This window comes from Solanum lycopersicum, chromosome 1 (genome assembly GCF_036512215.1).
Source record: "Solanum lycopersicum chromosome 1, SLM_r2.1".
NCBI lineage: Eukaryota > Viridiplantae > Streptophyta > Magnoliopsida > Solanales > Solanaceae > Solanum > Solanum lycopersicum.
Window position 1 is genome coordinate 75,997,239 of NC_090800.1, and position 288,358 is coordinate 76,285,596.

The window sequence follows — 288,358 nt, forward strand, 5'->3', positions numbered from 1 at the left end:
CAAAACAAAAGAGTCTTTTTGCTTTTCCACACTCTTTTAATTGCTAAACAAAGAAAAAATGAAAAGCCTCTTTATATGTTCCTTTTTTTTTTCTCGCGCGCGTATAATATACGATTTCTTTTATTTTTCTTAAACAGTTAATTATTAAAATAACAAAAAAAATTATTTAACTACAAAAAATTAATAAACTTTTTTAAAAAAGAGATTTGTAATTAAAAAAATTAAAAATACAATATAAATTATTCTCAACCGTTCCAATTCATTCCCCTCTACACAGTAAATATGGATTCCAAAAGTATAAAATTGAATTTCTCTTCATATAAAATCAAGTTAATTAAATTTAATCATTAGTAAATCGATCATATAAAGTGTGTTTTCTTCAAAGTAAATAAATACATTAATTTTAGAAATTATTCAACTTTAAGATTCGATTCGGCTGAAGTTAAATTAAAAAATATAAAAAATCTTGCGGTGGTAAGTAAAAATATTTTTGATATGTATATATATCTAAATACTGGGGGGGGGGGGGGGGCGGGAATTTGAGGGGGGAAGATGAAGTAAAAAATGAAATATTTTTATAAAACAAATTTAAACAAAATAAAAAACTTTAAAAAATGGTGTGGGTAAAAAAAAATTATTTTATTTTATAAAGAAAATATTGTTTTTTATAATAGTTTTTTAAATTAATACTAATAATTTATTTATTTTTTGTCAAGATTGAATATTTTGTCCATGTGGAGTGTGATGTTGAAATTCTTTAAAATAAAAGAGAGAGAGTGTATTACACAAACCATGATAAAAGTGGTATAAAAGAAAGAGGTATGCTTCTCAAACTAAAAAGTGATACTTTAGGTATGAAACTAAAACTTTCAATAGTTTAGGTATGAAACTCAAAAAAAAAAAATACACTCCAGATCGTAAATAGTATGGAGATACCCTACGTTATGCTTTTAAAATATTGTTACCTTTGTCGTCCAAAAACTAAAATATATATATATCCTTTAAGTTAACGGATATACACGTGTCATAATCTTATCCACCTACCAGACAGTTATTAAATATTGAATCGACACATAAGATTGTGTCATGTGTTCTTATTTAGTCTTCTATTAGTATGAAGGCATATATGCTCTAACTTTTTGACAACAAAGACATTAATGTCCAAAAGCATGATGGAGTGTATATACATACACTTTATGATAGTTCGAATTTATATTTGTTATTTTTTCCTTTTTCTAAATTCCTCTTCAATAAAACAAAAATACAAAAATACAAAATATCATGTTTAAAAGTTTTGGCATCAAACCTTTATTATATTAAGCAAAAAGTTTTTTTTTTAATTTATAAAAATTAATGTTTTCAAAATGTTTTTTGGAGCGAGTCTCAGGACGGGGCGTACCAAAATTACACTGGAGCGCAAATACAAGACGTAGATCTACAGGGACTAAATCCTAGAATTTGTGATGTAAGCTCCAACGGTAAAAACGTAAATTCTAGGCTTTTTTTAATTTTTTTTGTTTTAATCATATTTTTATTATTGATAAAATTATATTTCTCAAATAATTAATTGTAATTACTTTTTTCTTCATTATTGATGGTTAATACATTACTCAAATTAATAATTTTTATATATATTATAGGTTATTTAATAAATATATTTATAAAATAATTTATAATTTTACTTTTACTTTTTTTAAGTAACATATAAAATTCAATATGCATAAAAATATGCTCGATAGATCAATAAGACTTATATAATATTCCTGAAAGTTTACGTCCCTCGTACAACATAAAATATCTCATTTTATGATATTTTATATCTTTGCCTTTTAAAACACCCATAAAATACATCATAAACTCAGTTTTTCATCAAATTACTTTTGGCAAACTTTCAAAATTGTAAACTTGTATCCAAAATGATTACACCCTTTATCTTCGTTTATGTGTTATCCTTTTCTTTTCCTTATAAAAATAAATTATTAATTTTATCTCGAGTTTTGTTTTTATTGAAATTTCATCTACTTTATGAAAAAAAGCTAACCAAAACAAGTATTATCAAACTAAATTTAATAAATAATTAAAAATCTCTTTTTTCTTTCTTAAATTTTGTAAACAATTAAACGATACGGTATAAAATTTAATAATTAATTTATATTTATTAATCAATTTAATAAAATAAAATAAAATAATTTATATTCATTTATAAAAAATTAACATAAAAATTATTAAGGCGTGAAATCTAAAATGAAAAGAAGGAGCAATGAATTAGTTGAAATTCAATTAAACATATCATTTATGTCACAAACAACATCAATTTTTACTTTTAAATAAATTTTTATGTCACGATAACCATTTTATTTTTTATTTATATTAGAAATTAGAAATAAATAAATCAATGCCCAGTCTGTACCTGACAGCTTGAAAAAATATATTAGAAATTAGAAATTATATTGTAAAACGGTGGAAAAAGAGAATCTTTTAAAACAAAAATTCAAAATATGTGTGGATCTGCGTTACGGGATTCTGGGAACCTTGTAATCTTTTTAGAAATACTATAATTATGACAAAATATTTTTAACTAATTTTTATTTTTTGATTTTCCTTGTTTGAAATCTATATTAAAATCTGATTAAATTTAAATTATGCATTGAAAGATTTATTTAGAGGTGAAATTTTCAATAAGATTTTTTCCAAGGCTCAAATTTAAGACATTTACTTAACGACGAACCAAGTTGCACCAGTGATATTATAGAAGCATGAAAGGAGAAGCTTGTTTATGATTCGACTTGGATGTTATTAGTTAAAATCAAAATCAAATCAATTTAGTCGGTTTTTGAATTTTCAAAGTAAATCAAATCAAATGAAAAATAATGGTTGATTTGATTATTGTCGATTTGATTCGATTTTTTCAATTTGAAAATAGTAAATTTATTAATGATATACGCATCTTGATAGACACAAACACCTAGACTTAGTACTTAAATATTCTACATGAGAGCTGATTATCTAATGATATACGCATTTTGATAGACACAAACGCAATAGATCTTGATGGACTCCAACTTAGGGTTGTTTTGTAGCTAGATAAATTCAAAGATAGTTCATGAATAACTTGGTTAATCACTTATTAATTTTGTACTATGTTTGATTTTCAAATAGGATAAAAGATATCAATGTATTAATTTAACTCTCTCGCTTTCAATTTATATGACACCTTTTCTAATTTCGAAAATTAAACATATCTATTTTTTATCGTAAAATTTTTATATATATCTTTTAATTATTTTGAATTGTCAATTATTGTGACTTATAATACTTTTTACATAGTTTACAAATATATAAATTTCATTTAAAAAAATTAAAGACTTCACGCGCAAATATTTTTGTCAGATTTAAATTGTTCCCCTTTTGAAAATAAAAAGTGTCACATAAATTGAAACTGAGAGACTACAAAATTTGGTTGGTAGGTTTTCAAATGTTATATAAAAGTCATTCATACATTTATTTATGGTGTCTGATTGTATTTTTTAATCTTACACAACTAATACTTACATAACTTATAAGAAAATTTATGTATAATTTATATGGTATAGAATGTGAAATAAATTATATGGTATTAGTTATAACGTATTAAACTGATAAAATACATATTCACTCATATTAGTTTTCTTTTAAATGTATATTAATCTTCAATAAATGAAATAATTAATACACTATATAACTTTTTGTTGAGTTTTTTGTCTTGTTAATCGCTTAATTACTTTTATTAATTATTTTCTTTGTAATTAATTTCTTTACTTGGTTTCTGTACAACGCACAGTCGATACAAGTTTAAATTTATATTAATTATTTTCTTTGAAATTAATTTCTTTACTTAGTTTCTCTACAACGCAAAGTCGATACAAGTTTTAATTATTTTTTTAGTTATTTGTTATTTATTTTAATTTAAATTTCTTATTGCTTTATTATCTTTAATTGTTGGTATTTATTTAAATTTAATGTGTTATTATATGGTTGATTATTTTCATGTGTACAATAAATGTGAGTTCACTAATAATTTTTTAGAATTAAGAAAAAAGAATTAACTAACTAATATATTGTAATCTCTACGTAGTAATTCTTAAATAATATATGTATAATTAAACCCTCCATAACTTATACATGCATAACTAATATATGTTTAATTAATCTTGCATAATTAATACATGCTTAACTAATACCTTCACTATTAATACTTGCATAACTTTATCCAGCTACCTAACGACAATGTTATAATTGTTAGGCTAAAATTTAAGTGTTAGACTTGAGAAAATATTAAATTAAAAACTTAGTAAATTAAATGTAATAAAATATTTCTATTTTATTTATAAATAGTAATATATAAATAATTATAAAATTTATATGTATAATTTTTACATTTTGGTTTCGTTATTTTTTTCCGCGTAAAATAATAAGCAAATCAAATAATATTAATTTCCAAAATCTAAGCAAGTAAAGTTTTATGTGTGCACTTTTTATTAATTTCTCATTTTACCACTATTATTTTAGATCAAGAATAATTTTAAAATTTACTTTTCTAAAAGAAAAAATTTATCAAATGAATTAGTGACACGTTAAATGAGACGAAGTACTAGTATTGTTGGAACAAAAGATTGTTATGAAAATTGTTATTCCATTAGATAGATACATAAAGATTTTGTTATGTATTTGGATTGTAAAAATTGTCAGAAGCATCAAGGGAGTTGAGAGTTCTGTTTACTGTTCATTTCAGCTTATAAAGCAGAAAGTACTCATTGACCAAAAGTACCTTCTTATAAATTTTTTTGGAAAATTAAAGAGTTGTATAAATTAGGATTTTAAAAAAATGATAAATATTTGATTGATCATAAATCATCTTACTATAAAAAAAGGAAGGTTAAAAAATATCTTTAAACTATATAAAAGGAATAAAAAATGTTCTTTATTTGTAATTTTGTCTAAAAGTATATTTTTTGTCAATAATTTAGTTTTCAAATACCCTTATGATTATTTTGAGTAAAAATGCTCATTTTTGCAAATAGATATATTATTTATTTTCTTTTTAACACATTCTATTTCTAATAATATACTTTTTATAAAAAAAAAATAGCAAATATTTATCTTACTTCAATTCAGAAAAAAATAAAAAAATATTTTTTATATTATTATAATTAGTTACAATTTATTTTTATCATTATACAAATATAGATAATGATGGATATACTATGAACTTATATATATGACATATATTATCTGTTGAAAGGCTACATAAAGTATTCTATTTTAATTGATAAAATGAAATTAAGAAAAAAAAGTATCTCCTACATTTTTATTTTTTAAAGTCATTTTAAAGAAAATAAGAACATCGTTCTTTTATAATAATTTAATTAAGATGGAAATGTGTTAAAGAAAAAAAGATATACTTATTCATAAAAGGACATTTTTAACCAATTTAGTAACTATATGGGCATTTTAGATCAAAGTATTGAAGATAAGGGTATTTTTGTAGCAAAGTATTAACGAAAAAGACAATTTTTGAGACAAACTATAAACGGGGAGCATTTTTGTTTCTTTACATAGTTTAAGGATATTTTTGATCATTTTTCCCCATTAAGAATGAATTAAAATTTTAAAGTTAAATTGTTACTTAATATAGTTTCATCTACATTTATTTGTTATAGTTTTCTTCTTAGAATAAGACTATAAGAACTTGGATTGACACTTTACAATACGTTTAAACGAGCAGTATATTAAGTATTTGTTTGGCAGATACACTGGCATAGCCACATATTGTCAAGGTGTCTAATTGGACACTCTAGCATATATAAGTAAAATGATATATAAAATGACTAAATAATTTATTTGTGACACTCTTAACATAATAAATTACTATTTTTAGATACCTTTTAAAAAATTTCTGACTCCGCCATTACAGACACACGTTACGTAACAAACAAAAAGATATGGACTCATTTTATGTCTAATAGTGAAAATGCATGTGCCTATCAACCTCTCAATTCTAATATTAAATAAAAGAAGTCGACATCAATTTATTGTAAGTAAAGACTTCGATACTAAGATAATAGATAATCTTGTACACATGGAACGTTATAATTATGTTTTCCATTATTTATTTGATTGAATATTATTAACAAATTATCTTGATTAAGCTAGTTGAATTTTCATAAAGAATTTGTTAGCAATAATTGGTCTTTTATTTTCATGTTTTTTTTTTGTTTATTAATGTGAATATTATAATGACTAACAAAAACAAACAACCAATACACTTAACTCCTAAGGAAGCTCCTACTCACATAATCATTTATCGCTCAAAAGTGAGTGATTTGTTTATTTTGGTTAGGTGAGTAAATAAGTGATTCTTTATGCATTTTAATGAAAAAAAAAAGTAAGAAGTTTTTTGACTTCGAATTTTCTATAATATAGACAAATATTCTTTTATATATATATATATATATATAAGATTCAGGCTATGTAAAAACTACGTAGCCAGGTCCATACTTATCGAAAGGTGTTAATTTTTGGAAAAGAACATTAGAAAAGACAAATTATAGAAAACACAACATTGGAAAAGAAAGACAAAATAATAGTATAGTGTTTCCTCTGTTTAAAAAAAAAAGTGAATTTCTTTTTTTTAGTTTTTCTAAAAGAATAATTTATTTAATTTTTATAATATTTTAATTTTAATTTTTCATGTGATATATTTAAGAATACAAGATTAAAAAATATTTTGATAGATTTAACATAACTTTAATTCAGAACTATAAAATTAATATTTTTTTCGTAAATTTCATTTTAAATCAAACTAAATAATCCCTTTTAAAACAGATTGCGTCATATATATATATATATATATATATATATATATATATGAGTCAAATGAATATACTGTGAAAGTGTGACCACACGGTCTTATGAAAAAAGGGACAATTATAATTATCTTATTTATTAGAGAAAAGGGTAAAAAATATCTTTAAATTATATGAAAAAATAAAAATATTTTATTTATATAGTTTGGCTAAAAATATCTTTATCATAAATATTTTTGTTTAAAAAATATTTTTAAATGTAACGAATAAAAATGTCTTCCGTTTATAGTTTGGCTAAAAAATATCTTTATCATAAATATTTTTGTTTAAAAAACATTTTTAAATATAACGAATAAAAATGTCTTCCGTTTATAGTTTGGTTCAAAAATGTTCTTGGCATCAATATTTTGGTCCAAAAATGTTCTTCTTGTTATTTAATAGGTAAAAAAAATTTAATTTCCAAATAAATATACTATTATTTTCTTTTTGACACGTTTTTTTTTCAGTTAATATTTTTTAAAATGTTTATCTTACTTTGATTCTAAAAATTAAAAAAGGAAATATCTTTTATTATATCATCAATATTTTTTATCGTTATATAATATAAACTAATGATAGATATCCTATGATCTTATATATACGACGATATATATTATCTATCGAAGCGTGCATGATATTGTTCTATTTTAATTGATGAAATGAGATTAAGAAGAAGAAAAATATTTCTTACATTTTTATTTGTTAAAATGACTTTAAAAGAAAGAAAACAAGAAAAGTGTTCCTTAATAATATTTTAATTAGAAAGAAAATGTGTTTATATATATATCGGAGAAAGAGTATTTTGACCCATTTTGTAATTATAGAGTTATTTATGGACTAAAATATTAATTGTAAGAATATTTTTAAGTTAAAGTATTGGCGGTAAAAACTTTTTAAATCAAACTATAAATAAAATTTTTTTTATTCCAAACACTTCTCATAGAGGCATTTTTAATTAGAAAGAGTAGTTTGACTCATTTTGTAACTATAGAATCATTTATGGACTAAAGTATTGACTATAAGAATTTTTTTAAATAAAAATATTAATAGTAAGAATATTTTAAACTATATTATAAACGAAAAATATTTTTATTCCTCCCATATATTTTAAGGACATTTTAAACAATTTTTTTATTTATTATTATAATAAATATGAACACTTCTCATTGACTAAAAATGTAACCACCTACCTACCTTTGAGAAAACTTGCTTTGCCGACTTATTCTGTCATTCATCTTTTCATATTTGTTCACAATTAAGTGTATTACATTACGTAATTGATAAATATGTTATGACATGATAATGAAATGTCAAAACATAAATATAATGTGATTAAATAAGTTGAAAGTGAAATAGAACTTTTTATCATATTTAAAAAAAAATCATAAGTTATTTATAAATTGTCCGTTTGATTACAAGTCTAAGTTATTAAAATTTTGTTTAATAAACTCTAAAGAGTAAATATACAGTTATACAATACAATATATTTATAATAACATAGGTTGCTTTAGCTTTTTAATTTTTTCTGAACTTTTTTTTTTTTGATTGTGTCGACTTTGTCCTTTTTGTTTGGCACCTTTTGTGCAATTTGGATCCTATAATATTGATTTATAGCCTCCCATTGCGTTTGTTACTTTGTGTTTATTTATAACACGTATAAGTAATGTTGTGTCAATCTCTGATTAATCAATCACATTCACTAGGCGTAGCCTTGCCTTATAATGTATTCGCGGTGAAACTTAACTTCAAGGAATATATATATCTTATCTCATGTATCATGTAATTTTTTATCAAGGAGATTTGGCGAATTCCCTGAAACACACATGGGTCCGCCTCTGTATATTCCCTGTTACATTTTTTGTGACGTTCTCTTTTTTTTAATTTGCACTAAAATTAAAGTTACTTAAAATAATTAAAAATAATTTAACTTTAAAATTTCTATTTTATCATTGATAATATAACTTAGAGCCTTACAAATATTTATATACGTTTGACCATAACTTTTTTTGAGAAAATATTGTTTCATGGCATAAAATGAGAGGGAGAAATTATGCCACAAAAGAGGTGTGGGGAGGGTCAAAAAAGGAATTCACCATGCTTGATGTCATAGGGGTATTTTTGGAAAAATATTTTTTTTTCTGTTGAACTGTATAGCAGTGTGTTGTTTTGATAATTAATTGAGTTGAGGTCACATTTTGTTAACCTACTTTGAACTAATTTTTTTTAACAATATGAATAAATAAATACATTTATACAATTTTTTTTGTTGTTGTTGTAATTTAGTGTGAGGTCATGTACTCTCAAATTTATTTTATTGTTATACTTAAAAAAAGGTCAGCTTTATACTTCCTTTGTCAACTGACTCTACTCTATTTATTCATGGTACTAAAAAGTGAATGTAAAAAGACATAATATTTTTTTCCAAATATATGATCATACATGTAAAATGTCCATTAAAATAAAAGTAAAATCTCTATTAATTTTTTTATTTGGAATTTTGTATTAAGAAATAAATATATATATTTATTATTAAAAAGGCTTATATTAATTTATAATTACTAAAAAGTTAAGTCCTTCGATTCTGAAGCCTAAAATATGTCTTATTTTTAAATGCATTGAATTGGCTCTGCTAAACAAACAAAGACGAAAAGCCTCTTCATATATTGCTTTTTTTGGGTGGGGTCTAATATAACGTTCATTTTATTTATTTTTTTAAAAAATTATACAATTAATTATCATTAAATCTTACTTTAAGTATGATTAAGTGAATAAAAAGTACTGTATTATGTTCGTTTCTTTAATCATTACTAAAGCATTCATATAAAATATGTTCTTTTTCTTCGAAAAATATTTAAATGCATAATGTGTAGAAATTATTCAACTTTAAGGGTATTATATCGCCGAAGTTTAAGTAAAACTTTTTATTGAAATCATTATAAAAGATAAGTTATTTCTAGATTCGTTTCTTTGTCTTGGTCCATTTTGCCATAGATGAAAAAGGTGCAAATATGCTATTAAATTATAAAAATAAAAAAAATTATTTATATTATCGGCTTAAAATTTGCTGATTTATGTTATTTATGTTTGTGAGGAAAGGTGATTCATGTCATTTGATAATTAAAATTATAGACAAATTATACTTTAAGTGGGTGACGTAAATGAGCATTTGTTCAGACTTCGATAGTATATTCAAGGCTTTTTCTAATAAATATAATTTAATTAATAAATTAGTCAAATCATAGATCACACGTAAAAATTAATCTTGCAAAATTAAAACTTTTTTAATAAATAAAGGGATAATGCGCAAGTACCCCTCAATCTATGCCCGAAATCTCAGAGACACACTTATACTATACTAAGGTCCTATTACCCCCTAAACTTATTTTATTAATAATTTTTTACCATTTTTCGACCTACGTGACACTATCTTGTGGACCCAATGCTGGTTGACTTTTTCTTTCAAACTAGTGCCAGTAGGTCGAAAAGGAGTAGAAAATTAGTTATAAAGTAAGTTCAAGGGGGTAATAGGACCTTATAATATAAGTGTGTCTCTGGGATTTCAGACATAGATTAAGGGGGTACTTGTACATTTTTCCATAAATAAATAATGATACTAATGATTCTTTTATTTTTACAAACTAAAAAAGTGTTCGGTTTCATATTAAGTTAATTTTTGAGGTGTTTCATACTTTTTAAGAAAAGTAGATTAAGAAATAAATTAATTTATCTTTTCATTTTTACCGTTATTAATTATTATTAATTTTATCATTAAAATAACTAAATATTAATTAATCACTAATTTCAATACTAACCAATGAAAAATTAAATTAAAAAACCACTCTAAAAATAGTTTTGAAAACTAGATAATTAAGTTAATTTAAAAATAAAAAAATTTTCAAAAATTAATTTAATATAAAATAAGTGAATATATGTATTCAAAACTTTTAACGAATAACATAAATATAACATTTGACTTGGTGATATACTTGAACGTTTTCCATCTATCAAATTATTTTTGACAATCTTTCAAGATTTAAAACTAGTATCTCAATTTATATATCACTTTCAGGATTTCAAGAGTTAAATAAATTTATTTTTGATCGTTTATAGATCTTTTAAACATTTTGAATTATCAATTATTGTGATTTGCAGTTCTTTTTATGTAGTTTACAAATATATAATTTTTATTAAAAAAATAAAAAAATTCATGCATAAATTTCGGTTAAACTTAAATTGTCTAACATAAAAAAATATGTTATATAAATTGGAACAAATAAAACATATATATTAAATAATACACACTTTAAGACCTGAAATATGAAAAAAAATTATATTAATAGCACCACCTTCAAATAAATCTGCAATGAATAGTTCAAATTTAATTAAAATTTTAATATGAATTTTGATGATAAAAAAACAAATATTCCTTACTCTCACTTTTAAAAAATGATTTTCGCTGATATAAATAAAATAATGTATGCATATATAGGAATTTACCAATTAAAAATAAAATAAAATTTGGGAGTATTGAAGCATTAAATTCAAACTTATCGTTACGGCATGTTTTCTTGTGTTTGAATCGATCGATGCACCATGTGTCTCCTTCTATGTTTCTACGAGTTTTTGAGCCTAATTTGGCTACCAACTAAAATAGTTATCTGTTTAATTTTTTAAGAGTTAAATTATTTAATTTTTTTAATATATAAATTTATATTTTTTTAATTTTTAAATATTTATTTTAAAAAAATTTGAAATCTTAATTAATCTAATTAAAATTTATTTAAAAAGTAAATACACTTTTAGTAGCAATTAGTTTGAGACGAAGAGAATAGTATTACAATTGTAAAAAGTACCGTAGAATAAGTAAGATTTTGTAAATTAGTTACTCAAAAGATATTTGAGTCTTGAAAATGAAAAAAATTTCGCTGAAGAATATTTCTTTCTACCACGTTAAATAAATAGATTTTAAATTTAACTCAATTTCAAAAATTATTTTTTAATACATTAAAAAATATATTTTTCTCATTAGACTATCTCCGATTTATCTCTATTTTATTCTCTATTCTCTATATTTGAAGCATAAAATAGAGAATGAATACGTCAACCCACCTTCAATTCAGTCTCTATTTTTTCAAATATAGAGAGGTGAATAGTCGTTCTCCAAACTATTTACGCTCTCTATTTTATCTTTTGACTATTTTATTTTTATTCTATTACTTTCTAATTAACATATATTTTACATATAATGTCATTTATTAAATATCTAATATTCATATTTCTTTTTAAATATGATATAATATTTTAAATATATATTTATTAATATATGGTACTTTCATCCCGAATTAATAGTGCTTTAATTTTTTCTAATTTTCATCAAGATACAATTTGATTTTATTTAGAACAAATACAATTAAATGATAATATGAAAATTTTAATTTAAAAATAAAATACATAATATGATAATTTAAATACAATATAATAATACAAAACATAACATTATAATTTAAACACAAGATCAAATACAAACATAACATAATAATTAATTCGGAATTAATGAAGCAAGAATCATGCCGAAAAGATGTTGAACGTGCATTCGGAGTTTTTACAATCACGTTTTGCAATTATTATAGGTCCGTCACGTTTCTAAGGAAATGAAGTTCTACGCGAATAATAACTACAAGCATTATATTACACAAATTGGTAATTGAGGATGAACATGATCTTAATATACAATTCAATGTGTCATAGAGGTTCCAACTCCAACGACGAAAATGGTGGTAGATAAAAATCTTATATTTGAACAATTTTTAGCTATATATATATAAAAAATTTAAGGACAGTAATGCTCATTTTGAATTATATATGCATTAATAGAGCATTTATTGAAGAAACACAATAATTTCAAAAATCGAGTGCTTAAGTAATTGAATTTCAATCTTATTAGAGTTTGTCTATTAATATTATATTATAACATATTTTCTTAAAATTTATGTTATTTAAAAATTTAGAATAAAATATCATTTTATATTAAATAAAATATTTAAAAAAAATAAAATATTATATTACATGAAAATTATATAACATAATTATTGGAAAAAAAAGAGATTTATATTATAAAATAAAAAAATAAGAATGAAATTAAAAATAATAATACTATATTGAGGAAAAAGAAGAAAATTCCTTTTTAAAAAGTAAAATAGAAAATTAAATTAAAATTAATTGTCTGAATGGAAATCTTTATAATTAAAGAGTAAAATAGAGGACTGAGTTGACGATGTTAATTCGAAGTTTTAATATTTCTGAGAGATTGAGAACTGAACATATATATAAACGTGTTGACCAAAATAAACAAAGGGTGGCGTCTTGAAATTTGTATTAGTCCTTTTTACCGCTACTGGTCAATTTTCAGCAGACAATTGTGGTCCATAATATCATATTATTATGACAAAAATCTCACAAATGTCTAAAAAAAATAAAATAATAAAATGTACTGCATTATTGAAATGACAGCACACGTTCAATTTTAGTTTTTTCTGCAAGATGTTTATTGTTATAAATTTAAAATAAAAAAAGGACCAATATATTCTATAATTTTATAATTTAGAGTTTGACATATCAAATTTAAAAGTGGCTCACGTATATTTTACGGTTACTCAAATGATCCATATAACTTTTTTTTTTGTCTAACAAGAATATAAATTTTTTTAGAAAGAAGTTGTTGACATTTTTAATTTTAATAATCAAATTTATCTTTCAACTCATTTTTAAAAAGAAATTATTACATATGCTATTACGAATATTAAATTACAATATCGCTGCAGAAAAAAATAATCTAAATTATCTTTTTTTTTAAATTCACCTTTTTCCCTCGTATTTTTCCAGAAAAAATGAAAAAGAAAAAAATTAAATAAGAAGAAAACTAAAGCAATGAGAAGCAAATAGATATATAAGAGATATTACTGAAATTACTAATTAAGCGTTGAATTAAAAAGATAAAAGAAACATGTATTTTGAAATATCAGATTTATCTAGATTATGGCTAGAAGGATCATATACATTTCAATGTGATTTTTTTTTAAAAATAATTTAAAATTAATATTTTCACCTCTATTAGATGAAAAAGGTAATACATAAACCACTTTATTTTTAACAATATACGTATATATAAATTACTTTTGTAATCACACAAATATATATAATGTTTTTTATAATAATGATATATCTGCTCTTAATCGAAAATTTCTTATAGCAGAGAAATTTCTTACGTTATAAACTCGATTTAAGTCAAATTTCTATAATCCTATCACAGAAATAGAAGAAGACAGTTTGACTTAAAAATCTTTTCCAAAATTAAGATTTTTGATATATTCAAATTAATAGAGTAAAATATTAACAAATCCTTATACAACTTGATTTAAATATAATCTTATATTCAACGAAATTTCACAACTATAATATAAAAGAAACAAAATATATATAAACTTCATAATTATCTTACGGATGAAGATTAAAAATATCACTTTTATTTTTCACTGTCACAATTTATATTTTAAAAATTAAATTATAATAATTTGACTAAGGTCAAACAACTAATAATAGGATTGAAAGAGAAACTGTTTTTGGACAAATCATTTACTCTAGTACACACACTCTTCAATTTTCAGCAGACATACCATTTCTTTTAATTTGTATAAATTTATTAATTTTTTCGTTCTTTTTTAATTGTCCTAATATATATTTTATTATTTTAGTATAAAAATGTTATGATTTATTGTATTTTCAATATCATTTTTTTGAATATTTAAAATTTTATTTTAAAATATTAAATTAATATAATTTACTTTTAAAAAATTAATTAAATTAGCTTTTAAAAAAATAATATGACAATTAAAAAGAAAAAAGTTGGGAGTGCATTTAAATGACCTAAAACAATAGGAAAGTACATGGATAATGAGACCCTTTCTTTTTTTGTGTGTGTGTTTAGAGGAAACTAGGTTCACTTGATTTTCTTACCCCAAAACATTTGAATCTACTCTCTCCGTTTATTTTTATTTGTCACGTTTCGTTGTTTGAAAGTCAATTTAATTAATTTTTAAAGTTAAATTAAATTACATTAATTTGATATTTTAAATAAAAAAATTAGATATTCAAAAACTATATGAGAAGTACTCCCTCCGTCCGAAATTATTTGTCATGTTGCGCTTTTCAAAAGTTAATTTGACTGATTTTCAAAGTTAAATTAGATCAAATTAATGCATTATCTTAAACAAAAAATTTAGATATGTTAAAACTATATGAAAAGTACTATAAATTACAATTTTTTGTATATTAATATGATAAAAGACGCATCTTAAAATATTAATTAAAATTTTTATAATTTAACTCTAAAAATAAAAACTATAACAAATAATACCAGACGAATAAAGTACTATAAATTGTAATTTTTTTTCTCCATATTTTGACTCTAAATATTGAAAGTATGACACACATGAGAAAATTGAAAACAAGCACACCCCTAGTATCTTATATAATGTCAATTTTGTTTCAACATGTTGTACACTTTTTTACCATTATACAACTACCGTTTAATCATTACTGTAATTCGGTTAAATAGTAATGCTTGGTACACTTTCATCACATGTTTGTCTTAAATATACAATTGGCCCTATTTGCCCAGAACTTTTCTTCTGACAAAAAACCTTATATTAAAAAAAAATTATTACAAACAATCAATATATATATATTTTTTTATTATTTTATATATTGATACAAATCATATAGCCAGTAATATATTCATTTTTCCAATGCGGTTAAAACAATACTTACTTCGATCGAGTGGCGGATCCATTCTAGTGTATTCGTTATTAACATCGAAAAAAATCATAAGTACATATATATTTCGATAAAATGATAAAAGTTAAAATTTAATTAGTAATGCATTTATAAAGATTAAAAAAATATTAATGTGCTATTGGTAAAAACTTAAAAAAGCACCTGTGGAACTCGAATGAATACTAGCTATTTTGTTATTTTTATTTTAAATTTATCATAAAACTTATATTTAAACTAAATATCAGTATCGAAACCCTAGATTCACCTACTTATATCATCTAGAAGGGCTAAAAATATGAGACAATCGATGCAGACTAATTAATGCCCACTGCGTGAATTTATGGTACCCTTGATTATTATTATATATTACTTACCATATAGTATAATATAATAATAATCAACCGTCTTCTATAGTAAAAAAAGTACCTTAGTTTGTCTGTTTTACAATTGTTTTTATGCTTTTAATTTTAGCACCACTAATCAATCTCCCAACCCTTAAAAGATGCTAATACTTTAACTTTGTGATTTTAAGAGGCCGTTTGAATTGATTTAAAAATCAATTAAATTTATTAATTTTTAAAAGCGTTTTATAAATATAAAATGTAATTCAAAATAAGTTAAAAATGGTTTAAAATAAGTTAGAACGTGTTTGACAATATAAAAAATAACTTAAAATAAGTTAGAAATTAAAAGTAGATCTCTTTTTACTTCTTTTTTTTATATTTAAAAGTCATTTTAATTTAACTTTTTATTTTTGATTTAAAAGTTATTGTGTTAAGTCAATCTGAACGAACTTTTCAACCGCTAAAAATTTTAAATTCAAATTTTGAATATAAAATTTTTCTTTATTGAAAGTCTCACGCCCAAATAAATCTTACTATACGCGATCTAAAAAAATTGTGATTTCACGAGAGGTGATAAGTGATTAGATAAAAAAAACTAATCCTTTTTTTTTTGTATCGATAGAAAAAACTATATTTTAATTTTCTTTATTACATTCGATAATAAAATAATATTATATAAATAAAAACGATAGAAAAGAGAAAAAATTGATATTTGCATGTGGATACATATGAAATATTGATATAATGAGCGCCTAACTATTTATGATATATATATAAAGAATCTTGAAGATACCAAACCAAATACTCCTTAGTTTCTTTCTTTATACAAAAAAAAAAGAAAAACTTTTATGAGTTGTCTCTTCATGCCAAGTTCGTGTGTGCGTGAATGAGAGAAAATTAGTCTACTTATCTTTTATTTGTGTTTTGTTCATCCGAATTGTGAGCTAAAATTTTAGTCATGGTGGCTAATTCTTGGCTCACATCTCTTGATTGTTCTGTTTCTTCAATCCAATCTTTAGATAATTCATCTTTTTTCTCTCTTGTCTTAACTTGGTTGAAGTTCATTTTTCTTTCACCATGTCCTCAGAGGATTCTGTTATCTTCTGTTGATCTGTTTTTCTTGTTTGTAGTACTCTTATTAGGGGTTAAAAAGCTGTATTCAAGATTTATCAAGAATGAAAATTCTCTTGATAAACCTCTTTTAGGTGATGAAAGGCCTAAATATAGGGTTAGTTTTTGGTTCTATGGATCTTTGTTTGTTGTAGCTGTTTTAGCTATAAGTTATAGTGTTCTATCCATTTTAGCCTTTACTAAGGGTGTTCAATCAGGATGGGAAATGGCAGAGGCTTGTTTCAGATTGATTCATGCTGTAACTTATCTTGCTATTTTAATTCTCATTGTTCACGAGAAGAGATTTGTTGCTGTTTCTCATCCCATCGCACTTCGAGTGTATTGGGGGATGAGTTGTGTGATAGTGTTTCTATTTGCTGTTACTGCTATTGTTCGTCTTTTTTTTACTGGAAACGATTTGGTGGTTTTGAGAATGGATGACATAGTTGTGTTGGTTAGTATTCCTTTGTATGTGTATCTTGTTGTTGTTTCGATAAGAGGATCCTCTGGGATTTGTGAAGTGGGAAACGACGATGAATTAATTTCAATGGATTCTAATGTGAGTGGATATGGAACAGCTTCGCTGTTTTCTAAAGCAGTGTGGAATTGGATGAATCCAATCCTTAGTAAAGGATACAAATCCCCTTTGAAGTTGGATGAAGTGCCTTCGCTCCCACCTAATTTTCGAGCGGAAAAAATGGAGGAATTTTTCGAAAAGAATTGGCCTAAGTCAGGTGAAAATGTGAAGTATCCTGTACTAACGACATTGATCCGCTGTTTCTGGAAAGATCTTGTTATAATTAGTTTACTCGCAATAGTGCAGTTGGTTGTTATGTATGTTGGACCAGTTCTTATTCAAAGTTTCATTAAGTTTACTTCTGGGGATAGATCAAATCCTTATGAGGGGTATTATCTAGTGTTGATTCTATTGATTTCAAAAGTACTCGAAGTTCTTAGTTCACATCACTTCAGTTTCCTATCTGAGTTACTCGGAATGAAGATTCGATCATCCATTATCACTACTGTATACAAGAAAGGGCTGAGATTGACTTGTTCATCTAGACAAGCTCATGGTGTAGGACAAATAGTGAATTATATGGCGGTTGATTCACAACAGCTATCGGACATGATGTTACAGCTGCATTCTTTATGGATGATGCCATTACAAATTGCAGCTTCATTACTCCTCATGTACTATTACTTGGGTGTTTCGATGTTCGCTGCACTTATTTTAATAATTGCAACTTTGATCGGTACACTATGGATGTCGAGCAAAAGCAATCAGTACCAATACCACTTGACGATAAAGCGTGATTTAAGGATGAAGGCAATAAATGAACTGTTAGGGAACATGCGTGTCATTAAGTTTCAGGCATGGGAAGAACACTTCAAAGAAAAAATTCTATCTTTACGTAATCAGGAATTCAAATGGCTTAGTAAGTTCATATACTTGCTTTCTTGCAACTTATCGCTACTGTGGAGTATGTCGCAGGTCATATCAGCGTTTACGTTTGGAGCTGCAATCTTTTTCAAAAATCCTTTAGATGCTGCTACTGTATTCACAGCAACAACAGTTTTCAGAATTTTACAGGATCCTATCAGAACCTTCCCTCAGTCCCTTATGACAATTTCACAAGCCATGGTATCTCTAGGTAGGTTAGATGGATATATGACAAGCCGTGAATTGGATTCTGATGTTGTCGAAAGACAACAAGGCTGTAATGGCAGTATTGCAGTGGAGGTTAAAGATGGGATTTTTTCATGGGAAGATGATGGTGATCAAATTGTTCTGAAAGACATAAATCTTCAAGTTCGAAAGGGGGAACTTGCTGCAATTGTTGGAATGGTTGGATCAGGAAAGTCTTCTTTGTTGGCATCAATGCTTGGTGAACTTCACAAAATATCGGGAGAGGTAAAATCACGTTCTTTTTTTTTAATACTTACCATGTTAATGTTGGTGATTTTGCTTTTGTAATTTTCTAAAGCATTTCCAATTTTGTTTTATCAATCTCTTTTGCACTGGTAACTTCATAATGATTCTGCAGCAAGCAAACAAATTGAGTTTGGGCGCGTTAAGACTGGCTAGATAGTTTCCTTATATGTTGTCATCCATTGAAATATATCCGAGTGCTGAATTGTTACTACCAGTTTGTTGTAGCTTCTAACACTTGTCTTACAATACAGGTAAGAGTCTGTGGAAGCACTGCTTATGTTGCCCAAACCTCATGGATACAAAACTCTACTATCCAAGAGAACATCTTGTTTGGTTCACCAATGAACAACAAAAGATACAAAGATGTATTACGGGTTTGTTCGTTGGAGAAGGACTTGGAAATTCTGGAACATGGAGACCAAACTGAGATAGGAGAACGAGGAATCAACCTCAGCGGAGGTCAGAAGCAGAGGATACAACTCGCAAGAGCAGTATATCAGGATCGTGATATCTATCTTCTAGATGATATATTTAGCGCTGTTGATGCTCAAACTGGATCAGAAATATTTAAGGTCACTCCAATTGAATATATCGCTTCTTTTTTGTAAAAAATTTGCAATAAGTTGTTACATGTAGTCTGCTCATGTTACAGCTTTTGAGGGTTAAGTCATGTATCTAAGAAAAAGGAAATAGGAAAATGATTGTATCAGCAAACTGTTGTTTTACTTGCATAGTAAAATCTTTGAATGAGGAAAAATATGTTATGTAACTGATATGATTCTGTGCAGGAATGTGTAAGGGGAGCTTTGAAGGATAAGACTGTTGTTCTTGTCACTCACCAAGTTGACTTCCTTCACAATGCAGATCTTATATTGGTAAGCACCACATTGACGTTTATATAGTAAGAGTATGATGAACAAATTATCACTACAATAGAAAGATTTCTATTATACATATGCATCTTTTACAAAAGATGATGATTGTCATTTCTATTTTTTTTATGAAGAAGTTGCATTCGAATTTTGAAATATCAAACCTCATTATTTTCTATTTCAACAGGTGATGAGAGATGGTCAGATTGTGCAGTCTGGGAAATATGATGAGCTTTTAAAATCGGGTATGGATTTTGGTGATCTTGTTGCTGCACATGAGAACTCAATGGAGCTCGTGGAAAGTAGCACTGAAGCTTCTGGTGAATGCCTCCCGCAATCATCACCAAAATCACCTCATCCACTAACCCCAAAGTCTCCCCAGAAATCTCAATTGGTAGCCAATGGTGGAAGCAGTTCTTTAGACCAACAACCAAAGGGTAGTTCCAAGCTTATCAAAGACGAAGAAAGAGAAACTGGTCATGTCAATTTTGATGTCTACAAGCAGTACTTCACTGAGGCTTTTGGATGGTGGGGAGTAGTAGCTGTAGTAATAATTTCTTTATTTTGGCAAGCGGCCACTATGGCGAGTGACTATTGGCTGGCATATGAGACCTCAAAGAACCATGCATGGAATCCTACTCTATTTATAGATGTTTACTCAATCATAGCTGGCATTTGTTGCATTTTTGTGATTGGCAGATCATATCTTGTCGCATATTTGGGTCTCAGAACAGCTCAAAGCTTGTTCGATCAAATTATCAATAGCATATTGCATGCTCCGATGTCATTCTTTGACACTACTCCATCAGGAAGAATATTAAGTCGAGTACAGTATCTTCCTTCACCCGATTCTGATTTATGACAAGTGTAGAATCTTGCTTCACTTATCTAATGGATGATTTTGTTTTTTCAGGTATCAACTGATCAGGCATATGTTGACTTTATGATTCCATTGTTTCTAAGTATAGTGCTTCTGATGTACTTTACAGTAATTGGCATGCTGTTTATAACATTCCAGAGTGCTTGGCCAACTATCTTCCTGATAGTACCCTTAATCTGGCTGAATTTCTGGTACCGGGTAAGATAACTTCTGATTGGAGTGCCATTTTTTCTGTTACTATTGGATAATTTCATCTTCCTTAACCTCATTTCGTCATTGTTCGTTCTATAGTTAGCTACACTTGACAAAGTTTGCATTGAATGTCTTAGCTACTTTCTTTTAACTGCCACCGGGATATGCTGCATCACCAATAGTATTATATGTTTATGCTAGATGTAGCTCAAATATACATGATATAATAACCTCAGAGGTAAAATATTACACGAGTACATCAAGCTACACTGATCATTGGAAGGCCTACCAGACAGCAATTTCTAATTTCTGGTGGTATAGCAAATGAAACATAAAAGAAGATCAAGTCATTCAGATATAATTGCAGTTAAGACAGTAGATTCCTACTATTGCATATGTACTAATTTCCTTTTCCTTTTTTTTTCATCTGGCGTACAGAGATACTACATTGCATCCTCGCGTGAATTAACTAGACTTGGTTCAATCACCAAAGCTCCAATCCTCCATCACTTCTCTGAAACTGTATCAGGTATCATGACTGTACGCTGCTTCGGGAAGGAAGATAACTTCTTCCAAGGAAATGTTGACAGAGTCAATGCTAATCTGCGGATGGATTTCCACAGCAATGCATCAAATGAGTGGCTAGGTCTTCGCCTAGAGTTTATTGGTAGTATTTTGACCTGCGTTGCCACTGTTTTCATGGTCTTGCTGCCAAGCTTTGTTATCCCACCAGGTGAAATTCTTAAATCATCTTTGGTTCGACTTCATTGACAATGAAATAATGTGGAATTATAATTCATTGATCATAAATTACTCTAATGCTAATTGATTGAATCATTTTATCCATCATCAGAATATGTTGGCTTGGCACTATCATATGGACTGCCTCTAAATGGTGTACTCTTTTGGGCTGTATACATGAGCTGTATGGTTGAGAACAGAATGGTTTCAGTTGAAAGGATAAAGCAGTTCATAAGAATACCATCAGAAGCTTCATGGAGGATAGCAAATTGTCTTCCATCTGCAGATTGGCCATATCGTGGCGATATTGAGATCAATAACTTGCAGGTGATATTAGCATGACTACCTAAGTTTTTTAGTTCATGAATCATTTTCGAGCTTCTCTGTCTTGTCGTAGACCCTATTCACCCTTTATGTCTCTCCTGCCTCTGGATACTTCAAATAAAACTATATGCATCTTCCTTGCAGGTTCGGTACAGGTTTAATACACCACTGGTTCTGAAAGGAATCTCTCTTAAAATTAACGGAGGAGATAAAATTGGCATTGTTGGCCGGACTGGAAGTGGGAAGTCCACTCTAATACAAGTTTTCTTTAGGCTGGTGGAACCTTCAGCCGGAACCATCATAATTGATGGTGTTGACATTTGCAAGCTAGGACTTCACGATCTTAGATCACGCTTTGGTATCATCCCTCAAGAACCAATTCTATTTCAAGGGACGGTTAGAAGCAACATCGATCCGCTAGAACAGTATTCAGACGATGAAATATGGAGAGTACGTAAAGAATTTTCATCTAATGATATCATATCTTTTAGAATTTCCGCCTTTTTTTAAAACTCCTTTTTGTATCTATTAGAGTCTTGAACGGTGCCAATTAAAAGATGTGGTAGCAGCAAAGCCGGAGAAACTTGATTCCCCAGTGGTAGAAAGTGGTGACAACTGGAGTGTTGGACAAAGGCAGCTCCTTTGCTTAGGGAGAGTCATGCTCAAGAATAGTAAAATTCTCTTCATGGATGAAGCAACAGCTTCTGTTGATTCTCAAACTGATGCTGTCATCCAGGGGATTATCCGCGAGGACTTTGCAAACTGCACTATTATCACTATTGCTCACCGAATACCAACCGTGATAGACTGTGATCGTGTTCTCGTTGTAGATGATGGTAAGTCTTTCGAAGGACTGAAACTGAACATAGCAGAACATTTTGTTACATTTGACACTTCCAGATTTTTTGCCATTTTTCGAGATTTTGATCTCTGTGTTGTGGTTTTTCTATAGGATGGGCAAAGGAATATGAGAGACCAAGTACATTGCTCGAAAGGCCATCGCTGTTTGCATCGTTGGTTCAAGAGTACTCCAACAGATCAACAGGTGTATGAATAAAAAATTTTACCTACGAGTCCAATTAACAATAAGTGACATGATATTTCCTTTGTCAACATTCCTTTTTAAATCCGAATTTTGTAGTCGAATAGCTTTTAGATGAGTGATCATGCAACATGATATTTTTCTCTAAGTATGTGTTATTTGTTACTGTAAAGGGGGATCTGAGCTTAATGGTGTCTCCAAATCAAACTCTTAACATACTCCGCTAACATAAAATATGTGTGCAACAAGTATAGTATGAATAAGATAAAATCATGTGTATCTTGCAAGTATCATCGAATCTCGATAGCGTGTTCTTTACCTTATACACATAACAAATCGTTTTTTTTTTCCCAAGGTTTTCAAGAAATTGATTTGGAAATAATCAAAAGGGTAATATGGAAAGAAATCTGTAAATCATATCTTGCTTAATTATATTTAAGAGCTATATCGTATCCTAATAATTCATTTCATATGAACTAGAGGGAGTAATCATGTAACTCTAAAATATCAATTTATCTTTAATGAAATGATCAATAGCTAAATGAAATGATTTATAGTTACATAAACATATTTAATTTATTTAATACTAACAGTTTTAAATCCTAAATTTCTTGTCGAATTAAAGTGCGACAAATGGACATTATAAACCTTTTGTCTATTGATCAGTACACCTTGCAACTTAACAACTGAGATGGACAAAATAAGTGTATTTTCATGCGTCAAGCAAGCGTGGAAATGGATGATTAAAGAAAATCGTCTCAATTTATGTGACTCTTTTCATTTGTTTCGAGAGTCAAACAATTCAAGTTTGATCGGAAATTTACGCATGAAACTTTTAATTTTTTTAAAATGAAATTTATATATTTGTAAACTGAGTAAAAGTATTATAATTTAGAATAATTGATAACTCAAAATGTCTAAAATATATATAAAAAAAGTTACGATCAAGGATAAACTTGTTTGGATTTTGGATCTCGAAGTCCGAAAGTGTCACATAAAATGGGAAAAGACCAATGTGTTTTGCGAATATATTTATATTATCGACCATTGAATTTAACAATCCGACCTTAGCTCAGTTGGTAGAGCGGAAGACTGTAGTTGGTGCTGTAATCTTTAGGTCGCTGGTTCGAATCCGGCAGGTCGGAATTTTTTTGTAAAAAAATTTGATTTGCCTTTTTTTGTGTAAAAATAAAATTTTTATCTATAAATATTTTTATTGGTCATCTAATTTTACCCATCATTAATTTAATAATGGTAATTGTGACTGTCGCATCAAGATGTGTCAAATAGATGAGTTATTGTTTCGCGCAAAAATTAATTGGAGTTTATTACTTCGTAAGATAATAGTTTGATGTTGATGTTCATTGAGGTCAAGATCAAACACTTAACGTAAGATTTTAATTTTATGGGTTTAAGTTTTAATTTTTTTATTAGCATTAACCCATTATTACTTTTGAAGTTATTAAACCTACTATGAGAGTTCGATGCGCAAACAAAATATTGTAACTATAAATGCATCTGTCCAAGGTTGAAATAAAAGGACTAACAAATTCTGGACTAATAATTTCTTTTTTTTAAAAAAATGAAAATGATATTTTAGATGAATCTCATATTAAAATCGAAAAGAAAAGTAAAAAATAATTCATTATAACTAAGTTAGATTTATAGTATCACAAAAAATAATCATATGAATATATTTTTGAACCTTAACATATTTTCTCCGGTCCAAACTATGTGTTATCTCAATAAAATAACACTTCTTCGTAAGAATCAATAAAAACTTTTATTTGAAAATTGAGTCTGAAAATATAGTTGAAAAAACATTATTTTTTGTCTTCAAATTCTGAGGCGATGTTTGTCTTGGAATAGTACTTTTTGTTAAAATAGAACTTATTTTAAAATAGAGAAAGTTTATTTCTAAACATAGTTAGTCCTTGATTGTTTGCTAAAATTGATACTTGAAAAACGATTATTCTCTCTATTACAAAAAAAAAAAAAATCTACTTTCCTCCTAAGCCTGTTTAAAAAAAACACACTTTTTTTTAATAAAATTTTAATTTCAATCCTCCACATGACAGGTTTAAGTTACATGATTAAAAAACATTTTTGTATATTTGACATAATTTTAATTTAGAACCAGAAGATTCAAAAATTTCTTTATTTTCTTAAATGTCGTGCCAAATCAAACTAGGTCGGGAGTACTATTCTTCTGTGACTTCCTTTTAAAAATAAGTTTCTTATCAAAAGGAAAACGATCATCTAGTGATTCACCCATCTTACAACCTTTAAAGAGTTGTTAATGACTTTAGAATGGATTCCAAAATTCATTTATATAAACTAAAAGATTTGAGCAAAAACTACACAGATATCAGAGGCACAAGGATAGTTACATGAGAAAAGAGGACAAGTAGCAACATTGCTTTAAGTCCATTGTAACTTCATATATAGAGAACAAGTAGCACATAAACAGAAATAACCAAATTCAACCCACGACTCAGCTATATATTACAATAGTCCATAGGTCTAGAGTGACATGATGGACAAAAAGAAACAAAACATAAATATAACAGATGTAACAATCTATTATAGTTTGCATGTGTCCAATCATCTAGACCAAGATATTCCCAAGACCTCCAAAAAAGATCAGCAGATGGTGATAACAATGAGCAAACCGTCAACGACTGCAAGGAGGGATGGTAAAAAAGAACAATTTAGTCAAATTAATCAAGGGGAGATCACCAATAGAACCAGGTTAGTAGCATATCACAAATACTATACGACAAAGCTCGTCACCAGCAGTAGTATGCAACTTTTCCAATCAAATCCAAGAGAACATAATGACTCGAAAAATTAAATGTCAAGTCAAGGCAACAGCTCAACCACCAACTATCTACATCAAAAGGGTGGGATTCGATGCAGAGCATCGTGGTGTTTCCACGATGTTCCTCGGGATCCACTAAAAGGATAGGTGTATGTGAATATGAAGGAGGAAAAAATGTAACAGAGTACAGAAATATCGAAAAGACATGATTTCAATCGACAGAGTTGATTTCAAAAATTCCTATTCAAACTTCACAAAATTGACATCTTCACAAACCTGTAGGACCTAGACGGAGATCTGGCTGAACTACCTCCATTTCTTCCAGGACTCTTGAGCCTCCTTGGGGTGGAGTCCACATCATGAGCAATCTGACTATTATCTCTTGGAGTCATGCTGATGAACCTGCCTTTTTTCTGAATGCATGGAGAATTTGACCTTGACATTGGTCTTGATTGTCTTGAAGATCTTCCTTTAGACCTACAATTTCTGTCATCCCTTGGAGAAATAGACCGAGACTGTGACCTGGATCTCCTTGGCGAGTAGTAATCATCATCATGATTCTTCTCATGATCCCTGTCCCTGTGAACAATAGTGTAATTAAGCCACTTAATAAAAAGTGCAATGCAATGTAGTTTTTGCAATAGATATTGCTGCTGAAAGCAGTGCAAACAAGTAGAAACTAGCTCTGGTCATCAAATGACTGCTATACCAACTCACAAAATAAAGTTGACATTTAACAAAACCACAAAGGTAGATTCATTCAATATCTTATCTACTAAACCAAAACCTTTACCTGTATCCTCATTTCATTGTCTGGAAAAAACTACAGTTTAATCCAGACACTGTTTAAGCACACTATATGATACAGTTCTTCAGCATCTGATCACTTCAAAGCTCTCCTTTGCCCAACTTTAAAAATCTCGAGATATCTTTCCTCAAGCATTCTCACCAAATGTCAATGACTAAAAGCTTCGAAAATTATTGCCACTTTGAAGATGATTTCTTTTGCCAACTATAAGCTCTAAATTATCTCCCTAACTGGACATTGTGCATTGTTTAGAAATTAAACATGAATTTTAAGATAAGCAAATGAAGGCCTTTTGTGATTGTAATATGTCCAGACCACTTCAATTGGTTCTCCATGGTACAGTAGAAAGCTCATCCCTTACTAGAAAAAAATCCACAAAAGGAAAATCACATGAACTTTGATGATGGTGATTTGGAACTTCTGGAGATTCATCACATTTCATGAGCAAGAGTCTTTGACTTTATGGTGATATGGTCCCTTTTCTCAATTGTCTTTATTAGTCCAGAATTCTTTAAGTCTCTTTCTCAATTTAGCATCTGCATTAATAAAGCCACCAGCAGATGTCATTCAAAAATCTACAGGATAGATGAATTATGCCTGCTAGAAATTTGACACAATCTCAAGATAATAGTGTGAGTATTCAACAAATTAGAAAGCCAACGAGCCTAAAAAGCTTCCAGCCAAAGGGACTGAGAAAGCCTCGGCATTCAAAGTACACAAGATAACAGACAAATAACTAAAGAAAAGATCAATTCCTAAAATCAAGTGGATATAGTGATGCTACCACCACTTCACCAAATAAACCATCCTACTTCACTCTCCTACGTTCCGAACCGCCAAAGAGGAAGAACAAGCATAAAACCATCAGATACCAACTGAGTTTTTGGAAATGGTACAAAATTGGGGAAGATCCACCAATGTCAATTATCTCTCCTTTCTACTAACTCCCAACTTAGGAACTATATGTACCAAAAGAAAGGTTAAAATGTATAAAAGTATATTAGCATTACAAAATAACAGAAAGAAAAAGAGATAAATAGCACCCAATTACAGAGCATCTTAAATATACAAGGCATACAACTGCAATTTATAAAAAAGAAGTTTTGACTAAGGGCATGCACCATAATACAGCAAGAGACGCAAGCAGATCAATGTGCTAAGTCTCTCTTCAGAAAAATATTTATCTAAATGTAGGAAAAGGGACTAATTTTGTCTTGATAGTTGAACTTATGCATAGTAGGGCAACAAATTTGTTGCTGATACGACTACAGGCTTCACATTTCTTACATTCCAATAGATATTCTTCTTAAATTTTGTCCCATTAGAATCAGTTACAGTCCTTACTTTCAATACAAGTAAATAATACTAGAACAACAAGCAAAATTTCTGTTATGAAACACAGACCTTGAGTCACGTCTTGCTGGAGAAGCCGAGCGCGAGTAAGCTGCCATAGAAATTCTAAACCATTAATCTTTAGAGGAAAAAAAAACTTTTGACTCTAACACTTGTTCTTAAGAAACTAAACAACTATTATAAAGAAGTGTGAGTTGAAATTCTAACTGACAGTGATATCTACGACTTGGTGAACTGTGTCTCCAGTAGCTGCCTCGAGCACTAGGTCCACTAGTTAAACAGGAAAAGTAGTAGACTTAGATTCAGTGAAGTGGGTGAATAACACTTGAGCTGGAAAAGAGATTGATAATCAACATGGTTGCAACTTGAAGCAAACCACATATATGCACCTTGTGCTTAAGACCTTGCGCATTTCTCGAGGGGTCTTTCGATTATCCTCAGCAAAAACAATCCTAATATCACGTCCACCAATAACTGTATTGTTCAAGTGTGCTTTTGCTTCAGCTGCATCTTCGGCATAACGGAACTTCACAAAGCCAAATCCTCGTGGTTCCCTACGTATAAGATTAGAAAAAAGAAATAGACAATATCATAGTGAGCTTCTCTTCATCTTCTCAAAAGAAAATTGTGAGTTCTTTTTTGCTCCTAAAAAATCAAAGTGAGCTTTTCTATTTGTTCTAAAAATATCATGATGAGCTCACATTGCAAGTTGCCTGGTTTAGACTCAGTCAAGAAGGAGGGTTGCAATATGCTGACTGTTAATGTAAAGCTTATCAATTTATGAAAGTGAGGGAAAGCTGCTTGCAATGATTTGGCCAGATATGTCGTAAATCTCTAAGATGTAAAAGAGAACGAGGTAGACTTGAAAATATGGCATTAAATTGTCTCCAAAAAATGTATATTCTAGAGCACACACGAAGAGAATATTACAAATAAGTGATTTTAAGTAGTCGAGATTAAAGCTTAAACTTGTTGATAAACTCACCTAGTCAAATATTTGTTAGGGACTCTGAAGTTGTGGTGCAAAATCTGTATGTAAATAAAAGGTGTAGACAACATTCATTTATTGATATTTGAATGAGACATATATACCAGTGTTTTCAAAGGTGAATTTAAAAGTGTTGAGCCCGTCGCGTCGCTTAATGTCCGTTTCACTTTATTCATCAAGGTTCCAAGACATACTTTTCTTTGCCACTGAGCTTCTTTGAAAAGGTGACACTAAACAATGGACATTTCACTTTATTGTGATAAATATTTTCAGCTTTTTTGACCATATAATTATCATTCATGCTTCTAGCTATTAGTCTTAAACTAAACATATATATTTTGTATTGTTTACCCTTTGCGCCTTTTTCCATTAAAACTCACATTTTATTAGCGATTTGTGCTACAAGCCCCAAACACTCAGAGCTTTTTGCACTGTTTGCTTTTGACGACACTGGTCTATACGAGACGAAAAGGATAGTAAGATAATGAAGATTCATACTGCCAACACTAACTAGCTAGGTATCAAGGCTTAATTGTGATGTTATTGATCATGGTGATATCAACAGATAACGGGACATAGAGGAAACAGATTCATTACTTGCTAAATATAGTACAAAATGAGAATCCATCTATCAAGGTAATGGCATACCCAGTGTGATAATTCTTGGGAAGATAAACATCTCTTATGGGACCATAGCGTTCAAAGGGGACCCTAAGATCTTCTGGCCTGCAGAAAAAGTACAAAATGATTAACTTTGTATCAGGTTCAAATCCCAACAGATACAGAAGAAAACTAGGTGATTCTTTCTCTGTCCACCCTTGGTAAATAGAGTTACTAAGTATCTGTTGCTAGTGGGATGTAGCAGATATCTTGTGGAATTAGTCGATGCACGAAAGCTACCTCAGAGACCACGGTTATTAAAAGAAAATAGCAAAATTTGATGAGAGAGGGAGAGAGAGCAAGCCGTTAATGAAATAGAAATGAAAACTACTCTACCCAACCTAAAGAAAAATTGGGTGTGCAATCTTTTATTAACCCAAGTTCACTGATAAGCAGAAACCACTATAAAAAATATGCAATTTCATTTCTTTTTTCATATTCTATAATTACAAAAGGTCTATAGCCATCTGACAAATAAGTAACTTTATAGCCCATGTGTATAAATGTATGGAGATAAGATAGCTTATTCCTCAACATTAGCTTTTAATTGTGATGTTGAGGAATTAGCTTTTACGCCCAAGACTTAAATTTTTATGTCCAGGACTTACGCTTGGATATATGTTTTAATTTACACCCCAGAGCATTTTTGGTACGCCCCGCCCCAAGACTCGCCCAAAAACGTTTTTGAAAACACTGGTTCTTACATAATATTTTTTTTTGTCCGACACTGAGTTGATTGATTAATCAATCAATTCATAATTATCTTTTGCAAATTCAAGTCAAAAAGATGAACTTAAACAGGTCATTGATATGTTGTTCTTTAGATCCAATATAGCATAGTAAGTGTTGGAAGAGTGCTAATTTGCCAATCGATCCAATTATTTTGACGAAGTTATTCCCTAATTTACTATGAGAATAAAAAATGTATTTGATGGATAATATAATTCAAATCAGAGTGATGTTGTTGAGATAAGTTCAGGAGAACTTTTATGGTTTGAGAGGAGCTCAAGTTGAAGGATGCAAAGCTCTTTCGATTTTGAGATGTCCCAAAATATTTAACACCATTCTATCCATTCAATAAAACTTTCAAGAACTCCAATTTATTTGTTACATTATTATTTCAATAGATAACTTTGATCTGAAGTTTTCTCTATCGAACCGAGCTCTCATAATCAAAATCATTATAATATATACAAAGAAGGATTAGTATGAGGACTGAAATAACTCAAAAATCAAATTTTGGTTGACAAATGCATGAGCTATTAAAGGCCTGTATGAAAGAGACTCATTGTTAACCAACATACCTAGAGAAATAATAACCTGAAAAGCACAAAAGGCATAACACTTGAAAACTCCCTTAAACGCCTAATAAGCCATTTACTTCAGACAAAGGCATGTTAAGCATTTCAATCACTGAGATAGGGAAACTGTGACTTGCATATGAGTTCACAACAACAACAACAACAAATGAGAAAGAGAATTGCCATAATTTATGTTAATGTTTGGGGGTGGGGTAGTATCTGGACCAGGTAAAATGGGGAAGAGGATTCATACCTGGCGCTAAGGGGGATATTACGAACGAGAAGGCCAGAAGGTCCCGGAGAGCGACGTTCTCGGCGCCGGTCACGTGGTTCATCGTGGCGTTTACGTCTCACGGGACTGTAACTTCTGCTAAGGCTCCGACTACGGCTTCTGTACCTTCCCATTACCCTCGTCCTCTCTCTGTGAAGAGAAAATCCAAAACCCTCGTTTAATTTACTTGGAATTGAAAACCCTAGCTCACCTCTCCGATTCAGAGAAAAATAAATTTTTCCTTTATTTTTGAACTAATACACAAAACGCCCCCTTCTTTCATGTAAAGCATATAATAGGTCCTTACGAGAGTTCTTGGCCAAAAACATTTTTAGATAATTTGAAAGTTAATAATTTTTATTTTTTCATTAAATATGGTCAAAAAACTAAGGAATTTTATAAAAATATGAGTAGTTCATCACGTGACTATTAACAAATGTCTTATCTTTCAGTAACAAAAAGAATTTGGAGCTTAATTATCTTTACCTTTTTCAAAGTTAAATGGTATTTAGATCAATAAATCTTTGAGTCAATCTAATATTGAAGTGATTATGTCTTGCATTTGAGTTTCGTTCTACATTATTAAAAGTGAAATATCCAACAAACGTCGTTTCTAATCTATTCAATTGAGAAAAAAAATATTTCAACTAATATAATTTTTAACATCAAATTACATGAAAGATAAATGAAAACAACAGTCAAATTAAAAGATTTTGCATAATGCTAATTTTAAGTATCGAAAAAGTTCACGATAATATTTTTAGCGTATCTAAAAATTATAATGGCAAAAGAATGACTTGATTTTTGTGAAATTTGTTAGTTTTATGATAAATTCAAGTTGAAAGATGAAAATTAAATGTTATAACTGTAGTTTGATTTAATTGTACCACATAGCAAACTATTGTTATTTCACCTCCCTCCTGGTGAATCTTGCTCGCCACTCTCGTTTTTACCCTCGCCTCTCTCGCTTTTATAAAAACACAAATGTATAAAATGCGTTTGTGTTTTAATAAAGCGAGAGAAAATTGTATATATACATATATTTTCGTTCCCCTCTCCTAGATCTCGCTCGCCACTCCCCAGTTATCGCTTGCTCAATCGCCTCTCTCGCTTCATACAAAAATGCAAATGTATAAAATATGTTTGTGTTTGTATAAAGCGAAAGAAAATTGTATATATATATATTTTCGTTCCCCTCTCTCCTCTCTCCCAAATCTCGCTCGCCACTCTTCTGGATCTCGCTTGCTCAATTGCCTCTCTCACTTTATACAAATGTGCAAATGTATAAAATGTGTTTGTGTATGCATAAAGCGAGAGAAAATTGTATATATACATATATTTTCGTTCCCCTCTCCCAGGTCTCGCTCGCCACTCTCTCGGATTTAGCTTGCTCAATCGCCTCTCTCATTTTATACAAAAACACAAATGTATTTTTATACATTTGTGTTTGTATAAAACGAGAGAAAATTGTGTATATGCATATATTTTCGTTCTCCTCTCTTAGATCTCGCTCGTCAGTCTCCCAAATTTCGCTTGCTCAGTCATTTCTCTCACTTAATACAAACAAAATGTATACATTGTGCTTGTATAAAGCGAGAGAAAATTGTAAATACAATACAAATGCATATATTTTCGTCCTGTACACATGTGATTATACAAATACATCTTCCCTGCCTACTTTTCTTTTAATTTTCTCTTTTTCGCTTTAAACAGACACAAATTATAAAATTGATCTTTTGTATATGTATACTAAAGCAAATTATACAATTGCTTTCTTTTGTATATGCATAGCGAAATTATACAACTGTTTTCTTTTGTATATATATATAGTTATGTTTGATATGGAGCGCAATTATACAACCTATAACTATAACATACAAATATAATTTTTATATTTGTTATATATAAAAGTTACTATATTATTAGATGGCAAAACAAAATGTACAAGAAATGAAATGAGCCTTGGCCCATTTCCAAAAAGTATTAACAATTTTTTTTTAATAGGAATCACATACTTTTAAGGTAAAATTACAAGCTCTCCTTTACAAGTATATAATTACAATAGTTCTTCAAAAATTAAAAAGAATTTAATACAATAATATAAGTGCTGATATATATTAAAAAGAGGATCGAATAAACTATTAATTAAAAATTACATAAACTAAAATAGATGATACACTAATTTAATACATTAATGGCTAATATTTTATACATAATACACTAATCTAATGTATTTTGTTAAGCAAAATACATTAATGAAGTTAACTTAAAAGAAAAAATAAAAAAATTTAAAGACTTATAAATTAATAAAAGATAATGGTGATAAATAAATTAAAATGTTCGTATTTATATAATTTTCGGTAAAAGATAAACAAAGAAAAACTCATTGGAAAGCTGAAAAGACAGAGATAGGAAAGAGGCATCTGGAAAATTATCCGTAGCAAAACAAAATGTACAATTTCTATTTTATATAATCTTTTTTTGTTCATCCTATTAAGAATATAAAGTATATTAACTTTGGTTAAAGGATTTGAAAATTTTGATCTTGAAATATTGTCTCGATTGAAATTTGAATGATTTAATATTCTTCTATTCTATTTATATGTTATTGTTTTTTATTTCACGTAAATTAAATACTTTATTCTTATTTAAAAAAATTTAAGTCAACTCTTTGGTTAAAGAATTTAAATTAATTTATTTTAATTAATTAATTTGACCAATGAACATAAATTATTCATTTTGTTTTTCTATATTGGTTAAATTTATATTATCAAAATTAATAACTTACAAGGGTAAAACAAAAAAAAATGTTATAATTTATGCATTAATTTTATTAAACGACATATATTATAGATCAACTATTTATAATGATGATGAGTGGATGAATAACTTATACATTGAATTGAATGTGCTTTGAATTTTGATTTGAATAGATTAGTGTCACGACCCAAATTCGGGCCGCGACTGGCACCCACACTTACCCTCTTATGTGAGCGAACCAACCAATCTAAACCTTAACATTTCAATGTAATAGCAACAGAAAGTAATGCGGAAGACTTAAACTCATTAATAAAAACCAATTCAATAACTATCAATATTCAACATCTATTATTCCCAAAACCTGGAAGTCATCATCACAAGAACATCTACTTTAAACTACTAATTCTAAGAGTTTCTAAGAAGCTAAAAATACATAAGAAGCTAGTCCATGCCGGAAGTTCAAGGCATCAAGACATGAAGGAGAAGATCCAGTCCAAGCTAGAAGCGTTAGCTCACCCTGAAGATCCGATGTGACGAAGACTGGCTTGAGTTACTGTTGAGTCGAAGATGACGGCACGTTTGCTGCACTCCACAAATAACAAGAAGAAAAACATAAAAGTAGGGGTCAGTACAAACCACGGGTACTGAGTAGATATCATCGGCCAACTCAAAATAGAAAACAGTATGCATTAAGCAATATCATAAAATCAGCTAATATCCTTAGCATGCAGCATTTACAGTTACCATAACCCTTGGTTACAACACCAAGCACATCAATGAGCACTCACACCTCCTCATCATACTCATTTGGGAATTTAGTTCATTAGATTGGATATATTAACATATTTCAAGATTCATTATCTTTATTCCCCTCGTGTCAGTACGTGACACTTCGCTCCTCAATATACTATCCTGGTGTCGGAACGTGACACTCCGATCCTCATTCTATCCTGGTACCGGAACGTGGCACCCGATCCATATTCTATCCTGGTGTCGGAACGTGACACCCGATCCATATTCTATCCTGGTACCGGAACGTGGCACCCGATCCATATTCTATCCTGGTGTCGGAACGTGACACCCGATCCATATTCTATCCTGGTACCGGAACGTGGCACCCGATCCATATTCTATCCTGGTGTCAGAACGTGACACTCGATCCATATTTTATCCTGGTACCGGAACGTGGCACCTGATCCATATTCTATCCTGGTGTCGGAACGTGACACCCGATCCATATTCTATCCTGGTACCGGAACGTGGCACCCGATCCATATTCTATCCTGGTGTCGGAACGTGACACCTGATCCATATTCTATCCTGGTACCGGAACGTGGCACCCGATCCGTTAATCTCACCACTTTAGTTCATCAAGCCTTCTTTTATACCAAGGCATCATCATTAACAAAGTAGATTGGGGTTTCTTTTCAAGATTTGGGATTCAATAGCTTCATCATGCTTATTTATTCACAATTACATAATCACATCATTCATGCAAGCATACAATTAAGCATATAGAAGGTTTACAATACTACTAACACATATCATTCGCTATTAAGAGTTTACTACGAATAACATGAAATAACCATAACCTACCTCCACCGAAGAATTGAAATCAAGCAAGTTAATCCTCAAAGCTTGGTGTTTTCCTCTTCTTCTCGATCGTTTCTCTCTCTCCCTTCTTGTTCTTTCTATTTTCTTATTCAAACCCTCTTTCTTTTACCCTAATTAGTATATAATTAAGAATAAAGATGGCAATAATACCCCACTAATTAACTTAGGGTTACCTCTTTTAACCCCTCAAGAATTTTAGTTATTAATATAACCCCACGAAATCTATAATTAAGGAAAGAATAGTCCAAAAACGTCCCTTAAAACTTTACCAGAAATCCGACTCTGCCTGGGATTTGCGCAACCTGTGACGGGCCGTCGTGCCTGCGACGGTCCGTCCTGCAGGTCGTCGCAAGGGTCAGAGAGTCAATTTCCACTGAACAATCTATGACGGTCCGTCACGCCTGTGACGGTCCGTCCTGCCATTCCGTCACGAAGTTCAGAGAGTCGTTCCCTGTACCAAATTCTCAAGAGTTGAAGTGTTTTGAAACGGTGGATCACGACGGTCCGTCGTGCCTATGACGGTCCGTCCTGCGTGTCCGTCACAGAGTTCAGAGAGTCGATTTCAGCACCCAATTTCAGATTTTCTAAGTGTTTTGAAACGAGACCCTGCGACGGTCCGTCGTGCCCATGACGTTCCGTCGTGGGGTCCGTCGCTTCTGCCAGTTTTTCCAGAATTGCAGTCTGTTGCTCAAAACGACTAAACGGGTTGTTACAATTAGTAAATGTTCATAGAAATCTTTGAGGTGTTAATCTTCATACCTCTATCATTTGGCTTGTAAAAAATGTTATGTGTATATGAATTTGTCGATTTCTCTTTTAATTTTAGTTATATGGAATTGAATGTTTGTGTAAATGGATTATTTTGATTAGTTTAATTAATGAGCAACTTTCACATATAACAAACAAAAAATTCATATTTGTATGCTATAGCAAATTTTGCATAATTGCGCTCCATAGCAAACATAAAACTGTATAATTTGCTATACATATACAATTGTATTATTCGCTGGCCTAAATTGTATAATTCGCTGGCCTATTTCGCTGCAATTGTATAATTTGTTTTGCATACAGTTGAATCGAATTAAAATGTATGTATATTGCATAATTATAAGTGTATAGCAAGAAAATATATGTTTTTCTCGCTTTATACAAAAACAGAAACACAATATATACACTTCTGTTGTATAAAGCTAGAGAAAATTGTATTTCACTTCAATTATATAATTCGCAATTGTATAATTCGTTGGCCTTTTTCTCTGCAATATTTGAAGTAAAATGTTTGTAAATTGTATAATTAAGTGTATAACACTAAGATATACATTTTTGCATGTGTATATACAATTTTCTCTCGCTTTATACAAAACAAAAACAGATTATACACTTCTGTGTATAAAGCGAGAGAGGCGAGCGAGAATGGAGAGTGGCGAGCGAGATTTTTGGGAGAGAGACGCTGGCAAATTTTAGCTAATGTTCGCTATGGAGCACAATTAAATCAAACCCTAGCTATTACATTTAATTTAGATTATTAGTTTGCTATTATATACAATTTTCCCTTAATTAATCCATTTGATTATTGATGGATTATATTGATATAGTGATAAGATTTGATTTGATCAATCAGAATATGACAAGTTTTAATTATATTAATACATACTTGTGTTTATATTATTTTATAATACAGAATTTGACATTTCTTTTTTTAGACGTGCTTAGATTGGGATTACTCACTTTGATCAGGGAATTGGTGAGTTCTCATGTTTCGAGAACAAGATCATTGATATTTTAATTCCGTCATTGCTTTTTGTGGTCACATTTGTTTCAGAATTGTACGTGGGGTATGAGTTACACCCCAACCTCTTTTATGACATTAGAAAGGCTTGAGGACACGTCTGAAGAGGAGGCGGGCGCCCTCTAAGTTGACCACCCTACCCCTTTTATAACATTAGAAAGGCTTGTGACTTAGTAGTATTTTGCTTATCTCGTATGTATGATATCAGACTTTCTGAAATTTTATTCATTTTGCCAAATGATTTGTTTATGGCCTTTCAAAATTTTATTTATTATGTCATATGTAGAGTGTATTTTAAATTACGATAAAAAAAGTATGTCATTCTTTTTAAATAGAAAGAGTATATTTTTTAGAAACATAATGATAACTATGTGATATTTTTGTCCTAAACAACAAAAAGAAAATATTTTAAACCAGTCCAAAAACTTAAATGACTATCTAGGGGATTAAACTTTTGAATTTGGCTCATCTTTTGGATACCAACAAGTTGACTAACAATAATAAAATTGGGAAAAACTATCTGATTAAACATATTCCACAATTATATAAGGTAATCGTACCTATATGACGGAGAATGATGAAAATATTTTATTTATAAATCTTTGTATATTTTTGTGTATTTCTAATATTTTATCTATAAACCTTTGTATATTTTTGTGTATTTCTAATATTTTATTTATAAACCTTTGTATATTTTTGTGTATTTCTATGTATTGAAAATAACTAATAATTTCTCTAATTAATTTATTATTGGGATAATGCACAAGTACCCCTCAACCTATGCCCGAAATCCCAAAGACACACTTATACTATACTAAGGTCCTATTACCCCCTGAACTTATTTTATAAATAATTTTCTACCCCTTTTTAGCCTACGTGGCACTAGTTTGAAAAAAAAGTCAACCTTCGTTGGGTCCACAAGATAGTGCCACGTAGAACGAAAAGGGGTAAAAAATTATTAATAAAATAAGTTCAGGGGGTAATAGGACCTTAGTATAGTATAAGTGTGTCTCTGAGATTTCGGGCATAGGTTGAGGGGGTACTTGGGCATTATCCCTTTATTATTCCTACGTAAACTTTGAATTATTATTTTCAACTAAGATTCTAACTGGGATTGGAATGAAGCAAAAAACAATTAAAAAAAAGAAGAGAAATTTAATTTATTTGACGCTTAATTTTATTCTTAATTTATTTTTGTGTGTATAATGATATGACTTTAAAAACGAGTTAGCATGAAATAATTGGTCACTTAATCTACGTGAACATGTTTGGTCAATACTCACATAGGATCAACAGAAGATTGAAAAAAAGAAACATCAAAAGAACATAATATAAAATGTCTAAAATAAACAAAATATAATTAAAATACATATGTAAAAATTAATCATAATAACTTTAGAAAGCTATCAAAAATTCAAGAAAATGATGATTAAAAATGGGTCCTTTGGTGTAAAGAAAACGTCAAAATATGGAGGATATTTATGCAACAACAATTATTTGAATTTGTAGTACACAAAATGTCGTCATTTTAACTCTATTATTAGTTCACCTTTCGCTATCATAGTCGCATTCCATTTTTCGCTTATACACTGCGAAAACTTTTTTGCAAACTCTCATTTATTCATGAAAATAATTCAACTCATTTCTTTTTATATATTAGGCTAAGGCATCTTCAGTCCAATCCGCTATTTTGCGAATTTTTTATTTTTTCAGACAATCAATTTTGATTTAATTTTCTATTTTATTCTTTAAAAATGATTTTTTTTCTCTTCAATATTATATTATTATTTTTTTATTTCATAATATAAATCCTTTTATTTCTTTTTTCATAAATAATTACTTGATATGATCTTTAGTGTGATATAAAGTTATATTTTGTTCTAAATTTTTAAATAACATGAATTGCAAGAAGTATAATATAATATAATACATAAATTAATGGACAGATTAAAATAAAAGTGACATACAATTACACAAATATTCAATTTTTGAAATTATTACGTTGCTCCCATAAATGCTTTATCAATGCATTACGAAATTCAAAATGAACATTTTTGTCCTTAATTTATGTCTAGCTAAAATTGTTTAAAACGGATATTTTCATCTATCACAATCTTTATAGTTGGAGTTGCAACCTCTACGACATCTTTAATTTTGTGTATTCTTTATAATGAAAATTAATAATAAAATAATTTTGTTTTATCATTGATGAAAATTAGATAATTTTTGTAAAGACTATTAAATTGAAATAAAAGTAGTATATTTTTTTAATATTACATTTAAAAAGAATTATGAATATAAGATAATTAATGAAATTATATGTAAAATAGTATGTTAATTAAAAAGTATAATAGAAATAATAATATAATAATCAAAAAGTGAAATATAGAGTATGAATAGTACTTCTCTAACTTCTCTATAAATAGATAATAGAGGGTGGTTTGGAGATGGGTTAGAGTGCCCATTTTCTATTTTACTCGTTAAATATAGAGAATTGAAAGTAAAATAAAGGTGGATTGCAGATGGTCTAAAATTTACACTAAAGGAAAGCAATTAACTGTAAGAATACTAGTAGATGTACATCTTCGATTCATTATTGATTTTGCTTACTTTTTTAAAATTAGAAAATAGAAGAAAAATTTTACTATATTATGCCTTCAATATAATATATGTAATGCCTTGAAAATTATGATAATTAATGATAAGAGTAAATTAAAAAATAAATATAAAATTATTAAATAATTTAATAAAATAAATAAGTATTATTAGACATTTCAAAATAGTATAATAGATAACTATTAGTTAACACATGGAGTAGTCATTAGTCCTTTTATATTGGTTCTTAGCTACACAACTTGAATACAATATTTTTAATAAAAGAGGGGTGGGGGATGCATTCATCGACTGTGATTTATATTTATTTTCTGTCTCTTCTCATTCATTCTTTAAATTATGTTAATATCTTTTTCATTTAATTTTATTTGTCCAATATTTTAAAATTATTATTATTTCGTTTATTTATTGCTTTTATCATACCGAAAAAGATGATTATTTTTTTTATTTTATATTCAACATTAATTGAGTTGAGAAAGATAGGCATAAAACGCATTTAACGAATGCGATTTAATTATGTTTAATTTTTAGTCTCTTCTCATCTATTATTTAGATTAAGCTATTACCTCTTCCATTTAATTTTATTTGTCCAATACTTTTAGAATATATTTATTTCTTTTATATATTACTTTTATTGTGTCGATAAAAGATAATTATTTTTTAATTTTATACTCAACATTAATTGAGTTAAAAAATAAAGGCATAAAAGCATTCAACAGACGCAATTTATATGTAAGTTTCGATATCTTCTCATTTATTGTCGAAATCATGTTATTACCCCTCCCATTTAATTTTATTTGTTTAAAATTTATTTTATACTTTTATCGTATTGAGAAAAGATAAGCTCAACATTAATTGAGATTAAAAAGAACGGCATAAAACACATCAACAAATGCGACTTATGTGTACATTTCAGTCTCCTCATTTATTGTTTAAGTTACATTATTACCCCTTATATATTTTTTTTAATTAATATTTTAAAAATATATTTATTACTTTTATCATATCGAGAAAAAGATTTAAAAAAAAATATTTTATACTCAACATTAATTGAGTTGAGAAAGAAAGACATAAAATGCATTCAATATATGCGATTTATGTGTAAGTTTCAGTCTCTTTAAAATTATGTTATCACCCCTTCCGTTTAATTTTTTTTGTCCAATATTTTTAAAATATTTCTTTCTTTTTTTATTACTTTATCATATCGAGAAAAGATAATATATATATATATATGTATGTATGTATGTATGTATGTATTATACTCAACATTACTTGAGCTCAAAATGGAAGACATAAAATACATTTATTGAATGCTATTTGTGTGTAAGTTTCAGTCTTTTTCCATTTGTTGTTTAAATTATGTTATTACCTTTTCTATTTAATTTTATTCGTCCAATATTTTTAAAATATATTTATTTCTTTTATTTATTACTTCGTATTGAGAAAAGATAACTATTTTTACATTATATACTCAATATTAATTGAGCTGAGAAAAAATGCATAAAACGCATTCAACAAATGCAATTTATGTGTAAGTTTAGGTTTCTTCTCATTTATTGTTTAAATTACGTTATTATCTATTCTGTTTAATTTTATTTGTCAATTATGTTTAAAATTTCTATATTACTTTTATCGTACTGAGAAAAGATAATTAATTTTTACATTTTATAGTCAACATTAATTGAGCTGAGAAAGAAAAAACATAAAATGAATTCAACGAATGCGATTTATCTGTAAATTTAAGTCTCTTCTAATTTATTGTTTAAATTATGTTATTACTCCTTCCATTTAATTTTATTTTTTCAATAATTTTTAAATAAATTTATTTCTTTTATTTATTACTTTTGTCATATTAAGAAAAGATACTTATTTTTATTTTTATACTAAACATTAATTTAGTTGAGAAAAGAAAGACATACAATGTGTTTAATGAATGCGATTTATGTGTAAGTCTCAATCTCGTTCGTTTATTGTTTAAATTACGTTACTATCTATTTTATTTAATTTTATTTGTCAAATATTTTTAAAAATATATATTTATTTCTTTTATTTATTAATTTTATCGTATCAAACAAAAATACTTATTTTTTCATTTGATATTCAACATTAATTGATTGGATAAAGAAATGCATAAAACGTATTCAACAAATACAATTTGTATATAAGTTTAAGTCTCTTCTCAGATATTGTTTAAATTACATTATTACCTTTCATTTAATATTATTTGTCAAATATTTTTAAAATATATTAATTACTATTGTGAAAATCAAAATTCAAATTTCAAACACGGTAAATTGAAATCTCCAAATAATTAAAACATAGGTACAAGTGCGATCAACATAATAGATAAGGAAGGACAATATCAAATGAGATTTTTTTCTTTCAAATCAAATAGTTTTACCTTTATTTGTTTGTCAAATTATTGAAACGAATAAGTTTGATTTCTTTTTTAATTAGGCCAATAAGATCATCGTGTTTATTGACATGTAATAGTAATTCTAACACTATATCGACTAATATCATCTTGCTTGAATCGACCGTTAATATCACTATTTTTTTTAGAAAAAGTAAACTCATACTCTCAATCTTTCTTATTCTTGAGACTAAAAGGTAGATTAGTGGTTAGTTAGCGTCATGCAAATCTTAGTAAATTAGAGATAGAATTAGTTATATATAGATTAGTCATGCAATATTAATTAGTTATTCATGTATTAATTATTTCTATAGTTTTTTTATTAAAAAAAAAAGTTATTTCTAGAGTTGGGTATCAATTGATTTTGTTCGATTTTAAAGTTTATCGATTTAACTTATAGGGTGTCGATTTGTAAACATGCTAAACCATTAAAATATCGATTTATCCGTTGTTGATAATTGTTGATTCAATTATCTATTTAACGGCTATACACACAATTTTTTTTTTGAAAAAACAATTAAAAATTAAATCAAATGACAAACCAAATGTACCACGCATACAATATGAGTTGATTATCTTGCTCAAAGTAAATAGCACCTTATTGAATAACCAAGAACCTAAGACAATCAAAAATAAAAATATGAAATTAAATTCAGGTCAAAAACTTTAAATACTAGATGATAAAGATTATAATCAAAATTGATATTTAAACCATTTAATCAATACTTTTTTATTCGAATTAACTGTTCTAGTTTGATTTTGAATTACCTTAATAATTTTTTTCTATCATACATAATATAATACACAAATTAATTTATGATTTATAGATTTTTTTGGTTGTGATGAATTGTAAATTGTAAATCATAATTATAAACATTATATTAATTTTGATAAGTAATAATTTGTGTGCTAATCAACCATCAAACAAACCAAAGTGCATACAATATTTCTTTGACTTGACATTAAAGAGATGAGTTGGAATGTATAAGATCTAAATTAAGTAACCTTTAATTCACAGCAAAAAATATTCTATTTTATATTATTAATATTAGTAGTTATTATTATACATACAATGTAATAACTATATAATAATATCCCAAAAAGTCAAAAGACTTTTAATAAAATAAACAAAATTAATTCCATTTCCATATTTATATCCAATAATATATAATACTATACTATATAGTTTTATTTATGATGACTTGTAGTCTATAAGACTATCATGTCCCTACATTTGCTGATTTTTTTTTTTTCACAGAGAATCTTTTTACCCCATTTTCTTGTCACCTAACGCCACCGCCTTCCGCCTCCCTCCGCCGCTGACTCCGACGGCTGACCTTCTCTGTATCTCTTTCCGTTAACCCCACCCACCCACCCCCACCAAACAATCTACTTTCTAGGCCAACCACCCTCATCTACTAACTAACTTCCTGTTTTCTAGGAATCCTGGCTGAAGCTTCGTCAGAAAATGCATAATCAACCTTTTTCATCGTCACAAACGGGAGTTCCGACCGAATTAAGGAATACCCAGATGATTTCCTCTTTGCTTTCCGGGGATGACCCCGCAGCTTCATCCAATTTTGACTGGTCGGATTTACTCGACTTCGACCTACACGAACAATTGAACATCTCATTCGATGACCCACTTCACCAAGAGCAGCAGCCGGAGACAGAATTCGTGGCGCCGGTGATACCTTCTTCGGAGGATTCACCGCATAGCCAAGATACGGATGCGGGTCGGATCAGGAAGAGGGACCCGAGGATGGCGTGCTCGAATTTTCTGGCGGGTCGGATCCCGTGTGCTTGCCCCGAGTTAGATGAGAAGATGGAGGAAGAGGAGATGGCAGGGATTGGGCCAGGAAAGAAACGGGCTAGGACTGTACGGGCTTCTGCCGGAGCTGGGGCGAGGTGTCAAGTACCCGATTGTGAGGCGGATATCAGTGAGCTGAAAGGGTATCATAAGAGACACAGGGTGTGCTTACGTTGTGCTAATGCAACTTCTGTGGTTCTCGATGGGCACAGTAAGAGATATTGTCAGCAGTGTGGCAAGTAGGTTTACTTTTTTTCTGATGAGTATAAAAAGTTATATGCTGGTAGAGTGTTGCTGGATAAACGATGGAGGGGTGCAGTAGGTTGACAGCCCTTATAAGTATAAGTAGGGCAGAACAAATATAGATATAGCCTAATCTAACTAGTTTGAGATTGGAGCTTAAAACATTGTTTATTGTTTATTGATTTGAAAGTACAAGCATGTTATACCGCTTAATGAAAAGTTCAGAGAAATGTCTAAAGTATCTTTTACTAGTACCCAAAGTGATCAAAGCAAAACAAATGCTCCAAGTAATACAAAAGAAAGTTTCACAGAGCCTGCCAAGAAATATAAGTTGATATGTTTGCAACAGATGGCTTTAGATGGATGTGGTGATAACTGTATAGCCTGTTGATTAGTTTGTGAACTATTGGTGACTTTTGTACTTAAAAAGATTATTCGTTTAATTTAGCTTGATATAGTACATTTATAGTTTGTGGGATCTGCTTACTATTGAGTTTTTTTTCTTTTTTAAATTAAGGATTCTCTTGTCTTGGAGTTCCTTTGACAGACATTTCAGTTGTAGTGCAGCTGTTTTAAATGTATGTATGCGAGACTGTAGGGTGTAGACAACTATTTTGTCAAGAACTTGCAAGATATCCTAAAATAGCGCATGCCTTTTCGTGATGCAACTAATCTGTTAATGGTGCTATACCTTTTCCAGGTTTCATATTTTGTCAGACTTTGATGAAGGTAAGCGTAGTTGTAGAAGAAAATTAGAGCGACACAACAACAGGCGTAGGAGAAAAGCCACTGATACGTCCAAAACGTCTGCTGAAAAGGAATCTCAGCAGCTCACAACGGCTGATGATGTTAGTGGTGATGACGACATCGTCAAAGGTATATTGAACTTGAGTAAACCTCATTGCTAGAAAGTAGTACGCTGTACACTTTACCTTTAATTCATCTATAGTAGATGCCATGTTCTATATCTTAGGGTACTAGTTTGAACTGATAACATGGATATGTTTCCATCAAACATGGTTAGAATTGGAGAAAGTTCTGTTTTTCCAGGCATGGCATGACCTTGTCAATAACATTAATTTTATCCTTCAAATTTTTGTTTTAGTGTATTTCCTAAAAATCTTCTGGGTGACCAGATAACACATGCATGGGCAGCCAGTTAGGAGAAAAGGAAATCCTATTAGAATCTGAAGGACATGTGCCGATATGCTCTACTCAAGGCATCCAGAATAATCACAGTGATAGTTTCACAGCTTCTGGTGAAACACAGGTTGATGCAGAAAAGGAGAACTACAAAAATTCCCATTCTCCATCATATTATGACAACAAGAGTGCCCTTTCTTCAGTGGTAGGTCTGCTGACATAAGTCCTTTAATGTCAATTATTTCCATTTATATCTGGACTATACTTTTAATTAACTGGTCATTGTTCCTTTTTGGCTAGTGTCCCACTGGTCGGATCTCATTCAAGCTTTATGATTGGAACCCCGCAGAGTTCCCTCGAAGACTCCGGCACCAAGTACTTAAAGGATTATTATTACAGTTTAGTACATAAGAGAATGTTAATTCTTTTCTTCGATAGAGTTCTTCGGGTTAATTGACATATTACTTTACAGATCTTCCAGTGGTTGGCCAGTATGCCTGTCGAATTGGAGGGCTATATTCGTCCAGGTTGTACAATCTTGACAGTTTTTGTTGCAATGCCGACATTCAAGTGGGGTAAGGTAATATAGTCACTGTTCCTCTCTGGTGATAATCAATTCTGCGTGTGATTAGTCTTAATGTATTTGGGTACTACCATAGATTAATACAATTGTTGAGTTACTGATGAATCTTTTCTTTGAATGGTACTACTATTAATGTGATCTCTTAATTAAAAGACTATCTGTTGAGTTACTAAGTCAGGAATTCCTCTCATAGAACACAATGCTATAATGAAAATGAAAGGCTGTAGAGTTTGATATTACTGAAGAGTTATCATTCTGTTTTCTGTTCGACTGTTTCTCTACATGTGGCTTCTGTAACATTTAGTTGTGAATTTCCATGTTATGTTTATTAAACATAATTTGTTTCTAAATGATCGAGTTCCACATCGGGTTTAACAGTTACTAGAAGACCCAGCTGCACACTTATATGAGTTAATTGCATCACCTGGAAACATGCTTCGTGGAAGAGGAAGCTTTCTTATTTATCTCAACAACATGGTATTTCGTGTTACCAAAGGTAAATGGTAGTTCAAGTTCTCGACCCTCAAGCTGTGGTTGCGACGAACTTATATTAGATCAATCTAGTCTAATCCTTTATTTTTGGGACATTACTTGTTCATTTGATATAGATCTTGTTTGGCTTATGCTACTGATCCGACATTTCATTTTAATCAAATGGGTACAACGATTCTTGATAAAGCAGGTGAAAATTCAGTAGTTAAAGTCAAGCTGAAGGGACCAGCACCAAAGCTTATGTCTATTTATCCTACGTGCTTTGAGGCTGGCAAGCCTATGGAATTTTTTGCCTGTGGAAGCAATCTAATGCAGCCCAGATTCCGGTATGAGTTAAAATTATATTTCCCTGAATTAATATTCTGCTTATTTCTGTTCCGCTTATGTAGCTTGAGTTCCTCATTAATTATTAACAGGAGATATTATGATAGGAATTGGGTTGTTTAAGGGCGAAAGAAATCTCAAGCTCGCCGACTATTAAAAACTAGCATATCCAAGCTTTAGAAACTGAGTCTGTATGTGGTTGCTTTTTTTTTTTTTTTGGTTCAGCAGGATACAAGGATGTTAACCACACTGTTGAGGGATAGAAGTTATTGAATTAGGCGACTTGCATCAATGTAAGAGCATATAAGTATTGGTTAGGTGTCAAAGAGATGTCATTGGTCCTTAGATCAACTTTTGATGAAGGGCTGTGCCAGACTCGTGAGTAGTATGGATATAGTAGGCACATAAAATGGAAGTATGATAATATAAGATCATAGGGTCACAGTACGAGCTTGGCTTGATATTTGATGTGTATAATCTTGTACAACCTATATAATTACAAATGTAAATGACCATTAAGAAATGCGAGAAATACATTGTGACAAATTTATAGTATATAAATGTTACTTAAATTGAAATGGGAGAGCTTTTGTAAGGGTAGTGTTTGACTTTGTTCATATGAGGAACGGGGCACTTAGCGCTTATTTCTTTTTGAGGCACCTACAAGATCACTTTAAGTATAGAAAGTAGGGTGTCTTTCGTAGAAAACCATATAATTCTTTGTAGGATTTTTACTTTTTTGGTATACCGTATGCCTCGTGTATCACCTCTTTTATACAGGTTAGTCAGCAATTTTTTTACTTTATCAAGATAAAAATAAGAAAAAGCATCCAGAAACAACACAAACATTTTGCAGAACATAGCTAAAATTACAATAATGACAAACAATAAAAAGTAACAGTTGTTCCATGAGTTCCAGTGGTTGCAAATAGATTAGCTATGGTGATCTATTATTGATGACCTCAAGTTTGCTAGGAAGGTTACTGATGTGTTAGGACAGGGATTTTTATTTCTTAACACAATACCTGTAACCCCATGTTTCATCATTGTGTGCACCTATTGGTGTAGTAAAACAGGGAACTCATGTTCAAAATAGATGAGACAGAAATATATACAAAATACAAAAGAAAGGACATGTCTCGTAGTGGTGATGAAATTGTTTGCTCCCTGATACACTTTTGAAACTATAAAATGCCATAGACAATAGGCTGCAAAGCGGAGAATAAGCAAGAGAAGATCTTGCTTTCCTCGTTTGCCTTCTCCAATGCAACTCTTAGTTGCGCATAGATGGCAATCACCCGTATGAGCAATTGATGAGGTGAATTTAGTTATTACAAGGATGGTGCAATTTATAATATTAATAAATAGAAGATGAGTTCTAGTATCTAGGGCTAGAATCATACTCTTTATAGATATTTCTCTATCAGTCTCAATTTGTGACATACTTACCGTTGTAGCCTGTCCCAACAAAATCCTCATTCTATCCTCATGCTTGTTGGGACCCCACCACTACTCATTTAAATGACAAGACACGTGAAACTCTCATCATCAGTCATTTAAAAGGATAATTTTGGTACTTAGCATATCATTATCAAAAAAAGTTTGAACCTTGAACAAAATTTTTGGTACTTCACATATATTCATCTATCATATCAAAAGTCTTCTATTTTTTAAACTGTGTTCAGTCAAATACTTCACATACAATTGGACGGAGTATTGCTTTTGATGGAGTAAAATAGAAAGATAAGTTTGTATTTTGTCTTAATGATCCATGGCTGCTCTGTTTGCTTACTTCAGAAGACTGTTATCACAGTCCAAGCCCATGACACATATTGTCTGCTTCGACCCAACATATGTCAGGGATTTGTGCCTCGGGCTACACCATGATTGAGCCCTAAGGCACGTATACCATGTGAACTAGTGCTCTATCTTATATAGCACTCAACTCCTCTTCTTTTCTGATATGAAATTTGCCTAAAGTGTTATAAGTAGTCTTCTCCAGAAACTCGTCAACCTAGAAAGAATGCCAGTCTTTCTCTTTGACTCACCTTCATTAGCCCGGCTTCTGTCATGGGCGTCACAACTATTTGATGAGACCAGATTGCAAGCTTTCTTGTTTGTTCACATCTTTTATCTTTTCCTTTTTTTGGTGACACATGCATTTGACCACATTGTGCTTACAGATCATTTAATGAGCTATGAACTGTTTTTTTGTTAGATTTAGCAGGATATTAACCAAATTCGAAGCTTTTTTGTTCCCTCATACCAACTTTCTTTCCCCCTGTTGGGGACAATTCACTCATACGTGCTATGTTAATAGATATAGTTGCAGTTTTGCTCTGAAAGTTTGTAATTTGTTTTTTCAGAGCTGAAATAAATTAAACACCTATCAGTGCTATTGCCGTGGAGGTTTTCCAGGGAAATTGATGTTATCTTTCATGTTATTTTTTATCAGGTATTATAGATTAACATTTTGATGCCCTTGACACTATACAGGTTTCTTGTGTCATTTGGGGGAAGGTATTTGGGGAATGATATCAATGTCGTACCATCAGATTGTAAATATGAAGGTGATTCTAGTAGCACGGAGCATCAATTATTAAAGATACATGTCCCTAGAACTGAAGCAGATCTTTTTGGCCCCGCTTTTGTTGAGGTAGAAGTTCTAACTAAATATCTTCTTTTGTCCTCATTTCTTGTTTAGTCTTTTTGGCCTATAAATGTTATCATTCATATAATAGGCACCGTGCACAGTTCATTATATATCTTTTATATAGTTTTATATTATAAAAGAGAACTATTGAAGGAATGATGTTAGAAAAAGTCAAATTGCATTTCATTTTTGAGAAGGAAAATCTGTCACATTAATAGATTTTACAAGTCCCGTACACGAGAGGAGAAGAGCTAATAATAATTCCCAATGGCGTGGTTGAGTTGAGGCATAATAGTGATGAACCAGATATTCCAGGTTCAAATTCTAGCAAAAACACTCAGTACGAGTCTATTTGCATCACCCTTGGTGGGCAGACTTACCTGGCACATGTATCTGTGAGCTGTAAAATTGTCTGATGGGTTCGTTGAGTTGAGTGCAAATTGACCCAAACAGCACCATCATTTGTATTGAAAAAGAAGAAGGCAGAGCTAACTATACCTCTGTAACTTCTATATAACACGTTCTTGATGATAATTTCCAATGAAATGAACCTCAACTTTCTAACATAAAGGTCTATCCCAATTGAATATGAGTGCTGATGGAGTAACAGAGTGCTATCTCTTGCAAGATATCAATTCTTCATGCATTAAATATTGTTGAACATGTATTTGTGTTTCACTAATCTTGGCTGAAATGATCCAACCTGGTCTATTTTGTAGGTTGAGAATGAATCTGGCTTATCTAACTTCATCCCCATCCTCATTGCGGAAAAGGATATTTGTGCAGAAATGAAGGAAATACAACGGAAGTTCTGTTCTGGAGGGTCAGAATGCACTGCTGTTTGTTCTCCCTGTGAAGCTTCCACGTCTAGAAAGTCAGAATTTTCAGAATTTATGTTGGATGTGGCATGGTTACTAAGGGAGCCTTCATCAGAAAATGTTCAGATTCTGGCGTCTGTACAGATGCAGAGATTTAATTATTTGTTGAACATTTTAATGGAAAGTCAGTCAACTATTATTTTGGAAAGAGTATTGTCTTATTTTGAAAATATAGTGAAGAGAAACATGTTAGCTGGCATCACTGATGCTGACATGACACTTTTTCAGAAGAATATTCTCGAGAAAAATATTCTGCTCAAGGAAAGATTGCATCTAAAGGAATATTTTGCGGGAGATTCAGGACAAATTATGCAGGAGGTAAATACTTCTAGTCAAATCTTCCAAAATCACATGCGATCTTCTTTTCCAGTTATCAATCAAGTGACAATCTCATTTCGACATTGCCATGTTATCCAAGCATGTTGCACAATTGCGTGCTGCCATATTGTCTTCAAATTAAATCCATTGAGTTAGAATAGTCTTTTACATTTATTTTTATGCTGGTGAATAAGCTGCCAAAATATCTACCGGTTGGTACATAAAAAACGTACCTTGGCGTTGAAGCTCAAATCAAAATTGTTCTTCCCTAGGCTTGAACATGACCAAGCGCCTAGTCCATCTAGAATGAGCTTGACTTGGTGAAGAGTTCTATTGGTCGCTTGAATGGAAGCAAATACATTATCGCGTCCTGGGTGAAGCTGTACACTTCAAATGGTGACGCGCAAAGGGATCCCAATGGCTTCAAACAATGACGTGCAAAGGGATCCCAACTTAAAAATAATTGGTTCGTTGAATCTCAACTTTGAGGAGTTGGATTAATCTAGGGATTATTGTATATTGGCTACTTTGGATGCTGAATTTAATTGTTTTAGTTGCTATTCAATCACTGTTTCATATATGTTTGGTTTTGTTTACTGACCGCTTTTTGCTTTTAACGACAATATCTATGCACTTATTATGCTTACTGATGGTCATTAATATGTTTTATGTTACAATTTGAGTAGGGCGGCACATTTGAATCACTTTTACCTTCAGAATGTCTTGTAGCTGCTCATTTCATGTTTTTACCATAGAAAATCGTGTTTTCAAAGGGTTATATCTCATACCTAATGTTAATTAACTTTATCTGTAGCTTCCTAATTTGCAGGACACAGCGGTACCACATAAGCACAACATAGAGTTTGGTCCTACTTATTGGGAGCTAACTTCTAGAGTCCCACTTTTGGATGCAGAATTGCCATTGAGAGTGAAGGAACAACAATCAGGGAAGTCCTGTGGCTTCTTGGTTAGAAAGACACTATTGACGTCTCGTACTCTTGTTTTTGTAATCTCTGGTTTTGCTTTGTGTCTTGGTCTATGTGCAACATTCCTGCATCCTAGAAAAGTTGGTGACATTGCTATGACAATCCGGAGGTGTTTGTTTGACAAAACTTAAAATTGCATGTAACTTTTACCAAAATGACGGTCTGCAGTCACAGAATATAGGTGTGATCTCCATTGCTCGGGGTCCCCCTTTGTGGCATTCTTGATGTACTATATTACCTGTGCTATGTAAACACAAAACTGTATCAGCTATGTAGCTTCAACTAGTTGTGTAGTTTCTTTGTACAATTTGTTGGATAGTCACCCTAAAAGCCTTTTATTGCTGACATCAGTTGTCCCCAAAGAGCAGATACACTGATACTATTTGTGCTCAACTTCTTTAAGCTTTGGACTCTTGAAACATTTTGATGTGAATATGCCTGTTATTTCAATGCTAAAGAGTGTTGCTCTATATTTTGCGTTTCATGTGAAATTCTGATGAATTCTGTTCTTTTTTGTGATTCGAGGACCTTTAATAGCGTATTTCTCAAGTTGTAGAATAACTTGATCTCCAGCAATATCCTTGTTGTTTTGCATTGATCTTTAGGTAAAATTCTATCAATTAATCCTGAACTAAAGAACTTTGTAATCCATGTTTTTGTCTGATGTTTGTTGTATATTTCCTTTCTATTTATAGTTGTAGAAGATCGACAATTCAAGAGTAAATAAACTTTCTTTCCTCATTTTAATTAGTTCAGGCAAGTCGTCAAATGCTTGTGATTCGTCAATACATGTCATTTCGTATGCTTGCGATTTCTTTGATTGAAATTGTCGCATCATTTAAAACTACGATATATTTATCATTGTCACCCCATAGTTTGCAAATTGAGGATTTGACATGTGAAGTTGTTGTAGGCAAATTGATACGATTAATCCAATGTTGACCAAAACAAATCTAATAATCCACTTAATATTTCAGTCCACTAATAATTCAAATCTTCACTTTACTACTACAATAATTCAAGGGGAAATTATTACAAACATTACTATATTATACATCTTGCACTGTTGTATCACCACATGTTTCTTGTATTTTTCTTTCACATGTATCGATTAATTAAACTTTAGAATTCAATTATTATCAATTAAATTATTAGCATAAAATTCAGACCAAAAATGAAGATGGCCGTATTAAAATTATAAGCATAAAATTCAGACTCAAAATGGTGTCAAAAACATAATGATATTTTATTGGTTAATTACTTATCATAATTGCTTTTGAAGCAAAATGTACGAGAAAATGATTAAACTGGTACTTATTAATGCATGAGGGGTTTAATTTGGATATTTTAATCCTTCATATATTATTATAATAATATATTGTGAATAAATATGAGTGTTCTATTTTTGAAATAGAAAAAAATTAAATTATATCTCTGGGATCCCTAAATGCAATTCCAATTTAAGAAGCTACATTTTAAATCTTCACAAATAGATGTTTAAATTTGTATAAAATTAAACAAATAAATATATACTTCTTATATGATATTTTATTTGAAAATTTTCGTCCTACATAATATCCTATGTATATTATTTCATGTAAGACTAACAAATTATGTTGAACGTATATATCTATTTGCTCCAGCCTCTCGTAATTACATAAACATGTTTAACCTCGATTATTTATTGAAAGCAAATATGACAAATTGATAAAATTAAAGCAGCCTCACATGTACCTGATTCAGCTGAGTTCTAATTACACAATTATAAATGCTAATAAGACAATTATACTACGTTTATAATTAATTACCATAAATTTCCTTTATCTCAAATTTTGCAAAAATAAAATAAAAATAGAACTTCAATCCGATATAATATTATCTTACCCTGGACCAATTTCATAAACCTTCCGTTTTCTTTTGTTGAAAAGTTGAAAAAACAGCCTGTCTACTTATTTTAATAACTTTTAAATAATTGAATCATATATTTTACTAAGCAATTTTTTTTAATAAAAAAATTCATATTAAATGAGTAAATTTTACGGTTATTCGTTCGATTTTACTTATTAGAAGTCAATCGATTATTCAATTTTTAAATTTTACTTATTAGAAGTCAATCGATTATTCAATTTTTAAGTCAAATATGAAGCAACTTATATTTTCGATCTAAAATATGAATAATACATGAGTGTATTCAACTGTACTCTCCTTAAAATACGTAAAAATGTTATGAATCTCTAAAAAGTATGCATATTACTTATTAGGGTATGTTTGATATGGAAAAAAATTTATTTTTCAATTTCTTCATGTTTGATTCGATTAATTGTTCTGAAAAATATTTTTCAATGAATATTAGTTATTAGGGTATTTTTTTTTTAATTTCTTCATATTGGATTCGATAAAATATTCTGAAAAATATTTTTCAATTTATTTTTCTCCAATTCTTATTAAAATGACTTTTATACATAAAATAAAGAAAAAAAACTTTAAAATATTTCTTTTAACTTCAACACTCGAAACGTGTGTAAACTTGACATCCAACTTCCAACTCTAATTTAAGATTTAAGTTTAACATCCCGATCTTAATTAAGGATCACTCATTTTCCAAAAAAAAATATTTACTTTCGTACCAAATTCTAAAAGGGTGTTGTAATAAAATGAGTTTAAATAAAGGTCCTTATAAGCATAATTACCAAAAGTTTGCATATGAACAAATTAACACGTCAGTGACACTTCAATCCCACATGCAAATCCTAATCTTCACCAATTTGCTTTAAATATCTTCACTTTTTTTATTTAATCATTTTTTTAAAAAACCCAATCATTTAATTAAGTCGTCTAAAAATGTCTTTTTTGCCCCTGCATGCATATATAAATACCTCTCAAAAATTCACATTTTTTTCCCACTCAATACTAAAACCCCTTTTGTTTAATTTCTTTTCAATAGCAATGACAATTGATGAGTGTAAAGATCTTGAAAAACCCTTTGTTGAAAATGCAAAAATTGTTGATTGTGAAAATGAAGATGGATCTATTTGGATGGTTTTATTAAGCACTTGTGTTGCTGTTTGTGGTTCTTTTGAATTTGGATCATGCGTAAGTATTTCTATTTATTCTGTTTTATATGACTCGCTTTTCTTTTTAATCAGTCATCTCCTGTTATTATTGCAGGTGGGGTACTCTGCACCCACACAATCTCAAATTAGGAATGACTTGAATTTAACTCTAGCTGAGGTTGGTATTTTTTTTTAAAATTAATTCTTCATGACTTTATAATGTATTTTTCATTTTTGATAAATTGAAGGTAATTTTTTTTTTTGTAGTATTCTATGTTTGGTTCCATTATAACTATTGGTGCAATGATTGGAGCAGTAACAAGTGGAAGAATTGCAGACTTTATAGGGAGAAAAGGGGTATGTAAATTATAATTGTAAAAGAAACCATTTTTTTAAAAAAATAAGAAACTTTGTATTAAAAAGCTATAATTAATGAGATTTTTGTATGTTTTTTTTGGAACAGGCAATGAGAATGTCAGCTATATTTTGTATAACAGGATGGCTAGCTGTATATTTTTCCATGGTATGAACTATGAATATAATGTATATGCAATTTTTTGTTTTTATAAAAAATTTGAAATAACTTTAATTTTTTGTAAATAATTATTTTTCTATTTGTGATGATGCAGGGAACTTTGGTACTTGATATGGGAAGGTTCCTCACAGGATATGGCATTGGAATATTCTCTTATGTGGTAACGTATATAGTTTTTGATTTCTCACTCGTTGTCCATAGCCCACATTTAGGGTGGCACTATTATTATTTATTTTTCGTTTTTGCTAAAATAAATTCAAGAATTTTAAAATTCTTGTGTAAATTAATCAGGTCCCAGTGTATATTGCTGAAATAGCTCCAAAGAATTTAAGAGGAGGATTAACAACAATTAATCAAGTAAGAAAAATCCAAAGTTAAATTTATAAGTATGAAGTAATAAATATAGAAGAAGTGTATAAGATATAATTTATTTTTTTTCACTTTGTAAGTTGTGGGGTTTTGACTTTTGTGGTTAATTGTTTACTCTGCAGCTTATGATTGTTTGTGGTTCATCAGCTGCTTACTTATTGGGAACAATCATAACATGGAGAAATCTTGCTTTAACTGGTAATTCTTGGAACTTCTCATATAGATGTTGTTTACAAGATGTAATCGAACCTTTCCAGAGTCGATGCTTAACCAACTGAACTACTAAAATTCTCAAAAAAAGGAGTTAACAGAATTTACCTTAGAGTCGTAAGAAAATATGAACTTAATTTGAATACATAAGGGATGAGGATGTCGAAGTAGGTTTTAGAGAGAGAGCATGTGTGACCATCTCAACTGAAAGTTTAAGCTGTTAGATGAAATGATTACACACTTTAACACGGTATCAGAGCAAACAGAAGTTTTGGGATCAAATCTCACCATTCTACGTGCTTCGTCCATGAAGAAGAATGAGACCTACACGTGAGGGAGCGTGTTGAATATATAATTAACTACTAAAAATGTGCTCTCTCTAGATGAAATAGTTACACGCTTCGACAGATTACTAAGTGGTTGTTTCATTTGTAGGAATTCTTCCATGCACTTTCTTGCTAGTAGGTCTATTATTTATCCCGGAATCTCCAAGATGGCTGGTGAGTTTTCAACATATTGAAATGGACTACATTCAACTTTCATCATGAATGGAAGGAAAAAAGTGAAAAGTATACTTGTGATTACAATGTTGCAGGCAAAAGTAGGTCTTGAGAAAGAATTTGAAGTGGCGTTGAGGAAGCTTCGCGGTAAAGATGCTGATGTTACTCGTGAAGCTGCTGAAATCCAGGCTTATGTTGATACTCTTCAAAGCATCCCCAAGACTCAAATCTTTGATTTGTTTGGTAGCAAATACATTCGATCTGTGATCGTAAGCCATTTTCCTTAACATTTCCTGAAATTACGCATTTAGAGGAGGTTAGACAGAGCCAATGTTGTTGAAATTTAATTCTTCCACTTTTTTTTCTTCTCAGATTGGTGTTGGATTGATGGTATTCCAACAGTTTGTAGGAATAAATGGTATAGGTTTCTATGCTAGCCAGACTTTTGAATCAGCAGGTAACGTTGTCCTTCGCTTTTTACTCCATCAATGAAAAACTTAAATACTCCGAACAACGTTACTAATGATGTGAATGAAAAAATGCAGGACTCTCTAATAGCAATGTTGGGACTATTGCCTATGCTGTAGTGCAGGTCTGTAAATCTCGATAAATTGTTAAAAAAATTGATGAAATTCCAAAAGTTGAGTGTAAAGTGTTGGATCACTAAACTCTCTAGTCTTATTACTTTGACAGGTTCCGATTACTATTCTTGGCGCATTTTTGATGGACAGATCAGGAAGAAGGCCACTTCTAATGGTATATTCAATTTTTTTTCGTCTTGTGATAATGTTAACTGAATAAAATCTATGGAGATAGGGCGTTTATATGAACTATTTCATCGTTTTCAGGTGTCAGCAACAGGGACATTCGTTGGTTGTTTTCTGACTGGAGCTTCTTTCTACCTAAAGGTAACTCACTGAAAGAACAAAACGTCGATTACTTATTTAAAAGATACATTGTCGCTTCTTATATGACAAGCTCTTACGTTTTTGTTAACCAGGGAAATGACATCTTACTCGAATGGGTTCCAATTCTAGCTGTATCTGGTGTACTGGTTTACATATCCGCGTTTTCCATTGGAATGGGAGCAGTCCCTTGGGTTATCATGTCAGAGGTAATTCAGTCCACATGCTTTATTTTAGTAGAAGGAGCCGTTCTCAAGTAGTGTTCCATCAATTACGTAGTCTAAGGTTATTTGACATGAGCTTGAGCTTGAGCTCGAGTTGGATAATTTGTAAATTTCTGGTCAAAATATTGCAGATATTCCCAATTCAGGTAAAAAGTGCTGCTGGAAGCCTGGTAGTGTTAGTGAACTGGTTGGGCGCGTGGGCTGTTTCTTACACGTTTGGTTTCCTCATGGCCTGGACTAGCACTGGTAAATTTCTGCTATGCATATACGAAAATTGTAACATCTTTTATGCTTTTCTTTAAGACTCAACTTTTTAATTTTTCGGGATTTTTCAGGTACATTTATGCTATATGCTGGATTCTCTGTACTCACTATACTATTTGTAGCAAAGGTAGTGCCAGAAACAAAGGGGAAAACATTGGAGGAAATTCAGGCTATCATCAATTCTTGACTGGAAATTTCACAATGTAGTTTAAGACAACTAGATGGACCTCGGATCACAGACATAATTTATCGAGAAATAGTTCAAATCTTTTTGACGTTAGAGAAACAAAAGAAGGAATGCGATCAACGGAAGCTTCCCTTTTGTACCAAAACCGGATATCCCAAGAAGGGAAATCGACAGTGTAGATTTTATGGTAGGTTTTGTAGCAAATGGATTTAGTTTTAGAGTTGTTCGTTCTGCAGCCAAGAGATAATATGTTGTTGAATGATAGCCTGAATTTAAAAGCTGCATTCAGAAAGAAGAAAAAAACATGTCCTGTTCCTGCTTTTACGCAATCCAATCATTTGTTGGACTTTTAGCCGCGACTTGGTATCATTCAATAGAGTATATAAAAATAATATCGAATGAAATGTAATATTAGGCTGTTTAGGGGCCTTATTACTTTTTTTTTGTTAGTTCAATCTTTTTGTTCAAGTCTAAGAAAAAAAGTACAAGAGAATATTTTTTTTTTGTGTACACACTATTGAACTCCCTGAATATACACCAAAGGTGTAGCTTAAATGGCATTGGAGGGTCTAGAAATTCGCTCTATTGACCACGAGATTGTGTCTTTGAATCTGAGAGATGTTTAGTTCCAAAAAATTAAAATGTTGATTGGGAATTTAGGATTTATTAGTTTAATTCTTAATTATAAAGTCAAATATTTAAAAATTCTTCTCTACTTGGTTCGGTCGTTTATGGATATTATTTACGTAATTGATTTTTTTGAACCCCTTGATGAAAATCCTCCCTCCGCTAATGCTCTCTACTTTGAAAAAGTAATAACTCAAACAATGTCCAATAGATTACTAGTAGTAATTTGTTAAGTAGATCTATGTTCAATAAACAATAATTATTTTAAAAAGCCATTCAACTTTTCTTTTTAATTCCACTAAGGAAGTTTTCTTATAAAAAAACGTCACACTACGAGGAAAGATGTAGATATACATATGTATGTCTAACAAGATGATTTTCCCTAAAACAAAAGCATTAATAATCAATTCCAATTTCTTGTTATCGGATAAAAATCGAACATCATTAAGATTTACAGGGCCATAACAAATAATTGGTGTGTTTTTTGATCATTTTTTATTTACTTAATTTGTTTTTTTACTCTATATCTTATCTTCTAATTTTATCTTAGTGTACGCATGATCAATAATCATATCAAAACTATAATAGTCAATGTATATCATATTTAATTTAATTTGACTTTTATAATTTAAAAATTATTTAATTTCTCATTTTGACCAAAAACCAACCGACTTACTATGTGATCCAACCAGGGCCTTACCAGAACACCCCAGCTATTAGCTAAATCCAATAGGTTTTAGCGGATTTTCCAACTTCCAGGAGTAGACCCTCTACTTCCACGTATTCGCTACACAAACCGTGAGCAAATGTAACAAAATCAAAATTTACTTTCTTGGATTCTGTGCCTTCTTCTCAATCCTAAGGTATCAAACTTTTCTTTTCCCATTTCAGTTCACTTCTTTACATGTTCTGTTGCTCACTATAACTGTATAATTTGATCCTAAGAACTTTTTTCTGTATCTTGTATGAGAAAGATTCAATCTTTCGGAATTTTAAGCTAAAGGGATTGTTCAGATTACCTCAGTTCATTTTTTTGTGTATGTTGTATGAAAAAGATTTCATCTTTTGGAATTTGAAGCTAAAGGGGTTGTTCAGATTACCTCAGTTAATTTATTTCTATATGTTGTATGAAAAAGATTTCATCTTTTGGAATTTGAAGCTAAAGGGGTTGTTCAAATTATCTCAATTCATTTTGATAGCTAGTGTATTGATTAGAGTGCCCCATCTTATTTAAAATATGTTCTTCAGTTTGGTGTAGTATGGTTAGGTACTTTGAGGGGAAGTGACAAAGATAGAGAATGAGCAGGTCTAGAAGGTTCTTGAATGAAAGGGCTAGGGGAGATGGGATGAAACTTATTGATGAAGGTGGAACAAGTGTTCTTGATCATGAAATTTCCCAACTTACAAAGATTAGGTCAAATCCCCACGAAAGAATGAGACACCTGCTTCCTGGCAAGGGAAAAGAACCAGTTTCATCTGTTAAAATGTTGGCTGCTAGAGAAGGGAATTATACAGGCAGAGGAAGATTTTCGTCATCTGATTGTTGTCATCTTCTGAGCCGGTATCTTCCAACAAATGGTCCTTCTGTAGTTGACCAAATGAGGAGCTGTGCTTATGTTTCACAGTTTTCGACCGATGGTTCTCTTTTTGTTGCTGGATTTCAGGTTTGATCCATGTAGCTGAATTTTCTATTTCCGGATATATACAGAGTTCTTAGCTATGTTTCGTGACCAATGTCATGTTATGATCTTATTGTTCTTCCTGGAAACAGGAAAGTCATATTAGGATATATAATGTTGATCAAGGCTGGAAAATTCAGAAGGATATTAGAGCAAAAAGTTTGAGATGGACAATCACCGATACATCGCTTTCTCCTGACCAACGTTTTCTTGTAAGTTCGTGATGATTAGCACAACTTTGTGCATAATTAGTCCTTGTCCACGTGGTTATAAATGGTTGGTTCTTATGCTTCCAGTAATCTGTTAAAAGATACAAAAGTAGTTCTTGACTCTGTAGATGTGGTTTTGTTGCATAACACCGTACATAGATATTGAGATGAATGCCTTCCCAAATAAATCTGGCTGCTTTATTTCTGATTTGCTTCAACAGAGTCTGTGAAACTGAGGATAATCTTTGTTTTTCTTGTTATATCATGAAAGATATTTTCAGTACATTATCGCGAGCTCTTAATATGTGATGCATCTATAACTTATTGAATTTGGTTAACATAACATCTAATACACCATGTTTTTCTGCTGTCATTTCTTCTTTCACTATTCTGAGTTGGTTTTTATGTGTTGATCCACAGGTTTATTCCAGTATTTCACCCATTGTCCATATTGTTGATGTTGGATCTGGCATGAAACAGTCTGTAGCAAATGTTACGGTAAGTCTTACTTGTTATATGTCAAAGCATGTAAATGATAGAAGACTTGTGATATGCATCTTTGCTGCACTATTCTGTCACCTGTCGATGTCATAGAAGTCATTAATGGACACTCCTGTGAATTTCGTGCTATAAAGATGACTGTAGATTTCAAATACAGAGGAACTAACTGTTACCAGTACTGTGTTTTTCGAATGAAGAATCTGAATTTTTGTTGTAATTTCTGATCACCTGCATGAACAGTGCAGGCATCATTTGCGTCCCCTTTACTTTTAGGGTAATTAAGGTGATGATGCTAATTTAGTGTATCCTGTGCATCTTGTTATATTAGTTGATTCAGCAAGAAGTGGTATGTTGTGCCTCGTTATAGGGAAGTAATAGCGCCACTATAATTTCCACTGGGACAATTGCAAGTCTTATTTAAGGGAGTCATTGGGTATGAAATGGTGTATTCCATGACTGTCATATTGAAATTCTATAATCAATGCTCTCAAGTGTCAATGTAGGTTTTTGATAGCCATACAAAGGCTTTGTATAATAATAGAGGTGTTTTAACTGAGACGGTATTAAATTTCAACTTTCTTTTGCATTGGTAAGACTAACAAGTGAAAAATTATACTATAGTTTCATGCTTCTGTTATGCATACTTTGAACCCTCTTACATCACCCCTTCTGGATTTTTGCATACACTAATGTATATCAATGTGGAGGATAAACAACAGAAGTTTCTTGCTTTTTATTATGGTATCATGGATATTGGACCTCATTTGGCACTTGAATTCTTGTCACTATTTCTAAAAGAGGATTTATGCTGAAAGTGATCAATCAACCACATGATGAAATTATCTAATACCTTGTAGTTCAGCAATACTCAAATCATTTTCTAGTTAAGTTTCACCTAGTGCCTTAAAAGTAGTTGTTACTAGTTCTCCCGATCTGTGATCAAAAGCAAGTTAGTTTTGATGCTCCAGTGTGTAGCTGAGTCTTCTTGAGATCTTCTAATAGGAAGCTATTGTGCAGAAGTCTGACCCCAGTACTCCTCCTTAGATCTCCTATGGATGGGGAGCTTCCTTACAAAAAGGAGTAAGTAGTAATTAGGTAGATGAACTTTGGCTGCATTTGTCTGAAAGTTCAATTTAAGGAGGACACCTGGTCCTTGATGATATGGCCGCCCATCTTAACTTGGTTCAAGTCATTACAATGACAACATAACTTTTGAGCATATAGTTCGTGAGTTTTGGTGTATGTTAATTTTTCTGGTATTTCTTCTTTTTCTGCAGGAAATTCATGAAGGCTTGGAATTTTCTTTCCCTACCTATGATCATGACAATTATACATTTGGAATATTCTCTGTGAAGTTCTCTACTGATGGGCGAGAACTTGTTGCTGGTTGCAGCGACAATTCAATATATGTTTATGATCTTGAAGCAAAAAGGCTAAGTCTCCGAATTCCGGCTCATATGGTATTGTGATATTCTTCTAGTTATTGCAGATGTGGCTAACCAATCATTTTGGTATCATCTTCGTATGATGTTATTTTCCAAGTTTATCTTCTCATGAAATCTAAAAAGAATTTGGATGTGCCCCTGAATTAGGTACCTTGAAATAATGTTTCCGTCATTAGATCATTTAAATATTATGTGTGCTATATCTAATTTAGCATTTCTTATCTCTCTTCTTTTGGTGAGGGGAAGAGTTGAACCTACAAAAGTTAATTACACTTAAGTGAGAGTTGGTTCTTAGAACCTGTGTATACATTGTTATGACATTTCCTTTTATGTTGCATTTCCCCTTAGCATGTCACTTTTCTTTCTGTTCTTTTTTCTGATCTGCACAGTTTTATCCTATCGCTTTCCTGAAAGAGGACATTAGTATTTTAGCATGATCATAGAATTTCTGACTCGCAGATTTAGTGTTGATTTATGTTCTCAGTATATGCATAGAGTAAAATGCTTCTTTTAACGAGAATTTCCTAAATATCACAATAAACTTATTTTGGTACTGCAGCATTTTACCTTGTTGTGCTATGTTCCTGAGTAACTTTTAAGTTATTAATCTCCTCAGGAACTTTAATTCACAAGTTTGACCAAATATCCATTAAACTTTGCCATTTGATGTCAAGAGCTTGTGAAGTGGGTGTCTTATGCTTAATACTTAATGCTTCGCATGCTGTAATAGACATCTTGTAGGCACTCTTTCAGGTTCTTAGATATTTCCTACACAGATGTAAAAGCATACTGTGATTTGATTGCTATTTTTCATTGCAGTCTGATGTTAATGCTGTATGCTTTGCTGACGAAACTGGACACCTCATATATTCTGGAAGCGATGACAGCCTGTGTAAGGTAAGTTTATCCTACTTTTTGATGGACTTAATTCATTTCCTATGACCATTTTCTAGGCTACTTCTGCTGTTACTTAACCAACCCAAGACTGGTAAAATGTCTGTTTAGTGAAGCATATTTCATGATGCTGTTACCTGTTAAAATTCAGATAGATGGGTCATTGGAACCCTTTGTCATTTATAGTTTTGTTTACCGATGGTGTTTGTACCATTTCTAAATTCAGCTTCGTACCCACCCCTTAATGATTCTGGTAAGTTAAAAGATGCTTCTTTTTAACTAGCATTGGAGGATTCATGAGGATTCTCATGGACCGCCGAAATACTGATGGTGTCTCTTTTCTTAGAATTTGCATTTATTTATGTTTGACTTAGAAAGGGCTCTTGATCATATTCAGGTTTGGGACAGGCGTTGCTTTGGTACTAGAGAGCAAGCAGCTGGGGTTCTCATTGGACATCTAGAAGGCATTACATATGTTGACACTCGAGGAGATGGCCGGTATCTTATCTCAAATGGGAAAGATCAGGCTATCAAACTCTGGGATATAAGGAAAATGTCTTCTAACATTAATTAGTATGTCTCACTTGATCCTTTTTTTCTTTTTTTCATTTTCTGTTTTCCGTCTCCCTTTCCTACTTTTTCCTCGACACATCTTCCTTTCCGCCCCCCATGGGCATAGTTAGTCCTTGAAGTGATTTTCTTTTCCCTGTCTACTTGTGCTTCAGTGCATGACTAATCAGTGCATTTGAATCATGAGGGCCTACATTGCCTGAGTAATTTGCTCTACCCGTCATTATATAGAAATATTTGAGTGTGTTATGCAGAGAGTGGGCTTATTGGTTTAACCTGTTTGGAATTGTTCCATAATGGTTGCCACTTGAGGCCAAAGAAGATCTCATTGGCACTGCTAATAAGACTACTTTCTTTTATGTAGCTCCCCAAGGCCTAGAAGTTATGACTGGGATTACAGATGGATGGGCTACCCAGAGCATGTTAGAAACAAGAGAAATCCACATGACCTGTCATTGTCTACTTATAAAGGCCACTCAGTCTTGCGCACTCTTATACGCTGCTATTTCTCTCCTGCACATAGGTTGGTGCTTCATGCAATTCTTAATATTTATCAAGTTTTCTTTGCTAAACATTTTCTAAATAAAATGTTTAGCCAACTTTTCTTGCTTCTATAAGTATATTTTGTCAGCTTTGGAATTTTTAGTGCCTCTGCATATCATAATTGTTTCTTTGCTGTGGCTCAAGAAATTCCAGATTTTTTAATATTCCAAATTAATTGGCATCAGTTTTATTGCTTGTATTATGGAACCAATGATTTTTGTATTCGATTACAAATAGAGAGAAATCGTGGAATTGATTTTCTTAACTTCATGGATTTTTCGTGAGACATCCTCATCTAAGGGCCAAGACCAATGTCCAATATTTGCTTGGTATAATCAACAGTTAAATCAAGGAATTGCTTCAGCTTTAAGTGTTTGGTTTGAAGGAAATTATTTTCCACGGAATATGTTCTCCTAGAAAACAAATGTACTTTATTATCTAATGTTTGGTACGTAAGCAATTTTTTAATTTATTTCAAGAGCATTTATATTTAATCTAGCAAAACAATTTGACAGTGGGATGAGTGGGGTTCGGGGGTGGGATGGTCAAGGGGTGGGGGTCAGAGGTGTTTGGTTGGTGGGGAGGAGACAATAAACTTGGAAGGTGACTTATGCAACTTGTTTTCCCTACTTCCATGAGGGAGCTCATTTTCCTCATTTTCAAGGAAATTATTTTCCTCACTTTGACCAACCACACATGATAAAATTGGAAAATATTTTGTTCCATACAGAGGACACTCATAATAATAACTAGTTTTATCGTGATCCATAATTTATTAACCTTGTGAGTCATGTTCCTATAGTGTGTTGCGTTTTGGTCCTTGATTCTGGTATTTGATGCCATCTGTAGAACAGTCGTCTAATCAGCAAATATTCTAATTTGCAGCACAGGGCAAAAGTTCATCTACGCTGGATCAAGCGATTCTTCTGTCTATATCTATGATGTGGTATGCTTGGATTTTTATACCCTTATTTGATTTTGTTCTTTTATCTTGTCAACGTCCTACTTTATTGCTTCATAAATCATAAGCTGATATATTAGGTTCATTAGCTAGTGAATCTTTTGTCGCAATCTACTAAGTACTTCGTAGGACTTGGATACATGTATTCTGCTTGGAGTTTCTGCGCCTTTCAGTGATTGGATTTGTTTAGGCCAATAACTGTTAGCTTGATAATCTGAGAGACTGGTGGAACTATGGTCTTGAACTCCCCTTTCTCTAACTTGACGATTAAGCAGTCAAAGATTAGCTTAAGAAAAATGTTATGTATCCAATTAGATGGTTGATTACAGAAAAAGAAGTTTAATTTAAGCATGCCCTTTAATATATGTCGCTTCCAAGTTCCAACGCTGGACATGCTTCATATAATATAATACGAAGGTCAAGCTGCGTATCCCGTATATCCTTCTTTTTTTGATGATGTGTGGTGTCTGGGGTAGCTTTTGCTCATGTCGCATTGAATTTGTTTTGGAAGCAACGGACTTGATAAAACCTTGGTTACCAAATTACCATCATGCATCTCGTTCATTCCTTTTGTAGGTGAGTGGAGCTCGGGTTGCAAAACTTGATTACCATCAGGAGCCGGTGAGAGACTGTAACTGGCACCCTTACTACCCTACGCTCGTTAGCTCTGGATGGGACGGTATCATTGCTAAATGGGAGTTTTCCGGTGCTGATACAAGCCCATTGCCAAAGAAGCCTCTATCCAGACGATGGAGGCGATCTTAAGTTGATACTAGCCAGTAGCAGCATGCAGAAAGATGCTATTAGAGTCCACACTGATTGAAATTTCCAAAGCTCAAGTAGGTCTGTTCATGTTCTTTCTGCATATCGACATGTAGCCGTGTACTCTGGTTGTCCCTGACGGGATAGTCCAATGGCGCGACAGGTCAGAACGTTGCGAGTTCAAATCCTAATGGTTGCCTTGTTGGGCATTTGTCACTAGATATTATGTAAAAAGGGGCTGTGAATTGTGATCCTATTACAGGTGAATGTTGATTGAGAATTTTATGAAAGATTTAGTGTAAAAAGTTGCATTTACAGTCAATCATTGAATGCATGTCATGTAGTGTACTACTTCGTATATGTATTATTTATTTCAACAAATAATACAAAAAAAAAAAGGAGGATTTTCACTGGTGAGATCTAAAAACATATGGGAAAAGGGTTAAATATGTCCGTAAACTATTCGAAAAGGTTTAGATATATCTTCCGTTTAAAGTTTGGTTTCCCTCATGCCCTCACCGTCGAATTTTTGGTCCAAATGTGCCCGTTATGAGCATTAGTTGCCATGTTGGACATATCCAACTCATTTTTTTATTTCTTTAAAAGCCACATGGAAATGTCATGTATTTTAGACCTTACTACATGACATTTATATGAAAGTGAATATATTCGGACTCATAAACACCTAATCCGATCCATAAATCAACTCCTTTTAAATGTACTATCCGATTCATTTTAACAATTTTGTTTAATTTTTATTTTTTCAGTAAATCACGAAAATGAGTAATTGATTAATAAAAAATAGGAAAAATATGAAAAAATATCAAATTGACGCCAAAAATTCACAAATAAATATAGTAACCTTAAATCTAACATTTCAATATTTTTTTTAAAATTTTATTTTTTCGATAAATCTCGAAAATGGATAATTGATTAATAAAAAATATGAAAAGTATGAAAAAAATATAAATTAAAGCCAAAAGTTCACAAATAAATATAGTAAAATTTCGTTCTATTTTTTTTTAATTTTTATTTTTTTCGACAAATCCCGAAAATGAGTAATTTATTAATATAAAAGGGGAAAATATGAAAACAAAATAAAAAAATTATGTCAAAATTTTACAAACAAATATAGTAATCTTAAATTCAATAATTTCAACAGTTTTTTTATTTTATATTTTTTATATGTATTTTCCTATTATTTATTTGTGAATTTTTTGCATAATTTTTATACTTTTTTGTTAATAAACTCATTTTTGGAATTTGCCAAAAAAATTAAAAATTAAAAAAATGTTGAAATTGTTGAATTTAAGGTTATTGTATTTATTTTTAAATTTTTGGCATTAATTTATATATTTTTTCATATTTTTTATTATTCAATTACTCATTTTTGGGATTTATCCAAAAAATAATTTTTTTTTAGCAAATTGTTTAAATTGAATTTAAGGTTGCTATAATTATTTGTGTATTTTTGGCGTTAAATTTATAATTTTTTTTATATTTTTCCTAATTTTTTTATTAATCAATTACTCATTTCGGAATTTATCGAAAAAATAAAAATTAAACGAAATTGTTGAAAATCGATCGGATAATTTATTTAAAAGTGGGTTGATTTATGGTCTGAATAAGTGTTTATGGGTCCGAATATCTTTCCATTTTCACACAAATGTCATGTGGTAAGGTCAAAATGACATGACAATTCCATGTGACATTTAAAGAAATGAAAAATGACTTGGATATGTCCAACATGACAACTAAAGCCCATAAAGACATATTTGGATCAAAAGTTGAACGGCGAGTGCATGAGTGAACCAAACTTTAAATGAATGGTATAACTAGATCTTTTCGAATAGTTTTGATCCTTTTCCCAAAACATATCTCTATGTGACATAGTACTAAGTATGTTGTGGTTCAGGGCTTTAACAAGTCTACTGATAGAGATTAATCGTTTTATTTATATTACATGTTGAAATTAATGTATTACACAATCTAATGATTACATAATATAGTAATTATGATGACTTATTCGTTAGTCTTAATGAGATTACAAGTGTAAATGTGTAATGGCACATTTAGATAAAGTTTTAAAATGAAAGTTAATTATCAAAAATGTGAAAAATTAAAAATTTGAAAAAATATTTTCATTAATAAATGATCGTATTGAATTAGATAATTAAGATATATATTGTCTGTTAAAAATATATTAATTAATACATATTTTTAATTAATATTATAAAAAATAGCATATATATAAATATATTTTTTGTGCACATCTATTCCAAATTAATAATATTTTAATATAATTAAATTAAAACTAGTTAGGGATTGAATGCATTAGATTATATATACAAATATCTAAAATAAAACAAGAAAAAAAATTGAAAGCTAAAAGTTATGTGGGGTGGAGAAGTTTTTTTTAAAAAAATAAAAATAATATTTAAAGTATTATTTGAAAGGATTGGGAGTGGGGGGGGGGGGGGATGAAAGTAAGATTTTTTTTAAAAAAAATTGAAAACTAAAAGTTATGTGGGGGTGGAGAAGTTCTTTTTTTAAAAAATAAAAATAATATTTAAAGTATTATTTGAAAGGATTGGGAGTGGGGGGGGGGGGGGGAAGATGGAAGTAACATTTTTTAAAAAACTTTCATAAAAGATTTTTCAAAAAACTTTCATAAAAGATTTTTTTCTTTAAAAAAGTAAAAGTTTGGAATGGGGGAATGTGGTAAGAGAAAGGGGTTAGGGTTGTTTAAAATTTAATTGAGATTGATTAGTTTAATCGAAAAAAGTTATTGATTTATCAATAATGATTTATTGATTTAACGTTTTTGATAGCGATTTTGACTTTTTTTTATTATTGGGTTATCAACTCTTAACGGTTTGATTTTATTTCTTTACAAGTTAATCAGTAACTTGATAGAAAATTAATAAATTATGTGTATATTAAGTCTTTGACTTACTAAAATTTAATTTCATATTTTTAGTTTTGTTAGTCTTAAATTTTCGATTATTCTACAATGTGTTAGCGTTGTTTAGCAAGATATAATTTATCAACTCATGTGCATGACTAATTTGATTTGTCACCTTGTTTCGAAATAATTTTTAATTATTTGTTTCTTATGTCAAATCTACTTGACACTCCAAGATACTCGACACTCCAAGAGTCCCACTCTCTCCTAGTTGGCATGACACATCATTAAAGTCTTTTTTTAAAGCAATAGATTAATTTAATTTATTAAACTCATTTAACTGAAATAACGATCATACTATTTTTAAAAAATATATATAGTAGTTTATTAAAAATAAATTTTCATACTTAAGAATTTTTTGTCATAATTATTTTTTTATGCGATGAAGAATAATTTTTAAAAGTTACCATAATGTCATCAATTTTGAATAATTATAAGCACATATATTCAAAGAAAAGAAATATTAATGTATAAATCACTTAGAAATGTCAATTTATATCAATTAATCATATATTATATAATAGATCAATAATATTAAAGGTCAATTAATTGGGTGCTATGAAATCCATACATATTTACAATATCTTTTTTTTAAAAATAAAATAAAATAGAAAGTGAACAATATTTATATTAGAAAAATGAAATTTTGATCTTTATTTATAAGTATATTAATATCATATAATATGCATATTATTGAACTAAAATAGACGATTCAATTAATTATTACTTGTATTTTATAAATTTGGGATGAGATAAGAATATATATTGGTGCTTAATTGTATGAGAAGTTAAAATATCATATAATATAGAATAAAAGAATAAAATAAAAATTAAATTTTAAAAAAGTCAAATAATAATTTTCTCTTTCATATTAACTTTACAAGTTTATTTGAATACTTTTATGGAAAAATTTGCTTAAAATCATCAAATAACTTACTTAGGAATTTTAAAAGTTACCAGGTAATAATTGCACATAGAGATTTTCTTTTACTGAATTTTGTTTGGTAAAAATATATACAGGAATTAGATTGTTTATTTTTTTTCATAATCTTCATGATTTCTCATTGAATTTGTATATTTATTTCGTAGAGATATAAGTTTGATGAATTAAATATGTGTATTATTTTTTTAAATGATGATTTATTGACATGATGTATCAAATAGAATAGAAGGAGACTTTTAAGGTATTTAATATTATTTTTTGAATAAAATAATATTATTGTAATAGTTTATTGACTTTTAATATTATTGATTTATTATACAATTTATGATTAATTGATGTAAGTTAGCATTCATAAGTGATTTGTATTTAAATATTTTTTTGAATGTATATTTATAAGTATTTAAAATTGATGATATTATAATACTTTTTAAAAACCTATTTTTCATGACGTAAAAAAATAAAAAGTTTCATTATGATAAAAGATTCTCAATTATAAAAAATTCTTAATAAACTAATATATATTTTTTTTAAAAAAAAAATATTATGATTTTATTTTAGTTAAATGAGTTTCATGAATTAAATTAATTTATTTTTTAAAAAAAGACTTTAGTGACATGTCTTGCAATTAGGAGAGAGAAATGAGCTTTTTGAGTGTTAAGTATATTTGAAGAAAAATAGTGATAGTTAAGTGATATTATGGTTCTAAGTGAAACATAAATACTCTCTCTGTTTCAAAAGAATGATGTCCTTTTGTCACGACCCAAAAATGGACGTGATGGCACTCGTCTTATCCCACCAAGACAAGTAAGCCTAAAACTCAACTATTACAATAAAAATGCGGAAAATTTACTATCAACTTACATTATACCCCAAAACCTGGTTGTCACGTGTACAAGCGTCTAAAGTATTACAATCGGATCAAAAGAAAATATAAGTCTCATATGATATTGTTTCTAGAGTAGAACAAAATCATAAACAAGAGTAAGGAGGGATGCTGAGATGACCAACAACTACCTCACAAAATCTCCAGGAAGCCTCGGAAAAGAAGAGAATATATCATAAAGTCCGGGCTAGTAACCTACAAAAATTTGTAGAAGCAAGGGGTGAGTACCAAACCACACGATACTCAGCAAGTAAACCTCTAAACACAAGCTAAGGGGATGAAATACGGGTGCTCCTACCACCCCCAACCGAACCTCCACAACTACAACCTACATAAACATCAGCCCAACCTAACAACTCACAGTTTACATAGAACGTAACTCAACAAAAACATTTAGACAAATTACATATCCTCCACAACAACACTTTAACAAATTACATATCCTCCACAACAACACTTTACAAATTATATATCCTCAACATCAACACTTAAACAAATTAGATATCCTCAATAGCAACACTTCCAAAAATTTACATATCCTCAATAACACACTTCAACAAATCACATATCCTCAACAACAACACTTCAACAAATTATATATCCTCAATAACAAGCTCAGTATTCAACAATCACAAGTTCCGCAAAAAGGCAATCACTAGATCAGCAAAACACAATATCAAGTTCACTAATGATAAGTATGCGCAATGTAATGGAATGCAATGTCAAGTATAATGATGCATGTCTGACCTAGTGATACACACCCGCTGTCTCTCAGTCCGGGACCCATGGGGGACATATCTGTCCATGCATCTGTCGCGGCGCACGACACGACCCTCGATAATAGTAACCATCGCGGCGCGCGATACGTCCCTCGAAATATAGTATCCATCGCGGTGCGCGATACGTCCCTCGAAATGGTACATCCTCTTAAGTACCCATTATTTCTCAATGCGCATAACACTTGCCACAACCAATGCCTCAGAATAATGCAGATGACAAGTTCACACATATAATGAGGAGATGACCATTTTCATAACATCGCACAGTTCACAACCACAAAAACATGAAGTTACATAAACAATGATTCAACAAGCCTTCAACCCTTTCTCAACACAACACACACAAACAATTAATCACAATGCCTTTTGTTATCCCCATTCTTTTCATCATTAGAATTAATCAATGTGGACAAGTCAACCCATCACCAGTCCCGTTACTCCCAACATATACCACAAAGACATATACACATTTCATACACTTAACAAGAGTTTAGAAATCCACTTGCCTCAAATAGTCGAACAATGACTCCAAAACTTGAGCCTTCCTCTTTTGGTTGACTTCCAAACCAATAAAATCTATTCAAATAAATAACCACGATATGATTTCGAAACTAACAACATTCATATTGCTATATATCTAGCTTACACCCAAAACTCATCCAAATTTATGATAAAATTTCTAAATTTTTATTCCAACCAATTGATCAAATCTCATATTTTCTGAATTTCAAGTTTAGGGTTAAATCTTAATTCTCCGAATAACATAATTATAATGATTTTTATATATCATAATGCACCCACTATTTAACACATATCTCAATATATCAAAACTTGAATCCTAATATGATAATCAAATGAAAATAATTAAAGCCGAAACTAACTGCCCAACACATCAATGGCGGACTACAAAACTATTTGTTGAAACCACTTATTTTCAATGTTCAAATTCATATTTATCGTTCCACTATTAATAATCCTAATCTTGGAGCAATCATTGTCCAATGATTAGGACTAATCATTGTCCAATGATTGAACCATAATACTTATACACATTTATAACCCCAAGTTCACAAGTTCACATATTAGTATAAATGATACACGTTTTAACCTAAAAATCTATTTCTAGTTACTCAAAAATTTAATAGAAAGGATAAGAATAATTACCTTGATATCTCGAGATAAAAATATCGTTGATTCTCCTCCTTTTTCTTTTTCTTTTCTCCCTTTCTTTTCTTTTCTTACCTGCGTATTTTTTTTTTCCAGATCGTTCCTTTCTTTCTGTTTCTTTAAGCCATGCGGCTTTTTAATAGCCTAGGGCACTTTGCCCCTTTTTTTTTGTTTTATTAATTTATTTAATTAATTCCTTTTCCATTTTTTTAAATTATATATGTATTAAAAGTAACACTTTCTAATAACCTATTTAAATATTTCAAATTTGGCCTATTATTATTAAAAATAAATAAATTACCCGACATTAATTAATTTAGTTAAATGACAATTAAAAATTATCAAAAATGATCTTTTCGGATCCGGGTCATTACACCTTTCCTTTTTAGTTTGTTTAAAAAAGAATGACTCTTTTTTGGTAACAACTTTTCACATGGTATGTTTAAGGCCATAAGATTAAAGTATAATTTTATACATTTGACAGAACTTTAATTTAAACCACATGATAATTTTTATTTTATTTTTTTAAACTCCGTGCCAAGTCAAATTAGACGATTCTTTGTGTGAAACGGATGAAGTAATATTTTAAACCAATTTCCCAAACTTGAACGAGCATTAAGAGAATTTGACTTTTTTTATGACGATAAAAAGGCTTAAGTCATATACTGCCCCTCAAAGTTGTCCGCATAATTCACTTAGACACCTCAACTGAGACTTGTACCTATTGAACACCTAAATTGTTCAAAACATGTACCTATTAGACACAAAATGCTGATATGACAAAAATGTGTATTGCACTTTCCTGAAGCGTGTGAAAAGACTTAAAATAGTGTCTTTATTTATTTAATTTTTACATTTTTTCTTTTTTATTGACACTTGGCATTATAATTAACTTAAAAAATATTTTCTTCTTTATTTACATTTTTTTCGAAAAAGAAAGCACCATACTCCCTATCTATCATCTTCTCCATAATTTAGTTTACAAAACTTTCTTCATTTTAGCTCTAACACTGTTTTTTTCTTTTTTTTATATACAAAAAAATTATATTTTTCAAATATGAAGATAAATGAAATCAACTATAATGATTCAGATTTGAAAGAAAGCCTTCGTATGATTTATTTCAAATCTCATAAAAACAAGGAACAAGTATGAAGAAGATGAAAAAAGAAAAATGATTTTTACGTATAAAAATAGTTAGTCGATATTTATTTATCACAATTTTCGAACAAAGATTTTTACTCAAATTCATATGTGGTTATTAAATTTATCAAAAATAATATAACAAAATTTGAAAAAAAATAATTTTGGAGCTATCAATTTCATTTTGTCATCGATTTAGAGTTGAATAACCGCCAATAAATTTTTCTTTCTTCTTCACTCTTAGTATGAAAAAAAAGATTAATCTGAAAGTTATTTAAAAAGAATAAGATTTTGTAATTTGAGAAAAGGGGGTTGGGGTGGGGTAGAATAGGTTGACATATTCATTTTTTTCCTTTTTTTAAAAAGTTAGATATTAAATATGTGTTTTTTTTAAATAATTTTCGGACTCAATACCAAATGTTTAAGTGTTCAATTAGTACTAATATTAATTAAAATGTTTAAGTGAATTATGCGAACAATTTTAAAATTTCGTTCGTGACTTAAGCCCGATAAATTTTTCGATAAGAATCATTCAGCCATCACCATACAAAAGTGCTGATCACTATGTACAAGAAAGATTCCAACTAGACAAAGTTGCTGCTCCTATTTTATAGCTAATATTGTTAGAAGCTGTTTTTTTTTTTTTTTTTAATTTTCAGAATCAAGAATCAGAGCTTCTGTGTATCAAATTTTGTAGTGATGAAAGAGAAAGCGGCAATGCTGTTTCTGGGTTTTTTAGGCAGAGCAGTTTTAATGATGACTGTGATTTCAATTTTTGGATGTAATAGAGTAAAGGGTCATCGGGTTCTTTTGGATACAGACATGGGTACTGATGATATCTTTGCTCTATTATACCTTTTGAAGCTTAGCCCATCCCAAATCGACTTGCAGGTTTGCTTTCACTTCACTCTACTTTATATTTCCCCATAAATATAGTATTAATTTGTTATTTGCATACCCAATTGAGGAGACAACAACAACAGTCCCACTCTAAGGACCCGTAGCTACATTGATAGGGTAGAGAGGTTGTTTCTGAGCTCTCTAACAACCCTCCTTATTTATTCGGACTTGAGACCGACAATGTGAACAAGCTCATATAGCTAGAATTTACTAGAGGATACACTATGATAAATTTGTTGAGAGAAGTATAGAGAATATACTTAAACTTAGCGTGAATTAATAATCGAACTGTTTGATACACTTAAAAACATTCCGTTACTTTACTAACTGAAGTGTGAAATACATCCCTAATTTCTCGCCAGATTTAGGTGTGTTTTCAAACTTCATGTTCCTCCAATAGTTTGAGATCACTTGTTATGTCACGTGTCAGATCTGACGTGTATTGGGATGTATCTGAGTTTAGTTAGTCAAGTAGAGAGGTACTTTTAAGGCTAATAGGGAGGCAATGGGGTGGGGCGGGACAGATGTAGGGCTTGTTTAGTCAAACCCACAAAATTCTTAATCCGCCCCGCCCGACTCCACTTAAGTTTTTTTTTCTTATTTTATTATGTACCTATACAAACATTTCAAAGTTTATAAATCACCATTAGGACTTTCTACTAAAGAATATGTTTTATCATTTTTTTTATTTAATAGAACATGATAGTTTATAATATTTAGAGAAATAAACTCTTTCATTATTTTATGATTGACTATATTATTCTTGCCTGTGGCATCTCATGTGAATACATATTTAAATGTTAACTATTGCAATTTGCAAACTGGTTGTCTCCTAGAGTTGCTCAAATGCAGATTGTAAAACTGCATTAATAAATATTGGAGGAGACCCGGACCCACATAAGTTTAAAAAAGGGGAACTTACATGAATACACAATATTAAAAAAATATTTATCATTTATAGTAATAATATTTTTTTTCACTTGACTATTTTTAATACTTTTGTAATACAAATTTAATACATATTACAATTTATTTTAATGATGGATGATACATTTATCACATAGTTTAATACACTTATACTACAAGAGTTTTTGGCCAAAATCATCCTTAAACTATATCCCTAACTTAAAGTACATCCTTAAAATATCATTCTTAGCAGAAAACGTCCTTCAAGTATTTTAACTTTTAAAGTAAACAATTTTCATCCTTCTATTTTAATTTATCAGAAAATATATGATCTTAAAAATATTATTAGTTGACATATGTTTCTTTTCAATTGAATATGCTAGAAGTGGCGTTTGTTGGAAACTTCCATTTCTAATAATGTAGAAAGAAACTCAAATGCGAGACATAATCAATATTTTGATCACTTCAATATCAGATTGAACCAAAAATTTTATTGATCTAATTACAGTTTTGCTATGAAAAAGGTAAAGATAATTAAGCTCCAACTTCTTTCCGTTACTAAATAAGAAAAATAGCACCTTCCAAACATTTTTTTATTACCGTAAGCAATAATGTCTAAGATTTTAAATATTTTTTTCAGGAACTTCATATATAGCAAGTAAAAACTTTTATTGATAGTCACGTGACTGCTCATGTTTTTGTAGGATCCCTAAATTTTTTAACGAAATTTAACATAAGGATGAAAATTGCTCACTTTTAAATACTTGGAAGCAGTCATCCTTTGAAGAAAGCGTAATAGCTCACTGGTCTAGCTCCATGGCACCGAAAATGTATCAGGGCTCAAGTGATTCACCAAAGGATGCTCTTTGCTAAGACTAATACTTGAAGGATGTAGTTAAATTTGAGGTATAGTTGAAGGATGTTTTTGGCCAAAAACTCAATGTATTAAATTTTTACCAAACAAACATAATATATTTCAAAAAACAATTACAATACATATATATTGCATACATAATTCATTTTTAATATATATTGCAGATTTAACATAGTATTGCTATAAATGGTAATAAATAAAAAGTACCGCTAAAATCCGTAATTATTTATTAAAATGTAGCAATTCATGTAATTTTTTCTTTAAGGAATCAAGATTTTGACCCGCGCTGCCCCACACTTCCTTAGAGATTGACCCGCCCCATCCCGCATCCACACGACCCCATTGCCATTGCTAGACTGTCAATAGTTCAGGGATGAAACTAATAATTTGCTCCAAGTTCATGGGTGTTTTCAATACTTCTCTCTAAATTATTTAATCTGCTAACTTTTGGTTTACAGAGTTATAAGTAATGGGTAATATGTACCAACCATAATCAAGATGCATGCAAGGTCACCAACACTGTTATCTCAAAGTGAAAGAAAAAGGGAAAAGGTTGTAGCCTGTAAAGTGATGGTTCTATTTCTTGTTCCTTCGTCGTTGAGATTGAGATATCAGCTATCTTGATCCCTTGACTTCACATAATCTGTATGTGTAGAGTGTTTTTGTTGTAGGAAACCTCATGTCATGTACTCATGTTAAAGGTCGTGTATGTGCACTGTGCTACGAGCTTCGTTGTGAGACTGAAGTAAAGTATTTGCATTCTGTGAAAAATTGTTCCTTAAACAAGAGTCATTTTCTTTTAAAAGTAAAGTAATCATTTATATGGACCAAAGAAACACTTGAGTTTGTGATTTGAGTATTATCAGAATCCTTATACAAGTGTCAGCTTGCATACGGGGATAAAGTATCACATTTTCAGTTTGTAGATGCACTCTTTTTCTTCCCAACATTTGAGATTCCTTCTTTCCACGAGTAAATTTTCCTACCCGACTTTTAATAGGTAGACTGAACTAATTACTCATTCTTATTAGAAAAATTCTTTAAACAGATGTCCTTTCCCTTCTTTAGATGAGTGTTGGGATCTTTCAAACTTGTAATTGTCGATTTCTTATCTTGGCTTTCATGTCATGATTTAGAATATTTATTATGCTAAGGTAGTTATTCCATTCATTGTGAAGATATTCATCATTCTTGCTGTTACTCATGAAACACATGTAAAAATTGTTTGAAGCAAGGACTCTGAATTTGTATGTTCACTTACTCTGTTAAAAGCATGTAATCGGTCATTGGTGAACTTGGAGTAGTCTTTGCGGATAGTAGGCCCCTCTGACAGTTTGGGCTAATTGTATCACCATTTCATGAAATAAGGTGTCATAGAGAAAATTAGGTGAGTATTGTTTTTGCTGCAGGCAGTAACTGTTAGCACAAATGCATGGAGTGATGCAGGACATGCTGTTAATCAAGTGTATGACATTCTTTACATGATGGGGCGCGATGATATTACTGTTGGTGTGGGAGGTGAAGGTGGAATACTTCCTGATAGTACCATTCTGCCAAATGTTGGTGGATATCTGCCTATGATAGATCAGGTGAAGAAAGGTTTTCTGAGTTTTCGACTTTTCAATCAATTCTGCAAGTTAAAAATATTTGTAGTGCTGTAAAACAAAATGTTTAGTTATACATCTGCAATTTCTTTTCCTTTTTCTATATTTAATGTGCTTCTAGCATCTCATTGTTTTCCTCAGGGAAATGGTACAGCTGGATATTGTAGATATAGGCAAACTATTCCTGTGGGTCATGGAGGACGTCTGGACATTGACTCAAATTATGGGTTTCGGAAGAGCTTCCTTCCACAGGTATTTTCTTGCATTGTAGATATAAACAAGCTATTTTTGCTGGAAAGCGAATAAAATCATATTTTTAGAGGATAACGTGTAATTCGGTTTTTATTATATCCATCAAAGTGAGGAACTAGGATATAGTAAAACAATCAGTTTCCTCTCTCCACCTCTTTAGTTCATGAGATACAGATGCTTAATTCTCTAACGCATGTGTCTTGACTACGATTATAGGAAACATTTAGACTTATCAATATGCAGATTGATTCCAACTTTGTGATTATGGTTCAATTCTCTTCTTTTCTGGCTATTCAAGAAATGATGCATCAGATATATTGCTGTTTACTTCCCCTTTTCCTCTACATTTTCTATAAAACAGATCTTTACCATTTCCAGAAGATTTCTTGCTTCAGTTCAATAAGAAGTGCCAAATTTCGGCACCTCATGACTAAGTCACCTCCATTCCCTCAGTACCCCTTGGCCTCTTCTTGCTTCACTCAAAACACCAAAGTTGTGCCTGAGACTAGTCTTTCCACAGTACACTTAGCACTTGCTACAGCCGAGAGGTGCATGGGAGATTAGGGGAAAGGCTGGAGAAAGAAACTTTTTGACTGCAAAAGGATCATGTCTCACTCAAGTGTGTCTGTGTCTGGTCTCATGATATTGGGATAAGGTAACTAGTGTACTACTTTTTTTCCTGGGTAAAGAGTGGGATCTGATTGAGAATTGGGATGTGATGGGTCTATATGAAGGTGAAATGGATATAGAGGATTCATATAGTGGACTAGGCTAGCTTGGATATTCTGTTGGTAAAGAAATGGGATTTAATTGATGGAAAAGGAAAGAAAAAGAACGTGAATCATAGTCTTGCGTTTATGTTTATAATGGCTGAGCACAAGATTAGTTTTGTTCCTCACAAATAACATGGCTTGATGAAGCATAATCTCATCATTTCTTATTTTCCTTCTGCACTGGATAAAAACTTTACGTCTTATGTAATTTGTAAACAGGGCAAGAGATCATATTCACCTCTTCGACAGCCAACAGCTCAAAAAGTAATGATTGAAACAATTTCAGCTGGCCCCACAGTAGTTTTTCTTATTGGATCACTTACTAATTTTGCTTTGTTTCTTCTAAGTAATCCACATTTAAAGAAAAATGTTGAGCACATTTACATCATGGGGGGTGGCATAAGGTCAAAGAACCCTCAAGGTTGCTGTCCAGACAATGCCAGTCCCTCTTGCCAACCTCAACAATGTGGTGACCGTGGCAATTTATTTACAGATTTCACAAGCAATCCATATGCAGAGTTTAACATATTCATGGATCCTTTTGCTGCATATCAGGTATTATATGTACCCATATGCGTTTAGTTGTGAACTCCTTTGTTTTGATATTTGTAGCCATATGTCTTTCTAATCTTAATGAACAGGGCCCTCTTATCATTATATTATCTTGCAGGTTATTCATTCGGACATTCCAATAACTATTGTCCCATTGGATGCCACTAACACCATTCTTGTGAATAAAAACTTTATGGAGACCTTTGAGAAGAATCAGCACACCTATGAAGCGCAATACTGTTTCAAGTCTCTGAAAATCATTCGTGATACATGGTTCGATGACCAATTCTATAGGGTAACAATCCAGGAATATAGAACTTAAAATTCTGTGGTTCTAAAGACATTTGTTTGATTACTGAGGACAATGCGATATATGCAGAGTTATTTTATGTGGGACTCATTTATGTCGGGTATATCTGCTTCAATCATGCGTAAACAACATAACCACCAAGGAGAAAATGAATTCGCTGAAATGGAGTATATCAATGTTACTGTAGTTACTTCAAATAAGCCATATGGTGTATCTGATGGATCAAATCCATTCTTTGATGGTAATAAAACTCCAAGGTTCAACTTAGAAAGAAATGGAGTTCACAGCGGCCATGTTCAGACGAGACTTCGTGATCCTTTTTGCATAGTCAAGAGTGGAAGGGGCAGATGCCAGGTGATTGATTGTTTCTATCTGAAATATGACTTCCTGTTTCATCTTAATAACAGATGATATGTTGCATCTGTGGAAAAGGTTGGTCCTTCCTGTTTACCATAGTATGATATATATGTTTTCTATCAACTAGTATTAGAAATGAAATAGTGGTATTGTTCTTCTTCTCTATGTTCTTGCATTACTATTCATTTCTTATACCTTTCAGTATTTCATACTTGTTCTAAATTGATGACAATTATCAGGATGGTTATACAAAAGAAGTTAAGAAGCCTGGAGGAGTGCCTGTTCTTGTTGCTGTTCGAGCAAAACCTAATCGAAATGCTAGCAGCATATTAGACAGAGAGTTTTCTGTTAGCTTTCTGGATGTAAGTTTAAAACTGATTTCTCAGTCTGAATTGGTTGGAACTTGTACATGTCTCTTTCTGAATCAGACCGAGCTGAAGTTTGATTGTGACATTTTGCATTACAGTTTTAACATAGTCAGCAGACAGCAGAAACCAATGCTATATTTCTTGTGGTTGCAGGTCTTAAACCAAGCAGAACACACTGGAAGGTTCAATTTCACAACAGAGTTTCCTTATTACAGAGAAGTATATTACAAACCGGATCTGAGGGGAAAGAATTTCGGGAAAAATCTTGTTTTTGATATGGATATGAGTGCTGGAGACTTTCTATCTCTCTTCTATCTTCTCAAATTACCTGTAGAAGATATCAATCTCAAGGTAAATTGGCCTTCCATAAGTTGTGTTCCATCTGTTTATGCATAGTCCTTATTGTCAATGAGATCCTCAACTGGAAATATTAAGAATTTAGTTCTTGATTAGACATTGGTTGAAGTTGCAGTAAATTTCCTCAATCAGAATGTCACTTTATGTTTAACTAAATCCCATTCTGTTCAATTTTGGGATGAAACTGGTGTTTTCCGTCATGAGAATTGTTTTGCGTCACTTTTGTGAGAAACCTATTGGGTTAACACAGTCGATTCCAAAGGGATAATATATTTTCTTGTCATAATTAAGTGATGCCTTTCAATGTGAAACAGCTTCTTTTCAATAATTCAGGCTATAATAGTGAGTCCGACAGGCTGGGCAAATGCTGCAACAATTGACTGTGTATATGATTTGCTGCACATGATGGGTCGTGATGACATTCCTGTGGGCCTTGGAGATGGATTCGCAATGAACCAGTCTGATATGGTTTCCTCTGCAGTTGGAGACTGCAGATACAGCAAGGCCATTCCACAAGGTAGTGGTGGATACCTAGACTCGGACACTCTGTATGGTTTAGCCCGTTCTTTACCTCGAAGTCCTAGGAGGTACATTCTCTACTATAATAAAGAACAAATTCCCTTGTGCATTCATGAAATTTGACAAACATTGGCATATTACTTTTCTCATTTTAGTTATATAAACTTTGACATCTTTATCATCTGATATAGCATTGTACAGTTAAAATATTCCTGAAATAACAGCCATAGAATAATACCAGATACACAGGAGAAAATTCTGTAAAATTTGGAGCTCCTCGAGATACTGATCATCCTGAACTCAGACAACCTTTAGCATTGGAAGTATTGGAATCAGTGGTGAAATCACTTGATCCAGGATCGAAAATTACTATTTTGGCGAATGGCCCATTGACTAATATAGCAAAGCTTATTCTGGAAGGAAAGAATACAAGCAATGTTATACAGGCAAGTGTTCTTCCATTCCTGTGGTCTTGAGGAGAGAATATTGACAATATACTTCAGTAAGGAACCAGATATTAATATATACGTCCTGATTCCACTGTGAGAATTTAGTTGCAGATCCTTCTCTAAAACCTCAGGTAGATTTTCCTCTCATAACCAAAATTCCTTTGTCAGTCAACTCCTTCAAATTTCATATTATAAACATATTAAGTCACCCTGTAGCTTATATAGCTGTTTTATTCCGTTGTGATTGATCTCTATGAAAATCCTTGCGATATCAATGACTCTGTTATGCTTCATGGGTTGAGAATTTGTGATATCCATCATAGATATTTCCATTAATGTGGAAGGTGTTATCTTCTGAATTTTGATGCAGGAGATATTAATTGTTGGGGGACACATCAATTATAATAAGACTGAGGAGGGAAATGTCATCAATGTTCCTTGTAACAAATTTGCGGAACTGAATATGTTTCTTGACCCTTTTGCTGCAAAAACAGTTTTGAGTTCTGAACATAATATCACTCTCATTCCACTTGGAATGCAGCGGAAAGTCAGTGCATTCCCTCAAATTCTTGAAAAGCTTTACTTGATAAGTACACCAGAAGCAGTCTTTGCCAGGCGCTTGATGTCAAGGTTGTATCGCCTGCAAAAGCTCCATCCTGCATACCGACATGTGGTATATAATTCTCATCTCAATTTCTCATTATGTATTCCAGCAATTTGTTTGGTGTTATTCGTAACAGATACATCGTTGCAATATTTGTCTGCACAATGTAGCTGACAGACTCCGTTTCCTAATATTTCAGGATATGTTTATTGGTGAGATCCTTGGAGTAGTAGTAGCTGGAGATCTGTCAGCACTAAAATCTACGTTTGAAGTGAAGAAGTTACAAGTGAGTGCTACTGGAGTTGAATGTGAAGATGGTGAAATCAGTATTGATGAAGAGCATGGAAAAACAGTAAACTTATTGGAGAATGTGGATCCATCAGCTTATTACAATGTTTTTGCAAAACGACTTGGGGATAAAACACAGGCAGCTGTAATTGGAAGCTTCAATGAGCAGAGAAGAATTTGGAGTACACCATCTAATTCATCCAACATTTAACAACCAATGCAAAGTTTCACATTCAGAAAGTGAGCACTATATCCGCGAGGTTTGACAAGCAAGTGTTTTGTTACATTAAGAGTTACTCGATATGTATTTGTGTTGGTGGAAGGTAGCGAGGAGATGGGCTCTTAACATGATCAATTGTTGTGTTGATTGGAGACTACAAATTTCAAAATTTGTTCAGTGCTGTTCTTGCTTCCTATTTAACACGATTCACTTATGCAAAGATTAGGAACACTCACAATAGGATAAGTTGGTCAACATAAATCTTTGAATGATTAATATACCATGTCATATCACCTATTTTTTATTTTATGGTGTGCCTAAATGATTATGTGGTATGTCATATCAACGTTCAAATTTCTCAAATGATCATTCAACTCATAATATTCTCTTTTTTCAAAGTAACTATCTGTCAAGTCAATATTATTTATTTGGACAATTATTTTCTTTAACCAGAACTATACTATTAAACCGAATAAAAGGTAGATTTCTTTAAGGAAATAAAGGGGTGAAATTGGTGTAACTAAAAAATAAGTAGAAAATATGATAATCCCTTTGAAGAAAGAGTAAAGAGTAACCGTGTTTTGTGTAGAAAAAGTAAGGTTAACTAATTTCTAGCCAGTTTCAACCTTGTGATTGATTGGATAGAAAGTCGAGTGAGCTTCAGTTTCCATGTTTGCATCTCTAGGCTACAAAACACATAAGCGTTGTAGTGAGTTACATTTTCAGTTCTCATCATTTTGAGGATATTAAGCAATGTTACATTTCCAATTCACATTCAAGTGCCATATTTGTTTTCCCAATTATAAAAGGAAATTCAGGATATAATCCTTCGAAATTTCATAAAAATAATCAATCTTAAACAAAGAAAAAAAAATACGATGCATATCACGAATTCAAACCTTTATCACATAGCTCATATGTCTATGATTAAAAACATCCATACTTAAAATCATATTCTTTATCACATAACACTTAATAAGGTATTAAGTAACAAAAACCACTCACAACATATAAACTTCACTGATTATTCCCCTCCCCATTACAGTAATTATTTCTAAGAAGACCATTTGAATTGCAAAACTTGTTTGCCTTGAATTTTGAGATATAATCCATCCATTTTTGCATGCCATTCACATACATTATTTGCACATCTTTTAGAATCTCTTTTATTATCAAATAAAACAAATGTACCATGTACTCTTTTTGATGTTTGAGCACTCAAAGAACAAGAAGCAGTTGCCTTTTGATTTGGATCACCAAAATTTACTGGAAATGAGCTTTTTGTTCCTTTTGGTATTGGCAAAGTTCCATCATCAAATCCCATAATTATACAATGAGCTCCTATATTAGCTCCTAATTCATTGTAGATTAATACATTAAATTGTATACAATGAACTAAAGAGCATGAATAATATAAAGTCAAAAGAAGAGAAAGAATTTGCAAATTGTATTGTGAAGACTTCATTTTTATGTGGTTTAATATGAGTGAAGTATTAGTCTTTATATAGTCGTACAACATGAAATTTTATGGGAACAAATTAAACTCTAGAATAATCATATGCTAATATGTGATTATATAGTAATGTTTTTCTTTAAATTAATATTACTAATTTTGAAAAGATTAGGATATGATTCATGTACTCAATTAACTATGTATTATTATGGAGAAATAAGTTGATAAATGTTATTTAAGATAATTGCTCTCGTTTATCTTATTAGTTTTAATTTATCCGTATCTTTATGGTTCTCCTAATTTTTGTCTAATATGTTAATTTTTGCTAATGGATATATGTGCTTTTGATTTATTTGATTGTAAAATTTTATAAATTTAACGACTTATCAAGTGTTAAGGCGTTTGATTAATAAGTTATATTAAATTTTAATGTTATTCTATATTTGGGGATAGGATAATACATAAATATAATTAATTTAATTTCCAATGATATAAAAATTTTCTTGCTCAACCATTATGTCAAAGGATATTGGACTAAATGTTAAAGATTCTCATCATCTTCACCTCCTCATTGCTCTTAGTAATTTTGAAGTTCGATAGCAATGTATCTTTTATTATGTTGATTTCATTTGTATATATTTAATCAAGGCCAAAGTGGATGATTGACTCATTTCATATTAGAAATAATCGCAGGAAATTTTTGGACAATTCGGATTTCTATTTCTCAATAATATTTCACGATCAAAACAATTGGCTAAATCCCGTAAAATCATTTCATAGAAGTTTATTGATATCTTCTTTTTATAAAGCAAAATAACTTCGATTTTTGAATAATCCACATCACTTCTGCTTCTATTGGAACACAATTTTTTAATTATAAAAAAAACTTGTTTAGTGACTTGTTGTGATCATTTGGCAAGATTGAATGGTCCTTTGTTATGAAAAAATAGTTTTATTTTATTTTAACAAAATTGAATGATTTTTATACTTAAAAAAAAGAGTATAGTAACTTTACTGTAATAAAATAAAAGATAATTAGTCACATATAAAGTTAATTCTATTTTTCAATCTTTTTTTAAAAAAGATCCCCTAGTTTTTTCCAACTTATAATTAATAATATTACACTCTTATACGGAGAAAAAAGACCTAATAGTTATTTTCCATCTTTTATTCATGCGGCCATTAAGACAGCCAATTATTCATCAATTTCTTTAGCTTAGATTCCTTTAGGAAGACCTTACTAGGTTAGCTGGTTATAGTTATACGGATATTAATAAAGTAAATATATTAGTTATATATTTTTCTAAATATTATATTAATTTTGTATAATGTACATGAATAATTTACCTTCTAATCAATCACCAAACGTAATATCACGTATGCACCTTCAAATCAACTACCAATCGACCCCTTCATTTGTGAAACATTTCCTCTTACAAAAGAGGTATGATCTAGTTAGTTTCCTTCACTTAGTCTTCCAACACATTTGATCAAATTCTAAAAATTAATGGAACTTAAGTCTGTACTCACGATTTCACTATTAAAAGAATTTAATATAATGTTATCTTTAAGAAGCACAATACGTATAATTAAATGTAATGATTCAAAATTTATATGCTCGATAAAATTTAAGAAAAAACATCTCAAACTCTACTTAATTAACGAAGAGAGTTTAGTAGATATTACATTATTTATGCTAGAAATACAACCAAACTTTTTTTTTTGTCTTTCTTTTAAATTTTGTAAATGTAAATAAGGAGATAATATTAAAAAAAATTCAATTTTTTTTTATATATTTTGACTTTTATTTTGTCACCCCTAAATATGAACATGAAAGAACCCTATGTTAAAAAAAAAAAAAAAAAAAACCCTATGTTAGTAAAATCAAGATGTTTACACATACAAATTCACTCTCAAATCAATATTTTGAAGTGAAAACTCCTCACATTGACAACTCTGTAGCTTCTTAAAGCATAAACCCTAACATTGCTTAAACCCTTTTTTTGAAAATAACTATTTGATTCTTGGGGGTTGTTGAAATTTATTCACCCAAATCTTTGTGTTTTTCCATTATTTGAGCAATCGATCAGAGGTATATTATTGATTTATCTTTGTTTTGTAGGTTTCTCCATTTGTCACAGAAAAGATTCAAACTTGTGAAAATCTTTATACTACTATTGACTCAGAAGATTGTTTTTTTTTTTTTAATTTCAAATTTAGTTGCCACCCAGTTCTTGTATTTCCTTGCTTTGAGTTGTATTTTCCATTTGAACTAGGAAAGTTTCAATCTTTGAAAGCAAGAACATAGAAATTTGGTTTTTGTGCCAAAGCTAGAACTTCAGTTGTTCTGTTTTAAAATACTTCTGAAGGACTGTTGTAGAATAATTATGTTGAGAAAATATATTCTGCAGCCTATTTGTTTGAAGCTGAGGATCTATCGGTAAACATCCTAGCCTCCCTAGACCCCACTAGTGGAATTACACTGGGCGTGTTGTTGTTGTTGCAGCTGTATTTATTGTCTGGTACCTAGTGTTCTGTGTTCTATTTGTTTCTTTGTTTCAGGTTGAGATGATTTTTCCTTTCTACTGTAGGTCAAGACTTCTGGATTTGTCTACTTGACAGGTTGATACTCAGTTCAGGAGGACAATGACATAGCCGCAGCTTTAACGTGCTAGGATGAGGTTACAATTGATTAATAGAGGTACATAAATCTTTATTTTTAAAAGCTACATGTTTCCTAATTATTTGGTTGCCTTTTCCTTGGGAGAACTTGAATGGTTGGAAACATTTCTTGTCCAGTGCCTTATCTGTGTTGCATCGCCTTGCTGTAAGACATCATATTTTGATATTAATTTATATAGCTCAGCTACAAAATCTTGGTTTTTAAATACCTACATGATGCAATAATTGGAATTTGATCTATCTTACGCAGTTTTTAGTACATAGCAGTAGGAGCAGCGCTTATTCCTGTGGTCCTGCTGATCTTTCTAAAACTTCCATTCTGAAAAACTTAGCAAAGACGAATTACTGAATATTAGAATGAAGCAGGTCTAATTGAGCGGAATGGTTATTGGTGATTCATATAGCCAACCTCAACTTGTTAAGGATTGAGTGTAATTGTTATTGTTGTTGTTACTGTTTAAGTACCTACAAAATGGTTATTAATTAGGATTTAAAGATACTTCCGTTCAAATTTACTCAAAGAACTTGGGAAAAGAAGAAACAACTTATATAGTGAAGGAAGGGGGTGAGTGGTGGGGAATTGGTCTAAATGCTGTTCCACTAGAGGTACTGAAACAACTTATATAATGAAGGAAGGGGGTGAGGGGTGGGGAATTGGTCTAAATGCTGTTCCAATAGTGGTACTTATCTTTCTGGCAGCCAGGAGTATTTTATTCCTTGTAGTCTCCTTTTCTTTCATTGCAGCACTGTATCTTAGTTGCTTAAGCTTTTTTTTTAATCAGGTGTATCTTAGTGGCTTACTCTTTTTATGTTCTGCTTTAGGATTGCGATCTCAGTATGACTTAAAACGCACCGCTGTATTTGCTAATTGCAAGAGGTTCTCAGTTTCAAATAATGGATATTCCAACTTTGATAGTCCTGTCAGCTCCTTCATTCCAGAGAGAAACCCGGAATTTTCGAGCCAATTAGAGAATGTGCAGAATGGAGTAGATAACACACATGGGTGGAGTGAGGCCTTTTCAAACAAATTGGAGGGTTTAAGGCAAACAGTGGATTCTGTTTGCAAGATCTTGCAGAGTGATCCTTGGGGACCTTCTATAGAGATTGCTTTATCCAAATGTGATGAAAATCCGAGTACCGAAGTGGTCACTGGAGTATTAAGGCGACTAGAGGATGTCAACACAGCATTAAACTACTTCGGATGGGCTGAGAAGACAACCCTCCGAGCACATTGCCCTGAAGCATATAATTCACTTCTCATGGTTATGGCCAGGACTAGAAATTTCGAATATCTGGAACAGATTTTGGAAGAAATGAGTCTAGCTGGATTTGGCCCATCGAACACTGTATCGATTGAGTTGGTTGTTAGCTGTGTAAAGAAGCGAAAAATTAAAGAAGCGTTTGATCTAATTCAAACCATGAGAAAATTTAAGATTCGTCCTGCATTTTCTGCATATACAACTGTAATAGGTGCGCTTTCTACTGTACAAGAACCTGATCTCATGCTCACCCTCTTTCATCAGATGCAGGAATTAGGATATGAAGTAAATGTACATTTATTCACGACTGTAATTCGAGCTTTTGCTAGGGAGGGTAGAGTTGATGCTGCTCTGTCCTTGTTGGATGAGATGAAAAGCAATGCTTTTGATGCAGACATTGTCCTCTATAATGTTTGCATTGACTGTTTCGGCAAGGCTGGTAAAGTTGATATGGCCTGGAAATTCTTTCATGAGTTGAAGGCACATGGTATATTACCTGATGATGTGACTTATACCAGTATGATTGGGGTTCTTTGCAAAGCGAATAGACTGAATGAAGCTGTAGACTTGTTTGAGCAGTTGGAGTTCAACAGGACTGTTCCATGTGCATATGCTTATAATACCATGATCATGGGTTACGGATCTGCTGGAAAATTTGATGAAGCATATAGTTTGCTTGAGAGACAAAGACAAAAAGGGTCAATACCAAGTGTGATTGCATATAATAGTCTTCTTACTTGCCTTGGGAAGAAACAAAGAGTGGAAGAGGCATTAAGGATATTTCAGGACATGAGGAAAGATGCTGCACCTAATCTTTCAACCTATAATATTCTCATAGACATGCTCTGCAGGGCTCGGAAACTTGATGTTGCTCTAGAAATTCGTGATACCATGGAGGCAGTTGGCTTGTTTCCTAATGTATTGACTGTGAATATAATGATTGATCGTCTATGCAAGGCTCAACAACTTGATGAAGCATGTTCTATCTTCGAAGCTATGGATCATAAAATTTGTAGACCAAATGAATTCACATTTTGTTCTCTGATAGATGGACTGGGTAGGCGAGGTAGAGTTGATGATGCATACAGACTCTATGAACAAATGTTGGATTTTGATCTTACTCCTACTGCCATTGTCTATACATCTCTCATCAGGAACTTTTTCATGTGTGGGAGAAAAGAAGATGGCCACAAAATCTACAAGGAGATGGTGCGTCAAGGAGCTTCTCCCGACCTTACCCTCCTTAATACTTACATGGATTGTGTTTTCAAAGCTGGTGAGACAGAGAAAGGTAGGTCTCTGTTTGAGGAAATCAAAACTTGGGGATTCACTCCAGATGTGAGGAGCTATTCTATACTAATCCATGGCCTCATAAAAGCCGGCTGTGCTCGGGAAACGTATGAGCTGTTTTATGCAATGAAGGAACAGGGGTATGTGCTGGATACTTTTGCTTATAATACTGTTATAGATGGATTCTGCAAATCAGGTAAAGTTAATAAAGCTTATCAGCTGCTGGAGGAGATGAAAGTAAAAGGTCTGGAGCCAACTGTAGTAACATATGGCTCTGTCATCGATGGGCTTGCTAAGATTGACAGACTTGATGAAGCCTACATGCTTTTTGAAGAAGCAAAATCTAAAGGTGTTCCTTTAAATGTGGTTATATACAGTAGTCTAGTAGACGGATTTGGTAAAGTGGGTAGAATAGACGAAGCATATCTAATCATGGAAGAATTGATGCAAAAAGGCTTGTCTCCAAATGTATACACATGGAATTGTTTGCTTGATGCACTAGTGAAGGCTGAAGAAATAGACGAAGCCCTTGTTTGCTTCAAGTCAATGAAGGAGTTGAAGTGCACTCCGAATACTTTTACTTATAGCATAATCATTAATGGTCTTTGTAGAGTAAGAAAATTCAATAAAGCATCTGTGTTTTGGCAAGAGATGCAGAAAGAAGGATTAACACCCAATATGATCACCTATACAACCATGATCTCTGGGCTTGCAAAGGCCGGAAATGTATCAGAGGCTGATAAAATCTTTCAAAAATTCCAGGCCAAGGGAGGTAAACCAGATTCTGCTTGTTACAACACTATGATAGAGGGGCTAAGCATCGCGAACAGGGCGATGGAGGCATATGAGCTATTTGAAGAAACAAGATTAAGAGGGTGTAATATATATACAAAAACTTGTGTTATTCTTTTAGATGCATTGCACAAGGCAGAATGTCTTGAGCAGGCTGCAATCGTTGGTGCTATATTGAGAGAAATAGCAAAGTCGCAGCATGCTTCAAGATTTTTGTAATTTTGATATAGGTACTCGTCACCATAAAGAAATTTTCGATTTCATGATTCAAAGGTCTGATAATCTTTTATTTCTTAATTATTCGGCAAACAATTGCCACATAAATATATCTTTTTGTCGTGCTTTCTGTTCTTCCTCTCTGCTGTACACGCGCACATAACCCTCATTTACACATATATAATCTATATTTTTAAATGTTTTCTATGGGGAGTCAGTTGAATCTTCTGTTACTAAGCAGCCCCGCATACATGGTGTCTAGATGCCTAACAAGGCTCAGTGCTCACCATTGAACAGTCATGGTAGAACAATGTATTATTGTCATTCTCTCGGCAGAAACTCCAAAATCATTGCTGAATTGGAAGTCAAAGTCGCTCATTCTCAAAACTCACTCCTGTATCTGTAGTAGTTTTAACTACGCGTACACTTCATTGGCATTTATCAAGCTTAATGGTTGTGTGGTTAATGTTTAGAATTTACAGCCACTGTATATCTCAGTGTGTGAATCTTGTTATTAGCCTGACATTGATTCTTTGTATATTAAAAGGTGTTTGACTATGTTGGCTTGACACTTGACAGGTTATACTGGTATCATTCATGAGGTGACCTGGATGATTTTATCTTGGATAATGTGTTTTTATGGATGGACAGAGAGTTAATGAATGTCAATGGAAGTGTATTTGATGAGTTCTAGTTTGGAATTGTCCTCTTCATGTAACTTGAAAGCTCTGTTGCTCGAAAAGCTTATGCCTCATTCTATTTGTCAGGGGCTGTATATTGCCTGTTTATAGAGTTCCCTTCACTCTGAGATGCTGTGTTCCAATTTCAAAGCTACTCTCATAGGCCAACGCACAACAGGCTGTATATTGCCTGTTTGTTGTAGAGTTCCCTTCATTCTGAGAGGCTGTGTTCTAATTTCAAAGCTACTCTCAATGGCCAACACGCAGCACAAGGAGAAACAATCCAATCAAACTATCTGATAAGGTAGTCTCAAGGCCATTGGAACTTCATGCTTCTTTATTTCTCTATGTTTCTTGCCTTAGAACTGTGCAAGCCTATGAACATGGTCCATGTCCATGCTCTGAAACTGCAGAAGCTCATGCGGTAAGTGAATGCCACACGAAGTCTGTGATTGACAATTCCCCACTAATTTTGAGTTCGACACTCGGGAATTCACATGAAAAAAAATGAGCAACTCTCAACGAAAAAGTGCTCTCTAAACCGAACGTGAGGCATGGCTGCCCTTTGTTGTCATTTGTTTCCATAAACGCTCTAGAATCTTGCTTGTGACGACAATCATTTAGAGATGGTGTCTTTTTCATCCTCCAAACACCTCATCTTCACTACTACCTCCGTATCCCCCATATACCCCCCCCCCCCGGCTACGTAGTTATTTAGATCATAAACTAATGCAAAAACAAGAAAATAAGTAAAAAAATCAACTCTATTGTTTGCATTTTGCGCTATTTCTACTACTGCTGCATTGTTCTCTTTCTTGTTTTGTGTTTATTGGGATTTGTTTTGTTCAACATTTGTTTGAAGAAATGCCTGAACGATGGTATTGACCCAATTTGCAATGTGACATAGTTGTTATAAATTATCATTTATAATGTGAAAATGAATAAAGTGTATATATATATATATATATATATATATATATATATTTTGTATATTAAAAAATTCAACCTTAGTAAATAATCAATATCAATATCTGTGAAAATGAATTAAAGTATAGTAATTATTAGTGAAAGTTGTGAAAATGAAATACTTAGATTAAATTAAATATAAATTAAAATAAATTAATAATACTACATTAATTCAAATTTCGCGAATGAATAAATATAAGTCATAATACAAGCATATTAATTAATATTATAACGTGCATAATATAAGTCATATGTTATAAAGTATCATTTATAATAGGATAAATTACTTAAATACACACTTTTATTTTTTATAATTTTCATTATTCCCTACTATTTTAAAATATCTCCAAAATCCCTTATTTTCCTTTCAAATCCCATTGTTCTAGATACATTAAGTTTCACATGCAAGCACACGTTTCTATTCCTAATTTCACTCCCTTAATCCCTCCCTATTTCACTCCCTTTAACCTCTTCCTATTTTCACTCCCTCAATCTTTACTTCTTTTATTTTTTAATTTTCAGATTTATTCTCTCTCCATAAGATTTTTCAAGAATCAAGTAAGTTTTCGTTTCACAATTTTTTTCGAAGAACTACCAGATTTCCTCCATTTCCACATTTTTACAAAATATATAAGGAAAAAGTGAAAGAGATGATGTATCCTTATTGCTCCTTGCAACATCATCGTTTCAATGACGTCTTTTGTTGATGAAATCATTTTCCATTGTTGACAGTGAGACAACGATACAGAAGTTGGTATAGAGCAAAGTAAAAGTGTAGGGGAATTTCTTGGTCATTTGTATTGTTGATTTATTTTTTGTACTTCATCCTTCATAATACATATGATTTCATATTTAATATATCTAGTTGATTTTGTTTCTTAAACTAATGTATAATGCCTTCGTTGATTTTCAATGTAACTCGTTGTTTAATCGATGTACTGATACATGTATTAGATATGTACCAAATGTTATAACGTTTAGTCAATGCACTGATACATGTAGTATATATGTATCACATGTTTTTCATGTAGTATGAATTTTCTGAAAACTGATATCATGTATTAGTAAGGTATTAGTTGTTTAGTTGATGTACTGATACATGTTTTGAAAATTGTTATAATGTATCATTCACTAAGTTTAATAACTGCGTCATCAACTGTGCTTGATGATACATATAGAATCAGTGTGTATAGTGTTTTGTCGATGTACTGATACACGTATTAGATATGTACCACATGTTATAATGTTTAGTCAATGCACTGATACATGTAGTAGATATGTATCAACAACGATAGAAAACGAAATTGAATCTCCAACAACGATTCCGTCGATTTTGTAACTTTCATACTGCAATTCGTTCACCCAAATTCCGGAATGTCTCATCAAAATTGAAGTATTCATCTTGAAAAATCCACAGTAACAACAATAAAATTACTGTAGTTCGAAATTTAACAGATTGTTCATAAAAAATGTATTCAAACTAGATGATATAATCTTTGATTTTTAAAATTTGAAATTAATATCCAATTACGTACTAGATGATATAATCTTTGATTTTTAAAATTTGAAATTAATATCCAATTACGTGCTGAATTTATGCTGATTAATGATCTGTTACCGTAAAATAAGTTGTTTTAGTAACAACATTAAATTTACCGTTTTTTCTCCATTTTTTTCTCAACAGTTTAAATTTACCATGTATCATTTACCATGTATCACTAGAGTCTAAAGTATCACGGCGCAACAAATTTAAGGGATTTTTTGTAAATACTAAATTTGTCGGGACAGAGTGTAATTATTGAATTACACTATGGGATTCCTTAAATTTTTACTTTATAATACCTGAGGGAAAATTGTGAAAATGAAATAAAGTATATTAAGTATATCTGTGAAAATGAAATACTTAGATTAAATTAAATATAATTTAAAATAAAATAATAATACAGCATCAATTCAAATTTTGCGAATGAATAAGTATAAGTCATAATACAAGCATATCAATTAATAGGGAAAATTGTTATAAAATATCATTTATAATGTTATATTTTTGTTTATTAAAAAAAGTCAACCTTATCAAATAATGAATATCTGTTTTTTTTTTTATTTCAGCTACGTATTAGTTTGTCATTCAGATGATTGTTGTTGGAAATTGAAGGCATCTGTTAGAAAGAATTCAGAAACATTCATAGTGAGATACTTTAATAGTGAACATACCTGTCCATTAAGGGATAGAGTATTAAGCAAGGTACAATCCACAGTTGGGTTTATTAGTGGTGTGACAGCGCCTAAATTAAAGAATCATAAAAGAAAACATACTCCGAGCGATATAATTGATGATATCAGGGAAATGTATGGCGTTGAGATTTCTTATCAACAGGCATGGCGCGCAAAAGAGCGTGCATTGGAACTGATAAGAGGTAAACCTGCAGATGGCTACAGAAACATGCCAAGATACATATATATATGCTGGAAACTGTGTATCCAAATTCATATATAAGGATGCATAAGTCTGAATACAACGAATTTATGTATCTTTTCATATCATTAAGGCCAATGATGAGAGGATTTGAGTTCTGTAGGCCAGTTGTTGTTGTTGATGCTTCACATCTTAGTGGAGCTTATCGAGGTACATTTGTGTCTGCTAGTACACTTGATGGAGCAGGTATGCCATATTGTTTATGAATTTATTTTATTATTTTCTTAATAGTAAGTAGTTGTTTAGTATATGTTGTTTTGTGTTTATATATTAAGGTTGCATATTGCCTTTGACATACGGAGTTGTTGACACAGAAAATGATTGTTCATGGACATGGTTCTTTCAACAATTTAAGAATGTATTTGGTGAGAGGGAAAAAATGTGTATTGTATCTGACAGAAATGAAAGCATAAAGAATGGTGTGAGTATTGTTTATCCAACTGTTCCTCATTTTGCATGCATATGGCACCTCTGGAAAAATGTGTGTTCAAACTTTAGGAGAAGCAGGACCATTCTAAGTGATCTGTTTTATTCAATGGCTAAGACTTATAGAAAGGATGATTTTGAAAAATTGATGGCTAAATTGGATAAAATTGATGGAAGAGTAAAAAAGTATCTTCAAGATGCTGGGTATGAAAGATGGGCTAGGTCTCATGCAACAGTGAACCGTGGGAGAATGATGACTTCAAATATAGCTGAATGTATCAATGGTTGCCTTGTTGATGCACGACAACTACCTATAATAGATTTTTTGGAGGAAGTTAGAATTCTATTTGGTTCTTGGAATTGCAAAAATAGAGAAATAGCTTCTTATACAAAAGAAACATTGGGCAGAAGATTTGAAGATATATTGGTTTTAAACGCATCAAAAAGTGCAAAAATGAAGGTACATATTTGCTTTGTATTTATTATTTTATTGTTAAACAAAAAATGAAAAATAAACTTGTTGACTGTCTCTATTTTTTCAAAAATTGCAGGTTGTTGCGTCTTCTGAGTTTATTTTTTCAGTGTATGAAGGTGGGATTAGATACATTGTTTGTCTTGAGAGGAAAACTTGTTCATGTGGGAGATTTCAGCATGACGAGATACCTTGTCCACATGCAATAGCCGTCTTGAAGAAGAAGAATATAACAGATGTACACCTCTATTGCTCTGATTATTATAAACACGATGCATTAACAAATACTTACGCGATTCCAATAGAACCAATGCCAGACAAAAGAGAATGGAAAGCTCCAGACTCTGTTTTGGAAGAAGTTGTCTTGCCACCTAAATACAAAAAGATGCCTGGGAGACCAAAAAAAAAGAGAAAGAAAAATGCAGATGAAAAGATAACAACAAAAACGAATTGTTGTGGACGTTGTGGTCAAGAAGGTCATAATAAAAGAACATGTACCTTCTTTCCAAAAGATTCTTGATTTATATTTTTTTAGTTTATTTGATGTGTAATAATGCTTTTGGATATTTTTAATTTGCTAATAATATGTGAACTTTTTTTATTTGAACTTTTTAACAACATGTGAATGATTTAAGTTACAAAATCTGATTTGATACTAAATATATTAAATTTTGTATGCAGAACAAAAATATCAATTACATAAAATAGTAAACGTATAATGGATCTAATATTAACTAATATAATTAAATTTTAAAAGTTAACAAAAATATAAACTAAACTAAATGTATATATTTAATTATATATTTCATACTCTTGTATGATACTACTTATGCAGAACACAAATAATTTATTTTATTTAATGATATACTTAATTTTATTTTTTGATACTAAAATAAAAATTTAGTATACAATGCCAGATTCGGCTGTATACAAGTGTACCAAAAGACCCTCAGTTTTCAATCCTTACCTGTAAAACTCGTATTTGCATCTTAAAAATATCCCCAATTTCCTATTTTGGGATTAAGTGATTATTCTTCTCTTTGCCACAGTTTTGACAGGAAAAATAAAGGATCATCCAACAAATTTATTAATGCGAAGTGGCTAGAGTTACTGAAACACAAAATGACAAGCTAAATTATTAAAACTATAAAATGCTTAGTAATATTGAACAAAAATAATAAGTTGAAACGCAAAATACTCTGTTCCAATAATAGTTCAAAAATAATATAAGCCTAATTAATCAGCATCAACAAATGCATCTTCTGCCTGTTTAGAAAATCCGTCCTTTGGCTTTGTAGGATCATCGCTGTGACTAACATATCCATCATTGTGTTTGTCCATGCCATACTTCCATAAAAGTGTTATCTGTTGCGCAGATAGTCGCTCTGAAGACCAACAGATGAAATTTTGATTTCGTCGCTCAAATATTCAGCATAAGCAGCTACGAACATTCCACAATCACTAAAAAAAATATAAATATTAAAAAAGGATTTTAATATAAATAAAATCTAAAAACTAAAAAAATTTCGAACAAAACAAATAGATTCACAAATACTTACAGGCTATCGCTTTTTTGTTGCATAATCTCTTGCGCATATTCAACTGTAAAAGAATGTTGAGGACCTAAAAGTTCACCTGTTTTCTTGTCTTTGTACGCGTCCAAAGATACCCAATCAATTCTATCCGTTTTATCAAAAAAGCCGCTATCATGTAGATAGTTAGGAAGCATTACAGACAACTGATTAATCTCTTTAGGAGGCACTCTTTTCCTTGACCCACAAGATGAGTCATACACACGTATCAACCTTTTCTTCAAAATAACAACAACCAACACCCAATGAAAAGCTTTGCCACAATTAATAGGAATATAAACCTCATCAACTATATGCCAAGGTAACGAAGCAGGTATCAAAAATCCATTAATAATGTCTTTTATAGACCTTTCATAACCAGCTATAGCTTTACCACGACCAATATGTTGTTGTGTAGTCAGATATTCATCAACAGGTGCACAATAATACCTATTATATACAATGTTGATGTATGACATAAACAAACAGTTGACCGTAGTATATCTGTATTGATCCAAGCCTCTTAATTTTGACTTCTTCCGTAAATAGTAAAAAATCACATCTAGATGCTGTTATAAATATAAAACAACACAATACGAACTCTTCACTCTTTGAAAAATAAATAAAAGATTGAATGTAGGTATAAATAAATTTGTAAGTAGATCTCTAAATAATATGAACGATCTATATATTGTATTATTTAAATAATTTAAATGCATAATGTACCTGATCAGTCCAACATTTCATTGGATGTGACATAGTATAAAACCAGTTCTTGTCAACAGGAAATGCGACAACAAAATCCATATAATCAAAGCCAAAGTTAGAAGATTTGCCTCTATATTTATCATCATCCTGTTTCCTGTAATAAATAATTTTAATTAAAAATAAAGTACTTAAGAAAATGATTTTATAAAAAAGCATTATTAATAAAAACTTACTTATTGGCGTGTGATTTAAGGAGTCCCTTTTTAATCCAATCTAAATACTCTTGCATTAAATCTTGCGATACAGGAGATGTGATTCGACAATCATCAAATGGAGTATATGGACGGATGTGATCTTCTATTTTGTCCTTGCCCTTAGCAGTTGATTCAAACGAATGCACATATGGAGACTGCAAAACCTTAGAAGGTACCCTGTTACGCTTAGCAGGAGTTTTAGTATCAACATCACTGACACCAAGCTGGGAGGGTAGCTGACTGTCTGATAACAAATCATCACCCCATGTAAGCTGTAGAGGAATGACAGCATCCAATGGGTTGACATCCAATGTCATTGCTACATTTTCAGGTGTGAAGGATACCGATGAGGTAGAATCCTATCATATCAAATAATTAAAAAACATAATATATTTTCAATAACTTATGCAAGTTCAAATATACTAATTTTTTTCAACCAGTTTTTTTAATATGCCAGCAACATGATCTAAAATTAATAATATTTGAACAAATAAATTATATGTTACTATTTTAATATATATTATGCAGTCAACGATACTTAAAAATAAAGCAATAAAGTTAATAGAATAATTTATAAAGCAAAATGCATGATTAAAAACATCATATATATTTAACTGTAAAAAAAAATAAAGCAATTGCTGATTTCAACCATTATTCAAAATATAAACTGTTGGAATAATGTATCAACCATATGAAAAGATACTTAATTGCAAAAAAGAAAAATAAAGTATCAATCAATGTATTAAGTATCAGATTTTTTATTACCTTCATTACATCTTCTGTTTGTTTTTCAATCTCCGCAGCAGTTTCAGCAGCATCATCAACAGTAGCAAAATTCATATGCTTTGGTGAAACTTTTGGATGATCAGAGTTATTCTATTAATATGCGTTGTGCAATCAGTGATACTTAAAAAATAAAGTAATCAATTTCATCAATTAAAGTATATACCAACTACATGATTTAGATCATCATTTCTATTTTATAACTAAACAATTAGTTAATCAATGATACACAATTGTCATATAAAAAATGATGTATTAGAGTATCAAGCCTACAAAAAATACTTTATAACAACTGATTGAATAAAATATCAACCATCTGAAAAGATATTTAATTGCAAAAAAGAAAAATAAAGTATCAACCAATGTATTAAGTATCTGATTTTTATTACCTTCGTTACATCTTCTGTTTGTTTTTCAACCTCCACTGCAGTTTCAGCAGCAGCATCAACAGTAGCAAAATTCATATGCTTTTGTGAAACAGTCGGATGATCAGAGTTATTCTATTAATATGCGTTGTGCAGTCAGTGATACTTTAAAAATAATGTAATCAATTTCATAAATTAAAGTATATACCAACTACATGATTTAGATCATCATTTATATTTTATAAATAAACAATTAGTTAATTAATGATACACAATTGTCATATAAAAAATGATGTATTAGTGTATCAAACATGCAAAAATACTTTATTAAACTAATGGAATAAAATATCAACCATCTGAAAAGATACTTATTGCAAAAAAGAAAAATAAAGTATCAACCAATGTATTAAGTATCAGATTTTTATTACCTTCGTTACATCTTCTGTTTGTTTATTAAGCTCCACTGCAATTTCAGCAACATCATCAACAGTTGCAAAATTCTTATGCTTTGGTGAAACAATCTGATGAGCAGAGTTACTCTATTAATGTGCGTTGTGCGTTGTGTAGTTAGTGATACTTAAAAAATAAAGTAATCAATCTCATGAATTAAAGTATATACGAAATACATGATTTAGATCATCCTTTATATTTTAAAAGTAAACAATTAGTTAATCAATGATACACAATTATCATATAAAAATTGATGGATTAGAGTATCAAACAGACAAAATAATACTTTATTAAACTTTCTAATGCACAAAAATATAAAGGTATCTTCAAATAAATTAAGTATAATGGTTCTTAAATACCTTTGTTACGTCTTCAGAATATACCTTTTGTTTTCCAGCAGCATCAGAATTTTCATCAGCATCGTCTACAGTTGCTTCATTAGATTTACTAGAATTGAATTGTGTACCAACATTTTTTTTCGCCACAGAGTCATTCATCATGTGTGGCGATGACACTCCTCCCATATCCTACAATTTTTTAAAATATAAAGTCACTTAAAAACCCAGAAAGAAATAACCAAACTCAAAATATCACCTTCTCATATTTGTTTCCTCTCGCAGCAACAGCTATCAACAATTCTGAATGGTTACTCTTTATTAATGCCTCAAGAGCTTCAACTTTACTATCAAGATCTCCAAATTTTTGGTCAACCTATAATCAAATTTAACATATAATAAATAGTAACACTAAAACATATAAGAGTTTAAATTGCTTGATTACTTACATAAGACTTCATGAACTTCTTCAAATCATCGGTTTCTGAATTGGCCAAACTTGTTTTTTCATTGAATGAATTTGGAGAAACACCAACACCAGCTACATTCTCAGATCCTTTTTGTTGTGGTTCTGGATTTTGAAATGAATGATCTGGTTGATGATCTGATTCCTTTTGTGCTTTTGAAATTCTTGGTAGATCATACTTATGTGGATGTGCAATCTTTAATCTCTTGCGTTTCTGTGGGTTTGTTCCTACATTAACACCTCTTGATGTTCTCTTTAACAAAACATCTGGAGGTTTTGCTGTGAAGTCTTCAAAATCAGAAACCTCCTCCGGATGCACATCATCATTATCTGGAACTGATGAAACAGATTGGTTTGGTGGTACATAATTGATATCTGGTAACCCAAGAGCTGAAATTTCCTCAGGAGTTGCCTGAATGTTAGAACATTCAATCTAAAAAAAACAACAATTAATTAATGACAATAAACATATTAAAGTTGTATTCCATAATAAAACTAATTAATTAAGAATGTTGTATTGAATTAATTACCTCTGAAAAAATTGTTTCCATAAAAAACTCAAACTTGGGCTTCAAACCAACAACTTGCCAGTTGCAAATCCTCGGTATACCGTTTCCTTCTTTGATAACAATATTGGTGTTTATCGTAGAAGCACATTCATAAATCCATATATTAAGTGCATATGGAAAACCATTCAACCGATACAACTTTTTTGAGGGTTTGTACTTTTTTCGAAAGGATTTCATTAACTTTTCAAAAGCTACTTTACCCCAAGGAAACTGTTGGTAACTACCATCTTCCACCATATAAAAATCATCAATAGGAATTGGTGTATTATCAGGTTGGGAATACAAAAATGTATGGATAAAATAAAGTATAGCCATCTGAAGGGCATCCTCAATATTCTCCCATTGACCCACCATAAACCGGTCTACCAATCTTTGTTAACATTATATTTAGTATCAGGAAAATATCTTTCAACTAACCTACTGGTTTTTGAGTCTGGATATGTAAAGTCCTTTACATTACCTTTACAATTCAAACCAGTAATAATTGCAAATTCATTGATGCCAAATTTCAATACATTCCCTTTGGCATGACGAATGTGAATCTCTTCATCTAAATTATCATGCTCAATCTCTAACAAGTATAAACACTTAGTAATTTGGCCTTGGTATTTGCATCTAGGTATATTTAGGTATGGTGCAAAAATTGTTTCTTTAAATAAATTCATACCTTCAACCTTGATAGATGATACTAAGTGTTCAACAAAATTCGTGTTGTATATTGGACCAAACTTTAATGCATTAGTTGGAATATGTTTAATTACGTAATTCATATTCTGCAATAAAACAAACAATTTTTTATCACATTGTAAAATATATAAAAAGTTTATAAAGTATTGAGCGCATATAATAATATTAATGTTTTAAATTGTACTAAAAATTGCATAATGCTGATACTAAATATAAATAAACAGGTTAACATGACACTTACAAATACTATTTGAAACTATATATAAACAAAATATTACATTTAATTATATTTCTTTGATACATTAAATTTCATGTCCAACACATAAAAAGATACTCAAATTCACAATTTAAATTAGATACTTAAATTTTTATATACTTATCAATAATTCATATAAATATGATACTTAAATAACAGATGTATGACAGTATGATACACATATACTATTATTGGATACCTTAATATATACGAACTATAAGTAAAAATAAAACAAAGAATCCTTCTATCATGAGCACCAAAAAATGATACTTAATAAAATTGATAAAACATACTAACAAATTTATTCAAAAATCATGATAAGATTAAAAAGATACTTAAACAATTCATCTTATACTAAAATATAAATAAACATGTTAACATGATACTTATAAAATACTAATTGAAACTATATATAAACGAAATATTAAATTTAAAATATATTTCTTTGATACATTAAATTTCATGTCCAACACATGAAAATATACTCAAATTCACAATTTAAATTAGATACTTAAATTTTTATACACATATACTATTATTTGATACCTTAATATATACGAAATATAAGTAAAAAGAAAATAAAGAACCATTCTATCGCATGATACTTACAAAATACTATTTGAATCTATATATAAATGAAAAAATTAAATTTAAATATGTTTATTTGATACATTAAATTTCATGTCCAACAAATAAAAAGATACTCAAATTCACAATTTAAATTTGACACTTAAATTTTAGTTACAATATATCATCTCATCGAAGCTCCGGCGACAAATACTTATCAAAGGGCATCGTTAACAAATGAGCTATTGTGGTATTTGTGAGAATTTAAATCTACTTTCGGTTTGTACTCTTTGCGTCAATTACAGGTTATTCACAAAATTTAGCTTAATGTTAAGTTCCTCGTAATGGGTGGGGGTTGCAAGATTCTAATTGTGGAGATGATGTGTTTTTGACAGCTTAAATTAGTACAACAATGTTTTCTCATCACTGAAGGGGAGGAGAGAAGCATTATGTGGGCAATTAAGTATATTACTATTGGCCAAGGTTTTCCCTAAGAAAAGTTCTTTCTTGTTATGCCTACATTTTATATCACATTTGCTTTTATTACTTTCTACAATAAGATGCAATTATCTGTAATTGTTTCTGAAAGAGTTTCCAATTGACAATGAAATACTTAATCATAGTTGAAGATATAATACATAAGATTAATGTTGAATTGTTCAAATGGAGGAAATTTCCTGACTCATAAGAGTGCTATACAATATGATGATGCTAAACAAAATAAAACAATTTTTTTTAGAATGGTTGTAAGATCGTCAATTTATTTGGGATTGAATGTGGGGCAGTAAAGACTAAGCATATCCATAATGTGAATGTCATATAAATGCAAATTTTAAGATGTATATAAAGTCATACAATATGGATAAGATCATATACGGGCATATTCAATAGAAGGAGTTGCAAGCAATACACACGAAAAATAAGATCAGATGATATAGCTTTATATAGTTAACTAAAAAAAATTCCATATACAATATAAATTAACAATTAGAATCAACACACTAAATAAACAACTTGAAAATAAAACTGTACATGGGAAACAAATTACATACCATTTGTAATGTTGGTCGAACAATAGGAGGTGCCGCCTTCCTACCCCTCTTTTTTAGGGTTTTCGGATCTTTAGATGTAGATGCATCTTTGTTTTTTGAAGAATTTTTCTTGATAGAGCTTGATTTTTTCATGACCATGGTTTGATTCAACTATAAAGAACCCAGATCTACATAGAATTTGATTATGAAATCAATAATATACATAAAAATAATCACGGAAAATATAAAAAAAACGGAAAAAAATGAAAAATAATAATGTGGATGATGATATACCATCACTAAAAATACAAAAAAATGAGAAAAAATTGAAAAATCGTAATATGAATGATGATATACCTGATTTAGGACTCAAATTCAGAAGAGTATTGATAATAATCCTTATATTTACTCAGCTTGACCGAATGGACCGCTAAAACAACTTTTCACATGCAACTGATCGACTAAAGTTAGCAACTATTTTGCCAAACAACTATACAACCTCAGCAAATACTTCAAACTCTCAACTAATCAAGGGTCATTATCAACAATAGAATCAGGCTTTTATGTCTCGTAGAAAACGGCCAAGGACTCCAACAATAATCCTTACAATAATTCAAATTTCAATTTTGATTCACAAATTTTAATTGAAATCAGTGGGAAAAATTTAGGAGAAGGTTTTTTTTCTGGGGGTGGGGGGGTAGGCGGAAATCTTGGGAGTAAAATTTAGGAGGGTTTTTTTCTGGGGATGGAGGGGGTAGGCAGAAATCCTGGGAGTAGGTAATTTGGAAAGGTGATTTTTGGGGGAAAGGTAAATATGCATTGGGAAGGTAAATCTGATTTACCTTGGAAAGGTAAAGGTTGCCTTTTAAATATTTTAATGTATAAAATATAATTAATATCATTTGGGAAAAAAAAGAAGATTTTTGTAATTAAATACACCAGTAGGGAATAAATGAAATTAAATAAATTAAAGTAGTGTATTTTAGTAATTTTTTCTTATTTATTTTGATTAATTTCCATCCTCCACCATAATTAATATTTCCAAATTCCAAGTCACTTTTGCAAACACAAGCATATATTACTAATATTTTCATGAATATTATCAAAAGAAATGGGTATTGAACTCTGACAATAGAAGAAATGTATTATTTTTTTTAATTTGCAATAATATTTGTTAATGATAACTATCAATATATTACTTAAAATGGTTTAAAAAATAAAAGGAAAATCTTTTGTATTATATAGTTTCCCCCTTCACTTTTTTAATTTAGGATTCCTTTGTCACATTTCCCCAAAAAAAAGTGACCGTTAAAAAAGTCCCTCTTTCATTATCATTTTCATTTTCAAAAATTCAAAACTGACCGTTGCCAAATTTTCCTTTTTATTTTCATAAATCACTCTCATCTCCTCCAAAAAATCAGAAAAAAAGTGTAAAAATCTGAATTCAAATGGCGCTCAGATCTCTCGATAACGCTCTCCCAATCGAGATCGAAAGACCCAAAAAGCAAGCAAAAGTCGTCGTAACCCAGAATCAGAAACAGGCTGATTGTGTTGTCAATGACGAAAACAAAGCCCCTTTACCACCCGGAGACGCAGCGGTTGATTACGTACCATCTGAGAATCTTGAAGCCATTGATGACCCAGATAGTATAATCCATGTATGTGGCTGAATTCTATTAATTTCTTCCCTTTTTAAATTTTTTTATAACCATTTTGATGGATTTTGTGAATTTCAGGGACTTGTTGGAGGGTTGGAATCTAAAGATTGGTTGGAAATTTGTCGCTCTCTGAACGACACTAGGCGATTTGCTTTGTTTCACTCTGCTCTCTTGTTGCCAATTCTGTAAGTTTCATCTCTTCGAATTATTCTGTTTTTGTTTGATTTATGGATTTATTTATTTTTTTGCGGTTTTTGTAATTGTAGGGACAAAGTTTTACTAGTGATAGTTAAATCGATGAAAAATCCGCGAAGTGCTCTCTGCAAGACTTCTGTCATGGCTTCAGCTGATATCTTTAAAGCCTTTGGTGACGAGTTATTTGAATCATCTACTTCTGATGCATTTGATGATGTGGTAAGTATAGTGTTTATCGAGTTGTGTTTAACGTTCTTGTGCAGTGGTGTTAATATGCAGTTTTTTAAAACAGATTTTGCAGCTATTGCTGAAAGCTTCTCAAGATAAAAAGTTTGTTTGTGAAGAAGCAGATAAGACACTCAAGGCAATGGTGGAGTCTATGACTCCTCTTCTTTTGTTTCATAAACTTCATACTTATGTCAAACATTCCAACATGAGAATCAGAGCAAAAGCTGCAATCTCAACATCCCATTGTGTTTCTAAGATGGTTGGTTGTGTTGTACATATTTCTCTACCATGGTAGCGTTTTGATAGCACAAACTTAATGAGTATCATTTCTGTTGTTAGGAACTGGATAGGATGAAGGAGTTTGGATTCGTTTCGTTGGTTCAAATGGCTGTAAATTTGCTCAATGATAGACTCCCCGAGGCAAGAGAAGCAGCTAGAAGTATCGTGGTTTCGGTATACGAGGCATTAACCAAGGATGAAGAGCAGAAACAAGAGGCGTGGCAAGACTTTTGCCAGTCTAATCTTCCAGCTATTCATGCACAGGCCATAGTTAAAATTGCCTCCTCCTAGTAGACTCATTCAAGTTTTTAGCAGTAAAAGCTTTTGTTTAGTCAGTCTTCATTGTTATCTTTTACATGTAACCTTTCCTGGGTAACTAACTATATTGTTATGTTTCTAAAAATAAAATAGGCTCTCGTTTTATCATCTTCTCGAGCTCAAGAAAAGACCACATATGTTTCAGCTCGTTTGGTGTGAGGAATAAGAATAAATAGTTTGGTTGACGTATTTGGGATAAATGGTGGTATAAGTTATTCCAATAGTTAATCCTGGGATAACAGGATATTGGAAAAACCACTTGGAAAAGGGAACTGCTATGTTCTCATCACCCAACAATGCAAAAAAAAAAAAATGGTATAACCTCAAGAAAATTTTGCATGAATTCTTGAAGCCTCATAAATAGACCAAAAAAAAAGGGGGGGTGGGGCTTGTAAAAAGAAAAGAAAATCCTATCAGATCTTGCAAGTGCAGCAAAACCTATAGACAAAAATGCTCTTTAGAATATGTTGATCCCTCATTCTAGTATCTGGTGCAACCGGGTTCAATTTCTCATCACCATAGTGAGTATCCCCAGAATTTCTTCTGCGAAAAAGGTCTATTTTTCGACTTCATTCCTGTTCAACCAATGAGCGCAAAGCCATCTCAGCATCAGCTAATGGTTGTCCAGCATAAAGCTTCAGTTTCCCTTTCTTCACCACAATTACCTTCATACTATGTGATCTAATTGCCTCACTGAGTTCCTGAAAATAAGTGAATGGTCCGCATAAAAAATTCCATGGTTACATGCATAAGTTGAAAAATTCAGTAATACACAAATTAACAAACTTTTCTTGAGTGTCTCTCTCAACAGTGTTAATAGTCTTCGAAAGGTTAGTAGGGCTCTTATCTTTAAAAAGTTAGTAAGGCCCTCTAAGTGCAGTGGAATAAAATACTTTATGCCCCGCGAGGAAATGACGTAGATATATTCAATGCAAGCTTAATATTCTTACTTTAACTGGTAAAGGAACAATTTCAGCACTGAAGTCTCCCAAGTCTTCAAAGAAGGACTGTAAGAGATAACAAAAATTGGTGGCATCACCACGATCTTCAAAGGCGACTGTATGAGATAAGCTACCATTCACTTGAGAGCTACTTCTTAAAGTAAATAATCCTTCTGGTCCTTCATCATCATGACCTCTCCGCATGCGTATAGCCTGCATAGAACAATGCACTTAGTGACAGGAGCATGAAGCTAGAGCCAACAACAACAGCATGCCCAGTGAAATACCACAAGTGGGGTCTGGGGAAGGCAAAATGTGCGCAGACTTTACCATTACCTCATGGATGTAGGTAGAGAGGTTGCTTCCGAAAAATGGAATCAGATAGGAAATTTAAGCAAATACATATCCATTGTGACATTGGATGATTAAGATGTGTCCACACAATAACCCGTTAATATATAAATATTGTTGTGAATATCCAATATAAGGTCAATGAATCACTCAAGACATTTGCCAAAATACCTATGTTGCTAACCTAAATGACTGGTACTTAAACAACCAGATGCCAGCAATACCCAACTAAAAGGCTTTCTAATCTCAGCACAGATAATCAAGTGTCTCAGCAAGGGATATCGATGAAGTATAAACAAAAACATTTTATAGGAGAGCAACAACCAAAGAGAAGGGTACAGTGATGCAATTTGCAAGGAAAACACAAATGGCTGGATAAACAGTTCTAGCACAAAGCTATATAAAATCTGACTAATATTTCTCACACGATAAGACAATGACTCTCTTTATAAAAATAATGACAAGGCAATGATCCCTAGTGCAAGTTAACTGCAATAACATTAGTCTTGATTTCAGTTCCATATATTAGCTTCTTCCTTGGAATCATCATCTTTTGTGTACATAAGCAGGGCTCAATCATTTTTTTCCTTTTGACAGCACCAAGTTTGCTGCTTAGATGCAATCAGAAAGTAAAACAGCCACAAAAGAAAACATGTATAGTAGGAATGCAAGCTGTCGAAAACAAACAAGTAGGAGGTGGACATAAATCCCATATACATACAAGAACATAAGGAAGACTGAACCACCAAAAGTCAGTATCATTTCCTGATTTCATACCCTCCTTCGGATTCACTACTTTTTGGTCCTTAACTTCCTTCATATTTGAAGTTCCGTTTCTATTTGACTTCTTGCGTCTGTTCATCATTGTTGTACTCTTTATATGGCGTGATTCTCCCGATTCCATAACTTCAACCAAAGTATTTGAAATTGTTGCAGTCTCCTGATTGCTTAATTCTTTTGAGTCTACAGGTTCAAACAAACTGCTCCCATTATTTCTATCTACCGAAATATCTGTAGCTAAAAAATGAACAGTGCTACATCAAAATGCATCACTTATTGATTGCAGGAACTAGTACAACAGAAGACAAAATACTGGTTCCCAAATTGCTCAAGTTTTCAACAGGTATTCAATAGGTGCAAGATGTAAAGACTTAACAACATAAACTACAAATTCAGAAGGTAAATGATAGAAAACAAACCTTAGGCAGCAATATAGCATGTGATCAGACAAAACTGAGTTCTTTGCATTTTGCACCAATAACATGTGCACAAAGTTTGAATTTGCACCCTGCCCTTTTATTTTTAATGATTTACCCCCTGTTCTATATGTTTCTTTTCAACACTAAAGTACAGTTCATTTCAGAAGGGATAATATATGAATTAAAATTAATAAAACAAGAGGTGTGGGAGAGAGTGCAAGGAGATGGAAGAAAGATCCAAAGTGGGGAATTAGAGGGAGGAACACAACTAAACACAATTTGGGGTCGTTTGGTAGAGTGTATTAGCAATATAATGCATGCATTAACTCTTTGCATTAGTAATACCTTGTTCAGTATACTTTTTCATGCTATGTATAATTAATGCTTGCATTATTTATACACTAAGGGGTCGTTTGGTAGAGTGTATAAGAATAATGCAAAATAGTGTATTAGTAATGCTTGCATTAGTTATGATACGATTTTTTTATACCGTGTTTGGTTTGGTGTACTAAAACTATTATGCATTACATAATTTTTTTAGAAAAAAAATTGTTTACCAAAATACCACCTATTTCTATGCATTAGTAGTGCAATGGGTTCTAATTTGTCTTTAATAATGCTAATGCATGCATTAGAACCCATTACATTACTAATGCATAGAAATAGGTGGTATTAGTAATACACTCTTCAATACACAATAGCGTGTGTTACTAATACAAGCATTAGTTATGCATGAGTTAGAAAAGTGTACCAAATAAGGTACTACTAATACATCAAGCTAATGCAAACATTAGTTTCTCTAATACACTCTACCAAACATTATAATGCATGCATTAGGTGTGTATTAGTAGTACCTTGTTTGGTACACTTTTTCATGTCATGTATAACTAATGCAAGCATTAGGTATACACTCTATTGTGTATTAAGTTGTGTATTACTAATACCAAGGAATTCTAGGTATTAGTAATGCACAACACTTTAACACTTGCATTAGATTAAATAATTACAAAACTACCCTTGAAGCCTTTTCATTTTCTTTGTTGTCATAAGTTTTTATTTTTATATTGATTTGTTTTTACGTGTCTTTTATTTTTTTGGTGTCTTAATATGCTTTATGACCTCTTAAATATCTTTTTTTTTAAAAAAAAAAAAATCTAATTTCAATATAATTAAATAATTTTTTATAATATTGTGACAATAAATTTGATTAAAAAAATTATTTGCCAACTTTCCACATTCTTTTTGTCACAATAGTACAACTATTTAATCTTCTTTTTGGGGAAAAAAAAGAAAAAGAAGAGTTAAAGATATTTTAGCAAAGAACTTTTTTTGATGTTTTAGCTAAGATCTTTGTTGCAAAGGAAGTGTACAAATAAATAAAGTGTGAAGGGTATATTTGTAAACATATATTTTTTAATAGAGATTATGCAAGATTTATTATTTCTAATATACCGAACCAAACAATATATAAGAAATAATGCTTGCATAACTAATGCACCACATTTTGCATTATTCTTATACACTCTACCAAACGACCCCTAATTTGTGTATTCCTAATACCATGCGTTTTTTGGTATTAGTAATGCAAGGGGTTTTAATGCATGTATTAACGTGGTTTAAGACTTCATTGTCCCTCAAAATCTTTTTTACATCTTTTCCATCATAATTGTGAAGGATATCTTTGTAAATAAATATTTTTATGCAATGCATACTATTTTCAATACACTAGACCAAACAATGTATAAGAAATAGCTTATGCATAATTAATGTAAGTATTACTAATACAAACATTATTAATGCAAGTATTACTAATACACTCTATTTAACATTATTCTTATACACTCTATCAAACGATCCCTTAATCTCTATTACAATAGGATATTGAGCCGTGTATCCATTAGTTTGTACCCTAAGGGATCGTTGGTATGAGAGATAAAGTGGGATATCCCAAGATTAAGTTTGAGATTAGTTTTTATACTATCAACCAAATACAGTATAAATCTAATCCCAAACCAAATCCTAGATATTCCATCTTATCTCATCCAACTTGGAATTATTTTATCCCACCTGGGTGGGAGAGATAAATTAGTCCAGGGATTACAATCAACGACTATAATCCCGGGATACTTTAGTCAGTGTACCAAACAACGCCTAAGGTTTTGAATCACATTCATAAGATGTTTGATGACCCAACATATCTAAGAAACTAGCCGAGAACATACACACGTCAAGTAATGACTTTCTCCAATTCAAACAACTATACTGAATATACTCCCCATTAATTGCAATATAGATTTCTCCATTAGAGTACCTTCTTCTTTGCAGTATTTCTTTCTATTTGGGAACTAGTAGATGAAATGAGGAGAAACTAAAAATCTTATTCTTAATTATCTGAGTTCATTGAAACTGGAATGGAACTGCTAACTATTAATTTATGGATCACAAATGCCACCATTCAGATGACTTGCAAATTATTAATGTCACTGAATTGAATGGAGTAGGCTTTTTAGTACACATGGAGCTCAGGGAGCAACTGGTAGAGGCAGTGTTTTGGACAGCAAAAGGCAACAAAAGGCGCGCCTCGCCTTTTTGAATTGAGGCGCCAATTAATACAAAAAATTTCAAATATTTAATTTGCATATATAAATATCAAGCTATGAAGTACAAAGTTGATATTCAATATTACAACAACTATTTGAAGTATCAAGCTACTGAGCGATGCTATGAAAGTTTTTGAGAGGGTGGTCGAAATAAGGATCTCTATCCGAAAACCAATTCGGATTCATGCCAGGACGATCAACTACAAAAGCCATCCATCTCGCAAAAAGATTGTTGGAGAAGTAGATTGACAAGAAGAGCGATTTACACATGGTGTTCATCGCCCTACGAAGGCATATGATAAGTCTCTAGGGAGGTCTTCTGGAGATGTTTGGAGACTAGAGGTGTACCTCTGTGGCTTACATTATGGCAATTATATATAGGTATGATGGAGCCAAGACTCGAGTAAGAACAACAGGAGGTGACTCAAAATACTTTTCGGTCATGATAAGGTTGCAACGGGGATCCTCTTGATGGACGAATTGTCATGACATATTCAACTCCAGCTTACTGAGGAATATGACCCAAGATAGAAAGGTTTGGAAGTCGATGATTACGGTAATACGTTAGTAGGTAGCCAAGTTTTGTCACGCTTTAGGTGGGAGATGCAAAGGCTAGCCCCATCTCCTCTCCTTCTAATTAATAGTAGTATTTAATAACTGTACAGTTTCTTACTCTTCAATGTATTTCATCATTTGCTGTTGTATTTGCATTGTATTTTGATATTCTATTGTCATATTTTCTAGCAACTCCTCTTTGAATAACATCCCTTTGAGCCGACAGTTTATCGGAAACAACCTCTTACCACACAAAAATTAGAGGTAAGCAATACAAATATCTTACCCTTCCTAGAACCCACTTGTGGGATCACACTAGGTATGTTGTTGTTGTTTGTAATTGCCATTGTTGGCTGGTCTTGGTTCGGACACTTCTTGCTCCCTCTCTTTCAGTTCCTTTTTCTTTAGTTAATCATGTAAGTTTCTATTTTACCCCTCACATAACAAATTCTTGTAAAGTTTTGCAATGAATTACATAGATTAGGGAGTAAATTGTAAAAGAGAAGAGGATAGGGTGCAAATCAAAAGGCTTTACACACATTAGGTGTGTAAAATGTATAGAACTTGATAAAAACAAAGCTAACTTAAAGGATTTTTTAGAAAATTACCAATTCCCGGTTTAGATTCCTCCAAGCCTGATGCAATTCCTTTTTTCTTCCTTCTACTCTTCTCCAATGAGTTCTTCTTGACAGCTTTGATAACATCAGCCTTTCCACTTTCGACTTTAACACTCCTTTCCTTTCTTCCCCTCCCATTGTTTTGAGAAGATTTCTTCACACATAAAGGTGATACCGATTCTGCATCTTCAGTGTTTCCTTTACTCTCTATGTTTTCACCAAATTTCATGGAAGCACCTCTGTGAGAATCAAGGGTGAGCAGGTCTACATCATCATCGCCCGACACATCGACTCCACCTTCTCTATTTCCATTCTTCTTCACTTCGGTGTTGTCTTTTAAAGTTTTATCTCCATTTGTACCAACACTTTGATGGTCAATGGCCATAAAACCCTTTGGTTTATTACTTGGTTTACTGGCGAACTCTCTAAATTTCTGCTTTCTTTTAAATGTTAAAGAAGCACTAAGCTCTTTCTCATCCAAAATACCACCATCATCCCTGACATTTTTATTAACATCAACAGTTGGGAAAGTAACAGAATTTGTAGGCTGTTTGTTGCCAACCTTTCCCAATCTCTTCCTCAGCTTGATTAACCGTTCATCAACTTCCTTTTTTATCCCCATTTTAACATCACTATCCTCAATTTCTTCCTCCTGCTCCTCATCAACGTCATTGCCCTTCAACTCCAACCTTTCCTTCTCTCTCGCCTCCCTTGCCATATGTTGAATTTCCTCAATCTTCTTCTCCATTTCAGCCTCGTCTACAAAAACAGTTCCCCCATTTTCAATACTCCGGTTTCCATCCCCATTCACAAACATTCTCAATTTGTGCTTACTTGTACCCTTCAAATCCAACTCCAAGACCTCATTTTTATTACCATTACCATCCGAACATTTATTTTTTCCACTATAATCAGCTGAACCAAATACCCAAACAGCACAAACTGTTTGAAATACAAAGGCTCCAACTATCCATAATCCAAATTTCAGCAACGAGCCTTTACCAAAGGTACCTAGAGTGCCATAAATAACTCATTTTTAATAATTTATAACGATTAGGATCCAAAGTTTAATCAATTGATCGAATACCCAAACAATATTAATCGTCTGAAACAAATTGCTCCAACTTCCCACAACCCAAAATTTACTAATAGGGTGTTAGAAAATGTACCTGCAACGGCATTACCAGCTTCAGACGGATCTGAAACTTCCGACAGCCGGAATTCTTGTTTTTCAGACGTTTTCAGCTCGTCACCAGCGTCTAAGTCAGAGTCCAAAATGTGGGATTGTTGAATTGGGGTTTCATAAAAGTTACTTTCAGTGTCATTAACACTAGCTTCGGGTTCTAAAACTTCAGACAACCGGAGTGCTTGATTTTCCGTCGCTTTAGTGTCTTCGTCGGAAGGCGAAATATGGGTGTGTTGGATTGGGGTTTCAAGGGGAGTTATTGTTTCATTTTGGGGTTTTATGTAGGGTTTAGTAGTGGTTTTGAGTATTTTGGGGCGGAGATAGTTTTTCCTCTTTGCAAATTTTCTTGGGCGCGGTGTCGTTAAGGCAGAAGCTAAAAGAAGAGGTTTCCTCGAAAGGATAGCGGAAGGTATAGAAGGCTGAAGGAGACATGGAGGAGTGATGCAAGCTCCCGCCATGGTTGTGGAGTTGGAAGCTCAAAACTCGAAGGTGAATTAGCAAATTCTTTTGAATATAAGCATATTATGCTTGTTATTAAAGGATAAATAAATTTGCAAAGCATTTCTTTTAACCCTCTCTTATTTGAACCTTTTTGACTTAAATAGTAGCATTTGACCATACCATTTGAGCCCTAATTTCAAGTTTTAATTTTAGTTTTGGGAAAATACCCAAGTACCCCCTCAACCTATGCCCGAAATTCCAGAGACACACTTATACTATACTAAGATCATATTACCCCCTCAACTTATTTTATATGTAATTTTTTACTCCTTTTTAGCCTACGTGGCACTAGTTCGGAAAAAAAAGTCAACCATCGTTGGGCCCACAAGATAGTGCCACGTAAGCTAAAAAGGGTAAAAAAATTATTAATAAAATAAGTTCAGGGGGTAATAGGACCTTAGTATAGTATAAGTGTGTCTCTGAGATTTCAGGCATAGGTTGAGGGGTACTTGGGCATTATCCCTCTAATTTTAGATAATGACTTTAAGGTTCATTTAAGAACATTTTACCTCCATAGATTTTCCAAATAATATTTGGGGAAAAATTTGACAAATAATGTTTGTCCATACATTTTATTATTATTTGGCAAATATCCCAAATTTCAAATACTAGTTTTTTCTAGTATTTAGGCCAAATCTCATTATTTGAGATCTTTTGAAAATTAAAGTTATATCCCAAATTTTTATCTTTTACAAAAAATATCCTCTATAGTAATTGTTTGTGTTATATTACATAATTTTTTTTACGTGAACATTAAAATAGTGATGAAATATTTAGTGAATATTAAATAATGATATAATTGTTGATGAAAATGATGAAAAATTAACTCAAGGTAATAAAATCATGTGCTTCGTCTACTTCACAATGTATGGAATGATACTTGTTGCACTCGCTCCAAATTATCACATTGCTCTAGTGTGATGGAAACTATTTGTTATTGTTGTAACGAACATCCAATTGACTTGTAATACAAACTTATGGTTAGTTTTAATAGTTTTTAAAACTTATGGATATAAATCATATTTTTCTAAAAAGGTGAAATATATTTCTCAAATCCTATGGCCAGATACATGGTGAAATATATTTGCCAAGAATTTTTGAAAATTTATGTTCAAACGCTAACTTTACTCTTATATCTAAGTCAACAACAAAGGACCATCACAACATCAAAGAATTGTACCTTAAGCACTCTAAATGGTACATTAAATTAGTACTTTTTCCTTTCCATAAAAACACATGTCACAACACACTACTAAGAGTGATCTCTCTTTTATTATATTTATTGTTCATGACTTTAACTTCTCGAACAACTAACACTACAATTGATTAGTATTTAGGGAGTTTCTTTGGTCCTCCTCTTTTATACTCTCTGTTGAGTTTGAAATTTAGTTATTTATGTTCAATGTCAGATCCATATGTGTTGTTGCATGTGTTAAATTCTGTACTAATTAGAGAAATCAATCCTTAAAGTTTTAAATTGTGGCTTTTTAGAATCAAACTGATCTCCAAAATGCAGACAATTTTATTTGGAGTTCAAAGGCAATAAATGGAGTAGATCTACAATGAAGCTGCTTGTTTAAACAATAGGTGATGATTGAATCTCCACTTTTAGAATTTGTTAGCTACATTCTATGTATAATACAACTATGGTGCCTTTTGATTTTTGAAATATTGATCTCATTTGCTATATTCATGATTTTAATTTTTTTTTTTGCAGGTTTATGACTTTTTACTAGCAATAAATGTCATTGGATTATAAGTAGCTATACATTTCCTTCTCCTTTAATATTTGATTTCACTGGCTTATTGTGGGGATATTGGTTTGGATGAGTTGTTTGAGCTTAAGCTTCTCTTTTATTGGTTCCTTTTTCTCTGTGTAATGATTCTTCAAAATATAAAAACTCTTTATAATAGAGTACCTTAATAATCTATGAGTATTGGAATGAAACTGCTTAAAATGGAACAGAATGTACATTTAGTGTTCATATATCCCACCTCAATTGACTTAGGTTTGAAGCATAACTTTTTAAATTTGTTGATCGCAGTTTTTTCTATACATACAAAATTCTTTTTCTTGAGCAAAGTAGGATCAATTTTTTTAATTATATTTTAGTTAAATTTTTAAGTGAATTTAATTCGAGAAAAGACTTAAAATAGTCCATTATTTTTGAGTTAGTTCTATTTCTTTTTAGTGGAGCATTAATAATTATTTCACATGGCTTTTGGCAAAGGAGGAAGCCTTGACACATGAAAACTTGAACAAGAGGAAACACAACCTTTGCTCTAGATGTTATTTATGCGAAGAACAGGTGGAGACAGTCAACCATGCATCTGGTGGACAATTTGAAATGAAAGGAATCAAAGATGTTTTGAAGGAATTAAAGAACAACAATATTCAGAAGATAAAGATAAACTGCCTAGGTCTTTATTATTTTTGGTGTAAGCAAGTAGTAATAGAAAATTCTGAATATGTTTCTAATGTTATTGACTGGTTGTAACTAGAAGACATTAGAGCTGATGTAAGTATAAATTTTTGGAGGGGAACTACACTTTGATGTAATATACCTGTAGATATATCGAAGTAAAGTGGAAAAAAAAGTCCTAATTCTTTAATAAAATAGTAGAGCAATAGGTTATGCATGTGCTCCTCATATATTTCCACCCAAACTTAAAACTCTTTCTGTTGCAACGTTGTTTGGGCTTCTCCTTTTGAAACCCTAGAGACTTCTCTCAGGGTTTTTCTCCTATTTATCTCTAATATCCAAATAACCCTAAAATCTGAAACCTACATTATACTTTCTACAATAACATAATCAATGTTTAGAAGTTATAGTTTTTTAAGAAGCAACAATGACTGAAAATCACCTCCTATTTATGGGAAGTATGATTTTATTTTTAATTTTGTTAATCAAATTTCACTATCACAAAAAAAATTCAATACAAGAAGCAAGTTTACGAATATATATATAAAGATGTCGCTTTGTAACTTTGATAATATTTTAGAAGTTTTATGACTTAATCAATGCCCATGAAGTTTATACTTTTTGTTGTTTGCTTTAGTATTAATATCATGTTGTATGTGTATTATTTGTGTTGATTATAATATATCTTTTGCTATTTGAGAATTGATGGAAGAGACATCATTTTTTCAGTATTAAAATACACCATGGAACGTACTCTAGAAAAGCATTATGTTGAGGGCAATATAGACTATATTGATTATGTTAATGCAACCAAATTGAACCTTGATGAGTTTAAGAAAATGAGAGAGATTTGTGAATACTTAAAAGTTCAATAATTTTTAGGCATTAGATGTAGAAGATTTGATAATATATAGATGAGGGTTGATGTCTACAGATAATGAACCCATGCAGTTTGCAAAAACATCCCAAATGACAACATAATCGAAATTTACTTCGAACACTTGGAGTCATATTTCAGTATAGAAGATATGACTTCTATACACAACTCAAATGCTGCAGACACATCAACTTGTTCAGAAAAATCCATTTCTATATGATTTTAGCGACTCAGAAGTTGATTTAACTAATGATTTACTTGTTGATAAACATGAAAAGACCGCACGATACATAGTGGATGAGTGGGAGATCCTTGGTATAAAAGCACAGAGAAAGATGACAACTCCAGAAGAAGAGTCTGATTGTGTTGATTTTGCGGACACAAAAAATTTGCATAGTGATTCTGAAAATGAGATCTTGAATTTTTCTACATTCAATCCATAAAGAGACGGGGACATCCAATTTTAGCTCTAGAATGTGTTTTTAAAAGGAAGTAAGATTTTTAAAGTGTTGTAGTTACTCATGAGATTAAGAATGGAAAGTATATCCAATGGCTCAAAAATGACAAAGAAAGAATGAAGGTTGTTTGTATACATTCAGAGTGCAAATGAAAAATCACAGCATTTAAAATGTATAGAAATACGACTTCCTAGATTAGGAATTGAAGTACACTCATACACATAATTGCAAGGAGTAACATAATGATAGTAGAAAAACAACATCATCATTCATTGTAAAAAAAATACCTTACAAAAATTAACTCAAACATGACTTAGAGCTTAGTTGATTTCAGATATAGAATAAGTGTAGTTACGAGCTCATGTGACTTTATCTCAAGAGCTAAGATGTTAGCTATTGCATTGATAGATGGTGATATCAAGGATCAATGCAAATAATTGATATGGGATTATTGTATTGAAATTGTTAAAACAAATTGAGGTAGTATAATTCACATGAAATGCACTGAGAATGAGACACTGAGCAAGCCATAAAGATTTCAAAGGATATACACCTGTTTTGATGCATTTAAGCTAGCTTTCAAGGTAGGATGCATAAAAATAATAGGTGTGGATGGTTGTTGGTTGAAGGGTCCAATGTATGGGACTCAATTGTTAATTGTTGTTGGAATTGATGGTAATAATATATTTTTCATTGCCGATGCAATTGTTCATAAAGAAGCAAAGGATAATAGAAGAAGAAATACAAGGTGAGAAGAAAGAAAGCCGATGAAGTTGGAGCAAGTCGAACAAAGATGAAAAGAAAGCAACAATCTTTAGACTGCAGTACATGCAACAAGCCTTGTCATAACAAAGAAAGCTCGCAAATATAATGTTGTGTCACAAGAGACTACTTCAGCTCGTCAAAAACTACATGTACTACTATATCATGTGGTGTTCCTCTGTTTCATTTTCAAGTAATGTATTGTTATAAATTTGTAGGTGCTACGACGTTGCCAGTATAGTGCACTTTCGGAGTTATTTTATGCGGTTTTCAAGTGTTGAACTTTGAAATGATGTTATCGTTCTGCTTTTTCTGGTGTTGCTACTATCCTGCACTTCTTAGTGTTGTGTTGCAACTAGAAGTGGCAAACGATGAGTCGATCAGAAAACGAGTTAAGTAAAAATGACTAAGTTATCCAACTCGACTTATATTTTAAATGGATAAAAATGAGTTATCCAGTGGATAATTGAAAGTTAATTATTTTTTATCACTTCACTCTACCCTTACTTGGTCGAATTGAGACAGATAACAGTAAAACTAGAAGTATTAAGCATAACAGCCCCCCCCCCCCTCCACACACCTCACCTCCCAAAAAAGGTAAAAAATAAATGAATAAAAAAATAAAAATTCTACCCACCCCTACCAGCCCCCTCCCAAAAAAAAATTAACAAAATTTAAAAAAAATTCATTAATTTTTATTTTTTTTAAAAAAAAATTACCACAAAATTTTTAAAAAATTACCACCCCTACACCCTACCAGCCCCCCCAACACCCCATCCCCCCCCCCCCAAAAAGTTAACAATTTTTTTATTTTTTCGTTAATATTTTTAATTTCATTAACATGGAGAAACAATTTGAGTCTCTTTTTTTTTTTGTGAAAATATTTGTTTAATATTATTGTATCATAAAAGTAAAAAAAAGTTCTTTAACTTTTTAATATAAAATAAATTTATGTTATAAATTCATTCGAGATGTCACGCCCCTGGATAGTCACCAAGCAAGATCGGAACACCTGAACCACTACGAAACACTCACCTATGGGGGTCGACACACACAACGGTGTTGTCAAAAGCTCAGAACTCAAACCAATACGGGAAGCATAATAAACAAATAAGGGATTTTCTTAATCTCAAGTAAATGAATATTTGCATTTTAGGAGTAACACGTGCTTAATGCACTTTAAGTAATATCAAGAAAAAATTACATAAATTAATACATTTTAAAAAATAATTACTGATTTTAACGATACTTTTTGTTTATTTCCATTTATAACAATATTGTGATAAATCTGCAATATGTATTAAAAGTGAATTATGTATGCAATGTATTTGAATTATAATTGGTTTTGAAATATATTATGTTTGTTTGTTAAAAAATTGTCACATTGTATTATAAGTGTATTAAAATGTGTGATAAATGTATATCCATCATTAAAACTTGTATCATATGTGAATAATAAATTGTTCTTTGTAATATGTATTAAACTTGTATTATAAATGAATTAAAAGTGGTTAAGTGAAAAAAAATATTATTGCTATAAATAGTAAATATTTTTTTATTATAGTATATTTATGTAAGTATATAGTAATACAAGGTTAACTTACTTTACACTATTATTTGTTATCCAATATAAAATTTAAAAAAAAAAACACTCATAGTTAACCAAAAAAAGTACATTTTTTATATGTATTATTTTTGAAGGACCAAAGACAGCACCATTTCAATTCAATTATAGAGAGGAATAATTAATTTTACTCAAGAACATAAAATAAAGAGATATAGAAGAAAATCTAGTGGTACATGTGATCATGACTTCACTTTGAAGGACTAAGGAATATATTTCAAGGTAACCTTTCAATGCGACTTGAAAAAGAAAAATCATATGACAGTTTCGGTAACAATAAAATTCAATAAATTCAAAAAGAAGTGATCAACTATCAAGTTTTGTTGGACATATTCGACGAAGAAGAACAAGAGGAAAATACTTCAGGTTACTTTACACAAGCAATCCATCTCTTTTAATTTTTACATATATAAATTGAAGTTTGAGGCTGATAACTCAGCTTTATTCTTAAATTTTGTGTTTTTGCATTACTTAAGCATCCTCATTTGTAGTATTATCACAAAGGGTATTATAAATTCCATGATGATCATAGAATATCTAGCTTTCTCTATTTCTTATTTTCTTCATGCTTGTTAACTAGTACAGGTTCGTTACCTCATTAAGATTAGTAAGGTAAGACCTAACCTCCCTTGCTCGTACTTTTCTCATTATTAACCAAAAAAAAGGTTTACAATTTAAAAATATAATAAAGAGAAGTTATAAAAATTTTAGTAATATCATGAATCTTGAGAGAATAAAAGTTGAAACCTTAATACATTTGGCTAGTCTACATTTTACCCATAATTTATCCATATTTTATTCATATAAAAACTACCTAACCCATTAAATATGGGTGGGTTAACAAAATATGAGCTCAATTTACCTACTAGACTAGTTAGAAATAATAAATTTATACCAATTTGATTGATATCAATCAAATCTCTCCAAGTGAATTATCTACATGCATAATAATAAATTTATTGTCTTATGGTTGGTAATAGAAGGATAAATAAGTGCATCATTTCACTAAGATATAGTATGTTCAAATTATTTTCATATGATCGAAATTAATCTTTCTTTAAATTAAGCAATTTCATAATCATTGGGATACTATTCAATAAAATCACTTTAAAATTTTTTAAATTTTTAAATAGTTTCATAAAATCTTCAATGTCTAGCTAGACATGACTACAATTTCATAATACGTATTCAAGTATTATATAAATCACTGGATACACCACAGAAGAACACATCTCCATAATAATGTCAGGATTTTTGCAAAATAAAATTACGTGGCTAGGCACAAGCCGTACTTTAAATAATTCGGTTATACTTTTGCATTATAATCTATTTGTATCCCACTAACATTATACCTTAATCGGCATAATACATATATTGAACTCTAAACTTGGCTTTAAATTTTAACTTTAACTATCCAACTTTTAAATAAATATACACATGAATCCTACATGGCAAAATACACGTAGAACTAGGATAAAAAAAATGACATGTTGGACACGTGTGTATATTTGTTCAACTTTATACAAGTTTAAGTGTCTACTTGTGCACACCCAAAATTGAAAGGCATAAATATGATTCGAAACCAAGTTAAAGGGCATATTTATGAACTAGAGGTCCAAAACATTACTGTTTCAGCTGGCTCTTGTAATGGCTTGGTTTTGGTGGTTTATAGGGAATATGATGACTTTTTGATCAACCCCACAACCTTAAAAAACCAATTTTTCCTCTCCAAGATAGCTTGTACATGCATGGTTTAGGGTATGAGTTGCTAGTGATGATTTTAAGGTGGTTGCTCTTTAGTGAAGGTAAGAGTGTTACTTGTGTATATATGTACTCAGTGAAAAAAGGGTCTTTGGGAGAAACTTGAGAACTCGAACTTTTTAGCCTTGTCTCTCCTTAACTGAGGGTTAATGTTTTGTGTGATGCACAAGTTGATGTTGTATCCAGGTATTACGAGAACATGTTCCTCTGTATTATCCTTCAAAGTCCTCTGTATTTTCTTTTGTCTAGGAAATCTATGCTTGCAATTTCGATAACACTTTCAAGGATACACCTTTAGCCAATTAAGTTGCCTTTTTAAGGAGTATTGCTGTTTTTGTTTTTTTTTTTGTTCTCAAGCTGCTATCATGTCCTAATTTTCCACAAGGGACGTGATGGATAGTATTTTCCACGAATACTATCTCACTACGTAGAGTGTTGCCGTGCTTTGTGAAGGTTATTGCATAGTACTAGTCGTACCCTTATAGTTCTTGTCGCATGTTGTTTGTTATGTTTCAATCTGTTTTTTTTTTTTGTAGACTTTATACTGATTTCTTATTAACTGATATGCTTTCTTCATTGTTTTTTTCTTGTTATACTTGGGTTTGATGCTCTTCCCAACTTATCCATTTGACCAACACAGTTATCTTTCTTCTTCTTAGAGTTTAGTAATTGTTGTATTAGTTCATGCAACGAATACAATGTATGTCAACTGTATTTGTTCGTGCAAAGAATACAACCTGTATTACTGTATTCAGTGTACTGTTCCACTGAACACAATCGAGGTAAAATACAAAACTACTGAGGTGCAAAAACCTGAGTACTAACTACAAAAATTTAGAGTAAAAAAACAAGGATGAACCCATGTGAATACAATCAAATAAGGATAGAAACAACAAAGGTATCAAATTTGGTTTATTTTACATTGCTTCATACCTGAATCTACTAGTTTCTTCAAAATTTCATTTCATACTTGAAAAAATTAACATATACATGGTACAATCAAGACGAAAATTCAAAAAAAAAATTCAAGGATTTAGTATGTTAATAGTTATTTTTAGTATTTCACAAATTGAAATGTACTAAAAAGAAAATAGGACAAACAAATTGAAACAGAGGGATTAGTTTTATGTAATCAATTTCTTTTGATATTCGCCACACATCACGCGGATACTAATACTAGTTCTACACATCCAATACACTATTCCAAGTTGAGAGGATATAGTTAGATATCATACCCTAAGATCTAACATAATTGCAAATTAATTTGCAACTACTCACTTAGATTAATTTGTGATTTCACTTTTGCAAAGCTAACAAAAGGGGTGTTCCCAAGCATACAATAAGTAGAGCCACAATTAGATTATTGGATTTGGAAAGTATTTGGTTGTTTAGCTTGAGAAAGCATTTGGACTACTTCCCTCATTGTAGGCCTCTCAATGCTGTACTCTTCAACACAAAGCATTGCTACAAAAAATACTTGCATAGCTTCAACAATTGCAACATTTTTTAGCCTCTCATCCAAGATTTTCACCACCCCTTCTTTGCTCCATTTTGTCTCCGTTTTCGCCCATTGTACAATGTCCATTCCTTCTTCTCCAAAATTTCCTACTGGCCTTCGTCCTGTTATAAGCTCCAACAACACCACTCCAAAGCTATACACATCGCTTTTCTCATCAATTTTCAGCGTGTATGCATATTCTATACAAAAAGATAACATGTAAAGACCATTATTAGTAGGTTGTAGATTGGCCCGAGTGCATAATAGGCCAGTGGAGAAGAAATTAAATCAACTAATGTATGAACAAACTAGTTACCTGGAGCAATGTAGCCATAAGATCCTGCAATTGCAGACATGCACTCAGAGGTACCATTGTTACGAAAGTACTTGGCTAATCCAAAATCTGCAACATGAGCTTCAAGTTCAGAGTTCAACAATATATTGTTGGACTTGACATCGCGGTGGATTATCATAGGGGAGCAATCGTGGTGCAAATAAGAAAGGCCCTTGGCAGCTTCTATGGCTATTTTTAGCCTAGTTTCCCATTGGAGTTGCCCGCCGTTCTTCCCATGAAGCACTTCACCTAAGCTTCCATTTAGCATGTACTCATAAACTAGCAAGTTGATTTCCTTGTTTGAACAAAACGCGAGCAGTCTCACAATGTACCTATGCCTGATCTTCCCTAATGTTTTAAGTTCAGCAGATAGGCCGTTATCATGTGAGCCTTTGCTTATTCCCAATTTCTTCACCGCGACATGATCACCATTTGGCATAGTTCCCTTATACACTATCCCTGCTCCACCTCTCCCTATGACGTTGTTGTCTTTCAAGCACTGCAAGACGTCTTCACTTCCGAACTCAAGCTTCTGAAATGCTGTCAGCTTCCACAAATTTGAATTCTTACTCCCCTTTCTTGTCTTGATTATTGCTAAGACAACGAAAATGAGGGAGCAGAATAAGAGCCCAAATGCAAATATGAACTTGTATATTGTAGGAACCTTAGTTCTGCTGTCACTTCCGTCTCCAAGTTCTGACGGTGAGTTGGATGTAATGTTGCTAGGAGTCGAGTCGGATCCAGAGAGATAAGGGTTGCCGGTGAAGGAAGTTGAGTTGAAATATAAATATTGGCCTGTTTCAGGTATTGATCCAGATAAGTTATTGTGGGAAAAATCTGCTGAAGTTAAACTCTTCATCAAGCCAATCTCCGCGGGAAGGCTCTCGTTGAAGTGATTCCAGGAAATATTGATGTAATTTAAGATGTGAATTTGAGCAATTTGAACTGGGATAGGACCAGAAAGTTGATTTTGGCTCAAATCCAAGTAAGTTAAGGAAAGACAGTTACCAATCTGAGGAGGGATTGTGCCAGAGAAGTTGTTTCTACTCAGGTCCAGCTTTAAGATGCTCTTTAGTCTGCCAATATCAGAAGGGATATCACCTGAGAAACCATTTCCAGTTAACACAAGATTCTTCAGCCCTGAATAGTTTCCAATAGCACTAGGAAGTGCACCAGACAAGCGATTGTTCGACAGGTTCAGCCCTTCAAGTTTAGAAGACGCTGAGCTTTTCTCGTTCCAGAGTTGTCCACTGATGTAGTTGTTCTGCAGTTCCACCAGTGACAACTCAGGCAAATAAAGAAACCCTGTTGGTATTGATCCACTCAAGTAATTCTGTCCCATTCTGACTCTGGACAACGTTCGACACTGCCCAAAATCATCAGGTAAAGGTCCAAACAGAAAATTATCAAGAAGAATCAAGATTTTCAAATTCCTCCCAAAGCATAGAGATTTTGGTATCAAGCCAGTGAGTCTATTACTAGACAGATCAATTTCAATTAGTTTACCGTTCATCCCAAGCTTAGAAGGAATCGAGCCAGTGAAATTATTCCTCCAAAGATTCAACATTTCCAACTTTGGCAGCTCCGCGATACATCCTGGAATCTCACCGTGCAAATTGTTGATAAAGAGGTTCAACAATATGAGCTCCTTGAGTCCTGACAAGTCAACCGGGATCTCTCCTGTGAGTTCATTGACCGAGATATCAAGAGATTTTAACCTTGTCAAATTCCCTAGCTGAGGAGGAAATACACCAGTAAGTTGATTCTTTTGCAAGAAAAGAGTGTCCAACATATTAAGATTGCCCAATTCTGGTGGAATCGAACCCGTTAAGTTACAGCTTGAAAGATCTAGATGAACCAAATTAACAAGTTTCCCCAACTCTGGTGGAATCCCCTCATCAAATTGATTATAATAACCCAACTGTAACCACCTGAGGCTCGTAACGTTCCCCAGCTCCCTCGGTATAGGACCGTGCAAGTCATTCCCAGCAAGAGACAGGAACTCAAGCTGATTAAAACTACCATAACTCAAAGGAATCTTCCCTGAAAAGTAGTTACCCCCGAAATTCAAGTACTTGAGCTGCACAAGTTGAGTAACTCCCAAAGGGAGTGGACCAGAGAAATTGTTGTTATAAGCATCCAACACTTGAAGTACATTAAACTCGCGATACTCCCAGCTTAAGTTTCCACTAAACAAATTGTTAGAAATATTCAGGACGCGAAGTCTAGTGAGCTCATGAATATCAGGTGATAAAGAGCCAGAAATGTTTAGATTGGATATATCAATGGAAGTTACTGATTTGGTATCATCACACGTTATACCTGTCCAAGAACATATAGACATATAATTCGACATGTTCCAATTGGACAGAGTACTAGGAACAGATGATTGTACAAATGCATATTTCAATGAAACTAGAGTTTTAGCCTGTCGTCTCAGAGACAGGTTACGCGATTGAGATGGAGTAATAAGGAACACAAGGAGGAAATACGCGAAAAACAAGAGACTTGTGTTAGAAGTAGCCATTTAGATAACTAGTGATTTGAAGTTACAAATACTTTGGAAAATATCAAAGGTAAGAAGAAGATGTAACAAGTATTTTGAAGGATTCCATTGATACTGATGCTAATTTTTGGCTTTGGATGCTGTTGATTTGTAGCTCTAGCTTTTACCATTTTTAAAATGTTAATAATTTATTTATTTATTTTCGCTTTGTATATTTAGATTCATCATCTTTAACTTTATGGAGATAAAGCAAAAGCAAAAGCTAATAAAGAAAAAGTTAAAGGAAAAAAGAAGAAGCAAAGTTAACATAAAGATGCATTGGCAACATAGAGATATACTACATACTGAATTCAGTTGCTTTTAAGGCAAAAATTACTTGTGTGTCCACATGAATTTCATAATTAAGATATAATGTTAATGTAGTTCCATTCTTTACTTTTTTAAGGCTTCAATTTAAACCTTCAAGTAGAGAATCTTAGTAAATTGGACTCTTCATAATTCAAATGTGCTATTGACTATCACGTCATCAAAAATGATTTTTAGCAGCAATTAATTAATAGCAATAGCTCAACTATCGCTAACACTCTTTGCATATGTACCTAAAATCTGTAACAACATTGGATCTAATGTCACTTGAGTAATGTCATTAAAGACTTTAACACTCTTTTCAAAATGTTTTTTAAAAAACCTATTTGAAAAAATATATTTAAAAATAAGTCCGTTTTAGCACTAATGTCAAACAGACTCTTAATGTGATTCTATGTCCAATCACATGTTGAGTGAAACTCCTTTGCGCATTCTTTAAGATTGTATTTCTCGTTTAACAAATTAATGTGATCTTGCTTTTGGTATTAAACTAGCAATGATTGCTTAGAATATATATAAAGCAAGTCTTATCGTCTAATTATTTTACCCTAAAAGAGATATATATATATATATATATATACTATTCTACTAGATTAGCAACTTCGAAGAGAAATTAGGGATCCTAATTTTTTTTTTTAAAAAAAAAAACTTATCGTGGACATAGGATTAGTGTGAAGAGTTTCACACTAGTTATTTAAGAAATTAGTGGTTATTTCAATTTGACTCGAACAATCCACTCCTATTGGACATAATTTTTAACGTTGAATAAGCTAGATCCAAAGTTCATAACATGATATTTAAGTTGAATCTGTTTTAATTCTTATTTTCGATGTTAGGGTGCATTGCTCGCACTCCAATTTATCTTGGACAATCATCACCACTAAACTAATTTTTGATGCTTACCAAATCCCAATCCATAAGAAAAATTAAAGAAAAATGGGAAATTAAATCTCTTTGGTAATTGTATGCATGTAATGCTTTCTCCTTTTCCCTTTTTCCTTTTTCTATAGTGGGAAATAGGGGCACATACTCTCTTTTTTTTTTTTTATCTTTAACAAAAAAAAAAAAAAATTGCATGGAAATGAGCAGCAAGAGCCCACCACCCTCTCTCACTTTAGACCGTTCCATGAAAAAGCTAAAGATACCACTAAGCGGAGGCAGAGTTAGATAGGGTTAATAGATTTTTATATATATATAAAGAAAAAGGTTTGAAAAATATTTTAATTTTGAAAAAAAAAATTTAAAAAATACTAATTTTGGTCGAAATTGAAGTTACGATACCAAACTTTATGAGGACCTTTTAGCCTCTTGGACTATTTAATAATATATTTTAAAGGTATATATGTGTCAACGTAGACACATTTATATTTTATAATGATACAATATCTATGATGTCCACGTGAACACATATATATCTTTAAAATACACTATTTAATAGTATATAAGGATAAAAAGTCATTTTCAAAGTTCGATATCATAACAATAATTTCGATCAAAATTCAAATATTTTAAATTTTTTCCATATATATATATATATATATATATATATAAACTTGTGAATGCATTAACAAAATTGATTGATATCTCAATAGAAATTGTGGTGAAAAACAAAATTTTTCTCTTCCGTCCTAAAATTTTAAACCCCTCAATTCTTGATCATGGCTCCACTCTGTCCGTACTACTAAAGAAAGTTACTATTCATTTATTTTAATATGTTTACCTAATTTTAATTTAGTAAAATTAAGTATGTAAATATATTAAAATAACATATAACTATATATTTTTAATTATATAAATATATAAGTATTTTCATCAGACAAAAGAAGTTGCATTTCTTTTGAAAAGTATTGTTGTAACGCCGCTCTCTTACCATATCATGATTCCCTCAGGCCCCTATTCAAATTAAAGAAAGCTACATATATATTAAAATTTGTATTAATTTGGTTAAAATAATTGAGGATTTAAATCTTATGGATTATCTTTTAACTTTCTTTTCACTTAGAGAATTTTTAGAATTATAAATTATAAATTTATTGTAATTTTGATATTTTTATACACAATTAAACATTTGTGGCACGTGTCTTTCATAAAATGAAATCTCTCAAATATTTCTATCATTTCATAGTCATCCTTTTCTTTTTTTCACATCCCGGAGGTCCTTTAAAGGTGGATGCTATTTATCAAAAGTCACAACATTTTCTCCAAAATCGAAATTATTAATTAAGAATAATAAAAATTTTAAAATGGTAACGATTAAAAATATATGTAAATAATTCTTTCTTTTTAGGCTTCACGTTTAAATTATTTCATCATTCAATAAGTTTGAAAAATAATATATTAAAATAATATCTAATTGTGTTTGTATTTTTTTAAAACAAAACTGCCACATAAATTGCTACATGAAAACAGTTCAAACCGTGACAAAAAATGTCAACAAATAACTAGCATACGCAACAATTCCAACTGAAAATATAAATTGAAACACAAAAATTCACTATATAAAAATCAATTGAAAATATAAAATAACAATAAAAAATTTATGGCAGCAAAAAAATAATAAATCACGTGAACGAAATCGCCTAAGTGCTTCTCAAATTGACGAGTGATAGTTTAGGAGTGTTTCTCATGAACACCGCAATAGTTTATATATGAAATTTAAAGAAAATGAAAATAATTTGAATAGTCACAACATTATATATGATGACATAAAATATTGGATGGTCCACTTATAGAAGTAGCTATTATATATATAGTTGCATATTGTCAATCAATTCAATGTCTCTTTTATGTTGTATACTTCAAACTTCATTTATAATTACATATGTCCCTTTGGGGGAGAATATCACATAAATTGTCTCCATTTATAATTAATCTTCAAAAAAAAAAATGCATCATAATGTTTGGTCATGAAAAGCAATCTTATGACCAATGAAGGCACATATTGCTTGTTTACAAAGGAGCGAGTAGTACATATATAAACTAAGTTTTTTTTTTTTTTTTAAGTACGGTTGCGTATAGATCGGTTCGATTTGATTTGAAGTTTATCAGTTCAATTAATCAGTTATCGATTAATTTGTAGATACCCTTAATCGTTAAGAATCATTAAGATTGGCTTATCGTATAAGTTTATTGGTTATTGATCGTTATCGGTTTAACCGTTAAGATTTGACTCAAAAAATAAATAATTGAAAATCACTTAGAAACATGGTGACAAACCAGATAAACCATGCACATGAGTTGATAAATTGTATCTTGCTAAAAAACAACACTAAGACATTGTAGAATAATCGAAAGTTTGAGACTGTCAGAAATAAAAACACGAAACTAAATCCTAAATTAAGGACTTTATATATCAAAATGGTATAAATATAATTTATTAATTTACTATCGGGTTATCAATTAACTCATTAAGAAAAAGACTCAATCCATTAAAAATCAATAACTCAATAATAAACAAATTAAAATCATTAAATTAATAACCATTACGTATTAACTAATAGCTTCCATTACGTATTAACTAATAGCTTCTTCTTTTTTTCAATTTGAATAATTAACTTCTTCGATTTTGAACAACACTAGTTCGTAACACTAGTAGTAAGGCTAATAAATTTGCTAAGAATGTTCAAAACTTTTAAGATATATCTCTCTACAAAATTATTTTTGACCTATATATCCAACAACGCCAAGTTTTGCTCAAAGGGTGTTCGAATGACCATAATGAAGTCAACGAAACTAAACCCTGAAGTACTTAAATCCATGTTTTGGGAGATAATATCAAGAATTATGTGAATAAATTAAATAAAGAATTAGGAAAGGCATAACAATTCCCTATAAGTTGCATGTCAAACACATGCAACAATATTATTGTATTATGTTTATATTTTAATTTTAAATTCATGTGAAAATTACAAGCTATCACCAATAACCATAAGCGATAATTAAATTATGAGAAGTGCTAAATGATTAGAAAATTTATTTAAAAAAATAAAAAAATTATAATATTTTTTTAAAAAAATAATATTTTTTAATTAAAAGATAATAAGATTTTATAAATAAAATATCACCCTCCCGCTAAAATCACATAAATTAATGTAAATGTCAGATTCGGTATCGAGAGGCAGGCATTATATTGCAGTACTAAATATTATGACTTTGAAAAAACAATAAAGAGGATTCAGAATTCACCATCTTTGACACGAATCACAATGTCTTTTTTTATTCTTTTTTAAAAGTGACTCTAATTTAATTAGTGAACGCACTTTAATAAACCCCACACCCAGTTGAGAAACCAACAAGATTCTCCTTCTCTCCAAAACATCAGCTTAATTGGGTGATTAATTAAAGAGAAACTTCCATAAATGACTATAATTTGAGCTTAATTAGTGATTTATAGATATAATTTTTTAAATTATGACTCATCACTGCATGTTAGAAGAAAGAGAGATGCGAGCAAGATTGGGAGAGTTAGGAGAGAATGTGTGTGTGAGCTAGGGAGGAGAAAGAAGAGTTAGATCGGGAGCGAGAAATGCGAGAGGCGAGTAAGATTCAAGAAAGAGGAGAGATGTTATATTAATGAATGTAATTGATTTGTATCCAAAGTTCTCTATATGATATAGGTGGTTCAAGTAGGTTTCCAAGAATAAGGGCTTCCCTTTGGATAGAAGATCTCCCCCCGAATCAAGTGTCTTTTCTGAGATGTGTCTTGCACTCTGTCCGAACGAAGGGCTTAACAACTTTCTCAATCATACAATTGTATCAAGTGTATATGTTCCTTGTGTATTCACCCTATATCAAGTATATCATCAGATATAATTGTATCAAGTATATCAACAAATATAAATTGTATGATTAGGTTGTTTTCACAAATGTAAACATTATAAAATACTGGAAACCCTAAATACTCAGATATAAAGGGTCGGCCTAACATGTTAGCTTTCACGCTACAAGATGAGCGTGAAAGAGAGGCAAACCCAGAAATTGAAGATAGAAAGGGCACTACTGCTCCCGGTGAAGCGAGATACGGTCACACCTTCAACCATTGCAACCAAATGAGTTCATTTCTAATGAGTAATACCCGAGAAAACATGCTTGGACAGGGTTCCACTGCATTGTAGGAAATATGGAAGGAAAATAATATCTTTAGAGAATGCTCAAGTTTATTATAGGCTACTTAAGGCCACTTGAGATGATTACAGTCATCAATTACATCACTATTTATACTGCTCAAAAATAGAAAACAAAAAATCTTGCACAAATAACTAAATACATGTAGCACAATTTACTAGATACATGTAGTACGAAATTCTAAAGAGACTTCTTGAAAAACTAAGAGACAATTTCGAAATACTAAACATTGATGTATTAATTTCGACCATGCCTTGCTTTCTTTCTAAAGTCATTTTGACTGTCCAAGTCGAGAGATAATCATTTCACCAATGAAAAATAACACAGGTCAACAGAAACAAAGCCCTTAGAAACATAACTGAATCTCGAATATACATAATCTACGACATACTCTTTTACTTGCTGTTTAGAGAATAAACACATTGTTAGTAAGTTATGTTGCAGTCTATCCAAACAGTTTTTACCTTAAGAATTAAAGTTTACTCTATCTTGAATCAGATAAAAGTATATTAATATGAGTATTTAAAGACTCCCCTGTGTGGATTATATATATTTGAACAACTGGAATCATTTGGAGGCTTTAAGAAAGGGTAAGACTGTAATTTGATCTTTTCTAAAACCACAGTTGGACTTCCAACATTTTAAGAAAATACATGAAGAGTTTACTTGGAACTAAATTTACTTTATTAATTATGATTTTCAAAATCATAATTTGACTTCTACAACTCTTTTTTTAAAAAATACAAAGCCCACTTGGAAATCAAATTTTCTTAATGAAATATGTTTTCTAAAATTCTGAGTTAAATTATTAGCATTTTAATAAAATATATAATTAATTCACTGTGGAACCAAATTTGCTTCATCATTATACTTTCCAAAATCACAATTAAAATTTTAACCTTTTAATAAAATACATGAAGAATTCTATTGGAACCAAATCTAATTCATGTATTACATGATAAATAGTTATTTAGTATTTTAAGAATACATAAAAATATTTTACTTAATTATATGGTAATAAAATTATTCTTATGCCTATATATATTTATGAATTTATATTCTTCACTTAACTTGCTCAATTGTAGTTTGTTCTCTCTCAAATAAAAAATTCTATTTTTTATTAAGTATAACAAAATATGTCTAATAAGGAGTGTCTTGAGAACTATACAAAATCAAGTGGTGGTAATACAAATAAGGATAGTTATTTTCTCTCCAAGAGAATATATTTTATATTTTTGTTATTGAGTCAATGATACCTTCATAGTTATTTAATATTTTTTACCTTTTAATTTCATTTTGTTTATCTTTTCTTATTATCATGTTGTATGCTTTACTGATGTATTGAAGTCATCTATTTTACTAGGTTAATTATTTTATTGTTGTTTAATCAATATTATTATATGTGTAAGACTTTTCATGTAGTAGACTTTCAACATTTTAAGAAAATATATGCAGAATTCACTTAAAAACAAATCTGCTTCATGGATTATGCTTTCCAAAATCATAGCTGGATTTTTAACATTTTAAGAAAAAATATGAAGAGTTTATTTGGAATTTAATTTAATTTATTGATTATGATTTTCGAAATCATAATTTGACTTTTAGAATTCCATTTTAAAAAATACATGAAGAGCCCACTTGGAAACCAAATTTGCTTCATGAAATATTTTTTTCCAAAATCACAGTTAAATTACTAGCAATTTAATAAAATATATAAATAATTCACTTGAAACCAAATTTGCTTCATAAATTATACTTTTCAAAATCACAATTAAAATTTTAATATTTTAATAAAATACATGAAGAATTCTCTTGGGACCAAATCTAATTCATGTATTACATTTTTTAGAACTACATTGATCTCATGTGTGCCTATTGTCATCTCGTAACTTGGCATTTGCAAAATTATTGGGCACACTTTCCTGATAATCAAATTAAGTCTATTCGTCTTGATAATGCTGCAGAGTTTTCATCCTAATCATTTAATGATTATTGTTTATCAATTGGGATAAGAGTTGAACACCCCGTTGCTCATGTTCATACTCAGAATGATCTCACTGAGTCATTAATGAAACGCCCGCAATTAATAGTAAGACCATGCTCACTTCTGTGTGTAGACATACAATTTTGCATGCTGCAATACTTATTCGTCTCAGACCGACAAATTATAATAAGGTTTCTCCATTGAAATTGGTTATGGGTCAAGAACCTAATATATAAAATCTAAGAATTTTTGGATGTGTTGTACATTTGTCTGTGGCACCACCAAATCGCACTACGATGGACCCTCAAAGAAGGTTAGGAATATATGTTGGGTTTGAGACACCCTCCATTATTCGCTATCTTGAACCATTAACTGGAGACATGTTTAATGCTCGATTTGTTGATTGTCGATTTGACGAGACAATTTTTCTAAAATTAGGGGGAGAGAATAGTGAAATAAAATGATAAGGAAAATTTTATCATTGTCTCATCTTGATCCATATTCTTCTATTTGTGAGGAAGAAGTACAAAAAATTATTCATCTGCAGAAAATTGCAAATCAAATGCCTGATGCATTTACAGATTTGAAAAGGATTACTAAATCACATATTCCTGCAGAGAATGTCCCAATTCAATTGATGTCCCTATAGGACCATCCACTAGTGTCATAACTAATCAGTCAAAAGCACGGCTAAAGTATGGTAGACAATTGGGTTCTAAGGATCAAAATCCTAGAAAAAGAAGGATTAAATGCCATGATGACACTATGAAAGAATCTTATATGGAAGTTCAAAATTTGAATAATTTTGGTATTCATGAAAAAAATCAATGAACTTGAAACTCAAAGAAATAATGAACAATCCATAAATTAGAGATGTTGAAACTAATCTAAATCGATTAGAAATAATGGTTGATTATATCTTTGCATATAATGTTGCAACAAATATCATGCAAGATAATGAGGATCTTGAACCTCAATCTGTTATAAAATGTCGACAAAATAATGATTGACCAAAATGTCAAGAAGCAATTCAATCAGAGTTGAATTCACTTGACAAGCGTGAATTTTTTTGACCAATAGTTCAAACGCCTAGTAGTATTAAACCTGTTGGTTGCAAATGAATTTTTGTGCGAAAAAGAAATCAAAAAAATGAAATACAAAGGTATAAAGTACCCCTTGTGGCACAAGAATTTTCTCAAAGGTCTGACGTCAATTATGAAGAGAAATACTCACCCGTTATGGATGCAATTACACTGCGTTATCACATTAATTTCACAGTCCATGAGCAACTTGAAACATATCTGATGGATGTGGTTACAACCTACCTTTACGGATCAGTTAATAATGAGATATACATGAAAATTTCCGTTGCGATGCCTAAATCATGTAACTCAAAATTTCAAAAAATGTATTCAAATAAATTGCAAAGATCATTATGTAGTTTTAAAAAATCTCAACGCATGTGGTATAACCATCTTAGTGAGTATTTAATTAGAAAAGGTTATACAAATGATGAAATTTGTTCATGTGTCTTTATAAAGAAAACAATATCGAAATGTATTGTACTTGTTGTTTATGTTGATGACATAAATCTTATTGGAACTCCAATAGTGCTTCAAAAGACAATTGATTATTTAAAGAACGAATTTGAGATAAAAGATGTGGAAAGAACAAAATTATGTCTTGATTTGCAAATTGAGCATTTGACAAATGGTATTTTTGTTCATAAATATGTCCACATAGAGAATGTGCTGAAAAGATTTTGTATGGATGAAGCGCATCCATTAAGTACTCAGATGGTTGTTCATTCATTTGATGTGAATAAGGATCCATTCCGACTTCAAAAAAAAGATGAGAAAATTCTTGGTTTTGAAGTATCATATCTTAGTGTAATCAATGCACTAATGTATCTTGTTAATACTACAAGGCCTGATATACCTTTTGTTGTTAATTTGTTAGCAAGGTATAATTCTGCTCCTACTAGAAGGAATGAGATCAAACACATTTTGTGATATCTTAAAGGGACAACTGATATGAGATTATTTTATTCTAATAATTATAGCCCCAATCTTGTTGGTTATGCTGATGCAGAATATTTATCTGATCCACACAAAGCTCGATCCCAAACATGGTATATTTTTATATGTGAGGGGATTGTCATATCTTGGAGATCTACAAAGCAGTCCATCGTAGCCACTTCATCTAATCATGCTGAGATAATAGCTATTCATTAAACAAGTAAAGAATGTATGTGGTTAAGTCTATGATACATCTCATTCGAGAGAAATGTGGTTTAGAGTGCGATAAAGTACCCACCATTTTATATGAAGATAATGCAGCATGCATAACACAACTTAAGGAAGGATTTATTAAAGGAGATAGAACAAAGTATATTTCACCAAAGTTTTTCTATAGACATGAATATCAAAAGAATGGTGATATAAGTGTATGACAGATTCATTCAAGTGACAATGTGGTTGATCTATTCACCAAGTCTCTACCAACTGCAACTTTCAAGAAGATGGTGCACAAGCTTGAAATGCGAAGATTCAAGTCTCTGGATTGATGTTCTCATTAGGGGGAATTAATACGCGTTGTAATCTTTTTCTTTTACGAGGTTTTGTCCCACTCGATTTTTCTTATAAGGTTTTTAATCAGGCAGCCTGGATGCGTATTAATAGATATGTGTATTCTTTTCCTTTGCTAGAGTTTTTCTTTTCTTAATATTTTTTTAGTAAGGTTTTTGACGAGACACATCATCTATGAATTAGACATTCAGGAGGAGTGTTATAAACTATTTGTATTATAGTGAATGTCTAGCTTGAGCAGTCTTTTTAGGATATGGTTAGAGTCCTACTTGAGGACTAAGTTAGATTTCCCCTATAAATAGAGGGTTCTCTTCATTATAAAATCATCCCCCAAGAGAAACAATAAGTCTTCTCTTCTCTCTACTTTCTTCTTCTTATTCTATAGTTTCATAACAATAAACAATTATTTTTTCATATTTACGAACCGATATATACTTTGTGGTAATATTACCAATAAAGGAGTGTCTTAGTATTATTTTAGTTGGTAATCCATTGATATGATGTTGCTAAATTTGACGCCATTTTTTTCCGCCGTATTTACCAACGAAAATACTTAGTTAGTAAGGTTTTGTTTGCTAATCTGCTAGAATTTAGTTATTAAGTTTTAAAATGTAATCCACTTAGAAATATGTTGGTAATTTATTAGTAGAATACTAACCAACTTAAGTTATTGGTAAAATCTGTTGGCAATTTGATTTTTTTTTTTTGTGGTGAACGCAACGCCGACCCTGAACATGTGTTTGCATCATAATAAAATACAAGTCGAATGACAACAGTACTTTGAATGTTTGAGTATGTAAGACTATCTCCAACCCACCGCTATTTTACTCTCCATTCTCTATATTTGGAGAGTAAAATAGAGAATGGGTGCTCCAATCCATCTCCAAATTACTCTCTATTCTTCAAATTTGGAGAGCCTGAATAGTAGTTTTACTCTCTATTCTTCAAATTCGGAGAGTCGAATAGTAGTTCTCCAAATTTGGAGAACTACTATTCAGACTCTGTATTTTACTTTTTTAATATTTTATTATTATTTTCACTACTTTCCAATTAACATATTATTTTACATATAGTTTCATTAATTAAATATCTAATATTAGTAAGTCATTTCAAATGTAATATAATATTTTAAAAAATATATTATTTAATATATACTACTTTAATTTCAAATTAATGTATTTTTTTTTTATAATTTTCACCAATAATAAAATTTTATTTTATTATTAATTTTCATTATAAAGAATATACAAAATTAAAGTGGTAAGATGAAACATTTAATTTAAATACAAGACAACAATACAATACATAACATAATAATTTAAATACAACATAAAATACAATAATAACATAATAATTAATTCGCGATGAAACAAGGATCATGTCAAAAAGATGTTGAACAAGAATTTGAAGTTTTGCAATTATTGCAAGTCCGTCACGTTTTCGGAGAAAGAAAATGCTACATGATATATTACTACATAGATTATACAACACAACGTGATAATTGAGGATGAACATGATCTTAATGCACCAATTCAAGATGTCGTAGAGGCTCCAACTCCAGCGATAGAAATGGTGTTAGATGAAAATCTCCGATTTGAATAATTTTTAGCTAGACATAATAAAACTAAGGACAAAAATGATCATTTTGAATATTGTAATGCATTAATAGAGCATTTACAGGAGCAACATAAGAATTTCAAAAATTGAGTGATTATTTAATGTTTATCTAATTATATTACAATTTTATTTGAATTTGTTCATTTAATTTATATATTATATAATATTCTTGTGCAATTTATGTTATTTAAATTTTTTTAATAAAATAAAATAATTAAATAAAAAAATTGAAAAAATAATTGTTTGTATCACATGAGAATTATATAAAGTAATTATTGGAAAAAAATTAATAATTTATATCATGAAATAAAAAAATAAAAAAAAAATAGAAATAATAATATAATATTGAGAAGAGAGAAAAAGATTCTTTTTTAGAGAGTATAATAGAAAATTGGATTGGAATTAATTGTCTGAAAAAATAAAAAACTCTATATTTGAAAATTAAAATTGAGTGTAGGGTTGGAGATCCCCTAAGAATAAACACTGAGTCATAGATAACTGGAAAGATAGTCACCTCACCTCAACTCAATTCAAAAGCAATAACAAGAGAAGAAATGCTTAAAACTTGATAAATAAAAGATATTAAATCAAGGATGTATATCAAAATACAATAAATTACTTTTTACTCTTATTTGGGAGTTTCTCTAACCGACAATCATTACTATGAGTTATGTTGGTGATGATACATCGACTCATCCATATTGCCAAAAGTATCTTATACCTTGTATGAGTATAAAGCACCTCAACTAGGTGAATCCACTAAGTTATGCTCAAAAACAGTAAGGACTTGTCCAAAAAATATGACCATTTACCCATGTTGGCTACGTGATTTATGAGGAATGTGAGTTATCTGAACTCATCTCCACGTAAATGCTCAATATTACTCCCAATAAATCACTTTCCTTTTGGTACCAAATGAATTCATTTGGTGTTCTCTTAATCTGCATCTTATGTATTTGTTTGTGTTTAATTTTTAAGCAGAAACATATTATAAAAAGGAATGGATATTCAATTTTCTTAGTTATAAATATAGTGTAGGTCATGACTAATTGAATCATTTGCAGAGCTCTGATGTATAAGTTTCTTTTTTTTTTCCTTCTAAATATTTGGTATTGGTAATGTAAAAAAATTAATGTCAAAAGTTCATGGCTTGAAAGGTAGTTCTTTATGATTTAAATTTGTTCAACTTAGAAATTAATTTAGTATTTATTTGTTTTGGCTTAGCTTATATTTTGATTGTGTTTTTCCTTTTTTTTTTTTTGGTAATAGCTAATAGTGGTTAGATGATTAGGTTATTACATCATTTAATCTAATTATTAACGCTTCACTTACCATATATAACAATATCTTTTAACTTCCAATTTTTTTTTTAAATAAAAGAGCAACATTTTGTTTAACCTTAAGTTTGTTTTAGAAATGTTTTCCTAGTGCACTCATTTACTTGAGCAGCAATCATTTTCTTTTTTGAGGGAATGACCTTTTTTTATTTACTTCTAGTTCATGAGTTTGTCAAGGTTTAAAAGTGTTTTTTGATTTCAAGACCCAAACAAATATTTTCTAACTAATTTCCTTTGACGTTTATTTAATCTTTTAGTATATATTTCCTTTTTAAAACTAATCAACCATAGTTTGGATGTCTTACATCTTTGACATAATACATAAATATGCTATTTAACTTGATTTCGAATCACATTTATGCCTTTCAACTTTGGATGTGCACAAGTAGACACTTAGACTTGCATAAAATTGAACAAATAGACGCAAATGTCCTACATGTCATTTTTTGTCCTACGTGTATTTTGTCATGTAAGACTCATGTGTTTATTTATTTAAAAGTTGGAAAGTTGAAGTGTTTGTTTGTGCATTATGAAAGTTGGAGGTCAAAATTAATATTTGAAGCTAAGTTTAGGGTCTAATATATGTATTATGCCTACATCTTTTCTTTAGGATAAATTAGAACCTTTACCTAGAATCATATAAGGTTAATAAGACCTTAATATAGAGTTAATTTAGCGTAAGTTAAGCAAAATAGGTGTACATACTAATTCACCTTTAAAATAATTAGGTGGAAACTCTTTAAAATAACATAAAAATCACCAATGTGTTGTATACCAATTGAGCCTAGAGTTAAAATAGGATATAACAGTATGTTAAGAGATATGATCGTTTGAAATTAATTATTGAACAAACTAATGCAAAAAACGTAGTTGGTAGGGAGGTTTTGAACTTGACTAAGTACTAGAGGTCTCTTATGATCCTAAATCACTCCCCACACATAAGACTGAACCTTAATGTCATCACCCAAAAAATGGACGCGATGACACTAATTTTTCCCAACAAGACAAGTCAACCTCTACTCAACTCAAACGAAAAAGAGTAAAAAATAGATCAAGATAGAACAAAAAACTTATTCTTCTATTGAAACCCCCCAAAATTTGATTCTCACGTGTACAAGCCATTACATACATAAATGCAATAATTAAGAAATGAATACAAGTCTCAAGCTTTATTTCTCAAATAGAATAAAGTGTAAGGAAAGGAAAAAAAAACCGTCAAATAACAAACAACTACGTACCTCTTCAAGTCCTTGACGAGCTTTGAGATCAACAAAAGGAGAAAGAGATCTCACAAGTTCGACCTCAAAATATTATGCCATTACCATACCAACTTCGATATGATTCGGTACTTTTAACAATTTTGATATTTTACGGCACGCTTGTTCAGTAACCATAATTTGTTTGACTTCGACTTACATATATTCAGATTTATAACTTAAATTTTTATTAAAACATCTCAATCATAATAGACTAAAATGAAAATGACATAAATTAATCAAACTTTTTAACAGTAAATGACCCTTAAATCAAAGTTCAATAACAAATTTGAATCTTTTCGCTTAAATATAATATACATGGATTCGATATATACTATAGAATACCATGGTAAATACCAAAATTTTAAAAAAACGTATACGAAATATCATAATATACATATATACCAATACTATGTCCACCTAAATCGAAGCATAGTTGAAAAAAAGGAAGGAAGGAAACACAAAAGCCAAAAGAACTACTCAATGTGATATACATGCCTATGAGTGATATCATACCTAGAGTAGAGGTTTGAAATAAAGCCAAAAAGAGGTCCAAGAACCTTATCACCATGGTTTATGTTTATGTGACCTTTCTCTAACCTTTACATCAACCAATAATCATGAGCTCAATCACCAACAACAAACATAAAAAAACCAATCTTTGAAAAAACCCAAAAAGCAAACCTACCATAAAACCCCCCCTTTCTCCTGTTTTTGTGTTCTTCTGTGTGTTTTTATATTGGGGGACTTAAAGAAATAGTATTGTTTTTGTCACCATGGACTCAAAGAATTATGGTGTTCCACTTTCTACAACACAAGGGAGCCCACCTGCAAATGTCCCTCTTTTCACTTCAACAGGTATTAGAGCTCCTATTACTATTGATGATTCCGACTTTGAATACTCTGTCTCTGTTAATGGACCAAAAAATAGTAGTAGTTATTATGGTAGTGACTCTGAAGGTTTTGTTAGTGGTGAAGAGGATGAGTTTGAAACTGCTTCTGAAAGGTTATTTCTGTCTGACCCAGATGAGCAAAATCTTGAAAAAACTCATTTTGTTAATCAATTTGTTGTTTCTAGACCATTTGTGAAAATCCCAGATGAAGAAATTGCTGAAAGAGGTAGTAGTGTGGGGGATTATGATGATTCTAGGTCTTCTTTAACTGAACCGTATGCGGAAGATGAATATAGGGATAGGCCTTTTGTTGTAGATAGGGAAATTGATGAAGGACATGGTGAATTTAGTGATACTCCTTTTGTTGTGGATGAGTCGATGAATGGGTCTGATAAAGATATTTCCCTTGAGGGTACTGGAGTTATTGATAGTGCAATTCGAGGCATTCCAATTGCACAGTTGTCCTGGGATAGTGAAGATGATGAGTATTTGAGTACTGGTGTTCTAGAAGACAATGATGTTTCAGGTGTCTTTAGAATTCCGAATGCAGTGGTGTTGGATAGGTTAGATAGTGCTCCAAAAGTTAGAATTTCCGATTTTTCGGATTATGAATCAGAGTCTGAGAATGCGATACAATCTGGGATGGAAGAGGACTTGATCATTACAAAAACTGTTGAGATGGTTTTGGATTCCGACAGTATTGAAGATGATAAAGCTGAAATTGACACTGTTCAGAATTTCATAACGGAGGGAGGTGAGGCCAATTATACTTTAGAAGGAGGAAGAGATTTGTATCAGGTTGCAAGTAAAGAATCTACTTTGTTGGGACAAGAGTTGGACAATGATAAAATGCTTTTAGCAGAAGAAAGTCAAATTCTTGATAGTAGTGTAGAGTCAAAAAGTGCAGATTCGTCTCGTGGTGTTAAGCCTTCTGATACTGCTTACTCCAGCCCAAGGGAAGAAAATAGAGTATCAAAATTTGGAGCCGATGATTTGAACTCTGGAAACAGCATCATCTTACATACTGGAGCTTCCGGGGACAGTCAGAAATCAGAAAGTAAGGAGGATGGGGTTTATCAAGGAAGTGATTGTCAGGATATTGCCACTAGAACCGAAACCGAATCTTATCATGAACCCATCAAGGATAGTGAAGCTGAGAGCTTGGAGTGCATTGATATTTCAGTACCATCAACAGCTGAAGAACAAGTATATTCTTCATCAGATGTAACTTGGTCCACCAGAGCTGAAGATGATCTACCTAAGTTATCGGATAAAACACAACACAGGGAGGCTCGTTTAAATCCAGACTTAGAAGCTAAATGCAAAGACATTGATACAGTCAAATTGTTCAAAAATGAAGAAGCCCTATTCTTACATGAAAATGATGAAAGTTTGACCTTTGATGGATCCGGTGGTATGAAACTTATCATAGATCAGTCGGACCAACAAATAGCCAATGCCGACTACGATGGAGAGGTTTCTGAGGGTCATTTACCAAAGGTTGATGCTGAGATTGTGACAGACTTAGCTGAAGAGGTAGATACAGACGAAGAGAGTGAAGAGAATGAGATGTTTGATGCTGAAGCACTGGCTATGCTGTTGAGGGCTGCTACCGGTGTTGGGCCTGAAGGTAGAAGTGTTTCAATTCCATCAGCTGATGGTACACAGGTTTCTTCTCTGGAGCTTCCTGATACCCCGGGATCCTCATTTCACTCGTCCAGACCTGGTCAGCCAACAAATGCAGATAAGTTTCCCCTATCTGATAATAAGACTGAAGGTATATCAGAAGTGATTTTGTCTGAAGAAGAAAAGAAGAAGCTTGAGAAATTACAGCAGTTAAGAATAACATTTTTGCGGCTCGTCCACAAGCTAAACCGGTCTCCTGAAGATTCCATAGCTGCACAGGTCTTATACCGGTTGGTTCGTGCTGCAGGGAAGTCAGCCTCTCAAGTATTGAGCCTTGACTCTGACCAGAAGGTAGCTATAGAGTTGGAAGCAGAGGATACAGACAGTTTGAATTTTTCTCTGAATATCCTGGTTATTGGTAAAACAGGAGTTGGTAAAAGTGCAACAATAAACTCTATCTTTGGTGAAGCCAAATCAATGGTAGATGCATTTGTACCTGCGACTACCGATGTGAAGGAGATAATTGGACAACTGGATGGAGTTACATTGAACATCTTGGATACTCCTGGTTTCAGATCTTCCCTGACAGAACAATCCATTAACCGAAGAACTTTGTTGTCCATAAAGAAATATATGAAGAAATACAGTCCTGATGTAGTCCTCTATGTCGACCGCATTGACACACAGTCTAGAGATCTTGGTGATTTACCATTATTCAAGTCCATCAGTAGTTATCTTGGTCCATCAATATGGCGTAATGCCATTGTTACCCTGACACATGCTGCTTCAAGTCCTCCAGATGGACCCTCGGGGCATCCTGTAAGCTATGAAATGTTTGTTGCTCAGTGCTCCCGTATCATTCAACAGTTAATTGATCACTCCATAGGTGATCCACACACGATGAATGCTGGGTTGATGAGTCTTCCATTTGCTCTTGTTGAAAACCACCCAGTCAGTCCAAAGAATGACAAAGGAGATATATTGCTTCCAAATGGAGAAAATTGGAGATCGCAGCTTCTGCTTCTGTGTTACTCAATAAAGATTTTATCAGAAGTAGATTCCATCATGAAAGATCAAGATCTTCATGACCACAGAAAGCTTTTTGGCTTCCCCAAGCGTTCACTCCCTTTACCATACTTTTTATCTTCACTGTTACAATCAAATGTTCATCCTAAAGTCTCTAACAATCAAGTTGGTGGGGATATAGGCTCAGACATTGAGCTGGTACATTCATCTGATTCCGATCAAGAAGTTGATGATTACGATGACCTTCCACCTTTCAGACCTTTGAGGAAATCTCAAATTGCTAAGCTGAGCAAGGAGCAGAAGAGAGCATATTTTGACGAGTATGATTACCGTGTGAAGCTGTTTCAGAAGAAACAATGGAGGGAGGAGTTAAAAAGGCTTCGGGACATGAAGAAGAAAGGCAAGGCAGAGATAGGTGATTACATGGAAGAAGGTGCTGACCAGGAAACAGGGAGCCAAGCAGGAGCAGCAATCCCTTTACCCGACATGGTGCTCCCAAATTCTTTTGACGGGGACAACCCAACTTACAGATACCGGTATCTAGAACCTTCGTCTCAACTTCTTGCAAGGCCTGTTATGGACTCCCAGAGCTGGGACCATGATTGTGGATATGATGGTGTGAGCATTGAGGATCACCTTGCCATTGCTGGCCAGTTTCCTGCAGTAATAGTTCTTCAGCTCACAAAGGACAAGAAAGAGTTCAACATCCACTTGGATTCATCTGTTTCAGCAAAGACGGGGAAGAAAGGATCAAGTATGGTAGGGTTCGACATTCAAACTGTAGGAAAGCAACTTGCCTACATTTTGAAGGGAGAAACAAAAGTGAAAAATCTGAAAACGAATAAAACAGCTGCAGGGATATCCATTACTTTCTTGGGTGACACTTTAGTGACGGGATTGAAATTGGAGGACCAATTTTCCATTGGTAAACAGTTAGTTGTGGTGGGAAGTACTGGCACCATCATGTCTCAGGGTAATGCAGCATATGGAGCCAACTTAGAGTTGCGTCTGAGAGAGAAAGATTACCCTGTTGGACAGGACCAAAGTTCACTCGGCCTTTCTTTGATGAAATGGAGAAACGATCTCATATGGGGATGCAATCTGCAATCTCAGTTCTCTGTTGGAAGGAATTCCAAGATTGCTGTTAGGGCCGGATTAAACAGCAAGAAAAGCGGGCAAATCACAGTTAGGACAAGCACCTCAGATCAACTATTGATTGCTATTGTAGGACTTCTGCCAATTGCTAGAGCAATAATGATGACCCTTTTTCCTCAGACAAGTGGAAAGAACTTAATATAGTTGTTGTATCTTAGACAAATGCCAGTTACACCTCCATAATTTTTAAATATTGTTTTTAGTGGTAGTTTTCTTGTATTTGTTCCATTTGATCTCCGAAGTTCTCAATAGAATTACTTCCTTTCAAATCATGAGTTATACTCATGGTACAGGTCATCAAATGTTGTAGGATTTTGTGTTCTGATAAAGAGTTGTTGCATCTGCATTCGGAGGACCATATCTGATAACAACGAGGGCATATTTCTTCCACAGCTTATATTGTGGATAAATATGAAACAATTTCTCGAAGTACATGGATAAATTTGACCCTCCTGCTTTGTGTTCATTGCCTATGTGTTACATAATATGAATCATGTATCATGGTGTGAACCAGCCTGTCGATATCAACATGGATGTCACACAACTAGTCGAGAAGAAGCAATAAAACTGGAAGGACTTAGCGTAGGCTGATTCAGGGCAGAAACTAATTGCTACAGGTTGATGGTGAAGTTGCTAAAAATTCTGAGTTGTGTAAGGCCAATTTTGTTGGAGGGGAAAATGAGAACATGGGCGGCTAACAACTGATAAATATACTGATTTGCAAGCTGAAAAGTACAGCAATGTAGAAGATAGTGAAGCTACAAATTGGACTTTAGTTGCAGATAAAAATTCAGCCGGTGGTCAAGGTAATTCTCCAGGCGACTTAGCAGCAGGACTTAATTAGTCCAACTAACGCTTATGTTATTGATTTGGGCGAGGATTATTTTAACGAGGATGAGGAAGATAATATGTTAGAAATATGCGTTGATAAAGTAACTAGGGACGTAGATAGATATCTCACCGAGGGAACGAAGAAGTGGAAGCAACAAAAGTAAAATAGAAGACATATGGAAGACAACATAGTTGGGATGGTAAAAGTGACTAGGGACTTTGTTCCCACGCACCTTACTATGCGACTAGCAACGCAGAATCATATGACAGTGTCAATAGCTTCCACAAAATCCAACAAATCTAAGAAGAAATGATGAACTATCGATTGTTGTTGGACAAATTTGAAGAAGAAGACAAAGAGAAAAATACTTCAGGACACTTTAAACAGACAACCTATCTTTTATAATATACTAGTATATGGGCACGTCCGTTGCACGTTTACTTCATAACGATGAATCTGAACTATTAAAAAACACATAATTTTTTAAAAGATAGTATTTGAGTTAACAATAAAAATATAAAAAGTAAAATGAAAAACGTTTTAGTGTATAAACTTATTAATAAAAGGGCAATGCGCGATTTAACTTTTAAAAAATGTTTAAGTGTATGGATAACTTGAATCCATTTAGTCCTCCCTTTATTATAATTTTGATATAGAAATTTTATATTTGTTTTTAAAAGATAAAATAAAGTAGCAAAAACAAACATGGAGGCACGCTATCTTATGATTAACTTCCCTAAAATGTCTTTTTTGTCTCATTGAATAGAGTAAAATTATTGAAATTCTTCCTTAAAATGTCTCTCTTGTCTCATAGAATAGAGTAAAAATTGTTGAAATTAAAGTTATAGTTACACGAGATGTACATTTCAAGAAGATAAAATGTTTGACATTAATTAGTAAAGATGAAATTCTCCTTTTAATTAAGAATACAATTAAGTAATTCAAATTTATAAATAAGAAACTTATTAGAAGGAAATAACTAAAGATTAAAGTGCAATGATTGATATTTAAATTAAGTAATTATATAAATAAAATAATATTTAGTTAAATAAAAGAGATTTTAATTTAGTGAAGAGCCAAAATGACAATATTAATCTTCTTATAATTAAAAGTTTGTTAAAATATATTTTACATTTTTTTTGTTAAAAAATTAATAGGAGCAATATTTAGTCAAAGATAAAAGATCTTCTAACTTCTTAAGCATTTTGATGTATCATTTTTTTTGTCTTTGGAATTTGGATTTCACGATAATTTTAATATAAATTGTCTAAAAACTATAGATTATATCCACAAGCCCATGTAAGAATGATTCTTCACATATATTTAAAATACTAGTTTCCGAGCACGCGCTTTGCGCGTCTAACCTATGAGTGTATTATTTCTTAAAAGATAATATTACTAAATAATAAAATATATCTAATTGAGATTCCTTACTTTGTTATACTACTAATTGTGACACTCCAATTTTCTGACCTCCAAGTAAATGCATCGAGATAATAATATGAGAAATTAATAAACTAAACTTTGTTTGTAATTAAAAAAATAAGTTTGCAAAGCTAAAAGGAAAAATAACAACTATCTAAATTAAATTTCTTGATAGTTCCGTTTTATTGGTAGAATAATGCTAGATAGTGTAAGATTAACTTTGAGTGAAGGAAAACAAAACCTTTCAACTTTATTAATGAATGTGTTTTAAGTATTGTATTAAATTTTTATCCACAAACACTTTAAACTAATTAGTTAACTATAAATATTTAAAACTAAGATGTAAAAAGTTTTATCATTTATATTTTAAAAATCAGGATATTTATGAATAACTACTATTTTTATATAAAATTAAATTCTATCATATATAACTTATCCACCATTAATCTAATATTATATGTTTCACTTTTTTTTTTCATAAAAAGAAAAGAAAAGAGTAAACATCCTATTTTATCACATTCATTCTTAAAGATGAAAATTAATGTATATGTAAAAAATTATAAGTACGGAGAAAAGAAAAAAAAAGGTACACATGAGCAAGATAATTAGGCATTTCATTTTGTTTGTCTCTATAGTAAAACTGAACATTTGAGCATACAAAATACAAATATGAATTTAGAGCAACTTGCTAATAAAACAAGAATTCAACTATATGAAGAGAGACAAAAAAGTCTTATTATAATTCTTACTACAAATAAGTATAAAACTAACACATCAAGCTATCTTTTTTTTCCATAAAAAGAAAAGAAAAGAGTAAAGATCCTATTTTATCACATTCATTCTTAAAGATGAAAATTAATGTATATGTAAAAAATTATAAGTACGGAGAAAAGAAAAAAAAAGGTACACATGAGCAAGATAATTAGGCATTTCATTTTGTTTGTCTCTATAGTGAAACTTAACATTTGAGCATACAAAATACAAATTTGAATTTAGAGCAACTTGTTAATAAAACAAGAATTCAACTATATGAAAAGACAAAAAAGTCTTATTATAATTCTTACTACAAATAAGTATAAAACTAACACATCAAGCTCTGATGCTTCAGTAATTGAATTCTTATCTATTCTCGTAACTGCATAAGGGAATCTCACAACTTTCACCTCAAATTGTGACATTATTTCACATGTTTAGAGTTCCTACATACAAGAATTGTAGGAGTGGTAAATAAAAGTTCTTCTCAAAAAAGTTAAATTTATAGAACAAAATTATGAAAACATGAAAAGTCACATGAATTATTGTTAAAATAAATATAAAAAAGATAGAGATGAAATTTAATTTTAAAGATACATGAATCTACTTTAATTTCTTGATAATTACTCATTTTTGTTTTATTTTACATTTATGTTACAAATTTGAAAGGTCAAGATTATGAAATGAGAATAAGAAGATTTTATATATATATATATATATATATATATATATATATATATATAAAAATTATATTAGTTTTAATTTATTAGAGGGGCAAAATGGTAATTCAACTTTTAAGTTTTGAGCTTCATGCTTATAATAATATATGATAAGATGCAAAAATGTAAGTATTAATAATTTGAAATTAGAATATCTTGTAGGCATTTATTGTTTTACATGCCTTGTACACTAATTTTTATGATTGTATTTGTCTCATTTTTTAAAGCAAAAAATACACCCTTCAGTTAAACATATTCTTAATACAAAATTACAAATACAAAGAAAAAGTATCATAGTCAATTAGATGTTCGTTGCAACAATAACAAATAGTGTCCATGACACCATAGTAATGTGGTAGTTTGGAGTGAGTGCAACAAGCATCATTCCATACATCATGAAGTAGACAAAACATATGATTTTAATACGTTTAGCCAATTCTTCATCATTTTCACCAACAACCATATCATCATTTAATATTCACTGAATATTTAATCATTACTTTGGTGTTCACGTAAAAAATGATGTAATAAAACACAAGTAACTACTATAAAGGGTGTTTTTGGAAAAGATAAAAATTTGGGGTAAAATTTTAATTTTTAAAAGATCCCAAATAATGAGATTTGACCCAAATACTAGAAAAAACTAGTATTTTGAAATTTGGGATATTTACCAAAATTATTTGTCAAATAATGGCAAATTATATGAACAAACATTATTTGCCAAATTTTTTCCCAAACATTATTTGGAAAATCTATGGCCAAACGCGCAATATGCGTATGAAATCATTTTTATCGCTTCATGATTGTAACTTAGGTAAAATTAAAAAAGCTAAGTTTATTTGATGCAATTGAACGAGATGAAATCACTCAATTCATACTCTCTCTTTTGAATAACATCAGATATGCCATCCTTTGACCACTCTGTTTCATAATAGTTGTAGAGATCTAAAAGTGCTTCTCATGTAATGAGTGAGCAGATCAATTTGGCTAATATCCCACCTAATAAATGAAAAAGAAATAAATTATTTAATTTGTTATGAAGAAGGATTTTGCAAAAAGTTGTTATTTGTGAATTACATTGATCATCTTTAAATGCACAAGGAGGAGGAGAGATTGCTACAATACAAAGAAAACTGAATATAAAGAATCAGAAGATTACAACAAAACTAAGAGATATTAACAACATATGTGATAGATGGTGAATTTACCAATTATTTTAAATTACGATATTCTTTAACTCGTCATAAGTTACAAAAGTATATATTATGAGTTTGCAAATGCTCTAAAACACACGGAAATAACTTAAAGTTTTAAATTTTAAGTGTTTAAACTTTTGTTTTAATAACCAAGAATCCGTTTGTGACCCTCCGCTCTTTGGATCAATCGCAACCTTTTAAGCTCGGTGAATAATGGGCCCACCCCTCTACCCTTCTCCACTTAAAAACCGGGCTTCGCTTTGCATGGTGTGGGGCTTGAACCTGCGACCTAAGCCACAAATCCTCCACCTTTTGTCACTCGAGCTAGGCCTTGAGGGCACATTTAAACTTTTTTATATACTAATATGAGTAAGAAAATAAATATTTTCGTATTGCTAAAGCTAATAGTGGAAGATTGTTTATTAAGCATGTCTACATTAGGAAATACACAGTTGAATAAGAGCAAATTTAGAAAATATACAAATACAATAAAAAAAATAATTATCCCAGAAACTATCATTAATTTACATATTAACTTTGCTAAGACGTATATCACAAAAATGACAATAAATTTTTTCCGATGGTTCAGTAAATAAATTATACTAAAAAATATGTCATCGGCAATTACTTTAGTTATGAATTTTGACAAAGATACAATGAACAAAAAAAGAATTTAATTAATATTATAATTTGGCTCAAATTTTACAAAATAAGGGATCATTATAAATATTTTTACTTTTTGTTATTGGGTTCATTTTTCATCAAATAATATAATAATTCCATCTCTATAAATACACCTTTAAAACAAAGACTCAACATCACATTTTTTACGTCCTCAAATCAAAAGTTTAGCCATGAGAAGACGTAATGGCCGCAAAAAAATTGAAATTACGAAGATGCAAAATCAAACCAACTTACAAGTAACATTCTAAAAAAGACGTACTGGCCTATTTAAAAAGGCAAGTGAACTCTTTACTTTGTGCGGTGCTAATGTTGCTATTGTAGCTTTTTCTCCCAGCAACAAAGTATACGCATATGGACACCCTTCCGTCGAGTTAATTGTGGATAAATTTGTCGAAAAGAATCCTCCACCCGATACTGATGATCCTAACCCCATCATTGTAGCTCATCAAAATGTCAATATTGATGAGATCAATGAAAAACTTAACAAGTTGGAGAGATCACTCGAAAGAGAAAGAAAACATGGACAAGCACTTCAAGCATTGAGGACAAAACCTTCAAATGAAAAACATAGCTTTTGTTCGAGTCCTTGGAGGTTGCGGATAAAAAAGTTGAAGAACTAGCAAGCCAACTTATGGGGCGTGGTGTTGAATTTCCATATCAAACCATTGGAAGTGCACTCGCTCCTTTAAGAGCTAGGTAAAGCACTTCGTCCGGTTCTACCAAAGGGTCATCTGGATATGGTGAATAGCTTTTTCTTGCTTTATTTAAAGTTCAGTAACTTATTTTGGTATTTATAGTATGTCAATTCGATGATTAAATTTTGATGTTAATTTTATCTTCGTGGAATGGAATGAACTTTTATTTTGGTACTTGATTAGTTTGAATTACTTTGTCTTACTTTTTTTTTGGTCCATTTAAAAAAAGTCTTTTTACAACACTAAGTTTATTTCATATGTCATGTTTAAAATCAATTCTTCTTTAGACAAATGTGCCCTAATTTTTATTTGTATTTCATGGTCAAACACAAATAAACATTATAATATTATTTTTTATTTTAAAAATAAATTTTTATTTTCAAGATTCGCAACAAAAGACGACTAAACACCCACTTATGAATAATGACTTATAAATTTACAAATGGTATATATGCTCTAGTTTCTGAACGTAGGGACACTAATGTCCCAAAAGTATGATGGAGGGTATCGGAGTGATATTTTTTATTTTTCCTTTTTTTAATAGTAAGATTTTAATGAGTCACATTATTTATTTGAGTTATCATCATCGAAAGCGTTGCGAATGTTGTTATTGACTTATTGTGGATATGAATAGTTCCTTGATGATTCCACCTTTGTGTTAATAATACTCGCATCTCCAAAAGGGGGGAAATTTTTATTTGAGTTGATTAGAAATTTTGATGATTTAACAAACTTCAAGAATGATAAAACAAGGGGACGAATGCCAGTTATTTGAAGAGTCATGCTGATAGGGGAACCGGTGAAATAGTTAACGTTAAATAAATTTGTTATCATTAAAGGGGGGAAATCTTATTTTGAGTTGCTACGAAGTTTTGATAATTTAACAAACTTTGAGTTCTAACAAGGGACCTGATCGAGAAAAGACTTCGTACATGAAAAAGAACTGTCTAGAAGATGTCAAACTCGTTGTGGTTGGTGTATGTCTTTTTAGAGCACCATGCTCCCAACCAATGGCTTTTCTCCAAGGTTTTGTGTCCATATTGTACCAAAGACACAATCGAAGTTTTTGGCAAATTAAGTTTTGAATTTTGAAAATTCATAAGCTCAAAAAGAAAAAATCATATTCAAGGAAGAATATTGCTTATACTCAACAAGGGACTTGATGGAGTGCTGAAACGTCTTTTGTTGTATTTTGAGCTTTGTGTCTTGTGATCTAATGTTGTGTGATATATTCTGATGTTATAAAGGAATTAGATCGTTTGTTGAGTGTTCCTGTTGTTAGCTAGAGTTTGACATTGTCGGGTTATTAAAGTCAAGACAACTAGAGTTAGTTGGTATAGTGGACAATATAGTTATTGTTTAGTGCAGTAGAGTTGCTGCTTGTGTATGCTAGAGTTGGTGGCTAGAGTTAGCCTTGTTAGATTCTTTAAGTCTAGATGGACAAGAGCTAATTGGCTTAGTGGGCAATAGAGTTATTGTTTAGCTCTTTTGCTTGTTGTAGAGTTACTACAGTAAGGAGAAGGGATTAAAAATTTAATTCCTAGGTTACAAGTGTTCTCCTCCCTTGAGCAAGAGGTCTCCACGTAAAATCCTTGTGTCAACTTTACCTTGTGTTATTTACTTGTTGCACTTATTTTTTGTCAAGGGACCTGGACCATTAGTATTCTATCAGATTGTATCGAAGACACAACAAAAACCAGTATTTTGTCCAAAAAAATGGAGATGCAATGGGGAGATGCTTCCTAATCTGGGGTTGATCAAGGCCTTTTGCTATAAATTAGCAGTAAAATCTCTATCAGTTTTCAAAGAAAACGTAGATGCGATTCTCTTACAACATCTCTGAGATATTGTAAAGTTCCATTTTTATGTTTCATATGTACATATTGATAGGTGGATGATTTTTGTCACCAGAAATGGTGTCAAAGTTCTCTACCTTCACAAAGTACTTATAAATTATCTTCTTATGTACTTAATTGTCCAATCTTGACACATTTGGAACTCTTCGACTGTTTTTTCAAACCACCAAATTCCTTTATTGGCTTCAGGCATCTAATAAACCTTCGTATAGAAAGGATAACCTTTGTACCAACCAGTGAGTTTTGTGTTATCAATTGCCTGTCGTGGCGCTCAATACCTGAGCATTATTGTCTCATCATGATTGGAGTCCTTGGTTGGTCATGGGTGTCCCTGTCTCGCTATAATCACTTTATGAACTGCAAAGGATTGAGAAAGTTACAACTTGAAATAGACAAAGTACTGGATTGTAATTCCAAATCCAAAACATGATGAAAGATCAACTTCAGAAAAGCTTCACTTAAGCGCCGCAGCTACACTTGAGTTTCTCCAATGGGTTTAAGTTGCCTTGAGGTAAGCATTTGACATGTCGTTATACTTACTTATATATCTTAAAGGATTTGTATTCATGCAATTCTAATTTTTGTTGCTCTGAAGCTTTTGACTGCTTAGATAATTCCTAAGGGGGCTCCATTTACGAGCATCCAAGAGTTTTCATTAGGAATAGACTTCGGAAAACTGTGTCAGATTACTTAATGTTCTACAGTTGATAGAGAGTTGCCCCAATTCGAGTATACTTCAGATTTGGGTAAGTAATGGTAAATTATGTGGCCATGATATGAGTATGATCTCGTTGATTTTTTCACTTCATATTGTGAACATGAGAATCCATGTACGTGGTATTTCTTTATATATATTGTGTATAGCATCGTACTGCATTGTATGTTGGTTATAACTCCAGCAACGTAAACCACTATACATAATTCTCCTGAATTTCTTAATGTAAGCATGTCATTTTGAATATTGGTTTCAGTCCTATAAATTTCTTCTCCTTTAATCTTATGTATTCTGTCAAACCTTTAACATGATATGGAATGTATTCACTTAGTAAGACATGTATATGTGGTATATATACGTACATGTAAGCACGAGAAGTTTTACCTGATTAAGTATTTGTTTTATAGGTATGTGGTTAAAGCGACAATGCTGATGGCACTGTTTTGAAATACCTGGACAGACCGATTACCAGCTTGTACCTACAACTGAACTAGCTCAAGTATGTATGCCCACAGCACAACAGACGTGTGCTTGAGAGGCTCATTGTAACGCGATCAAATATGTTACTACTTGTATGAGCTGTAATCATAATTAGAAGAGTATTACTTTAAAAGTTCTTGTTTTTTGTGCTGCAAACTGAAATCTGCAGTACAATTGGAACTTAGAAACAGCACTGAATCCTATGTCTTAAAATGTCAATAGTGTCCACCAACAATGCAATAATGTGAGGATTCGGTACTTTTTCAGTATGGGTGTATCCATCTGGTTGTGTTTGCAAGTGAAATCAAAAATGCGATCAAGATGAAGAATACAAGTGAGAATATCTGTAGACACGGGAGTTGGGCATAAAATTCCTTCATTTCATTTGCACCAGCAGTTCAAAGCAACCTTTTCTACTTCTCATGAGGACACTATTGATTATATTTCTAAAGCTAATGGGTGCATGTGCACCCCCGAATTCACATGTGGATCCGCCTCTGTCTAAAAGTGCTTCTCATGTAATGAGTGAGCTGATCAATTTGGCTAATATCCCACCTAACAAATGAATACGAAATGAATTATTTAATTTGTTATGAAGAAGGATTTTGCAAGAAGTTGTTGTTTGTGAATTACATTGATCATCTTTAAATGCATAAGGAGGAGCAGAGATTGCTACAATACAAAGAAAATATAAAGAATCAGAAGATTACAACAAAACTAAGAGATATTAACAACATATGTGATAGGTGGTGAATTTACCACTTATTTATATCTCTTTTCTTATGATTTTGTGTCTTTTAGGTGGAAAGCTGCAAAATATGTTGGGTAAGGAAAGCAGTTCTTCTGTTTGGTTTGCGCATGGCTTTTAAAAACTATTTAACTCCACTGGAAATCGCTCTTCAAATGTTATATCTTTGCTAAAACAATGGAATCTAATATATTGATCCTTGCTTCCTGAATGCAGATTCTTGCTGCTCCTCCTGGAAACCCGATAATTGAAGTGCCTCGTTTGTTTGTGTTGCCTAGCCTACAGGAAGACTAAGTTTATTTTACACTCCTTCCGCCTTTATGATTTTAACTCATATTAGATCATCCCATTAAGGGAAAAAAGACCATATCACATAAGTATGAATCGTACATTCTGATTTACAATCAATAAAATAAAAATATAGAATTTGAACAGAAACCAAAAGTGTGATGGTTTAGTTGGAGCAGCCCATCAGGCGTTATTGGACTTAGGAGGGCACCGACTCGTTATCCTTCCACTGCATAGAGCGAAAACTGTTCGTTGCTCTGTGAAACCAGCCTCTTTTCAGCCTCACGCAGTCTGCTCCACTTTAGGAACCCTGCAGCCCATTCCTAAAGGCCCAACTCTGTGCTTGGACAGGGCAGGCCAGAAACTAACCCACCAAACCCAACCATCTGGACAGCCCAACATTCCACCAACTTAATGACCCCACTTGGGTTACAAGCCCACGTTACTGAACCAGGCAGGCAGTATTGCTTCATAAATTCATATAAACAAAGAAAGATTATTATTCAATAACGATGTGGGACACATTGTTGTCAAAGCATAAAATCTAATTAGTGAAATACTTAATATCTTAAGAAAGTCAAAACATGTAATTAATACTTAATTATACTCTAAAACTAATATGTAAAAACATGAAATCTATTGGAGTGTTACATGAGAGATTATGGTAGGGAAGGATAGAGGTCAAATTGAGACTAGAATTGAGTGTTACATGAGAGATTATGGTGTATCAACAAAAAAGTGGCAATGAAAAAATTTTAAGAAATGACTCAAGTATCGTGGAAGGATTTAATTGAAGGAATTCTACGAACTCTCTTCAAAGATTCTCACGCATAATTTATGTATCAATTTTCTGTCAGCTAGACAAATCTGAAAATGGTGTAAAAAAAATAGTCTTCAACAGTTTCAATTTTCGCCATAAGGAAATAAATTGTCAAATGATAATGTGTAAATGTCAGAATACGCACAATAGCTTAATTATGTTAAATATGTCCTTAAAGTAGATATCAACATTAAATCTAACTATTATTGGTAAAAATTATAGCACTCTTTGTTAATACGCACTCAAAATATTTTATTGTAGTTTAACTCCCAAAAATCTCGAGACTTGATAATTCTCAAACTTTTTCTTGTTAGTCCATCTAATATTGTCCCCACCGAAAAATACAAGTCTTGGTTACAACAATGTTCCCAATCAATAGGTAGACCAATTTAATATTAGTTCAATTTCAATATAAAAAGTAGAAAAGTAAGTAACAAGCAAAATATCCCAAACACTAAGTCTTTTAAAATGAAATGCGATAAACAGAAATACCACCTAAGTACAACAGTTTCTACAACATGACAGAAGTCTGAAACTGTAATGACAAGTCTAAATGTACGAAAATTTATGTACAAACACATACTAAATTATTCCATTATATATGACGTGCACGTTGTGGTTCTTAATTCCCTAATCCGGAAAATGGAAGGAGAAGCTCTGAGGAAATACATCAATTTTTTGATGATTTTGCTCTCTTCTCTGGAATCAAATGGCTTTTTTTATGCTCAATGCACATCCTTACCAAAGATGGAACACAAGCAAACAATAGCTTTGTAAAAAGCAATTCAGTTTTTGAGCACTCATAACAATTGACGGCTACATACTTGAGGTTGTTGAGTCGTAGATCCAAGCAAATAATAGGTCTGTCTTTAGCATAATCTCCAGAAGCACATACCTAATGGTATTAAACAAACATTGAATTAGTCAAAACTTCTCGTACTTACATAGGCCTATCATACTAAGTGGATGCATTCCATATCATGTTAAAGGTTCACAGAATACATAATATTCCAGGACAAAAAACTTAGAGAGGAGTGGAACCGGTATTCAAATTGGCAGTCACAACTACAAAGAAGTACACATATCAAGTTATGATTACATTATAATTTTCCATTACTTACCGAAATCTGAAGTATGCTCAAGTTGGGGCAACTCCTAATCAACTGTAGGGCGCAAGTAGTCTGATGTAGTTTTCTCAAGTCTATTTCTAATTACAACTTTTGTAAGCTCGTAAAAGGACCCCCCCCCCCTAGAAATTATGTCAGCCGTCAAAAGCTCTTGCACACAAAAATAAGTCGACTTTCTACAATAACCTAGGATCATATTCATAGACTTTATTTTCACCAACCAAACATAAGAAAACAAGTCAAAATCTACTCGTTATCTAGGAAAATATTCCCCATGGAAAACATTTTCCTTCATACCAAACACACCCTAAATTCAAAAATAGTGATTTGATAATAACAATAATGGAATAGTTGGTGGGTAATGAATATGGGGAGCAAAATATAACTACCCATACGAATCTCAAAAGAACCTCTTTAAAATTGCCTCTACCGAGCTCTCAAGGTTCAAAATAGTGAAATGCGGATGAAACCCTAACTTTTGGAAAGAAATTATTTCCACGTCACTTTTGTCTTCGCAAACGCAATGTAAGGTATGGTGAAGGACAAATATTGTAGATTGCGAACAATTGCCCATAAGAAAGAGCCATTGCAAGACCCCGAAAATGACCTAGGTGAACTAGAACCTAACATGTTGGTCTTGATGTTCTTAGGTCCTAAAAAGGTCTAATATATGGTTTAGAGGCAATATCTAAAGTATTAGGTGCATTGGAAGTCAAATGTCAAGGGACGACCAAGACGTTCGACGACGAAGTCACCTATGTGCCTCATATGTGATTCTATGTGTTTATGTGTGATTCATGATGTTATAAGGTTCATAAATGAGTTATTATAGCATATAGTCAGTGTGTCAAGTTTCATGGAGTTTGGAGGTCAAACGTCCAAGAACGTCCATGACGTTCGAAAGATGTGCCTTGAAATGACCTTGTGTGTCTAGGCATGTTTCGTCAAGTTTAACGTGTTCATTTTATATGAAATTCATGTAAGAGGTGATAAACTCATAGACGATCATATTTGGGTTGGAAACGTCCGGGTAAACATACCCAAGGACCAACCAAGGGTCCTTGAGGAAGGACCCAAACTTGTTGTCAAGACTGTCCCAGGTAGGCCCCAAACGACGGAGGCATCGACGGCTCGTGGGCCAATCGACGCCCCGTCGATGGGTGTCATCTGTAGGGACTTATTATTGTGAGGAAGGAGGACCTTGACAAGTCTCTGATCCAACCAATGGATGGACAGGACAGTCTGTTTGTGGACAAACGGTCCGTCGACTGTCCACCGTCTATGGTCATGTCCCTGCGTGCAATTTCCCTGCTAAGTTAGGGGTGAATTTGTAAATTCACCCCACTTTTAAAAATAGACTTTGGCGTTTCCTAAGGGGTATATTGGGTATTTTAAATGTGTATATAAGTGTTAAACACATTTAAGACTTCATTCTTCCAAATCAAAAACCCCAAATCCCTTAAGAAATCTCAAAGACTCCATTGAAGTCCAAATTGAAGGAACAACTTGGTGTGGAGTTTTGAGTGTAAATTCTTAATCAAAGTGAATAATTATCATCATTGAAGTATGGATTTTGATCCTTGAAACTCGTTTCATCAAGGAGCCCAATCCTCAAGATGTTTTTCAAAGTTTTCTAATGTGAATTATCCAATTTCGGGATTCTATCATGGGTTCTTGCATAAATGATTTCTAAACATTGAATTATGATCTAATTGATATTGTATTGATGATTTTAACATAAATTACCTATGAACCCATGAATTTGGATGAACCCTAGGTTTTGACTAAGATGTGGGTAACTTGATACTAAGCTAATTGATGAATTATTATGGGCTTTCTAATGATGTATTAATGTAGTAAATTGATATCTAGGTTGTGTTGTATTGATGAATTTATATTGAATTGACCCAGTTCATTTATTATTGTAGTTTTTATGTTGAATTGTTGGTTATGGCCTTGGGTAAGGGTCTTGTGTTATCGAATTGAGTAATTTAGCATTGAATTGAAGTGTTGATAATGGAGGGTAGGTATTCTGCCCCATTCTCTTTATTTTGTTATTTTTTATACTTAAATTCTATTGTGATTGGTATGGTCCACTTATGGTGGTGGTGTTATGTGTTTTACTTGCAAATGATGTGGCCTTTTCGGTGTTACTTTATGCAATATGATGACCATGGACCTATTGGCAACTACTTGAAGTAATATGACTAATTGTGTAGTTTGATTATGTGAATCATGACATTATCTATCTACATGTGAAGCCATATATGTATTCTTCTATTAATGTTGTCTTAGGTGATCATGTTGGACTATGACTTTGACCTTGTGAGTATGATCTTAGGGCTGAGTCTTGGTTATTCCTACTTGACTATATGAGTCTATATTAGTTACATTGATGATGTTATGATAGTTTATAGGATGATTTGAAGATGTTAGGGTTGTTTTTAGGCGTTTCTAGAGAATGACTTGCCTTATAAGCTAAAAGTGAAGTATGTGGTGTCTTGTCTTGGTTGACTTGTGTCCCTGCTTGATGTATATATGATTATGAATATGTGATGTCTTGATTTAGGGTGTTAGAACTCTTAGTATTGAATGTATGAATAACATGTGACCTTAAAAGAACTTAGGAAAGTCTTTTATCTGAAAACCTTGACTTAAATGGTAAGGTTAAGATTGTTGAAGTTTTAAGCCGTAATGGTATCCTTCAAAGTAAAGGAATGATGGACTTAAGTTTAATTGGCTGTAATGGCATCATATTAATCCTTAGAAAAGTCATCATGAACTTCTTGTCGCCATTGTGAGATAGCCCTAGTGGACCTTCTTTGATAGGTTAAATGTGATTGGGTTATGAACTTGTTATGGAACTTTTTTATGTGAACCTAATGTATGAATTACTCTATGAGAACGCAGGCTAGCATCGAGTGAGTATGGTAAGTGAAAGTAATTCTAGTTAAGTATGAGACTAGATTACAAAGTATGCCCTTCATATTCATTAACCATGTGCCTACATGAGATGCGTGCAAGTTCTACCATTGGCAAGTAGAACATCCTCATCGGAGTAGGATAGAACTCCAGATTCCATGTCTTGTTACCATGGTCTATGTCGGTTATTTCCTATTCTCATCATGTGGAATACCTATTAGCATTGGAGAAGTTTATGAGGTTTAGGTGGTGGTATGAGACGTTATCTAGACATTACACAATTGGCTTTGAAGGTGTTATTGAGAGTTCCTAGGTCTTGTCTAAGACCATTATTTGAATGTCCTTTATGTGATGTATGAGTCTTAATGAACTAATGTCTTATGTTAAGGAGTATATAAATAAATGAGTACCTAATATAAAGTGACTTAAGGATTCCTTAGCTAAAGTATGAAGAGGGCATAAAGGATGATCTCTTCATGTCTTATCTTTGGAAGTCTTGAGGATGACTCTAGTTAGGGAAGTTGGTTAGTTTTGTGGACATAATTTAAGTCTTAGGTAGTCTTAAGGATTACTTAGGTAATCTTGAAGAGGTCACTATGGATGTTATCTTCTTGATTTACTTAAGTAGGCCTTTTGATAGCCTTTGGAAGGAGAATGTCATATCACATATGTGTTGATGTATTATGTGAGCATGATTATATCCTAGGGAGTCTATGGGATCTCTTAAGTGTGTGTGTAAGGGATTGTATGGGCGGTCGCTTCACAACTCACTCAAGTGAGACTTAGAGTTCACCTTTGGTAGAAGAATCTTACCTTGATGTTCATGATACTTTCTAAGTGTGTATGTGACTCATTATAAGTAATCCTAAGGGTCGTTTAGGCACATCTAGAGAAGGTGTATAGGAGGTCTCTCTTTGTGTGACTTAAGTTAATCTTAGGATAGCTTTGAGTGAGAATATTACATGCTAAGGGGTGTCAAAGTGAAGAATAAGTCACTTCACTGTAACAGTGAATGGGCTCACTGTAAAGTGAGTTCTAAAAATGTGGTTTTTGGTTTAAAGGTCATCTTATGTGTTTCTAAGTTGGTAAATATTGTTCTTATGATTATAATATGATTTCTAAATGAAAAGATTCATATTTCAAATAAATGTCCGTTTCCATGATTTTCATGCATTAAGCCATACTTAGTACATGTAGTTGTACTAATTCCATTCTTTTATCTACCTATCTATCTATATAGTTCTTGGTAGGTGAGGAGATTTTGTGGAAGTGAATACTTGGACTTAGAAGATCGTGCTAGAGAAGTTGAAGTATGTCATCACTTGACTCGAAGGAATATGTCTTTTATGTTTCTTTGAAGTATTGTAATAGACTAAGTATTTCTATATTCGTATTTTGTATTGGCCGTGTCCCAAGTATTCTTGTGTCTTAAGATGATGAGATTGAGACTTAGTATTTCCTATTACTTTTATATGAAAGAGATTTTAAAGACTATGATATATTCTATGAAATTTTTAATTCCGCACTATTTTTCGATATGTATATGCAATGAAATATATATATGAATGGGCTGTATAAGACCTCCGAGAGGTCGAGTACGCCGGTCTCAATCCAAGATTGTGTCCTAACTTCTAGGGTGTGGTCTTGGGATGTGACAGCCATGAACAATAAGGTCAACTTGGTCTACATTGAGAACATCAACGACGGACATCGGACGTAGGAGTAAGAACTTTTTTAATTTGTTGTCTTGCATATTGGCCTCCAAGTTAAAGTCTCCTATATAATTCAATTGACAATAGTAGGCCACCTTGATATGACAGAATCTCAACACCCTAAAAATTGTTAAGTTGCATAGGTTCTTGAGAGAAAAACATTAATTAAGGACATTGATAATTTTTCTAACACCGTGGTATTGATTTTCAGTAAATGAATTCACAAATCATAGAACCAGAAACCTTCAGAAAGTGATATGCTTGCAATTGACATGAAAATTGAGATTTACGACCTGTGGATGGTTCTACATACTATAGATGGGTCCGTAGACTATGCCCTTGGACCTCAGGGAAGATGAACTTAAGGATGATTTTAAAGGAAGTTTTTAACTTTGTAAATATCCACAAACTGTAGACCTTGTCGTGAAATGAAAGATCTGAAAATGGGATATTTTGGCTTCACTAGGATAAGAAGACTTCAGGGTCCATGTAAGAATTTACAGACCGTGGAAAGGGCATGTGAAAGTGAACTTTCTGTCATGCACCGAGCCTACACCCTAGATGTGGTCGACACTCGAAAATCATTTCTAATCCCCAAGCGAACCATTGACCTAACTAACTATTTGCGGAAGACGTACTCATGAATAAATGAAGAAGCTTTAAAAATAGAATTTATAACATTCAAACTCAAGTAAATACTTCACTCAATTGTCTGAAAATACTTAAGTGCAATAATAATAATACTTTGCAAAACCATCTCAAAATATCTCAAACAAAAGGGAAATATTGAGAGACTCATCAACACTTACTATCTATGAAGCCTCTAATGCTTGGATAGAAGCAATAACATGAAAGTAAATTCTGAAATCCTCCGAAAAGCAAGGAGGCTCACCAAAGTTATTTGAAGCACAAAGTGATCTCAACGAAACTGCTGCAGATGATCCTGAACACCTATATCTGCATCATAAAAGATTCATGTCGAATGACATTAGTATATTAAATGTATGAATATGTAATATAGCGTAAAATTAAACAACTAAAAGAAAGGGTTGCAGTAGATGTAGATTTATATTCAACTGAATGTAAATGAATTAAATAAGGAAGTGAAATCATTAAAACTTTACAAATATAATATACTTTCTCAATCTTTGAACATTAGCATAATAAATTATATATAAAATACACTTTAACTCTATTGGGAGATTCTTTAACTGACAACCATTACTATGAACCAAGTGATGATACAACATTTTCTCCACGCGCTGTCAGAATTATCCTATATCGTGTCGGGATATATGACACCTCAACTAAGTGGATCCACTAAGTTATGCCTGAAGTCTCTAAGGATTCATCTAAAAAGTATGATCATGTACCCATGTTGGTAAGACAAGGTTTATGGGGATTGTGAGTTGTCAAAACTCTCCCTTATATCGGTAATCAGTACTACTCCTAATAATATTTACCATTGCTCAATGTATAAAAACATTACTCTTTCTCATGTTTACTTAAATGAAAAAACAAGAAAGAAAAACATTATTAATTCCTGAACAGAAGAAGTGGACATTATTCCCACTCTATTTCATATTTCAAGCCTTTTTAACTTGAAACTTATCATAGGATTAATTTGTTGTTCTTTAATCCTTAGATATTTGCATGTTTAATAATTTATATTACTTCCAGTAAAAATTTATAACATCGATGACTTCTACACATGAAATAATATATACACAAAAATATGTATTTATTAGATATTCTTATTCACTATACTAAGTAAAAATATAATGATTTGAAGAATGATGTTCATAATTCAAGTATAATATTGACTACATTTTACATTATTTTATACACTAAATCTCATAAAATTAGCAGGTTCAAATCAGCTATGACTGTGTGGCAAAAACAATAATATATTTTTTATAAGTGAGAAAGATGTCCATCCCAATAAATGATTTAGTGAAGAAATATAATGTAAGAAAACATTTGAAAACACATAAATAGAAAGTTAATAATGACATATTTTATTTTCCAGCAATACGAAGAAAGAGCAATGAGAAATATAATAAAACAAAAAGGATTATTGCATTAAAGTTATTTCATTTGACAACTCTTAGTCACATACATTAGTGATGCTTGCATTTATAGATTTGACTAGTTTTCAGATAGGTGTGTTGCATGTTTATTCCAAATAATAATGCATGCATATCATATTTTTCACGCAACCAATAAATTTTAAAAGTTTCAAAATTGATATTGTAAAACATAAAAAAAATGTTATAAAGAAATAAGAGATTCTTACCAAATAAATAAAATTAATTATTGAATTATCACATTTAATTATAGTTATACACTATACCTTGTCCTATATTTATGATTTATATGAGGCCACCAAAATTGAGAGAAGGAAAAAATGACGTATGATTTTCAAAAACGTGTGTTTATTCCAAATAATAATGTATGCATATCATATTTTTCACGCAATCAACAAATTTTAAAAGTTCAGAAATTGATATTGTAGAACATAAAAAAATGTTATAATGAAATAAGAGTCTTACCAAATATAGTTAATCGTTGAATTATCACATATAATTATAGTTATACACTATATCTTGTCCTATATTTATGATTTATATGATGCCACTAAAACTGAGAGAAGGAAAAAATGACAAAAACACAACTAAATATGGTAAAACACATATGAAGATGGAATCAAATAAAAGAAAAGATTTTGAAATTAATAATTAAATACTACCATTTCTTATGATTTATAAGATATTACCGAATGCATAATTTATAGTTTGCATGTCCAATTTTTTCCTTCATTCAATATGAGAGAATGGAAGATGAAGTTTTAAAATTTAATTTGTAGAAATTAAATGAAAAGTGTTGATCTTTGATGTTTCATCTTTGTTAATGTTTTTCTCATTTTATTGCATTAAAGGTCTATTCAAATTTTTACTTTTAACATCTTTTCACTTTTAGTATTTAGTATAATATATATGATATTGTTTACTATTTAATTAGTTAGATATTTAATTTAGCATAAAGGTAAAATGATCCATGTTTACACTTAAAAGCATAATGAAACTTAGCATACCTAATTTGTACAAGTCACTTAAAAGCATAATGAAACTTAGCATACCTAATTTGCACAAGTCAAACAAGATGAAATAAAAATTTAACATGAGAAGCTATACTACATAGTCCTTAAGAGAAGAGTATCAACAACAACTTGCTTCAACAACAACTTGCTTAACTAATTGAAATTTAATCTTATTTATTAATTATTTTGTTTACTCTTATTTATTAATTATTTGTATCACATAAACAAGAAAATCGATGTAAAACTTATGACTTTACTTTATAGTATAACTTTCTCAATACAATTTTTGAGCCATCATCCTTCGCACTACATACAAAGCATATGAAACACTACTATAAAGAATTTCTAATTCATAATTTAATTCCACATCTTCTCTCTATTGAAGAAGCAAAATTACAAAAAAGAAAACTTATGACATATAATTCAAGAGATTAGCCTATCAAAAGACCAAAATAATTGCAACTCAACAAACCTATTTATCAAAATATACAAAGCAAGAAAAATAAATGGTTAATTTATACAAAAGGAAAAAATGAAGGGATTTTCAGCAAGACAATTGTAAGGAATATTAGTAAAAATGTATAGGACACAATTATCATTACAACCCATCCTAAAAGAAGTATAAAATATACCCAAAAATAATTAACATATATTAATACATAAATTATGGGAGTACAATCGGCATATTTCTAATACCCAAATAAAGTTTCATACAATTATCAAAACCCAAAGAAGCATAATATTTTTTGCACCAACTTTCTCATACCTAGAACGACTTGCTAGGGAAAGGATCAATTCGGCATCAAAGTAGACACTTATGAAAAGGTTTTCAAATCTAAAAGGATTACTGAGAAGTGAAGGAGAAGGGCAATTATATATGCTTGAAGAAACAAATATATAAAATTGTCTTATGATTGCTTTTCTAACATTGTTTTCTATCAAGAAATTAGATGTTTGAGTGATAATTTGATTGATCAATGTATATATTTTTCAATGCAAGTTTATAAAATTTTGTAAAGAATATGAAAAAGCTATTACTAACATGGAATATGAAAGAGACAAAACATTAAAATTGAAATAAATAACGGTGATAACTAAGTAATTCAAACATTTAATAATTGTGGGAAGATGGAACAATTTCTACATTCAAATTCAATGTAGAAAATGAATGGTTTTCTATTTAAAAGTTTTTTTTTTAATGTAGAACAAAATTGTTAATAAAAATTTGTACGGGCATTTTTTTAATTCAACTTTGGACTTGGAGACTTTTCACTTATAATAATATATGATGAGCTTTTAATTCTTTGTTGGAGTTAATATTGTTTATGATATATTTATTTTAATTTTATTTTTGATCAATATATACTACTAGTCAATACGTCTAGTGAGATTTTATTAACGATAAAACTAATAATTTATCAATATAGATAAGTATAAGTAAGGAGACCAATATGGGTTTTTGTGCATTGATGAAAGTGTTTCAACATTAATCAGAGGTCTTGGATTGATCCGTGGGTATGGAGAAAATCCTGTTGGGAGCACCAGCTCCGAAAGGGCCTTGCAGAGCTCAATCCAAGTTTAGTCGGAAGTTCTAATGTGAGCTCTGGACACCGAATGGAAAATCAAAAGAAAGTATAAGTAAGGAGGTCCTTACTTTACCAAAACATAGTAAAGTGAAATTGTTTATATATGTGAATATAGATACAGATATAATAAGAACCTTATATCTTTTAAATTAGTTGTTGCACTTCAAACTATTGACAATGTCATGTTCAACAATCATTTCCTACTTGCTCTTTCAACACTTGTACATCGACATTAATGTTGACAACCAACAAATGATCACATCCTTCTTTGTTTTAATTTATTTATCTGATTGTTACTTGACATAAAATATAAAAGAATAAAGAAAACTTTTGAATCTTATGGTCTTAAATTGAAAAAATGTGAAATATAACAAAATGTTCTTTATTCTTGTGGTTTTAAACATGGCATGTGAAAATTATAAATTAAGTGTTGTAAAAAGACATTTTTTTAAGCCGGTAAGAAAAAGTAAGACCAAGAAATTTGAACGAATGAAGTACCAAAATAAAAGCTTATTTCATTCCATGATCATAAACATACCAAAATATAAAATTAAAGTCATATATAAAAAAAAACTTAATCATCGAAATAACATATTTAACTCTATAAATACCAAATTAAATCACTAAACTTCAAATAAAGCAAGCAAAATCTATTCACTTGATTGAGATGACCCTTCATCGAAATTGGACGAAGTGTTTTCCCTAACTATTAAAGGATCAAGCGCACTTCCAATAGTTTGATATGGGAATACCTCATCAGCTTCCAAAAGTTGGCTCACTACTCTTTCAACTTCTTCATGCGCAGCTTCCAGGGCCTCAAACAAACTTTTAAGGCCAGGAAAGTCAAGTTTTTCATGTGAAGACTCTGTCCTCAATGCTTGAAGTGTTTGTCCACGTTTTTTTTCTTTTTCGAGTTCTCTCTCCAACGTGTTCAGCTTTCTATTGATCTCATCTTCATTGGCATTTTGCTGAGCTATAATCATGGGGTTAGGATCATTAGTGCTGGCTGTAGGATCCTCTCCGAGAAATCTCTCCACAATTGACTCAACAGAAGGATGCCCAAATGAATACACTTTGTTGCTTGGAGAATATACTACAATACCAACATTAGCACCACACAAAGTAGAGAGCTCACTTGCCTTCTTAAATAGGCCAAAACGTCGCTTTGAGAATGTAGCTTGCCTGCTGGTTTGATTTTGTATCCTCACAATTTGAATTCTTCTGCGATAATTAGGTCTTCTCATGGCTAAACTTTTGATTTGAGAATGTAAGAAAATGTGATGTTGAGCTTTTGTTTTAAAGATGTATTTATAGAGATAGAATCATCATATTGTTTGATGAAAATTAACTCAAATAACAAAAATATAAAAAATATTTATGATGATTCCTTATTTGGCATGATTTGACCCAAACCATAATATTAATTAAATTCCTTTTTTGTTTCATTGACATATTTTATAGTAATTCCTTTTTTGTTTCATTGACATTTTTTTTTTAAATTCATTGTACTAAATTATTGAAAAAGTTTTTATCGTGTCATTCTTTTGTGATATATGATTTAGTAAGTTAATGTGTAAATTGATGATAGTTTCTAAGGTAATTGGTTTTTTATTTTATTTGTATATTTTCTAAATTTGTTCTTGTTCAATTATGTATATTTCCTAATTTAGAAATGCTTTATAAAATACCTTCCACTATTAGATTTATCAATATGAAAATCCTTTTTTTAACTCATACTAACTACAAGAAAAGTTTAACAACTTCAATTTAATTTTAAGGTATTTCTATGTCTTCTAGAACATTTGCAAACTCGTAAAATATACTTATAACTTATGACACATTAAATATTATCATAATATAAATTCAAATCCTAACACATTTTAACATGTATAAACCACTTTAGAATATTCTCACACACTTTATATTCACAAGCAACTATGATGACAAGTCAACAACGTACCTAAAACGCAAGACAACAACCTATTTACAAGTAACTAAGATACCAAGCCAACTATCTAAGGCCGGGAGGACCCACACCCATAATTCTGAAGTCAAAACCTATCAGCTAATAAGAAAACAATAACTGAGAATATAATATAGTCAAACAATAACCTAATTGGACACCATAAGCTTGCAAGGTACAACACAACAACAACTATAACCCAACCCATGCCCATAAACTGAAGGGTACAATCAACAAACAACTATATTAGTGACAGGTGATTCATATGAATGCAACGTGAGTATTAGGACCATCTTTAACCTTTAACTACAAGAAATCCCATCAATGGGCTTTCTAGAAGACAGGAAACTCTAGGGGTGTAAGTCACCCAGCTAGCAAGGGTAAACTTGGGAATGTAAATATAACAAATCAAGGCCACCTAGTCGTACAGTAAATTGTTAGGGGTGTAATCCGTCCAACTAACAAGATTAAACCGGGGGCATAAGTATAACAAATCAAGGTTGCACGACAGTAAACTGCCAGGGGCCTTAGCCGCCCAACTAAAAAGAGTAAACCTAGGGGCATAAGTATAAGAAATCACGCAAGAAAGGGCATCGACATGCAGGGTAGAAGAGTAAAACTAAGCACATTCCAGATTCCTCTAATATTTCAAGTACGAAAGGAGTACGTCCCGACGCTTCGTAATCTCAAAAACTAGTAAATCAAGTGATCCACGTAGTATGACTCACTCACGTTAAAACCAAATCAGAATAAAAGATAATAAAATAATATCTCATTATGTACAGTAACTATGCCAATGAATGAGCAGAGACCGTACTAAAAAATGTGAATGGAAAAACAATACAACACATGTCATCAACAACATTCTAACAATTCACTAAATCAAATATGTCATGCCCTGAGCCTACATCCTGGACATGGCCGACACTCAAGAATTATTGCTGCCCCAAGCAAACCGTTGGTATGCCTCAAGTCTTAGCATAAGACCTACTCGACATAAGATAAAATCAAAAGCACAACTCTAACTCAAATGTCTCAAACAGTAAACTCAGAATAATAGAGTATTCAACTAATAAGAAAATAGTCAACTCAAGCCTTTTAAGCATTTAACAAAGAAATGGAAAAGACTGACGAACTATATATGAAGCCTTTAATAGCTATGATGGAAGTCTATACAAGACCCACAACAAAAGTAAATAAGAATCCCTCGGAAGCAAGGAGGCCTACAAAGCTAAATCTGGAACTCTACTGTATTAACGAAACACTGGTTGATGATCCTAGTTACCCATATCTACATCATGAAAAATATAGGTCAAATGATGTCAGTACATGGAATGAACGAGCATGTAAGGGAAACACTTAACATAACCTGCAAGCTTGGACTGATAAAAAGGAAACTAAACTCACCTCACCTCAACTCATTTCAGTATAAAAACAACAATATATATGATTTATAAAGAAAGTTTTAAAAACAATAGATAACAACTGAATTAAAATACAATAATAACTTTTCTATGTAAAGATATGAAAATAACTATTTTTAGGAGATATAATGTAGAATATGTTGAGGACCGATCTTCAGATGATCTAAATGATGAGGACCTAAACCTACATCATGAAAAGATGTTGCGTATAGTATGAGTAAGCATTTGGAAGGTACTGAGCATGTATGATAAGATAAAAGCTGAACAAACATATAAGTTGAACAAAGCATAACTAAGCAATGACGCAATTTGAACATAATGGAAATAATGATATATACTAAATAGAACTAAATTGAATGCAATGACCAAGTACATGACATTTTGTAACTAAATACTTAAGTATTATTGAAAATCTGGTTGAATACACTAGAGTTTGACTGTGTGTGCTACTATTAACCAACATAACCACCACGCGAGCTAATCGTGGTGTACGATGTATTTGTCTCATCAAGAGGACCAAATATACCTTGCAAGGGGTATAAAGGCATGATTGGCGTGATCACTAAATTTGATACCCACCTAGGGGACTTATACTCCTTAAGGGAATATATTTCTAGGACTCTGAAGATATGGTGAACCCTAGTACAACTCGGTGTTAAGTCTACTCCCAACTGAAAATATGTATAACACAACAGATCTGAAATACTAGATAGCTCAATATTCGGACATGCAAATAAGAGAATGCAACATCAATGTACTGACAATGAAACATTCAAAATATGGGGCATATATATTTGTTTAACTGACCTAGATAGTGTAATTCATGAACTAACTAATCGACACAACTAGGGTTCCAAGTTTCATGCAAAGAACTAAGCAATGGGTCCACAAAAAACATAATAATTTGATTAGGAATACTATATGAGATAATTCATTATCAATCTCTAAGGTTTTAGCAAACTCAAGGTCTAAATAGTATATAAGAGTCAAGAATCTAACTAAAATCCCATAAACCTAGTTAAAAGATTCACGTAGAAATCTTTCGATTTCGGGGCTGGTACTAAAAAGCATCTGCTAAATTCTTGGAAGGGTTTTAGGGTGCCTCTTTTCACCTCTATTCTTCTTAGTTTGATGAATTTTTAGTGAATGAATCACTTAGAAAAGGACTGACTAAGTTACTAGGCTTAAACTGACTAAAACTATGTAGTTTAAGGATCAAACGATGTAGATTAAGTGTCCAAAACATAAGCAAAATGACTAAAATGACTTTGACTTAATTATGACAAAGGCTACCTACGGAGGGACCTATAATCCGTGGGTGGAATTACTAACGTAGGTAGGGGTCGTCAGTGAAGTCAGCCCGATAGGGCTTCACTAAAATGAGCATATCTTTATACTCGGAGATGGGATTTTAGCAAACTCGATGGGCGTTGGAAATAGGATTTAATTATATTTCATTTGATAGGTCGTGTTCCACCTAAGTTTTTTTGTCTAAGAGTTATGAAAGTTTGAAGTTGACCCAACAACAATTTCCCTATAAGTGGTTGTTGACCCTCACCTACAGTTAGACCCACGGTCTGTAGGTCAGAGACGATAAGGATTTGGGCTTAACGACGAAACCCCATAGTCCTACCTACGATACTTTGGTGGTTCCGTCGGTACTAACAACAAATTTTTTGAAAACTAGATTTTTCTTCGTTTTGATATCTGAGGTGTTACAACTTAGTCATTCGATCTACAATCACTCAAATTGAATCATGTTGCCTGGGAGATGTAAACCAGTAATAAATTCCATATTGATCACCTCTCACTTCCATTCTGGAATATTTATGTTCAGAGCCATACCATGGGCCTCTAGTGCTCTACCTTGACTTTTTGGAAATTCAGGCACTTAGCTATAAACTTTGAATACCCTCTTTATAATACTCCACCAATAGACTTCTCTCAAGTAATGATAAATTTTTGTTGAACCAAGATAGATTGAATATCTGGAGCTCTGAGCTTCCTCCATAATCCTTTCTTGGAGTTCATGTGCCTTTGGTACATACAATTTACCTTGATACTTCAACACTCTATTTCCCCCTTGTTCAAAAGTCATCACTTTATGCTTATGAACAATTACCTTCAATTCAAACAAACTTGGGTCTTTGTCTTTTTTTTTTTTACTTTATACATTAATGATGATTCATCCTCATTCATCGACACCATTCCTCCTTTATTAGAATCCATTAACCAGACTCCCAATCGTGCAAGTATGTGCACATCTTTGACTAATTATTTCTTGCCTTCCTCAAAATGGGTGGTACTACCCATAGACAATATTTTCAAAGCATCAATGACAACATTAGGCTTACTTGGGTGATATAAAATACTCATGTCATAATCATTGAGTATCTCAAACCACCTCATATGTATGAGATTAAGCTCTTTCTAACTGAATACATAATGAAGGCTCTTGTGATCAATGAACACATATACATAAACACCGTTAAGATAGTGAAACCATATTTTCAAAGTGAACACTACAATAACCAACTCAAGATCATGGGTTGGGTAATACTTCTTGTGAATCTTAAGATATCTGGAGGCATAAGTTATAACTTTGTCATTTTGCATCAATACACAACCCATTCCAACTCTTGACGCATTATAATACACAACAAAACCTTTTGTACCTTCTGGTCATGTCAAAATTGGGCAGTAGTCAACCTAGTCTTTAATTCTTGAAAGCTTTTCTCACAAGTTTCAAAGCATCAAAACTTAACTGTTTTCAAAGTCAAGTTAGTCAACAGGGATGAAATAGATGAATACCCCTCGACCAACCTCTTATAGTAACCAGCCAATTCCGAGAAAATCTTAAAACTAGTTGGAGATATGGGTCTATGCTAGTTCTGCACTGCCTCAATCTTCTGAATGTCAACTCGAATCCCATCACCACAAAAAATGTGATCTAAGAATGCCACTGACTTAAGACAAAACTCACACTTATAAAATTTGGCATACAACTCTCTATCTCTGAGAGTCTAGAGCACAAATCTGAGATGACTAGCATGATCCTCCTCATTTTTTGAATAAATCAATATGTCATCAATGAAAACGACAACAAACATATCAAGATAGGGCTTGAACACTATGTTCATAAGATCCATGAGCGGTGCAGTAACATTCATCAAACCAAAAGTTGTCTTTGGAATATCATTCTCTCTTATTCCAATCAGAACGGTGTCGTTTAAGCACGTTTAGAATGGAATCTTCAAATAATGTGAAATTGCAATTACTTAGAGATTGAAAAATGTCACTCACTAATTTATTTGCTTTATTCTTGAGAAGGGTCTGCACTTTCAACGCACAGTTTTCTTTGTTGGATATTGTGTGCATTAGGCGATGAAAGTGACTCGTCATTTTGGGTTGAAAACCGTAGAAACGCTGAATTCTCCGGTAGAGTTCTTTAGTTGACATTCCGATGAACTTTCCGGTGGAACGCCGGAAAAATAGATTTTATTGGAATGAAAGCAAGAGCAAACAAGAGCAAGTCATATAAGAGAGAGTTTAATTTGTGAATTGTGAAGGTTGGTATTATCTAGGTGACAAAATATTTATCTAGGTGGAAAAATATTTATCTAGGTGTCGTGTGCGTGTAGACACAATCGTAGTGAGTGGACAGAAAAGGTGTACACGTTCGATGAATAAGCAAGTTCAGGGAGATAATTGAAACAAAATAAAGTTTAGGTGTACACTGAATAAAAGCTACAAATACAGGGGGTAATGAATACTTTTGCCAAAAAAGAATGAGTATATTTCCTGATCATAGAAGAACGAATATACATACATACATACATACATACATACATACATACATGCATGCATGCATGCATACATACATACATACATATAATATATATATATATATATATATACACACACACACACACACATACACACACACACATATATATATATAATATGAGTGGCTACAAGTCTTTGTTCTAGGATTGTAGCTATTGGTAATTGTTGAACATTGAATTTTATGAATTAATTTGTGTTATTAAAGAAATTACTTCAGTATTCTTATTTTAGTATTTCATTATTGGCCACCATTTATATAAATATATTGTATATTTTTGAACTCGAGAGACGAATATGCAGATAGACCAAAGAATATAATTGATATTTCTTACAAAGCACTTGTTTAGATTCATGTTAGGACTGACACTCAGACGAACATCAAACTTGATTACAAAATGAAGAAAATGATTGTCAATTGAGTGTATTTCTCCCAGCTTAATGATGTAGTTAAACATTCAATATGAAGAGGCGATTAGAGTACGAGAGATCATGATCATAACATTAACCCTGTAAATCAATAATTTGATAATTTTAAATAAGGTCTAACACATCGGTGGCCCCTTAAACTTGACATGGAGTTTCAGCTAGACACCTTAACTAGTCAGTGTTCATATTAGACACCTCATGTACGGTATCGCTGGGTCATTTTGACACTTTTTTCAAATCAACAAAAATATATGAAGTGTGTGTATCACACTCGCGAATGACGTGTAAAGTGACAAATTAAACAATGACATTTGTCATTTATGTCAAAACTAATTCTTAAATAATAAATTTTAAGTAAAAATAAAAAATAACCAATGAATTAATGACATGTGAATTTTTGCCCAAATAACTATTTAAAAAAATTAAGCTAATACCCCACTCCCACCCTCACAACCTTCTTCTCCAAACACCCCAGTTCAATACCCTCACAACCTTCTTCTCCAAACACCTCACCCGTTTTGCAGTACACACCCCGTTCTCCCCCCAAACCCATTTTGCAGAGTCCCCCCCATAAAAAAACTCAGAAGTGATTTTCTTGTGCAAAAACATATTAGCATATTTTTTTTAAAAAATACTAGTATGTAAATATTTAATTCTTTTGGAAAGAATATCATGAATTGATTTACTAAGTAAATCCTAAAATTGATATATTTCCAAAATTTCTAAAACAATTTTTGTCATCTTTCAATTGCTTATGGTAACTATTTTGGTTCACCATAGTTGGATGTTTGAGTTTCAAAAATGGTGGTTGAAGGTGAGAAAGAAGAAGAAAAAAATTAAAAGTCAACTAAATAGGTTTTTCACGCGCGGTCAACGAGTGCATTACACTCACTAAGCCATGTAAGCATAAAGTGTTAAAATGATACAACAATTTCGTACATGAGGTGTCTAATATAAACACTAACAGTTAAGATGTCTAAGTGAAATTTTGTGCCAAGTTTAAGGGGCTACCGATGGGTTAGGCCTTTAGTTGATTCATACATGAGATGGGATACATATAGCCTTAAGTAAGCTATAGAAAAACACAAGTTTCTTGACAACACTTTATTTAATTTGTTGAATTAGTAGAATTGATTTGAATTTATCGTAAAGTCCTTTGGGTTCTACAATTCAGTTCTAAAAGAGTTATTAATTACTTCTACGACCACATATATTCGTGTGTGCATTTAAGAGCAACACTACTGATAGGGTTATTGATGTCCTAACCAAGCCACTTCTACATGATTTTTTCAATCTATGTTTAACAAGTTGAGTATTGTAGATGTCAACACCAATTTGTGGGGCTGTAAAAGAGATATACGTGACTAATTTTAGTTATCTACTTGTACAACTGGAGTTAGTTGTTGTATCACTTTAGGACTCATTGTAATATCAACTCCTATATATTCTTCTTTAGTGTATGAGCAAAAGATAATTCTTCTCTTTCTCTATCTAGTCTTATTAAGTACCTTTAATTTCAAGTGATTAAGTTAGATAGATTATGTAGCTAGAATGGAGTGCTACAATATTCACAATTTACACGTTGTTTTTATTATTATCATTAGATATTGTTTCCTAATGCATCATATCATATTCAAATATTAATTAGTTTGTTGGGTAAGAAAAGAGACACAAATTCGTTGTATCGTTTGAATTTTTTTTAAATAAACTATAATGTGTATGAGAATACTCTAAAGTGGTTTATACATGTTAAATTGTGTTGGGATTTGGATTTTCTTATTACGGTATTCTTCAACTTGTCATAAGTTACAAGTATATTTTACGAGTTGCAAAAGTTCTCGAACACACAAAAATAACTTAAAATTTTAAACTAAAGTTCTTAAACATAATTGTATGTCAATATAAGATAGAAATTAAATATTTTTATATTATGAAGCTAATATTGGAAGGTTTTTATTAAGCATGTCTACACTAGGAAATATACATAGTTGAAAAAGAGAAAATTTAGAAAATAGACAAATACAATTTTTAAAAAAACCTCAATAATTGTCATCAATTTACATATTAACTTATTAAAACATTAATCACAAAAGAATGAGAATATAGAAACTTTTCCAATGATTCAGAAAAATAATTTAACTAAAAATATTACGGTATTTGTAATTACATTAGTTCGGATCGACAAAGATAGAACGAAACAAAAAAGGAATTTCATTAATATTATGATTTGGGTCAAATCCTACCGAACAAGGAATCATCATAAATATTTTTAATTTTTTGTTATTTGAGTTCATTTTCATTAAATAATATGATGATTCTATCGATATAAATATATCTTTCAAATAAAGACTCAACATTACATTTTCTTGCATTCTCAAATCAAAAGCTTAGTCATGAAAAGCCCTAATGGCCATAGAAGAATTGAAATTGCAAGGAATCAAAATCAAACCAACTTACAAGTAACATTCTCAATTGTGAATAGATTTCTGGGAGAGAATCCTACACCTAACATTGATCATCCTAACCCATCATTTAGCTCATCTAAATGGCAATGTTGATGAGATCAATGGAAAGCTGAAAAAGTTGGACAGACAACTCGAAAGAGAACGAAACATCCACAAGCACTTCAAGCATTAAGGACAGAACCTTCACATAAAAATCCTTAGCATCTTTCACTTTAAAATCCTACGCGAGTCCTTGGAAGATGTGGATGAAGAAGTTGAAAGAGTAGCAAGATAACCCATGGTGTTTGGTATTGAATTTCAATATTAAACCATTGGAAGTGCTCACTCCTTTAGGAGTTAGGGAAAGCACTTGTTGTGATTCCGACAAAGGGTCACCTGGATCCGGTGTTTTTCTTGCTTTATTTAAGTTCATTGACTTAGTTTGGTTTTTATAAATTTAAGATGTCATATTAATAAAATATCATTAAAATCATATTTTATCTGAAAACATCTTTAATTCATAAAAATCTGAGTTCAAAAAGTCTATATGTGAAACTAGCATAGTTGTGATCATGAAAATACTTCCATGTCATAAGTTCATAATAATGTCATTGAGATAATTAACTTATAACAAATTCATGCATTATAAGATTAATCTTGAAGAAGAAATTGAAATTCAATAAACCATACGAAAGGAATAAAAATGTTTTTCGTTTGTAGTTGGTCCAAAAATGCCCTTCTCTGGTCCAAAAATGCTCTTCTCATCAATAATTTGGTCTTAAAATGCCCTTATTGTTATTTTGGGGGGGGGGGGGGGGGGAAATGCTCATTTTTTCAAATAAATATATTATTTATATTTCTTTTTAACACATTCTTTTTCTAATAATATTTTTTAAAAGAATTTTTTTATCTTCATATAAAAATGAAAATACGTTTTGTTTTTTTACAATTATTTTCATTGATATATAAATATAAATTAGTGATGGATATACTATAATCTTACACATATAACATATACTATCCGCGAGATGGTACATGATGTTATTTTTATTTTACTTGATAACATGCGATTAAGAAGAAAAAATTATTTCCTGCAATTTTATTTAAGTGATTTTAAAAGAAAGAAAATAGTTCTTTAATAATTTAATTAAGAAGAAAATTTGGTTAAAAGAAAAAAATATATATTTATTTTGGAGAAGGGCATTTTTGACCCATTTTAGTAACTATAGGGGCATTTTTGGATCAAGTATTGACTACAAGGGTATTTTTGAACCAAAGTATTGATGACAAGGACATTTTTGAGGCAAACTATTAATGAATGGCAGTTTTATTCCTTTCGCATAGTTTGATGACATTTTTTACCTTTTTCCATTAAGAAATTAAGGTTTCTTTGGAACTCAATGAATGAAAAAGGACCCATTGGTGAAGTTCCCACATACCCATGATAAAAATCCTAGTAAATCCTTTAATGGAGACTTGAGATCATGAAGCCCTAATTGCTTGAGGGAGAAGACTTGAGGGAGAGGGAATTGGAATTTTGGGAGAATATATGAGTAAATGGGGTAGTTAGGGGTTTTAGGAGTCAGTTATAGTCTTCAAAATAATTCTAAATGGCGTAGTATAGGTACTAAAAGAGTGAGAAAAGACTCAATTAACCCTGAAATAAAAATTGTTGAATAGGCTTAACGAGACCATCTACACACCGTAGTTCCTTTCACAAAACGTAGAATCCGTCTATAGTAATCAACTTAAAATCCTAAGCTTCTGAACTCTAAACCACAAACCCCTTTTACGACCTGTAATGTCCACTTGTTGAATTAAGTTGCTGAAAAAACACCAAGTCTCTAAAGAAGAACTAAGAAAGCATTTTACGACATGTAGTCCTTTGTATAACTCATACTACCTTCTCGTAGAAGCTAATGTACAAAAATTTCTCAATTCTCAAGTCTGACTCTACAGGACCCAACTACGATTCGTAGTTCCTTTCGCGAGCCGTACTATTGTCTCGTACATGACATCCTGAAGTTTTGAAGTTTCAGGGCTTGTTTCCATGAGCCTATTCACGACCCATATAAACATCTACAATCTGTAGTTCCTTTCTGCACATTCTAAAAAAAATTAGTTATACACATCCAAGGTGTTGCACTTGAGGTGATCGAGGTTGTTTGAATCGTGGCGAGGTTGGACACTACGTCAGAAATTGCCCCAAGTGTAAGGTTGTAGCACCTACGAGTAGAGGCGGTGCTTAAGGCCGAGAGGTGGTCCCCCAAGTGATTGAGAAAGTACTCAGGTAGGTAGAGCAGATGGAAGAGTTTGACTATAGTTTGTGGGAGGATGTGGGGATTTTTACGTGGTTCCTACTAGGTCAGAGTGTAAGGCTTTAGAATAAGTGATTGCAAGTACGATCTCATTTTTTTATTGATCGACCTTTGCTTTATTTTATTCAGGATCTAGTTATTCGTACGTATATGTTTATTTCTCTCCTCGATTAGAGATGCATTTTGAGCACTTGTGCTAGAGTTTGTAGATGTATTTCCTACTAACTTACTTGGCCTTCACCCTGAACGTGATATTGATTTACCTATTAACCTTGACTCGAGCACTCATTCTTTGAGTAAGGGCTTTATTAGAACGATTGTCTCACCTTAGTGTGATCCCATACTGTTTATAAGAAAAAGGATAGGTATATGCGTATGTGAATCAATTACAATCAGCTCAAAAGGGTGACAGAGAAGAATAAGTGTCATATACCTTGTATCAATCTTTTTGAGAAATTGGATGAGAGTTGAAAGAGAGAATATAGAGTTTTGATTGATTAGATGATGAGATGGTCATCGAATTCCTAGCGTGTCCTTTTATGTGTGACTTGTTTGGTCAACTTCGGGGTGTTATGGTGTTTTCTAAGATTGAGTTGAAGTATGGTTATCATCAACTAAGAATTAGGGTGAAGGATATCTACCTTTAGGTGTTTTCCTACTGTGGAAAAAGTACTCTCTGGATTACTAAATCACCATATAAGTAATCATAACTCATAAGACTACATTCAAATACTACTTGGCACTGATACTTCATCAAATACTGGGCCAGTGCGCGCACGGCTAACATCATCTAGTAAATGAAACAAAGATCAATAGAAAGAGTCGTGAAGGACGTCAGAGTGAAGATAGAATCAGTTATCTGTCATGCACAAGCAATGGCTCTTTCTTTTCCTGTAGCAAGATATCATACATGATTCGGAGTTATCATTCCATCATTTATTGCAACTAAAATCTAGTCCTCAGCATCTAGTACTATACAAGATTCAAGGTAGCCAATTGTAGGTTTTAACTCGTACAATTGTACCACTTTTATTTGATCAGCCCTATTCTAGTAACAGCAGTGGTCTATAACATTTTCCAGCCAGCAACAGAAAGAAGAGAATTAGACAATGATAAGCTGAAACATAGAATGTTAGAAATTTCCTGTAGCAAGATATCATACATGATTCGGAGTTATCATTCCATCATTTATTGCAACTAAAATCTAGTCCTCAGCATCTAGTACTATACAAGATTCAAGGTAGCCAATTGTAGGTTTTAACTCGTACAATTGTACCACTTTTATTTGATCAGCCCTATTCTAGTAACAGCAGTGGTCTGTAACATTTTCCAGCCAGCAACAGAAAGAAGAGAATTAGACAATGATAAGCTGAAACATAGAATGTTAGAAATATTGGTAGTGCAATAGAAAAGACAATGATTCTAATCTTAGATCATCTACTCATCTAACGTCAGAAACTCAACTGATATATACAGAGTCAACAAACTATCCTATCATGATGATCTTTCTTCATATTTGAAATCGTAACAACTTTATAACATCAAAATGAAGGAGTAACCCCCTTGGGATTAAAATATATAAAGATTCAGGTCTATGCATAACACAACATTCCGTCCAATATAAGCACAAGGACATATCCACGGAGGCAGATTTATTCTTGTGCAAACATCAAATAGTACTGTATCAATTTGGCTTTATAACAGATCTTTTTCCCTTCTTTAATAATCGAGAAATCAGCATATATCACAGTCTTCTAAGATCGGTGGATAATAGGTCCTCCCCTCTACTCTTCTCTGCTTAAAAATCGGGTTTTGCTTTGCATGGTGTGAGACTCGAACCTGCGACCTAAGCCACAAATCCTTCACCTTTTGCCACTCAAGCTAGGATTGGGGGCATGTTTAAACTTTTTTATACATTAATATGAGTAAGAAAATAAAGATTTTCATATTGTTAAAGCTAATAGTGGAAAGTTTTTTATTTAGCATGTCTACATTAGGAAATATACATATTCAATAAGAGCAAATTTAGAAAATATACAAATACAATCAAAAAAAATTATCCTAGAAACTATCATCAATTTACATATTAATTTTGCTAAAACATATACTTTAGTTACGAATTTTGACAAAGATACAATGAACAAAAAAAGAATTTATTCATATTATGATTTGGGTCAAATCCTACCAAATAAAGAATATCATCATAAATATTTTTACTATTTTGTTATTGAGTTCATTTTTCGTCAAATAATATAATGGTTCTATCTCTATAAATACATCTTTAAAACAAAGACTCAACATTACATCTTTTTACATTCTCAAATCAAAAGCTTAGCCATGAGAAAACCCAATGGCCGTAAAAAAATTGAAATTGTGAAGATGCAAAATCAAACCAACTTACAAGTAACATTCTCAAAAAGACGTGCTGGCCTATTTAAAAAGGCAAGTGAGCTCTCTACTTTGTGTGGTGCTAATGTTGCTATTGTAGCTTTTTCTCCCAGCAACAAAGTATACGCATTTGGACATCCTTCCGTCGAGTCAATTGTGAATAAATTTGTCGGGGATAATCCTCCACCCGACACTGATGATCCTAACCCCATTATTGTAGCTCATCAAAATGCCAATATTGATGAGATCAATGAAAAGCTTAACAGGTTGGAGATATCACTCAAAAGAGAAAGAAAACATGGGCAAGCACTTCAAGCATTGAGGATAGAACCTCCAAATGAAAAACTTAGCTTTTTTGACCTTAAGATCTTGTGTGAGTCCTTGGAGGCTGCGGATAAAAACGTTGAAAAACTAGCAATCCAACTTGTGGAGTGTGGTATTGAATTCCCATATCAAACTATTGGAAGTGCACTCGCTCCTTTAAGAGCTACGGAAAGCACTCCGTCCTATTCCGGCGAAGGGTCATCTGGTTCCGGTGAATAGCTTTTTCTTGCTTTATTTAAAGTTCAATAACTTCATTTGGTATTTATAGAGTTAAGTCTCTTTCATATTTATGATTAAGTTTTGATCATAATTTTATCTTTCAGTATGTTCATCATGGAATGGGATAAGCTTTTATTTTGGTACTTTATTCGTTCGAATTACTTTGTCTTACTTTTTTTTGGTCCATTTAAAAAAGAATATCTTTTTACAACACTTAGTTTATAATTTTCACATATCATGGTAACCTTCCTAAGTAATAACTACTACCCAATGTCGATCTAAAGAGTTTTTGTTGTCATAGATAATTATACATTAAAGGAGGTACAGAACATAATTTGTCCCCTGTATTTTAGAGAATCTATCCACCAAGTTTTACCTTCAGATTGCTTCAAGACAAGCACCACGGATCAATTAAAGATTGTTATTGTAAGACTAATATAGTACAAAGCAAGTGCAAGTTTCTCCGCTATTTTTTATGCTTTTAGTTATGGTTCCTGTCAGTATGAAACAAACTCGATTCTAGCACAAGAATTATCATATATATTTATCACTGCATACAAGTTACAACGTAGAATATGCACAAAAAATAATAACACACTAATTAGGGAGAGATTATCATAGAGAAAGGTAACTAGAAGGGGATGGTATACTAGAACAGAGAAAGATGATGAGAGATAACTGACAGACAAAATTTCGACAGAATTAACAAAAGGTTATTGGTCATGGATCCCAAATAAAATTCTCTAATAACTCATAGACCCTTACAAAGTTAGTTTGGTTCATAACACAGTCCCTAAGGTTTTCGAGTTAGGTACTTCCTTTCAACTCATGAGTTGTAATATATACATTGTATTACCTGTCCTAAAATATTGTGGGGATTTACTTTTTTCTTTTAAATATTTGTGCAACATGTCTCTGGATTCAGCATTTGTGTCAACATAACTAGTATGAGCTGCCAAGATGCTAAAGTATGAGTACTTTTATTAATGACAGTACACCAAGTAATGACTTGACTTAATTCTTCATTATAAAAATATGCCCAAATCTATAACATGATATGAAGTACAATATGATGAAGAAAATACGAAATGTAACATCTATGCAACACTAAGATTAAAAATTCTCGCATCCAAATACTCTATCAAATCAACAAAGTTCGCAGATCCAAACATTGTTTTGGTTGTAAGATACTGATTTCTATCAACCCCATTCAATTCAAGGAATTCAAAAACAGTGAATTCTAAATAATCTATGACGTAGGAATGATAGTGAACCAAGACATGGAAGTCTAATGCAAAAGAACACCCTTGTTTATCGAGACTTCATGCAGTGCAAGATGAACAAGGAACAGCTTGAACTAAGAGGAAGCAGATTAATTCCTGTGCAAGCACAAATCTGATAGTATGTGGCATTACAATAAACTGATGTAAATCCATGAAATGTTGTTCTTTACACTTTATGCTACAGGTTCATAGACTAGATCTTCTAACATGTTAATTGGCTAAAGAGCTTCCTTGAAATTGCAAGCATAGATATCCTAGACAAAAGAAAAAACAGAGGCTTTTGAGTAATCTAAAGGAGATGTTCCTGTAATACCTGTATACAACATAATCTTGTGCATCACAAAATACATGAACCCTCAGTTGCCAAAGTAAGGAGAGACAAGGCTATCCACAAAAGTTTCGAGCTTCATACGTAACAGGATTTACTTCAATCAATAGATCCTTACACGAATTGTCTTTCAGATTGTAGACAACCCATTTCTTCGTCGACTTCCGATAAACATCATCATCATTAGTAGTGGAACACAATAGCGTACTTACAGAATCATCCAAACTCAGTTCTATAAACTCAAATTTGGTCCAATACTCCTTAAGCCCATACTCTTTCATGATCCAAAATGTAACTGTGTTTATGTCTCGGGGTAAACTGGTGGATATACAAAGACACCCTTTAGAAGTTGCAATATTACACATCCAAATACTCTTTCAATTCCTTTTACATTAAATTACTTTTTTTTTTTATTCATCTTAGTTTACCTTGTTGTTACCCCAATGGATGGGACCGTAAATCTGACAATGTTGACTCCGTTGCTCGGCCTGAGTTGATAGTTATTTTCACTGACGACGAATTTTTAATTAATTAAACACGAGACCACCAAATCGATATTGACTCATGTGTGCTTCTCGCTATTTTCTCGCTACTGTGATTGTCTTTTCCTTTTTTTCTATTTTATTTTAAAGATTATGCTCTTTATGTTTTTGTTTTATTTTCATTGTTCTGTAATCGACACACAATTTCACATTGCAAATAGTCAAGCAATGCCCCTTTTTGATATGTAATTTTTCTTTAGAAAAAATTGAAATTATTATCTATCTTTTTTGGTTAAGAAGAACTATAAAACTCCATTTTAATGGAGTTTCAATTCCATCATTAATATAATAGTTTTGACTATGAAGATAATGTGATTTTAGAAATGGTGAGGTTTGAGTTTAGTAAATGATAGAATAGCAATGACTTCAGTGGAGATTGATTCGCGGCGGCAAGCAAGATGAAAGTGATTTTCCGGTAGGTGAGGAACAATTTAAGGGGATAAAATTGGTGAAGAAATTTTAAGGGGATGAAATTGGTGAAAGAAGAATAAAAAAGGAAAGAGAAAGAGAGAGCTGAAAAAAAAGTAAAAAAATATACTGTTCAAATTTAGAGTACCACATGGCATTTTCACATTGGTTTGAAGGTATATAAATATCCCTTCACGCGCCAACATTTCGTGATATCACGGATACCGAGAAAATAGAACAAAATGGTGTATTTACTATGGATATATATTGTTTCATGGGGTGATAGGACCCCCGCAAACTTAAGATGTCTACTTGAAAAAAAGGTATAAGTTTCATGGGGTAATTATGTATTTCCTCAACTTTTATTTGTATTTCATGGCCAAACACAATCAAATAATATTGGTATTATTTTCATTTTAAAAAGGTTGAATATATAAATAGATCTCTACACTTGTTGATTTTTCCCCTCATGTACCTTAACTATGTTATTTTTCTATTGAATCATTAAATCATCCATACTTTGTTTCTTTAAACAATGTTGACTGATGTAGAACCACATTTTGTGAGGGGTATTCATAGAGGACACATATATTGCTTAAACACAGTTGACTGATGTGAAACCACAACTATGTTATTTTTCTATTGAATCATCCATAATTTGTTTCTTTAAACACTGTTGACTGATGTGGAACCACATTTTGTGAGAGGTATTCATAGAGGATACATATATTGTTCCAGAACTCATTAGTCCAATTGATAGTGAAAATACTCGAGAATAATTGTATTTACTTCAAGTCATTTGAATATATTAGAAAACAAATGAGACTAACACACAATTTGTCTTAATTCGTTCAATCAAAATCATTACAATACAAACACACTTAAAGGCTTTTACAATAGAAAAGTCGATCAAATATCAGTCAACATTGTTTAAAAGGAACATATTATGAGTGGTTCAATGCTTCAATAGGAAAATGACGTAGTTGAGGCACCTGAACGAAGAATTCAAAAATTTAGGAATTTGTTTATGAGTTCAGCATTTTAAAAAAATAATTGATTCATAATAAACTTGGTCAAACGTCCACTTATGAATGAATTAATGACTTATAAATTTACATATTATATTTTAAATTTTTTTAATATTATATCACTTCTGGTAGAGCTTTTAAAATGGTTGTTCAACTCAACTCAACCAACCTTACGATTTAGAGAGTTAAATGGGTGGGGACGAGCTAGCTCTTTTAATTAAAAGGCTTATAAAATAGCAGCTCAACCTAGCCCTAAGCGGGCCACTGGTTGAGACGGGTCAGTCTTTCACCCAAATAATAAACTTCATTGGTTTTTTAGTTAGAGTATCTAAAAATATTGAACGTTGATGTTTGTTGAACAGAACATCAATACACACAAAAAATCAAGTGTGAGTTACATACTTTAGTGATTACTTACAAAAATATATAATAGTCAAGATACAATATCATAAGATTCCTCCTACAAAAAATATTACATAATCAATTTTTTTACAAAAAGACAACAAATAGGAGATGAAAAATTAGACATAAAAACAAAAGTAGGCCTAATTTTAGTGGGGTAATGGCCCTTAAATGTAAAAGATCTACAAAGGAGTAAAACTTGATTTTATATTTTTTTTTAAATCTTTTAAAAATTAAAACACTACGTAGTGTAAATCACATAAATCTCACAGTTTTAATATAAAATTACAATTTATCTCTAATAAGTTTCTAATTACACTAATTCCTTAAAAACAAAGAAAAATCGAATATAATTGTTGAAGCTTGGATACATAAAATATTATTTCAGATACATTAATATATAGCTTGGATACATAATATGTAGCTAATGTACATCACACCGGCTAGGATAGATTAATATGTAGCTCAGATACATTAAAAACTAGCTCGGATACATTAAATACTGGCTTTGATACATTAATATACAACTCAGATACATTAAAGAAATAAGGAATTTTGGAGATTTTTAAAAATAATAAGGGATAATGGAAATAAGTGAAACAAATGTGTGTATTTCTGTAATTTGTCCATATTTTTAACATTCATAGCCCATATGTTAGTCTTTAAGCCTTGTAGGTTGGGTCAACGAGGCTATCGGGCCAAATGAGGCTGGGCCATAATGCCTCATTTCTAAATGGGCCAAAAAAATTAGACTCAACCCTTTAATTAATTGGGAAATTTTTAAAAATGTCAATATTTTAGTATTTAATAGGAATTCTTAGCCACATTTTCAATATTTATTGAAAATGTCAATATTTTAATTGATTATGTATTTGATTTATATTTTTATTATTTGTTTTAATTGAAAGAAAATAAATATTTATTAACAGAAAGGAGAAATTTATGGGAGAGAATATCTTTTTAAAAAAACATATCACTTAAAATTCTCTTCCGTTACTAATTCTAAAGATATGTCCCCTTGTTGATGAAATTTCCCTATATCAATTTTCTAAGTTTTCATCTTATAATACTTAAACTCTAATGAAGTGAATTCATTTATTTTTTTTAAAAAAAAAAAAACTATTTCGGAAAAAACTTTGAAAACAAACAGGTCCAAAATTTGTTGACAATCAGCTTTAGAGAATGAATTTTCGATTGAGACTTTGATATAACTGGTGAAAATATAAACTTAACCAGCTACTATTTAATTGTTGAATGCTTTATCAGTTTCAAAGTGATTAATAAAAGGGTATGAATTTTTTTTATAATTGTAAAGTGTATCTAATTTCCTTGCAAATTGTATGTATTATGAACAACGTGGAAAGAATTAGTTTTGATGGAGTGTTTTAATTTTAGATTAGTTGAATATAAATATGAACGAATCTAGTTGTTTGAAGATCATTTTGTTATGTGGCTGCTGAGTTACTCCCCCCCCCCCCCCTAAAATTGTATCCCTATTGAAAAAGCTATAATAACTATATTGTAAGTATTTGATTGTAATACAACAAATAATTTTGATAAGGATACAAATGTGTTGGCGATCATACAATACGATTGTAATGATAGGGATATAATTTTGATCGAAAATATATATTAATGTATTTTTTGTAACTTGAATACAATATTGTTAACGATTTCTATTTTGTATTTATTAATGTATTTTTTTAAAATACAACGCAAATATGGAGAATATTAATTTTCTAATAATGATTTTTGGAAGATGGAACGAAGAGCTACATTGATTATACAATACATATAATTATGGTGAAGAAATATACAACATTTAGAGATTTAGTGGATGAATTTGCTAAATAAAATAAACTGGTGTTGATTTGAAATACAATTATGAAGCTTAAATATAAGCTAGAAAAAAGTAATGCTTCTTTGAAAATAGATGGGAGTGAGAGTTTATGTGTTATTGAAGAAAGATAACCAAATTTGACAACATATTCCCTGTATTTAATTGTATTTGTGAAGGATTATGAATTAACAAATAGAAATATGCATGTGAAGACAGGGTTAAAATGTGTGGAATAGATGGAGGATATATTGTTGAGTGTTGATACACAAACAAAAAAATGTGTAGTTACTTTCTTGAACATCTTTAATGAATATTTTATCTGAAATGTATTCAAATGAAAATCTATATTTTTACAATTAATGATGTATTCATTTCAATATATTACTTTAAAATGTTCTTGTATACTCATTTGAAAGTAAACATGAATACGTCAAATTGATTGTAAAACTTTATGATGTCTAGAATATAAAATTCAAGGTATATAGTTATGATGACTAATTAATTTTTGAAGAAATACAAAATCGTATGATTTTGAAATTGAATTTTAAAATAATCAAATACATAAATACAAACCTTATTTGTAGTTCGTTTGGATGAATACAAAATTAAAAAGAACTGAAAATATTTTTGACATACAAAGTGAACTTAAATACAAAATGAAATACAAAACTAGTTGATATACAATTATGATGAACCAGAAACTGTTTTGGCATACACTAACGACTCTCACTTGTTTTAGTTTATTTTCAACCATAACCATTTGTAATTAGTACTCTACAAAGAGATACAAACTAGAATGTAAGGAATGGAGTTCAAAAAATATTATATAAAATAAAATTAATAGTATATGTCAAACCTTTTTAATGATAAATTCAAACTTCGTAAGGTTAAAGCGTTTATTTTGCTAAATAAATTATTACAAAAAAAAAATATCAATGTACAATAGACAAAATGATTTAGAACCAAGCAAGATTAGAAAGACAGAACTAAACAACTATTTTATTTCAATTGTTTTAAAATCCTTGTGAACTATGTGAGGTCTGTTATGCCTCGGAGGTGCCTCACACTCACTAATGACTCAGACATCTGTTGGCCATAGTTCCAAAAAGGTGCAGTGTATCTTGATCATAGAATTATTGTATTCGAGTTACCTATTGAATTTTTTTTTCCACAAGGCAACTGCTAGGCATAAGCAAACACATAAATACTACAATCCCTACATACAACAAATTAACAAGAGAAAATAAAATTAACAAATATATCATAATGAATACAAAATCAAAATAATAAAGTATGAATACAGTCTGAAATAACATGAATAATCTTAAAAATGAATACAACTAAATAAAGTAAATATGTATTTTTAATTGATTGAACACGAACACCACTCGTACAATGTTCTTAGCTAGAAAAGATTACATTGATATGATGATTGATGATTGATGATTCCATATATGTGAGTATAATATCAACACTAACATCATGTCCACAAATACAAAAATAATAATTAAAAAATACATTCGATAGTAATAATCACATGTTATCCATAGACAATAGCAACACTATTCTAAGTCAATATACATACTTTTTAGATTTTGAATACAAAGACAATTGCTACAAGTACTCCGATCCAATCTAATAGAAAAATCAGTTTTTTATGTGTTTTAACAACTTCAATCGAATATTCAAATATTGTGATGGTAATATTTTCAATAAACTTAATATTTCATAAAAATAATTAAATACCTCTTTATCAATTGTTTGGTCTTTATCATTTTTTTGAGTTTCCCAACCGATATACAAAGATTCTACACCTGCTTTAAACTTGAGGAAGATTTTGTATACGGATTGGGTCATGTACATACTTAAATCGTCTCTCTTCCGCAATTTTTAGTCGTTGATCCAATCTTATCTATCATTCTTGGAGTAATAAATAGATTAAAAGATGGAAAATCGCTAAAACATAAACGATTAAGTTAAATACCTCTTGTAACCCTCTTAGAGTCGGCCATTAGAGAGGGGTTTTGAGGTTTTCAATATCCAAAACCCTAAATTAAATTGAAGAAGTTACTACTCCACTAACTAAACAAATAAAAATTTTTGAAAGATTTAAACAAAAACAAAATTAACAAATCTAAAAATCGGGTAAAGATGCATCTCTTAATCAAAGTGATTGTGATAAATATCTTTAGAGGTATATTTTTCATTTTTTGAAGAAAAAAAACCAAAAAAAGGGAAGAGAGAGAATCTGGGATTGAAAGATTGAAGAAGATCTGAAAAAGATTTTTTTTTTTTGAAAACATATGAAAGAGAATGTATTGGAAACGTATTATTAAGGGAATGTGAGATAATAAAGGAACTAAAATAGGATACATTATACTTTATAAAATATTGACATTTTGACATTTTTAATAATATTTATAAAGTGTAGATGTTTTTACTAATTATGTTAGAATTTTTGACTAGATTACTAATTTTTCCTTAATTCAATGCTTGAATTGGGGTGACTTGACGGGCCAAACCCATTTTGATAGCTCTACTTGCTAGAACCATTTTCTTTCGGCATAATCATCACATATTTCGTCACGACCATGGAAATCAATGCGAATAAGTAATTTCACACCATTAGAAAGTGACAACAACTCAAGAAATTTGAGTCAACAATGATTTCGTCGCATTTCTTCAATCAACAAAGTAGGTTCTACAAAAAGACAATTCACAAAGTACAACTATCAAGACGTTGCCTTTTTCATTTATTAAGATTAACCAAGTAGAATAATTGAACTCTTTACCTCATTCCCACTACTCCCCAACACATATTAAAGGAAAAAAATACAAGATTCTACAAGGTTTAAAAAAGTTCACTTGCCTCAATTCAATCAAAAGTCAATCGAAGACTTGAGTATTACCTTTCCAAAACAATATTCAAAGCCACAATATAAAGCAATCACAGTTAGAATTCGAAAATAACAACAGTCATACCAATGAGATTGTTGAAAGTCCAGTCCGAGCATTCAAACCCTGAATGTTGACCAACGTCAAGAATAAAATTCACAAACTTTCAACTTAGGACCTCAAATCTTTGAAACCGACAAACCAGTTACACCAATTTTCAAAATTCGGAACAGATGGAATCGACATAATTCTACTTCCAAGACTAAAAGGTCCAAAAGAAACCAAAAGTCACTTTTTAACAACTTTTGTTTTGAAAGTTTTTTTCAACTTTCAAAAAAATCGTAATTCACAACTTTTAACTCAAAACTCGAAATCAATTTCAAAATCCAATCATAAATAACTTGGGGACAATATATACTAGGAGAGATAAAAGAAGTAATTTTATGAAGAATTCCAAAAATGACTTTGCGTGTCATTACAGGGTCATCAACATAGGCAAACCTATATATATAGGTGAGGTTCAAGTCAATGCACCCTCCCGTATGACCACTACATGACCAGGGGCCGATCCGGCTAGAACTCCATTTCACTATTTTATTATAATTTTTGAATTTAAAGGGTTTATTTAATTGTAGCATCAAAGTTACTAGATAGAATATTCATACTCAAGACAATCCAGTATAATAAATCCACTTTACCATTGAGCTATCTCACTCAACTGTTTTTCAATTCTTTTAAGAAAGCTAAAAAAGTATGCATATTATTTTAAAGTCTTAAATTAGTAAAGTTTAAGTATTATCTTAGAACTTATGTATGATCTATATATTTGTATTTAATAATTTCGGTATTATTCAAATCATTAGTGGTCAATTAATTTCGATATTTTCCTAAATTGTTATTGAAAGTTTTGTCAATGCATAAATTAAAATAATATTGATACATTTGTCTGCAACCTTCAAATTCCGAATCCATCTCTAATCATCTACATACTTAATTAGTTCCACAAAATAGAGTAGAAGCACCAACTATCGCTTCCTATTTCTCTATACTAAGAAATTTGTGGGATGAGTATGATGTGATACTCTAGACGAATACCATGCTTACTCTTTCCTTTTTCTTAAACATAGTTTATATACATAACCAATTTAAATAAACTAAAAAATCATACTAATAATTTCAACAAAAATATACTTTGATCCTTGCACTGGAATTGCTTACTTAAGTAGTCACACGAATGAAATAACTTGTGCTTATTTTTATTATTAATAATATCTTCAACAAGAGTACAAGACCGTGACACAAATACTTGTAATATTGGTACAAAGGCAATAGATGATGTTTCTCATATTCAATTTAATATGAATTTCTTAAGTTATGCACGAAATTTAGCTTTGTAATCGCCCCAAAGTTGATTAACTGTCTTCCCTAGTAAGTCAACAAAGAACTGATCATTATAGCCATTTCTCATTTTCTTGTTAAGTTCTGCCACAAATCCATTTCTCAAGTTGTTGCAGTAATCAAGAAATTGAGCAGTCACGTCGTAGCCTTGGTCCCAACGATCGCCCTGGCCAGGTTTCACCCAGTGGCTTGGACCAAGACCAGCTTTGAGCCTCACATAATCAGCAATCCCTTCAATTAATCCTTCGGGAGCCCCATTGTTCGCATTCCACTGCCAAACATGAGTGGCTTCGTGGTATAATACTCCAATGATCTCTCTCCTAACATCCCCAGAGTAACCTTGGATGTACCTGCAAATGTATACTTAACATTTGAGTATAATGAGTACTATTACTTAATTATATATGACTCACAATCTCAGAAAGAATCATACATTTCTATATATACATTTCTTATTATTATTTGTTTGTTTTTTGGGAAGGGGGAGGGGTATGTATTTGGAGTTTAAGACGTGCATTCACTAATTATTTATTGAATTAATTTAATTATGCATACCTTGCACTAACGTGAATCTCATTGTTGCTAGCGTAAGCTACTCCGTCCATGTCATCGACAAACATATTTACTTTTGGCACGTCTTTACGGTCAGCCGGAGAATTCTGTTGGAAGATGTTCCATATGAAGGAAGTGGCAGCTACCAATGTTTGTTGACTATATTGAGCTCCGATATCTCGGTCGAAACGGGCACCACCAGGGGTGTTTGCAGCCGTGTTTGTAACAAAGTAATCTACCGCTTCCATTTTTTGGGTGAATATAGCCAAGACAAATAAAAAAGAAACGAAGAAAATGTTATGAGCCATTGCTTATTTGCTATGCTAGTGATATGGTATTATGGTATAAAAAGATGAGCATTTATATAGAGTTGTTTATGAGTAGGTCAAGTAAATAATTGTTTCTTGTAGTGTAGCTAATACTCCTAATATATTTTCTAGGACCCCATCATTTCCATTCCCTATTGCCAAATTTTTGCATATTAAGTTTAAAAGAAATATTTTATTTGTCCAACAATAATTGTTCACTATATTATTTTAGGATGTATAATCATATTTATCCATTTTATTAAATTAATGAATGATTTTCCACTTAGGGTGTGTTTGGTATGAAGAAAAATGTTTTCCATGGAAAATGTTATCCTAGAAAATGTTTTCCTGGAAAACAAGTAGATTTTGGACTTATTTTCTCATGTTTGGTTAGTGAGTAGAAAATATTTCCCGTGTGTTTGATTTATGAATGAAATTAATTTTTTAGGAGTTGGGGGTGGGTGGGGGACTAGTAGGGGGCTGGCCGGGGAGGTGTAGGAGTTTAAAAATAAAAATTCGAAGTTGAAAATATTTTTCAAAAGCAAAATTAATTTTTTGGGGAGGGGTTGGGATGCTGGACAGTGGTGGGTGGGTGGGGTCAGGGATCAGGTAAACAAATAAAATTTTAAAATTAAAAATATTTTTTTAAAATTGATGTTTTTCGGGGGGAAAATGCAATTTGAAATTGGAGTACTGTTTTGGAAAATGTTTTCCTTAATTTTTGAAGGGAAATCATTTTCCTTAATTTTGAGGAAAATGAGTTGATTTAGAAAATATTTTCCAAAACTTTTATCTCAACCAAACATGAGAAAATTGGAAAATATTTTTCAGAAAATGTTTTTCTTCATACCAAACATACTCTTAATTTTTAATTTATTGTTTATACTTATCATTAATTATAGCCATTTCTCTGAACATTGTACTTATTATATTTAAAGAGTGATATAGTAAAACTATCTTTTTATTTAGGGAAAAAGGTCTGAAAAGTACTCTAACTTTGATCGAAATTGTCGTTACGATACCAAACTTTATGGAGGATATTTTACCCTCTACACTATTTATTAGTTTATTTTAAAGGTATATATGTGACCACGTGAATACATTACTATTTATAATTATGCAATTCTATGATGTCCAAGTAGATATATATACACCTTAAAATACGTTATTAAATAGTGCAGGTGGAGTAAAATGTTCTTTCCAAAGTTTGGTATCATAACATCAATTTCAGTCAAAGTTCAAATTTATTTCTGACCTTTCGTCCTAAGACTAAATATAGAGATGTGTAAAATAATTGTGGAAAGATAAAAAAATAAAAATTACTTTCGTCCCAAAACTAAATATAGAGATCTTTTTTTTTAAACCCGATTAAAAAGAGTATATTGCATAAATTGGAATAAGTATATAGTATTGTTTGGTTCTTATTATTAACTACTCATATATTTCCAATTATTTCTCAAATGTATTGCGATTATATATCAATTAATATAAATATTAAAAAATATAATATTAAAAAATATATTTTTTAAGGGAGTATAAAGTGCAATGAGGAAGTAAAAATAAACTAAAAAAATAATAAGAGATTGATACCATACTGCGGTGTAAGATTCATATAGACTAGTAGTAATACATTATTGTGGAACACAAATTTATGTGCAAACAAATCACTAAATTACAATAAATAGTAAGGCCTTTATTTACAATTTAAAAAAAGAAAAACGGTTGAGAAAATATTTTAATTTTGATGAAATTACTGTAACAATATCAAATTTTATAAAAGATTTTTTACCTTACACTATTCAATAGTGTGTTGTAAATGTACATATGTGCACACGTGGACACATTACTATTTATAATGATGCAATATTTATGATATGCATCTGGACACATATATATCTTTAAAATACACGATTAAATAGTACAGGATAAAATGTCTTTTACAAAGTTCAATATTATTATAACAATTTTAATCAAAATTTAAATATATTTCATAAATTTTTCCCTTAAATATAATAAATTTGATATTAAAAAAATTAATAATTGAACTCAAAAAAGGGAGTCAACAAGTCCACCACGATTGAGTCCAAATACAAACAAGGACTTGCCTTAAAAATATTTAAATGAGTAGGACATGATTCATAAATAACGGTCCTCTGAGGCCCTGCCCAGATAAAGGTAAGGGAAACAGTCCATTGTGGGGTTATTATTATTAGAAGAGATAATTGTATAGAAAGACAAATTAATAATGTAAAATAAATGTAGTAGATGACGTTTGATTTATTTGTGTTTCATAGCAAATTGTTTGTCAGTCGCTTCTCTGCCTCATAATCTCGCCGCCACTCTACCTTTCTCGCTCGCCACTCTTCCTTTCTCGCTCGCCTCTCTCACTTTATACAATAGAATCGTAAAAATTGTGTTTCTATTTATATAAAGCGAAAAAAAATTGTATATACACATTCAAATACATATATCGCCGTTCTGTACACTTATAATTATATAATAAAAATATTTCTCTGTCCAAGTCTCTTTTGCCTTTCTCTCTTTCTCGTTTTATACAAATTCAAATTTTATATAATTTTTCTCTCTCAATTTTTATACAATTTCGATTCAATTGTATATTCCCTTCTCAAGTCTCTTTTGTCTTTCTCTCTTTCTCATTTTACACAAATTTATATTGTATATAATTTCTCTCTATCTCGTTTTACACAATTCGATTCAATTGTATACAAATTCAAATTTTATACAAATATACAAACACATACAATTGAATTGAGAGGCTAACAACGATTTATACAAATGAAAGACTAACAACAATTTATACAAATGGCCTATCAGCGAAATTATGCAAATTTGTAGAGGAAACAACGAATTATACAATTGCTTCATTGTATATACGTATAGTGAAATAGGTATAACTTTCAGTTGTATATGTGAGAATTATGCATATATATGTTTATTATGGAGCGCAATTATACAAACTTTGCTATAACATACAAATTTAAATTTCGTATTTGCTATATATAAAAGTTGTCCTTATTATAATTAAAGAAAGAATATTATTAAAATTTAAACTAGCAATTCTCTGAAAAGTATAATTAATTAAATATAACAGTAATATGATTTATTTTCATTGTCCTATAATTATATGTTCTTAATTATAGTAAGTTACAGCCAATGTGCTTTAGCCGGCCGAAAGATTATGTAATTCTTATTTTGGTGAAGCAAAATGCCTTTATCGAGAATGGCCAAACGTTGGATCGTATGTTTATTTGTTTGATTTATAAATTAAATAAGTGGATTGAGTATTTTATAATCAATTCATATTATTTTTCATAAAATATGAAGAGTTGGTGGCCTTAACTTATGATTAATATTTAATGGACTGAATTTGAATGATTAAAATTTTAAATCTAAAAATTAAACGCATTTAAAATGAGTTGAATCTCAATAATTAAAATTTAGAATTTCCTTAAGTGCAAATAAATTAGGCCTAAGTTACTCAACTTTATTTTATTTTTTAAAGTCATTCAACTTCTGTAATTCGTTTTGATGGTTATTTTATTTAAATATATAATTTGTGGTACCTATTTAATGACACGATAATTATATACTTTTAGAAGAAAAAAATATTTCAAAAATTAAAATCTAACATGTAAATTTATTTAGGGTTCAACTTATTCTAAACTCGACTTAATTCTTGACCTGACCCGCTAATGGGTTAATTATATAAGAGGTCATTTTAATAACATTTAATACGATTCTGTTTTGCTATTTTGATTAAATTCGGATCCATTATAACCTCGATGTACATAGGTCTGTTCATGATTATGGTTAAAAAATTAAATGAACCGCAATTTGGACCAAATCGATTGAGAAAATCAATATTTGATTTGATTTGGCTAGGTTTGATTTACATATTTAAAAAATACTATTTGATTTGATTTTGGTTTACTAAAAAATAACTGCAAAAATAACCAAATCGAATCAACAAATTAGCTAAGCTAGTGGGGGGTAAGAAAAAGATCAAAATACCCCTCCTTAAAACGGATGAACTGCCTTAATTAGATAGCCCGCACTCAAACGGGCATATCTTCTTCATCCAAATTCGAAATTTAGCAAACTCAACAGAGTTGAAATAGGAATCGAAGTCCTTAGATTTGATACCTCATGGACAACTTAAATTATCCTGTATTGAATGTTATGATCATTGGAAGTTGATCCAATACTCACAAATTTGAAGATTCACTTGTATTATTGTAATTTAGCTCTTTCTAATTTAGATCTTTCAAAATTTAGTGAATTCCAAGACCAATGTGTTACAATTTATATATGTATTTTACCATACTATCCCTATTAATTAATGTTTATTGTTGGGTCTTCAAAAATGATATGGAGAATAATATTTAATGCTAGGGGTAAAACATGAAAAAAATTTATCTTTTCTTGTTATGTCAAAAATAACAAGTAAAAATGAAAATCTATATAAGAATAAATGACAAATAGAAATAAAGGAAGGGAGTAACTATAAATAGTCGTAGTATTTTAAAGATTCAAAAATGAATTACGGTGCACTTTGTTCTATTCCATCATTTGTTGAGGGTAAGACAATGAGTTTAATGTAAATTTCTATAGTCCACATAATTATGTTTTAGTTTGATGATTAATATAAGTTAAATTCTAAAGATAAGAAAGTTATCTAGTAACTTTAAACTACCCATAAAGATGGGAAGGGAAGTTACCTAATAACTTCCGACTACCCATAAAGATAGGAGTTACCTCGTAGTTTTAGAACTATCCACCATCTCCACAACTTACGATGATGGATTGTAGAAATAACGTTAAAAATTCTATATTTTAATCATTATTTAAGAAAATCAACAATAGTTGAATAGTGAATTTATTATTCCTAAATTTATATTTCTCATAAAAGTATAAATATCTCTCAAAATTATACTTATACATTATTATTGAAATTGAACAATTAAATGCACTCCTCTTGATTATACAATTTAATTGTCAAAATAGTAATATTTAAAAACAAGAAATATGTACTTGAACTAAACATATTCTTCTAAGTTTTTCTATTTCGATTACCGTACTTGTTATAACTAATTATTACACTTGTTACGCTCGAGCTACCCCCGAGACGCGGATACGGAACCTATGACCACAAGTGATCCCAAGCTAACCCTGCTGACATAATCATGAGCATACTAAATAATATAAACTGATGCGGAAGCTAAATCATAATTTATTCAGAAAAGATGGGGAATATCCATATTCTGTAACTGAGATATTTTAAAACAATGAGTTTAATACAAAGAAAATATTAACTCAATACTAAGCTGAAACTAAATGTCTGAAATAAGCCTCTAACTGACTAGAAATACTGGAACAAGCCCCAGCTAAGTCTAGCAAAAACTGAAACTAAATGACTAAGTACTTGAAAAGAAACGCATGACTGTTGTCCTCGGAGAATGAGGATTCACCACTGAATCTGCTGAACTGGAGATCGGAAAATCAATCTATGCGTGATCTGGATGCTGAGAACCTGAACCTACATCACGAGAAGATGTAGCGCACGTATGCGTCAGTATTTGAAAGGTACTGAGCATGTAGGATATAATAAAATTGAAATAAAACATAACTGAACAAGCACAAAAGCAAGTATAATAATCTGAACATAATATACTGAATTCTGAGTTAACTAGATGCAATGACCAATTTATAACATGCTGAAACTGAATACTGAATATACTGATAAATGAACAATGTAGAGAATCTGATTGAACTGTGGGAGCTACTAATAATCGATAATAAAATCACATGAGCTAAATGTGGAGTCTGATGTATATGCCCCATCGAGAGGACCCAATATACCCTGCCAAAGGTATAAAGCATGCTGGCGTGATCACTAAACTGATTGCTCAACATAGGGGATTTACAACCTACTTGGCTAGTACTTCTGGGACTATTGGGTACGTTGAACCCTAGTCCAACTCAATATTATGCTACTCATATTGATTTATGTAGTTAACTGATAAAATCTGAATTTTCTGTAAATACTGGATAGCTCAAAACTAAATATTCAAACTGAGAATGCAACATTTAATATAATAATGATGCATTAAAAATTGAAGCATGTGTAAGTGCATAACTGAAATATCTGACCTAGCATGTGTATTTCAAGAACTAAAGAAATACAAAGCTAGGGTTCTGAAATTCATGCAATAAAAAATCTGAGTAATAACATGATAATCTGATTTGGAATATATATTTTAACTAAATCATGAAGTTATGCTGTAATTCTAGGAACCCTCAGTTTAATCATGATAAAAGAATCAAGAACTGACTAAAAACTAGGGACTCAATGGGTAAAAGGAACCCACTAGTGAAATCCCACATACCTGGTGATGAAATTCATGGAGAAACACTTATATTTTGTCACTGGAACTGCTGGAAACTTGCTTCATTCTTGAACTAGGGTTCTTGAGCTTTTTCTCCTTTCTTGCTTCTAATTTTTTAACTTTTGATTTAATGATTTGACTTAGATAAATTTTAGTTATGTTTCTAGGCTTAAACTGACTAAAATATGATGATTTAGGGTCAACACGACGTATTTTAAGGTTTAAACAAAGTGAAAAAAGACCAAAAGACCCCTGGGTAAGTTGTTGTCGGACCAAACGATGGCCAGGACAGACGGTCCGTCGTTGGGTCTGTAGGTTGGGCCTGTTCGACAGACTTTTACTAAAACAGGCATAACGTTTTACTCGGACGTCTGATTTTAGCAAGGTCAGTGGCTATGGAAATCTAATTCAATTATCTATCTGTGGGTAGGTCATGGGACACCTAATTCATTTTTTACTAAGAGTTATGACCATTTGAAGCTGACCCAACTGCATTTCCCCCTTAACAGTCTGTTAATTCAAACCTACGGTCAGACCTATGGACCATGTTGGTCATCCATGGCTCTTTTTCAGGGAGTGGATGAATAGTGGTCTCTATCGACGGTCACGTACTACGGACCGTCATCTGACCTACGGACCGTAGGTCCGTCCGTCGATCAAGACGGTCCGTCGATGGTTACGTTAGTTGCACCTGCAGATTTTTCTAAAAAACTAATTTTTTGTCTATTTTGGATACGGGGTGTTACAACACTATTCGTCTCTCTAGATTACAAATAAGTGTAAATTCAATTATAATATAAAAATAGATTGATCTCACTAAAATATTAGTTCCTCCGTTTAATAAAGAATGATCATATTTCCTTTTTAGTCTGTTTCAAAAAGAATGTCCCCTTTCCTTTTTTGGCAACTCTTTAACTTTAACTTTTTAAGTGGCATGTTTAGGACCATAAGATTAAAGAAAATTTTGGTACATTTGACATAATTTTAATTTCGAACCTCAAAATTAAAAAAAAAATCTTCTTTTCTTAAACTTTGTTCCAAGTCAAACTAGGTCAACCTTTTTGAAGTGGAGGGAGTAATAATATACTAATACTTCAATTAATGATATTACTTCTTCCGCCTCTCAGTTACATAATTAGTAATATGTAAATATGTAGTAAATATATGCTAACAAATGAAATAACATCTAACTATGAAATAAATAAAAAATAATGCCATAATACATATATTGGACCTTAAACTTGGCTTCAAATTTTAACTTTGACCTCAACTTTCATAATACACCAATAAGCACTATAACTATCCTATCTTTCAATAAATAAACACGCTCTCGAGCCAAAGTGCGTGAAATGCAAACGCTCCCATGTGTATTAGTGAGCCAACCACTGACTGCCAACTAATTAAACATTTTACAAGTGTTTTTAAAAAAAAAAATATTTTACATGTCATTTTGAAACTAAAAAAAATTATAAAAGAGATTCATTAAGGGTAGAATTGTCATTTCAATATTTTTTTACCGTTTTGAGCCTCGAAATTACCCCTCACTCCGCAAAATGCGTGCATTTCACGCATTTTGCCAGGTAGAAATCGCGTGTTTATTTATTGAAAGATATGATAGTTAAAGTGCTTATTTGTGCACTATGAAATTTGAGGTCAAAGTTAATATTTGAAGTCAAGTTTAGGAATCTAATATATCTATTATGCCAAAAATAATCTATAGCTTAAGAGCACACACGTAAAATTAGAAATAATACTCACTATTATATAGAAATATCAAGATTAGAAAATTACTCCATAATAGAAAAGGTACCACTAAAGAAAATATTCTTCTCCATAAAATAAGAAAATAAAATAAATATTCAAAGAAGAATAAGGAGGAACTAGGATAATTTCAACATCAAATAACTAAATAATAGTACAAGAAGAATTTGGCGGAATGATCTGGTAAACTCTTATACTTGTATCGATTTGTATTCTGAACCTTTCTTAGGCATCAACTGGTTGTTGTGCCCACACTTCATAGCACTTGCAGCAAATCTCCTAATTGTACTTCCTAGCCAAAGTCATCAAAGAAGGCTCAATAATTCCTCGACGAAGCCTCAAAGGTAAAGTCGACTTTTGCTCGATGTAAGTGGCGGATTCAGGATTTGAAGGTTGTGGATGCTCACTTTCTTTAACATATACCTTATATAGTGACGGATTTAGAAATTTTGTATTTTGTGTGCTCAACTATTTTTAGTTCGAAAATTTCTACATATAATGGGTGCTCAATTAATATATATTTCAAGTGTATTACTAAATTATGTACAGAAATAATGATGTTGTCACAAAAAGGCACTGGGTGCTTAAGCACCCATAAGTCACTACATAGGTCCGCCATTGCTCGATGTTATAGTCAGCAAGAGTGCGACCATCCTCTAGCTAGTTGCACACCATTATTATTTTTTTCCTCCTCCAACCACCACAGTAACAACCTCTTCTGTGAAACTCATCGAAATCTACCCAACATTCTCCTGAGATTTTTATTGGGTTATCAAAATCGGTTGAAAAAGACAAGTTTAAGGGATTAGAAGGAGACTATGTTGTGAAAGATTGAAGATTGGGACCTGCAAACTCCCATCTCCCTCTTCTCGGCGTACCCGAAAACCCCTTCGTTGGTCGCCGCCTCCAACATCGCTCCCTATATATCAAAAAACGGACAAGCCATCTCTCTCTCACACCACTGATAATAACTTGATGTCACCTAAGTGTCAGTTTCAAAATCTGGCTAAAGAAGATAACTATAGTGTGGATGATAAAAAAAGAAGAGGTTAGGCAGCGATGTGTGGGGGTTGCTAAAAAAGTGGTGTGGTGAAGAAGAAAGATAGATTCTTTTCTTTTTTTATTTTTGTATTATATAATTTTAATAATTTAAAATTTAAAGCTTAAAAAATATGATGTTCACTCGCTTTAAATGTGTGTAGTCATGCTCTCCCGCCAATTCAGCTTTTGCAATGTCACATAAGCATGGTCAATGGTCAGAGGTGTTTAAAAATATCATTTTAATTGCGTTTAAGGGTCCAGATGGCAAAAAGATAAGTAGAAAGGTTCAGAATACAAATGGATACAAGTATAAGGGTCCACCAGACCATTAGGCCGAAGAACTTAAATAAATATATGTATTGTTTTGTTTCAGCCCCTCTTTACTGCTTTAACAACTTATTTCTCGTGTTATTTATAGTCATTTTCTAAAGATGAAAATCACTCTTTTCTCTTAATTTGTCGACTTGCAAGTTGAAATTTTTGACATTAAAATGGTAACTCCAATGCACTCCAACATTTGAAAAGTTTTCTTACTAGCTTGTCTTTTGCTTTGTTTTCCACTTTAATGGCTATCATGCTATTATATTTTTCAAATTTTATCATCCATATTTCCTGCATCTTTCTTTAATTTTATTTCCCTTATTTGTTTCTTTCCATTTTTAGCTTATGAGTTTCACAATATGTCCAACTCTTTCCTACATTTTCACAATTTCTTGTTCCTCTCTTTCATAATTTCTTAATATCTTCATTTGTGTCGGATAATTTCTTGTAAATCAGCACTTGTATTTTCTTGTCATATATCTACTTAGTTGATGTTTTCATACTATATACTTCAACATTTTCTGCAAACAAAGATTAGAAATAATTGGTAGTAAAATTAAATAAAAATTTAGTGTATATATAATATTTTTTAAATCATCATTTGCACGTACTTAATTAGTTCTACGAAATAGAATAGAAGCACCAACTGTTGCTGCCTATTTCTCTAGACAAAGAAATTTGCGGTATGTTGTGCTACTCCTAGTAATGGATGAATACCATCCTTACTCTTCCCTTTTTCTTAAACATAGTTTATATACATAATTAAAGTCGAAATTTATATTTTTAATATCAAATTTCACTTGATTATTTAACGTTTTGTTAAACATAAACCAGCGATTTTACTTAGAGAATTCACAAATTTAAATATTTTTAACATTAACCAATTTAAATTAACTGACAAATCATAAATAATTTCAAAAAAAATATACTTAGATGCTTGCACTGTAATTGCTTACTTAATAAGTCGCACGATGAAATAACTTGTAGTAAAACTTTGTGCTTGTTTTTATTAGTAATAATATTATTGTTGTTACTATACTATCTTCAACAAGAGTACAAGACCATGACACAAATACTTAAAATATTGGTACAAAGGCAATAGATGATCTTTCTCATTCTCGATTTAATCTGAAATTTCCGCGAAATTTGGCTTTATAATCACCCCAAAGTTGATCAACTGTCTTCCCTAGTAAGTCAACAAAGAACTGATCACTATAACCATTTTTCATTTTCTTATTAAGTTCTGCCACAAATCCATTTCTCAAGCTGTTGCAGTAATTAAGAAATTGAGCAGTCACGTCGTAGCCTTGGTCCCAACGATCGCCCTGGCCTGGTTTCACCCAGTGGCTTAGGCCAAGACCAGCTTTGAGCCTCACATAATCAGCAATCCCTTCAATTAATCCTCCGGGCGCCCTATTGTTCCCATCACAATTCCAAAAAGAATGATACATTTTTATATATACGTTATTATTTGTTTGTTTGTTTTTTTGGGAGGGGGAGGGGTATGTATTTGGAGTTTAAGACTGTAGAGAATAGTAGAAGAAAGGCATAATACATAAATGTGTCCTTTAACTTGGCTTGAAATCATATTTATGTCCTTTAACTTTGGATGTGCATAAATAAACACTTAAACTAGTATAAAGTTGAACAAATAGACACACGTGTCCTACATGTCATCCTATATGTCATTTTTTGTCCTACGTGGTGTCCAACGTGTATTATGTCATGTAGAACTCATGTGTTTATTTATTTAAAAGTTGGATAGTTAAAGTATTTATTTGTGCATTATGAAAGTTGAAATATAACTCAGAAAGCCTTTTACTAGCCCAAGATCATTGACGAAGATCGGAAGATTTAACTATAGAAGAGGAAGCTATAAAGAAAAACTTGTTTATGGAAGAAGATTCTTTGATTTGGGTTGTTCTTGATTTCTTGGGTTTATTCTTGAGTTGATTACAAATGTACAATATCGTTCCATATTTATACTAACCTATGGATGGTTCTAGTCTTCTAGATACTACAATATTTAGACTATTCCATGATTCTCTACAAATATCTAATTTCTCTAGAACATCTACAAGAAAAATCTAGTAACATTATCTTCTATTCTAGATTATCAAGATTTTTCTACAAGATACTTATCCAAGTGACTATACTAGATTATTACAGAAACTTCCCTAAAAATCTAGGATTGTTTTAGTTCCAAAAAATCTTTATTTTTCACAAAGACGTGCATCCAATAATTATTTATTGAATTAATTTAATTATGCATACCTTGCACTAACGTGAATCGTATTGTTGTTAGTATAAGCTACTCCGGCCATGTCATCGACAAACATACTTACTTTTGGAACGTTTTTGCGGTCAGCCGGAAAATTCTGTTGGAAGATATTCCATATGAAGGAAGTGGCAGCTGCCAATGTTTGCTGACAATATTGAGCTCCGATATCTCGATTGAAACGGGCACCACCAGGGGTGTTGGCAGCCGTGTTGGTGATAGAGTAAGTCATTGCTTATTTGCTAAATTGCTATGCTAGTGATATGGTATTATGTTATAAAAAGAGAGCATTTATAGCTTTATATAGTTTTTTTTTCCATGTATGTGAAAACAGAGAAGTTGGACCTAGTCACTTGGAAAATTTAAATGGATGGTATATAAAAGTGGTCGATTTGGGAAAATGAAAATTTAAATGGATGTTATATAAAAATTGTCAGAGTGAAAAAAAAAATTTAAATAAATATTATATAAAAGTCTTCATAGTGGAAAAATGAAAATTTAAATTGATGTTATATAAAAGTCGTCGGAGTGGGAAAATGAAAATTTAAATGGATGGTATATAAAAGTCATCGATTTGGAAAAATGAAAATTTAAATAGATGTTATATAAAAGTCTGTCATAGTGGAAAAATAAAAATTTAAACGGATGTTTTATAAAAGTCGTCAAAGTGAAAAATAAAAATTTAAATGAATGTTATATATAAATCTTGATAGTGGAAAAATGAAAATTTAAATTGATGTTATATAAAAGTCGCCGGAGTGGGAAAATCAAAATTTCCAACTAATTTATGAGTTGGTCAAGTAATAAATGTTTCTTCTAGGACCCTATCATTTCCTTTCCCATTGCCAAATTTTTTCATATCAAGTTTAAAGAAATATTTTATTTGTCTAATATTAGTTATTTACTATATGATTTTTTGGAATATATAATCATATTTTTTTTATAAAATTAATAAATAATTTTATATTTAACTTCTAATTTATCGTTTACACCTATCATTAATTATTTAAACATTATAGTTATTACATTTAAATAGTAATATAGTAAAACTATCTTTTTATTTAGAATTTCTTAAAGATTATGTAAAATCAATAGTGGACAAATAAAGTAATAAAAATTACTTTCGTCCCACGAGTAAATATAGAGATATGTTATTTTTTTTATAAATCGATTAAAAAGAGTATATTGCATAAATTGGAATAACTATAGTGTTGTTTTATTCTTAATATTAACTACTCATATATTTCAAATTATTTCTCAAATACATTGTGATTATATTTCAATTAATATAAATATTATAAAATACATATATACTTCATTAATTCTTTTTTAAGGGAGTATAAGGTCTATAACGAGGAAGTAAAAAATAAACCAAAAGGATAATAAGCTACAGACATCGATGCAATGCTGCGGTATAAGATTCATATAAAGTAGTAGTAATACTTTATTGTTGAACACATATTTATATGCAAACAAATCGTAAGTCATTTATTTATAAAAAAATAAAAATATCTAAAATATATTTTTATTTTTAATTAAACTTATTGTAACGGTGTCAAATTTTACGAGGGACTTTTTACCTTACACTATTTAATAGTGTGTTGTAAATATATATATGTGTGTGTCACGTGACAGGAAACTATTATAATAATGCAATATTCATTATGTCCATCTGGACACATATATATTTTTAAAATACACTATTAAATAGTGCAGGGGGCAAAAGGTCTTTTACAAAATTTGATATTGTTATATCAATTTCAATCAAAATTTAAATATATTTCAGATATTTTTCTCGTTAATTAATTTAATATTAAAAAAAATTAATAATTAAACTCAAAAAAGGGAGTCAACAAGTCCACCACGATTGAGTCCAAATCACAAACAAGGACTTGCCTTAAAAATTAAATAAGTAGGACATGTTTCATAAATAACGGTCCTCTGAGGATAAAGGTAAGGGAAACAGTCCATTGTGAGGTTATTATTATTACTATTAAAGAAATAATATAATTGAAATGTAGACTAGCAATTCTTTGAAAAGTATAATTAATTAATTTTAACAGTAAGATTATTTATTGATTTATTTTCGTTGTCCTATAATTTTATGTTCTTAACTATCATAAGTTATAGCCAATGATCTTTAGCCGGCCGAAAGATTATGTAATTCTTATTTTAGTGAAGCAAAATGCATTTATCAAGAATGGCCAAATGGTTAGATTATTTGTTTGATTTATAAATTAAATAAGTGGGATTGAGTATTTAATAATCAATTCATATTATTTTTCATAAAATATGAAGAGTTGGTGGTCTAGGTGGTCACTCAATTTATGGTTAATGTTTAATGGATTAAATTTGAATGATTAAAATTTTAAATATGAAAATCAAATGCTTTTGAAAGAAGTTGAATATAATTAATTAAAATTCAGAGTTTTATTAATTAAGTGCAAATATATTAGGTTTAAGTTACTCAACTTTGTTTAATTTTTTAAAAATCGTTCAACTTTGTGTAGATAGTTTTGATGGTTATTTTAGTTAAATATCTAGTTTTTGGTACCTATTTAATGACGTGATAATTACATATTTTTAGAAAAAGTATTTCAAAAAATTAAAATAACATGTAAATTTATTTAGGGCTCAACATATCCTAAACTCAAGTCAGTTCTTGACCCGACCCTCTAATGGGTTAGTTATACAAAAGGTCATTTTAATAACATTTGATACGATTTTGTATCATTTTTTTGATTAAATATGAAAACATTATACGCTCGATGTATATATGAGTTTACTGGAAATGACTTGTAACTTTGAGATTAAAATAACGCAATTGCTGAAATAATTAAGAAATTAACCATTATACATAAATGTATCATTTAACTTGACTTCATATAATATTAATGTTCTTCAATTTTGGATGTATCATAAGCACTTAAATTTTTGTAAAATTAAAGAAGTGATCATATGTATTACATTTATAATATGTGTCTTATATGACATAAAACTAAATTAGTTATGTATCTCATGTGAATTGTCATGTAAGACGTGTGTGTTTGCTTGTTCAATTTTATACAATTTTAAGTATCACTTGTGTTGTTGTGCACGCTCAAAGTTGAAGGACATAGATGTCAACTGAAGTCAAGTCAAATGACATATTTATATATTATTTCTAATTTTAAACTTTTTTTTTTATGATTAGCATACATGTATACTACTTAGTTTCTTGAAATTAATAGGTGCATTTTGTTCTTATGAAATTAATATGACATAAATCTTTATACACAGTTTTATTGTTATAAATCCATCACATTGAATTTGAAAGACTATCGTATTAGAAACGAGATTTGTGTACCTGTTAACAACAACAGAAGATCAACAAAATTCTTTTGAAGAATTGCTCCAAGCCAAATTTTGAATCTTTAGGAAATAAGGTAATTGTTTTACAAACAAAGTGTCAATTTATCTGAAAAAAGGAATTTGTGGTTCTCTTTTGACGGCCCTTTCGTTTTTCATTTCCATGTCCTCTTTTCTCTTATTTCCTCTCCCCTGATAAGAGTAAAAAATAATCTTAAAATAGGGAATGAAAGTGGTTCATTTCCCTGAAAACTGTTCCTACTTTTTTTTCAAAATTCTATTTTTTTTTTTTTTGGTTCAAAAAGTTTATCAAATTGGGTCCGATCGGTCAGATCCACATGAGCGATACATGACCAAAACTTACATCTCACACTTCGCTTCATGGTGGAAAGACCCAAGTTAATACAATATCAACTAGACACACAAGTCATACGACTAATAGTTCGTGCGACCCGTGAACATCAAGAGCTTAACTATAGGATTTTACTAGCTCCACACATGAATTCAATCTCATGTGGGAAGAATTCACTATTAATATGAAGATATCATTATTCACAATACCGAAAACTTCATTCACTACTTCAACAGTTACTTATTCGATCCCTTGTCCTTTTAAAGAGGTGAAATCATGTAAATATTTATCTTTACATAAACAATTACACTCGACTATAATAGTTGTGTATACAAATTAAATTGTTCATTTCATTCATCTTTCTTTTCTACTCAAATCAATCTATTCCATATCAACTACTTTCCTAGACATGCATTGCATTACCAAATCACTCGTGATTATTAGTAACATACTAAAGTAGCAACACTGATCGAATCTTCAAGAAACAGTAAAAGGTCAAAGGATATTTCAATGAAAAGTTAATTTAACTTTTCGGGACCTCACATAGTGAAAAAAAAAGGTACCATTCATTCATTAGCCCATTGATTATGAAGGCAATAATAAATACAAAAGTTGTCGTCAATAAGATAGGGATCATCAAAACACCAAACCATCCAATGTAAAGACAGTTTTCAGTGCGCTTAACACTCGTGGTTTGAGACACATTATACGATGTTTACATCTTATACTAGTGCATGTGTCTCATGCTCTCAATTATTCAACATCGTACACCTTTGGTCTATTTAAATCCGAGTTTCTCTCTTTAGTGATCATCAAACTGATTTTTTCATAGAGATTCTTGTCTGGTTTATAAAATAAGTTATAATATGATAGTGAAAATCATCTTTTCACGTTCTCTGACGTAAGATGCAATCTCGTATCAGATCAATCTTGATACTTGCCTGACACACTTTTTATTTATAAAACATCATAACATTCATATGAAATATGAAAATAAATTTGATATTCTTATATTGATGATAAAATTACAACCACTAAGTTGTTTTACAATACATATAATTATCATATCTTACGCAAACCTACAACCTTAACATATTTCTCAAAAATAAGTCTCAAGATATTACTTTGTAAAAGAATTAACTATCATTTCACGAGTAGGAATGTATTGTAAATTTGTTTCTCCACTTGCTACTAAGTCTTTCACAAAGGATGTCAATGTGGTTGGTCTTGTTATAATTGGATCCTTCGTGCATGCAATAGCCGCTTGACTGTCACAATCACGGGACCCTTAGAATTCTTTAAAGAAGAGTGTATTTATCAATTATTACATTTATAATAATAATTTTTAAATTAATTTCTCAATCAGTGAATGTGATCGTTATTCACAATTATGAAAGATACTTAAAGACATTTGAATAAGATAGATCTCTACATTCTACTATCCATAATTCTTATACGTATTTCTTATTTTATATTAATCATCTTTTATAACATATTGTCAACATAAAACTCATAAACTAAAAATAAAGTTAACTCGACAATTAGATCATGGAAGTTGTGACTTACTCTTTTTTGTTGTTGGTGATTTATAAAATTTTAATTCTCTGAATATAACATGTTATCAGTACTGTTGACCATCTTTCACCACGTAAGCACATATAAGAAGGATAGTATCCCTACTATATCTAGCCTCAATTAATTGCTAATTGTTATCATGGATTTTGAATTACAAGTTGATCATTGTAAATTATTTTAAGTGTTAATGGTAGAATTTGTTTAAATGGAGTATATTATTTTCTGTTGTATTATTTTAGATGAATGGTTTTGTAAATCTCGTGGGTTACTGATACTCTTTTTGTTCAGTTTTACTTGTTATTATTTGATTTGGCACACTCATTAAAAAAATAATTATTTATATCACATTCCAAGCCTACACTCTAGACGTGACCGACACTCGAGAACCGTTGTTAATCCTCAAGCGAACCCTTGGACTGGCTCCCTAACGGAAGACCTACTCAAGAATGTAAGAACTTTAAAATCAACCTCAAGATGAATTCATGGATACAACTTTACATTATTGGCGTGAGGCGAACGAACCAAACACTATGAAAGCTTACATACCTTGAAAAAACTAAGTTCTTTGACAAAAATCCTAAGTGTATTTTGAAAAACTAAAACTAACTTCAATCAATAATCTTAGACCCCTAAAAGATTAACAAAAAATGAGATTGGTTGGTGGGAGTAAGGAAAATATCAAAATATCACTCCTTAAAATGGATGAACTGTCTCAACTAAACAGCCTGCCTGGGCATACTTCCTTCATCCAAACTCAAAGTTTAGCAAACTTAACAGCTTAGAAAAGAGGACTCAAAGTCTTTGGATTTGGTACCTCATGGGCCACCTAACTCATCTTGTGCTGAATGTTATGTTCGTTGGAAATTGGTTCAAAACTTACAAATTTAAAGATTTACTTGTACATATTTCAATTTAACTATTTCTAATTTAGATTTTTCTAAATTTAGCTATTTGTAAGACTAATGTGTTACAATTTATACATGTACTTTATCATACTATTCCTACTAATTAATGTTTAGCATTTGGTCTTTAAAAATGATGGGGAGAATAATATTTAATGTTAGGAGTAAAACATGGAAAAAATAATTATCTATTTTTGTTATTTCAAAAGTGACAAATAAAAATAAAAATCTATTTTAGTAATAAATAACAATTAAAAATAAAGAAAGGGAGTAACATGTTTTTCCTTTTTCCTTTTTTGACCTTTTAAAAAAGAAAGTTCGTAACTATAGATAATCCTAATATTTTAAAGATTCAAAAATGAATTACAGGCGCACTTTTGTCTAATACATCATTAGTTGAAGGTGAGACAAAAAGAATTAATGTAAATTTTTATGGTCCACATAACTATATTTTAATTTGATAATTAATATAAGTTAAATCTTAAAGATGAGAAAGCTATCTAGTAATTTTAAACTACCCATAAAAAAGAGATGGAAAGTTACTTAATAACTATCAACTACCCACAAAGATAGAAGTTATCTGGTTAAAATTATCTTCTCTACAAGTTACGATGATGGAAAGTAGAAATAACGTTAAAAAAATAATTTTAATCATTATTTAAGAAAATCAACAATAGTTGAATAGTCAATTAATTATTCCTAAATTTAGATTTCTCATAAAAGTATAAATATCTATCACAATTATATTTATATATTATTATTATTGAAATTGAACAATTAAATGCACTCTTGTTGGTTATACAATTTAATTGCCCAAATAGTAATATATAAGAACTAGAAATAAGTACTTGAACTAAACATATTCTTCTAAGTAAGTTTCTTTCGATTACATTACTTGATATATCGAATTATTACACTATTTGTCTCTCTTGATTACAAATAAGTGTAAATTTAATTATAACATAAAAAAAGATAGATGTCACTAAAATATTAACAATATATTAATACTTCGATTAACATTATTACTTCTTCCGCCTTTCTTGGTTACATAATTAGTAATATGTAAATATGTAGTAAACAATATATATATATATATATATATATATATATATGTTAACAAACGAAATAACATCTAACTATAAAATAATTAAAAGTTAAATTTATAGTTTAAGCTCACTCACGTGAAATTTAGAAGTAATACTTGATATTATATAGAAATATCAAGATTTGTCAGTTTCTTAACACAAAAGAAAACTACTCCACAATAGAAATGGTACCACTAACGATGATATTCTTCTCCATAAAATAAGAAAATAAAAGGAATATTTAAGAAGAATAATTTCACTATTTGATTAAAAGGAGGAACTAGGATAATTTCAATATCAAATAACTAAAAAATAGTACAAGAAGAACTTAAAGATATATATATGAAGTGTTTAGTTTCTGCTATATTCTACTGCTTTAACAACTTATTCCTCATGTTATTTATAATCATTCTCTAAAGATGGAAATCACTTTTTTCTCTTAATTTGTCTACTTGCAAGTTGAAATTTTTGATAAAATTATAATGGTTCTAACTCAGGGCAAACTATCTCTAGATGGCAAAGTGAAAAGTCGAATTGATCTGCAAGTCCAAATCACTCCAATATTTGACGAAGTTTTCTTTCTAGCTTGTCTTTTGCTTTGTTTTTCACTTTGGTGGCTATCATGCTACTACATTTTTCAAATTTTATTTTTCATATTTGCTATATACTTCTTATTCTTTTTCTTATTTATAGCTTATGGATTCCATACAAAGAAAAATGTGTGCAACTCTTTTTCATATTTTCACAATTTATCGTTCCTCTCCTTCATAATTCTTTAATATCTCCATTTGTGTTTGAATAATTTCTTGTAAATCAACACTTGTGTTTCTTTTGTCACAAATCTACTTAGTTGATATTTTCTTATTGTAATGCAACATTTTCTGTAACGAAAGATTAAAAATATTAGTATTAAAATTAAATAAATTTAGTATCTATATAATATTTTTCTTTTATCAGTATGTGTGTGAGAAAATTATATAGCTTTACAATCATGAATTATTGAGAGGATATATGAATGTTCAGATTGCTTATATTTCACTAGTTTTTAAATCTTTACACATGGTATCAGAGCCAAATTTAAGAACTAGTGATTCTCCATTAATATTAACGTTTCTTCTAATTTTGTGAATCCTAATTATATAAATTAGGGATTAAAATTATCTATTAGTAGTTTACTATGACTTGATGCCTACATTATTTCGATATGATTTTGTTGTTTTAAAAAAAGGAAGAAGACATAAATTTCTCCTTAAACTTGTACCGAAAAGTCAGTCTCACACTTAAATTATTATAGTGACCTGTTACACACATATACAATTCAAAAGTGAATTTATCACCACCCTGAAACGTGTAACATCACTCTCACGTTTTGTGGTGTATTATACTCGCTGTCACGTCAACGTTACGTCAGTGTCATGTCATAAATTATATTTTATTTATTTATTAATTAACTTTTCTTTTATTAACTATATTTTACTAATTAATTCCAAATTAATTATTTTAATTCTTTAATAATTATATCTTCTTCATCACTAAATATCACCCATCAATTCTCATTTCATTGGAAAATATCATATACAAACTCACCTTCACTATTGATTGTGTTATTCGCCATCACTATCACCTTCAATTCTTCTTCTTCTTTGTCACCCAATACCAAATATCACCACCACCTTTATGAATATCAATTTTTTCTTCTTCATCACCTTCAATTACCTATTTTAATTTTTGCCACCCGCCACCCATCATCACCAAACCCAAAAATTGATTGACAATCAAAATTTCTTTAACAAAGTAAAAAAAAATAGAAACAATCAATCGAAACTTTTCTAGATAAAATACAATTATTCACTGACAAAGTTATGGAAGTTAACTTAATTGCAAATAAAAAAAATTGTGCTTTTAGATTGTGATAAAAAATAAAGAAGTATGATAAAATAAAGAATGAAAAAGAAAGAAGACAATACGTGGGTGTGAAGAAGAAGAGGTATGGGTATAGGGGTAGAAAAGAGGATTATAACTTTTTTTAATTTTTTTAAATTTTTTTTGCCATGTCAGTTTTAGGAGGTTAGAAAATTCACTTTTGAATAATATAGGTGTGTAACAGGTCGCTATGATAGTCTAAGCGTGTAACTGACTTTTCGGGACAAATTTAAGGAGGAATTTATGTCTTTTTCCCTTTAAAGAAACTATATGTTTACTTGAATAATTTTATATGTTCATAAAGTTTGACAATGAAATGTGTAGTATTAAGAGAAATAATTATTCATTTTTATGATATATTTTGTTTTTGAAATTATATATGTGTGATTTGTTAATTACCAAAGTGGTCGAATTTTTATGAAGAATTAGTTCTAAAATAATGATTAAACTTATATTCAATTACTCAATAATTTGATGTTTATAACCGGTATAACTCTCATTGGTAAATTGAAGTTTTGGTTATAAGATATTTATAAATCACTCAAAGGTTGATTATTTATTTTTAGAACCATTTAACATTAATAAGATAATTTAGATGAGTTGTTAGTTTTGTTTATCTATTTAAAGATAATAAATATTACTAATTGACACATCAAAAATATTGAAATACGCTGAGCTCACATTCAAGCATTATTATGTCTAAAATTTTATTTTGATGATTCGCCCTAAGGAGGACATCAATATACATTTAAGGAGGACATCAATCTAATAGTATGTGACAAATTCAAACTCAAAGTAATAACAAATGAGTATGTTCTATTTGAAGCATTTGTTCTTCATTCGTACTCTGGCTTTGTTACGACCTTTAACGGTCTTAACTTCTTATACTGGTATGAATAGATTAAATTTCATTTTGGAGTTCTAGATCTTAATGTTGCACTTTACACTAAGAAGTCAACTGCTATTACTGAAACTAGCAGTGTTGAATAAATGTCATATTATACGAATTGAGACCGACTAAAAGATTAGGCCTAATGTTCATGCGAATGAGTATTACATGCAACATTAAGGCCTCATTTGTTTCTATTAAGATTAAGAGGTCTGAATCTGAATACACATCTGATATTAAGAGTTGCAGTAAGATTGGATGTTTCAATCTGAATATACATCTGAATATTAAGATGTAGTCTCCAAATCAGAGCACTAAATATAATGTTGTTTGTTTTCGACATCTGAATGTGTAAACATTGTATTAATAAAATATTATAAAATTTTCATTTCAACAAAATATATCACTTTAGATATAAAAAGAAGTTTTAAAAGTTTTAGTAATCATGATTTGGAGTACTATTTTTTTATTCAAAAATCTTGATTAACAATACACCAAAAATATTATTGCAGCCAGTGTTTTTGATACACATCAATAAAAAAAAAATATTAATATAAAAAAAAACTACTTGAAAAGATTTATGAAAATTTACATTTGGAAAAATATGGTATTTGATTGAGAAAAGTGAGAGAGAAAATTTTTAGCCATGAGATAAAAGGCATGCCCAAAGCAGAGAAGTTATGATTTATTATTTGATAACTTATTAAATGAGTCTGAATGTTGATAAGAGTCTCATATAAATCTTATTCGTTCAGACCTCTTCAGATCGTTTAAGAGGTTTTTAAAAAAATAAACAAATGAACTTAATAGGCTGAATCTGAATGATTTAGATTCAGACCTAAAAACCAAATACACTTAATGGGCTGAATCTGAATGATTAAGATTCACACCTTCATTAAGTGCAAACAAATGAGGCCTAAGACTACACAAATCGAACTCCCTCCTCTCCCCCACACAAATCGTTTTCTCGGTGAAATCCTTTCTTTTAAGTTGATGACTAGTTCTTCACGTAAGACATAAAACTCTCTTGTTTAATCTTTTTCAATTATTTTTCCCTACTATTTTTTTGTTTTTTCATAAATCAAAATAATTATAGCTTGATCTACTATAATGTTGGTCGTTTTTGTTTTAACTAATTAACGCTATAAAATCTACTTTTCCATGGAAGGAGTTTAAGTTTTGAAAAATGATGCTTAAAAGATGGGGAAAAGGACAAAAAATAAAATAAAAATAAATTAAATAAGTTTTTCACGCGCTGATAGTGAGTGTATCCTACTCACTATGTCATGTCAACAAAAAGTGTTAAATTGACACAATGAGGCATGACATGAGATGTCTAGCATAAACAAAGCTTAGTTAAAGTGTCTAAGTAAAAATGTGTGCCAACTTTAGATGCCAAAAAATTAACATATATTTAAAACTAGTGTTGACATGGACTTTTTTATATCTAGTACAAATTAGAAGGGTTGAAAGTGCAATTCTTTTCAACAAAATTACAAGAGCGAAGACACAAAATACAATTATGGGGAAATTAAGGGGGCTGAAATCGAAAACGCCAAGACACGGCGCATAGCAGCTCGTTGCCTAGTTCAGTTATCCACAAAGCAGAGACGCAGCTTGTTTTTCCCTCTTCTGTAGTCAAAGCAGCAGCAGCAGAAAGCTTCAAACTTTCAAATGAATGGAAGCCACTTTTTTTCCTAAACGCATCACTGCTTCGAAATCACTTGTCTTTGCCTTAGCTAGAGCCAAAATGGCAATGCAAACCTCTTCTTATAAGGTTCTTTTTTATGAGTTCTCTTGTTAAATAAAAGTTGCCATTTTGATGGGTTTCATTGCTTTTCCTAAAGTTCTTATTAATATGAATCTTATGAATGTCATTATAGTTGACTATAGAAAAAAATGACAGCTTTATGCCGTCAAGATTCAATTTTTATTTGGTTAATTGTAACTTTGTTGCCGGAAGGGATTAAGTACCAATTGGGGCGTCAATTTATTGTGTATATATGCATAATGGATTGTTGCCTTTACTCATATTTTTTTTGTTAAGAGTCTTGAATATTGTTGGAATGCCGGCTGCTTGATTAGGTGCTAACCTTTGTAAATGAGCTATTATTCTGTTCTTTACTTATTCTTAATGTGATCATTCATTTGTTAGAAGTAACTTTCCTTCCCAGAAGGAATAGGACCAATTGTCGTTGCTTTATTTTGTGTATCTGCTTAAGTGTTGTTGCTTCACTCATTTTTCCTATGATTAATGTTGGCATGCCAGATGCTTGATGAAATGCCACTCTTTTATACTTCATAGTTGAGCAGCTATATATTCTTTGCGTACACCTACTTATATAGTGGTTCATTTCTTTGAATGTTGTGGCATATTCATTTACACTTCATGTGGCTGATGTAGAATCTTTTATATTTGCTCAGCTTTGGTCATTAAAGAGTTGCTCATCCTTAAGGGAACCCACTTCAGTTAGCCTGTTAAATTTAAGGAGTAGCTCTTCTGCTAGAGTTTTCTCTCTTATGAACATGACCCGCTACTCTACCTACTCCAATGATGATTCTTGTCCCTCTGGGAAGAGGAGGTCTCGTGGACCAGTAATGGCGGCCAAGAAGAGGTCTGAAGGTAGGGAATGTGACTTGACTTTGCTGGACAATATGGTTTTCTGAATACAAAATTAACGTAGGCTATAGTTAGTTACTAGTCACTTCTGTTGTTGCTGACAAGATGCAGCGTTGTAAACTGACTGGCCTGCTTGATATTGTCCACTGTCCAGGGGCTAAGCAGGATGATGGGAAATACAAGGACACAGTTGATCTTCCAAAAACTGCCTTTGGCTTGCGAGCAAATTCCACAGTTAGGGAACCTGAACTTCAGAAAATATGGGATGACAACCAGGTTTTTAAAAGAGTTGTTGAGAGGAACAATGGGGTGAGTGCTTGAAGACTGAATTAAGTGTCTTTACAAATGATAATTGCTTTTGGCTAATACTTAGAGTTTCTTGATAGGGCACTTTCGTTCTGCATGATGGACCTCCTTATGCAAATGGTGACTTACACATGGGACATGCTCTGAATAAAATTTTGAAGGACATTATTAATCGTTATAAGGTTCGTATGTAAGCTCACCCTTTTATAGTTCTTTTTGCTGTAGGTGCATTGAACTAAGTAGAAACATATTCGTGGTTTTCTTGGGTGGGTAGCTTTTAAGCAGTGATAGTACTTTAACTTGTTGTGTGCTTATGAGTACATTCTTGATTGGCACATTTGGATTTAGATACCAAGTTATGAACAGTCACTGCTTTGACCATTCGGGTAGATCATATTTGATTTGCCATGTTTGATTATAGGTAATTTGTTGAGAGCGTTGAGCCTGTGGGTTACTCGCTTTCAAGTCTTGATCTGATAACGTGGAACATTTTACTGGTAATGAGCCCTGTTGAGATACTTTGAGATTTATCCGTGGAAATTCACTGTTGAATTAAATCATTTTGTGATAGTGAAACCCCTCATCATAAAGTTAATTCTGTTCTTTTCACCATACTTGGTAAGCATTAGTCCTTCATTGAGGCTTTATAAAAATGTAATTGTGTAAATCTTGGCACAGATAAAAGGTGAATCTTCTGCAGTATCAGATGAAACATACTTTATAAGTAGGTGTTTGGACATGAACTGGAAATCATGATTTGAAATCATTGATTTGGGTAGAGATTGATTTGAAGTTGAAATTTTGTTTGCACATGCAAAACCCCACAGTTTGTGAAAACTATCAAAACTTCCCAACTCTTGTACAATATAACCAAATGAGCAAACCATAGCTCATTTGGTATCTAAATATGTTAAGGTGCTGCATTAACAAATCACCTACAACCATGTTCCTTTTATAAATAATGCTTGAGAATACATGCTACATAATTATACAAAGATTCATTGGTACAATAAATAAACAATAGTAGTTACTAGCTATTCTTTAATATAATCATCCTCATAGTATGGCAATCTTTTAGTGTTGAGCATTGACTTTTTTGTTGCAAAATTTTAAATTATGGACTTCTTTTTTTGCATAAACTTGTGGGTCAAGTTTTACGGAATTGAAATAAAAAACTTGGAACTAAAATTTTTCCTTTTAGGTGAATTTGGGATAATCAAAATCTTAAATTGAAATTGAAATTTTGTTCAAATGTCATAAATAAAAACAAATTTCAAATCAAAACTTCAAATTTGAAGCCCGAATTGCATGGCCAAACTGGCCCTTATCAATTTAAAATATCTTAAGTAACTACTAACCACAAAAGCTTCTTCAACGTAACAAATATAATGAAAACTTTAACTCAATGATGCTTTTCATTCTTTATTTTCTTGATCAAGTACAGAATGACTGATAGCAAACCCAACATTCTACGTGTATACAATCAAAAGAATTTTAGACAAAAACTTTGTATCATCATACTAGTAGGAATTTAATCACTTTTTGGGTGTACCCATGAGGTCCCTATTTCTATAGATGATTGGGTGACTTTTGTAGAGAACCACGTTTTTTGGTAGGTCTTGTACTTCTTGGTATAATGCTTGTATATGGGAATTTCCCGACATCAATGAAATAACAATTTGCCTTATAAAAAATGTTACATAGCTGCAAAGAAGAGGGAAAAGGGAAAGGGCAAGGGCAAGGGAAGAGCATTTAGGATTTGTGTGATATAATGCCTACATCTTCTTAAGTGAAGCAGTGGAAGTGAAAAAGAATCAGGCTCTTGTAAGCTAAAAAAATGGGTATTGGAGAGAGATCAACCTCAGTCACTTCCTTACTGGACCCTGAAACGAACATAGCAAGTTGAGCCAATACAAACCTGTGTATACGTAGCTCACAATGAGGCTCACTGCATTTTCACCCCTCATCAGGTGGGCAAACAAACAAAGATGGTAGAGAAAGATAAATCCTTCTTTATGTTACAGAGTGGAACATAAATGAAGACTAATTGTGCTTTATCTAATTTCTATAGTTGTTGCTGTTGTAAAATAATTTGTCAAAAGATTTCTTTTACTTCTCAGTTCTCACTTGGTAATCATTATATGATTTGCCTACATAATTTGAGATGTAGTATAATATCACCTGCTTATGTTGGCTAGCCTAAGCTCATGAAACAAGCAGGTTAATACCCGTGAATCTTAGGTAAGATTGTCTGCTGTTATCAACTAGATTTGGATAAACCGATTGTTTTGCATCCATGTTGGCTAGCTTAAGCATATGAAACAAGCAGGTTACTACCTATGAATCTTTAGATAAGAGTTGTAGTGGACAAATAAATAAGAAAAAGAAAGGTTTTAAGGCTTTACATGAGTCTGCTTCATAATTTTAACATTTCAAAGTGCTATGATAGCTGTAGTATTGTTCAGTCTAGTTGATGTCTAGTTTTATTTTCACACCCCGAGCTACCTCCGAGACGCGGATACGGGACCTAGGACCACAAGTGATCCCAAGCTAACTCTGCTGGCATGATCATGGGCATACTAAAGAATATAAACTGATGCGGAAGCTAAATCATAATTTAAAATGAAAAGATTGGGAATACCCATAATCTATTACTGAGATATTTGTAATACTGATGAGTTTAATACAAGGAAGTTATTAACTCAATACTAAGCTGAACTAACTATGTCTGAAAATAGCCTCGACTAGAAATGCTGGGACAGACCCATCTAAGTCTAGAAAAAACTGAAACTAAAGGACTAAACACTGAAAAGAAACTCATGACTATCGTCCTCGGAGAATGAGGACTCACCACTAAATCTGCTGAACTGGAGATTGGGAATCGATCTAAGCGCGATCTGGATGTTGAGAACCTGAACCTACATCACGAGAAGCTGTAGCGCACGTATGCGTTAGTACTTGAAAGTACTAAGCATGTAGGATAGAGTAAAGCTGAAATAAAACATAACTGAACAAGCACAAAAACAAATATAGAAATCTGAACATGATATACTGAATGCTGAGATAACTGAATGCAATGACCAATTTATAACATGCTGAAACTGAATACTGAATATACTGATAAATGGTCAATGCAATAGAGTCTTGACTGAACTGAGGGAGCTACTAATAACCGATAATAAAACCACATGAGCTAAATTTAGAGTCCGATGTATACGCCCCATTGAGAGGACCCAATATACCCTGCCAGAGGTATAAAGGCATGCTGGCATGATTACTAAACTGATGCCCACAGAGGGGACTTACAACCTACTCGGCTTGTAGTTCTGGGACTATTTGGGTACGCTAAATCCTAGTCCAACTCGGTATTATGCTTCTCCCAATGAATTAAGTGATTAAGACATTATGACTGAATTTCTGTAAATACTGGATAACTCAAAACTGAACATGCAAACTGAGAGTGCAATAATTAATCTGATAATTATGCATTAATAACTAAGGCATGTATATCTGAAGTAATTGAAATATGTAACTCAAGAACTAAAGAAATACATAGCTAGGGTTCTGAAATTCATGCAATAACCTGTGTAATAACATGAAAATTTTATTTGGAACATATAACTAATTAATTCATGAAGTTGAAGTTTTAGAAACCCTAGGTTTAATCATGATATGAGAATCAATAATCTGACTGAAAACTAGGGATCTAATGGGTGAAAGGAACCCACTAGTGAAATCCCACATACCGGGTGATGAAATCCACGGAGAAATATTTAGATTTCGGGGCTAGAACTGCTGGAACCTTTCTGCGTTCTTGAATCCTTTCTTGCTTCTAATTTTCTAAGTTTTGATTTAATGAATTTGACTTAGGTAAGTTCTTGTTATGTTTCTAGGCTTCAACTGACTAAAATATGATGATTTAGGGTCAAAACAACGTATCTTAGGGTTTAAATGAAGTGGAAAAAGATCAAAAGACCCCTGAGTTAATTGCTATCGGACCAAACGATGACCTGGACAGACGGTCTGTCGTTCAATCGACTGCCCGTCGTTTGGGTCCGTAGGTTGGGGTCTGTTCGGTAGACCTTTACTAAAACGGGCATAACATTTTACTCGGAGGTTTGATTTTTGCAAGGTCGGTGGCTATGGAAAGCTACTTAAATTATCTATCTTTTAGTATGTCATGGGATACCTAATTCATTTTGTGCTAAGAGTTATGATCATTTGAAGTTGACCCAACTGCAATTTCCCCCTAACTGTCTGCTAATTTCCACCCACGGTCATACCTACGCTCCGTGGGTCCATCTATGGACTGTGCTGGTCAATCGTGGTTCTTGTCAGAGTGGGTAAATGGGGTGTTGATCGACGGACACAGACTACGGACCGTAGTCTGACCTACGGAATGTAGGTCCCTCCGTCGTTCGACACTTGGTCAAATTTTCTGGGCTGAGTTTTTGGGGGAGTTTTCAGTCACAATCGACGGATGACGGATGTGCAGCACGGGCCGTGGGTCAGGCTACGGTCCGTCGATGGTAACCATCGATTGCATCCGCAAATTTCTGAAAAGCTGATTTTTGGTCTGTTTTGGATACGGGGTGTTACAGTTATCTCTGATGCCTAAATTTTGTTTTATGGACTCATCAGTCAAGTGAACACTATTATGAGTTAACAATTGATTCTCATAGGCTACCTTCCAGGCATTTCTGGTGCCCACAACTTATGTTGTATTTTACTAACTATGTCAAACTTGAAATGCTTTCTTTAGAATTAACGGGCTGTCACGGTGTCACCCCTGCGTGTATTTCGTATCTGTCTATTAGATAACTTTTCATATCTCATTAGTCCTTCTGTTTTGTCAGCTTCTTCAAAACTTTAGAGTTCAGTATGTTCCAGGTTGGGATTGCCATGGCTTACCAATTGAATTAAAAGGTAAACATCATTTCTTGTGCAGCTTTCAGTTAAGTTTGTTTAATATTCCTGTGCTTAACACTAGATAGTTAAATATGAGTCTAATCTATGTTAGCAGACCTAACCAACAGTTACTGAGAATGTGCTTACGGAAGTTGGCTTTATCCTTAAAGATTACCAATTTGGTGAAGTACTTTGCCTCTGGGCTACTTCTATTGTTATATTCAAGGAGCAGATATTAGTTGTTGCTAAAGCATTTCTGATGCAAAATACCTTGTCTGAATTTCCAAAAATTGTGAACCAATTACAAATCGAAGTTGCAGATGCCAGATGGTTGCCCATGCATTACATAGAGCTTTACTTCTTTGATTGACTTTTGTTGTCCTTTGCCTACTCTCTTTTTGATTCCTTGACTTAGCTACACCGGTATTTCTCAAAATTATAGATCCTGTGTACTTCTGGTTGTCTTTTTCCTGATCAAAACCACCAATCTCTGAGACAATTTCCATGTTTCTTTGAGATGTAAGAAATGCAGAGCTATTATTTGTTTGAGAGCTTGTAGTCCAAAGTACAACTATGAGATAACATCCACTGTTTCCCTTGAACCCAATTGATTATTTTTTCCTTGGTTCCTGATTAGAAAGTGTGCCACAAGCTTCTCCTCAATAAAGTCTGATCCTTTTGCTTAGAAGGTATACAGGGAGTAGTGAAGAGTCTCTGTGGAAACACCATTGCCTAAGTTCTTTTCTTTCACATGCTTTATCAGTTCCTTATGATTAGCAAGCTGGCATTTTCATGCTACTCCATCTTATTCCTTAACTATTTGGCAAGACTCTGCTTTGGGAAAATATAACTTCTTATTCTCTGTGTCTTAATTCATGCTGTACCTTAAAAAAAAGAATATTGTTTTAATTCATGCTGAAATATCTGGATTATGGATAAAAAATATGGAATAAGGGTACCAAAATTTTAGAACATACTCGTATGCTTTCTCCTTGTAAAAAAAAGAAGATATACTCATATGATTCTCTCTTTCGTCTTGCCCCCTAATTTGTATTTTGGTGGCATGACAGCTTATTTTAACTTCAGTGTTACAGTCACTAGACGATGATGCTAGAAAGGAGCTTACACCTCTAAAATTAAGAAACAAGGCAGCCAAATTTGCAAAATCAACTGTGCAGAGTCAGATGGCATCATTTAAGGTTGTTTATATTTTGCTACTTCCTGTTCTGTATTCTTTCATCATTGACCTTCTATTCCTCCTTTCTTGTTATTCTGCTTTATTCCTAATGCTAACATCTATGCTTGCAGCGCTATGGAGTATGGGCTGACTGGGATCAGCACTATTTAACTCTTCACCCAGAATATGAAGCTGCACAGGTATGGTTACTGCAATTCTTATAGCCCCTTCTATGTGTTTAGCTGAATCTCACATAGCTCTGCTCTTATGATTGGTCAAGCTTTTCTGGTTTGCTTTTGCACTATATGTTTTGTGTGCCTTCTCTATTTCTTTCCTTGATATGTAGGCTAGCACTAGTGCTTTTTCTCTTTGAGAATTAAATTGCATATTTTTCTTCTTATATTGACAATAATTATTCAAGCCAGTCTTAGAAAGCTCTTTTTTCCTGCTTGATGCTTCTCTACTAGATTGAAGTATTTGGCCAGATGGCTATTCAAGGTTTTATATACAGAGGCAGGAAACCAGTTCATTGGAGTCCCTCATCTCGAACTGCACTTGCAGAGGCTGAACTAGAGGTATTGGAACTTGTCAATTGTTGTTTTTCTCGAAGAAACCTACTTTCTATGTGACTCTTTGTTTGACCAGGGAGGTTGGTAGAACTTGAAAAAATTGTCTAGGCAGTGAATTCTGCTAATTTTTGGCAGATGAGGGTGAAACCTTGTAAATTGTCTGGGTAATAGTACAGTCTGGTCATATCATTGTTGTATTTCCCATTTTATTTTTACTAGAAGAAATTTGGTCTGGTAAATTTCTCTTCTTTCTCTCTCTCTCTCTCTTTTTTTTTTTTTGATTTGAAATATGTTATATCATAAGTAATTTACTGGAAAGGCTGAACATGTTAAAATTGTTGTTTTTTCTTGAAGACACCTACTTTCTATGAGACTCTTGGTTTGACCTGGGAGGTTGTTAGAACATGAATAATTGACAAGGCAGTGAATTCTGTTAATTTTTGGCAGATGAGGGTGAAACCTTGTAAGTTGTCTGGGTAATAGTACAGTCTGGGTCATATCATTGTTGTATTTCCCATTTTATTTTTACTAGAAGAAATTTGGTCTGGTTAATGTCTCTTCTCTCTCCTTTTTTTTTTAAATTTGAAATATGTTATATCATAAGTAATTTACTGGAAAGGCTGAAGTCTGAACATGGTTACTTTGACCTGCTATTCATTTAGTTATATGAATATGTCTCTACATATGTATTTTTGTGTATGTATATATTTTGTTTGTGTGTCTATACATGGTTCTCTCTAACATCAATGAAGTTTATATGCAGTATAATGAGGAGCATGTGTCAAAAAGCATGTATGCTATTTTCAGACTAGTTGGTGTACCAGCTTCATGTGACTCATTGAAAGAATTCTTGCCCAATCTATGCTTGGCAATTTGGACAACAACTCCTTGGACAATACCAGCTAATGCTGGTAAGGTGTTTTGCGAAATCATCACAGTTTGAACTTTTCCCCCTTTTCTTTAACTAGTCCAACTTACAAAAGGTGTTATGCTTCGAATGTTATTAGATGGAACGTTTCATCTAGCATAAGACATAGTGGAACTAAGGCTTCAAATAAAATATTTCCTGCTGGACAGTGGTAGTTCTATGTTCAAGATATTGTATTTGTCACTGTTGTGAAGTGACATAAAAACACGAAATGGTTAACTATAATCTGGGAAAAATTGTTTAGATAGGTGTGCATTATTTGGCACTGCTCGACATAACCAATTTATGAATTGAGTATATAAAAACACCCAAACACCGGATAGTGCTGATGCGGTTCTCTCATGAGCTAGTTCTTGGGGTTGAGTTAGGCCCAAGGTCCATTTTTGACATGGTATCCTTGCAAACCTATCGATTCCTGTTGTGCTTTTCATTTTTGGGTATTCGTGTTATGTTATCAACACTCCAGTTGTCTAGACGTACAGGGGGTGTTAAGTTCTACTTTCACTGAGGAAATGGTGATGGTCTTCTTATATTGTCTTATGCAATTCTCTCCTTGTGGTCTAGCTATTCGGTTGAGCTAGACCCAATGTCCGTTTCTTCACAACTGAGTTTATATCCATTGCTTAGTGAGAGTGAGCTTTTCACTTATTATTTCTGTTATTGCTTTAATTTTAAGGAATCTGCTTCTTGGAGGAGTATCTTTTGCTGAATCGGGTTAGTGTGTGTTTCAGTGTCCATTTTTATGTTGCATCCTTTTTCCTTCCTTTTTGGGAGAAGTAAATATATGAATTAGAAAAAGTTGTGTCTGTGAAAGGTTTAAGTAACCAATGTTTGATTTGTTCAAATTTCAGAATTTGGAAGCATTTCGGGTTTGCGAGGTTGCACTATAGTTTGGCATGCTAAATATATTTTCCTTTTCAAGTGAAGTTCTTGTTTTGCTTTAAAATTTTATCTTATTTAGCACAGTCCATTCTCTCAACAAAATATAAGTGCTGCTAGTCTTTTATCATGTGAAGTTTTGCTTGGCTTTTCTATAGTTTAAGGTTCATCAAGTCGTGGTATGGAAATTCATTTTTTCCATTTCTTTTCATATATTGGGGTACAACTATTGTCTAATAATATATGTGGGGGTTTGCAGCTGTAGCGGTAAATAATAAGCTTCAATATGCCGTTGTTGAAGTTTCCTCAGCCTCTGTAGACGGTTCTACATCTTCTGTTGATGGAAAGAAGAGGTTTGGAAATTTCATGAAGGGCGATAAAAGCCTACATCTTATTGTAGCTCTGGACCTTGTATCAACATTAGAATCAAAATGGGGTTTGAAGCTTACCTTGAAGAAAACAGTACTGGGTTCAGATCTTGAAAATTGCAGGTGACGTGTTGATCTTGTAAGCTTGGTTGTCCCAACTTATTATTTTATGCTGCCAAATACAATTCAAATGGTAGCACCCTAAGGCGTGGCCTAGTGGTCAATGAGCTGGGAGAAGAACCATGAGGTTTCAGGTTCATATCTCAGCTCAGCTGATGCAAAAAAACACTGAGTGATTTGTTTCCATTTGCCTAAGCTTTGGTGGGGTTAACCGGTACCTATGCTGGTGGGAGGTAGCAGGTACCCGGAGGAATAATCGAGGTGCGCGCAAGCTGGCCCGAACATCATTGTTTAGATTTTTTTTTCAAATGGTATATTTCCATTATTTTTCACGAGTATATTCTGTCGAAAGTCCATGCTAAAGGATGGACCTTATGTATAAACCATGTGGTCCGATAGTTCATGATGAAGTTGTCAATACTGTTCTGCACGAGTTGGTTATCAAAAAAAAAAAAATTACTGTTGTCAATGAGTTTCTCACACTGGTTACTAGAGAGGAATTGTTTATTACTTCAGAAACTTACATCCAACTTTTCTCAGGTACACCCATCCTATAGATAGCCGGGAATGCCCCGTTGTCGTTGGTGGTGATTACATTACAACAGAGTCAGGAACTGGATTAGTTCATACTGCACCTGGTCATGGACAAGAAGATTATGTAACCGGCTTGAAATACGGTTTGCCTTTAGTTTCCCCTGTTGACGATGATGGGAAATTTACAGAAGAAGCTGGACAATTTAGGGGGCTTGATGTGCTTGGCAATGGCAATGTTGCTGTTATTGATTACTTGGATGAACACCTGTCATTGGTCATGGTAGAGCCATACAGTAAGTGTTTTTTTCAGTGCCTATTCCGGATGTCTGCAACCTATAAGTCTCGTGTGATTTATTAAATATTGTTGATATGATTTCTGAATCTAATCCTTGTTTTTTTCTTCTAATAAATAAATGTTGTGCAGAACACAAATATCCTTATGACTGGAGAACAAAGAAGCCCACTATATTCAGGGCTACTGAACAATGGTTTGCATCAGTGGAAGGATTTCGTGATGCTGCAATGGATGCAATCAACCAAGTAACGTGGATTCCATCTCAGGTATTTGTTATACTTCTTCGGCTCTCAAATTTGCTAAAGATAGCAGCTGGTCCTCTACTGCTTTGTAACTGTATAATATGGTTCTGTCCAGGCAGTAAACCGTATTTCTGCTATGACATCTGGCCGCTCTGATTGGTGTATATCACGTCAAAGGACATGGGGAGTCCCCATTCCAGTTTTTTACCACGTTGAATCAAAAGAGCCACTGATGAATGAAGAGACTATCGATCATATCAAATGTAAATCCCTCATGTTGTGATTTCCTGTACTTCTCTGTTACGCTGGATTTTTATTGGGGCATGATAATTTCTCTGATCAAGTAAATGTATTTCATTCATAAAATGTGGCCAAGCTGGACTATACAAAGGGTATACCAAAAGGTAAAGAGTCTACAAAAGGATATGATTCTCTATAAACTCCACCCAATCATCTATACAACTAGGAACTTTCTGTTCACACCAAAAGAAAATAAAGGAACGGAGACTACTCTATAGTCGAAAGATACTCGACTCTACACCTTCAAAAGCTCTCTCATTTCTTTCTCTTTAAACTATCCACATTAAAGCAAGTAGAATCACATTCCAGCCCTTCATTTTCTCTTCCTTCTCCTGCTCTTCAATCAGAACATCAAATCTTTCATAGTATTTGGCATTTCCGAATGAGTGCCAAGTCAAGACCAGGCAAATAAATTGAAACAGAGGGAGTATTATATATTAAAATGTTTAGTTTGTATTTAGAATATTCTAATGTTAACCTCACACCGAATCATGCTTTTGCAGCTATTATTTCCCAAAAAGGAAGTGATGCATGGTGGTACATGGCAGTGGAGGAATTACTTCCTGAGAAATATCGCGATAAAGCATCAAACTATGAAAAAGGGACTGATACGATGGATGTCTGGTTTGACTCAGGTGATATAGCTTCTTTCAGTACTCTGCCTGTTGTACTAGCTCAAACAATTTCTTTTGTGGGGATAAATGTTGATCATTGATTGTTTGGAACTTTATGGCACCATTATTAAAATCTGATCATCTATTAGTTTCTACTTCATTTCTTGTTGTATTTTGAAAGCAACCTCATCTATACATCAATACTAGATAGGAGGATATGAAAGTTGAGGATTAGGGTAGAAGGTCAGTAGGTAGTCGGGCGTTGTCTAGTTTTCCTTATCACTGTTATTATTTGTACTCTCCTACCACCGTATTATTCTCTTTTTTTTTTTACCTGTTGTTCCTCTGCTTCAGTTATTATACAGTTTGTAGTTGCTATTGTTTTTTTCTCCATTATTTCTATATGGTTTCTTCACTATTTTATTTCCTTCTCTTGTTGATCTTGATATGCTTTATTTGATGCAAAGGTCTATAGGAAACAACCTCTCTACCTTCACAAGGTAGGGGTAGGGCTGCATACACATCATCCTCCCCCGACCCACTTGTCGGATTACACTGCCCTTTTCTTCCATCCTTCTCTCTCTCTCTTTTTCCTTTTTGTCTGTCTTTCTATTATTGTTGTCTTTTCCTTCTCTCCCCAGACCCACTTTTTTTTGAGGAACAAGTAACTGTGTATTCACAAAATTCCGTCATCCAAGCAATGATAAGAGTGAGCACTTACATCCCATAGGGTAAAAAACAGAAGGCCATAAGAACTAGTCTATGGAGCTTTACAATTTCCCAATAAAATCAACAAAAAGTTCTATATGCCCCACCATATCCTGTTTACACCTAAAATATAGAAGACTAAGGCAATTCGTTCTGATTTTTTGAATGTTGTTGCTTTTTTTTTCAAAGCCTCTTGCATTCCTTTCCTTCCACAATGTCCACCTTGCTTGCAGGATTAATTCCCACCAGTCCTCTTCTAACTCTCTTCTTCCAATCTCTTTCCAATCAGTCCATACTTTTAGAAGTTTTCGGAACCACCCAACTCACTCCAAGTATACACAAGAACATGTTCCACAGATTTGCAGCTGTTTTACAATGTAGAAATAGATGGCTATTTATTTCAGCATCCTGGTCACACATAAAGCATCTTGAGCAAAATCTCTCTACCTCTTCTTTGTAGTACTTCATGAGTCAAACAAGCATTCCTGCAGACTAACCACATGAAAGAAGAAACTTTCAAGGGTTGCTGTGAAGTTTCCACACTGGTCTGTCAGGTGCATTGGTAGTTTTATTGAAATCATTTATGACCATAAGAAAATCTGCAACTCTTTGAATTGCTTCTCTGTTGTTTAATTGATGTTTAAAAGGGTTGTGGGGATTGACCCAAATCCACGTGTTCCTTTATTTTTGTTTGTCACATTGATATAATTCGAAGTCCTGAAAGAACCCAACTGAGTGTCAGGCTAAGTCAAGTGGACTTGATTACCACCACAAAGTTCTTGGAAAGAAATTAAACCTCTGTCAGTCAAAGTTCAGGTTTAGTTGTCTAACTATATTTCATGTTTAGTTCCTAATGTAATTTTCTTTTAGCAGTAGGATTATAAGTTAACCTCTGTTTACACAGGTTCCTCGTGGGCTGCGGTGCTGGACAAAAGAGAAAGCCTTAATTACCCTGCAGATTTGTATCTCGAGGGGACAGATCAGCATCGTGGTTGGTTCCAGAGTTCCTTATTAACAAGTATTGCTACAAAAGGTAAGGGGCATTTAAAGTCCTGTTCTTGATCCTTTATAGTATTAGTTAAGAATCTTTTATTAGTCTCTTTGTTCGCCCATGGAAAATATCAATCTCAGCTATGAGAAGTAGGAAAAGAACAGGGTTATGTTTGAATGTCCAGGGGAAATGGTGATCCCCTTAACCTCTTTTGTCTTTATGGATCTTTAATTTCTACATTTGAAACTATGATTATATTCTCTACTCTCTGCTATTATTGCTATAGGTTTCTCTCTCTTGCCCCACTCTGTGAACTTCATCCATAAACCTATAGTGTACCATCTTGTTCTCCTTAAGAAACAGTGGTAAGTTATATTCTGAAAGAAGCTAAAGGATTTGGAGTAACTCTTGGAAATTGGAGACATTGACAGATGATGCAAAAGAAGCAAATGTCAAAATACTTAAAACGGGATCTTAGTACATGATAGTTATTACCGATTTCATTATTTTTAGGTTTTGGTTCTTCGACGTGTTACCCTATAATAATATCCCCATTGCATGTCATAATTGCAGGCCAGGCCCCTTATCACGGTGTTATTACACATGGATTTGTACTGGATGAGAGGGGGTTGAAAATGAGCAAATCTTTGGGAAATGTTGTTGATCCAAGGATGGTGATTGAGGGAGGGAAAAACCAAAAGGTATGTTGCCAATTTTGCAGCAATTTTTGTGCAAATTAACATGTTCTTGACGAGAAATGACATCTCTACATTTCCTTTGACAGGAAAACCCTCCATATAGTGCTGATGTCTTAAGGCTTTGGGTTTCAAGTGTAGACTATACTGGCGACATGCTAATTGGACCTCAAGTCCTTCGTCAAATGTCTGACATATACCGGAAATTGCGAGGAACACTCCGATTCCTTCTAGCAAATCTCCATGATTGGAAAGTAGGTTACACAGTCTCAATTGAGGCCATTTCCAAATGAAAATGTTTCCGCACATATTCTGATTATACTTGCAGCAGCATCTTCTTTTTTTGCTAAGCTTTCTCTCTCTCTCACACACACACACAAAAAAAAAACACCTAGAGCATTTGAAATCTGTGTCATAGATCCCCCTTGTGCTCGACTCTTGAACTGAGTAGAACTTCTACTTGTTGAAGTTAATGATTTTATTAATTATCTTGAATTAGATGTTCAACTTAACATGGTAGTTTTCGAAGTTGATGTTATTTGAAATTTTCTTTCTGCAGGCTGATTATACAGTCCCGTATAGTGATCTTCCGATGATTGATCAGCATGCATTATTCCAGCTTGCTAATGTTGTGAACAACATTAGAGAGAGCTATGATAGTTATCAGTTTTTCAAAATATTTCAGGTATTGTTTCTTTAAAAGCCAAGTTGATGTTTCAAGTTCCTGAAATGTGACGACTCTTAAACTTTGGTTACATGGAAAAAGGAACTTGTTTGCTTGAAGATAGTAAGAGTGTATATTTTGAAGAGGAGGAGCTTAACAGTTTCTGTTATGTGCAAGAGTGGGAGGGTCTGAGTCATGGTTTAAACTATGTGCGTCACTCTCAGTGCATTATCAGATGAGAATATGGCTGCAACTAGCAGATTAGTTGTGTCGTATCTGTGTGTCAATGTGAACTAATTGTTTAGGTAGATGTGGAACTTTAGCAGTGATGTTTAACGATGTAAATACCATTTCTATCACCAGTCACAGTAAAAGTCAAGTCTTTCATCACCAACTCTGCCAAAGTTTCAGAAGGTTAAAGGCTGAAGTTTTCCTACTTGTTCTAGTTTTACTTGATAGTTATATGATGGTTAAGAAAAAGCGAACTTGATATTATGTGAAGTCTGAAGAAACTAGAAACTTAACTGAGATTCTTTATTCAAGGATACAAACCATGTCAGTTCCCTCCAAAAAAGAAAGAACCATTTCAGCCACCAATCAGACATCGAAGTCAAGATCCTGCCCAAAAATTCAGAGTCTAAACTCTGAAGTTCTCTAGAGGCTGTCAGCTCGCTGCAGTTATACTTTGTAGTGTGGAGCACAAAAGATAGTTGAAGAGTTCTGGCTGCATGGAGGATATTTTGGGAAAATGATCAAGGCTTAGCAGAAGAAGTATGGAAGAAAATATTTGTTCAACAGATGAAAAAGGTAATACAGAAGAAAAAGTAGGACCCTTCGGGGTGGCCCAGTGGTTTGGGCTTGGGACGTCCATGTTGGAGGTCTCAAGTTTGAAACCCCTTGCTTTTGCTAGCAAGGGGTTTCCCTTCTGAGTTGAGCTCGTCGCGCCTAGTGCGGGTTACCTCTCCTATGTGGTTTGCGAGCTATTGCATAGGAGTTTTCCTCATGCGCACCCAAAGAATAGCAGGTGCGGGTTTTCCTTGTCATCAAAAAAAAGAAAGAAGAAAAAGTAGGTCAATATCGATGGTCCTTAAGATTGATAACAAGGAACATATGACACTAATTTTGTTGAATACAATGATTTTTTTTTCAGCGAAGGAGCATTTCCTTTACTTTTTTTGAGAAAGTAAGGAGAAGGGGAGACGAGCCTTGGAGCAATAGTAAAGTTGTCTCTGAGTGACCTATAAATCATGTAGGCTACCCACACCAAACTCCCTTGGGGTGTGATTTTTCCCTGAACCCTGCGTGAATGCGGCACACTCTGAGTACAGGCCTACAGGGTTGCCCTTTTTGTTGTTGAGAAAAGTAATGATCTTATTGATAGTGCACAACTCCAAGATGTGCTGACAACTATGTATAAGTAGAGCAAAAAGAAAAAAAAAACTAAAATCATGTAAGGATTCCATGAATCCTAACGGTTATTCATCCTCATTTACAATTCCTTTCCACACCAAAAGTAAAACAAAATTATAAACTAAACTTAAATCTTTATGAAAGAGTTAACACTAACTTCAAACACCTTATGTTTATTTTTGTCCAAATGATCCACCAGATGCAGGATCTTCATCCTCATGTACAATTGTTTCTACACCAAAATTAAATGAAATTATAAAATTAACTTAATTTTTATGAAACGGTTAGCATTATCTTAAAAAACCTTATGTTTGTTTTGTCCAAATGATCCACCAGATGCAGACTGGTATTAAATTCCACCACTAGTGGATGTGTATCTCTATAAGCGCTAGATGAAAAACCATCAACTTGTTAGGGTTAGTTTTGGTTTGCCAATAGCATTACTGGTGGATATTTCTGCAAAACAGGGAGGGAATTGATTGATTCTTATCTAGTGCTATGTTGGATCACTGCTGAAACAGAATAGCTTGAATATTTCCAATGGAATGTAACCTAATGGCCTGGCTTGAAATGATGAGGTTAGATTGAGAGGGATATCTGGAAGAAAAGCTCCATGATACACTTAAGGAATGTCATCTTCATTGTTACCTAGTTTGTTCTATTCCAGTACAGCGAGGAAGCTCGTCATGTCAGGTCTTTAGCTGAGAATAGGTACAAAAGCGGCAAATTCTTTTTGTTGGAAATGTAGTTAGCAATGTCGAGGCCTAGTGTAAAAATGTGGGAGGAGGTTTAGCTGCTATTAAGTGGCTGCTGCTGCTGCAGTGTGTGTGTGTGTGTGAGAGAGAGAGAGAGAGAGAGAGGCCAGAATAGATTGAAGTAAAGACACAGTAGCAATTTCTGTTAATATTATGGCAAGAAGATAACACGGATCCTACAAAAGATTTGACATGTTACTCCAGTAAAATGCTATCTTTGTCAGATAAATGATTACGGTCTTTAAAAAATGTAGCATTGTTTCTTGTCAATATTATGGCAATCTTTGTCGAAATGAATTTAATTACCAGCTGATGGTCACAGCTGTTTTGATACTTATTTACTGCTTTCATCCCTTTAATGGCTGACATCCATTTTTATGTTATTATTTTTATTGTCCGTGCAGGTGATTCAGCGGTTTGTGATAGTTGACCTCTCAAACTTCTATCTTGATGTCGCTAAGGATCGGCTTTATGTTGGGTAATTCATGTTGCATCTCTACATAATCTCACCTTTTGTTCTCTTCCAAGCTTGTCTAATGTTTCAAGTGCTGGATTTTTTTTAAAAAAATAACAAAAGAATATAAAACAAAGCAAGACATAATGCTACCATATTAAAAGAGCTTTAAATATTGTAATTATTAAGGGTTCCTTTTTCAGTTTTGGCCCCTCTTGTATAAGGTTCTTCTGATGATGGCCTATGTTAACCAGAAGTTGCTTTTTGGCTCTTTATCTATTAAACCCATTTAAATGCCATCAAAATGAGCTGTATTTAGGTAATTTTCATACAATATTTTGGAAAGAAGAAAAATAATCAGAAAAAGTTATACGAAATGAGATCTACTGCTGCTACGAGATTATCATTGGCTCGCCAAAGATCATAAGAGTGGAGATAATGGGATCCCAAAAGGCGGAAGCTGCAGAGGGAAAGAGTAGGGTCAGATCCATACTTTTGTGTTTATGGGTTCTGAGTTCTAGAAATGGCTGCTTACTGGGTTCTGGATAAATCATATATACGTATTAAGTGGATTTCTTAGCACAATTACAGGATTTTGGCCAAAGCTACTAGATTCTGCCGCAACCGTAGCTTGAACTCTAGCTTCGCACTTAGGAAGGAAGGCGAGAAACTACAGTAAAGGTGATCGAGATAAGTTACCCAAATCGTGAAGTTGGGGGTGGCCCAATAGTTCCCAGTGGTTTGGGCTTGGGAACTATTCCCTAGAACATCAACAACCTAGTAATACTGCTTAAAAGAAGATGATTACAACTTGACAAGCCTAGTACAATTGAATTAGGACTGGACTCATTGACCGGAGTGTTCACTCTTCGATAGTCTTCAGATCTTCCAGGAACAGCTCATTGCTTGAAAGCTTTACGACTTTTTCTTTTTTTCTCTTAATGCATGAATGCATGGTTTCCTGCAGCAAGTATAGGATATCTAGTCTTCTTGTTAGTAAGCACATAAACAAGGAAACCATATATCTCGAAGATCCTGGGAATTAAGGAGCACCCAAGGGTGTGACCTAGTGGTCAATGAAGTGGTTGTGAATCCTGAAGTCTCAGGTTCAGAACTCAGCGGAGACAAAAAACCACTAGGTGATTTTTTCCATTTGTTGTAGCCTTGGTGGACAGAATTATCTGGTATCTATTGCTGGTAGGAGATGGCAGGTATCCCGTGGAACTAGTCGTGGTGCGCGAAAGCTGGCCTCAACATCACGGTCTTCAAAAAAAGAAAGAAAAAGATCCTGGGAATTAAGGAAATCATAAACAACTCCGATTCTACATCCAAAAGGATTTTTTAAGATGCGACTTTTCAAAAATATCTCCATGTGGAATCCTTTTCCAATTCAAACACCATGAAGATCCTGTAAATATCTTACATATTCTTATATGAATAGTACAGGAAATATATAAAAAGATATACTTCGCATATATTTTCCAAAGATATCTCAATACAAGATCTTAACATAGATGCTGTTTTTCATAGCATGCAAGAACCATGGAATAAGGATCTGGTTCCTTCACATCTTCCTTCATATTGTGCATCTGTTTGTTAATTAGACGTTAATCTCAATAATGGGTAATCTCGGTCGACTGGAATTGGATCCAGGACTAACCGACTAGGGACGAGAAGCAGGGAATTGGGGAAGGGTTGGATTTTGGGTTGCTGGTGTGGTGGACCAAACTATTCCTTGAAATTTAAATCAGTTTGTTTGCTTTATTTTTATTCGGATGGAAATGTCAAATGTTGGAGTAGTGTCACTTTCCCTTAAACTGAACATCGCCAAATTTACCCTTTTATCATAGTGGCCAAAGCTTGCAAGAATTCCTGCTGCTGATATCTCGGTTAAATAGATTACTGTCTCATTTAATGAACTATCCTGTTTGTTTTGTTGGTAGGCTTGCGACTTTAATTCTTTTTTTCTATCAAATAAATGACCATAATTCGAATTTCCCTGAACCTTGAACAGTTCATCAAAATACAATAAAGCACATTTTATGGACTACTAAGAGATATATCAATGTCTCCTCTTGCACTTTTGTGTATATATGGAGGACAGTTAGTTTGGGCTGTTTGCTCCTTAAATATTGTATTAACTTCATGTCCACATTCAAAAGTTTCTGGAAGCCTAATTTTTAGATTATCGGCTACAGAAAAAGAAAGAGGATCTTGTTGTTCCACTATATCTTTCCCTGGTAGGTTTTGACTCAAGTTGATGTGGCATGCTAACTTGGTTGACAATCGATCACTTCTGTAGAATGTCTTAGTAGGTATCAGTTTTATCTTATGTAGCTCTACTGAGATTTTGTATGTTTTAAGGTGTGTTCATTTCTTGAGAACTGCAGTTTGATGGTATAAACATGTTTACTAAGAGTCTTTGCATCAACCATCAAACTTGAGATCCCAGCTACTTCTCTTAGGGAAGTTAGTATTTACAGACCTCAATTCTTGACTCAGTGTCATCATTTCGGTACTTGTATCATGTCCCGTGTACGAGTTGTTGGGTTTTATGACCTCTGTATATGAGTTTTGAAAGATCTTCTGAAAATTGACTTTGTGTGGGGGATTGCTTACATTGATCTTCCTTTACATTGAGGCTTCTGCTGCTGTTGACTTTCCTTATATAAAAAATTGTAGGCCAAGAGCTTTGAATCCATTTTTCTGCTCGTTACATGAACTCATTAACAGCTTGTATTGAAAGCTTAGTCAGATGCTAGTGTAAATTGGTTGAGTTGCAGTTAGAAATGCATGCTTAAGTCAAGATATGTTGCAGAAAAGAGGAATTACATTGTGCAGTAGATGTGTTCCCTGTGAAAATTCTCAGGAATCTGCGGATCATCTGTTTTCGCATTGCAATCATACAAAGCAGTTATGGGATCTGTTCCTGAATATGAGTGGTGTGCAACAAATGATGCCAAAGAATGTGAAAGGCCTACTAGTTTGTTGACAGAATCAGAAAGTCAGGAAATAACTAACACAAATCTAGAAAAGCATACCTCTCTGCATCTTTTGGAACATTTGGTTGGATAGAATTAAGAGATACGTTGAGAATCAGAAGAATCATTTAGCTATTCTTAAAACATAAAAATAGTCTTCTATGTGTACTTTTGATGTAGGGTAAATCTGGTAGAAGACTTAGTTCAGTACATGGATTTTATAGAAGTTTTGAGATTATAGTAGATACAACTGTGCTGTAGTTTGTATGCTTTGAGTACTTTCTTGGTACCTTTTTGATGAATTTTACCTTACCTAATAAACTTTGTTTATGTTATTTTCAGGGGGAGTGCAAGTTTTACAAGGAGGAGTTGTCAAACAGTCCTTGAAGCCCATTTGCTTTCAATTGGAAGGATAATTGCTCCCATCTTACCCCATTTGGCCGAGGATATGTGGCAGCATCTTCCTTTTCAGTATACTGCTGAAGATGGGCATGTTGCTAAATTTGTTTTTGAGTCAAGATGGCCTGAACTAGATACAGAGTACCTTTCCTTTCCAGAGGAAGAAGTTGACTTTTGGGGAAAAATTCTTGAGGTAACTGCTATACATCTGAGCCAGCTAATCCACATAGTTTGGCCCAAAACTTTATTTGTTACCAGTTGGTTAAACTTAAGTTTGGCTTAGTATTCCAATCTGGCGACCAGTTGCTTAAGTAAGCTCAAAGGGGGCTGATATCTGTTTATCTATGAGCCATACAAGTACAGTGCATATTGGTATCTTTAATAATTTGAGGGAGCAAATGATTGTCCATGATATCAGATTTGATTTTGTTTAATAATTTAAACTATTCGTGGTTTCATTCATGCTGCCAAATAGAGCCTATTTGCTTTATATTGAATCACTATCTTCTGGCTACTTTATCAATCATTTTCTGATGATGACAATTTGAACAACTATGACCAGCTAAGGACGGAAGTTAACAAAGCATTAGAGGTAGCTCGAAGTGGAAAATTGATTGGTTCCAGTTTAGAGGCCAAGGTGTATCTCCATTGTTCTAATGAAAGACTGGCTGAGAGACTAAACAACATGTGCGAACCTACAAATGAGGCAGATGCTTTACATCGCATATTCATAACATCTCAGGTATACTGCAGTATTCATTTTAACTTTGTATAGTTAGGACTCATGCTCAAGGTTCTATAGGTCTTGGTATAAATGTGTCTGTTACATGTCTTTTATGAGTAGTGTTCTCGCTATGTTGTTGCCGAGTTCACTTGAGACTGAAACAAACTAAATTGGATCCTCTTGAAAACCTAGTCACACTCGCAACAAATATTGGTCATCTTTTCAGCTGAATTTCGTTAGACACATGTGGTAATAGTCTTAAAACGTGAAATACGGTCTCTGTTTAGGTATTCTAGGCCTCCATAACAGAAATGTCTTCTTTGAGCGCATAATGTAGTTGTTTTTGAGTACATTCTTGCGATATTTGTCAGGTGGAGATTCTCAACTCCTTGCAAGATGAAAGGATTAAAGATGTTCAGTACACGGGAGAATACCTCATGGAAGAAGGGGACAAAATCTGGGTTGGTGTATCTCGTGCAAATGGCTCGAAATGTGACAGATGCTGGAATTATTCACCTCAAGTAGGTTCTTTTACTGAGCATCCTTTGCTATGTGGCCGCTGCCACAACGTGGTTATCAGTCTACAAACTCGTGATCTTGATGATTTATCCAAGGTCACACAGAGTGAAGCAAAGGAGGCTATAGCACAATGAGAGAGAAAAAACACAGAGATATATATATATTTTTTTATAAGTTAGAATAGTATTATTTTTGTACATGCATTGATGAATAGAAAGATAGTGATTTAACTGGTATTGTGATGTTTTTTCGTAATCGATTTGATTCAGACCTTATTTAATATATCCAACAGTATATTACAGGATTATTTTTAGACATTGCTTTTATTTTATTGTTTAAATTACTGTTTCAACTGAAAGAAAAAAAATGAGCAATATTCTGGTCGATTAAATAACTTTGAACTAAATAATTAAAAATAAACTCATTTGCAGCCAATTTTCAGTTATCCTTCCCGCCATTTAATATATGTCCGTTTCGGTGAAAAAATTTGCCCCCAATTTTCAAAATCCCTACTTTCTCTGTAACGCAAAACCCTCCGATTCTGTAATTTTGTAGATTCCTGCCGTCAGCGGCGACCCTTCTCTCACCCACCGGTGAAATTGAATCGGACGATTGCCAGGTTTCTTCTGTTCTCTTTCTCATTCTTCTTTCTTCACTCTGCAAAACCAATGTTGTTTTTGTAAAAACTGAGAATTTCGAAGAAATCATGACAATTTAACCAAATTGCATCATCTATGTTTCTTTGATATCTTGTTTCAGTAGTTCATTTTATTCGTTAACTTGATGTGGTGGGAGCTTAGTCTGTTTTGAAGTATTGACATTAAAGAAATGTGGAAACTGATATGAAGAAGGGACTTAACGTTTTTGAATTTTGCTTAAGTTGTTTTGTTCGATTCTTTGTTAAAGAAGAAGAAGAAAAGTAATGGGAATGAACTGTGCACACATGTTAAGATATAATTTCATTATTTCAAGAACAATTAACTGTTTCTCCTGGTGAATACAGTAATATGTGCGAATTTCCTTTTCTCCGATAGAATCTTAAATAAACATGTCAAGAAATATTGCTCGCGTAATTTCAATCTACTTTTATAGTAATATCCAGTCAAAACTGTTTTAACAAAAATAGAGCATTTTATTATCTCCAAAAAGTGTTACAGCTGATATGAGGGGAAAACACAAAGCATTGTAGACCCCTTAACTGGTTTGGGAAATAGCTAAATGATATCTTTATTACAATGCCTATGGGAGAAGAGTGTCTAGTCCTATACAGGCCTTCTGCATCATCTTGTTCGCTAGTGGATTGTTTTTGCAATGCGTATTGTTAACTGGTGTCTGTTCCCTAGTGGATTGTTTTCCTTTTTGTCCAATTAACGTCTAGAGCAGATTTAGCCTTATATATTTGTCGTTGGAAATTGTCCTTTCTTCTCTAATAATTTTACCCTTTTTTCACCATAATTAACCATGGTTTTCATCAGGCTGAACTCGAAAAGGCGCAGACTTGAAGATCCAGCTGAACTTGCGAGCTCAAGCAGGAACCCTTGTAATAAAAAGGAGGTACAAAGTCCAACAACTCCAGATCCAGTGGTTGGGCTTTCTGGCAGTAAAAGTCAAGGAGATCAGTTATTTGGTAATGTCTTGAAACAAGTCCATCCAGATAATGTGAAACTTAAACCTACCATAGCCAAGTTTATATCTGGTTTGGGTGCACCAGCATCATCAATCCAAGTTGAGGCTATTCATGTGAAACGTTCCAGTTTTGTTTACGAAACAAAGTTGCAATCTTTCAATCTACTTTCAGAGGCCATGACGAAAAAATGCAATGATAATCCTATTTTGAAGATTGGTTGGTATGGAGCTTCCAAGGAAGAAATTGTTGACATAATTACGATTGGTTTATTCGATCAAGTTACCGTCATGGAGTTCAGTTTTCTGCTTAAGATTACCCTCTTGATTTTCTCCAAACTGCTATTCAAAACAAAGATGGACTAAGACATATATTGATTTGCCAAGTGATAGTAGGAAAAATTGAAGTTGTCACTCCTGGTTCAGGACAGTTTCAACCTAGTTCTGAGGTTCTTAATTCTGGGGTTGACAATTTATTTTCTCCAAGAAAGTATACTGTTTGGAGTTGTCACTTGAATACTCATATCCTCCCTTTAGGCATAATCAGTTTCAGAGTTTCTCCTCATTCAAGTTAGTGAAGCAGCAGGAAACAATATGTTGATTGAACTCATGAAGTCCCTTTGTTCTGCTCAGGTAAATCATCATAACCTCTTCACTGAAGCAGTCATTAGTCGTTGTTCTGTCGTTACAGTTCATGGGGTATTTCTCCCTTAAAACTCATGGTAGTGTCAGAGTGTCGATTTGACTAACCACATGGTCACTTAAAGTAACAGAGCTATGCAAAGCAAGGGATTGGTTATCTGTTCAAATCCCTGAATCGTGTTGCTTTTTTGTATTTCTATTTTAGATACATTATCTAACTTTATAACTCTTCATTCAGCAGCGTATTTATCTCAGCGAAGACTGCCAGAGCAATGACGACACTAGGATTCTGTGTTACCGTGGATTGCTGACTTTACATATATCTGTGTAGCAAATACTTCTTTTACACCCCACCCCCCCTCCATTGGTAGTAGTCACTAGTATAACAGTTTTTAGTTGTTTGTAGGAGTAACAACTGTTGTTGACAGTCCTTGTACCTAAGGTGGTGATGTTAACCTGTAATGCCATTCTAACATGGTTGTCTTTAACCTTTCTAGCAGTGATGAATACTATCCTTTCACAAATGTATATTCTTGAATTGCTATTCTAACAAAAGTATGCCTACAATAAGGACGTATTGGAACAAGCAATAAAGGTTGTGATGGAGTGGTAAATATTCATTTATAGTCTACTCACCAAGTTTTGTGTTCACTTAAGCTATATAATCATCAATCTTTCACAAGCAAGGAAATCTTGTAGATACAGAAAGAAATATCCTCGAACTATGAGAACTCACCACGAAGCTGCTAATTATAGGCTGGAAGTCAAACTACGCGTGAGCTGGATGATGAGTGCCTAAACCTACATCATAAAACGATGTAGTGTAAAGTATGCCTCCGTACTTGATATGTACTGAGCATGCATGATATAGATACCAAGTTGAACAATGATATAACAAAGCAATATAATAATGAGCATGAAAAATAGATTGTACTGAAATGTAAGGGAAAAGCTAAGCTAGATGCTGTGACCAAGTACTAATCAAGTAGCTAATATAATGCACTAAATATTGAAATTCATGGTCAATGCAATGAAAGTCTGGTTGTGGGAGCTACTGTTAACCAACATAAATTACGTGAGCTAAACGTGGAGTCCGATGTACACACCCCATCAAGAGGATCCAATATACCCTACTAGGGGTATAAAGATACGACTGAGGCGTGATCACTAAAACTAGTGCCCAACAGAGGGGACTTCTGAACCTATGTTGGCACGTAGTTTTAAACAAGTGAGGGTATGTTGAGATCTAGTCCAACTCGATGCTAAGTCTACTTCCAATTGAATGAAAAGCTAAAATGCAACAAAGTACTGAATAGCTCAAAATACTTACATGTCATCTGGGAATGCACATAAATATACTAAAAGGTAATGGCATTCAAATTCTAAAGCATGATCTTATGACTGATTTGTCTAGCAAGTATAATTTATGAGTGCTGATGATTAATGTAAGCCAAGGTTTTGAATTATATACATGGAACTATGAAAATTTCCAATAAAACATGCTAATTAGATTATGGAAACCATTGTAGCTAAAACACAATAAATCTCCAAAGTTTTAAAAACCCTAGGTCTAAGCATGCTATGAAGAATTAAAAAACTAACTGAACTCTAGAGACCTAATGGACTAAAAGAATCACTGGTGAAATTCCCACCTACTTGGTGACCAAATCTAAGGAGAAATCCTTTAGTTTTTGGAATGAACTTGAAAAAGACTTCTACTTGTTCTTGTGAGTAATTGTAGACTCTTGCTTTTTCTTTTCGTTCTAATCTAGGCGATTTTAGGAGAATGAGAGTTCTTAGTAGTTTCTGACTAGTTTATTAAGCTTAGACACAATGAAAAGATATAGTCTAAGCATTAAACGACGTTGTAAGTACAAAGTGCATAGGAAAAAAGATCAATGCCATCCTGACTATGACTCAAATAGGGGCTTCACGGGCCGTCATGATGACCAAAACCCATCTAGCAACTCATGAAGATGCATTTCCTGATGAGACTTCACTAAAACGGGCATAACTTCTTACTCAGGATCTAGCCGGAAGTCAATTTCTCCTTTCCATGATTCACTTTCCTCTTCGTTTTCATCACGTGAGTCGTCACCAAGATGACACATGAGTGATGTTGATTGGGTTGACTTTTGCTCTGTTTAAAAACAAGCACATTATCTCTACATCTCCTTAAAGAGGAAAGACAAGTTGTTCCGAATTTTCAAAAAGACACAGCAACTATGCAGTCATCCTATTACCCCCTAAACAATTTTAACGTGAAATATTTACATTATTTTTTGATCAATCTCAGATATTAAAAACCAAGTATTTTACACACAAATCATTATGTGTCACGTGTTAATTTATTTTAAAATAGAATTCTTTTTCATTTTAATTTTTTCTTTACCTTTTTTTTTCTCTCTGTTACCTTTGCTTATTTTATTTTTAATTATTTATTTTAATATTATCTTACATTTCACTTCACCTTCCATCATCCCCCCCACACCCTCGTCAAGCTGTGTCCCTTCCCATTTCTTTTTTTTTCTTCTTCTTTCGTCAAGTTTCATTCTTCCAGTAATTTTTTTCTTTAAAAAGTTACATTATTTTCTAAACTTTTTTAAGTCGGTGATAAAAACTAATTATTTTTTTAGAAATTTTAAAATATTGAAAGTATCATCAATTAATTTTTTTTTTCATATAACTTCAAATTATAAATAATTGAAAGAATAAATGAATACCCTCAAAATTGAAAGAGCTTGATGAAATATGAATAGTAAAGTTAATGATACCTTCTAATCATTTTGAAATTTAATAAGTTCATCAAATAATTTGATTTTTTTTAAAAAAAATTAGATAAAGGTTTAAAACTGAAGAGACTTTACCTAATAATAGTTTTAAAAAAAGAGCGTGAAATTGTGGTAAAAATTACGGCACTGAAAGTGGAGAGTTTTAATAGAGAAAATTAGGGGTGTACAAAATCGAACCAAATCGCAAATCGAATCAAATTGAAAAAAAAAACTCGACTAGTGATTTGGTTTGACTTGGTTTGGTGTTGGAAAAAAAAAACGACTATATTTGGGTTGGTTTCAACTAAAAAAGATCAATCCGAGACCAAACCAATCGGACATTATATATATAATTTAAAAATTTTATTTTATACGTAGAAATATTTACTTTGATATAATTTTTAAATATCTCTTATACTTTTTCATAGTTTTTATCTATTAATATATTTATTTCATGTTTGGAAGTTATAATTCTTAATGATCTAATAAATATTATAGTTCATACATACATGTTGGAAATTATAATAAAGTTTAAATAAAAATCAAATTAATATTAATGCAAAATGGAAAATCAATCCAACACTAAGAATGACAATAATCTTGAATATTTGTTTTTTAGTTTACATAGATTTAGACAATTAAAATACATGATCTAATTTTACTTTCTTTTAATATATAGTCATGTAACTAATACTTACTAAACTTATTTTAGCATGATTTAGTACTTTAAATTATCATCAATTTCATTATGACCTATTAATTTGCAATATTTGTTTTACGCGATTTTTTTATTTTTTATTTTTGGATATTTTAGTGTCGTTAATCAAATCATATTTTTTATTATTTGCTTGAGAAATAACTTAGATAGTTGCATTTTGGTAGGACTAAAGAAATATTTGAAGTACAAGTAAATTATATGTTTGTATGAATACTTTATCAAAAAAATCTGAAAAAATCCGAAAATCCGAAGAAAAACAAAAAAACCCAAAGTTGAAAAACCCGAGTCTTATTGGTTCGGTTTGGTTTATAAATTCAAAAATGCGACACAAATGATTTGATTTGATATTTGAAAAATCAAAATCAACTCGGTCATGTACACCCCTATAGAAAATAATGAAGTTTTGAAGAAGAAAGAAAGAGAGAAAACAAAGAAAAAATTAAAATAATAAGAGAAACAAGAAATTATATTTTATAACAAAATACCTAACAAAATAAAGTTATATTCAATATTTTATGTTGTTCAACCTTTAAAAAGATTTCATACAATCTCTATGCCAAGTGGACGAAAAATGATGTAATAATATCAGTTCAAGATTGTTTAGGGGGTAATAGGACATCCGCATAGTTAAGCTATCTTTTTGAAAATTGGGGACAATTTCAGGTATCACTTTATGTTTTCTCTTTCCTTAAATAGTTACTTCGTATCAGTTTATATTTGAAGAATTTTGTAAGAATAATATAAATCATAGTAATTGATAATTTAAATATTTAAAATACTAAAAATATAACATTCATTTCCAAGATTATTGAGGATAATTTTCAGTATTATATGGAAAATCATTCATATGAATTGCCACAAGGAAGTATAGGAAGGTAAACAGAGAGCCCATATAAACAATTGACTGTTAATCTTGTTTAATTATGTGAATTGTGCATCATTGCAATCAAAAAAAACTTTAAGAAAATGAGTAATAATTTGGAATAGTATCTAAAATTTTAAAAATAGTATGTTGTTTCTGTGGCTCCTCCGCAATTAATTATTGCAAAGTCATCATTGTTGAAGAAGAAGGAAACTGACTATTATAACATGTCAACGAAACAGATCGAACACAGTTGATTGACCTATCTGTAACAAGTGTTGATGAAAAAAGAAATTGATGATTGGAACATGTCAAAGGAACATGTCCAACGAAGCTGACCGACGAGTTTGCGTCATTGCTGTAGAATTGGATTCACATTATGATTAGACTAATTAAAATAATTAGGATTATATTTCGTTTATAATTATATTATGATTAGAATTATATTATGACCAGTATTAGATTAATATTAGAATTATATTATGATTAGAATTTATATTATTTATAATTATATTATTATTATTATAGTAGTAATAGGTATTGTAGTAGGACTCTAAGTATAGTTAACTTAGGGCTCAACATTATATTCATCAATTTATCAATCCTACCAATATTGATCAATATATCAATTTATCAATATTGATCAACCTATAAATAGGTCAATAATTATCAATACAATCCTTGATTTCTCTACGCAAAATTTCTACAAACATAACTCACTAATAATTTTATAAAAAGTCAATAGTTTTTAGGACCATGCAGCTCGATATTTGGTCATTAATACGATACTTATTTGTGGCTACATTGAAATCGTAACGTGCAATTAATCTACACCTCACATATTGCGCTTTTAACTATTAAACAAAAAACTTGAGGAGCCTGTCCAAAGGTGTGGACTGTCAAACCACAAAAAAATCTTAATGTTAAATGGAAGAAAATCAAACCAACTACACAAGGCAATAGATTGGACAACACCATGATTAAATAAGGTCCAAAAATTTATAATCTTTTGACTAACTTTTATCAATGGATGATTTTTTGCATTATTATGTCAACTAAATGATAATCACAATGAATGCATAACAATTGAAATTAGTAACTTGAATATAAGGCAAACGTTTGTGCAACAAGTTAAAATATACTGATTGTGTAATAATTCATTAAGATATCACAATATAAATAAGTTAAATGCTTTGAGTTTTTATAAGATCAGAATCCATAAAAATCTAAATTGTGCGGACTATTCACTTTCGATGCCTGCATTTTTGTCTGATTCTCCAAAAACACACTATTTTAGAGAATCCGACACGCACACATTGATTTTTTTAAAAAGTCCAAACAACATAGATAAAAATCATAAAATTCAATGCCATGAAACACTTTGATGCTGCAACAAAGGTTTTATTTTCATCACTTGTCTATTCCTACCTTTATTGCCATCTTCTAATTTTGTACAAAATTATGCATCAAGCAAATCAATCTTTAGCAGATCCTAAAAGCATCACCAACTACTTTGAATAACCATGTTAGCAGTTTTGTCGAAAACATTACACCATTATCCTCTTTACTACTTTGTAGGTAAAATGTATGTTTAATTTTTATAATTCTCTAGGTTTCATTTGTTGGATTATATCAGATATATTGCTTTGTTTGGTTTGATATTGAAAGAAAAAAAAAATAATCATACTTAGTTGATTTGGTTTGATTTTAAAAAAAAATGTCGAGATTAGAACCAAAGGCGTATCCAGAATTTTGATATGATTGGTGCACTATTATAAAAAGGTGAGTCTAATCGATTTGACAACAATTAAAAATTGAAATTATAGTTTCAACATTGAAATGCTTGATTGATTAAAACACTAAAAATGCTATCAATAATCACTTAGATAGATGTTGCTAAATTTTAGAAATAAAAACAAAACAAGATATACATTTTAATTTATTTCATATACACTTTCAATCTTTTTTACTTATATATAAAAATATTTAAAATAATAATACATACTACCCAAACCCATCCTACCCCACACCCTTTCTTCATCATCTTCTTCCCTCCAACATTTCATATTCTAAAACACAAAACTCAATATCTTATCAAAATATTTACCAATTTAGTTTTTTTTTTTTCAAAAAAAAAAAATCATACCTAATACATGAGAGAAACATATATAGAGATACGTACAAGAGTGATGAAGAAGCAGAGTTTATTGACAGATAATCATTTAAAAATCGATCACAAAAAAGAAATCAAGAGGATCCAAATTAATTTTATAGAATTCTTAGGTAATAATTTTTACAAGTTAAATGAGTTTTACATTTTAATTTTGAGGGGTGATGTTTGTTAAAAGGTGGCCCAAAATGGGGGTATCAACTAAATTTTTTTACTTCAGTGTCCATAAATCTTCTTTCTTCTTTCTTCTTTCATTTTTTAAAATCCAATGCAGTTGGCTTGAAAACTAGTTAAAGTGAAGAAGATGACCGAAAGCGGGGGTGGGAGGCTTTTTCTTTTTGCGATTAAAAAGTTACTGATTTCAAAAATATTTTAAAATTCTTTTAAGTCATTTACAATGCTAAGATCAATGGAAGAAGAAAAATTGAAGTTCTCTTTGAAAAAAAAAAATGATTTTAGATACCTTCATGCGCCAAAGGAAAGTGAAAAACACTTGCCATATCAATATTTTGTGTCTAGTAGTTATACATTTTGAACAATTTAGGTGTTCAATAGGTACTAACCCTAGTTGAAGTGTCTAAGTGAAATATACAAGACAACTTCAAGGGGTTGACTTCAAGGGGTTGTAGATGACTTAAGCATATGAGGAATAACATGGGAGTAGCTAGCCGAAGGATCTAGGTGGAGGGTTATATAGACAAGAGCGCGGAGTCAGGTAGTGTGGAAGGCGTTTTACCCCTTATATGAAATCTCCCGCTGCATATTCACATTTAATCGGGGTCCAATGTCAATACCAACACAGGAGAGAAACTTATTCTGGTTGGCCACTATAGTGTATTAAGACTGAAAGTCTGCTAGGTAGTCTACATAGAAGGGAAGTTACCAAACGTGGGAAAGAGTACATTTTTCTTACTCGAAAGAACCGCAATCATAGTATTTAGGAGAAGGATACGATGCTTTATTGTTTGGAATTTCATTAGGGATAGACCTAGGATTTGTTGTTCATCTTGTATTCCTAAGATACTTAGAACAAAACTTTATAGAACTTAGTAAGAAATAACAAAAGAGTATTTTCAAAAACAGAAAATTAAGACTAGCAGAGAAAATAGGATCAGAAACTGATTAGAAACAATATAAAAATATTTTTCTCAAAGAAAGAAAATCGAGTCCACTAAATGCATAGTGTTCCCTTAAGGAAATTATTCCCCTCAGGTACCTGAGGTTAATGCAATATATCCTCACATGATAGAAGGATCTTACTCAACGATGTATCGATATCTAAAACCACGGTGTCAACAAATCTCTCAACGACAGTAAAGTACACTTTGAATACTAGATTTAGTAATAGTAAAAGAAGTCTAGAAAAATTTTGTTTTTAAAATGAGAGGAAATTGAGGTCCAGGGGGTTGGGGGGAGGGCTTGGAGCTCGGTGCCTCGATGTCCGGGGGTGGGAGGGATGGGGGTGAGGGGGCTTCAGGGAACGTTGCCTCAAGGGGGGGGGGGGGGGGGTTTCTCAACTTGCATAGTTTTGTAATGGCTTGCTTAGAATTATCTTGTTTTCACTTTCTATTTAGATTTTATAAAACAACGCTTTCAGTTAAATTGATTTCAAATTGGGGATATGTTAGTCTATGTTGATTCGAATATCACCGTTATTAAAAAATAAAAAAGCATGAGTTGGGATGGACTAACTATTCCCTTAAGTTTTTTTTGTCTAAACTATCATGAGTAATCTATCAAAACACTTTTTAAAGTTGGCTAGATCAAGTATTTTATTACAATCCTTAGTAAGTATAGACAACTAAATTTATCCATAAATTTCGCCCATATGGTATTTGACTCATTATTTTCGAAGTGAAGTGAGTTATAATTAATAATTATTGACAATTCAGATTAAGAACATTTTTGACATTGTCGTTGGGAGCCTCAAAACACTTATTTTTGAGGAAAAAAAATAAGTGTTTGGCAAACCTGTAAAAGTGTTTTTAAATAGAAGCAGAAGCTAAAAAATTTCTGCTTCGAAATGTGTCACATTAAATGGAACGAAGAGAGTATAATTTAGGACAACTTTCACATATAGCAAATAAGAAATTCATATTTGTATGCTATAGCAAAGTTTGCATAATTGTGCTCCATAACAAACATAGAAACTGTATAATTCGCTATACATATACAATTGAATCAAATTGTATTAAACGAAGTGTATAAAACAAGAAAGAGAAAGACAGTTGGGCAGAGAACTGTATAAAAACGAAGTGTATAAAACAAATTGTATTATTATAAGTGTATAGAACGATTATATACAATTTGAATTTGTATAAAATGAGAAAGAGAGAAAGACAAAAGAGACTTGACAAGGAATATACAATTGAATCGAATTGTATAAAACGATAAAGAGAGAAATTAGATACAATTTACAATTTGAAAATTGTATAAAACGAGAAAGAGAGAAAGGCAAAAGAAACTGGGCAGGGGAGTATTTTTATTGTATAATTATAAGTGTATAGGACGAAAATATATGTACTTGCATGTGTATATACAATTTTCTCACGCTTTATACAAACAGAAACACAATTTATACATTTCGCTTCTGTTTGTACAAGTGAGAAAGGAGAGATTGGCGAGCGAGATCTGAAAGAGGGGAGAGAAAGAACAAAAATATATGTTTTTATACAATTTTCTCTGTTTTATACAATTAGAAACAATTTTTATACACTTGTATTTGTATAAAAAGTAAGGATGCGAGCGAGAGACTGGAGAAGAGTGACAAGCGAGATATTTGGCAGAGAGACACTGACAATTTTTTCAAACGTTCCCTATGAAGCACAATTAAATTAAACCCTAGCTACTCTATTTATTTTAGGTTATTGATTTGTTATTATATATACAATTTTCCCTCCGATTTATGACTAATATTTTTGACCGAGTGGCTAAATGATTAAACATTCCCTTATGCCAGTGGTTAGAAAAGCAAAGCCCGTGCTCCAACACATAGAAGCTGAATTTTCTGTAGGCTGCAAGGGGGGCGAGAGTTGGAAGATGAGTACGCCAATGGCTGCTTCTACAACTATAGTCACAGGAAGAGAGGAGAAGAAAGTCTCCGTTAGCCGCCATTCTTTCCGGCAACCGACAATGTAAACCTCGTTATCATTATTCTTTTTTTTTTGGATTGAGAGTATTCAATTGGTTAATCGCTGTGGTTTTTTTGTACCAATAAATATAAATCCAGTTGCTATGAAGGTGAAATTCTGGACCGGCACCTCACGGCGATTAAGAGGTAAATTTATCCGTCCTTCGTATTTCTCAACTTGTCGCTTTTTTTTTTCTCTGCCGAAAGATATTAACGGTGCCCCGCCGCAGGGAGATAGCCACAGCCAGAAAATCCGACATATCTTTACCTGAGAAATTTTGGCTCAAGGTTAGTTCCTACTCTCCTATCCAGTTTTTTTTTTTTTTTTTTTTTTGGAGCTTTATAGTTCAAGCCCCAATTGTGGTCCACCCCTCAAGGAAGAAGATGAATTATCAATGGTGTATCACTTGCAATTACTTCTTTAAGATTGGGAAGAAATTTTCTATCTACGCTAAAATTTTGAACTCGAGACCTCATATTTTTTCTTTCAACTTCATATAGACCGACCTTATTACTCACAGTAGGGGAAGTTCTATTTTTCAGTTTTTGCTAATTTTCATCTCATACTCAAGTTGCCGATCTGATATTTATGCAGCAACAGTTTTCAGTAGGGGTGAATGAAGTAACGCGGGTGCTTGAGAGAGTGCCCCCCGTTCCTGCTAATGACCGTTCATCACTATCCCTTAAAATGCATTCAACTCAACTTCAGGTTTTTACCTTGCCTGCTCATGAACTTCATGCATCCTCCTCACTTTCATTTGGTTTCAACCTGTTCCTGTTGGATCTATATGATTGAGCTCAAAAGTGTCAATTCCACATTTTAGTTCTGTGTTCTTCCAATTCAATGCCTACATATTTTCTGTATCTACAAGATTGCATGTTCTTTTGTATGACGCATTGATTTGTTAACCTCTTTGACATTGTGGATATTTAGGTTATACTAATAGCATCTGATTGTCATCCGCGGTTGCTGACCAAACATGTGGAAAGCTTAGCTAGTTCAAAGAAGGTACCAGTTGTATTCGTCAAAGACAAGAAAAGAGGTTCTTTGAGATTGGGTGAACTGGTCAAACTTAAAACTGCAATTGCCATTGGTGTTAAGGTAAGGGAATTGAACTTCTTTGTTCCTGTGGATATTGAACTGAACTTTTCCAACAACAAATGTGTGATATGGTATGCTCCATGCAGAATAAAGGAAACAAGTTCAATCAATTTATCAGCACTGAAATACTCCACAAGTTTGAATGACTATATTGCAATGAGGCTTCATACAGGGACATTGATCAATAGTGTATTGTGAAGGTGTATCTAGTTTTTGATTACGAACCTTGTAAAAGTGAAGTAATATGTAATTTCAAGAAGCTTTCATCTTCTTTACAATGACATGTACATCAAGGAAGATAACTTACATGGTATTCATGCCGAACGATAACATGTTGCAGAGGCCTGCTGAATTTCATATCTTAATCTAAGCTGAGATTAGGCTGCTTGATTCACAATGTGCCAGTCCAGTGGGTACCTTATTTAATACTTCCACTTGCAAGTGACATCTGGGTTGCTTTGCACTTCGGAATTATGTGTTGGTGAAAGAATCCATCGCATATGGCTTCTGCTCACCCCAAAACTGTCGGTTCCAGAACAATGCCTTAGGCGCTAGACTGTGAGCTAACAGCAGATGGTGATGGATTGGTAGCACCATTACTACCCCTCCCATTTGTGTTGGCTTTGTCCACTTTGTCACTCTTTTTTTGGTCTTGCGGCTTCACCATGACTGGTTTAAACTGACAAAAGAAAACAAATAATAAGAATCAGGTATAAATTTGGTTAAGTGGGAGGAGTGAACGAAAAGATTGCATCCTCTACAAAATTTCTTGAAGATGGAAAGATCTCAAAAGACGGAATACTAACCTGATAAACAGCATATATGACATTCCTCCTGATCTGTGCCATCATCTCAATGAAAAGGTTGTACCCTTCAAGTTTGTATTCTATTAGTGGATCCCTTTGCGCGTACCCTCGTAAACCCACAGCCTGCTGGACAAACTTGAGTGCTTGCAAGTGTTCTTTCCACAGGCGATCAATGTTGTTCAATATTAGAAACTTCTCTGCTTCTTTCATCAAACCTGGAGCTTCTTTCTCCACAATATCCTAAATGATAGGAACGAATATCCAATAGTAAGAGGAAAAGGAAACGAAGAAACAATTCGAATGGAGAGTACGGAGCTTACAAATGTCCTAGTAATTATATTTGGTTTCTCTGTCCGTTCCATTTCTCAGTGCATCTTTTATGTTGATTATCAAGATCTAATTTGAGTATCTAGAAGGATTACTACTTAAGTTCAACAAAACTGACAAGTTTGGTTGCAGTACTGTCTGTCTTAAGTCGAGAAAATGTAACTTTTTATGTAACTTTTTTTAATGACTATGGTGTCCAAGACAACTTCCACGCACCTCGATTAATTCCACAAATTACCTGTCACCTCCCACCAGCAACATATACCAGGTAACTCTGTCAAGTGTGCCAAGGTTAGGAGGAACGTTAATGTTGTGATATACTAATCTGATGAAATATTGATCAAAAACATGTGAAATAATCTGAACCAATGAGGTTCCAGAGCAATTTTTGTTTGATGCCCTAAAAGTCATCCAACTAGACCTCTTCACAAGATAGTCTAGGTTGACCATGTGAATCAACTGTATCCTTCAAAAGACTCGTTTGTAATTAGACTGTTTCATGTTGAGCATCAACATGCAGAGTAGATGTGCAACCACTCTTATCATGCAGAGTAGATGTGCAAGAAAGCATTTGGACTTTGAGGTAGTTTTCTCCTCCACCTACGAGATGGTGGGAACTATCTAATGATTGTAAAATTCAGGCACTGGAAGAACTCCCTTTAAAATAAATAAAATGAATTTTAAGGGCTGTTCCACATTTCAACTTGATGTGGAGTGAATATTATTCCTTGTCAACAAATGAATTTTAGATTTGTGCGAACTGGCTCAACTAAAGGCTAAGAGTTGTATTCATTTAATTTAGGTTCTGATTCACTTTCCACTTGAAAGATTCTGTTGAAGTGTGTGGCGAGACTAAACACTTAGGACCTCTGCCAGTGCCCAGTGGTACTTACTAAATTGGGTGAACTGCGCCATCTGGAATCACAAATTGTTAGAAAAGGTGTTAGGTCTACAAAAGAATACTAGTTTTTGGGAGAAGTGAGAATCGCTTTCATGTTCCTTCGAATTGATATTAAATTGACCTGTCCTCGGATTTAATAATAACAAGATCTCCCAACACAAGCAGGTCTAACAGGTTATGTGAAATGACCTTTTCTCAAAGGGATGAGAATTTTCACCTCATCTCCATACCTGATCCCCTCCCCCCCCCCCCCTAATGCCCAGTAGGCATTACTCCATCTCTTCAAACCAACCTTTTCGTTTTAAATGCTTGGGTGTTCTAAATACTTGATAATACGATCCATTAATTATGTTCATCTTGCAAGATACTCAACCTAAGTGGAAGTAAGAGCTGCAAGGAAATTGGAAGTATAACCAAAGAAAACTCACCCTCTTCTGGAGATATGCTTCACGTCCACGTAGCTGAAGATACTGCTGCAATTCCTCATAAGTAGAACCATTAGCCGCCAACAAATCAGGTGTCAAATCATTCAGCAGATAGCAATACCTGTGAAGGTCAAGTAGCTCAGAGTAGAATTGTAATATGACAGTACTATTCAGAATATGGGTGAAATGGAGGAGAGGTGAAAAGAACTATGAGAACATGAAGCTCGCAACTGGTTACGGCACTCTTTAAATACCAAAACCTTTCCTTTGATTCACAAATGCCGAAAAATGCATGAATTCATGAAAAAAAGACACATTAAAGAGTCGTCGCCGAGATCATTACTGTTGTAGCTTTGAAATAAGCTTCTCAAGATCCCAGCTTTCTTTTGGAGCATCAGAACCAATATTTGCCTGTTACATTCAAACAGAAAAGAAAACAGTTGTCACAAATTCATATGCAAAAGAACGAACTTTTAGAGTTGGAAATTAATAAATTTATGTACCTGCAAGATGTCATTCATTGTTAATTCAGCATATTCAATAAGGAGAGCTTGGAGGTCATCCGCTTCTAGGGCCCTTCTTCTCTCGGTGTATATCCGGTCTCTTTGGCTATTCAATACCTCATCATATTCAAATAATTGCTTCCTGATGTCAAAAAAGTAATTTTCTACTTTCCGTTGAGCTTCATCGAGCGCTTTTGTCAACATCTTCGATTCAATTGGTAAGTCCTCCACTCTAAATGCTCTCATCATCCCCTGGATGTCATAAACATAATAATGTCTTACATGAAGAACCATGAAGTGGTCAACGTCACAGGTTCAAATCCCAACGTAAAAACAGTAGATGATTGTTTTCCATCTGTCCAAACCTTGGGGGACGTCATAAACATAATAATGTCTTACATGAAGAACCATGAAGTGGTCAACGGTCACAGGTTCCACACGATAAAAACAGTAGGTGATTGCTTTCCATCTGTCCAAACCTTGGTGGACAAAATTTTCTGGTATCTATGTGGGTGGGAGGTAGCAAGTACTCCGTGGAATTAATCAACAGATGAGTGCAAGCTGGCCCCACCACAGTTAAAAGAAAAAACATAATGCGTAGAGCACACTATAAGTTACCTGAATCCGATCCCCACCAAATATACGGAATATGTTGTCTTCAAGACTAAGGAAGAAGCGGGAACTTCCAGGATCTCCTTGTCTACCACTGCGACCACGCAGCTTCGTGCATATAAATACTACAATCAGATCTCCAATGGAATGGTATGGACAATGGGATGAAAAGGCACTAATTGGTTTTGCACCAATGTACTGCAATAGCAATGTTATAGTACCTGATTGTCAATTCGCCGCGACTCATGTCGTTCAGTCCCGATCACATGGAGGCCACCAGATGAAATAACCTTTGCACGTCAAAATAAACAAATCGGAAGACTATCCAATCAAAAGGGAAAAGGAGAAGAGACTTTCTAGGGTATAAATGAGTCAAACTGAAGGCCAGAGCTACTTTTTAAAGGAAAGCGATTCTTTTATATTGGAGTGAGGTAGAAGTTGTGCGCCACAGAATCATATGTATGTTCAGTACATTTAAGCAGCAGAAACAAAGAGAGCTTCATGCTTGAACTGAATGCCAGTAATATATGAAATGAAAATTTCAGAAGTATACATATAGTTTGAAATGAAAGAGGAATACCCAAGATAATTTAAAAGATCACTAAACTACCTCCTTTTTTTCTTCCTCAGTGTAGACTTTATATTCTCCGACAATTTCTAGAAAAGCACTGCGTAGCTTTGCAATTACTTCATCTTGAACAGGACCCTGTGACATAAATTATATGTTTGAGTAATCAAAAACAATAGATTCTATTTATTTATTTTGGCAAATATGCGTGACTCATTGCATCTCTCCAAACAGTAGAAGGAAAATGTAAGAATGTATTTTTGTAGTTCGAAATATTAGGAAGGTGATTTATCAAGTTGGATTTTGAAGAGCTTGGAATAATTAATATGCTACAATATCAGCTTATTATGATTTCCATTTCCATGTAGGATTTTCCTCTGTAAAGCACAACTTGCTATGGGCTAGTTATCCCCATTGGACATAAGAATAACTTTGCTTGTTTTGAAGTTTATAATACCAACAGGCTGTATCTCCAGCCCATGCCATATATATTTACTCCAATTTTTTTTCTCCTTGTCAAGACAAAGATAGTGACAGTATAATAAATTCTTATTTTAACTTCACCTTTTCACAAGAATAAGACAATCGTTCCTCTGCTTCTAGTTCTGTCAACGATCTCGGACCCCACATTTTGACAGCAACTTCTACAGCTTCCTCAGCCAGCTTGGTCTTTTCTTTGGATAGTGTGCATGGAAATAGACTTTCACTAACCTGAATGATTATGTGAATATCAATTTCATAGTGATCAAAACTAAAGAATATTTCTGAAGTTCCTTTACAAATCAGACTTGCACTAACCTTCCATGTCCTCTTTGGAGGAGGTTTCTTTACAGAGACAAAAACTCCTCCAGCTGGTCTGACAACTCTGCAACATTAATATTATTCACTAAACATTGTAATACTCTGAAGCAATGGGTGCTTACATCCATAATAGTATACACCAGTATTTAATTTTATTAAATGACAAATTAATTAGGGAACAACACCAATTCCATATGCCACCAACTGCTATAAATGAATACCAACGTGTTCCTCTTGGGAGAAAAGATGTCTAATTCTGATGCAATAGCATTAAACTGTGCAGATATTGACAATTCATGAGAACAAAAATTATCCATGGAGCAACAACCTTGGCATTAATATTTCTCGCAACTTCAGTCTTGCCATGAATTCTGCATTACCACCAAGAATTATATCTGTACCACGACCTGCCATGTTAGTTGCAATTGTAACTGCACCAAGACGCCCACTCTGTGTCACAATCTCAGCTTCTCTTTCCACATTTTCTGGTTTAGCATTCAGAACCTTGGACAAAAAATGTCTATTAAAAACTCTTTAGAGAATAACTAACTTGGGCCACTTGATAGTACCCAATATATGTTTAAAACAATATAAGAAAAATCAGCATGAAAAGGAAACCACAATTTTCAAAATCCTCACTTTCAGGTCATATTCAAACTTTTGAGCTCACCTCATGGGGGATCCCAGCTTCACGCAATTGCTCTGACAGTGCATCACTCTGCTCAACACTGGTTGTACCAACCAGTACAGGTCTCCCTATTTTATGCATTCTAGAAATCTCTACAACAACTGCTCTCCATTTCCCAGAAGTTGCACGAAAGACTACATCGGAATCATCCTGGAAAAAGGGAAAAGAGGACGACAATATTCCACAGATGAAAATTTCACACATGGACTAGCAACGCTAAGAGTACATACATTTTCAAGTTGATATCCATGCCATTCATGAAAAAGTTAACAGTTCAACGTCTATTCTTCGCCATCATTAAAAGACTTCTCAACTAAGACTGAGAAGAAGCCATATTATAAAATCTATCCAAATAGTTGCTAACAGAATCAGACTAAAAACCTCAGTATTGGTTAACCACTAACAAGACAATACGGGCAACTTGCCTCCATCAATCTTCAGCTAGAACTCCCCTAATCCCAGAAAAAGGTAAACTACTGAGCTTGCGCAGCATAGAAGCTGACAATGATCTATGGGAAGTCAATAACAGACAAGCCCCAAATATTTTGAAGTTAAAGTTCTTTGGTGATGAATAAATTCTTTGGTAGCACAAAACACCTTAAGATTATCATACGCTTGTTTTCATCTCATCTCGATTTTCTGTACCATAGAAAATTCCATAGTTGGCACATTACATGTTTGCTTGATTGCCTCATTGAACACAATATTTAAATGTCAAACTTGTCTTAAATATTATCTTGACAAAAAAAAACACAAAATGAAGAGTTGCTCGAGGTAGCAAGTGGTGAGTTGCTCGAAAATTGTGCCATAAAAGTAATATAATACCCTAAAGTTCCAATAAGAATATGCAAACAGAAGTTCCAATACCCACTATCCAGTATAGTTGAGATGGTGCAATTGTGACAGCATAGTAGCATGAAATGAGCCAATGCCAAGTGCTCTCTTTGTTTGCCGCTCCTCTTCTTCCAAGGCATTGAATAAATGAAGAGAGTGACCCTAGAAGAGGAGGCAATCTCTGACATTTTACTTTGCTGGGAGCATTTCGGGGTATAGGTCTAACCACCTCAACTCCCCGTTTCTGGCATGCTATAGTTATTAAAGTCTCTCGACGGCGGGAATGGGAGATTACCAGTAAGCCAGATGCTTCGCGAACCCTATTCAACTTTAAGGCATTTCGTTGCACTTTAATCACCCTCGTGAAGAGGCGCACTCCGATACCATTTGAATCGATTCTAAAATACAAAAATGAACGACTTACTAGAAGCTGTCGCGCCTTTTGTGACAGGTTTACAAGAAACTTTTAGCGGGAGACAGGGGGTGAACCGACACCTATCTGTTGAAAATAATGTACATCTAGGATATAACAGCTAATTGGAATAATTAGATTTCAGGATATGTGGCCTTCCTTTTACCTGCATGTGCATTAAACTTTTGGGTTCTAATTGCATATTAACAGTCTACCTAATTTCCCCTCTCTAACATTACCTTCGAGTCATCTATGAATTCTCTCATTTACCTATTTTGTTAAGCTTGTTGTACTAACTTCCCTAGCATAATAGAGCTACTTGGAATAATTAATACACTTCAAGCTAGACGTTTAGCATACACTATACCTGCGTGCAGATTAAACTTTGTGTTTTTTTTCACATAAAAACAAATTCTTGGGGATTTTATTTTCTACTTTTGAGGAAGGTAACATTTTCATATTGTAAAAGCAGACTGCACAAGTTGTGAAGCCACCCAAAAATTCTGAAGGGAAGCCAAAAACAAGAAAAGATGCAACAGCCTCAGATTTATATGTAACCTAAGAGAGAAAATGACATAAATAGTCCCTTTACTATAGGAGTAGGTCTCAAATGGTCCCTTAATTATACACTTCACATTGAGACAGCAGGTTAGAGCCCAAGTTTTACAAATCATAAATCCCTTCAGCAATTGGACAGCTTTGTGGCTAGAGCTCAAATGGACAGCTTTGTGGCATAGGCCATCAGCTTTGCCATAGCAGCTACATTTCAGGCAACAGCATGCACACAGCGAGAGCAGTAATTCTAACGTGCCAATTATGTTACTACCAGTCCTACTTAGGATACATAGACATATTTTACATAGAAAGTTGATGCATGTTGCAGCTAATTACCTCTGCGTTTCACGTTCGCATAATAAGGAAGTGTTAAGTGAAGAAAAATCATTCAAGCGGAAGCCTTAATAAGACTTACCTTTCTTATCATTGGCTTGTTCGTAGGCACCATAGTTACTTTGAGTTTGTAAATGCTCTCAAACTCTGCACTTTCTGTTGCAGCAGTGCCAGTCATGCCACAAAGCTTCGGGAACTACAAGCTCATCCAAACAAATATCACAAGTTTTAGCTCGGAAAATGACAGATATCATTAAAACCAAGGACAAACTTAACAGGATGGGGATGTACTAAATGTGCCAAGGGAACCCAACCTGGAGAAAGAAGTTTTGGTAGCTAATTGATGCTAAGGTTACAGTTTCATTTTGAATGGGTAGGCCTTCCTTCGCTTCCACTGCTTGGTGAAGTCCATCACTCCAACGTCTCCCCTGAAAACATATAATTGACTGTAAATGTGTATGTCGTTAAGAGGCTAATCACCAGCCCTCAGTTAGGAGATGCTAGATGACTTTGAAGAGCACCACATGCAGGTTAGAGGAAAACATAAGCCTACAGTATTGCAGATGTTGACAATCCACTGACATAAGGTTATGGGAATTACCTGTCTTAAGATGGGCAATTTCACATACAATGTTAAGACGAAAGTAGAATCATGTGGCTTCAGTACATGCAGATTCATACCTTTTACTGTAGTGCAACTTCATTAAAAAAAAAAAAGAAGTAACAATAACCTAATAAATAGAATACTGCTAAAACTTCATTCCAGCGCAATGAATCTGACGGCATTCATCGGCGATGACATGAAACAGCCAAAGTCCAAAACATGCAGTATGGGCAATTGATTAGTAGAGCGCATGTTAAAATAAAGGATAAAAACTTCTGAGCTAGTGACCAGACAAACTGCTGCCATCTTCTATTTTGCATCAGCACATCGCCCCACCCTACCCACCATGCATCCCATGAAAAAGGAAGATGAGGATTACGATGTCGCTCACCCTAATACTTACCATGTCATGCTCATGTACCAGAATAGTGGGAGATAGGTCTCAATAAAATTTGCATCTAACAGCTCAATCAATGCTTTTCGAAATAGGAATGACACACTTGCACCTAAACATTATGCATTAAATTTACTTATCTTGGTCAAACTGAAACACTTGAAGCAAATTAAGTCACCTGCATGACTCGGCCAGTGAACTCATCTACTATAAGAACCTCCTTCCCACGAATGATGTAATTCACATCTTTAAGGAAAAGTTCTTTGGCTTTTATTGCATTCAAAATATATGATGCCCATTGTTGTCGCGGATCATACAAGTCTTTCACATCCAGAATTTCCTCAGCATCTGCATAACCCTGCTCTGTCAGTAAGACATTTTTTTGCTTCTCGTCAACCTGCAATTGCAGTAGGAGTATACAGTTAAACTGGTTTGCAAATCGCTACAAACAAGAATATTCTGTTCCTGTAAATACTTATTGTTTTGGGGGAGTAACCAAGAATATAAAGTCATAGCGGAAGATCCCTGGTCAAATGTCTAGCTAAATGAGAATTTCCAGCAACAGCTGAAATCCTATTGGTTAATGGATATATCATCTGGCGGAATTCAATCCTCACCGTATAATGAATAGCTCGCTCAAAGGCAGCTGCTACCTTAGCAGCTTTATAATACTGGTCGCTAGGTTTTTCAGCAGGTCCAGATATGATTAGGGGAGTCCTGGCTTCATCAATCAGAATAGAGTCAACCTCGTCAATCACACAGTAATTGAAATTTCTCACGACAAGCTCATCCACACTCTGCAGAGTAAAAGACACAATCACTTGGCTAGTAATAAGTGGGAAATCCTGGTAACTTCAGAACACATAGAACGTTAAGCAAAACATATCAAACTATAACAAAGTAAAAGATTTACTTTCCGTGGCAAGATTATCTCTCAGGTAATCAAAACCCAGCTCGCTATTAGTCACGTAAGTGATGTCACACATGTAATTCTCCCTCCTTTGTTCACTTGTCATGTTCTCTGTCCCAATAAAAAATTAAGTTAGATTATTGAATATCCTGCTTAGAAATTAGAACATTACAGATACTTCAGATGAGCATTCAAAGGTTAGCAACGAAAAACTAGCATTCCAAGGTTAGCGATAAAAAATTAGCATTCAAAGCTAGTAAGAATTCAAGATACTAGAAACTACAAAGGACAATTATGGCCCTTGACTACTGGCAGGTAAAAAATTATTTTGCTACACTTCTTGAGTATCTTCAGAAGAAAAAGTAAATCATGTGGACAACCCAAAAATATGAAGACAATAACAATAATATAAGATCTTTTTAAAAAAGTGATCATCATATCAAATGTGAAATATATTCAACCTTTTGAGTTTTATGGAAATTACACTGGGGGAAGGAAAGGAAAAGAACAACAAAAGCTAAAAGAATCAAATAATCACCAATACAAAAATTGAATCATGCAATATCGCTGTAAGTTATCTTATTCTTTGACTAAACAAAAACATAATTTACTTGTATTGATTAACAAAAAGGAACACTACTCCTTCTGCTCCATCTCATCTGCACTGCTTCCATTTTGGAATGTCCCAATCATGTTTAATACGAGTACCATTCTAGTATGAATTTACTTATCAACTTTCAAAAGTCCTAAGAATTTAGATTCACATAAATATTCAAATTTCTATAAAACTAACATTTCCAATAATACTTTAAGACTATCTTTCATCCAATATATAAATCCACCTTGAATTTCATGCCTCATCAAACTGTATCACTTAATTAGCATGGAGAGACTTTGTTAAATAAAATTAGCTCAGAAATATTAAGGAGAGATTAGTGCGGAATTTAAACTGGAAATCAACTCGAATATTTTGTGGAGCAACTGTTAGATTTTAAAACATAAAAAATATATAAGATATACAGTTTCTTTGAACATGGTATGAACTGACTATCGTCCCTGATTGTAAGTTAAATGTCAGAAAAACTAAGTGAAATAAAAAGTTACAACCGATATATGGCATACAAACAATAAAATATGTCATGATAACAGAAAATCAGCACAATTTACAACACCTTAGACTAGCTATTCCTTCTTTTTATTTGTCTCAGATATAGCTGTCATGGAAAGAAGAATATTGATATCTTAGCAGAAAATATGAGCACAATGATGAGGAGGCTTTTCTAAGAAAAAAGGCATGGTACAGAGTCGCTCAACTCCAAATTCCAGACAACTGAGATACTGATAAAGGAAAAAATATAACACTTGGGCGTGAAGAATAACATATTTCTATTGATATATGCATGCTTGACATTATATTTTAGCGGGTTTTAAGTATAGATCTTCTCTTTCTTTTTTAATCTTTTCAAGAAAGCAGACAAGTTTTTATTACTAAAATTTTACGTCAAGGATATCACGTTAATTTTGATTCATACTCCCTCTATTCCAATTTATGTGACACCATTTGACTATGCACAAAGTTAAAGAAAAAAGGTAAGACATTTGAAATTTATGGTCAAACAAAGACATTTGTGTGACTATACTAAGGGTAAAAGGGGAAATTTTCAAAATTAAGTTGTATCTAATTATATAATGGTGACATTCTTTTTGGGACAGACTAAAAAGAAAATGTTTCACGTAAATTGAGATAGCAGGAATAGTTAATGGTGAGAGTGTCTAGTTAGTATGTCTTTCTATGAATCTCTTAACAATAGTTTGATCCACAGGATTATACTCAGGATCGAGTGGTTTATCCATGTTCAGTTTGCTAGCACTCTAGATTATGACAGACTGGGTTGTTCTATGTGGATTTGTGGGATGACTTAAATACTAAGGGAACGGGTGGGTATAATCTTGATATTAGCGTACAAGATGACCCTTTCTCCCTAACAACCCATGACAGTGTGTAGTGAGGGTTGGGTAGCTCTTTCCACCGTGTGGCCCATAGGAGCTTGCAACAACTCTCAGCATGCACTTCCAATATGGTCTTCATCTCTCTAACACATTATCAAGAATAACATGGGCAGAGAATAAAAGTGCATGGTGAGAGTTGTTGCAAGCTCCTTTGGGCCACACGGTGGAAAGAGCTACCCAACCCTCACCACACACTGTCATGGGTTGTTAGGGTGAAAGGGTAATATTGTATGCTAGTATCGGGATTATACCCACCTGTTCCCTTCTCAATAACTTTTAACAAAGTTAACAATTTGCTTATGTTAAGGAAAATCTCTGGTATACAAGATGTATACTGAAGGTAGAAACTTTTAAACAATTAGTCAATATCAGCTGGATTATTGTGTATGGCCCAAAATTATACAAAAAAACTTTTAGTTCCTACGACCTTTCCATTTTTGTTAAAATATAATAACCCCCGCTCCTTCCTCATTGATTCAAAATCCCAACCTTCTGGTAGGAAAAGAAGTGCTCTTGCTACTGGAAAACCTTGCCCTCCGGACAATCTTCTATTCCTCCCTTTTCGTATTATATGAGAACAAAAGGAACCACTTCACTGCTCTCTTTCTTTCTTTTTCTTCTGTACTTCCATCCCTCATTTAACTCCAAACATAATCCATGGAATCCACCATAACACGCATAAATCAGGATTAAAACCACAGATGGTTGACATTTTACCCTGCTTTCTTGCATTCGACTGGTGTACATTCTTACTCTTATCAAATTCTCAGATATTAGTTTCCCTCCTGTGCTTCTATATCCAAAGACACTTTTCTCAGTGCTTAGAGACCTAGACTGATCCAGCTAGATGTACTCATCAATGGATGAATTTGATTTCAACACACAAATGGATGAAACTTTAGAGCTTCAATGTAGCTAATAGAAATAAAAATTGATAGAAAGAGCAGCAAGCTTAAAGACAAGAATACTAAGATAAAAATAATTAAAAGAAAATCTACGATAGAGGAAGACACAGAAACATACGTTGGATGAGGCCAACTTTTAGCCCTAGAAAACGGGGAACTTGACCAACCCATTCACAATCTCGGCGTGCCAAGTAGTCATTGACTGTTACCACATGAACTCCTTTTCCGGTCAACGCGTTCAAATAAGCAGGTAATATGGCAACAAGAGTCTTTCCTTCACCAGTCCTCATTTCAGCTATTTCTCCCTTATGTAGAACCATACCACCTATACGAAAAAGAGAAAGAAACAAGGTGTATCACTTGCACGATTATTAAATATTTGCCTCATTTTATATGAGACTGTTTCTTATATAATTGATGATGCACTAAGCAAACCATGAACAAGAAAATACCATTTATATCACTAATTAAAGGAGAGTAAGTTTAGGAAAGTCACTACATAAAATAGGAGCTTATGTCCTCTATCACACTCTATTATTCTTATTTTTTTCACAGATACAAATCATGTGCAAATAAAAATGTGCTACCCTCAAACAGTGCAACACTTTCTGGGATCTGTTTAAATATATGGTGAACATGTTCACATTTAATTATTTCATAGGACAAGCTTCTATTATGAAATTCATACTGCTATACATCATTAAAAGTCAGGATACTATTACCTATAAGTTGCACGTCAAAAGGACGAAGGCCCAGAACCCTTTTTGAAGCCTCTCTGACTATAGCAAATGCTTCCTGCAAACAAATTGTACTTCAACCACAGCTAGAAAAGCTTATTCCAATTTCCAGTACAAGAAAAATCAGAAAAATAATACTCCCTCAGTCCCTCCCTCTAAGAAAGAAATGAAGGCCTTTGAAACTTCTAAACAAGTCATAGACATCTATGTGGCTATAAATCAATCTCATTAAATTTAAAATTATAGTTTTCCTAAGTATAGAATTGTGCCATTCTTTTTTTTGAACATTGGTAAAGTTGTATTCTTCAGCGTTAAGGACATGCTGGCCTCCTTCAAAAATTTACAGCCCTAACCAAAATTACAAGCTCCATATTAATTCTATAATTTGATCTACATCTTCTATACAGAGCTGTTTACACCAAAAAAGTAAAGATACCAAACAATTCCATTTTACTTTGTGAATGGAATCAGATCTATCTTCAAGACATCTCTCATTCCTTTCCTTCCACACTGACCACCATATGCACGACGGAATTAGCCTCCACCACTTCTTTTGAGTCTTGCTACCCCCCTTTCTGATCCAACATTTAAAAAGATCGGAGGTGTGTTCTGGCATAGTCCAGCTACAGCATGTGATGTTGAGGAACATCACCCAGATCTGTGTAGTGAATTTGCAATGTAAAAAATAGGTGTTTGTTTGTTTCCCCAGTCAAACTGCATAGAAAACACCTAGGGACTAGTTGCTTTCCTTTCTTCTGCAGCACTTCTTGAGTTAAGCAGGCCCTTTTGATGGCTAACCAAGTGAAGCATTTCACTTTGGTGGGGATCAGTCCTCCCCAAAAACTCTTCCAGTGATGATGGTAGCCTCTAACCCCAACTTGTATGACTTTCTTGTAAACACTGTTTACTGTGAATTTGCCATCCTTGTTGTGCTTTCAAATAACTCTATTTGGTGCATTCGTTACTAGATTGGTTCCCCCTAATTTTCCCAGGAAAGAAGCCACTCTATCTACTTCCCAATCATTCAATAGCCTTCTGAAAGATAGGTCCCATCCTTGAGTTGTCCAGCATTCACATACTTTGGCTTCAGGATTGTTGCGATTGAGAAAAGATCTGGGAATGACTCACTTAGAGGAACTTGATCAATTCATCCATCTCTCCAAAACTTGATCTTCTTGCCATTTCCAACTTTGAGCAACACATTTTCCTCCATAGAGTTCCATAAAGCTCTGATTGTCCTCCATACTCCCCATCCATAGGGTTCTGACACTATCTCTATGCACCATGGGTTCAATTCCCCATACTTTGCCACTATCACCTCCTTCCACAGGGTTCCTTCCTCACTAGTATATCTCCACAACCACCTCATCAAAAGGCTCTTGTTTTGGATTCTCAAATTTCTAATACCCAGTCCCCCTCTTTCTTTGCTTAGCATCACAGTATTCCATTTCACTAAATAGTAACCCTTGCTTTCTCCCTGTTTGCCTTTTTGCCAGAGCAAGTTTCTTCCCAGTCTGTCCAGATTTTGATAACTATTGGAGGAATTGGAAATAACGACATTACATAAGTAGGCAGTGACTCTAAAACAGAGTTTATCAAATCACTCTACCCCCACAAGGACAGACACTGAGCCTTCCATCTTGATAATTTTTTTTCTGCTTTTTCCAGAATTCCATCCCATATCCCCAAACTTTATATTTGCTCCCTAGTGGCATTCCCAAGTATGTTGTCAGCAATTCTTTTCTTCTTCTTCTTTTTATTTATTTTTTATTTTTTACATTGAGTCTAGCTGACCAAGTTAATTGTCCTTCATCTAAATGCAAAATATAAAAGAGGAGGGGGACATTGACCTAACCTCCAACAGATCAACTATTTACAACCTATCCAAAAAGATATGAGGATAAGCATGCCTAACACAAGACAATCTCAGGAAAAGAGGTGTAATCCTCATCAACAGATGTGTCATGTGCAAGCAGACCAATGAGAGTGTTAGTCGCCTTTTTCTGCACTGCCCTGCATCAGCTAGTCTATGGCATTTTTTCTACTCGATGTTTGGCCTACAATGGGTAATGTCATACACCATGAAGGATGACTATGCTAGTTGGGTACTGTGGAGGGTTGACAAATCCATCAGAAAGATCTGAAGCATGATCCCAGCAGCAATTTTATGGAGCCTATGTAAGGAGAGAAACAACAGATGTTCTAATGGAATATCAACCTCTTTTACACTCTCAAAGCCAAATGTCAAGTTACTTTATTTATGTGGCATTTATCGCCACTCCAAACAAGGTTGATAACTTTTTGGATTTTGTTAGTTCCCCATCTCTAGTACAGTAGAGTAGTAGGGTTCCATTTGACTATTTCACAAGTTTTTGCCATGCTAACTCCATTTATCTGTTTGGAGCAGCTTTCTTGCACATTATGCTTTGTAGCTTTGCATCTTCTTCTAAATCATTTAATTATTTTATCCAATTTTGTAATTATGAGGATATATAATGAGCAAAGTTCCACCATAGCAAACTAGAAGAGAAACAAATCAACTTACACTAAAATTGGATTTTTTGTATCTCCTCCTAACAATAGGAAGTTGCATTTTGTCAGGTTGAAACATTCCCTTCATCTCTTTAAGAAGATGTTGCAAAGAGTAAAAGAAGGTACTATTTCCACTTGTTGATGCCAATTTTGCCTACTTGATTAGCTTCTCTAAAGCAGTATAGATATCCACTTCCAAAATGCAGAAATTCTTTTCTGGGCGACTAAAATAACATAAATTGAGACATATGGATCAAAGATAACATTTTTACGAAGCATGGTGTTTATACACCTAAACGATGAACACCCTGGCATCACACCAACTTTAGATAAGATGAGCAAAATGAAAGTACAAAACACAACTGGAGTTGGTTCAATAGCTCATCGGTGGGGAATCTTACTAGCTAAGTCAGTTGACTACGTGAACTTTCACCTTGTTAGTGAGGTTCGATTCCCCACCTTGTAATCTCCTCCCTCATTTCCCCTTCCCCTACCCCTATTTGAAATATTATTTTTTAAAAAAAAAAAAAACTCACCGGTAAAAGGGAGTCCAAGGAATCTCCACGGCGAGCCCGCTCTTGCAGAGCAGCTGTCTTCTCCCTTAATTGAGAGTCAGATAAAGAAGACACCATTGATTCCATTCCATTGATAAGTGTGACTGTTGCGGCATACATCTGCCTAGTAGACTCGCCAGAATCTGAAGACTTAAAAATACCTCCCAATAACCCTCCCAAAGATGCCTCTGGAGTCATCATTCTCCTCCTCCGGGTTTTTTTCAGCTCAAGACCAAGCAACCTCAAGGATTCCTCTCCTCCTCGCAGCCAGCTGCGAGTGCCAATTAAACCTCGAACCTTCTCATTGGCAGTGCTACGACGGTTAGCTAAGGAGGAGGACCGCCCCCCGGCGGTGGCCGGCCAGTCAACGGACGGCGGTGAAAACACCAACTCCATTTGTCCGGTTGGAAATTGAAGTTACAGATACAAAAGAGAAGAGAAGAGAGCAGGGGTTGAGAATTTATATGAGGAGATAAACGATAAGGCACCAATGGTGTACTTATACTATAGTGTTAACTGCTAACAAACAAACAAAAAAGTTTTTAATTTAATAAGAAGATTTAATATCCACAAATAAAACTAGATCTTGGCTCAAATATTTGTGGAAATTATATCAATTAAGTATTTCTTTTAATCAAATTAGTCCACTATTTCAATTTGAAACATAGGATTTAGAATCTTCATGTTTAAATATAACGATAACTTTCAAATATTCTTTTATAACTTTAAATTTTCTTGCTGCTATATATAAATCCATCTTATAAAAAATAGCATTAAATGAATACAAGATATCAAGTTATAATTTAAAATTAAAGTTTTTTTTTAACATTCAATTTGTTTTTTTTTCATAAACATGAAAACTCCACAACTTGTCCAAAGCAAAATTTAGCAAATTTTTTAAAAATAAATATTTGTGATTATAAAGTTTATAAAAAATTCACTGATCGTCAATAATATAGTTACTAGAATATAATCCTTTCACATGTTACAAATTTTCACACCAAGGATGAGCCTTTCTTTGAAAAGGTTACGAATTTTCATGCTGAGGATGAAAATATGAACTCATGGGTCAAATTATACACTCAAATCAAATCATAATTTCGATCTCAAATCATATTATCTGGAGAACTTAAAATCGCATGTCCAAATATTGATGATTTCATATGCATTTACCAACGCAAGCTTAAACTGAAGCAAAGAAGTACCTTAGAAGCTCATTGTGTAATAAAGAAATTCTACATTTATGTCTACAGAGAATTAACCAATTCACAACATCAACTATGTACCAACTGCTAACCAACTTGCAAACTTGTTCTATGTCATTACAAATCACTCAAAAAATGTATAATCCCTTTGGCTTCTCTTAACTGGAAAAAAAATTAACACAAGGTTGGAGGGGTAGGTAGAAAAGCAAATTTTTATTTCAAAAGAATTCAGTCACTTAAGACTTCATACAGAAAGGGATCACAATGGAAGAGTTCCATTTCCTGGCATGATAACCAGGGATCTGCAGAAAGTCGAGAGACAAGAGGCTCTGTCACCACGACTCAACTATGTGTTTATGCCATTGGACCTGATTGTACATCCAAATGCAACTCTCAGGACTCGATCCTTGAAGATTTGCCACTAAACGTTCACTTACGGTCTTTAACTTGGTTCAGGTGGCAAAACTTTCAAACTCCGCATCCATTCACAGAAACTGGGATCGTCAAAGTAAAGGAAGCTGCTTTTCAACTTCGTTCTCTGTTCTGCAGTCAAAGTACGAAGCTGTGGGAATCTTGCTTCCTGCACAATCATTTGAGCATAAAGTTACAATTTTGCATGCCTTTTAATGTATCAGAACTGAACTCGTAAGAAAGCAAAACTGAGCAATATTAATAAGCAAGAAGCAGATAAGGTCTCTAAGTTGCAAATTTGTCTGAATGATTAATTCTGCTTTCCCCAATTAAAACCATCTGATATATAACCCACTATGTCATTGCAGTCAGAACAGAGGAAAAATATTTATTATAACAAGAAAAACATGTAGTGTGGATCCAAAAGATTAATAGGACAGGGGACAAGGTGCAGAGTGGGATGGCAAGCAAAGTAGTAATAATGAAAGGAGGATTTGAGACAGCATCAGCCATGGCTGGTTAAGAGGTTCATGACAGGGAACACATTTTGTTGGGCTCTTCAGTGTTCAGAGCACAAGAATAGCATGGAAATGCCAAATAAATAGCAAAAGAAGGGTAGGTGTTGGTTAATGAGTTCGATAAGGAATTATTATGGAAGCCCTACAGATGAAATTAACCAACTTGGATTATCAACACTTCTAACAAGCAGCCAACGACCAAAGGTAGATAAAGAAATAATGAGAGCAACTCACCAAAACAGAAAAGAAAATATCAAGAAATCTACTAAGATTTCTTTAACATATTAAATTCTAGAAGTATGTGATTTTCTCTGCAAATCCTTCATAGTGTCAAGGTATTGTTATACGAGGCCACAAACAAGAGAAACTACCGTTAGCCAACATCAGATAAAATACCCCCCCCCCCCCCCCAAAAAAAAAAAAGGAAAACCAGTCCATCTCTGCATTTACAAAAGAGTAGGGAGCTTTCATCACATCACCAACCCACTGTCAAAATATCTATACATGAAATTCATTTTCTGTTTTAATGAGCTTTCTTCAACTAGAATTTGATAGTTATTACAGCCTTGTGGCCATTTCTCAAAGCTGCTACATGGCATGGCTCATTATAGTTGCTGTGCTGGTTCCTTTAACCACAAATTATACTGTTCCATGGCAATATTAATACATCTGTAGTTATGATTAATTTCGGGAATTCTTCTTCTACTTCATATATTTCCAATCCGGAGGAGTCCTTTTTTTTATAACCGAGAAATCCGTCTGTGACCCGCCCTTTGGACCAATCACAGCCTTCTAAACTTGGTGGATCATGGGCACGCCCCTCTAGCCTTCTCCACTTAAATACCAGGCTTCGCTTTGCGTGGTGTGGAGCTTGAACCTGCGACTTAAGCCACAAATCCTCCACCTTTTGCCATAAATCCAGATGAGTCCTTTTTAGTAAGATTTCTATTCAAACAGTCTTCTACATGTTGAAATTTGCACTACAATGTCCCTACAATTGCAGTGATGTCCCCCATCTTCCACATAGTTTTCTCGTTCCTTCTAATGGTAACTCCAATATATTGTATGCCCAGGTTCTGTTATCTACCTAGATCTGCTGACGTAACTACTTCTATAAAAATACCAGACAACATTTTCTGCATAGCTCTAAGCTGGAAAGATTTTTCTCCTTCTACAAACTATGCTTTCCTCTTCATCGTAATTCGAGTAGCAACTCTTATTTGTGCTTGTTCGTTGGCTTGATTTAATTTCTCATCATCATTCATCACAACATAAGGTTTAAGTTACTTCGTAAATCAAATTCCTAAACCCGAGTTAGAGAGAATCTCAGATTATACTGCTCCGGAAAGACCAGTCCTTTCAAATCATAGCTCAATAACTCATTGCCGCTAAACAGTCCGTTGAACAGAAATGACAAAAATTAATAGTAACTGAAAGTGGCTAATGACAGGCGTAAGTTGAAATCCATTTACCTGTTCATAAGGAGGGTCCTTGTGTGCCGGTATCAGCCGGGAAACAAAATATCGAGCCTGAGAACTTCCTTCCTGTGACACACCAATATTTAAATCTCAATTGTTCCATCATATGAGAATGCACGGTCTTAGATTCGGAAACAAGTATACCTTGAATGCAAGAATACGAGGAGCTGGAAACCGCATTTCCGTGAGCTCTTCAGCTAAAGTTCTGCAAGCTGCCAATGCTGCTGCACCTTTTCCCTCCTGAGCGTCAAGTTCCGCGCCCTGAACATATCCGGTGAAATGAAAGAAAAATAAATGGAATAAAAAGAATAAAATTCTCATGTTCAAAACTGTCACATGACTCCTCAAATAAGTCAGTCTGACAAGTGACATATGACTGCAATAATTTGAAATAGGAAAAAGCTGACAAAACAGAAATATCTACACTGCTCTTCATTCAAAGTAGCATCCAGTATGAATCTAGAGCAGTTGAACAAGATGAAATCGACTAGGTTGCAAACCATCAACCTTGTACATCAGGCGTGCTCAGAGAGGATATCTCTAGTGACATCAAATACATAGAAAATGGGAAGGAAGCACACACATGAAGATATACACATAAAAGTCAATATTCAGGTGCATTCGGCGTCTACTTGGAAGTTGATCTCAACCAAAGATTTCAGAAAGCAGGTTCTAAATTCAAGATCAACGTGGACGTGTTTATTATTTGGATGCACTAAGAAAAATCAAGATTCTTTACAAGATATTAGTCAAAACTCAAGCCACTCTTTACTTATCCTCCTTGTAAACCCGAACAATCATTAATAATGATAAATTCAAAGAAAAGCAGAGAATATATATGCACCTACGAGGATTAATATAGCCTCCTCCCTTCTTAATTTTTCTTAAACACTATGTATTACAACTCCCGAGGCATGACAATCCTGAAGGTTCTTTAGATTCATTGCATCCAGTCCAATCCATAGTTTACAGCTTATTCCTTTTTACTTCCTAAAAGTGAACCTGTGATATACAGCTCAAATCATCGCGCTCTGCACCATCTGTTATATTAAATCCAGCACCTTCATAGCGAGACATCAATAGAGAGCTGTCGGCTATCGCTTAACAAAAAAAAAGCCTCGTGATAACAATAAATAGCACATTATAGTGGCTCTTAGCCAAGCATGAGTTTCATGAGCTAACGAAGGATAAATGACAAGCAAAGAGAAACTATAGGATTTACTACTATTGCTAAATACAAGCTCTTTGATGGCACTCTAAAGAAAGAGGTAAGTTGCTTACCAACCAAATGAAGACATCAGTGCCATGATCAAGAACAACCGCTGCATCAGATTGCATAGCAAGGTTATAAGCAGGTAGTTCCTCAAAAGTGCCACCTTGTCTATGCATCAGACAGCGAGGAGCCACCATTCGGAGGGACAAATCAAATGCTGCATTCAGAAACAAGTTCCGCAGCACAGATCTCTCGTCTTCATGACCAAGAATGCTTCCTAGAAGTGGCCCCCTTCTAAGATGGAATAAGACTTCGGGCAACAACAAGAGCTCCCTCGGGAACTGATAGAGCTTTGATTTGGGCATTTGAGAACCAAACTTGCTTGTTATATCTTTGATTCTTTCATCAATCGTGGCTCGCATATCAAGTGCATCATTGGCATTCTTGGCTCTCAAAAGTGTCCTTTTGGCAATGAGAACAGCAGCCACTTCATCTTGAATACTTTGAAGATATGATGAAACACTGTCCACAGTAGGCAACCGAACAGAGATGACTCTGGTGATATCCGATTGGTAGACATCAGAAAACTTAAATGCAAACTGGAAATACACAAAATCACGCTTAATGTCTCTCTTGGTTTCCATTGATAATGCAAAACTTTGTGTTTCTTCGATGCTTAGCATTTGAATGACAAGAGCATCATCATTTTTAAACACTTCGTTGCTGTCCACATGCGCCTCTTCACCAGGGCCTATAACTTGACTAACAAAAATATCCTCAGAACAGCGGACCTCAAGTAAACCATGTGAACCTGCAGCCCTCCCAGATGCTCTCTGCAAGTTTACACCAAAAGCCTCTCCAAAATCATCGTGGAGAATAAGTACACCCCCCGAGGCTTTGGCAAGAGGTTGCAGGACAGGCACTCTTACTGGACATGTGCCTGCACATAATATGTCAATAACTGTGTTTTTCCTGAATGCCTCACGACCTAGGGTTTCCATCCACTTCAATGCAATTTTCTCCATATGAGCATAGTTTGGATGTGAGAAAGAATGAGGAACCGATCCAGGGCCACATGTATTTGGTCCACCAGCACAAACAATAATTCTGCTGTTCCCACCAGGCCTTTTAACAACACCCTGTGACATTTCAGCCGATGGACCTTGAATAATTGCCGAAGCAACTTCAACTGCTGTACCCAAGCAACGATCTCTAGAAGCTTCTGGAATATCCAGTTTGTATGGCCTCAATGATGAGAATATTGAGTGTGCAACAGGAAGAGATGCGTGCATAGGAGACAAGTATATCCCGGTCCCATAAATCAATGCCTTCAAAGACTCTTGGTCTGGTGATTTGTTACCAGGTAATACATCAGCTGATGCAATCGATTCTTCAGAAAAATCATACACAGAGACCGTGCTGCCATATGTGACAATCCCCAGTCTTGTTGTTGGAGGCAAAGAATCCACAAATGCATGCAAGGAGCTCTGAAAATGCTGGAGATGAGGTTCATCTAAGCACTCGTCTATTACAAGAACAACTGGTGCCGACACTCTGGAATCGGACACTGGAAAGAAACCAGGCCTCTTGTTCCCTGTTTGGACATAATCAACTGAAGGTAATGATAGTTCTGGCACATTGCGCAGTTCTTCCTTGTTGGAAGCTATATAGTCCCCTTCACTTCCATTGAGGTTACGACATATCACACACTGCCACTGACCTGAGCCAGGTAAAATGTTGCAATAAAGATTTGCATATGCGCCACAATTATGGCAACGATGGGGATCGCGTTGTATCATTTGCGGACCAGGTGACATCTCCCTTCCGGAGGAAACTAATGCACCAAATCCTAGACTTGGAATATTTGCAAGTTTTTTCTGCTTCAACACCTTCAGAAGAAAAGTCAATCATCATAAGTAAGAATAAATGGCTAAAGTGAACAGCAACATCCAGTGAGAGTTAACATTAAAGTAATAGTTGATATTAGAATTAAAAGATCAAATTGAAAAAATGACCTGCAATTTGATGTTTCAGAGAAGAAGAATAAGATCCACATTGCAACTATTCTAAGGTACAGGGAGAAAATATTAAAATTCACAATCAAGATCTTTCAGGAGAGAAAGAACATCATAAATACGAGATCTGATTCTCTTAAAGTACGACTCTTAGAGAATGAGTTACTATCAGGTTTATAAGGATAACACTACAATAGAAACAAGTTTAAGTAAGAACTTAAAAGGGTTACCTTGTGAGCCGAGAATAGAACATTTGGAGATTCTGCAGCAGGTGTCCAATCTTCAGTAACATCAGAAATTTGGTGATGCAGCTCAACAGACCCATTTGAAAACTGGGGAGGTGATGATGTGGGCAGAGATGAAGCAGAGGAATACGCAATAGGCTGAGGGGTGGCTGGAGAAGTTCTGAATGGCACAGCAGCTGGTTGTAGTGGCGACGAAAACACAGGAGGACCAGGTGGGGTGCTTAGATGAGGAGCAGGGCTTCCAGTTCTAACTCCATTAGCAGGTGATGGTAAATTGGGAGTCTTGATAGACGGCGAAGGAATCTGGTTTGGTTGAACAATTGGTGGAGGAAATATAGGACCTGCTGAGGATGATGGGAAAGGAGGAGGACTAAAAACAGTGTCAGGTCTAGGTGACTGAGTCCCTTGCTGAGGGGTTGGAATAGTAACAGAGTATCCAACTGATGATTCAGGTCGCTTCGCCATCAAAATGACATTAAAAGGAGCTTAAACAAGATAAAAATCAACCCAAGAATCTAGAGGATTATAAGGAACCAACCCTCCGTAGCCACATCCAAGATCTCCCCGGAGGTTCTAGGTCAAGAAAATTTAGCAAAACAACTATCAGTCAAAACCTACAAAAAGAAACACTAACAGAGGAGGATAAAATTAAAACCCCACATCTTAAAACCACAGAAACATATATAAAATGCATTAAATTCAAGAAAAGAAAATGAAAATCGCCAAATGAAACAGCAAAGATGCCAATTTTACCAGAATTTCTCACACCCAAGTCGGGATTTACCCAGATAAGTCCTTTCCCAGGATATCAAATCTAGTAAAGCAATAAAATAACACAACTCGTACAGTGGACAATCCCCAAATTACATTTTCAGTAGAGAAATTCACATACCTGATGATGAATTGATACAGAGATTTTTGTCCCAGTAAAGCGAAGATCAAGCTGAAAGTGATTTATTTCAAAATTCCCCAAAGACGGGGAAAGTAACCGGTAGCCGCTCTCTCTTTCTGTCTCTCTCTCTCTCTCTCTCTCTGTGAGCGAGGTGTTTTCACATAAGAGGAGTAACAGATGGCGCGTCACCTAGTGCGCGTGGGGATATTTAATTAGAAATATTAAGCAATTTTTAATGTTTATGTCCTAGGTGGCAGTGAGGCTTGTAGTGATTGGCTGGTGGTACGAAGGCTTACATGGCCGCTTTCACACGTGGCTCGCTGCTTCAATGGCACACCGAAGAAAGAAACTTACTTATATTAGTCCATAGATCTGATGTCTCGAAATATCTAAAGTTTTTCCGAAAAGTTTTATGAGAATCTTTTATAAAAGAGTTTGAGAATTATCACATCAGAGCATCCAATTTTTTTCTGAAATAACTTACGACGTCCTTCGTAATGAGTTCGGGAATCATTTTGTATACTCACACCATTTTAACACATATTTTTACATTTACACGTCAATTTTTAGAAATTATGCAAATTTTTCAATTTTTCGTGTGTATTGACCATGGATCGGTGCCTTAAAACACCAAAAACATTTTTGAAAAAACTTTATAAGAATCTCTGTAATGAGTTTTTGGAAGCATCACGTATTTTCTAATGCATATTTTCACGTTTACAAACTATTTTTAAGGAATTACGTAAATTCCTTAACTTTTATGTGTACTACTCCATGGATCTGGCGCCTCGAAGCACCAAAAAGATTTCTTCAAAAACTTTATGAGGATCTCCGTAATGACTCGGGAACTATCATGTATACTCACTGTTACGACCTGATTTCAAAAACTAAAAGGTTTCGAAGTCGATTTCGCAACTTTGACAATGTTAAAGTTTTTGAAAAACTAAGTAATTTTAAAGTCACTACTTATTTTTCTAGGAAAATATAAGAAAACGATTTAAAAGGAAATTTTTTAAAAGAAAATATTTAAATAAATCAGAGTCGGGTAAGAGTTCAAATAATTTTCTAAGGAAGGGTTTAGGCATCTTAGAAAATCCGCTAACGCACGGTTGATCGACGGATTTTAAAGTTGGCAAATTTTTAAGAAAAGGCTCAAGGTTACTTGTTAGAAATCTTGTTTTTTAAAATAACTAAAGTCTTTTGACACTTATACACTCATCTTATCCCATGTATGAAATAAATAAGTCAAATGCTAAGGTGTCAAAATACTAATTTTAACTTAACATTTTATCCGAGGTCAAGTTTTAGAATTGAAGAATCAACACAATAACTTAAACATGAATTTGAAAGCTAAATACCGACTATGAAAGAATATAAATAATTCTCAAGTTAGTCTTGAAGCTTAGAGTGTCTAACTTAAACGAGTTTATAAATTTGGATACTTTAAGTAAACAACTAACAAATAAAAGAGTTATTTAAGAATTCTCGGGTACTCATCTAAGTTAGATAAAACAAATGTTGGAAGTTAGAAGAAAATATTACAAAATCACAATATACAAGGGAAACAAAGTGCGAATGGAACTTGGACATTAAGTCCATTTGCTGCCGCTGCTGTCCGGATTTGGACTTTTTTAAGTCCAAATATTCCCTGTTCTAGTCTCCTTAAGGAACTGCTGCTACTTAACATATGCATAATGAAAGAAAAGGGAGCATAGCATGAAAATCACATAAGATTAATTGACAGGTATTATCATAGCAAAGACTTCAAAGAATTTCAGGCTAACATGCTTGGTTTCGTTAAACTGACACTAGTTTATAAAAAAACGAAGAACAAACTCTACCATTTCCGAAAAATAAGCAAACCAATAAACAATCAGGATTAGTAAAGCATCGCATGACACATGAGCTCTCAAATAGAATATTCAAACTAATAATTGGCTAATAGTAAGAAATCCAAAACCAAGCCAATGTACGCAATTTAGAATCCATGGCCAAAGGAGCGACATGAGGATCTAAGGGATTTAGGAGCAACCAAAGAGAAGTCGAGTTAGAATTCAACTTCATCAAGAGCTCGACTAAACCTAAGATCAACTCATGATTTCCGACCAAATAAAATCCTTCACATAAGAAGCAAGCAAGATACGCACATTGTGAAAAGGGGACTGGATGTAAAAATAACAGGGGTTCACTTTAGAGAGCACGTGTAAAAGTAGAATTGAGATTGAGTGCACTCAAAACGAATCTACATACGACATATTGTTGTTCAATCCCTTGGACTACAAACGAAGCCGTGAGGGCCAACCGGATGCATATTCAAGGTCTTGACGGACGTCAACAAAAAAATTTGACATTTTTGACGTCGGAATCCGGATCACCCAATAAATGGTTTTGCTATAGCACACGAAAATCATCGAAATGAGGGTATGCTCGCTTCATGGCTCGTTTAACCTTCAAAATGGATTGGAAGGGCCGTGAGGGCTAACCGGATGCATAGACAAGGTCTTGATGGACGTCCACAAAAAAATTTGGCATTTTAGACATCGGAATCCGGATCACCCAAAAAAATGGTTTGCTATAGCACACGAAAATCGTCGAAATGAGGGGTATGCTCGCTTCGGGGCTCGTTTGACCTTCAAAATGGATTTGAAGGGCCGTGAAGGCCAACAGGATGCATAGACAAGGTCTTTACGGACGGTCACAAAAAAATTGGCATTTATGACGTCGGAATCCGGATCACCCAAAAAATGGTTTGCTATAGCACACGAAAATCGTCGAAATGAGGGGTATGCTCGCTTCGGGGCTCGTTTGACCTTCAAAATGGGTCGGAAGGGCCGTGAGGGCCAACCGGATGCATAGACAAGGACTTGAAGGACATCCACAAAAAAATTTGACATTTTTAACGTCGGAATCCGGATAGCCCAAAGAAGGGTTTGCTATAACATACGAAATTCGTCGAAATGAGGGGTATGCTCGCTTCAGGGCTCGTTTGACATTCAAAATGGGAAGGAAGGGCCGTGAGGGCCAACCGGATGCATAGAAAGGGTCTTGACGGACGTCCACAAAAAAATTTGGCATTTTTGACGTCGAAATCCGGATCACCCAAAAAATAGTTTATTATAGCACACGAAAAAAGTCGAAATGAAGGGTATGCTCGCTTCAGGGCTCGTTTGACCTTTAAAATGGGTCGGAAGGGACGTGAGTGCCAACCAAATGCATAGACAAGGACTTGAAGGACGTCCACAAAAAAAATTGGCATTTTTGACGTCGGAATCCAGATCACCCAAAAAAGGGTTTAGCATACGAAAATCGTCGAAATGAGGGGTATGCTCGCTTCAGGGCTTGTTTGACCTTCAAAATGGGTCGGAAGGGCCGTGAGGGCCAACCGGAAGCATAGACAAGGACTTGAAGGACGTCGACAAAAAATTATGGCATTTTTGACGTCGAAATCCGGATCACCCAAAAATGGGTTTGCTATAGCATACGAAAATCGTCGAAATGAGGGTATGCTTGCTTCGGGGCTCGTTTGACATTCAAAATGGGTCGGAAGGTCCGTGAGGGCCAACCGGATGCATAGACAGGGTCTTGACGGATGTTCACAAAAAAATTTGGCATTTTTGACGTCGGAATCCGGATCACCGAAAAAATGGTTTGCTATAGCACACGAAAATCATCAAAATGAGGAGCATGCTTGCTTCAGGGCTCGTTTGACCTTCAAAATGGGTCAGAAGGGCCGTGAGGGCCAACCGGATGCAAAGAAAAGGACTTGAAGGACGTCCACAAAAAAATTTGGCATTTTTGACGTTGGAATCCAGATCACCCAAAAAAGGGTTTGCAATAGCATACGAAAATCGTCGAAATAAGGGGTATGCTCGCTTCAGAGCTCGTTTGACCTTCAAAATGGGTCGGAAGGGCCGTGAGGGCCAACCGGATGCATAGACAAGGACTTGAAGGACGTCCACAAAAAAAATTGGCATTTTTGACGTCAGAATACGAATCACCCAAAAAATGGTTTGCTATAGCACACGAAAATCGTTGAAATGAGGGGTATGCTCGCTTCAGGGCTAGTTTGACCTTTAAAATGAGTCAGAAAGGCTGTGAGGGCCAACCGGATGCATAGACAAGGACTTGAAGGACGTCCAAAAAAATTTTGACATTTTTGACGTCGGAATCCGGATCACCCAAAAAAGGGTTTGCTATAGCATACGAAAATCATCGAAATGAGGGGTATGCTCGCTTCAGGGCTCGTTTGACCTTCAAAATAGGTCGGAAGGGCCGTGAGGGACAACCGGATGCATAGACAAGGACTTGAAGGACGTCCACAAAAAAATTTGGTATTTTTAACGTCGGAATCCGGATCAACCAAAAAAGGGTTTGCTATAGCATATGAAAATCGTCGAAATAAGGGGTATGCTCGAATCGGGGCTCGTTTGACATTCAAAATGCGTCAGAAGGGTCGTGAGGGACAACCGGATGCATAGACAGGGTCTTGACAGACGTCCAAAATTTTTTTTGGCATTTTTGACTTCAAAATCTGGATCACCAAAAAAATGGTTTGCTATAGCACACGAAAATCGTCGAAATGAGGGGTATGCTCGCTTCGGGGCTCGTTTGACCTTCAAAATGGATTGAAAGGGCCGTGAAGGCCAACCGGATGCATAGACAAGGTCTTTACGGATGTTCAAAAAAATTAGCATTTTTGACGTCGGAATCCGGATCACCCAAAAAATTGTTTGCTATAGCACACGAAAATCGTCGAAATGAGGGGTATGCTCGCTTCGGGGCTCGTTTGACCTTCAAAATGAGTCAGAAGGGCCATGAGGGCAAATTGGATGCATATATAAAGTCTTGACGGATGTCCAAAAAAAATTGGCATTTTTGACGTCAGAATTCGGATCACCCAATAAATGGGCACTTGAAAATCGACGAAATGAGGGGTATGCTCGCTTCGGGGCTCGTTTGACCTTCAAAATGGATTGGAAGGGCCGTGAGGTCCAACCGGATGCATAGACAAGGTCTTGACGGACGTTCACAAAAAATTGGCATTTTTGACGTCGGAATCCGGATCACCCAAAAAATGGTTTGCTATAGCACACGAAAATCGTCGAAATGAGGGGTATGCTCGCTTCAGGGCTCAATTGACCTTCAAAATGGGTGGGAAGGGACGTCAGGGCCAACCGGATGCATAGACAAGGACTTGAAGGACGTCCACAAAAACATTTGGCAGTTTTGACATCGGAATCCAGATCACCCAAAAAATGGTTTGCTATAGCACACGAAAATCGTTGAAATGAGGGTTATGCTCGCTTCAGGGCTCGTTTGACCTTCAAAATGGGTCGGAAGGGCCATGAGGGCCAACCAGATGCATAGATAAGGTCTTGACAGACGTCTACAAGAAATTTTGGCATTTTTGATGTCAGAATCCGGATCACCGAAAAAATGGATTGCTATAGCACACGAAAATCTTCGAAATGAGGGGTATGTTCGCTTTGGGCTCGTTTGACCTTCAAAATGGATTGGAAGTGACGTGAGGAACAACCGGATGCATAGACAAGGTCTTGACGAACGTCCACAAAAAAATTTGGCATTTTTGACGTCGGAATCTGGATCACCCAAAAAATGGTTTGCTATAGCACACGAAAATCGTCGAAATGAGGAGTATGCTCGCTTCGGGACTCGTTTGACCTTTAAAATGGGTCGGAAAGGCCGTGAGGGCCAACCGGATGCATAGACAAGGTCTTGACGGACGTCCAAAAAAACATTTGGCATATTTGATGTCAGAATCCAGTATACCTAAAAAATAGTTTGCTATAGCATTCGAAAATCATCGAAATGAGAGGTATGCTCACTTCGGGGCTCGTTTGACCTTCAAAATGGGTCGGAAGGGCCGTGGGGGCCAACCGGATGCATATACAAGGTCTTAACTGACGTCCACAAAAAAACTTAGAATTTTTGACGTCGGAATCTGGATCACCCAAAAAATGGTTTGCTATAGCACACGAAAATCGTCAAAATGAGGGGTATGCTCACTTCGGGGCTTGTTTGACCTTCAAAATGGGTAGGAAGGGCCGTGAGGGCCAACCGAATGCATAGACAAGGTCTTGAGGCACGTCCACAAAAAAAATCATCGAAATGAGGGGTATGCTCGCTTCGGGGCTCGTTTGATCTTCATAATGGGTCATAAGGGCCATGAGGGCCAACCGGATGCATAGACAAGGTCTTGACGGACGTCCACAAAAAAATTGGCATTTTTTACGTTGGAATACGGATCACCCAAAAAATGGATTGCTATAGCACACGAAAATCGTCGAAATGAGAGGTATTCTCGCTTCGGGGCTCATTTGACCTTCAAAATGGGTCGTAATGGCCGTGAGGCCAATCGGATGCATAGACAAGGTCTTGACAGACATCCACAAAAAAAATTGGCATTTTTGACGTCGGAATCTGGATCACCCAAAAAATGGTTTGCCATAGCACACGAAAATCGTCGAAATGAGGGGTATGCTCGCTTCGGGGCTCATTTGACCTTCAAAATGGGTCGGAAGGGCCGTAAGGGCCAACCGGATGCATAGACAATGTCTTGACGGACGTCCACAAAATAATTTGGCATTTTTGACCTCAGAATGCGGATCACTCAAAAAATGGTTTGCCATAGAACACGAAAATCATCGAAATGAGGGGTATGCTCACTCCGGGGCTCGTTTGACCTTCAAAATGGGTCGGAAGGGCCGTGAGGGCCAACCAGATGCATAGAAAAGGTCTTGACGGACGTTCACAAAAAAATTTGGCATTATTAACGTCGGAATTTGTATCACCCAAAAAATGGTTTGCTATAGCACACGAAAATCGTCAAAATGAGGGGTATGCTCGCTTCAGGCTCGTTTGATCTTCAAAATGGGTCGGAAGGGCCGTGAGGGCCAACAAACTGCATAAAAAAGGTCGTGACGGACGTCCACAAAAAAATTTGGCATTTTTGATGTCAGAATCCGGATCACCCAAAAAATGGTTTGCTATAACACACGAAAATCGTCGAAATGAGGGGTATGCTCGCTTCGGGGCTTGTTTGACCTTGAAAATGGATCGGATGGGTCGTGAGGGCCAATCTGATGCATAGACAAGGTCTTAACAGACGTCCACAAAAATATTTGGCATTTTTGACATCGGAATACGGATAACCTAAAAAATGGTTAGCTATAGCACGCGAAAATCGTTGAAATGAGGGATATGCTCGCTTCGGGGCTCGTTTGACCTATAAAAAGGATCGTAAGGGCCGTGAGGGCCAACCAGATGCATAGACAAGGTCTTGACGGACGTCCCCAAAAAAATTTGGCATTTTTGACGTAGAAATCCAGATCACCCAAAAAATAGTTTGCTATAGCACTCGAAAATCGTCGAAATGAAGGTATGCTCGCTTCGGGGCTCGTTTGACCTTCCAAATGGATCGGATGGGCCATGAAGTCCAACCGGATGTAAAGACAAGGTCTTGACAGACGTCCACAAAATTGTTTTGCAATTTTGACGTCGGTATCCAGATCACCCAAAAAATGGTTTGCTATAGCACACCAAATTGTCGAAATGAAGGGTATGCTCGCTTCGGGGCTCGTTTAACCTTCTAAATGGGTCAGTAGGGCCGTGAGGGCCAACCGTATGCATAGACAAGGTCTTGACGGACATCTAAAAAAAATTTGGCATTTTTGACGTCGGAATCCGGATCACCCAAAAAATGGTTTGCATAGCACACGAAAATCATCGAAATGAGGGGTATGCTCGCTTCGGGGCTCGTTTGACCTTCAAAATGGGTCGGAAGAGCCGTGAGGTCCAACCAGATGCATAGACAAGGTCTTTTCGAACGTCCACAAAAGAATTTGGCATTTTTGACGTCGGAATCCGGATCACCCAAAAAATGGTTTGCTAAAGCACACAAAAATCGTCGAAATGAGGGGTATGCTCGCTTCAGGCTCGTTTGACCATCAAAATGGGTCGAAAGGGCCAACCGGATGCATAGACAAGGTCTTGTCGGACGTCCACAAAAAAATTTGGCATTTTTGACGTCGGAATCCGGATCACCCAATAAATGGTTTTGCTATAGCACACGAAAATCATCGAAATGAGGGTATGCTCGCTTCATGGCTCGTTTAACCTTCAAAATGGATTGGAAGGGCCGTGAGGGCTAACCGGATGCATAGACAAGGTCTTTTCGAACGTCCACAAAAACATTTGGCAGTTTTGACATCGGAATCCAGATCACCCAAAAAAGGTTTGCTTATAGCACACGAAAATCGTCGAAATGAGGAGTATGCTCGCTTCAGGGCTCGTTTGACCTTCAAAATGGATCGGAAGGGCCGTGAGGGCCAACCGTATGCATAGACAGATTCTTGATAGACGTCCATAAAATTTTTTGGCATTTTTGACGTTGGAATCCGGATCACCCAAAAAAAAGTTTGCTATAGCACACGAAAATCGTCGAAATGAAGGGTATGCTCGCTTCGGGGCTCGTTTGACTATCGGAAGGGCCGTGAGGGCCAACTGGATGCATAGACAAGGTCTTGACGAACGTCCACGAAAATTTTTTGCATTTTTTACGTAGAAATCCGGATCACCAAAAAAAATGGTTTGCTATAGCATTCGAAAATCGTCGAAATGAGGGGTATGCTCGCTTCGGGCTCGTTTGACCTTCCAAATGGATCGGATGGGCCATGAGGGCCAACCGGATGCATAGACAAGGTCATGACGGACGTCCACAAAAACATTTTGCATTTTTAACGTCGGAATCCGGATCACCCAAAAAATGGTTTGCTATAGCACACGAAAATCGTCGAAATGAGGGGTATGCTTGCTTCGGGGCTTGTTTGACCTTCTAAATGGGTCAGTAGGGCCATGAGGGCCAACCGGATGCATAGAAAAGGTCTTGACGGACGTCCACAAAAATATTTGGCATTTTTGACGTCAGAATCCGGATCGCCCAAAAAATGGTTTGTTATAGCACACGAAAATCGTCGAAGTGAGGAGTATGCTCGCTTCGGGGCTCGTTTGACTTTCAAAATGGGTCGGAAGGGTCGTGAGGGCCAATCGGATGCATAGACAAGGTCTTGACGGACGTCTACAAAAAATTGACATTTTTTACGTCGGAATTCGGATCACCCAAAAAATGGTTTGCTATAGCACAAAAAAATTGTCGAAATGAGGGGTATGCTCGCTTCGGGACTCGCTTGACCTTGAAAATTGGTCGGAAGGGCCGTGGGGGACAATCGGATGAATAGACAAGGTCTTTTGAGACGTCCACAAAAAAATTTGGCATTTTTGACGTCGGAATCCGGATCACCCGAAAAATAGTTTGTTATAGCACACAAAAATCATCGAAATGAGGGGTATGCTCGCCTCGGGCTCGTTTGACCTTCAAAATGGGTCGGAAGAGCCGTTAGGGCCAACTAGATGCATAGACAAGGTCTTGATGAACGTCCACAAAAGAATTTGGCATTTTTGATGTTGGAATCTAAATCACCCAAAAAATGGTTTGCTATAACACTCGAAAATTGTCGAAACAAGGGGTATGCTTGCTTCGGGGCTCGTTTCACCTTCAAAATGGGTCGGAAGGGACGTGAGGGCCAACTGGATGCATAGACAAGGTCTTGACGAACGTCCACAAAAAAATTTGGTATATTTGACGTTGGAATCCAGATCACCCAAAAAATGGTTTGCTTTAACACACGAAAATTATCGAAATGAGGGGTATGCTCGCTTTAGGGCTCGTTTGACCTTCAAAATGGATTAGAAGGGCCGTGAGGGCCAACCGGATGCATAGACAAGGTCTTGACGGACGTCCACAAAAAAATTTGGCATTTTTGACGTCGAAATCCGGATCACCCAATAAATGGTTTGCTATAGCACTTGAAAATCGACAAAATGAGGGGTATGCTCGCTTCGGGGCTCGTTTGACCTTCAAAATGGATTGGAAGGGCTGTGAGGGCCAACCGGATGCATATACAAGGTCTTGACGGACTATCACAAAAAAATTGGCATTTTTGACGTCGGAATCCGGATCACCCAAAAAATGGTTTGCTATAGCACACGAAAATCGTCGAAATGAGGGGTATGCTCGCTTCGGGGCTCGTTTGACCTTCAAAATGGATTGGAAGGGCAGCGAAGGCCAACCGGATGCATAGACAATGTCTTGACGGACGTCCACAAAAAAATTTGGCATTTTTGTCGTCAGAATCCGGATCACCCAAAAAATGGTTTGTTATAGCACACGAAAATTGTCGAAAAGAGGGGTATGCTCACTTCGGGGCTCGTTTGACCTTCAAAATGGGTCGGAAGGGCGGTGAGGGCCAATCGGATGCATAGACAAGGTCTTACCGGACGTCTACAAAAAAAAATTGGCACTTTTGACGTCAGAATCCGAATCACCCAAAAAATGGATTGCAATAGCACACGAAAATCGTCGAAATGAGGGGTATGCTCACTTCGGAGCTCGTTTGACCTTCAAAATGGATTAGAAGTGACGTGAGGAACAACCGTATGCATAGACAAGGTATGACGGACGTCCACAAAAAAATTTGGCATTTTTGACGTCGGAATCTGGATCACCCAAAAAATGGTTTGCTTTAGCACACGAAAATCGTCGAAATGAGGGGTATGCTCGCTGCGGGGCTCGTTTGACCTTCAAAATGGGTCGAAAGGGCAATGAGGGCCAACCGG

At 32.6% G+C, this 288,358-nt stretch overlaps 20 protein-coding genes, 4 long non-coding RNA genes and 1 other non-coding gene across 46 annotated transcripts; 14 read left to right on the top strand and 11 right to left on the bottom strand.

The window, feature by feature from the left end:
* Positions 1-16,767: 16,767 nt before the first annotated feature.
* Positions 16,768-23,302, top strand: ABCC1 (ABC transporter C family member 1). The gene is made up of 10 exons (XM_004229442.5): positions 16,768-19,082; positions 19,355-19,675; positions 19,892-19,978; positions 20,163-20,801; positions 20,889-21,053; positions 21,486-21,780; positions 21,901-22,115; positions 22,257-22,562; positions 22,645-22,948; positions 23,065-23,302. Exons 1-10 carry the CDS (start codon positions 17,019-17,021, stop codon positions 23,163-23,165), a joined length of 4,497 nt encoding a protein of 1,498 aa, XP_004229490.2. The 5' UTR covers positions 16,768-17,018; the 3' UTR covers positions 23,166-23,302.
* Positions 23,303-24,215: 913 nt separating this feature from the next.
* Positions 24,216-24,299, top strand: TRNAY-GUA (transfer RNA tyrosine (anticodon GUA)). The gene is given in 2 exon segments: positions 24,216-24,252; positions 24,264-24,299. It is a non-coding gene; the product is annotated as a tRNA-Tyr (tRNA).
* Positions 24,300-25,570: 1,271 nt separating this feature from the next.
* Positions 25,571-31,616, bottom strand: LOC101246661 (putative serine/arginine-rich splicing factor). 2 transcript variants are annotated; one of them, NR_158968.1, is made up of 8 exons: positions 31,339-31,616; positions 29,773-29,850; positions 28,526-28,690; positions 28,348-28,406; positions 28,188-28,227; positions 26,769-27,319; positions 26,252-26,554; positions 25,571-25,835 (listed from the first exon to the last, which is right to left on the bottom strand). NR_158968.1 is itself a non-coding variant. In NM_001401772.1 (7 exons), exons 1-7 carry the CDS (start codon positions 31,488-31,490, stop codon positions 25,829-25,831), a joined length of 804 nt encoding a protein of 267 aa, NP_001388701.1. In that variant the 5' UTR covers positions 31,491-31,616; the 3' UTR covers positions 25,571-25,828. The 2 variants fall into 2 exon arrangements, 1 of the variants encoding a protein (NP_001388701.1); NM_001401772.1 differs by lacking the exon at positions 26,769-27,319.
* Positions 31,617-43,725: 12,109 nt separating this feature from the next.
* On the top strand, positions 43,726-52,445 carry LOC101246959 (squamosa promoter-binding-like protein 7). 4 transcript variants are annotated; one of them, XM_010324701.4, is made up of 10 exons: positions 43,726-44,594; positions 45,299-45,474; positions 45,735-45,946; positions 46,042-46,116; positions 46,214-46,321; positions 46,703-46,820; positions 47,007-47,142; positions 49,637-49,796; positions 50,513-50,989; positions 51,804-52,445. In XM_010324701.4, the coding sequence occupies exons 1-10, from the start codon at positions 44,014-44,016 to the stop codon at positions 52,104-52,106; spliced, it is 2,346 nt and encodes a 781-aa protein (XP_010323003.1). In that variant the 5' UTR covers positions 43,726-44,013; the 3' UTR covers positions 52,107-52,445. The 4 variants fall into 4 exon arrangements, with proteins under 4 accessions (XP_010323003.1, XP_069155524.1, XP_019070792.1 ...); XM_069299423.1 differs by having other exon boundaries at positions 51,819-52,445; XM_019215247.3 differs by having other exon boundaries at positions 43,734-44,594; positions 47,004-47,142.
* Positions 52,446-54,860: 2,415 nt separating this feature from the next.
* LOC101247255 (sugar transporter ERD6-like 16) lies at positions 54,861-58,732 on the top strand. The gene is made up of 16 exons (XM_004229445.5): positions 54,861-55,068; positions 55,144-55,206; positions 55,296-55,385; positions 55,492-55,551; positions 55,658-55,723; positions 55,855-55,920; positions 56,055-56,130; positions 56,578-56,642; positions 56,738-56,911; positions 57,015-57,099; positions 57,188-57,234; positions 57,336-57,398; positions 57,491-57,550; positions 57,643-57,756; positions 57,903-58,017; positions 58,107-58,732. The coding sequence occupies exons 1-16, from the start codon at positions 54,922-54,924 to the stop codon at positions 58,220-58,222; spliced, it is 1,407 nt and encodes a 468-aa protein (XP_004229493.1). The 5' UTR covers positions 54,861-54,921; the 3' UTR covers positions 58,223-58,732.
* Positions 58,733-59,430: 698 nt separating this feature from the next.
* LOC101247556 (LEC14B homolog) lies at positions 59,431-66,735 on the top strand. The gene is made up of 10 exons (XM_004229446.5): positions 59,431-59,712; positions 60,098-60,513; positions 60,621-60,740; positions 61,158-61,235; positions 62,516-62,698; positions 63,503-63,580; positions 63,975-64,150; positions 64,512-64,670; positions 65,576-65,636; positions 66,228-66,735. Exons 2-10 carry the CDS (start codon positions 60,148-60,150, stop codon positions 66,414-66,416), a joined length of 1,410 nt encoding a protein of 469 aa, XP_004229494.1. The 5' UTR covers positions 59,431-59,712; positions 60,098-60,147; the 3' UTR covers positions 66,417-66,735.
* Positions 66,736-71,155: 4,420 nt separating this feature from the next.
* On the bottom strand, positions 71,156-73,279 carry LOC138340871 (uncharacterized). Its single transcript, XR_011213714.1, has 3 exons — positions 73,148-73,279; positions 72,490-72,559; positions 71,156-71,399 (listed from the first exon to the last, which is right to left on the bottom strand). It is a non-coding gene; the product is annotated as an uncharacterized lncRNA (long non-coding RNA).
* Positions 73,280-74,822: 1,543 nt separating this feature from the next.
* Positions 74,823-83,928, top strand: LOC101247856 (nucleoside hydrolase 3-like). 8 transcript variants are annotated; one of them, XM_069299435.1, is made up of 14 exons: positions 74,846-75,182; positions 77,430-77,523; positions 78,381-78,560; positions 78,717-78,827; positions 79,820-79,864; positions 79,948-80,155; positions 80,271-80,447; positions 80,532-80,816; positions 81,059-81,181; positions 81,341-81,538; positions 81,878-82,131; positions 82,305-82,509; positions 82,883-83,185; positions 83,316-83,928. In XM_069299435.1, the coding sequence occupies exons 4-14, from the start codon at positions 78,721-78,723 to the stop codon at positions 83,613-83,615; spliced, it is 2,205 nt and encodes a 734-aa protein (XP_069155536.1). In that variant the 5' UTR covers positions 74,846-75,182; positions 77,430-77,523; positions 78,381-78,560; positions 78,717-78,720; the 3' UTR covers positions 83,616-83,928. The 8 variants fall into 8 exon arrangements, 6 of the variants coding, with proteins under 6 accessions (XP_004229495.1, XP_069155543.1, XP_069155536.1 ...); XM_019215258.3 differs by having other exon boundaries at positions 79,820-80,155; XM_026031035.2 differs by lacking the exon at positions 77,430-77,523.
* Positions 83,929-86,897: 2,969 nt separating this feature from the next.
* Positions 86,898-92,886, top strand: LOC101248045 (pentatricopeptide repeat-containing protein At3g06920). 2 transcript variants are annotated; one of them, XM_010324726.4, is made up of 4 exons: positions 86,908-87,169; positions 87,669-87,778; positions 88,582-91,330; positions 91,896-92,886. In XM_010324726.4, the coding sequence occupies exons 2-3, from the start codon at positions 87,754-87,756 to the stop codon at positions 91,317-91,319; spliced, it is 2,763 nt and encodes a 920-aa protein (XP_010323028.1). In that variant the 5' UTR covers positions 86,908-87,169; positions 87,669-87,753; the 3' UTR covers positions 91,320-91,330; positions 91,896-92,886. The 2 variants fall into 2 exon arrangements, with proteins under 2 accessions (XP_069155530.1, XP_010323028.1); XM_069299429.1 differs by lacking the exon at positions 91,896-92,886 and having other exon boundaries at positions 86,898-87,169; positions 88,582-91,372.
* A 2,632-nt stretch (positions 92,887-95,518) lies between these two features.
* On the top strand, positions 95,519-96,856 carry LOC101248328 (uncharacterized). Its single transcript, XM_004229522.1, has 3 exons — positions 95,519-95,624; positions 95,714-96,324; positions 96,416-96,856. Exons 1-3 carry the CDS (start codon positions 95,519-95,521, stop codon positions 96,854-96,856), a joined length of 1,158 nt encoding a protein of 385 aa, XP_004229570.1.
* An 885-nt stretch (positions 96,857-97,741) lies between these two features.
* LOC138349181 (uncharacterized) lies at positions 97,742-98,005 on the bottom strand. The gene is made up of 2 exons (XR_011221842.1): positions 97,896-98,005; positions 97,742-97,797 (listed from the first exon to the last, which is right to left on the bottom strand). It is a non-coding gene; the product is annotated as an uncharacterized lncRNA (long non-coding RNA).
* Positions 98,006-105,722: 7,717 nt separating this feature from the next.
* On the top strand, positions 105,723-107,164 carry LOC101248135 (uncharacterized). Its single transcript, XM_004229448.5, has 5 exons — positions 105,723-106,036; positions 106,115-106,221; positions 106,303-106,450; positions 106,524-106,718; positions 106,799-107,164. The coding sequence occupies exons 1-5, from the start codon at positions 105,827-105,829 to the stop codon at positions 107,027-107,029; spliced, it is 891 nt and encodes a 296-aa protein (XP_004229496.1). The 5' UTR covers positions 105,723-105,826; the 3' UTR covers positions 107,030-107,164.
* Positions 107,165-107,355: 191 nt separating this feature from the next.
* LOC101248421 (uncharacterized) lies at positions 107,356-115,069 on the bottom strand. 5 transcript variants are annotated; one of them, XR_742140.4, is made up of 5 exons: positions 114,489-115,069; positions 113,311-114,330; positions 109,126-109,311; positions 108,007-108,210; positions 107,356-107,757 (listed from the first exon to the last, which is right to left on the bottom strand). XR_742140.4 is itself a non-coding variant. In XM_010324765.3 (5 exons), the coding sequence occupies exons 1-5, from the start codon at positions 114,961-114,963 to the stop codon at positions 107,626-107,628; spliced, it is 2,073 nt and encodes a 690-aa protein (XP_010323067.1). In that variant the 5' UTR covers positions 114,964-115,069; the 3' UTR covers positions 107,356-107,625. The 5 variants fall into 5 exon arrangements, 3 of the variants coding, with proteins under 3 accessions (XP_010323067.1, XP_010323064.1, XP_010323062.1); XR_003246780.2 differs by having other exon boundaries at positions 109,126-109,365; XM_010324765.3 differs by having other exon boundaries at positions 109,070-109,311.
* An 8,946-nt stretch (positions 115,070-124,015) lies between these two features.
* On the bottom strand, positions 124,016-127,544 carry LOC101248913 (leucine-rich repeat receptor-like serine/threonine-protein kinase BAM3). The gene is made up of 2 exons (XM_004229451.5): positions 124,726-127,544; positions 124,016-124,609 (listed from the first exon to the last, which is right to left on the bottom strand). The coding sequence occupies exons 1-2, from the start codon at positions 127,268-127,270 to the stop codon at positions 124,272-124,274; spliced, it is 2,883 nt and encodes a 960-aa protein (XP_004229499.1). The 5' UTR covers positions 127,271-127,544; the 3' UTR covers positions 124,016-124,271.
* Positions 127,545-138,011: 10,467 nt separating this feature from the next.
* On the top strand, positions 138,012-146,490 carry LOC101248612 (translocase of chloroplast 159, chloroplastic). The gene has a single exon (XM_010324783.3). The coding sequence runs from the start codon at positions 142,298-142,300 to the stop codon at positions 146,363-146,365; it is 4,068 nt and encodes a 1,355-aa protein (XP_010323085.2). The 5' UTR covers positions 138,012-142,297; the 3' UTR covers positions 146,366-146,490.
* A 22,039-nt stretch (positions 146,491-168,529) lies between these two features.
* Positions 168,530-169,123, bottom strand: LOC101248914 (agamous-like MADS-box protein AGL29). Its single transcript, XM_004229524.1, has one exon. The coding sequence runs from the start codon at positions 169,121-169,123 to the stop codon at positions 168,530-168,532; it is 594 nt and encodes a 197-aa protein (XP_004229572.1).
* A 13,514-nt stretch (positions 169,124-182,637) lies between these two features.
* On the top strand, positions 182,638-183,231 carry LOC101249207 (agamous-like MADS-box protein AGL62). The gene has a single exon (XM_004229525.1). It carries the CDS (start codon positions 182,638-182,640, stop codon positions 183,229-183,231), a length of 594 nt encoding a protein of 197 aa, XP_004229573.1.
* A 9,961-nt stretch (positions 183,232-193,192) lies between these two features.
* Positions 193,193-194,243, bottom strand: LOC101249206 (uncharacterized). The gene is made up of 2 exons (XM_004229452.5): positions 193,911-194,243; positions 193,193-193,705 (listed from the first exon to the last, which is right to left on the bottom strand). Exons 1-2 carry the CDS (start codon positions 194,213-194,215, stop codon positions 193,330-193,332), a joined length of 681 nt encoding a protein of 226 aa, XP_004229500.1. The 5' UTR covers positions 194,216-194,243; the 3' UTR covers positions 193,193-193,329.
* A 10,479-nt stretch (positions 194,244-204,722) lies between these two features.
* Positions 204,723-206,796, bottom strand: LOC101249488 (uncharacterized). The gene is made up of 2 exons (XM_004229453.5): positions 206,020-206,796; positions 204,723-205,158 (listed from the first exon to the last, which is right to left on the bottom strand). The coding sequence occupies exons 1-2, from the start codon at positions 206,253-206,255 to the stop codon at positions 204,858-204,860; spliced, it is 537 nt and encodes a 178-aa protein (XP_004229501.1). The 5' UTR covers positions 206,256-206,796; the 3' UTR covers positions 204,723-204,857.
* Positions 206,797-217,583: 10,787 nt separating this feature from the next.
* LOC101249760 (isoleucine--tRNA ligase, chloroplastic/mitochondrial) lies at positions 217,584-240,564 on the top strand. Its single transcript, XM_004229454.5, has 22 exons — positions 217,584-217,874; positions 218,522-218,720; positions 218,872-219,026; positions 219,104-219,205; positions 223,880-223,949; positions 225,018-225,130; positions 225,240-225,308; positions 225,576-225,683; positions 226,441-226,588; positions 227,744-227,975; positions 228,513-228,799; positions 228,931-229,067; positions 229,159-229,306; positions 229,847-229,978; positions 231,570-231,698; positions 232,230-232,357; positions 232,441-232,605; positions 232,911-233,036; positions 235,585-235,658; positions 238,958-239,207; positions 239,577-239,756; positions 240,110-240,564. Exons 1-22 carry the CDS (start codon positions 217,776-217,778, stop codon positions 240,389-240,391), a joined length of 3,333 nt encoding a protein of 1,110 aa, XP_004229502.1. The 5' UTR covers positions 217,584-217,775; the 3' UTR covers positions 240,392-240,564.
* A 174-nt stretch (positions 240,565-240,738) lies between these two features.
* Positions 240,739-243,015, top strand: LOC104648132 (uncharacterized). Its single transcript, XR_003246781.2, has 3 exons — positions 240,739-240,876; positions 241,733-242,513; positions 242,761-243,015. It is a non-coding gene; the product is annotated as an uncharacterized lncRNA (long non-coding RNA).
* Positions 240,782-244,313, bottom strand: LOC112941527 (uncharacterized). The gene is made up of 3 exons (XR_011221852.1): positions 244,175-244,313; positions 243,259-243,323; positions 240,782-240,914 (listed from the first exon to the last, which is right to left on the bottom strand). It is a non-coding gene; the product is annotated as an uncharacterized lncRNA (long non-coding RNA).
* A 7,637-nt stretch (positions 244,314-251,950) lies between these two features.
* On the top strand, positions 251,951-253,599 carry LOC101250337 (uncharacterized). The gene is made up of 6 exons (XM_004229456.5): positions 251,951-252,177; positions 252,273-252,320; positions 252,404-252,461; positions 252,769-252,882; positions 253,108-253,275; positions 253,362-253,599. Exons 1-6 carry the CDS (start codon positions 251,978-251,980, stop codon positions 253,419-253,421), a joined length of 648 nt encoding a protein of 215 aa, XP_004229504.1. The 5' UTR covers positions 251,951-251,977; the 3' UTR covers positions 253,422-253,599.
* On the bottom strand, positions 253,402-270,160 carry LOC101250048 (protein translocase subunit SECA1, chloroplastic). The gene is made up of 20 exons (XM_010324807.4): positions 269,669-270,160; positions 266,586-266,658; positions 265,982-266,188; positions 262,956-263,059; positions 262,656-262,835; positions 262,217-262,435; positions 261,355-261,468; positions 261,123-261,236; positions 258,889-259,056; positions 258,547-258,722; positions 258,216-258,282; positions 257,982-258,128; positions 257,460-257,555; positions 257,071-257,139; positions 256,856-256,957; positions 256,238-256,489; positions 256,078-256,145; positions 255,738-255,855; positions 254,082-254,321; positions 253,402-253,954 (listed from the first exon to the last, which is right to left on the bottom strand). Exons 1-20 carry the CDS (start codon positions 270,080-270,082, stop codon positions 253,820-253,822), a joined length of 3,063 nt encoding a protein of 1,020 aa, XP_010323109.1. The 5' UTR covers positions 270,083-270,160; the 3' UTR covers positions 253,402-253,819.
* Positions 270,161-270,875: 715 nt separating this feature from the next.
* LOC101250628 (protein transport protein SEC23 A) lies at positions 270,876-277,990 on the bottom strand. Of its 6 annotated transcripts, none has more exons than XR_011221871.1 (6): positions 277,664-277,854; positions 276,757-277,344; positions 274,147-276,400; positions 273,443-273,559; positions 273,293-273,364; positions 270,876-271,471 (listed from the first exon to the last, which is right to left on the bottom strand). XR_011221871.1 is itself a non-coding variant. In XM_004229457.4 (6 exons), exons 2-6 carry the CDS (start codon positions 277,234-277,236, stop codon positions 271,334-271,336), a joined length of 2,628 nt encoding a protein of 875 aa, XP_004229505.1. In that variant the 5' UTR covers positions 277,237-277,344; positions 277,664-277,990; the 3' UTR covers positions 270,876-271,333. The 6 variants fall into 6 exon arrangements, 4 of the variants coding, with proteins under 4 accessions (XP_004229505.1, XP_010323113.1, XP_025886834.1 ...); XR_011221870.1 differs by having other exon boundaries at positions 274,143-276,400; XM_004229457.4 differs by having other exon boundaries at positions 274,580-276,400; positions 277,664-277,990.
* Between the last annotated feature and the right edge of the window lie 10,368 nt (positions 277,991-288,358).

What these genes read in the sequence shown, in the direction of transcription:
- ABCC1 (XM_004229442.5), top strand. Translation starts at nt 17,019, where the DNA reads ATGGTGGCTAATTCTTGGCTCACATCTCTTGATTGTTCTGTTTCTTCA. An exon ending in CTGGATCAGAAATATTTAAG is followed by an intron (nt 19,676 to 19,891) that starts GTCACTCCAATT and finishes GATTCTGTGCAG; the next exon opens with GAATGTGTAAGGGGAGCTTT. An exon ending in TGTTCTCGTTGTAGATGATG is followed by an intron (nt 22,949 to 23,064) that starts GTAAGTCTTTCG and finishes GTTTTTCTATAG; the next exon opens with GATGGGCAAAGGAATATGAG.
- LOC101246661 (NM_001401772.1), bottom strand. Translation starts at nt 31,490, where the DNA reads ATGGGAAGGTACAGAAGCCGTAGTCGGAGCCTTAGCAGAAGTTACAGT. An exon ending in CCCAAGAATTATCACACTGG is followed by an intron (nt 28,691 to 29,772) that starts GTATGCCATTAC and finishes TCTTATACGTAG; the next exon opens with GGAACCACGAGGATTTGGCT. An exon ending in ACCAAGTCGTAGATATCACT is followed by an intron (nt 28,228 to 28,347) that starts GTCAGTTAGAAT and finishes TTTCTATGGCAG; the next exon opens with CTTACTCGCGCTCGGCTTCT.
- LOC101246959 (XM_019215247.3), top strand. Translation starts at nt 44,014, where the DNA reads ATGCATAATCAACCTTTTTCATCGTCACAAACGGGAGTTCCGACCGAA. An exon ending in CGACATTCAAGTGGGGTAAG is followed by an intron (nt 46,322 to 46,702) that starts GTAATATAGTCA and finishes CGGGTTTAACAG; the next exon opens with TTACTAGAAGACCCAGCTGC. An exon ending in TTGGCCCCGCTTTTGTTGAG is followed by an intron (nt 49,797 to 50,512) that starts GTAGAAGTTCTA and finishes TCTATTTTGTAG; the next exon opens with GTTGAGAATGAATCTGGCTT.
- LOC101247255 (XM_004229445.5), top strand. Translation starts at nt 54,922, where the DNA reads ATGACAATTGATGAGTGTAAAGATCTTGAAAAACCCTTTGTTGAAAAT. An exon ending in CTTTTGAATTTGGATCATGC is followed by an intron (nt 55,069 to 55,143) that starts GTAAGTATTTCT and finishes TTATTATTGCAG; the next exon opens with GTGGGGTACTCTGCACCCAC. An exon ending in CATGGCCTGGACTAGCACTG is followed by an intron (nt 58,018 to 58,106) that starts GTAAATTTCTGC and finishes GGGATTTTTCAG; the next exon opens with GTACATTTATGCTATATGCT.
- LOC101247556 (XM_004229446.5), top strand. Translation starts at nt 60,148, where the DNA reads ATGAGCAGGTCTAGAAGGTTCTTGAATGAAAGGGCTAGGGGAGATGGG. An exon ending in AGTCTGTAGCAAATGTTACG is followed by an intron (nt 61,236 to 62,515) that starts GTAAGTCTTACT and finishes CTTTTTCTGCAG; the next exon opens with GAAATTCATGAAGGCTTGGA. An exon ending in TCCGAATTCCGGCTCATATG is followed by an intron (nt 62,699 to 63,502) that starts GTATTGTGATAT and finishes TTTTCATTGCAG; the next exon opens with TCTGATGTTAATGCTGTATG.
- LOC101247856 (XM_004229447.5), top strand. Translation starts at nt 74,991, where the DNA reads ATGAAAGAGAAAGCGGCAATGCTGTTTCTGGGTTTTTTAGGCAGAGCA. An exon ending in CATCCCAAATCGACTTGCAG is followed by an intron (nt 75,183 to 78,380) that starts GTTTGCTTTCAC and finishes TTTTTGCTGCAG; the next exon opens with GCAGTAACTGTTAGCACAAA. An exon ending in ATCCTTTTGCTGCATATCAG is followed by an intron (nt 80,156 to 80,270) that starts GTATTATATGTA and finishes ATTATCTTGCAG; the next exon opens with GTTATTCATTCGGACATTCC.
- LOC101248045 (XM_069299429.1), top strand. Translation starts at nt 87,754, where the DNA reads ATGAGGTTACAATTGATTAATAGAG. An exon ending in GTTACAATTGATTAATAGAG is followed by an intron (nt 87,779 to 88,581) that starts GTACATAAATCT and finishes GTTCTGCTTTAG; the next exon opens with GATTGCGATCTCAGTATGAC.
- LOC101248328 (XM_004229522.1), top strand. Translation starts at nt 95,519, where the DNA reads ATGAGAGGATTTGAGTTCTGTAGGCCAGTTGTTGTTGTTGATGCTTCA. An exon ending in TAGTACACTTGATGGAGCAG is followed by an intron (nt 95,625 to 95,713) that starts GTATGCCATATT and finishes TTATATATTAAG; the next exon opens with GTTGCATATTGCCTTTGACA. An exon ending in CAAAAAGTGCAAAAATGAAG is followed by an intron (nt 96,325 to 96,415) that starts GTACATATTTGC and finishes CAAAAATTGCAG; the next exon opens with GTTGTTGCGTCTTCTGAGTT.
- LOC101248135 (XM_004229448.5), top strand. Translation starts at nt 105,827, where the DNA reads ATGGCGCTCAGATCTCTCGATAACGCTCTCCCAATCGAGATCGAAAGA. An exon ending in ACCCAGATAGTATAATCCAT is followed by an intron (nt 106,037 to 106,114) that starts GTATGTGGCTGA and finishes TGTGAATTTCAG; the next exon opens with GGACTTGTTGGAGGGTTGGA. An exon ending in CCCATTGTGTTTCTAAGATG is followed by an intron (nt 106,719 to 106,798) that starts GTTGGTTGTGTT and finishes TTCTGTTGTTAG; the next exon opens with GAACTGGATAGGATGAAGGA.
- LOC101248421 (XM_010324760.4), bottom strand. Translation starts at nt 114,963, where the DNA reads ATGGCGGGAGCTTGCATCACTCCTCCATGTCTCCTTCAGCCTTCTATA. An exon ending in GGAATCTAAACCGGGAATTG is followed by an intron (nt 109,366 to 113,310) that starts GTAATTTTCTAA and finishes TTCATTTTTTAG; the next exon opens with CTACAGATATTTCGGTAGAT. An exon ending in TTGTTCCTTTACCAGTTAAA is followed by an intron (nt 107,758 to 108,006) that starts GTAAGAATATTA and finishes ACTTATTTTCAG; the next exon opens with GAACTCAGTGAGGCAATTAG.
- LOC101248913 (XM_004229451.5), bottom strand. Translation starts at nt 127,270, where the DNA reads ATGGCTACTTCTAACACAAGTCTCTTGTTTTTCGCGTATTTCCTCCTT. An exon ending in TTATGGCTACATTGCTCCAG is followed by an intron (nt 124,610 to 124,725) that starts GTAACTAGTTTG and finishes CTTTTTGTATAG; the next exon opens with AATATGCATACACGCTGAAA.
- LOC101248612 (XM_010324783.3), top strand. Translation starts at nt 142,298, where the DNA reads ATGGACTCAAAGAATTATGGTGTTCCACTTTCTACAACACAAGGGAGC.
- LOC101248914 (XM_004229524.1), bottom strand. Translation starts at nt 169,123, where the DNA reads ATGAGAAGACCTAATTATCGCAGAAGAATTCAAATTGTGAGGATACAA.
- LOC101249207 (XM_004229525.1), top strand. Translation starts at nt 182,638, where the DNA reads ATGAGAAAACCCAATGGCCGTAAAAAAATTGAAATTGTGAAGATGCAA.
- LOC101249206 (XM_004229452.5), bottom strand. Translation starts at nt 194,215, where the DNA reads ATGGCTCATAACATTTTCTTCGTTTCTTTTTTATTTGTCTTGGCTATA. An exon ending in GAGATTCACGTTAGTGCAAG is followed by an intron (nt 193,706 to 193,910) that starts GTATGCATAATT and finishes ATACATTTGCAG; the next exon opens with GTACATCCAAGGTTACTCTG.
- LOC101249488 (XM_004229453.5), bottom strand. Translation starts at nt 206,255, where the DNA reads ATGACTTACTCTATCACCAACACGGCTGCCAACACCCCTGGTGGTGCC. An exon ending in ACGATTCACGTTAGTGCAAG is followed by an intron (nt 205,159 to 206,019) that starts GTATGCATAATT and finishes TGGGAACAATAG; the next exon opens with GGCGCCCGGAGGATTAATTG.
- LOC101249760 (XM_004229454.5), top strand. Translation starts at nt 217,776, where the DNA reads ATGGAAGCCACTTTTTTTCCTAAACGCATCACTGCTTCGAAATCACTT. An exon ending in GTCAGATGGCATCATTTAAG is followed by an intron (nt 225,131 to 225,239) that starts GTTGTTTATATT and finishes CTATGCTTGCAG; the next exon opens with CGCTATGGAGTATGGGCTGA. An exon ending in CAAATCTCCATGATTGGAAA is followed by an intron (nt 232,606 to 232,910) that starts GTAGGTTACACA and finishes TTCTTTCTGCAG; the next exon opens with GCTGATTATACAGTCCCGTA.
- LOC101250337 (XM_004229456.5), top strand. Translation starts at nt 251,978, where the DNA reads ATGATTAAACATTCCCTTATGCCAGTGGTTAGAAAAGCAAAGCCCGTG. An exon ending in CACCTCACGGCGATTAAGAG is followed by an intron (nt 252,321 to 252,403) that starts GTAAATTTATCC and finishes GCCCCGCCGCAG; the next exon opens with GGAGATAGCCACAGCCAGAA. An exon ending in CAATTGCCATTGGTGTTAAG is followed by an intron (nt 253,276 to 253,361) that starts GTAAGGGAATTG and finishes TGCTCCATGCAG; the next exon opens with AATAAAGGAAACAAGTTCAA.
- LOC101250048 (XM_010324807.4), bottom strand. Translation starts at nt 270,082, where the DNA reads ATGGAGTTGGTGTTTTCACCGCCGTCCGTTGACTGGCCGGCCACCGCC. An exon ending in TCACTGGCCGAGTCATGCAG is followed by an intron (nt 261,469 to 262,216) that starts GTGACTTAATTT and finishes ATATGTTTTCAG; the next exon opens with GGGAGACGTTGGAGTGATGG. An exon ending in TTGGTGGGGATCGGATTCAG is followed by an intron (nt 256,490 to 256,855) that starts GTAACTTATAGT and finishes TATGACATCCAG; the next exon opens with GGGATGATGAGAGCATTTAG.
- LOC101250628 (XM_004229457.4), bottom strand. Translation starts at nt 277,236, where the DNA reads ATGGCGAAGCGACCTGAATCATCAGTTGGATACTCTGTTACTATTCCA. An exon ending in CTGATGTCTTCATTTGGTTG is followed by an intron (nt 273,560 to 274,579) that starts GTAAGCAACTTA and finishes GGATATGTTCAG; the next exon opens with GGCGCGGAACTTGACGCTCA. An exon ending in AGGACCCTCCTTATGAACAG is followed by an intron (nt 271,472 to 273,292) that starts GTAAATGGATTT and finishes ATGATTGTGCAG; the next exon opens with GAAGCAAGATTCCCACAGCT.